General features: G+C 45.2%; 2 protein-coding genes across 9 annotated transcripts; both read right to left on the reverse strand.

Moving 5' to 3' along the window:
• Window positions 1-551: 551 nt before the first annotated feature.
• Window positions 552-145,839, reverse strand: CNTROB (centrobin, centriole duplication and spindle assembly protein). Of its 8 annotated transcripts, none has more exons than XM_069218628.1 (21): window positions 145,772-145,839; window positions 140,906-141,604; window positions 140,335-140,419; window positions 136,052-136,136; window positions 133,010-133,175; window positions 89,413-89,529; window positions 88,145-88,261; window positions 71,488-71,586; window positions 70,589-70,825; window positions 69,545-69,691; window positions 69,110-69,243; window positions 62,003-62,128; window positions 49,124-49,295; window positions 47,909-48,581; window positions 24,822-24,914; window positions 16,635-16,822; window positions 4,465-4,549; window positions 3,560-3,730; window positions 3,096-3,228; window positions 2,561-2,657; window positions 552-1,393 (listed from the first exon to the last, which is right to left on the reverse strand). In XM_069218628.1, exons 1-21 carry the CDS (start codon window positions 145,787-145,789, stop codon window positions 1,256-1,258), a joined length of 3,780 nt encoding a protein of 1,259 aa, XP_069074729.1. In that variant the 5' UTR covers window positions 145,790-145,839; the 3' UTR covers window positions 552-1,255. The 8 variants fall into 8 exon arrangements, with proteins under 8 accessions (XP_069074729.1, XP_069074727.1, XP_069074730.1 ...); XM_069218626.1 differs by lacking the exon at window positions 145,772-145,839 and adding an exon at window positions 144,820-145,074; XM_069218629.1 differs by lacking the exon at window positions 145,772-145,839 and adding an exon at window positions 144,816-144,950.
• Window positions 145,840-165,146: 19,307 nt separating this feature from the next.
• On the reverse strand, window positions 165,147-174,776 carry TRAPPC1 (trafficking protein particle complex subunit 1). The gene is made up of 5 exons (XM_069218635.1): window positions 174,677-174,776; window positions 169,114-169,212; window positions 167,077-167,147; window positions 165,653-165,791; window positions 165,147-165,558 (listed from the first exon to the last, which is right to left on the reverse strand). Exons 2-5 carry the CDS (start codon window positions 169,210-169,212, stop codon window positions 165,430-165,432), a joined length of 438 nt encoding a protein of 145 aa, XP_069074736.1. The 5' UTR covers window positions 174,677-174,776; the 3' UTR covers window positions 165,147-165,429.
• Window positions 174,777-210,138: the final 35,362 nt, after the last annotated feature.

The raw sequence follows: 210,138 nt of genomic DNA on the forward strand, positions 1-210,138 counted from the left end.
AAAGTTATGGTATCCTAATCATGAACCATCCCAAATAACCAAAAAAGTCTTATCGTGGGGGGTGGGGGTGGGTTTACAAAGTTCATATCACAACTGTCTCATGAAGAGGTTGGCCTCCTGCGCTTCATGCCTTTGAGTGCACTTCAGTTGTGCAGATCGGAGATTAAAATCTGTCTGCTGTGGCGTAATTTAAATGTTGCAAACCTGAGTGGAGGCATGTCAGATAACACCGCTTGAATGTTAGATTTTTAGTAAAATGTTAGAGCAACTCTAGATTTGCTCAGAAGAGCGCGGATAAACAGGAGCCAACATTTGTGGGCAGAGCGGTGGCTTGTATGGCTCCGTGAAGTCACATTCAATGTGGAGCTTGAAGCCTTAACAGTCACGGTGCCTCCTTTCCATGCAAGGTACAAAGGAAAGTTAATGGGCTTTGATACCTTCATTCTTGGATATCTACTCTTCTAGGCCATCCTTTAAGAGGACACCTGTCCACTTATTCATTTTCACCGTGAACATGATATAGATATAAAAAGAAGAAAATTGAGTCAACATATTTAAATACATTTTAATATAAAAAATAAAAAAATAACAGATTGTACATTACTTCCTTGTTGGCAGAGTTTAGCCACTGACAGGGAAACAAGTGAACCAGACAGAAGAACGCTTCCAAACATGAGGGACTGACATTTAGAAGGACAAACAAGAGGCTTTTGTAATAATCCAATATCCACGTGAAATAAATATTAATGAAGCTTAAAAAGGGCAGAAAAGCAATGATACTATAAGCAGACTGCTTTTCTGGGTTGTGTAGAGTCGACCAAACCACTTAATTACAAAGACTTCTCGCAAAAAATAGATCAGTGAAGTAACAGGGTGCAGTCAGTGCCGTGAAATTAGTTTGCTAGTGATTTGAATCCCTCAAGGTCTCTGCGCTTCAAGTTTCTGAATTGAATGGTTAGGAAAATTGACTGGTTGCCACAGTACAACAGTTTATTTCCTTAAAATACTGGAGTTTGAAGGCAGGCAAGAGTGGTGTCAAGCTGAAATGGGTGGTTTCCCAACCCTTCCTCTCACTTTAAGTGAAACATTACTTTTTTGCAGCTACAGAAGGAAAACAGAACCCAGGTAAAAATTCGAAACCCCTGTTCTGTGCAAGGCAATAGTACCAGGAGTACAAGGTGGAATCTTAGTGCTAGAGTCAGAGGAACATTATCGCTGGTAGAACAGTCACTCCCAGGAGCGACCATTGCAGTGTTCATCTCCAGACACCAGACCTGTTGCTTTTGATGCTGCCTTGGCTGGGAGGGGGAACAGTTTTCTTCACAGTTTTTGTGTTTTGTGGCTTTTCGTTGCAGGCTCGAGTGGAGGAAGGGCGTCGGGGAACAGGGACAACCTGAAACAGATACATCAACAAATAAAAATTAATGACAGTGAAAGTTACCAGGTCAACAAGATCACAAACGCGATCAGTGGAAACTACAGTTACTGTATAACTGTCAAGCAGGTAACTGGTGCAGATCCAGATCAGCAGAAAATACCTTTCGGGACAGAGGATGCACAAGATGTTAAAAAGGGTTAATAAGACAGTGATTAATACTGCACATCTAATGTTCATGTATACTTATAGTTATTACTTAAGTGAGATGTGCTGGTCCACAATTGAAGGTGCATGTGTACAAGGCATACAGACATTTAGGGCTAATTCATTGACTCATGAACAGTGAATGTAACGAATATCACATCTTAAGATAAGGAGAGTAGAGTTTTATATAATTATGGTAATGTTGAGTCGTGGCTGCTAAAAGGTGTAGTTATGAGAAATGTAGGGAGATTAACAAGTAGTAAGAAGTGTTTCACTGTTCGAAATAGAACTGATGGATGAACACATCCAGTTGGAAAGGCAAAGTCTGCAGTACTCTCTGCTGCACTATTCTCAAAGGCGCATTTACGTTTCACTGAGGATTCGGCACCACAGTGTCATCAGCTTCAGCACGCAACACTCAAAAGGGTATGAAAATCTAAATAGCGTACTTTTGACTCCTGTGGACCCCCACTTCTTCATTACTGGAACCCAGGGACACCTAAAGAATCAATATTGGAATCTGGGCACCCCCACTGAGTCATTACTTGAAGGAGACCCCATCCTGAGCAGTTTCAATGATTTAAACCACAAAAAAATACACACAAAAATACAGAAACAACCATTTATCAAACAAATACACAAAATATTTAATCATTTATTTCACAGACAAAAAAAAAAAAAATTGGAAGGTTGGTCCTTTACTAAATTCAATTGACACCACTAGTAGGCCATATTACATTCTGTTTGATGCGCTTGCACTGCTCCCACTAATCAAACAGAGGAAACTAACTTAAGTTCATCCTCCAATTTTTAATTCCTTCACATTTATGTAACACTTTAAAATGCTCAGATTTACACACAATTTATATACCCTTTATCAATCTATTATTTAACTTTCTAAGCAGTCGCGGAGCCCCCGAGTATGCTTTGCAGACCCCCAGGGGTCCCTGGACCACAGGATGGGGACCACTAGCTTACCTCTTTTCTCACCACGTCGTTCAGCTTGGGGTCCGAATACCGCCTTGCTGTCTGGTTCCCTTGATGCTCGGGATTCAGGTCTCCCTTCCCTTCAAGCCTGGGATGGGAACAGACTCGTTCATAAAGAGGCACGGAGCAAGCACTCAAAGGATGGTCATAACGTGTGTTTTAGGTTTAAGACCTTCTTTATTGGCTTTTAAAGGAAGTAAGAACAATACAACTTCTCCCACATGCAAACACTGGCCGCCGGGGAGCAAGGTGAAACTCGGGAGATGGAGGTAGAAGGAACATTATTTGCAGTATGTCAGTTACATTATTCAATGAAGTATACTTAAAGGTGTACCTTGCGTGCAGGGAGTTCCCCGTTAGGGCATATCAACCAGAGTATCTAAGGGGAGGTCCCAACAGGACTTGTGAATCGGAGGATACGTAGGTATGATAGGTTCCCTGAATTCACCCGACATATCAGATACAGGGGCCCCAGGTTTTTAATCAAAGAATCACATGTGTTTTAAAAGATAAATGTCACACTTACCCAGCCCGTTCAATGCCCTGGAGATAGCTGAAAATCTCCTCCGCAAGGGGCTGACCACTGTGAGTCTGGTAAAGAGCCCTGGCACGAGATATCTCAGTCGTATCCTTTGGAGTCACAGGTAGTGCCTGACAGTCTGGGCAGGAGAAAAAAAAAACAGAATAAGCACAAAGCAGGGAACTACAGGAAAACTAACACGGAATAGTTTAGCTCTGCATTAACAAGAACAGAAAGGCCAGTATGAAGTATGGCATCAAGGAGATCAGAAAGAGAAAAGGCAAGTAAGAAATCTGGAAACTTCTAACAAAAGGAAGGCCTGGAGTACAGAAAGACCATAATGAAATACTGTACCCTGCCCGGACAAGAAGGGGAAGGGGTATTAAATCTTGCAGTCACAGATCAGGAACAGAAAGACTGGTAAGAAAAATTCCAGCCTTAGACTAGGCAGGAAAGCTTTGTCTACTCACTAGGTACCGCTTTGGGAGGGGTGTGAGGTTCACGGTTGTGAGGTGCAACCTCTGGTACTTTGCTTTTCTGCACAGCCTGAGGGACTCTCCCAGCAGCTTGCTGTCCAGTCGGAGGCTGCCGCAAGTGGTCCCAGATACCTGTAGACCGGTCTCGATAGCCTAAATGGTCTCCTGCAGAAAGGAAACGGAGAAACTCCAATACTGACAGTCTGGCCTCATTAAATCATTTAAAGAAATGCAAACACAGGAAAACTGGAAACACGTTGTGACTTATTGAACATTGCATCCTTAACTTCTTCTCTCTCCCCCCCCCCCCCCCCTTGTTTCCACAACTGCACAGGGTAGTACAAGAGGAAGCTGAGAGTGAGATACGACGGTCAAATCAAGCAGAGGTTATTCAGACAGCTATATTTCACTGCACGATAGAGCACGCAATACGGGTGCCTCCTCCTGTTAAAGGTTCTCCTACTTAAAGGCCAGGGAAGCTGCAGATGGAGGTTTTGGTGGCTTAGGACCAGCACATGGGTAACAAGAACACCACAATGCGTCCACCTCATGGTCCAATTTCCTTCAATTATTTTGTTACTTGAGGTGACGGAGTCTTCCTTATTGCCTAACCCCTGGAATTGGATGCAGATAGTCTCCTGGATGTCTGCTACAACAACACAGGCACGGAGGAGAACTCTGAACTAAAATCCAGTAGTCTCAAATTGGACACTCTTGCGTCTCCTTCGACTTAGAATCATAATCTATACTAAATTCAGGCACAATTTGCTATTGTGCCCCCTGAAGCACGAGAAGAGCCAGTGAATGCAGCCACAGCAAGTACACCATAGTTCTAGCTTCCCGACGAAGATGCCATTCCCATGCACAATCATATTTGGTCATCTCTTTCCAGCTCTTACCCTGAAGTAGAGAGAGCTGCGACAGTGAGTGGGACAGGCTTCCGTGCTTCTCGTTCAGAGGGTCTCCGGGTGTCCGGTCCAGCAACTAAAGGAGACAGTAATCCATGAGGAGAAGATGGTATGGCTAAAATAGGCTAACAATCAGAAAATAGCGTTACAACCAACACAATTTTCCAGCACAATTTCTCTAAGGAAGTCTGAAGGGTGCTGTCTGGGGGAAAAAATGTTCACAAACAGTGGTGACCTTGTTAAATAAAGAAATTATTAAAATGGATTGTTTTATTTGTTCAAACAATTACATAGATCAAAAAGACATATGATTAGTTTTAAGATCCGATTAAAGTCCGATTAACAAGGAAACTGTTTCATTCCGGCGTGAGCTTGATTCAGAAATTGAAAAATAATGGCCTAGTCATTGGCACTGTGAAGGGCAGATTTCCCTTTGGTATCACACAGGCCGGTGAGGCACTTGGATGCAAAGAGCGATGGGAATATGCCCCCATGTCACACTGCTGACAGATCGAGGCCCTGTATTAATATTTCTGCCCAACAGGCATCAGAGATGGGAGGAGGTGAGGGAAGAATCTAGATAATACAGACGTCAAAGCCGGCGTCCCTGATGATAACTACCCGTTTCTTATAATGGGTTTATTCCCTTCCCGGAACCTTTAGGTTTCGAATATTACGTAGAAATACTAAAATAAAAAAAATAATAAAAAAAATGTCTGAGGAGACACAAGTAACCAAAAATAAACAAACCGTTAAAAAAGCGCAGAACTGCCCATCTTTTAAAAGAGGGTCAGCCCCTGCATCCTAATCAAGGAGGTTTCATAACAAGTTTAAAGCGAAGTCAAAGCGACTGTGTTCCCTCTGAAGAAAGCTGTAATGGCTGCCCTCCCTGGTCAATCATTTCTTCTGGAAGGGCCGGTTGATGGTATTAAGGTACTCTCCCTTACATGTCACTTTCCTGGAAGAACAACAACAGGTTTCAAAGCATAATTTAGCCATCAAGCAATACTATAGTCATCATATATTGTAATGTAGCTATGCTGTACGACTGGCTTCTGCACCCCATGCCTTCATTTTTTCCATGTATGGAAAACAAGTGCAAGCCTTCTCCCCTAGAGAGGCTGAATGGACAAGATGACTTCTTTCAACTTTGCATAAAGAGTTCCTGGATTGGATGGAGTTCCAGTGCTTAAGGTTCAACACTGAAAAGACAGACGTGCTGCGACTTGGTGAGCAGGATCTTTAGAGTACAACTGCTTGTCTTTTTCGTACAAATATGGGTATTCCATCCTAGGATTCAAGCTTGATGTACTCCAGCACGGTCCCGGATTATGCCTGTAATATTACATTTCTTCTTTCATATGAAGCAAATTTGAAAAGTCCGAATCTACCGTAGTAAGAAGGGCAAAAGAGCTTTAGGCTATGCCTTTGTGCTCTAACATTGCACACCTAGAAATCTTGTGAAACACCTTCAGTCTATTCAAACTTTGACAACCAGACTCATCTTCTGACCGTGTGCTACTCCTCTCCTGTAATCCCTTTAGAGGCACCTTTGTGGCCCAATAAGTCATTCAACATACTATGCGTTGTTCAAAGAAGCTAGCCACACTCCAGCCTGGTCCTTGTGATTTAGTGACACCGATCTTTTGCTTGTGCCCTGCTTTCTACTGAGAGACAAGGCAGCCTCTTTTGCAACCCTAGCACCCCTGCTGCTGAACACTATGCCTCTGGCTAGGAGGATAATTTAGAGTTTAGAACCTTTAGAGAAGGCTCTAAAAACTTGGCGTCTCTCAATTTCTTTACCTGAGTTATCTTGGTGTCCAAGGTGATTCCAGTATGAATGTCTATTATGGGTGTACAAGAGCTGGAGAAGTGGCAGATAAAATTACTTAACATGTAGTGGCTGACAGTACTTTTGGGATTTTATCAGTTATGTCTTTAGTTCTCCTTAGATGGATGTGGAGCTAGTATTATAGCTGGCAATAATTAGACACGTTGAGATGGAAATCTCACAAATTTAGGAAACAATGGTACATTCACTCTAAACAACATTTTCTTTCTGACAAACACTGTATCTAGGAAAACTTACAACAGCGCCTGTAACTCCCTCATCCAGATGGCCGAAGTTACTACCACCAGAAATAAATTTAAAGGAGTTGTAATCACAACCTTGCAGGGACTGGAAAAGCAGAGCCATTAATTTAGAGAAATTGATCTCAAGGAGCACTAATGTTAGAAGCAGATCAAGCAAGGGAATGCTTCATTAAATGATCACAAATTACGATGTCACTTGGAAGGAGGTTGTCAGGCTTTCCTTAAGATTAAAAAATGGAAAAACATACTAAACACCTGCTAAAAGTTCATATCGGCATCATATTAGATACTGTTAATGCAGAGGCAAGAAAGTGGTCAGCAGGCATCCTGGATGTGTGTGCCACGGAGGTGGTTGCACATTCAGTGCATCACTGGAGGACACCCTTTACATAGGAGACACATGGTGGTTCCAGGAACTCCGCAAACCACCCTAACAGGTGCCTGCAGGGGGATTCATACCGCTATTTAAATGTAAGGCTGGGCAATCCTCATCAGCAGCGAAAGGTGGGCTAGTGGCTTCAGCTACTGCCCAAGTTTACACCGGCATTATGAAAGTTGCATTTACTGTGATCTTAGTTACTGTCACGATCTGCGTCAGCAAACCCACTTAAGGGTTTGGTACATCTGTAAGGAGATCTGGCATTCTTTCTGTTCGCCACTATCTCATTGATGACAAAATCAAAAGTGGAGACCAACAAGTTACAGCCCTCTTAAAAATCCAACATGCAGTTACACCAGCATTCCATTTGCCAGAGCACTCCACAGAAGCTGAAAAGAGGATTTGTACGGATTTTATGTCCAGGTGAGCTACACAAGATTTTGCAAATACTTGTGGGTGAAAACCCAACTTGTATAAAAGTTTCTGAAACCAGCTTTCTGCTAAAGAAACAGCGCTGATGGGCAGGGGGTTGTCCAATGGCACAGCATTAATGCTTTCATGCATACTTTTGTAAGATAGCAGAATTATCTGTGAACATAAATACCAATGATTTTCACCCAAGATGAAAATCCCACAAAGCTAAACTGGATGCCATGAACCCCAACAAGTCATAATGAAGGCGTCTAAAGTTACTTTGCTGTCATATCTTCCAAAATAAACTCAGCCACACATCCTGTCTGGGAGGCATCGGTCATATCGAGAATAATCATGATCATTCAATAGGTCAGCCTCATACAAAAGGAGATTTGTAAACTATTGCCCCATGTTGTGCAAGGGAATTCAACAAGAAACATATCAGAACACCACTAGCAAAGAAATGGAAAAAAGTAGCTTCAAATTGCATCTCAGATGTTTTCTGAACCAAAGTTAGAGCTTTAAACTTGTGTCTTGCAAACATGCGAACCAAACGCATGGTATCTGCTCTGCAGTTCGAACATCATCTATCAGAAATGGTGTAGTAATTAATTTTCAACTCTGCAATTCATCCTAGGTCTCCCTCACAGATGGTCGTGCCTTCCAGAAATAAAGTATTATATAGAGCACACTACAACAGCCTATAGCCTATAGGTGGGGACATTCCATAGTTCACAAAAGGTTTGTAAGTTCCATGATTGCCTTTATTTTGGCTAAACAGTATTAGAACACTTTTCACATCTAGGGTGTACTGGCATTTTTGTGATTGTATTGATGAATTTGCAAAAAGACCCAAAGGGAGAGAGAAAGCATAGATAATATGGAAATCTGATTGGTTTGTTTTGATTTGGGAGGGGGGAATGAGGTTATGCTCCCATGGAACAGCCAGCCGTCGAATTAGAGAAATAAACTACCCAAGCCTTTCTAATAGTACATACATGGGGTACAATAACAAATGATTTTAGATAATAGCTTTTGGCTGTTATGACCAAGGGCCATATTACTGAAAGTGCCTCAGGGGCGCAACAGGATTCTACCCCCGTTTTGTGCACCCCAGGGGCGCTTAGTATGGAGAAGGGGCACACAAGTGTCTGCGGCCCTTTCTGTCATAATAAATCGCGCAAAGTGCATTCCCTCATTTGCATGGGGGCATCTCCACATGCAAATGAGGGAACCACTTTGCTTTGGGCCAGCGCCGCATTATGGATAAGGACGCAAGGTCAAACATGCCTTTAGGACGGCCACAAAGATGTGGCACACTTTAGTGTGCTTCATAAAGGCAGTCTTCTCAAGGGGAGGAAGAGGGTCCCCATGGATCCCCCCGACATCCCACTGCAGGCGGGGGCAGTCACTCAGTGCACTAATCTTCAATTAGATACCTCTCCCCTCTTAAAAGTGCAGGCAGGTTGCCGCCTGCACTATGTAACATGGAGGCTGCTAAATATCACCCAGTGCAAGTGATTTAACTCTTAAAACATGGCATGTTACGTGGCTAAGTGCAATTGGCTTATTTAGTTTCTAGGTAAGGCCACATAAAAAAATATTCAAATACTGCGCAAGTGGTATGAACGTGAAATGCTGAATGTGGCCCTGAGTGTGATTTTGCACCACTCACATAAGAGAGTTTAATACATAGCCTCAAGAATGACCGTGCAGCTCTGGACCGCTGTAGGACAAGGGTTCTTATCCTGGTGTCCACAGCCACTTCTCAGGGGGTCATCAGACTCACATGTCATCTAACCATTAGTTTTTGTCAAATCTTAAGGATTTAGAGCTGAATAATGACAAATAATGTTCCTCCTAGGATGATGCTAGTATCATCAAGTAACAATAATATTTAGTTGAAGTCTACTGAATTTCCTCCCAAATGTAATGTATTTGATATTTAGTAATAAAATAAAGATCTATTTTTAAAACTCATAAGCATTTCTAAAAGGTTTCTAGTCAGAAGCTGCTAGTTAAGGACGGCACAGTGAATGTGCACAGTCACTGTTCGCATTCAAATACTCTGCAACCTGAACTTTAGCAAAATGCTTCTAATTCAGTGGTTCCAACCTGTGGTCAGGGGACCCCTTGGGGTCTGCGAAGCCTCCTAAGGGGGTCCGCGACAGCTTAGAAAATTAAATAGTAGATCCGGTCCCTAGCTTTCAGTATAGCGGGGGGCTGGATTCCAATAGTGATTCAGTATGGGTCCCTGGGTTGCAGTTATTATAAAGTGGGGGTCCACAGAAGTCAGAAGGTTGGGAAACAGTTCTAATTAAAAAAAAAAAAAAAATCTTGAAGTGATCTATGCAGAGGTAGACTGGCTAAAAGGCTCTTCAAGGCAGCATGTTCTCCCATACACTGCTTTACATGGGCAGATACGTACAGATTCCAAGTACCTACACTTCTTGGATTAGGAAGGGATCCAGCCTGCATTCTTCAGTCGAGATGAAAAACTTTCACATGCAGAGAAGTATTTCACAGTAGATAGAATGAAATCGGACATGAGTATGTGCCCTTCTAGCTTTTACAAAGTCACTGTCTATATCAACTTTAGATACTAGGACCCAACACATTCTTCTGATTTGTTCATACCAAGCTTGACTGCTGCCCTGCATCTGTCCAAGGACATTATCAACAGTTCCTACTTCTGACCCACCACTTCTGCTGTGAGCAATAATTTCACATGACTGCCTAGTGAATACAACGTGTGCCTTATACCTATGTGCGGTGGCTCCCACAGAGAAATGTAAATATGTTGAGTTTGTACAGGGTATACACTGGTTTCTGTATTTTTGTGCAGTATTGTGGAGGAACAAATCGGAGAAGTGGTTTGGAGGTCCCTAACTTCCAGTTGTTATGCAACGGGGTCCTCAGAAGTCAAAAGGGTAAGATACACTACTATAGGCCAAATGAAAGCCTAAGGACATGTCAGAATAAACCTGATGTGTTTAAAAGAGTACTCAAAACATGAAGTCACCTGGAAATGGTGGCATGGAGTCCGCAAGGCAAAGGTGCATAATATAAAAAGTATGTAACTGGCCTGAATATGCAGTAAGAATCAAAAAGTGCTGACAACTCCACCTGCTAAAGCAGCCTTTCAAAAGATACTGCCTGCTTTTAGATATGAAATCCAGATCTCTATACCTGGTTTTCAAATAGTCTACAAATTCCTCAAATCTAAAGACAAACTTAAAGTTTAACAACAAGTCAGTTCAGCTACCCAGAGGGTGAGGTCACTATGTCTGGGCTTGGGACCAATAATTCTAACCCTAAATTGGCTAAAGACTCCGATGTATCTCATCCATGGAATTGTTTAGTGTCTGCAGTTTGGTGATGACATCTTGAAGGCCTGCTCTAAAATGTGCTAGTCCTGCAATGCATCAAACTCTAACCCAATATAAAATGGGTTTCAAAGCTGCAAGCTTGCTTATAGGTTGCAAGCCAAAGTCAAGAACAGAGGCAGCAAAGGATTACTCGGAGGGAGCCTCAAAGAGATCTTACAAAGGAATTCTCTGGAAGTGAAAGATCTTTAATACTGCTGTGTCCCCACAGTTCAGTTCAATATATTGCATGTGCTCTAAAGACCTCCAAACCAGGAAAGGTATTATAGGTCACAAACTCTTTTAAAAAACTTGGATATCCTACATGCCCTATGTTTTAACAAAAACTTGCTCTTTTCAATGTGTTCTCCTGTGTCTGGCTCCGACAAACTAATACCTACATATTCGAAGTCCTTAATTCTTAGCAAGGCGTTTGAACCTATGATTTTTGAGCAGACAAGCCAATGAATGGGGTTTGGGGAGCTGTAGGAGCTGAGACTTCCATCATCTTTGAAAACACACAGAATATCGTTTTGTGTGTTACTCTGAAGCAGAAATTAGGAAGGGTGATGACGACATGGGAAAGGTTCAAGCTTGTTACCGCTGTATCTTGGGGCTCTAAACATCTAGAAATCAGAACTCTACTGGACTTGGAAAAGGATTGGTTGGGAATAGGATACTGATGGATTGGATCCTGCTCTCTTGATCTAAGCTCTAAAGGTCATTCTCAAGTGTCAAAAGCCGGCCTCCTGAGGTCCAAATGGAAATAATTAAGAAGGACATTACTCAAAAATGACTATCTAGGGCTGGGCTTTGGCAGGGCCCTGGCTGAATAGCGTGCTTGAACTTGACACCCTCTGCTATCTGTGCCCTGGTCTACTAGAAGTTGTCCGTGAGAGTTAGGAATGACCAGGAGATATATATTGGGCATTCTGTACAGTTGGGACTGGAAGCTTTGTTGTGTCCCTGAAAAAGCAGAGCAGAGAGCGTTTTTGACCAGATTAAGCTGGGGTCTGGGTCTCACACAATAACTCCTGAAAGTCTGAGAGTATTTGGAGTGCCAGGAATGAAGAATATACCTTTTTGCTGCAAGTTCTGAAAGCTTGACATTTTTGTTATAATACCCTTTAGAAACAGAGATTTGATGTGACTAAGTTTGTTTCAGTGTTCCAAATGAATGCACTGCTGCTCATAGCAGTCATTTTGAAAATCAAAGCATCAAAGTGTAACACTGACATTTGATATCTCCATAGTTTTTCAGGGAGCGTATTGCCTTTTCTTTAAACATTACGAACTTTTGAATCCCTTGACAAACTTTTCGCACTTTGGTGTAATTATGATGAGATGATTCAATGTTACTAAATTGATTTGGTCATTTTAATAGTTTGATTCATCTATTTAACTCAAGTAAAATTGCTAACAGAGAATGAAAACCCTTTTGCTTAACAGGTATTAGATTTCTAACGTGTGCGTGTGATGGAAGGGTTTATCTACTGTTCTACCTGTAGCCATTGCAGAGTCAATGTGACTTAGGAGCACAAGGATAATGTGTATTCTTAGCACTTAAGCAGATTGATGCTCTGCTCGCCACACACCTGAAGCAGAATATGTTCTGCATGAATGTGTGAGATAACCTTGCGAAAGATCTTTGACTCATTCATGCAGTCTGGTGCCACAGTCAAGCGACCCTATGCAACAATTCAGGAGCCAGATATGAAATGCAAGGTGTGATGATGTAGTCTTCCATGTACTCGGGTCATTTAGGCCAGGATGTTAAGCAGCCTGTGGTGTCGGTCGACTCTGCGGGCGTCGTAGTCGCTGTGATGACATCAGGAGTAGTACAGAGAAGCCACCTCAGCGCAGTGCGTCAGTTTCTTTTAACGACTTTCCACGCCAAAGCACAGAGCCGCTAAGAACACTGAGATTGGTGCGCCAGAGCTAAGGACCTGAAAGGGATGAATCCCTGTCCCTAGAAATCAGTTTGCAAGCGGGGAGGATGGGTGAGACAGTAAGGAATCTACAACTAGAATAGGTCTCTACCAGATATTTCTTTACTGAAGGTAAGTAACTTGTACATCTAATAAAAACTTAAAGTTGAAGATTTCTTACCTTAGAATAGATACCCAAGGGATGCCATTCTCGGTGGTGGGCTGCAAACCGCGATCATACTAGAAAGTCCTGCAGGACCGAGCGACCAAAGTAGCCATCCTGACAGACCTGACTGTCCAGGCAGTAGTGTTTAGCAAACATGTACAGGGACGCCCACGTAGCTGCCTGGCAGATATCCAGGACAGCAACTCCGGGTGCTAACACAGTGGAAGCAGCAGTTGCTCTGGTGGAATGGGCACGCAAGCCCTCAGGGGGTTGCTTCTTGGCCAAAGCGTAGCACATCTTGATGCAAAGCAGTACCCATGGAGAGATGGTACGTTTTTGCACCGCCTTAACTTTCTTTGCACCCACATACCCGACAAAGAGCAGATCGTCCACCCAGGAATCTTTAGTACGATTAAGAGAGAACGCCAACGCTCTTTTTGGGTCTAGACTGTGGAGTATATCCTCCTCATGGGAAGGATGTAGGGGTGTGTAGAAAGTAGGAAGGGTGATGGACTGGCCTACATGAAAAGGCATAATCACCTTTGGAAGGAAGGAAGCCTTAGTGTGCAACAGCACGCAGAGTGTTGGGACAGGAATTTAGGGTTGTTCTGAGCGGGACGATGACAGCATGCAATAGTCCTATTCAGAGGAGCCCGTGTTGGGTTTGGACCAAGTACCCAAAAGGACACTGGTGAGGGCTTCGTTGAAAGGTAAAAGGGGCTCAGATGTGGAAGCCCGTGGCTGAAGGACTTCCATCAGGAGGTTGGACCTGACCTCTACAGTAGGTACCTCAAGGCCAAGAACCTTGGCGGCCCTACTGACCACCATATCACGTCGCTCCCTCTGCCATAGCCACAGTAGAAGGATACAGCATGCCAGCGTCTGGAGAAGTGTCCAGTTCACTGGCGTCACCCAATTCCTGTGCCCAGTCTAAAGATGGGTCATCCTGGTATTCACAAGGGTCCAGGGACCCCACCAATCCTTCCCCAAATTCATGCCCATAGGAAAAAGGGTCCAAATCTGACCTGGGGTGATAAGGCCCCATCAAAGACCGCGTTGTCGTCAGCCGACACCGCTCCGACTCCTAGTCGTCGGGGATAAGGATCGGGTCGATGTCTGGGCACTACCGACATCGGGGGCGTCGAAAATTGACCCAGAGCCGGGGAAGGTCTCAGTGATGCAACCAGCCCGAGCGGATCCAGAGGGGACCTCGCTGGCCGAGGCCGAAGCCGTCAGCGCGGAACCCAAAGTCCCCTCAAGCAAATCCCTTAGGCCCGAAGGCTCCGTATCAGGATCGGTCTGCCCAAAGAGGAGGCGCATGGCCTCATAGAATTCCTTAAGCTGGACGGGGGTCGCTCCGGCTCCCGGAAACTCGGGGAAGCACGGAGCGGACCTCTCTGAGCACGGAGGCCTTGAGTATCGACGTTCCTCCCGCCTCGTGTCAGCCGAGCGATGGGGCGAAGTCTAAAGGCGATGAGACCACTTTGACTTCTTACCTGCACCCGAAGATTTTGAGGACAACGAGTGGTGATGGCTCACCGAATGGTCTTGAGACCTTTCTCTTGAGCGAGACCGGCACCTATGCGGAGTCGAGCGCCGGGCCACCATGAGCTTGAGGGACCGCTATCTCAAGGCCTTCAGGAGTACGGCCCTGCACTCGGAGCACAACTTCAGGTCGTGGTAGCGCTCAAGACACCACAGACAAACCCAATGGGGATCCGTCAGCAACATCATAAGGTGACAGTCCTCGCACGGCTTGAACCCCGGTCTTCGAGGACATCCTCAACGCACCAAAACCTCACTTGAAAACTAAACACAGTCGAAATCGGTAAAAAAAGAGACCAGGGTAGCTCTCTCCGGATCAGCGTGTGGCACGGAAAGAGCCAACATCACTGCGCTGAGGTGGCGTCTATGTACTACTCCAGATGTCATCAGGGCGACTACGATGCCTATGACGCCCGCGGAGTCGACTGACGCCACCTACCGACACGCAAGGCTACTCCTCGAAGAAAAATCTCCAGATCCAGTCTGACACCTGGGGAAAAATTCTAAGGTAAGTAATCTGCAACTAAAGTCTATCAGATAATTGTTATAAAGGTTGCCTGACCCACTAATTGCTTTCTTTAATAACTGTGCCGAGATTTTGTTCTGTAGTCAAAGCCAATGAGTCACCAAGATAGGGATGCTCTTAGTTATAAATGTAAAATGTGTCCTGAGCTTCCCTCAAAAGGGTTGTCAGTAAAATTTATACACTGGTTATTTGAATGATATGTATTCAATCTTTGTTTGAAGGACTCCAAGACAAGATATATTCCTCGATTTTTGCATCATGCCAATATGTTGTGAGTCCTTTAGGGACAATGCCTTCTAACTAGGCGATTCTTTTAGGTAAGCTCGCAATCAATGAAGAGGCACATCTGTCTACCAAAATGGAGTGAATGAGGAGAGACACAATAACTCTTAGTCATGCCTTTGGACACAGAGTCCACTACAGTATCTTAAGAAAGCTCTACAATGTTTCTTACGAGTGAGGCAAATTCCTTTACATCTTAAGTTTATCTTTTGCTGGACATTGTCCAGCAGAGGATGCATTTTTCCACAGTTTATTAACCAAGAACATGTACTTTACAAGCGGTGAAATCATGGTGACTGCATTTCAAAATCAATTAAAAAAATAACCCACAAAAATGACAAAAGCTTGCAGGAGTTAACATGATCAGTTTTACCAAAAAGCTGTAATTATCTTTCATTTGACAATGTTCTTATTTGAGAAACTTGTGTCATGCCTGTTGGTGCAGGCCCTTCCACATTGGTGGCAAGGAGAGTGACCAGGACAAAATGTTGACGGTAACCACTTCTAACAGTGAAAAACAGGACGACGCAATGTTCAGGGACCCGCAACTCTGGACAGCATCAAAAATGACCCTAGCACAAACTGACAAAGCTGTGACTTCAAGAGCAAATTCTGCCTCACCTCTTGAATGTACAGAGCAGCTATCACTATGTAAGCCTACAATGCCTTTTTACCCATTTCTTTCATAAAAAAAGAAACCGAGTATTTAGCGTCTTCTGCCTGAAGCCTAACAATTGTGGAATTGTATTAGTTTCTTTTAAAAGGACATAAATCAAGGAAATATGGCTTTAGAAAGGTATATGTAAACAAACAGTAATTTCTACGGTTAATAATTCTGCATACAGCTTGCCCCTAGGATCCCAGAAAAATTAAGACTATTCAGTGATCATAAATATGGGTGAAAATCCAAGAGATGTATATAATACACTCATAACTACAGTTCAGTCATTACACACGTGATATTCAAGATTCATCAAATGGGCAATTGCTAAGCTAGCATCATCAATAGGGTGTCAACCTCTTCAGAGTGAAGGGTGTAGACATTTGTTACACGAGGTAGCATTACAAAAATAGAAATAAGAGGAAAAATAAAACAAAAATCAACTGCCATGCGTTTCTAGTGGGACCAATAATGTGCTGGCTCTGAAAAGAAGCTTTTCAGTGTATTGGGTGCCTGCAACAACCAGATTCGTTATGGGGTTGTGACTAGTGGCTTTCGGTGTGTCATTATAGTGACAAAGCCTGGCTCTTTAATAAAAGGCTACTTTCAACACAAGGGATTGCTCTGTTGTGTCTTAACACTAAACCCCACTCCAGCATGAATGGTATTGAAAAACGCTTAAGGGTAACTGTGAAATCATCCAGCCATTAGCTAACATATAGCATCGGCCACAATTGCCTTTGCTGTGAACAGAGTTTGAACTTGAATAGCGCGATCAGCGAGATCTGGGTCAGTACATACCAGACGGATGTAGTGCTGCATTTTATGCCTCTCTGTGTTTTCAGGTGGTAAAGAGGTTCTCTCAGAGCCTTGCAGAGTGGTATTCTGAAAAGAAACCCCTTCACTGTGAGTGGCCTCTGTTAAAATCATGTTGTCTGTATCGTCAGTGAGAGGATGCTCTGCGAGGTCATCGTGGGTATGCCCCAGGGCTGCAATGAAAAAATATAAAGCAAAATCCAGGTTTTGAAAGGAAAAAACAAACAAAAAAAACTTTATCAAGAACAATACAAAGCAGGCCGACTTTCAGAAACCCACAGCCATGAGGCTGACCACCACTATTGGACCATCTTTGACAAACCATTCAAGTTTTATCTACATCTTTAATTTTTGATCCTCGTTCACCATGGTGACGGCAGACTGGTGAACAGACCAAACTTCAAGTAGGGCTCAAGGACATCGCAAGCTTACATAGTTCTACTTTTACTCTCTAGACTGCTCCAAGGTATAATCTCTTCACCATTCATACAGGACTGTTATCTGAACCCCTTTCAGAGGATCAAGGGGCACGCAGGAGCTATGGGCCGCAACTGTGAGGGTTGAGGCTTTTCACTCCTGATATCCTGGAGTCTGAGTTTATTATGGGTCCTGAGCAACAGAATCCATAATCCTTTCAGCACTTGACTTTCAGTAGAAACATGGTTCACGGAGTCCAAGGCTTCTTGGGCGTGGAGGGGGTAGATGCAGCAGTGGGGGGGTGAACACAAGCTCAGTATTCAAAATACATTCAATAGCAGCAATAAAGGATTGTCCAGTCAAATACTTGCTTTTATGAACAAGCATCGGCCAAGCCAATAGGTTTCACCTATGTAAATTCTGTTGACTTTGGCAGTTTTTTTTTTTTTTTTTAACGTATTGTAGAGCAGTTGAGCTGTCGTGCAATAGAACAAAGTTTTTTTTTTTTAAATGCGCCATGATGCAGACAATAGGCAAAACCTATTGCCAATGCTTATTTAAACTTTTTTTTTTTTATACTTCAGGTCGCAAATTACTGCTGGCCCTCCACAAAATTAGTCTAACACACTTAAAGTATTAAAGAATTGTCTGATCTCATTTTTGATTGGTCACTAAAAAGTATTTGCCTTTTCTTTGCAACACCCCCTCCTGTAAGATAATGCCCTCTATCAGTGAGCTAAGCTCCCGAACAACAAAAAGCACTGAGGGGGAGGATTTTTTATTATTTTTTATTGTACACTGGGATCAAAAGATAATCCCATTATTATTTTTTTTTAACTACGCAAAGTCTGGGCCTGCCAACTCACAGAGAAGAACTGCCTCTTCCCTCGGCGAGTTAAGCACACGCTGCTGACAAGTGGCGGCAAATGCAGGTCACAAGTGCGAAACCAGCAGGGCCAGCTTGACCGTTCATCCTTACAGTGTTTGAGTACTACATTCGTCAATGGCACGCGTTTTTATGTAAAGCTCTTCGAAGCAGAAAATAAAATTCAAAAGCACTATATACAAACGGTCTTGTTTTTATCATATTGAGTGATTGGGATGCACAAGACCGGTTCTTTAGCACAAACTATCTGCTGGGCACTCGCACAGCGGCTTCCTGTCAGCAACTCCTTAAAGTCATGTCTGACATCACTCCTCCCTTACAAGCGTTGTGTGAAGAGGGTCCGCACCTCACCTAGAGTCTCACTGACAGCAGGTGCCAGTTATATCTGTTAGTGGGGGATCCAGGGAGTAGCATATTCTCCCATCCAAGGCTTTGGTATGTCCTAGAAGTAAGATGCCCGAGAGACATGCTAGGGAGTATTTTTAGTTACGTCACTTGAAGTGTTGAACAACATCTCACTGGTAAGCCTACAATACCTTCTGGGTAAGTAAAAAGGACGGGAGAAGGAAGAGAGGGTTCGGAAACAGGAGACAGGAAAGAGAATCGAAAACTTGACAGAGAAAGGAAGAAAGCTGACAAATAGGAAAGAGGTAAAACAGCACACAAGGGAGACCGAGGAAGGCAGGCTGAGGACATTGCAGACACACCCGGCCGGCGAAGAAAGTGAAAAAAAGAAGTACCTCAGAAGCACGCAGCCAGTGGAAGGACACTGGCTGCCAACCTCTGATCGTCAACTGGAAGCAGTACTTCGTCCAAGTGCCAGAGAACTGCTGAAGCCTGAAGGACAAGAAGGGAAGTATAACCGCATGACATCAGGATTCCTGATGACCAATGAGAAGCATGGAGAGCGACTGGAGAAGCCAGACAATGGTAAGCAATGGGAAAGTTGTGCGGCAGGGTGTAAGCCTTTGTGCAGGATGTAAGCTTCAGATTTTATTTTTCCCCACATACAAAAGATTTCGCCACAGCAAAAGTGAAACCTAAAAAGAAGTATTGATATACGAACACAAAGTAAAGCACTGTGTACACAAAATGCTCAGCTTCCCCGGAGGACGAGGCTCTAGTGTTCAATGAGCAGGTCCCAGAGTCCTACTTACCTCTCACTAATGAGTGGTCATTCCCTATTCACTACAGGCGCCATTCAGGCAAAGCCCACTAGTAGTCAGAGTCCGAATCTTCCCAAAGTCAAGTGTTCCAGAACCTGAAGCGCTATGCCCTGCAATCAGCCTTACCCGCTCCTGCAGGGGTTGCGATCCTAGAGTACCTAGCAGCATTTGACACTCCAATGTAGCCGAGGGCTGCAGTGGCTGCTGAAGGCGAGTAGCACTTGCAGCTCTGCAAAGGCAGTGACTGGATATCCACTGCACTCCCTCCAGGAAGACAGTAGAGTCTTCTGATCCTTCTCACAGGAGGGGGTAAACTATTGCTAGGGTTCCGATCCTGATCTCTTGACGATGGGTGAATCAGGCAACATCCCTGGTTCAAGGAGGCACCCTCTGGTATATGGGGCCACTGACCTTACTCCTCACACGGACAATGGCCCGAATGGCACAGCAGCAATTTACTTTTAACAGAGAACCCTCAGGAATACCGGGTCATTGACTCCACTCTGCACATGGGATACAGCCCATTCAACACAGCACTAATGTTCACGCCGGCCCAGCTCCAGCATATGGGGTCACCGACTGGAATCTGCACACAGGCCACAGCCCGATTGGTGCAGTAGGCATCTCCTCTCACCTCTATGGGAACCCACTTGCCAGGATTCCTCACTGGTTCTCACTCAGTCCAAATAACACCCTGGGTGATATCCCAGGGTGCAGCAGGGAGACTGGCAGACTTTAGAGCCCAGTCCTGGTCACAGAGAGAGGTTTTGCAGGGCTTCCCCTACTTGCACAGTTCAACTGGCCCGAGACACTCTGATTTGCTTATCAGCCCCATCTCCTTCCTAAGATGTGTCTAGGCACCTTTCGGTTACCTCTCCCCCCCCAAAAAAATCAAAGAGCACTCTTTAAAGTGTACTTAAGAGTCAAGATCTCCTTCCTCTACAATGTGGTTCACCCAGTTCATACGAATGCAGCAATCCACAAATCTGTCTGGGGGGATTCCTCTAGCTCCTACAGTCAGCCTTTGGTCTCCCAAAATGGAAATCTATCTTCAATGTGCTGTATCATTAACAGGTGCACGGACACACACACACACAACCACATGCGTGCTGCACATCGCTACATACTAACCTTATGTAGGCCAAGGATAAGTTGAGCACACAGTAGCAGAACTTTACATGAGGGCCTGTAGGCCTCACTCGAATAACATAAGTAAAAAAAGAAGAAAAAAAAAGCCTGCACACTTCTGCTGATCACTACACAATATTCTACCACCATTGTACTCAAGCTGCTTAGCTCCAGGCAAAGGAAGTAGCCTTTCACCACTGGCAGGGTAGCGCTTTGGTTGCCCCTCCAGGTCCAACAAGGCCAACAAAAATCAGCACCATAATGCAGGGATGCAGACCTCATTGCAGGTGAGGCATTCAGGGCAGGGGTGCACGTCTGTCAAAATGACAGGACTTCTGCAGTTCCAACAGCTGTGTAGCCAAGCCTGCAGAAGAATTAGTTTAGGAGTGCTGCAGCACAGTTTGGCTGTTTCCATCGATAAACATTAGGGAGGGTTACTTTTCCTAAGTATATTCACATCAGCCATGCTCGTACATACAACTTAAAAAGACTTCCAGTATTCAGCACAGCTCAGCGTCTATGTATCCAGTTTATCCCTGCAGGTGTGATTTCCACTAAACTTTGTATGGGTTCTTCTTTCAGGTGCTTGGTTTCCTCAAGTCACGTATCACTTCCTTCAAGTGTTTTATCCCCTTTATAACCATTCCACCAAGTTTTTGCTAAACAGCTCTGTAAGAACTCTTTTGCTACCTCTCATCTGACTTTCTTACAAACCCCGCCATTCCCCAGCAGGTCCCCTACAAAAACACAATCTGACCACTTCGGATATTTCCAAGCGTACCTGTACTTAGATAATTTCTCTTCATTTTACTACGCAAACTGGTACGAACTATAACTGCTAAACTTCTATGTTTTTGTACGAGTAAATGCAGAACCTAACTATAACGTCCCTGTAACCTTTGTTTTTTTCAGTGAATTTACCTTACACTGTGCACGGCCTTCCGGTGCACAGTAGGGTTTGCCCGCAAGTGTGGGTCTGTGAGTGGGTGCATGAGGGTCTGAGTGGGTGCGTGAATGTCCGAGTGGGTCTATGTGTGGGAGAAATTGATTGAAAGAAATAAAGGGAGAGTTTTTGGGCTTTGATGTCTGATATACTTAGAAAGAGATGCGTACAGTTTAAAATAAATGTATTTTTAATTTTTTTAAATATAATAATATGATATATATATATATATATAAAAGCTTCACACTGAGCTATGGCTTTTCTTTTTTGGGCTATCTGGGACTGTGAGGGAGCCTTGGAAAGCAGCTTGCTGAAGCATTTAATCTCTGTTCCCTGCATGCGTGTCAGGAACAGAGATGAAAACTCCTCTGTTTGACAACAGGACATGTTTGACAGGGTGATCCCTGAGGCTCGGGGGCAGGCCCCCTGCATATCTGACAAAAGTAATAAGGGGAGGTGGTGGTCCTCGGGCCTGTGAGAGGGAGGGGCTAGGAGGGCCCTCGCTAACACAAAAATATCAATGAACCCAGGACCTGGTCCACATGGGGACCTATCAAAAAACAAGGGTGGGAGGGAGTTTTTTTTTATTTTTATTTGTTGCCGTTAATTTGCAGCAAAAAAAAAAAAAAGAATTTCTAAAAAAAAAAAAATGCTTTTTTGCTCTGGCGGGGACCCCTCCTACCCCAACAACAGAGCTAAGGGGCCAGGGTTCTCTATCCTGGCCCCTTTTCTTTTTTTTTTTTATTTACTTTTTTCTCGGTACTCTGCTGAAGCAGAGTCCCAAAATGGCTGCCAACACTTCCTGGTCTGAAGTGTTGGCAGCCAATCAAAGATCTGCATTTCCCTGCTAGAGCTCTTTTTTTTTGTGCAAATAGTCACGAAGGATCCGCGTCCTAACATATACATTTATTTTCTCTTTAATATCTCCAAAACTACTGCATGATTTTACACCAAGTAAGCGTGATCTGTGTACTGACAGCGAGTTGTCTGCCAAATTTGGTATAATACTGTCCACTGTTTCAGCCTGTAGTCGATGTGTAACATGCTATTTATTACCATTGCTGAGTGTGGGGAGTAGCCTCAACTCCCTCAAGACAAGATTTTGAATGGGTCACTGGATGCCTCTTTCCTTCCTCAATGGCAATTAATACCATGTTACACTCTACACACTGGCATATATAATGTACATCATGGCATTTGTATGTGTGATTAACTAAAGGTATTTGAACAAAACCATGATGCAAAGATTGGTATGCGCAGTAAGTTAAAAACACTTTCACGAGGCCCCAGGAAAGTTGTTTACCTGTGCCCAGTAATTGTAACATCCAAGCTACAAAGCAAAAAGAAAAAGTTACTGACCTACAACTACATTTTCTCAGCATTGGTATTTGTCACAGATTCACAAGCATAAATTATTCCCCGACAATAAATCAAGTATGCAAATCTATTAACGATCCAGTGCAACTGAGTTTTTCTTAAGTACGTTTTGCTATACTGTAGTAATAAACTGGTGAATGACACTTGTTATTTGGCTACATTTACTTTGACTGGCACAGCAAAAAATACACAAATATGCCATGCATATGTTAATATGAACAAGTGTGTTAATAAACAGATTCATATATTTATTCCTGCAGTGCAAATGTGATTACCACAGTAGAGCTTGAGAAAAAAAATTGTTGGCTCAGATTGTATTCCAGAAACAATTTACAGTGGTAAATAGATGAAGCCACCTTCACACGGCTAGTTGTTGTGTTTTTATCTCACTGTATGGATTGAAACCCTTGTATTAAAAAAAGACTGAACCGTGCAATAGTTGTCAGGCCTGTGTGAATTCTGGAGCTTTGGGTATGAAGGAATGCGCGAGACAGGCTTCCTTTACAAAATCAGTGACATTGATGATAACCAGCAGAAGGTTGGATTACTCCTTACTTTTTGAGAGAACATAGTGTTGAACTATATGGGTCTGAAATATCTTCTATAAAGCCAGTGGTCAACACGGGGGGTGTACCAAATGTGCAGTCACTCAAACCGTGTTATCAGTGGATATGGTGAAAGAAATTGGCTACTTTTACAGGCGTTGCTCCACAATACCTTCAACCAGAGGCAAATCTGTGCAGAACCATAGAAACAGGCTGCTAACCAGATTTTGAACGTTCATGGGAAGAGCTGTAAAATGTGCATTTATTTGCAGCCGGAATTGAGCCAAAGCATATACAGATGCCTGAGTTCATGAAACTGATGGTGCATTGCACTTGCCAGGACAGTTAACAGTCCAGTTTGACTCATAATATGGTCATATCCATTTGAAAGAAAAGGCTAGTCACGTATGCTATTTGATCTACATCATGTGAATACTCAGAGTGGTAACCTCTGTCTGGAATATCTTCATTGGAGTCAGAAGAATTTCAAGTGGTTAAAAATATAAGAAAGAATCCATGATGATGATGAACCTGCAGAAACTGAAGAGACAACTTGCGGTTGATGCCTTCATTTCAAAGATATGAAGCTTGTGTTATAAACTAATCACAGCAGTACCAAATTTTCAGGATTAGGTCCCGGTACCATTAATGTGACGTTTTCAACAGAACAACTTTTAAATCCAGCTTGTCCATCTTTGAAAATACCACCTACGTTCTAAGTGGAAAACAGACTGGAAATCCGCCTGCATGATCACCTACCCACATAAGCCCCTTAGGAATAGTATCCATCTTGCCTTTGCAGACTCTTGGGTCTCTAAGGATGAAGTATTGTGCTCCAACCTTGAAAACAAGGAAGATGTATTTAGATCATTACATCCCTGTGTGGACGAGGCCCTAATGTGGCAATCCAAACATATCTGTTCAGGCCATGTGTACATATAAGGTGATTTATCTCCTACCTCAAAGTCATTATGGACTGTCCAGTCCAGGGCTTTCAAATGCATTAAGTGGGTTTTAATTGTATTTTGTTTTCACTGAACTAATTAGTCTAACACCAGAAAATAATCATTTGTAGGTGAAACGTTCAGAGATGAAGAGCTTGTCCATAAGTGATGTCGACACCGCATTTACGTGCATGAAGTCAAAGAGGCTACAGGTTTTTGACGGCTTGCAGATATTCTGGAATGTTTTAAACCAATTGAGGTGCAGAAAATTCTTGTGGAGGATGAGAAGGAAATTTGAACAACGAGAAGCATATTGGTCAACTGAATGCTGGTTGAGAACGAAAACTACCATTCCGAGCAGGCCTTTCAATCCGATGGACAGCAGTGCCAAAGACCTTGAAGAACAAATCTTAAACTGTTGGGGGCATGAAGTGTCAGGGATATCAAAAGCATGGGCAATGCGTTTGAGACAAGCAATGACTTCAGTTGTGGAGCACAATATAATATAAATGACAAATTAAGAAACTAAGCATCACTCATATGAACTGACATCTCCCACCAATCACTGAACAATTGTAGGGTAAACAGTAAGGCCTTCAAACCTTGAAAAAAAGTTATTCTTACCGGCCTCCTGGAAAGCTAGAATTTTTTCAATCAGACAAAAAAGATGGACTAGATCCTGCCGGACAGTGGCTTACTTCACTGAACAGGAGTGTGTGTTTTTTGGGAAAGGACAGGGTAAGGGATAAATCACCAACGCTGATACCTTCTTTTAACTGTCTAATGAAGCCCAGAGAGTAGGGCACACGATCTGCCCACTCCAGCGGCAGGTCTGGTCTGCTGCTATACAGATGGCGCGCTGTGGGGAGAGAGAGAGAGAGACATCAAGCAGCCGTTTGCTTAATGAGCATCTTTAGGCCATCACAGAGTGCCAGAAGAGCAGTGTAGCTCCCTGCTGGCCAAGCTCAAATACACTCAGTACAAAGCATTTGCCAAGCATGCAGGCTAAACCTTCCAATCCCTATTTTAAAAGAATAGGGAAACTGCTTTACAGATCTGGAACATTAGCTCGGATCTTGGATCACTTAACTAAAATAGTTATTCAAGCTGGTGGCTTTACAGTTTGTTCTTTACGGTTTTTGGCTAAGTCGCTCCAGACTCAATCATTTTCTCAAAAGGGAAATTTATTTCTAGAAAGATGTGCTTTCCAACTTCAAGTACTGTTTCAGAAGTCTCCAAGTGCAAATATGGGCACAGTGTACGAGGTACATATTCCTATGAATGTACACCAAAACATCATAGGCTGCCATATCCACAAGGTAGCAGAGGTGGCAGTGAGCCGACAGACCCACACATCATGCACAGAAATTGGAACAATCAAATACATTGTATTGCACATTTGACAGCAGTGTGTCATGGAAATGGCTGAAGGAGGCATTGTGGCACTCTACCAGAGCGAGCCTTCGCCTGTTTCAAATAGTCATGTTGAAATGCCTCAACATTTCAATCCACGGAGAGAAACATTTTGAAATTGTGCCTAGGTCCCACACCAACCAACCTTTACCAACTGATCTCACGTTTCAGGTGCAGCCCACTCCTCTTTATTTATAGACCAAAAAAAGCTATTAGAGTATCAATACCATACAGATTTCTTCACTGGTAGTCAGTCAAATGAGAAATGCACAAACCAACTGCATTTCACGGTTAATCTATTAAGTTACTGAATCTTTTGCTGTCTTGGTGCTGTGAGGTTAAATCTCCATTCCAGCAAACTCTGAAGGCAAATAATGATTTTAGTTAAAAAAAAAATATATATATTATTTTTGTGAAGTTAGGCTTGTGAGAACAAGATGGCCGAAATTCATATTTTACGTCTGACACGTTTAGCATATAAAATCAACAGGTTCAGAATTTGGCATGCTTGTTCAACAGGGCCTTCAACGTTGTGCTTCCCCGGCACACAACTGTGGATGGTGTCAAAATGAAAAGCAGTCTTCACACAGCGGCTAGTAGACTAAGTGAGCATTGCGTGTTAATCTACAGGAGAATATTTCACAGGACGAGGTGCCCCACCCACCGCAAAGGGGTCCGCTCCCAAACCGAAGTAGCTTTTCAGCATCAAGCATGATTTAGCCCAAGCCAACATTAAATGACTAAACAAACAATATCCTCTCGAGTCAAATATGTATAATCCTTCGCCATTCTCTGCCTTTTTGATTGTGTACAATTTTATTTTTTCTTTGGTAAATTTAATGGTATGGATTGTCAACAAATTGCTTGCTTTGGCATTTTGTGTGTTCTATTACAAATGGCAGAATTACCAAAGCATTAAGACATGGAAAGAACAACCGAATCTGAAATGGCGCAGATTCCTTCTTTGTAGAAAAGCTCTTGTGAGTTGCTTGTTCTTTGGCACTCCTGGCACGAGAGATGGGCAAGACAGAACATGTGTGAAGAGCGCAGCCAGGGGAACAACGTGGCTCTAAGAGCCAAACCAAGAGCCAAGTAGGGCAAAAATTGTCAAGCTGTGTCATTCTGGGGTTTGCGTGTGGGAATGGATCTTCCAGGACTGCACTGGGGTAATCTGAAGCAGACTGACCCACGCTGAATATGGAAATGCTGGTGAATGGAGCAACAAGTCGCTACGGACCGACAGGCTGGTATGAAAGGCAGGTATGACTGGGGCAGTCTCCCCACTCCGACATGGCTTTTCTCACATCTCATTTTTTTAAATGGAGGGAGGGCGAAAGGCGAGGAGAGGGGGAGAGAGAGACCTATTTCCACCTGGCACAGCCTCTTGCAATTCCATGGATAATGAAGACTGCTGCACAATGATTACACACATAGGGATCTTTGAACAAGATCCACTTTCTTCAGTTTCCACTAATAAACCCATAGGCGCCAGGGCTGGGCCTCACCCATAATGAGTAAGTGCCGCGGTTTGGGGTAGGACCTTTCACATGTCCTGAAAAAGTGCACGAGGCTCTTGCATTGCCAGAAGTCCGATTTATTTTGAGGTGAGGTGTGAGCCGTACACCCGGCTGCCATTCAAAGCCATTTCTCATACATATAACTTCCGAGATCTACAACATTACAGTTAGAGCATGGATGAAAACAAATCTTACAATTCACCGAGCAAATTTGTTCCACGTTTTAAAATGCAATTTTAATTCCTTCATAAGACCATCCCCTAAATATGTAGAAAATATGCAGGAGATTCATTTACATTGCTAAAAGGACTTCTCACATATACATTGGGCTAACAGAATATTTTTTTCCATTGTTAAAACAAGCAGGCGGGCCTCTTCGGGGCACCAATAAAAGGAACATATCATAGGCTGTAGACCTCTGCATGTTGTTCACATATACAAATATGCACTGTATATCGTAAAGTTTGATGCAAATATAACATATTGCTAAGATTTTAACTCGCCTATTCGTGCGAAAGAGGGCGCGAAACGGTTGTGTCGGCCTTCTTTTGATGAAGTGACATGGATGAACAAAACCTAGACAACTATTTATATTTGAACTAGTTCCTTACTCTCGGGGGTTCAAAAGAGAGGTAGGTGGGGTAGCACTGGTTTATAGGTGCCACAAAACAAATCAATAAATTGTTCTCTTATTGTTCTCGATTTAGGGTGAATTATTTCATGGACCATAAGGCTTGTATGTAAGGGCCACCACCCCACATCCAGATTATCCACGAAACTGATCAAATGCCGTGCGCCCCGCGAATATTTCGGTAATGTGACCCTGTGCATCGATCATGGGGGCTGAGGATCCCGGTGTCGATGGGAAGGCGCACCCCCACAGAATGGAAGTCCGGGGGCTGCGCAAGGCCCAGGGCGGGCCCGACAGCAGATGGTGAAAGGTCAGGCCCAGACTTAGCGCGGCGGACACAAATAGAAGCGGACAGGCCTCATCCGCGGCCTCGGGTTCAGCGCCAGGTCTTCATTAGCTGTCCCCCTCGGTAATCCGCCCTCGCCGGGGGAGGGCTGCGCCACGGCGGGCCGGCGCTAATTGAGCGCGGCCCTCCCCGGGGCGCGGGAGGCGAGGAGCTGCGCCCCGGTGCTGCGCCCCGGTGCCTTCAAATGCCAGCGTGAATGTCACCGCACCCCGCGGCTTCTGCTAATGAGGGGCGGGTGTGGAAAAAGGGTGTAAGTAAGATGGTCGGAGCAGAAGCGGCACAATGGTGGAGGAGAGGAAGGGGCGATGAGATGGGAACAGGAGGTGTCGACCAACAGTATACAGGCACTAGTCTGAAGACTCGGGCGAGAATAGGAGGGAAGCAAGAGAAACGCAGGAGGGTAGTCGAAAAACAAATGGAACAAGGAAGTGAGAGAACATAAGGGATACCGGGAAAAGGTACAGAAACATTTACATCAGGGGAGAGAGAGACCGTTCGAGGGTCGCGGGAGGAGAGAAAATACTCCTTTCCACCGTGCATGTTCCTCCAGGTTACACATTGTCAAATACGCTCAGGGGACAATCACTGGTCCAGTGCAAATTGCGCTGAACTTTGATTGTCATACTCGGCGCACACGCCCATTGCACCAAAGTTTACATTTATTGAGCAAACCGCACTGCCCTTGCAGGCCTAAACCTAACAGCCAATGCGCTGACTTGTGCTTCGAAAGACAGACTGGCAGCTAAGGTGCGAACACGCATGGCCTGAATTATCACTGGCCACCAGTGATCTAATTGAAAAAAAAAAAACAAAAAACAAATGCCCTTGGAACTGAGAAACTGGGGACCAAGGAGGGGAGCACCCGCAGCTACCTTTCAGCACCAAGGTTAGCCAAGCACACCTCTGCACCAGAGAACCCCCAAGCTAGGTGGAGTTGTTGTGCCTGATGACTCCTGGTCCAGGGGTCCACACAAGTTTAACTCCCAGTGAGCTCCTACGAACTTGAGGTGCAAGTGACAGAGTATCAAAAGTACACTTTCAGCACCTGCAGCTCTCATGTTCAGCACCATGGTCAGCCAGGACACCTCTGCACCCGGGCCCCACCAGTTAGGTAAAATTGGTCTGATGGTCGAAGCTTGGTCCTGGGACCCACACAGCATTAGCTACTAGTGGGTTCCTCTGAACTCAACCCACAAGTTACTGAGTGTCACCACTGATTTTTCCCATTGACTGCAATAGTAAAGTTTGACAGCTTGTGAAGAACAAGTTACTTACCTTCGGTAACGAGGTATCTGGTAGAGACTATCTAGCTGCAGATTCCTTACCTTCGAATTCCCTAGCGTCAGCTTCGAATCCGGAGTTTTTTTTCTGATCAGTACCCTGCGCATGTGCCATCGTCCGGATCCGTGTGCGACCAGCTCTGCGTGCGTCGTCAGCATCGTTTGAGCCGTCTATGACATCAAGGCTGTCTATATAGACGTCTCGGCGCGCATAAGTCAGTTCTTTTCCACAACTTCCCACGCCAGAAGCGCAGTCATGGAAGAACCAACAATAATGGATTTTACCTCTGACCGTTTGAAGTAAAACATACATATTATATATATATATATATATATATATATATATATATAGATAGATAGATATATGTATCAATATATAAAAACATACATATACACACACACACACACACACATATAGAGGCTTGGGTGGGTGTAAGGAATCTGCAGCTAGATAGAGTCTCTACCAGATACCTCATTACCGAAGGTAAGTAACTTGTTCATCTGATAGAGACTTCTAGCTGCAGCTTCCTTACCTTAGAAAAGATACACAAACTATAAGCCCTGGTGGTGGGTCTGAAGGAGATTTTTACACTAGGAAGTCTTGCAAAACAGACCGGGCAAAATGCCCCTCTCTTCTTACCTGGCTATCCAGGCAGTAGTGTCTTGCAAACGTGTGCAAAGAAGCCCACGTTGCAGCCCGACAGATATCCACCGCCACGTGCTAACGCAATGGTATCGGCTTTCCCCCAGTAGAATGAGCTCTCAAGCCCTCCGGAGGCTGCTTCTTTGCCAAAGCGTAGCAGATCTTTATACAGAGAACGACCCAGCGCGAAATGGATCATTTCTGCACCACCCGACCCTTCTTTGCACCAACGTCCACCTGGAACTCTCTAGTGCGGTCAAGGTAGAACGATAACACTCTTTTTGGGTCCAGCCGATGGAGACGCTCCTCTTCCTTAGAGGGATGCAGTAGTGCAAAGAAGGTGGGCAGAGTGATATTTTGACCCAGATGGAAAGGGGTCACCACCATGGGGAGGAAAGAGGCACGAGTTCTTAACACTACCTCGTCAGGATATATCATGAGATAAGGTGGCTTTGAAGATAAAGCCTGCAGCTCACTCACTCTCCTGGCAGATGTAATTGCCACCAAAAAGGCTGTTTTAATAGTGAGCAGCCGGAGAGGACAGTTATGCATGGGCTCGAAGGGAGCACACATAAGGAAGGTAAGAACCAAATTAAGATCCCACTGGGGCATAACTAAAGGCACAGGCGGGAACAGATGCACAAGCCCTTTCAAAAACCTCTGTACTATAGGTGATTTAAACAGAGATGGTTGATCGGGCAACTGAAGAAAAGCCGATAAGGCTGCAAGATAGCCCTTGAGAGTCCCCAAGGAGAAACCCTGCTGGGCAAGAGACAATATAAACAAAAAGGATGTTAAAGATAGAGGGGCAATAGACCTCTCTGTACAATATGAAACAAAGCGTTTCCAACGGCAGGCATAGATCGACTTAGTAGAGGGACATCTGGCTGCCAGAATGACATCACAGACCTCGGGAGGGAGGTCATAAAGCATCAACTGTCGCCGCTCAATCTCCACGCATGAAGGCGCAGAGTTGACAGGTTCAGGTGGAGAACCTTCCACTGCTGCTGCGACAGAAGATCCACCCGAAGAGGCAACCTGATTGGAGGACCGATGCTCATTTGAGAAGGATACCAAACTCTCTGTGCCCAATCCAGAGCCAATAGGATTACATGGGCCCGGTCATTCTTGATTTTCTTGAGAACTCTGGGCAGAAGTGGTATAGGCAGAAAGGCGTACAGGAGGCCTGAACTCCACTCGCGATGAAGAGCGTCACCTAGCGACAGCCCCCTTAGAAACTCCAACGCGCAAAACTGCTGACATTGCACATTCTCTACGGAGGCAAAAAGATCTAAACAAGGCTCTCCCCACTGCTGAAAGAGTCCTTGCGCCACCTCCGGATGGCGACACCATTCGTGATCCTCTAAGCATTTTCGTCTGCCATGGCGTTCAGAGAACCTGCCAGGTGTTGAACCACCAGGGTCATGCCCTGCTGTTCCAGTCATGTCCAGAGACGTAAAGCCTCTTGACAAATGGTCCACGAACCCACACCGCCCTGCTTGTTGCAGTACCACATTGCAGTAGTTTTGTCCGTGAACACCTGCATTACCTTCCCTTTCACAACAGGAAGAAATGCCTTTAATGCTAGCCGGATCGCCCGAAGCTCCAGCAAGTTGATGTGGAGCCCGGATTCCGCCAGAGACCAGTGACCTCTGATCTCCACCTCCCCCAGATGGCCGCACCATCCCAGAAGTGACGCATCTGTCACTACCGTTAGATCTGGTTGGGGAAGGGAGAGGAGTCTGCCTTTGACCCAATTGCAGTTCACTAACCACCACTGCAGATCTTTTGGAGTCCCCTCCAAGATCTGAACCACGTCAGTAAGATTTCCCTGATGCTGTGCCCATTGGAACTTCAGGTCCCACTGCAGAGCCCTCATGCGCCATCTTGCATGCTTGACCAACAGGATGCAGGAAGCCATGAGTCCCAGCAGCCTCAGAGTCTGTCACACCGAGATCCAGGATAGAGGCCGAACCATCGGAATCATAACCTGAATATCCTGGACCCGCTGTTCGGGAGGATAAGCCTGATACTGCACTGTGTCCAGAACGAATCCGATGAAAGTGAGCTTCTGAGAGAGAGTCAGGTGTGACTTCGGCACATTTATAGTGAACCCCAGCGAATGCAGGAGGTCTGCCGTCTGGAGGTGGGCGACGAGAGCCTGGGGCGTAGAAGCCTTCAACAGCCAATCATCCAGGTAGGGGAAGACTGAAATGCCTGACCTGCGCAGATGAGCTGTCACCACCGCCATCACCTTTGTGAACACCCGAAGGGCATTGGTGAGACCAAAAGGAAGCACGGTAAACTGAAAGTGCTCGTGGCCCACCTTGAACTGCAGGTAACCCCTGTGGGCTGGCAGGATAGGAATATGGAAATACGCATCCTGCAGATCCAACGCTACCATCCAGTCTCCTTGGTCTAGGGCAGACAAAACCTGAGCAAGAGTGAGCATCTTCAATTTCTCCTTTTTGAGGAAGAGACTGATGTCCCTTAAATCCAAGATAGGGCAAAGGCCTTTGTTCTTTTTGGGAATCAGAAAGTAGCGGTGTAGGAAGATGGCTTTGTATGTACTATTTCAAAGTAAGAAATAGCATGCACAGAGTCAAAGGGTTCCCCTTAGAGGTAAGATAGTGGCAAAAAGAAATAATTCTAATGCTCTATTTTGTGGTAGTGTGGTCAAGCAGTAGGCTTATCAGAGGGTAGTGTTAAGCATTTGTTGTACACACAGGCAATAAATGAGGAACACACACAGACAATTCCAGGCCAATAGGTTTTTATATAGAAAAATCTCTTTATTTTAAGAACAGGTTCAAGATTTACAAACAATACTCTAAATGAAAGGTATTTCACTCAGGTATCTTAGGAACTTTGAATCATCACAATAGCATGTACAGTTTTGGCAAAAATGGCAATAAGCTATTTTAAAATTGGACAGTGCAAAATTCAACAGTTGGGGAGGTAAGTATTGGTTAGTTTTGCAGGTAAGTAAAGCACTTACAGGGTGCAAAGTAGCCCACCGTTGGGGGTTCAGGGCAACCCCAAAGTTACCACACCAGCAGCTCAGGGCCGGTCAGGTGCAGAGGTCAAAGTGGTGCCCAAAATGCATAGGCTTCAATGGAGAAGGGGTGCCCTACCTGGGCAAGGGAGAGGGCCACCTGGGGGATGCTTCTGCACTGGAGGTCGGATCCTTCAGGTCCTGGGGGCTGCGGGTGCAGTGTCTTTACCAGGCATCTGGTTCTTGGAAGCAGGCAGCCGCGGTCAGGGGGAGCCTCTGGATTACCTCTGCAGGCGTCGCTGTGGGGGCTCAGGGGGGGGGTCAACTGACTACTCACGGGCTCGCAGTCGCCGGGGAGTCCTCCCTGTAGTGTTGTTTCTCCGCAGGTCGAGCCGGGGGCGTTGGGTGCAGAGTGGAAAGTCTCACGCTTCCGGCGGGAAACGTGGAGTCCTTTTAAAGTTGTTTCTTTGTTGCAAGTTGTAGTTTCTTTGGAACAGGGCCGCTGTCCTCAGGAATTCTTGGTCCTTTTAGATGCAGGGTAGTCCTGTAAGGCTTCAGAGGTCGCTGGACCCTGGGGAAAGCGTCGCTGTTGCAGTTTTTCTTGAAGTGGGGAGACAGGCCAGTAGGGCTGGGGCCAAAGCAGTTGGTTTCTCTGTCTTCTCTGCAGGGCTTCATGTCAGCAGTCCTTCGTCTTCAGGTTGCAGGAATCTGTTTCCTAGGTTCTGGGGGCCCCTAAATACTCAATTTAGGGGGGTGTTTAGGTCGGTGGGTTAGTAGCCAATGGCTAGTAGCCCTGAGGGTGGCTACACCCTCTTTGTGCCTCCTTCCTGAGGGGAGGGGGTACATCCCTAATCCTATTTGGGGAATCCTCCATCTGCAAGATGGAGGATTTCTAAAAGTTAGAGTCACCTCAGCTCAGGACACCTTAGGGGTTGTCCTGACTGGCCAGTGACTCCTTGTTTTTCGTATTATCTCCTCCGGCCTTGAAGCCAAAAGTGGGGCTGTGGCCGGAGGGGGTGGGCATCTCCACTAGCTGGAATGCCCTGTGGTGCTGTAACAAAGGGGGTGAGACTTAGAGGCTCACCGCCAGGTGTTACAGCTCCTGCAGGGGGAGGTGAGAAGCACCTTCACCCAGTACAGGCTTTGTTACTAGCCACGGAGTGACAAAGGCACTCTCCCCAAGTGGCCAGCAACATGTCTGGTGTGTGGCAGGTTGGCAAAACTAGTCAGCCCACACTGGGGGTCGGGTATGTTTTCAGGGGGCATCTCTAAGATGCCCTCTGGGGTGTATTTCACAATAAAATGTACACTGGCATCAGTGCGCATTTATTGTGCTGAGAAGTTGGAGTTCGTGTATAACAGACTCCCAGACCATGTACTCTTATGGCTACCCTGCACTTACAATGTCTAAGGTTTTGCTTAGACACTGTAGGGGCATAGAGCTCATGCACCTATGCCCTCACTTATGGTATAGTGCACCCTGCCTTAGGGCTGTAAGGCCTGCTAGAGGGGTGACTTATCTATGCCAGGGGCAGTGTGAGGTTGGCATGGCACCCGAGGGGAGTGCCATGTCGATTTAGACATTTTCTCCCCACCAGCACACACAAGCTGGCAAGCAGTGTGTCTGTGCTGAGTGAGGGGTCCCCAGGGGGCCATAAGAGATGCTGCAGCCCTTAAAGACCTTCCCTGGCATCAGGGCCCTTGGTACCAGGGGTACCAGTTACAAGGGACTTACCTGGATGCCAGGGTGTGCCAATTGTGGAGACAAAGGTACAGTTTTAGGGAGAGAACACTGGTGCTGGGGCCTGGTTAGCAGGCCACAGCACACTTTCAAATCATAACTTAGCATCAGCAAAGGCAAAAAGTCAGGGGGTAACCATGCCAAGGAGGCATTTCCTTACAAGCGGGAATAACAACCACAGCCTACTTCAGATATCGGGACTCTTTCTATGGCTCCCTTGACCAAGAGAGCCGTAACTTCCCGCCGGAGCAAAGCCAGATGGTCCTCCATCAGCCATTCCGTTGTCTGAGGGATAGAAGGAGGGAAAGACTGGAAGAGAAGGGAGTAGACCTTCCGTATGATCTGCAGGACCCACTTGTCCGTGGTGATGGAAAGCCAGTGAGGGAGATGCAAACAAATCCTCCCTCCAACTGGACGGATGTGATCCCGCAGAACCATACTAGGAGGGCTTGGGCGCAGTGGAGGGGGGCTGTGTGGCGGCCGACCTCTGGCCAGACCCTCTGGGTCTGATGGTACCATGACCTCTTCCAGGATGCTGTGAAGCCTCAGGACGGTGGCTAAACTGTGGCTGGCGTGGTACCACGCCCCTTCCGAAGCCTCGAAAGAGGCAAATGACAGACTGCTGTCATGCTGGCACTGAAAGGCCCAAGGATCTGGCCGTGGCTCGAGAATCCTTGAACCTCTCAAGCGCGGAATCTGCCTTTTCGCCAAAAAGGCAAGAGGCATCAAAGGGCATGTCCATCAAGTTGGACTGGACATCCCCTGAGAAACCAGTAGAACGTAGCCCGGCGTGGCGACACAGGGCCACTGACGATTAAATCTCTCTGCCCAGCGAGTCGGTCGTGTCCAAACCACACAGGATCGTAAACTTGGCTGCATCTCTCCTATCCTTGACAGCCTGGGTGAGTGTCTCGTACCCCCTCCGGGACCTGGGGCAGCACCTGTGCCACCGCATCCCATAAAGTATGGGAATAACGGCCCAATAGGCAAGAGGTGTTTACGGACCTCGATGCCAGGCTGGTGGAAGAAAACATCTTCTTCCGAAGCTGATCCAGCCTCTTGGATTCCCTATCCGGGGGAGCGGAAGGGAAGGCACCACGGCAAGTAATGCTTGGACAACCAAGCTCTCAGGAGTGGGGTGTGGTGTCTGGAAACTAGGGTTGCTCAGAGCGGGCCTATGGCAGCAGCCGACCGTTCTATTCACACGAGCCCCTGTGCTGGGTTTGGACCACGTATCCAGAATGACTTCTGTAAGAGCCTCATTGAAGGGCAACATCGGCTCTGATGTTGTCACCCCCGGCTGAAGCACTTCTGTCAGGATATTCGTCCTGACTGGCACTGTAGGCAAATTTAGGTCCAAGACCTCAGCTGCCCTATGCACCACCATAGCGCAAGAAGCACCCTCCTCCGTAGCCACATTAGGAGGAGAGAGCATACCAGTATCTGGAGACGTGTCCAGTCCACTGGCCTCCCCTAGACCCTCATACCAGTCCTGTTGTGATCCACATTCTAAAGGGTCCTCAGACCCCTCCCATTCCTCTCCTGCGTCTGGCTGATCTAAATAATGCCCAGAGAATTATCTGGGCCAAATTGGCTGGGTCGGAGTCAACCTCGTCGCTCCAGATCATCAGGAATAAGGATGGGGCTGCCACCAGTGGGCGCCGGTAGCCGAATCGTCGACGTCGGACCCGGCACCAGTCTGGATCCAGCATCGGATCCTGGGGTCCCCAACAGTGCTGAGGCCGAAGCCGCCAGCATCGAATCTGAATGGGCCCCTGCTGACCCCACAGGGCCCGAAGACCCACCAAGGGTGCAGCCTGCTAAAAAACGAGACGCATGGCCTTGTAAAACTCATTTGAGCATGGGTCGATCCAGTCCCCGGAAGGGGGGGGGGGGAATGCAGTGTTGACCCTGGCAACTGCTCTGCAGAACCGCACTCGGAACGTCGACGTTCCCAGGACGTCTCGTCGGCTGACGGGCGTGGCGAAGACTAAGTCAGCTTGGACGACTTCTTGTGTCTCTTACCTTTGGATGACCTCGAATGCGAGGAAGAGGACTTGGGGCTCCGGGAGAGGTAGTCTGTCAGCCCTCTTTATCTACTGGCCTGACAAGTCATTCACATTTTGCATTCACCCACAACAACACGCAGCCACTGGTGCTGTTGCACTGCGAAGGTCAGCATTTTGTCTGATCACATATGGAACCGCACATCCAGTTAACCCCTTTGCTGCCAGGCCTTTCCCCCCTCCTGTGCCGAGCCTTTTTTTGGCTATTTGGGGCAGTTCGCGCTTAGGCCCTCATAATATTTTGTCCACATAAGCTAGCCAAGCCAAATTTGCGTCCTTTTTTTACCAACATCCTGGGGATTCTAGAGGTACCCAGACTTTGTGTTTTTCCCTGAAGGAGGCCAAGAAATTAGTCAAAATACAGTGAAAATGTTGTTTTTTTTAAAAAAAGGGAAAAAATGGCTGCAGTAGGCTTGTGTGTTTTTTCCCTGAAAATGGCATCAACAAAGGCTTTGCGGTGCTAAAATCACTAGCTTCCCAGCTTTCAGGAACAGGCAGACTTGAATCAGAAAACCCAATTTTTCAACACAAATTTCGCATTTTACTGGGACATTCCCCATTTTTACAATTTTTTTTGCTTTCGGCCTCCTTCCAGTCAGTGACAGAAATGGGCGTGAAACCAATGCTGGATCCCAGAAACCTAAACATTTCTGAAAAGTAGACAAAATTCTGATTTCAGCAAGGGGTCATTTGTGTAGATCCTACAAGAGTTTCCTACAGAAAATAACAGAAAAAGAAAAATATTGAAATTGAGGTGAAAAAACCATCAACTTTCTCTACGTTTTACTCTAACTTTTTCCTGCAATGTCAGATTTCCGAAAGCAATTTACCATTACGTCTGCTGGACTCCTCTGGTTGCGGGGATATATAGGGCTTGTAGGTTCGTCAAGAACCCTAGGTACCCAGAGCCAATAAATGAGCTGCACCCTGCAGTGCGTTTTCATTCTATACCGGGTATAGAGCAATTCATTTGCTGAAATATAGAGAGTGAAAAATAGCTATCAAGAAAACCTTTGTATTTCCAAAATGGGCACAAGATAAGGTGTTGAGGAGCAGTGGTTATTTGCACATCTCTGAATTCTGGGGTGACCATACTAGCATGTGACTTACAGGGCATTTCTCAAATAGACGTCTATTTTTACACACTCTCTTATATTTGGAAGGAAAAAATGTAGAGAAAGACAAGGGGCAATAACACTTATTTTGCTAATCTATGTTCCCCCAAGTCTCCAGATAAAAACAATACCTCACTTGGGTGGGTAGGCCTAGTGCCCGCGACAGAAAACGCCCCAAAACACAACGTGGACACATCACATTTGTTTTAAAGAAAGCAGTGCTGTTTTTTGCAAAGTGCCTACCTGTAGATTTTGGCCTCTAGCTCAGCCGGCACCTAGGGAAACCTACCAAACCTGTGCATCTTTTAAAACTAGAGACCTAGGGGAATATCCAAGATGGGGTGACTTGTGGGGCTCGGACCAGGTTCTGTTACCCAGAATCCTTTGCAAACCTCAAAATTTGGCTAAAAAAATAAAACACGTTTTCCTCACATTTTGGTGACAGAAAGTTCTGGAATCAGAGAGGAGCCACAAATTTCCTTCCACCCAGCGTTCCCCCAAGTGTCCCAATAAAAACAATACCTCAGTTGTGTGGGTAGGCCTAGCGCCCGTGACAGGAAATGCCCCAAAACACAACGGGGACACATCACATTTTTTCATAGAAAACAGTGCCTACCTGTGGATTTTGGCCTCTAGCTCAGCCGGCACCTGGGGAAACCTAGCAAACCAGCGCATTTTTTAAAACTAGTAACCCAGGGGAATCCAAGATGGGGTGACTTGTGGGGCTCTGACCAGGTTCTGTTACCCAGAATCCTTTGCAAACATCAAAATTTGACCAAAAAAAACAAAACACTTTTTCCTCTCATTTCGGTGACAGAAAGTTCGGGAATCTGAGAGGAGCCACAAATTTCCTTCCACCGAGCGTTCCCCCAAGTCTCTCGATAAAAATGGTACCTCACTTGTGTGGGTAGGCCTAGCGCCCACGAAAGGAAATGGCCAAAAACACAACGTGGACACATCACATTTTTTCACAGACAACAGGTGTTTTTTGCAAAGTGCTTACCTGTGGATTTTGGCCTATAGCTCAGCCGGCCCCAGGGGATAGAAATGGCCTAAAATAAATTACCCCTTCCATCCCTGCCTTTTGGGGGGGGGGGGGGGGGGGAAGCACAGAGGGAGCGAGAGCGCTCCCTCTGGGCTGTGTGCCGAGGACGTTATGGTTACGTCCTCAGCACAGCAGCACTGTGCCGAAGGACGTAACCACTACGTCCTCAGCACAGAACCGGTTAAAAAAGTGCACTTTAGTACCAGGGTTCATGGGCAAATACTTTACTTCAATGTGTTGTCTTTCCACTTGTATCCCCGTTTCATTGCAGCCACAGGTTTTTCTTTTTATACTTATAGCACATGCTTACATTTTTCTTTTAATGAGCCTCACACTAGCTTCCCAATGGCAGACTAGTGGCTTCAGTCAGTGCGCGTTTTCTACGTAGGAAACTTATGGGATGTGTACATACCGTTTGTTGTAAAACGGTGTTCCCTAGTGGTCTTTTTGTGAAAACACGTGGCTGAAGTACACAGAGCAAAACCAGCGGTCACCAGATATGCTGAATTGTTTGAAACAAGAAGCCTCCACAGCGAAGGCGTTTTCTTTTTTCAGAAGTTTGCATGTGGTGTATGTGTCACTGGAAAAGTGAGTGCATGGATGAATGGTTGGATGAACGACTGAAGATTCAGACTGGTTATAACAATCTTACAGACAGCCGAGGGGATGCTATTCATCCTTACAATGCAGGTGCTCTAGCATCGCAGTTGAAGAGCTTTTTTTGTTTAAAAATCAGTTACGTTGTTCAAACATACGTACCTCTGACTGCCTTTTGCCCACACGCGAGCTGTTTTTTAGGCACATACAGTATGGTGCAAAACCTATACCAATATCTCATAGCAGCCTGAAGATATAATGGAAACATGTGACATTTCCATGAATTTAAAATGAATGTACTCAACATTTTTGTGCTTTTCTGAAACAGGCAAACCTAGACACTGAACTCTAATGAAAGAAAGGGTGCTCTGGATGTCTGCAGACTTGCAGTGTAACAGACATCTGTGCGGCTTTTCCCAGGGAATGTAGTCACAATCCATACAAGCACAGATCACTAAATTGAGACATAATCACTGCTTGTTTCATGACCATACCAACTCGAAAACACATGGAAATACAAATCTATTTAATTTTCCATTTCTGTACCACCTCCGAAACCTACACGTCCTGACTGGCTGGATGCTAGAATGCACAGGGTCAGATTTTCTGCATTTTTTCCCCCAAAACATGGAAAATCCCTCCCTTCTCCCTCGTGCAGAACAGATCCTTGCCTAGGTTGACCCATATCTATTTTCCCCTGCAGCTTCTGAGCGCAAGGTGACCAGAACTGTGTGTGTTCTCGATAGCTGCACTTTATAACTGGAGGTCCACAGAGCCCTGATAGACTGTGATGCCTATTAAGGGTGTTGTAAGAGTTTAGAAAATTAAAAAGTAGCAGGTTAATTACGTACACATACATGAAAAGGCCAACTGCAAAATGTAAACATATTAAGCACTCTACAAATGTGAAGAAATTTGAAATTCGAGGCTAAAAATGAAGATGATATTCTTAGCTTGATTTGCAGAAGCAGGGCAAGTGCAGGAAATAGAATCTAGTATGGACAACTGGTCACCTTAGTTATGAACAGACAAAAAGACCATGCGTCTGGAGCAAAAAAGAAAATAATATGCTAGAGTGTAGTGAATTAAATCAAAATTCATAATTTTTATATTTGTTTCATGTATACTTAATTATTTGTGTGTACAGTTTTGAAGTTAAAATCAAAGACAAGGTATAAGCTGGGATCCCTGGCTTCCATTAGTGATGCAGTCTCTCCACAGAAGGTAAAAGATTAAGAGATGCTGGTCTATAGGTTTGGGGTGTCCGCAGGAAATAAATTAGGTGACGTGCTTTAGGCAAATTTGCAAAACAACTGAAAGCAGAAGGCAAGAGTAGGGCACCTGAATTTGTCACGGGTATCACTGTTAGTCCATGTTTAAATGTACCGCCACACCACATGTCAACATCTACACATCGCGAGGTTTGTATTGTTGGTGGCAGACTTCCTTTGCCTGACTGAAAATTGTAATTTTTTCATGTTGATTGTGAAACCTAATTCTTTCAGCAGGGCCTCGCAGGCTGTGCGCTTTTAGTTTGAAAGGAGCCTTGACTAACCAATCGCCAGATATTGGAATACCTGACATTTTTGTTTCCTCAGGAATGCTACAACTTGGGCCATACATTTCGTGAATATCCTGGGGGTTGACTTCAGGCCAGAGGGAAGAACCCTGAATTGAAAATGGCTGCCGGCTACCGTGAACCTGAGAAATTTTCTGTGGGAAGGACGAATGGGGATGTGAAAGTACGCATCCTTAACGTCAAGAGTGGACATGTGTAAGGAAATGCCTCCTTGGCATGGTTACCCCCTGACTTTTTTGCCTTTGCTGATGCTAAGTTTTGATTTGAAAGTGTGCCGAGGCCTGCTAACCAGGCCCCAGCACCAGTGTTCTTTCCCTAACCTGTACTTTTGTTTCCACAATTGGCACACCCTGGCATCCAGGTAAGTCCCTTGTAACTGGTACCCCTGGTACCAAGGGCCCTGATGCCAGGGAAGGTCTCTAAGGGCTGCAGCATACCTTATGCCACCCTGGGGACCCCTCACTCAGCACAGACACACTGGTTGCCACCTTGTGTGTGCTGGTGAGGACAAAACAAGTAAGTCGACATGGCACTCCCCTCAGGGTGCCATGCCAACCTCACACTGCCTATGCAGTATAGGCAAGTCACCCCTCAAGCAGGCCTTACAGCCCTAAGGCAGGGTGCACTATACCATAGGTGAGGGCACCAGTGCAGTAGCACTGTCCCCCTACAGTGTCTAAGCAAAACCTTAGACATTGTAAGTGCAGGGTAGCCATAAGAGTATATGGTCTGGTAGTCTGTCATGCACGAACTCCACAGCACCATAATGGCTACACTGAAAACTGTGAAGTTTGGTATCAAACTTCTCAGCACAATAAATGCACACTGATGCCAGTGTACATTTTATTGTAAAATACACCCCAGAGGGCACCTTAGAGGTGCCCCCTGAAACCTTAACCGACTACCCGTGTAGGCTGACTGGTTTTAGCAGCCTGCCACACACCAGACATGTTGCTGGCCACATGGGGAGAGTGCCTTTGTCACTCTGTGGCTAGTAACAAAGCCTGTACCGGATGGAGGTGCTTCACACCTCCCCCTGCAGGAACTAACACCTGGCGGTGAGCCTCAAAGGCTCTCCCCCTTTGTTACAGCACCCCAGGGCACTCCAGCTAGTGGAGTTGCCCGCCCCCTCCGGCCACGGCCCCACTTTTGGCGGCAAGGCCGGAGGAGACAATGAGCAAAACAAGGAGGAGTCACTGGCCAGTCAGGACAGCCCCTAAAGTGTCCTGAGCTGAGGTGACTGACTTTTAGAAATCCTCCATCTTGCAGATGGAGGATTCCCCCAATAGGGATAGGAATGTGACCCCCTCCCCTTCGGAGGAGGCACAAAGAGGGTGTTCCCACCCTCAGGGCTAGTAGCCATTGGCTACTAACCCCCCCAGACCTAAACACGCCCTTAAATTTAGTATTTAAGGGCTCCCCAGAACCTAGGAACTCAGATTCCTGCAACCTAAGACGAAGAAGGACTGCTGAGCTGAAAAACCTGCAGAGAAGACGGAGACACCAACTGCTTTGGCCCCAGTTCTACCGGCCTGTCTCCCCACTTCTAAAGACACTGCTCCAGCGACGCGTTCCACAGGGTCCAGCGACCTCTGAAGCCTCAGAGTACTACCCTGCATCTAGAAGGACCAAGAACTCCCGAAGACAGCGGCTCTGTTTCACAAAGACTGCAACTTTGCAACAAAGAAGCAACTTTGAAACAACACACGTTTCCCGCCGGAAGCGTGAGACTTTGCACTCTGCACCCGACGCCCCCGGCTCGACTTGTGGAGAACAAACACCACAGGGAGGACTCCCCGGAGTTACGAGACCATGAGTAGCCAGAGTGGACCCCCCTGAACCACCACAGCAACGCCTGCAGAGGGAATATCGAGGCTCCCCCTGACCGCGACTGCCTGCTTCAAAGACCCAATGCCTGGTAAAGACACTGCACCCGCAGCCCCCAGGACCTGAAGGATCTGACCTCCAGTGCAGGAGCGACCCCCAGGTGGTGGCTACCCCGAGGAGCCCCCCCTTTTGTCTGCATCGCTGAAGAGACCCCTTGGTCTCCCATTGAAACCTATTGCGAACCAGACACCTGTTTGCACACTGCACCCGGCCGTCCCCGTGCCGCTTAGGGTGTACTTTTTGTGCTGACTTGTGTCCCCCCCCAGTGCCCTACAAACCTCCCACCCCCCCCGCCCCCAGTCTGCCCTCCGAAGACGCGGGTACTTACCTGCTGGCAGACTGAAACCGGCCCCCAGGACCTGAAGGAACGGAACTTCAGTGCAGGAGTGACCCCCAGGAGGCCCTCTCCCTTGCCCAGGTGGTGGCTACCCCAGGGAGCCCCCCCCCCCTTGCCTGCACCGCTGAAGAGACCCCTTGGTCTCCCATTGACTCCCATTGGAAACCCAACACTAGTTTGCACACTGCACCCGACTGCCCCCGCGCTGCTGAGGGTGTACTTTTTGTGTGGACTTGTGTCCCCCCCGGTGCCCTACAAAACCCCCCTGGTCTGCCCTCCGAAGACGCGGGTACTTACCTGCTGGCAGACTGAAACCGGGGTACCCCCTTCTCCAATGAAGCCTATGCGTTTTGGGCACCACTTTGACCTCTGCACCTGACCGGCCCTGAGCTGCTGGTGTGGTAACTTTGGGGTTGCCCTGAACCCCCACCGGTGGGCTACCTTGGACCCAACTTTGAACACCGTAGGTGGTTTACTTACCTGCAAAACTAAAACACTTACCTCCCCTAAGAACTGGGGAAAATTGCACTGTCTAGTTTTAAAATAGCTATTTGCCATTTGTGTGAAAACTGTATATGCTATTTTGCTAATTCAAAGTTCCTAAGTGAAATACCTTTCATTTAAAGTATTGTTTGTAAATCTTGAACCTGTGGTTCTAAAAATAAACTAAGAAAAGATAGTTTTCTATACAAAAACCTATTGGCCTGGAATTGTCTGAGTGTGTGTTCCTCATTTATTGCCTGTGTGTGTACAACAAATGCTTAACACTACTCCTTTGATAAGCCTACTGCTCGACCACACTACCACAAAATAGAGCATTAGTATTATCTCTTTTTGCCACTAGCTTACCTCTAAGGGGAACCCTTGGGCTCTGTGCATACTATCCCTTACTTTGAAGTGCATACAGAGCCAACTTCCTACAACATGTAATCCCCAGGGTTCAGAAGTGGGAGACTATCTTGCAGAGTTATAAAACGGACCAACTGCTTTGAGACTTGTATATAAATCTCTGAAGTCTAGAAATGGACGCCATTCTTTCTATTTTTTGCGGCCTAGAAAGAAGCAGAAATAGAAGCCCCTCCCTCTGTCTGAACAGGAACTCTTTGGATAGCTCCCTTCTGGAGCATGGTCACTTCCAGTTTGAGCAGGTGGAGATGCTTTTAATCGGGGTTTTGAGGAAGTTTTGGTGGTGGAATCTGCATGAACTCTAGGAACAAGGTCAAGGACCCATTGGTCCGATGTTATGTCTTGCCAACACCAAATATAATGGGACATCCTTCCTCCCAGTCTGGTAGTCGAGGAATCACTGGTAACTGGAGGTTGTGTAAAGTAATTGTCAACCACCTTTAGATATGGGTCTGCTGTAGGCGGCAGCGGAAGGTTGGTTTTGAGGACTGGTGTTAAAATGGTTGTTAGGAAAAGGAGTAGCAGGGTTATCGGTACTGCTGAAATCTTCCCCTGTACGATGGAAAACCTCACCCTCTAGGACCTCAAAAGAACTGCTTCCTAAATTGAAAAGTTCTAAGGGATTTTGCTGTATCTGTATCAATTTTTTTTGCTTGCAGGGCTTCATCAACATGTGCCCCGAACAGGGCCTCGCCCCATCGAATGGGGGGGTCCAGGATCTTGTTTGGGACCTCCGGTCTGAACAAAGTTGTGCTAAGCCAGCCTTGCCTCCCAAGAATGGCTACTCCTCCAAGCGGACAAAAGGCTGTAGTGGCAATATCCATTGCAGTCAATGACCTCTGCAGAAGCAAGTTCATCCTCCTGAAGGATTTTCTTTGCCTCTGCTTTGGTTTCCTGTGACAGATGGTCTAAGTATAGTTGACTAACATATCTGCCTATGACAGCCAAGGAATTTGCTGCACTGATCGTAAACGCAAACACTGAAGAGAAGCGTTTACTAATGTTGTCCGGACATCTACCTTTCTTGTCTGGGGCGCTGATATTAGAGCAAAGGATTTTTTGATCTTTGCTGTGCTGCCTGAGTGATTACCAAATATGATCTAGGGTGACCAGCTTTTTTTTTGCCAGGCGTGGAAGGACAGCGGTAACTGTGGCTAGATTTTCATAAGTTTTTGGCCCTCCTCCCAAATATAGTTGACGATGGGCATGCACCTAATCCTTTTTTGGAAGGGCTCCCTAAAGTCGTAAAGGAAGCAGTCCATCTGCTTCGTGGGCAAAGGAAATGCAAATCTTTTTGCGGATGTTTTAAATAAATTATGGATCCCCCCATGGCCTCTGGTGGGGAAACCACTGGAGTAGGAGAAGGAGTGGATGATGTGGGTCTGAGATAATCGTCCCATTCAGTGTTGTGGTCCCAGAGCTCTCCTTCCTCCCTGTCCTCATTAGAAGTTGTTGGTTCTTGAGGAAGGGCTGTGTGAGGTGTATGTCTGTCAGATTCAGGTTTTGGTAATAGTCTATGTGTTGGTGTAGAAGGTTATGCTACAGGTGACCTTGCCAGCATAGTTAATTGTTGCACAGGGGTAGTTGTAGAAACATTTCCTGTAATCCACAAGCATGATCTGTAGGTCTGAGATAAGTGACCCAGCTACAGGAACCATTTCCTCATGGTATAAGTAGTGCTCTTGAGAAGTACAGTATTCCTTCAGATCATAAACCTCTGCCTCATACTCATTTTGCTCCTCTTCCTCCTCATGGCATTTAACATGCAGTTCAGATGGGCTTTGTGCCACACCAAAGGGTCCTCCATCTGAATCATCATCCTCTAGCAGAAATGCATGTGTGAGAGGTGTTAGTTTGCTTTGAGAGGTGTGAGATGGTGTCAAAAAGTAAAAAAAAAAAAATCCTCCCCTTTTTTTTCCCCCCTCATCAACGATGTCGTTGACGAATTAAGCTGAAGCGGGGTCATGGATACCGGTGAGCTCCATCGACGAGGAAGCAGTCATCAGTTTTTAGATCGTTGATGGCTGGGTGGTCACCAGCGGTGGTACCGGCATCACTACCGTCGATGGTAAAGAGAGGGATCTTCGATGTCAACTGTCTTGCCGAGAACGCTGTCGAAGATGATGGCGTTGTGGAGACTGTGCTTGTGTTGTCATCGTTGACCCCACCGTACATGTTTTTGTATTCAAGTGGTCAACGACAAGGCTCATGTCGACGGTGTGATTCTTGTCGACCTCTTGCCAGAAGGAGGCACAGAGGAAGGTTTTTTGAAATAATGTTGAACCCTCGGTGGTGTAGGAGGTTCAGATGAAGCCTTTTTTAACCCTTTCTGAGGAAGCAGAATGTACTTTTTTCCCCTTATGTTTTTCAGAATGTGAATGAGTACGAGGAGATCTGGAAGGACGGTGGCCTTTATAAGACTCAATGGTCTTTTTTGAGGCCTTCTTGGGCTGCTCACTAGAGGAACTGGAGTGAGGGGTTCCTGTGCCTCTCGTGTCCTTTTGAGTATATAGACGAGTCCTCACTCTTGGAGCCATACTCAGGCTCTTTTCTTGATTTCAGCTTCTGAAGCCAATTCAGCAGCCTCCCTTTTTTGTCTTTTAAAGTTTTGTTAGCAAAGGTCTGACAAACCTTGCAGTCCTTAGCTGAATGGTCTGGATAAAGACAATACATGCAATCCTTATATGAATACTCGAAATGAAGCCAATTTTTGCCACAGGTCTTGCAGGCTCTAAAGAGAATCTTTTTCTCCTTATCAGACATGACTGGTCATAAAAAGTATTTTAAAAAAATTTAAAAAAAAAGAAAGAAAAAAAAGACTTTGGTGTAATAGAGAAAACTGGTGAGGTACAGAAATTTAGGAAAAAATTCCCAGAAATAGCTTTGAATAAGGTCAAACTAAGCAGAGCTCAGTAGAGACTCCCTAGCACGGCGTGGAGTAGAAAATATGAGGTACTAGAGTTTCTCACATGAGTGTTCCAAGGGGACGAGCAGCCCGATTGTTTGAATCCTATCTTTGGTCTCTTTTTTTTAAACAGGCTAAGATATGTTACAAAAGTGAAGGCCACAGGACCTTAAGGCATTAGATTTAACATTACATTGCTATTATGAAAGGTACCAGGGACTTCCAACTAGACGACAGGGAATGATTCAAGCAGGTGAATCTATGAAAGTTCCAATATTGGAGTAACTTGCATCTGCTAACAACTAATCATTCAACTGAGAAATTCAGAGGAGGGCATGCAGTGTAAAAGGGTAGCTATTTCAAGCCAATGCTACATGTTCCTTGAGGTCACAAATAAATGTGTTTAACTGCAGGACGGCAGAACAAAATGTAATAATCGCTATCTATGCGGTTACAAGCAGAAGTACAGCCACTGTAGCAAAGCCAGTACTTGGAACTTGAGAAGGTTATACCTCTAAACAAATCTATATTTGCTCAAGATCACTCCACCTTCTCAACAAAGATCATGCCATTTTAAGGGCAAATAGTTTACAATATAATTTTAGTACAGTAGCCGAGATCTTCACCATCCACTAAACTAGCTGTAAATAATCCACAAATAAAAAAAGTGTAATATTGATTATCATATATAACAAACAAGCAGAACCCCCAAATTATCTGATTTAAGTTAAAGGGTTAGTCATTACCAGAACATCTGAATCACCTAACACAGCCTTGGCAGTTTCTTGTGCTTTGTCTGTCAAAAATAAGTGCTAAGCACAGTATCAATGATGATCACTTCAGCTCTTACCTGAGGACAATCCGGTATCATCTGGCTGAGGCTCAAGAGGATTGAAGCTCATCTGGCTGGCGAAGCTGTGGTTCAGCAACTGACTGAGATCAGTTGTAAGGTGACCACTGGCAATCAGTGGATAGAAACTGCTCTGGTTAGCAAGCAGAAAGTTGCGATAATCTTCAGACCTGTTGTGATAGTGACTGGAAATGCTGCCCCCAGTGGCAGTTCTGGGGCCCAGACCACTTGAACTCGAGGAGTGCTCTGGGTCTTTATTTGGTGGTTTTTGTAAAGACCTCTGCTTTGTTAGCTGCAGAGAGTCAGCTTGTGAGACTATCGACTCAGAAGTCAAGCTGTTAAGAGTGCTTTGGTCATGGCTTCCTCCCATAATACCAGAATCTTCTGACATCCCTGAATTTCCACGGTGGAAAGACTGCACTGTTGCCTTTGGCTTTCCATGTATTGGAGCAGTGATTCGAGATGACATATCAGGAATATTCTTCCCTGTCTTTAGATCAGAGGCTGCACTGCTCAAAGAATCCATTAGGTTAACCTCAAACAGTTTCTGCTGGGAGTATTCAGAGAGAAGCACAGGTTCAGACTTAGATGGAGGTACAGCCATTGTCTTTTGCATAGAGGAATTTTTAGAGTCATGTAGAGCCAGGCTGGAATCAGACAGCCTCTTCTCCACCTATGAAGACAGAATGGCGTGTAAATGAACAAATGAAACATAAGGTGTAAGATACATTCTGGGAGTCAACAAAAGGAATATCATGCCAGCACTGATGATGAGATTTGACAGGCAAGCTATCCTTCCTTAAACAGACTGTCTCCCCCCCCCACCCTGAATCAGACCCACAACATTCTGCCACTAGTGATGTCTAACACCACAAGTTTGATTCACATCATTTACCTTTCAATTAGTTCCCCATTATATATTTTAATGTTTGACTGTGTGAGAATCACTTTGTATTGACTGCTGAAGACTCGTCTATTCCCAATAATGTCCCTCAGGTCCAGTAGTGGAGGTTACAGGGCTTGTGAAAACATCAGTAAAACGATTCATCATAATGGTGACCAGGTTTGCAGTTGAATGGTAAACATTTGATGACTGTGGTGGGGACAACTTTATAATCAACTATCCTTGCCTCTCTCCATTGTGTGCGCCTACGTCTCAACATGCAACGTTTCGTGATAAGGTGTGGGTTTCTTGCCCCTCCGCATGGGACTTACCTGGCAAACTTTAATGGCCTGCGGGGATTGCTCACTCATTAACACCCGGAGTGCCTCATTCCAATGCGACTGCATCATGGTTTGCAGACGGCCCACCATCTCAGAACGCTGAGACTCCAACTTTTTCTTGGCAGCTGCCAGTTCACGTATCTCCTCCTGACATTTGGCCAGCCTATACAATTAGGTAGACACGAGTCACTCCTGAGCAGATAACATGTTAACATCTTGTTATTTAGCAAAATACACATGCAGGATTCAAGTATACCTTAAAAAATATATCTTTATTATGTGCAATACCCTTTTGTAGACAAAAAAATGTATATGAACAATTGACTCTGCAACCTAAAGAAAGCTAGAAATGGACACTTTCCATTTATTTTTTTCCTTTCAAAAATATCTCCAATCATAGGAAAACAGTAACTAAATCTAAAGAGACTAGAAATATAACTCATAAACCCCAATCTGTTTTCTGACTGGAACCTTAGTTTTCCAGTCCAAATGCCTTCCACTTTTTGACTTTGTGAAGTTCCCAGTCTGTGGCAGGGAAAAGCCCAGTCAGATCGCCAGGACCATCGAATTGTATGCATTCCACAGGAGCACCGTCCTGAAGGCTGCAGACATTGTAAAAAAAAAAAAAAATCAAAAATCCAGGAGGACCCTGAAGGTTAGACAGGAGATCAGGCTGCAAGGTCTGCAGGAAGGACTTCAGGAGGGAGCTTCAAGACATCAAAGGGTGAAGAGAGGTTTTGTCATCTACCTCAGTGCCTTTTTCTCATTCAAAGGACTACTGAAGAGATAGAACTAAAGCACTCTGAAGAAAAGATAAAAGAGGACGCTCCTGATCGATGATGAGGGCTTCACCATCTAGAACAGGTCCAGTGGAATCATGCTCACCATCAATACATGGTACATTCATGACTTCGAAAAGACACAGTAAGTCGGCATAGAGACCAACTTCAACATCAAGGCCACCTCCGTTGTCGTCCATGCCATCTTCGTCGACACCAAGGAGACCCTCTTAATTGACATCAGTGCCATATTCTGCTTCTCCTTCACAAAGTCTTTCAGTGGATTGGTTACATCACATTAAAAGTAGAACAGTAACACCTTCTTCAGACTCTCAGTACTCCAAGGTGTACTCACCCACCACAGAAGTAATGCCTGTAGTCAGGGTCACCTACTTCTAAACGACAAAGCTCTATCTGTCAATGCACTTCTCAAGCACCACCTACTACTTCTCTATCTTAAAGGTTACCACAATGGCTTAAGTCACAAGTGGTCCCTCAGGTGCCACCTAAGTCAGATTCAAAGTAGACTCCACAAAAAGTGATATCACATATTGGATCTAGATCAATTTTATTCTGCTTTACTTGTGCAGCCTCCCTGTTAGTATTGCCCTATATTCCCTTTATTTTTCCTTTCCTTCACAAAACAAGTTTGGAAGTGATATTTCTACTCACTTTAGATTTAGTGACTATTTTCCTATTACTGGAGATATTTTTACAATGAAAAAAAAAATGAAATTTGGCCAGTTCTAGCCTTCCTCAGGCTGTAAAGTTAATAGTTTTAAGTATATGCACTTTTTGTCTACAAAAAGGGCTTACAGAAATGCAGATATATATTTGGCAAAGTGCTCAGCTACTGATGAGGATCCACTGGAAGCGAACCCTCTAATTTCTAAGACCAGATGGTTTCAAGAGATCAAATGCACTCCCTGAAGAAAAAAATAAAAAATCTTCCTAGTTGTGTAAGGGATTAGAGACATTTAAGATGATCCTACCTGTACATCATGGTCAAGAACGGGTCTGAGGAAAATCACATTAGCATAGCTTGTTATCAGCGTGGATGTGTGGTAGGGGAACCAGTTTTCAAGCATGCATACAAGAAGATTCAGTGATTCAGGAGCCAAAAGCAGAAATCTCTTATCAACTAATTGTGTTGCGTAAGCCAGGGGCAAAGCTCCTACAAGGCCACAGGCTTAATTTCACTCCAAATATGTTATTAGTGTTGTTCCCCCATAAATGAGGGGATACAATTACCCAGTGCTCCAAGTGTCCGCATAAGTCCCAAACTGGTGACTAGTTAAACTGACCATATGGGACACACCTTCCAGCTGCTTGATGTATGTAAGGAAATGCCTCCTTGGCATGGTTGCCCCCTGACTTTTTGCCTTTGCTGATGCTATGTTTACAATTGAAAGTGTGCTGAGGCCTGCTAACCAGGCCCCAGCACCAGTGTTCTTTCCCTAACCTGTACTTTTGTATCCACAATTGGCAGACCCTGGCATCCAGATAAGTCCCTTGTAACTGGTACTTCTAGTAACAAGGGCCCTGATGCCAAGGAAGGTCTCTAAGGGCTGCAGCATGTCTTATGCCACCCTGGAGACCTCTCACTCAGCACAGACACACTGCTTGCCAGCTTGTGTGTGCTAGTGAGGACAAAACGAGTAAGTCGACATGGCACTTCCCTCAGGGTGCCATGCCAGCCTCTCACTGCCTATGCAGTATAGGTAAGCCACCCCTCTAGCAGGCCTTACAGCCCTAAGGCAGGGTGCACTATACCATAGGTGAGGGTACCAGTGCATGAGCATGGTACCCCTACAGTGTCTAAACAAAACCTTAGACATTGTAAGTGCAGGGTAGCCATAAGAGTATATGGTCTGGGAGTCTGTCAAACACGAACTCCACAGCACCATAATGGCTACACTGAAAACTGGGAAGTTTGGTATCAAACTTCTCAGCACAATAAATGCACACTGATGCCAGTGTACATTTTATTGTAAAATACACCCCAGAGGGCACCTTAGAGGTGCCCCCTGAAACTTAACCGACTATCTGTGTAGGCTGACTAGTTTTAGCAGCCTGCCACAAACCGAGACATGTTGCTGGCCCCATGGGGAGACTGCCTTTGTCACTCTGAGGCCAGTAACAAAGCCTGCACTGGGTGGAGATGCTAACACCTCCCCCAGGCAGGAATTGTCACACCTGGCGGTAAGCCTCAAAGGCTCACCTCCTTTGTGCCAACCCAGCAGGACACTCCAGCTAGTGGAGTTGCCCGCCCCCTCCGGCCAGGCCCCACTTTTGGCGGCAAGGCCGGAGAAAATAATGAGAAAAACAAGGAGGAGTCACTGGCCAGTCAGGACAGCCCCTAAGGTGTCCTGAGCTGAAGTGACTAACTTTTAGAAATCCTCCATCTTGCAGATGGAGGATTCCCCCAATAGGGTTAGGATTGTGACCCCCTCCCCTTGGGAGGAGGCACAAAGAGGGTGTACCCACCCTCAGGGCTAGTAGCCATTGGCTACTAACCCCCCAGACCTAAACACGCCCTTAAATTTAGTATTTAAGGGCTACCCTGAACCCTAGAAAATTAGATTCCTGCAACTACAAGAAGAAGGACTGCCCAGCTGAAAACCCCTGCAGCGGAAGACCAGAAGACGACAACTGCCTTGGCTCCAGAAACTCACCGGCCTGTCTCCTGCCTTCCAAAGATCCTGCTCCAGCGACGCCTTCCAAAGGGACCAGCGACCTCGACATCCTCTGAGGACTGCCCCTGCTTCGAAAAGACAAGAAACTCCCGAGGACAGCGGACCTGCTCCAAGAAAAGCTGCAACTTTGTTTCCAGCAGCCTTAAAGAACCCTGCAAGCTCCCCGCAAGAAGCGTGAGACTTGCAACACTGCACCCGGCGACCCCGACTCGGCTGGTGGCGATCCAACACCTCAGGAGGGACCCCAGGACTACTCTGATACTGTGAGTACCAAAACCTGTCCCCCCTGAGCCCCCACAGCGCCGCCTGCAGAGGGAATCCCGAGGCTTCCCCTGACCGCGACTCTTTGAACCTAAAGTCCCGACGCCTGGGAGAGACCCTGCACCCGCAGCCCCCAGGACCTGAAGGACCGGACTTTCACTGGAGAAGTGACCCCCAGGAGTCCCTCTCCCTTGCCCAGGTGGAGGTTTCCCCGAGGAACCCCCCCCCCTTGCCTGCCTGCAGCGCTGAAGAGATCCCGAGATCTCTCATAGACTAACATTGCAAACCCGACGCTTGTTTCTACACTGCACCCGGCCGCCCCCGCGCTGCTGAGGGTGAAATTTCTGTGTGGACTTGTGTCCCCCCCGGTGCCCTACAAAACCCCCCTGGTCTGCCCTCCGAAGACGCGGGTACTTACCTGCAAGCAGACCGGAACCGGGGCACCCCCTTCTCTCCATTCTAGCCTATGTGTTTTGGGCACCACTTTGAACTCTGCACTTGACCGGCCCTGAGCTGCTGGTGTGGTGACTTTGGGGTTGCTCTGAACCCCCAACGGTGGGCTACCTTGGACCAAGAACTAAGCCCTGTAAGTGTCTTACTTACCTGGTTAACCTAACAAATACTTACCTCCCCTAGGAACTGTGAAAATTGCACTAAGTGTCCACTTTTAAAACAGCTATTTGTGAATAACTTGAAAAGTATACATGCAATTTTGATGATTTGAAGTTCCTAAAGTACTTACCTACAATACCTTTCGAATGAGATATTACATGTAGAATTTGAACCTGTGGTTCTTAAAATAAACTAAGAAAAGATATTTTTCTATATAAAAACCTATTGGCTGGATTTGTCTCTGAGTGTGTGTACCTCATTTATTGTCTATGTGTATGTACAACAAATGCTTAACACTACTCCTTGGATAAGCCTACTGCTCGACCACACTACCACAAAATAGAGCATTAGTATTATCTATTTTTACCACTATTTTACCTCTAAGGGGAACACTTGGACTCTGTGCATGCTATTCCTTACTTTGAAATAGCACATACAGAGCCAACTTCCTACATTGGTGGATCAGCGGTGGGGTACAAGACTTTGCATTTGCTGGACTACTCAGCCAATACCTGATCACACGACAAATTTTAAAATTGTCATTAGAAATTGATTTTTGCAATTTGAAAAGTTTTCTAAATTCTTAAAAGACCTGCTAGGGCCTTGTGTTAGATCCTGTTTAGCATTTCTTTTAGAGTTTAAAAGTTTGTAAAAGTTTGAATTAGATTCTAGAACCAGTTGTAGATTCTTAAAAAGTATTCCAACTTTTAGAAGCAAAATGTCTAGCACAGATGTGACTGTGGTGGAACTCGACACCACACCTTACCTCCATCTTAAGATGAGGGAGCTAAGGTCACTCTGTAAGATAAAGAAAATAACAATGGGCCCCAAACCTACCAAAATACAGCTCCAGGAGCTTTTGGCAGAGTTTGAAAAGGCCAACCCCTCTGAGGGTGGCAACTCAGAGGAAGAGGATAGTGACTTGGAGGACAATTCCCCCCTACCAATCCTATCTAGGGAGAACAGGGTCCCTCAAACCCTGACTCCAAAAATAATAGTCAGAGATGCTGGTTCCCTCACAGGAGAGACCAACACCTCTGAAATCACTGAGGATAGCCCCAGTGAAGAGGACATCCAGTTAGCCAGGATGGCCAAAAGATTGGCTTTGGAAAGACAGATCCTAGCCATAGAGAGGGAAAGACAAGAGATGGGCCTAGGACCCATCAATGGTGGCAGCAACATAAATAGGGTCAGAGATTCTCCTGACATGTTGAAAATCCCTAAAGGGATTGTAACTAAATATGAAGATGGTGATGACATCACCAAATGGTTCACAGCTTTTGAGAGGGCTTGTGTAACCAGAAAAGTGAACAGATCTCACTGGGGTGCTCTCCTTTGGGAAATGTTCACAGGAAAGTGTAGGGATAGACTCCTCACACTCTCTGGACAAGATGCAGAATCTTATGACCTCATGAAGGGTACCCTGATTGAGGGCTTTGGATTCTCCACTGAGGAGTATAGGATTAGATTCAGGGGGGCTCAAAAATCCTCGAGCCAGACCTGGGTTGACTTTGTAGACTACTCAGTGAAAACACTAGATGGTTGGATTCAAGGCAGTGGTGTAAGTAATTATGATGGGCTGTACAATTTATTTGTGAAAGAACACCTGTTAAGTAATTGTTTCAATGACAAACTGCATCAGCATCTGGTAGACCTAGGACCAATTTCTCCCCAAGAATTGGGAAAGAAGGCGGACCATTGGGTCAAGACAAGGGTGTCCAAGACTTCAACAGGGGGTGACCAAAAGAAAGGGGTCACAAAGACTCCCCAGGGGAAGGGTGATGAGACAACCAAAACTAAAAATAGTAAAGAGTCTTCTACAGGCCCCCAAAAACCTGCACAGGAGGGTGGGCCCAGAGCCTCTTCACAAAACAATGGGTACAAGGGTAAAAACTTTGATCCCAAAAAGGCCTGGTGTCATAGCTGTAAACAGCATGGACACCAAACTGGAGACAAGGCCTGTCCCAAGAAAGGTTCCACTCCAAACTCCCATCCAGGTAACACTGGTATGGCTAGTCTCCAAGTGGGATCAACAGTGTGCCCAGAGCAAATCAGGGTCCACACTGAAGCTACTCTAGTTTCTGAGGGTGGGGTGGATTTAGCCACACTAGCTGTCTGGCCGCCTAACATGCAAAAATACAGACAGCAACTCTTAATTAATGGGACTAGAATAGAGGGCCTGAGGGATACAGGTGCCAGTGTCACCATGGTGACAGAGAAACTGGTTTCCCCTGGCCAATACCTGACTGGAAAAACTTACACAGTCACCAACGCTGACAATCAGAGAAAAGTACATCCCATGGCAATGGTTACTTTAGAATGGGGAGGGGTCAATGGCCTGAAACAGGTGGTGGTCTCCTCAAATATCCCAGTGGACTGTCTGCTTGGAAATGACCTGGAGTCCTCAGCATGGGCTGAGGTAGAACTAAAAACCCATGCAGCAATGCTGGGTATCCCTGAACTGGTGTGTGTGAAAACAAGAGCACAATGCAAGGCACAGGGTGAAAAAGTAGAGCTGGAGTCTGGAAAAATGGCCCAGCCTACCAAGAGAACAGGAAAGTCAGTTGGGAAACCAACTGCAACACAGCAAAAGAAAGGGAACCTCTCTTCTCAGGAAGAAGTTCTGCCCTCTGAGGGAACTGAGCCTTTGGAGCTTGAACCTTACCAGGTTGAGCTCTTAGGCCCAGGGGGACCCTCAAGGGAGGAGCTGTGTAAGGGACAAGAAACCTGTCCCTCTCTTGAAGGCCTTAGGCAGCAAGCTGCTGAAGAGTCCAAAGGCAAGAAAAATGGAACACATAGGGTCTATTGGGAAGATGGACTCCTGTACACTGAGGCCAGAGACCCCAAACCTGGTGCCACTAGGAGAGTGGTAGTGCCTCAGCTGTTCAGGAAGTTCATCCTAACATTGGCCCATGACATTCCCCTTGCTGGACATTTGGGACAAACCAAGACGTGGGAGCGGTTAGTCAACCACTTCTACTGGCCCAATATGTCCAACATGGTTAAGGAGTTTTGCCTCTCCTGCCCCACCTGTCAAGCCAGTGGTAAGACAGGTGGGCATCCAAAGGCCCCCCTCATTCCACTTCCAGTGGTGGGGGTGCCCTTTGAAAGAGTGGGTGTGGACATAGTTGGTCCACTAGAACCTCCCACAGCCTCAGGAAATATGTATATCCTGGTAGTAGTGGATCATGCTACCAGGTATCCTGAAGCTATTCCCCTTAGGTCGACTACTGCCCCTGCAGTAGCCAAGGCCCTCATTGGTATCTTTACCAGAGTGGGTTTCCCTAAGGAGGTGGTGTCTGACAGAGGTACCAACTTCATGTCAGCATACCTAAAGCACATGTGGAATGAGTGTGGAGTGACTTATAAATTCACTACACCTTACCATCCACAAACTAATGGCTTAGTTGAGAGATTCAACAAGACATTAAAGGGCATGATCATGGGGCTCCCAGAAAAACTCAAAAGGAGATGGGATGTCCTCCTGCCATGTCTGCTTTTCGCTTACAGGGAGGTACCCCAGAAGGGAGTAGGGTTCTCACCCTTTGAACTTCTGTTTGGTCATCCTGTAAGGGGACCACTTGCCCTTGTTAAAGAAGGCTGGGAGAGACCTCTCCATGAGCCTAAACAGGACATAGTGGACTATGTACTTGGCCTTCGCTCTAGAATGGCAGAGTACATGGAAAAGGCAACCAAAAACCTTGAGGCCAGCCAACAACTCCAGAAGTTTTGGTATGACCAAAAGGCTGCACTGGTTGAGTTCCAACCAGGGCAGAAAGTCTGGGTTCTGGAGCCTGTGGCTCCCAGGGCACTCCAGGACAAATGGAGTGGCCCTTACCCAGTACTAGAAAGGAAGAGTCAGGTCACCTACTTGGTGGACCTGGGCACAAGCAGGAGCCCCAAGAGGGTGATCCATGTAAACCGCCTTAAGCTCTTCCACGACAGGGCTGATGTCAATCTGTTGATGGTAACAGATGAGGATCAGGAGGCAGAGAGTGAACCTCTCCCTGATCTTCTGTCATCAGACCCAAAAGATGGCACAGTAGATGGAGTGATCTACTCAGACACCCTCTCTGGCCAACAGCAAGCTGATTGTAGGAGAGTCCTACAACAGTTTCCTGAACTCTTCTCCTTAACCCCTGGTCAGACACACCTGTGTACCCATGATGTGGACACAGGAGACAGCATGCCTGTCAAGAACAAAATCTTCAGACAGTCTGACCATGTTAAGGAAAGCATCAAGGTGGAAGTCCACAAGATGCTGGAATTGGGAGTGATTGAGCGCTCTGACAGCCCCTGGGCTAGCCCAGTGGTCTTAGTCCCCAAACCTCACACCAAAGATGGAAAGAAAGAGATGAGGTTTTGTGTGGACTACAGAGGGCTCAATTCTGTCACCAAGACAGATGCCCATCCAATTCCAAGAGCTGATGAGCTCATTGATAAATTAGGTGCTGCCAAATTTCTAAGTACCTTTGACTTGACAGCAGGGTACTGGCAAATAAAAATGGCACCTGGAGCAAAAGAAAAGACAGCATTCTCCACACCTGATGGGCATTATCAGTTTACTGTTATGCCCTTTGGTTTAAAGAATGCCCCTGCCACCTTCCAAAGGTTGGTGAATCAAGTCCTTGCTGGCTTGGAGTCCTTTAGCACAGCTTATCTTGATGATATTGCTGTCTTTAGCTCCACCTGGCAGGATCACCTGGTCCACCTGAGGAAGGTTTTGAAGGCTCTGCAATCTGCAGGCCTCTCTATCAAGGCATCCAAATGCCAGATAGGGCAGGGAACTGTGGTTTACTTGGGACACCTTGTAGGTGGAGGCCAAGTTCAGCCACTCCAACCCAAGATCCAGACTATTCTGGACTGGGTAGCTCCAAAAACCCAGACTCAAGTCAGGGCATTCCTTGGCTTGACTGGGTATTACAGGAGGTTTGTGAAGGGATATGGATCCATTGTGACAGCCCTCACTGAACTCACCTCCAAGAAAATGCCCAAGAAAGTGAACTGGACTGTAGAATGCCAACAGGCCTTTGACACCCTGAAACAGGCAATGTGCTCAGCACCAGTTCTAAAAGCTCCAGATTATTCTAAGCAGTTCATTGTGCAGACTGATGCCTCTGAACATGGGATAGGGGCAGTTTTGTCCCAAACAAATGATGATGGCCTTGACCAGCCTGTTGCTTTCATTAGCAGGAGGTTACTCCCCAGGGAGCAGCGTTGGAGTGCCATTGAGAGGGAGGCCTTTGCTGTGGTTTGGTCCCTGAAGAAGCTGAGACCATACCTCTTTGGGACTCACTTCCTAGTTCAAACTGACCACAGACCTCTCAAATGGCTGATGCAAATGAAAGGTGAAAATCCTAAACTGTTGAGGTGGTCCATCTCCCTACAGGGAATGGACTTTATAGTGGAACACAGACCTGGGACTGCCCATGCCAATGCAGATGGCCTTTCCAGGTTCTTCCACTTAGAAAATGAAGACTCTCTTGGGAAAGGTTAGTCTCATCCTCTTTCGTTTGGGGGGGGGGGTTGTGTAAGGAAATGCCTCCTTGGCATGGTTGCCCCCTGACTTTTTGCCTTTGCTGATGCTATGTTTACAATTGAAAGTGTGCTGAGGCCTGCTAACCAGGCCCCAGCACCAGTGTTCTTTCCCTAACCTGTACTTTTGTATCCACAATTGGCAGACCCTGGCATCCAGATAAGTCCCTTGTAACTGGTACTTCTAGTACCAAGGGCCCTGATGCCAAGGAAGGTCTCTAAGGGCTGCAGCATGTCTTATGCCACCCTGGAGACCTCTCACTCAGCACAGACACACTGCTTGCCAGCTTGTGTGTGCTAGTGAGGACAAAACGAGTAAGTCGACATGGCACTTCCCTCAGGGTGCCATGCCAGCCTCTCACTGCCTATGCAGTATAGGTAAGCCACCCCTCTAGCAGGCCTTACAGCCCTAAGGCAGGGTGCACTATACCATAGGTGAGGGTACCAGTGCATGAGCATGGTACCCCTACAGTGTCTAAACAAAACCTTAGACATTGTAAGTGCAGGGTAGCCATAAGAGTATATGGTCTGGGAGTCTGTCAAACACGAACTCCACAGCACCATAATGGCTACACTGAAAACTGGGAAGTTTGGTATCAAACTTCTCAGCACAATAAATGCACACTGATGCCAGTGTACATTTTATTGTAAAATACACCCCAGAGGGCACCTTAGAGGTGCCCCCTGAAACTTAACCGACTATCTGTGTAGGCTGACTAGTTTTAGCAGCCTGCCACAAACCGAGACATGTTGCTGGCCCCATGGGGAGAGTGCCTTTGTCACTCTGAGGCCAGTAACAAAGCCTGCACTGGGTGGAGATGCTAACACCTCCCCCAGGCAGGAATTGTCACACCTGGCGGTAAGCCTCAAAGGCTCACCTCCTTTGTGCCAACCCAGCAGGACACTCCAGCTAGTGGAGTTGCCCGCCCCCTCCGGCCAGGCCCCACTTTTGGCGGCAAGGCCGGAGAAAATAATGAGAAAAACAAGGAGGAGTCACTGGCCAGTCAGGACAGCCCCTAAGGTGTCCTGAGCTGAAGTGACTCTAACTTTTAGAAATCCTCCATCTTGCAGATGGAGGATTCCCCCAATAGGGTTAGGATTGTGACCCCCTCCCCTTGGGAGGAGGCACAAAGAGGGTGTACCCACCCTCAGGGCTAGTAGCCATTGGCTACTAACCCCCCAGACCTAAACACGCCCTTAAATTTAGTATTTAAGGGCTACCCTGAACCGTAGAAAATTAGATTCCTGCAACTACAAGAAGAAGGACTGCCCAGCTGAAAACCCCTGCAGCGGAAGACCAGAAGACGACAACTGCCTTGGCTCCAGAAACTCACCGGCCTGTCTCCTGCCTTCCAAAGATCCTGCTCCAGCGACGCCTTCCAAAGGGACCAGCGACCTCGACATCCTCTGAGGACTGCCCCTGCTTCGAAAAGACAAGAAACTCCCGAGGACAGCGGACCTGCTCCAAGAAAAGCTGCAACTTTGTTTCCAGCAGCCTTAAAGAACCCTGCAAGCTCCCCGCAAGAAGCGTGAGACTTGCAACACTGCACCCGGCGACCCCGACTCGGCTGGTGGCGATCCAACACCTCAGGAGGGACCCCAGGACTACTCTGATACTGTGAGTACCAAAACCTGTCCCCCCTGAGCCCCCACAGCGCCGCCTGCAGAGGGAATCCCGAGGCTTCCCCTGACCGCGACTCTTTGAACCTAAAGTCCCGACGCCTGGGAGAGACCCTGCACCCGCAGCCCCCAGGACCTGAAGGACCGGACTTTCACTGGAGAAGTGACCCCCAGGAGTCCCTCTCCCTTGCCCAGGTGGAGGTTTCCCCGAGGAACCCCCCCCTTGCCTGCCTGCAGCGCTGAAGAGATCCCGAGATCTCTCATAGACTAACATTGCAAACCCGACGCTTGTTTCTACACTGCACCCGGCCGCCCCCGCGCTGCTGAGGGTGAAATTTCTGTGTGGACTTGTGTCCCCCCCGGTGCCCTACAAAACCCCCCTGGTCTGCCCTCCGAAGACGCGGGTACTTACCTGCAAGCAGACCGGAACCGGGGCACCCCCTTCTCTCCATTCTAGCCTATGTGTTTTGGGCACCACTTTGAACTCTGCACCTGACCGGCCCTGAGCTGCTGGTGTGGTGACTTTGGGGTTGCTCTGAACCCCCAACGGTGGGCTACCTTGGACCAAGAACTAAGCCCTGTAAGTGTCTTACTTACCTGGTTAACCTAACAAATACTTATCTCCCCTAGGAACTGTGAAAATTGCACTAAGTGTCCACTTTTAAAACAGCTATTTGTGAATAACTTGAAAAGTATACATGCAATTTTGATGATTTGAAGTTCCTAAAGTACTTACCTACAATACCTTTCGAATGAGATATTACATGTAGAATTTGAACCTGTGGTTCTTAAAATAAACTAAGAAAAGATATTTTTCTATATAAAAACCTATTGGCTGGATTTGTCTCTGAGTGTGTGTACCTCATTTATTGTCTATGTGTATGTACAACAAATGCTTAACACTACTCCTTGGATAAGCCTACTGCTCGACCACACTACCATAAAATAGAGCATTAGTATTATCTATTTTTACCACTATTTTACCTCTAAGGGGAACCCTTGGACTCTGTGCATGCTATTCCTTACTTTGAAATAGCACATACAGAGCCAACTTCCTACAATGTATACACACTTATGTCCTGCTCCAGCACATCTGCAGCAATATCACTTTCCTACTGTCAAAAACTCATATGTCCTACCACTATATGTTCAGATAACACATGTGGAAGCTCAGTATCTATCTTATTTGGCGTACTCCTAGAAATAAGCCCACACCCTTTGAAAAAGAGTAGGTGGATTTAGCTGAAGAATGAAGTACCAAATGTTAGAGTACCCCACATTCTCTGTTACAAAATAGTCACTCACACCTTCCCAAACCAACATACCAGAATTCAGTTCTCTTTCTACTCTGCCCCCCACAAACTCACCTGATCTCATAATCCTCAGTGACATGTCTCATCTTTTCATCGCGTTCCAGCAGCTCTGCCTTAAACTGAGAAAGCTGATTTGCTAATTCTCTCTCTTGATGGGAACTGAGCTCCAACAACTGCTTCCTGATGGGAGATGGAGAAAAACAGACATTCAATGAGGCGCGCTGCACAGAGCGGAAAGAGGGCTGGCAATTCTAACAAACAGGGTTTCTAATGGTCCACTTGTACACTGGCACACAGCTGAAAAGGTCATGAAGAGTTTGAGTGTGTCGCCCTTTGATTCTCTAATCTTCTTAGAACAATAAAAGTAGATTTATATAGTTCATATTCAGCAGCTGTCAGCATTCTTGGTGAGAAGGAACAGTGCAATAAAAACTAAGGAGGATCTGGCAGCTCCATAGTCCTATTAGGGATCAATACACCAGTTTTTAATTCATGTACAGAACTAAGAAGCAATTGTCACATGGTCGAAAGATGATCGTTTGGAGAAGTTACCGTGTTAAAAAACATAAGTTCCGTTTTCAGTGTACTTTTATCTAGATTGTGCTGTGAAAATACCTTTGGGAGATACTGAGCAAGGAACAGCTGAAACCAATATGAGCAGCCGACACCGATTTTCCGGATTACTTGATTAACCTTACTAGTTATGATGTGAAATTTAAAAACAAGGAGAGGAAAAATGTATCAACTCTCCTCTAAATGTATTCTGTATCATTTTAAATTAATATTCACAGTTCATTATTAATGAAGATTTCCTTGAAGTAGCAGGGTAAAAGTTACATGCCTGTAATATCAGTTCTCCAACATTAGCATCTTTCATAGATTGACATGACTGCGTTATCACCCGTTGTCAGACTGAGTAAACAATGTTAACATGGCAGTATATGTCCACACTCCATAACATCAAAAATGCACAGACATTTGTATTCTATTCATTTGGACCCAACAACAAACTATAGCCAAAGCCCAGAACCATAGGTTGGTCCCCTGTCAAAGGCTTTTAACTTCCAGATCTTCAGGCTAATTGAGAGAATGAGTAAAACACATACATATAAGCAGCGCTATGAGAAAACATGGAGTGTGGTTGGCACATGAATCTATGTAAGATACTGATGTTGGAGAACAAGAAACACGGGTACGTTAATTTATATCATTCATCTACATTTGATTTTCATGGATTCACATGCCTGAATTAAGATTACAAAAGCAGTTTTCAATCAAGACGAGGACCAAGCTAATGCTGGGCACAAAGTGCACCTTAAGAGGCAAGCCTTCTGAGCGCTCTCCTGCCCACTGCCTTTTAATTTCCAGGATCAACGTTGATGAAAAGCATGAGTCTGCTTCACAAATGACTAAGCAGGACACCTGTGAACAGAGCCACTGAGACATCCTTTGATATCCAATGAACCTAAACCTCTTTTTGACAAAGTACTTCGATTTGGGGGAAAAATGGCAACAGTGTAATGCTTTGATTCAAATCAAGTGGGTACTTTCGGAATTAAATCAGGGTCAGTTATTATGCTGAGCTGGTCTCTCAAAGTGCAAAAAAACGTTCCTTGCATGAAAGCGCCCGAAATTCACTATCCCTCCTTGTGGTAGAAATTGCTAGCAGAAAATAAGTTTTCCATGGAAAAGGCCTTATATCACACTAATGAATAGTCAAAGTTGTATGCATCAATGCCTGATCTGGTGGCTTAGTGGACTAATACGCCCACCACAAGGGCCTATGTTTGACCTCAAGGTCACAGGTTCAAACGCCAGCTGGTGAACCCAGCCTTTTACCCTTCTGAGATACACAAAATGAGTACCATTGAGCTGGGTAACAACAAACATGTTATTGAGTGCCTGGATACCCTCTGGTAATACGTGCGCTTTACAAATACACGTTATGTTAATGCTGCTAGAACTGTATTGAGCTCCCATTTCAGTGCAATCTAGCTTTAGGAGGAAAGACTCTGTAAGAAACCACTTATGAAAGCCTTGATTATCTTTTCGGACTACAATGAATTTGTATTTGGGGTCCTTAGCAATCTTGAAATTGGCAGAAAGGGGAACTTTGACAGAAGCAAAGGTTAGACCACAATTTGCCAGTCCTAATACAAATGGTAAAAGCTGAAATGATGGCATTTTCAAAGAACTTAGTATCTTCTTCTACAAACAATATGAACCATTTCACACTGTCAGTTTTGATGGTTGAAGGAGCCCTTGCTGCTTCTGTTAATTACTAAACTATATAATTCTAGGCCCTGAGGAGCCAAGCAGTTTACTGAAGGGACTGTGGATCATAGTGAAGTATTTGTCCCTCACGCCACTTGTAAGTAGCTCTGCATTTACTTTGGATGAGACTTTGTTCCCCTTTGTTTTCTAACATAAAACATGGTGGTAGTGCTGTTTGTAAAATCCCCATGTGTTTCGCTTCACCCGGACACAGGCTTTGAGGGCTACTCCAAAATATTTATGTGGTACTTGCTCTCTTTTCCGACCAAAAATCGTTGGTGTTGAAATTACGCATGTGAGCTCCCCATCCTGTTAATGGAGTATCTGTAGTTAGGTATCTTTGAAGCTTCGAAGACACAAGTGGCAGCCTCATAAATTATGTGACATGTATTAGATCACCCTGTTCTCCAGCTACTTGATGCCAGTGAACTTCCAACTGCTCTTTTGGAATCCTCATTCTCAAGTGACACCAACATTATCTCTAGAACTGCTTTCACCATCTGTACAATTGCGTTGATGCTTGCTGAATGAGATTTTGTTCCTCTCCTGAGATGGAAAAACCTTTGTTGCTTGTTTTGATTCTGACACTGATAATCAGACCAGCCCTTCGGGCACTGACCTATAGGCCAGTCCCACCCTGTACACTGGTAGTTTTAAAAAGCAGATGTTCTAATGAGCCAACCGTCTAAGTAAGGATAATCTGTGCAGATCCATCTCAAGTGCTACAAAAGGGGCAATGCATTTTTATTTTTTTAAAGTTTTGAGGTGCCAAGTTTAGTCCAAAATAGAGCGCTCTGAATTGGTAGCAACGGCCTGCTAGAAATAATTGCAGATACTTTCTATGCTTCATGTGAATTGCAATGTGAAAATGTTCATCCTTGAGATCCAGAGATGTTTGATAATCTTCCTTCTTGAGAAATAAAATAAAGTTACTTACCTGTAAGTGTGGCTCTTCAATATTGACATCTTGGATAGATTCAAATCAAATCATTAACATTTATAAAGCGCGCTACTCACCTGTGCGGGTCTCAAGGCGCTAGGGGGTTACTGCTGCTCGAAGAGCCAGGTCTTGAGGAGTCTCCGGAATACGGAGTGGTCCTGAGGCTGGTGGGGAGGGTGTTCCAAGTCTTGGCCGCCAGGTAGGAGAAGGACCTCCCACCCGCTGTGGAGCGGCGGATGCGAGGGACGGCGGCGAGAGCGAGGCTGGTGGAACGGAGGAGACGGGTGGGGGCGTAGAAGTTGAGGCGTCGGTTGAGGTATTCTGGTCCCTTGTTGTGGAGGGCTTTGTGTGCGTGGGTGAGAAGTCGGAAGGTGATCCTTTTGCTGACTGGGAGCCAATGCAGGTGTCTCAGGTGGGCGGAGATGTGGCTGTTGCGGGGTATGTCGAGGATGAGGCGGGCGGAGGCGTTTTGAATACGTTGCAGACGTTTCTGGAGTCTTGCGGTGGTCCCAGCATAAAGGGTGTTGCCGTAATCCAGGCGGCTAGTGACGAGGGCGTGGGTCACGGTCTTTCTGGTGTCGGCGGGGATCCAGCGGAAGATCTTGCGGATGGTGAGGAAGCAGGAGGAGGACACGGCGTTGACTTGTTTGGTCATGGTGAGAAGAGGGTCCAAGATGAAGCCAAGGTTGCGGGCGTGGTCTGAGGGGGTCGGTGCGGTGCCAAGGGCCGTGGGCCACCAGGAGTCGTCCCATGCGGTCGGGGTGTTGCCGAGGATGAGGACTTCCGTTTTGTCTGAGTTCAGTTTCAGACGGCTGAGCCTCATCCAGTCTGCGACGTCCTTCATACCATCTTGGAGGTTGGTCTTTGCGCTGGTGGGGTCCTTGGTGAGGGAGAGTATAAGTTGGGTGTCGTCGGCGTAGGAGGTGATGATGATGATGCTGCGCTTGCGTACGATGTCGGCGAGGGGGCTCATGTAGACATTGGAGTGTCGGGCTGAGCCTTGAGGGACGCCGCAGATGATCTCGGTGGGGTCTGAGCGAAAAGGAGGGAGGTAGACTCTTTGAGAGCAGTTGGAGAGGAAGGAGGCAATCCAGTCCAGGGCCTGGCCTTGGATCCCGGTGGAGCGGAGGCGGGTTATTAGGGTGCGGTGACAGACGGTGTCTAAGGCAGCCGAGAGGTCGAGGAGGATGAGGGTGACTGTTTCACCGTTGTCCATCAGGGTTCTGATGTCGTCTGTGACTGAGATGAGATGAGATGCTTGAATCATTTCATATGTTGGGGACCGTTTCCCACTTATTTTTAAATCCTGCAGATAGGTGCTCCATCCCTCTAGGGAAGCATGTGTGGTAATGACGAATTTGGGTATCTGAGGTAGGAGTGTTAGTCGTGTCAACAGATTACCATCTTTTGTCCACCAAGGCAGAGCTGCTGTTTTCAGAGCCATCCAGATTACTTCATCAAATTATCCATGCGTTTATATCCATTGCCTGTCTAACTCCTCCTGTAAGGGTCGCATTCAGAGATGGCAAAACGGCACTAGGGAAATAGAAAATGACATCATCCCTAGTAGTGATCTGAACAGGTGTCCCGAACTGACTTCCTGTGCAGTAGTCTTGGTGCCAACTGTTCAAGTCTTCTCTGACTTTGTGATAAGAATGCTTGGTCTCCAGTGGTATCCAGAACTGCTCCCAGGAACGTTATTTTTGTTGAAGTACGTATCAATGCTTTCCGATGTCTGTTGGTAAGATTCACGTCTTAACAGTGCTAGACAAGCACATGTTGCTTTTGTCACCTTCAGCTGGAGTAAATGAAATGGATGTCGTGTCTAGATGGGAGGCATTCAGGAAGGCATGACTGCGGAGCGTATCAGTTCTTAACAGTGTGCATGGTAATTTTCCTCCAAGCCGGTAGGGAACTGTATATTCTTCTCCACTCGGATGTTGTAGGTACAGTTGCTTTAAAGGCTAAGATAGTGCCTTCCCATATCTACAAATGGAGGTACAATTCATTTCCCTCTTTTAGAAGGGTTGTTGGACTAGTCTACACCTTTGCAGTTGCTGAAAGAGGGACCTTGAACCCTTCCTCTGAAGTGATAATTTTCTGAATTTCTTTGTGGTGTTTTTGATGGGTTAAAAAGGTCCTTAAAGGGAGGAGTAAAATCTTATTCTGAGGTTGGGGGCTTCAAACCTAGAGATAAATGTATCAAAGAGGCATTTTCTGCAGCTTAATCTGCCATATGAAAAATGGCTGCACTGCAATTTCTGTAAGCACTGGTCTATGCTTCTAGCTTTAGAACAGAAGATGGCATCCAAAGAATATTCCCACTGTAGTGTAGAAGCGCTGATGTTGAAGCCGAGAAGTGCAAAGGTAAAGTGCTACTCGTACAGACTTTTTTTTTTTTTTTTTGACCAAACTGCACCAATGTTTGGCTGTGCTTTATTAGTGAATCTGAAGAAATGGAAAGCATTTGGTACGGCAGATGACTCAGTCACTGAAGCAGCAGGATCTTAGCAAAAGGGATCTTCGGAACAAGACTAGGCTCTTTTGTCTCCGAGGAGATTATCTTGTAGAGGATGACTAGGTTTATGTTCCAGGGTCACAAGACTGCAAAGTGCTGGTGAGGAAACTTATATCAGAAATAACAGATGTGCACATTTCTACTGAAGAAAAAAAAAATCCCATTCCAGGCTGCCTTTGAAAGAAAAAAAAATCCATCTTGGCCCACCCTTTTTTTTTTTAAAGATACCTAGGTTTGATATGCTTTGCTTTAAGGTATGTGTGCTCTGCTTTTACTCCCTCGTAAGCCTACAAGAGGATTTGGTGGATCAGTTTCTAACTTGTATACCCTCCAGGGAGTTCAAACTGTCCAATTTCCTTACATGTGTGTATGTATTTATTTACGTAATATTTATTTTTACAGGAAAAAACTTAGACAGGCACCAGAGCAAGGTACAGGGTCAAAGACAAAGATCCAGTCAAGTGACTGGCAGGGAAGCTGTACTCAGACAGCGGCGGTGGACTGTGACTGTCATGATGCAGTGTTCTTAAAAAAGGTGGGTCTTTACCTCTTTCCAAAATTAGACATAGGCCGGGGCAGCCACGATCAGTACAGGGATGTTTCAGACCACAGGTGTCTTTTTTACACTTACTCCATTTTTACCTCACACCACCCTTGATCAGTGCTCACATGGTATTCACTTGGGCTACTTCTCAGAGATTATGTACGGAAATTGATTCAATCTGAAATATTTCCTTCGCCACAAAAGACAAGCATGAGGCAACAAACACTATAGATGGTGGGCCAAGGGGTTGCTGATTCTGCCTGGTCTTTGTAAAGCATTAGGAGGTTCGGGCTTTTCCCCATGGCAGAAAGCCAGAAATCAGTCTTTGTAGACTTGGTTTCTGTTTTACCAGTACTGTAGTGCCAAACTTTCAACCACACCTCTCTGCACTGAATCTCCAGTGTCGGTGTGTGCTCTCACTCCTTACTACTCTTACCTCCTAATATCTTAGAGATCTGCTTATTGCATTGGTGAAGGCTGATCATCACTTGAGGCACACGCAGATTAGCTCCATGCTACAGTGGCCATTCAAACTAGTACACCTGACTAGTCCAAGCAAAAAAAGCAAATATGAGGAGCATTTTCTAGTTAGGGAACGAGCATCACTCGTTCCCTAGCTAGAAAAAACAAAACCTTGCTGTTCCAACGTCTTTAATTCTCTTTAAATCTCATTGCTTTCTCAGATAGTATTCTGGTCTGACTCATGTTTTCATGATGAGCCTAATGCTGGGAAGCCTTTTTTTTTTTTTTAGGTAGGCATATTAATACTAATGGTACTACTACTACTATTACTAAAAATAATAGTAATCATAATACTAGATACCTCATACAGCCAGATACCCAACGAGAGCTACAATGGGGTGGAAACACTTCACGTTTTTGTACCTGTGTTGCTCACGCACTGATGCCATCTGGCGAGCATGGTTGCCATGCACCTCTGCCAAGCGTTCTGTAACTTGCTGCTCCACAGCCACCTTGAGTTCAGACTCCATCTTCATCCTCTGGGACTCGTGGCGGGCCTAAGGCATGGAAACAAGTCATCCTGTGGCGCTTCAGCAGTGTTAACTTTAGTACAGTACAGAGGAGAGGAAAGAACGCACTGCAAAAAGGCACACCGGCAAGTGGGCATCAGTAATATCATTATTATTATTATCACCATACTGAAGGTATGACAGAACAGTCTTCAAAACCAAGTCTGAAAACTTTAACTCAGCAGTATTCACACAGCGGTAAACAAAAGACAAATCCAAAGACTGTCCAGGATTCCCTTTTCCAATGGCCCCTGGGTTAGGGGCAAAGCTCCAGAGAGAGAATATATACCTTCAATAGGGTGATATCCATCTGAAGGCTATCCCTCTCCCGGCGGGTGGCATCCAATTCACCCTCCAACTTTTGCACCTGTGCTTGGATAGACGTCAGTCTCTGCTTGGCATCCAGAGCCAGTCGAGCATCCTTCTGGGACTGAGCCTGTGAGGAGAGCACACAGGTTAGATGACAAATCCCTCTTTATTGCGCTTCTCTGACCTCTGCTTTGAGCACCGTTCGGTTTGCCCACTACTCGTGCTTAGGTAGTTTGTCTGCGTCCCCTGTTGCAAATTCATGTCGTGTGAAGTTTATTTGACCTCTTTCTATCCCCGGCATTCCGAGGTAGTCAGCCTGCCATCTCCATTGCAGTTTTTCATTCATGCAATGATCAGGGCACTAGCTAATCGGTTTAGTGCATAGCTATGCTGCTCTCCAAACAACCTCCTCTTTACTTTATACTTTCAAACCAACAAAACCTCAAACCTTCAGATCAGTGGCTGTAAGTTTTACCTTTCCACCAAGTAGTAGCCTTTCATTTCTCACATGCCCCCTTCTGGTTGTTGCTCTTTTCATTTCCCACCTCTGATTATAGTTGCATAGTTTAGGTTTCTTTTTAGACTGTCCACCCACAAGCTATTATTGGCAGTCTCACCTACCCTCGCTTGATATTTCATGTGTTGCTTTCTGGCTAGCTGAATCCTCCTCCAGAATCCGGTACCATTTTATCCGTGTACCTCCCCCCCCCCCCCCTCTTTGTAGTTAGTACATTGCAACACCCAGCTGTCTGATTTCCCTCTTGTGAACTGGCACCATTTCTAGAAGTTATGCCGTGAACTTGTGATCAAGGCTTCCCTTGTGACCCTCCAGCTGTCCTACACTCACTTCTCTTCCTGCAGATAATAACATGCCTCCTTCTGACTTTCTGGTTCTCCGACTTTTCTATTTAAAAGACCTTCACTTTACAGGCAACCAAAGACAGTCTTCTCTTCCTGTGCAATTTTTTTTTTTTTAAACATTTCTTAAAAGCTTTTAGCACCCCTCCTGACAATCCAAGCTCACCTTCTCGCTCTCCAGCTGTCTCTCACACTCATCCTGCAGTTCCTGGTAGCGTTCCTCCAGCTGCCTCTCCTTTTGGGCCCAGGCTTCCTGCTCCTCCTCCAACGTGGCTCTCAGAGCCTCCAGACGTTTCTGCTCTTGGTGTTGTGCAGAGACTGCTTCGTCCAGCTGTGACTGCAGGACTTGCTCATGCTGCTTCTCAGACTCCAGGCTCCGGACAAGGATCCTCTTCTCTTTCTCCTGAAAGAAAACATGAAAATATGATTTAGACTCCATACTCCTCTTCAAACACAAACAAGGCAACGGGTGCCCCAGCAAGGGTTGTCGTCGATTTTCACCTGTAAAATTCTGGCATCTAACTGCATTGTTTGAGTTGTGATCCTGTGGTTGACAGACTGCACACTTCAAACAAATGGACTCAGTCGATTTAAGGACACAAAACACTGCAATCTTGATTTTATTTAGTGATCGCGGGGTCAAACCACCACACATTCTGCCCATTTATTGTGTAGAAAACACATAAGATCATTATTTGTTTTCAGTGCTACTCAACAAAATATTATCATTGAAAAACACAAAACCGAAACCAAGAACCTAGTACTACTATTGTGTTTCCTATTTTATGACTCTTAAGAACTAGTAACAGCTAGGATAGTAGCTCAGCATAAACCACTACTTTGGGTTTGACACCCGTCTATTCAGATTGGCAAAATGCCCATGTCTGGCAACAATTAACAGAATACAAATGTTGTAATCCTCTACTACTTAGTAACTGGCAGAACAAGGAACTTGCACTTGCAGTATAAAATGTAAACCGAACTCAGAAAAAACGTTCTATGCAGTGAGTTTGATGGGCCATGTCCCTCTCAGCCATAACCTAACCTCACTTTACCAAACCTTACCAGCATCTCATTTTGCTTTTGTCGCTCAGCAGCTTCTTTATGTTCCCTCTCCAGTTTCTCCACTGTCTGGGACAGGCTTTGTTCCAGCTTGGATACCATCTTAAAAAGAATAAACGTAAGACAAATGTAGCATTGTAAGCATCTTTTTAATATAATACATTGCTAAATAAATTACTTGTGTTTTTTTTATATAGCACTTTCATTGTTAAAAAGGTGTCATGATAGTTGGCTTAGACATTCTAGTGGTATTTTAAATCACCTAAAACAAAAATACAGGAAATCTAAATTTGAACAGGGATTTAAAAAAAATAATAATATATCAAGTTTTGGGAGAGTGTTGCAGGCAGCTACTAATGTAATTTACATAGGGACCCAACTGGCTCCATGTGCTGTGAATGCCATTTAGCCACCCTTAGCTTTCATCGGCAGTAGGCACAATGTGATTTCTTTTTCCTTTTCCTCTTGTAAGACTGTGGCTTCTGGTTAGAGCTTTCGGTAAAAAAAAAAAAAAAAAAACAAGACTAGCAAAAAGTAATCCCTTGTGATACACTGCTGTGATTTAACAAGCAATTAACCACACAGGTACAACCCATCACGTCAATCGAAAATGATTATTAGGTGATCCACGGATAGTTACTTTATCTGGTTATCCTCAGTTGGGTCTAACGAACAAGTTACTTACCTTCGGTAACGCTTTTTCTGGTGGATACACTAACTACCTGTGGATTCCTCACCTTATGAATTCGATCCTTGCGCCAGCATCCGACGGAAGGTCTTCTTCCTAGCTGTCTACGTCGACGAGGACGTCATAATGGCACGGCTCCACGTGACTCCGTCTGACGTCAACGTGCCAATAAGAGGTCCTCACGGACGTCAGTTTCACCTCATTTTTTTTCGTGCCTTTGAGGCGAGCAGGTGAAAACCGACCATGATAATAGATATATATAAATATATACAAACGCAAAAATCTTGTCCATTAAAACCATATATTTACATTATTACCTTAAATACATGAATATACAAAAATACACACACACACACACACATAAACATGAGAAGAAACATTAATCTAAATACTGCAAGATAAGAGTGTAACCAGGCAGGCAACGGGGAGGCAGGAGGGACCGTGAGGAATCCACAGGTAGTTAGTGTATCCACCAGAAAAAGCGTTACCGAAGGTAAGTAACTTGTTCTTCTGATGGATACAACTACCTGTGGATTCCTCACCTTATGAATAGAGTCCCAAGCAGTACCACACTCGGTGGTGGGTGCCCACCTGATTACACCAAGAAATCTTGCAATACCGAGCGAGCAAAAGGACTGTCCCTCCTCACCTCAGAGTCTAAACAAGAATGTTTTACGAAGGTATGGAGGGACGCCCAAGATGCCACTTTACATATATCTATTAACAGAACTCCTCTCGCTAGGGCCGAGGATGCAGACTTAGCCCTAGTAGAGTGGGCCCTGATACCATCAGGAGGGACTTTTTTCGCCAGAGAGTAACAAACCTTAATACACAAGATGACCCACCTGGAGAGTGTTCGTTTCTGGACCGCTCTGCCCTTTCGCTGTCCAGCATACCCAACAAACAGTTGATCATCTAGGCCTTAGTTCTCTCTAGGTAGAAACTCAGGGCCCTCCTAGGGTCCAACCTATGGAGCCTCTCTTCATCTTTAGAAGGGTGGGGAGGCGGGTAAAAACGCAGGTCGAGTGATAGACTGCCCTATATGAAAAGGGGTGACAACTTTCGGCAGAAAAGCAGCCCTGGTTTTTAGCACCACTTTATCAGGGATAAACATGGTAAAGGGAGGCTTAACGGAAAGTGCTTGAAGCTCTCCAATCCTCCTGGCAGAAGTGATTGCGATTAAGAAAACGGTCTTCAAGACTAAATATATCTCAACGGACATGAATGCATGGGCTCGAAAGGCGAACCCATTAAGAACGTCAAAACAAGATTTAAGACCCACTGAGGCATGTGAAAGGGATTAGGAGGAAACCTATTCACCAAACCCTTAAGGAACCTATTTACAATTGGAGACTTAAATAAAGATGGCTGGTCCGGAAGGCAAAGAAACGCTGACAGAGCCGCCAAATAACCCTTAACTGTAGCTATCGCACAGCCTTTCTTTGCCAAACTAAGAGCAAACAAAAGTACATCTGAAAGGTGGGCTTTTAAGGGATCTTTTTGGTTCTCTCCACACCAAAGCACAAATTTTGCCCACCTACCGGGATAAATAGATTTAGTGGAGTGTCGCCTGGACGAGATAATAACATCCACTACATCCGGAGGGAGAGAAAACGAACTCAGGTTGCCCCGTTCAATCTCCAGGCATGAAGGTGCAGGCTCTGGAGGGGAGGGTGTAAAACCTGCCCCTGCGACTGTGAGAGGAGGTCTGCCATGAGCGGGAGACGGAGCGGAGGGCACTGAGAGAGTTGAAGCAGGTCTGTATACCATACCCTTCTCGGCCAGTCCGGAGCCACCAAGATGACTTGGGCCCGGTATTGACAAACCTTCCTCAGAACCCGAGGAATCAAGGGTATGGGAGGAAACGCCTAAAGCAACTGGCCGCTCCAGGACATCTGAAACGCGTCCAACGCCCCTTGCATCAGATACTGGAGGCTGCAGAATAACAGGCAATGCGCGTTCGCCCGAGTGGCGAATAAATCCACCCGAGGAGTACCCCACACCCCGAAGATGTGGAGGACTATATCCGGATGGAGACGCCACTTACGATCTATTGAGAAGAGACGACAGACCGTCCGCTCGTACATTCAGCACTCCGGCCAAATGATTTGCTATTAAGCAAATCTGATGGTCCTGAGCCCAGGACTAGTCGCAGGGCTTCTCTGCAGAGAAGGTACGACCCTTCTCCTCCCTGCTTATTTATATACCACATCGTTGTAGTGTTGTCCGTCAAGACCTGAACTGACTGACCGCGAAGGGAAGGGAGGAAGGCCTTGAGCACCAAACGTACTGCCCGCAATTGCAACAGATTGATTTGCAACATCTGTTCCGCTGGAGACCAATGACTCTTGATCTCCAGGTCCCCCAGATGAACTCCCCAGCCTAGAGTGGAAGCATCCAAAATCACTGTGGCCACTGGAGGAGGCAGTGAAAACGGTTTTCCTTGGGAAAGGTTGTCGACCTCTGCCCACCAAAGAAGATCCGCTACAGTGTCCTAGGAGATCTTTATTGAATCCCTGAGATCCCCCTTGTGCTGAAACCACTGTCTGCGGAGGCACCACTGAAGAGCCCTCATATGCCAGCGAGCATGAGTGACCAACAGAATGCAAGAAGCAAACAGACCTAGCAGGCGTAAGACCTTGAGGACTAGAACTGCAGCTCCAATTTGAAACAATGGAATCAGCGCCTGAATGTCCCGAACCCGCTGAGGCGGGGGTAGGCCCGAAACATTGTTGTGTCCAGTACTGCCCCTATGAACAGGAGGCGTTGAGAGCGCTCTAGGTGAGATTTGGGCACATTTACAGAAAAACCCAGACCGAACAACAACTGGGTTGTCATTCGCAGAGGAGACAACACAAGCTCTGGAGACTTGGCTTTGATCAACCAATCGTCCAAGTAGGGAAAAACTGCTACCTCCCTCCTTCTGAGATGTGCTGCAACAACTGACATCACCTTCGTGAAAACCCGAGGTGCTGAAGTAAGTCCAAAAGGAAGGACAGCAAACTGGTAGTGTTGCGATCCGACCACAAAACAGAGATACTTCCTGTGCAACTTGACTATGGGAACATGAAAGTACGTGCCGGGCAAGTCGACAGACACCATCCAGTCTCCTTCGTTCAACGCCAATAGCATCTGCGCTAGGAATTTTTCCTGCTTGAGGAACAAAATTCAAAATCCTCAAGTCTAGGATCGGTCGTAATCGACCGTCAACCTTGGGAATCAGGAAATATCTTGAACACCCCTGACCCCTTTCCTGCAACAGCACCAACTCTATAGCGCCCTTTGCCAACCTCCTGTTGCAACAACAGAAGATGGTCTTCTGAACAAAAGGAGGGACGGGTGGGGAAGGGAGGAGGGAACTCCTGAAAGGGGGGAGCATAGCCCTTTTCCACAAATTTTTAGCACCCACGAGTCTGTTGTAATTGACCTCCCTCTTTGCAGAAAAAGACTCAATCTTCCCCCTACAGGAGAAGTATGGATGATAAAGTGGGGAAAACTAAGGCTGCTTCTGCTGTTGTCCACCAGAGGAGGATGAAGAAGAAGAGAGCTGCTGGGCTGGACCTCTAGCCCTACCCCGCCCTCTAAAGGCACGATAGGGCGGATTGGCAGGTTGCTGGGCGTAAGACTTACCTTCGAAAGCCAGAACCTCAAATGAACCCTCGAAACCTACGAAAAGGTCTATAAGGCGTTGTAATAGAGGTCTGTAATCTCAGGGACTTGGCTGTAGCCAGACAGTCCTTAAACCGTTCAAGGGCCGAGTCTGCCTTGTCCCCAACCAGCTTTTCCCCATCAAATGGAAGGTCCATTAAGGTGTATTGTACGTCTGAAGAAAATCCAGAGGACCTTAGCCAGGCATGCCTCCTTGTAGCCACCGATGTTCCCATGGCCCTGGCAATGGAATCCGAGGTATCCAGGCCAGATTGTATAATCTGCTGTGCAGCAGCTTGCGCATCCAAGAAAAGGGACCCAAACGATTTCTGCATCTCCTGTGGCAGATCTCTCGCCATTTCCTTAGCAAAGTCCATAAGGGCATGGACGATCTGCCTAGCACACAGGTGGAATTAGTAGCTTTAAGGGCCATGCTGCAAGATGAAAAAATCTTCTTTGAAGACTGTTCCATCCTCTTGGATTACCCATCAGTCGGAACTCCAGGGAATGTTCCAGGGGCAGTCTTCGCAGAACATGACGCCTGAACTACCAAGTTTTCAGGAGTCGGGTGCTGAGACAGAAAAAACGGATCTCCTGGGGCACTTCTATGTCTCCTCGCCACTGTCCTGTTCACAGCAGGAGTTGTCACTGGCTTTTTCCACAAGTCCAAAATAGGCTCAGTTAAAGCCTCATTGAAAGGCAGCAAAGGGTCAGCACTGGATAAAGAGGGCTGAAGTACCTCTGTGAGCAGGTTAGTTTTTACTTCTGCCACGGACAAAGGCAAATCCGGGTACTCAGCTGCCTTTCTCACCACTGCATGGAAGGAGCGGCCTCTTCAGTAAACTCCCCGGGAGACCCAATGTCCCACTCCGGGGAAGTATCCAAACCACTTGCAGTGGCAAGACCCTGGAAGTCATCAGAAGGCTCGATCTCGCCTTCCTCAAGCTGTCTATATTCCTCCTCCTCCAGAAGTCTCAATGCCTTCCTCCGAGATCTAAGATGTGTTTCCAGGGCCGGCGTCGACAAAGAATCCAACGACGATCTCGAACCCCGAACAGGGCCAGGAAGGCTCGTAGGCTCATCCGGCGCCAACACGAAGTCGGCTGATGACCTTCTCGAAGTCAATTGGCCAGAAGGTGATGGAGCTGGTCTGGATGGAGACAACAACGACGCCGGATGCCGCAGAGAAGGAGTCGGTTGACGTGCAGGCGGATCCACAGACACAGGTGGAGGACTCCTGCCAGGGGAGACACTAGGTGCCGAACCGCCAGTCTCTGTAGGGCAGAAGGGCATGAATGGAGCAGCCCTGTACGACGCCGGTGAGCCCAAATTCAACACCAATGGCCCCGTGGGACCTGCCGGTGCACCAGCAGGGGCCATGGAATGAAAGACGGCATACATTGCGTTCAAAAATGCGGCTGGATCTGTCCCTGGAGTCAGGAAAGCCGGGTACTGCTGTGCAGATGTCTGCTGAACATCGGGATCCCTCGGCGCCGGCGAAAAGTGAGGGCTACGTTGAGCGACCTCAAAAACTGAAGGCGCCGGTGACAACTCCGGACTCTCCTGCTGAGGCGTGACAGTAGGACTCATCTCCCATGTCTTCTGGCGTCGTGAAGATCGAGACCTCGATCGGCTCCTCAATCGGCTCCGCTCCGATCGGCGCCGAGAATCATGATGACGCCGCTTCTTATGCTTTTTGGGAGAAGCACGGGAGGAATCCTTTTTATGGCCCCCCTTCTTTGCTTTGGCTAAGAGCAGCTTCGCCTCACGCTCCTTCAGAGCTTTTGGATTCATGCTCTGACACGAAGAGCAACCTTCCACAGCATGCTCTGAACTAAGGCACCAAATACAGTCCGAGTGGGGGTCGGTCACTGACATCCGACCCCCGCATTCTCTACACGGCTTAAAACCGGACTTCTTCAGAGGAGACATTGTAACCACCAAAAATCGTAACAGTTAACAACAAGCCAGGAAGAAAACCCGTTGGCGAAGGCACGGAAAAAAGGAAAACTGACGTCAGTACGCCAACGAGGACCTCTTATTGGCACGTTGACGTCAGACGGAGTCACGTGGAGCCGTGCCATTATGACGTCCTCGTCGACGTAGACAGCTAGGAAGACTTTCCGTCGGATGCTGGCGCAAGGATCAAATTCATAAGGTGAGGAATCCACAGGTAGTTGTATCCATCAGAACAGTATTTATTGCACTGAAGGTGTCCGATACCGCTAAGTAAATAAAAATAAAAATGTTTTTCACTTTTTTTTTCCTAAGATGAGGCTATATTCATAAAACTCACGGCCGTATGTGGCTAGAAAATAAGGTGGCTGGAAAAGACTGCACAACTGGCCCATACTCAAGGAAAGAATTTGTATTGGAATTTAAAGTAAATTGATCCATCCTCATAGCAAGGAAATAATTGTACTAGGTATAAATTATTGCTGCTTCAACAAGAGGATACATGTGGAATATATACGAATAATATGCACACTATGGCAATGAATATTAAAGTGGCCACTAACATTTTATGTAGTGCTAACGTATCAAAACATACAATATGCATGCATTGGGTGTATGTGTGTCCGTGAATGACAATGCATGGAAGATACTGGGTTCCATTTTGGGGGACCCATGGCTGAATGGTTAAACAGGAGGAAGTAGAGGAATCTGCCTATGATAGATTTGTTGATTGCTGCATTCGTTTGAGCTAGTTAGAACACACTGGGAGGAAGGGAGAACAAAGCATTCCAGTACATTTCAGAGTGCTCTTTAATTCAACGAAAAGTCACTAGGAAGGGGCCTGTCGCTACCTAGGAAGAAGAGTGATAAGAAAATCAAAGATTGACAGGAGTCCATGGGTAACCCTTTACATACACATCACTGGGCTGACATCCAAGTATGAACCTCTAGTCACTCCCATGGCCTGTGTTTTGAGGCCTTTAGATTTGGAGTCAATCCTGCTGAGGCAGAATGCTTTCTGGAGGAATAGGAGAGCAGAGCAGAGGGCACTTCAAAGGGACACAAACTCCAAACAAACATCAAAGACTCAGCCTCCAAATCATATTTGGACTATAAAAGGAGAGTTCGAGGTCCCCTGAAATTGTCACCTGTCAAACAGCCAGTTTGCTGTGTGAGGGGGGTAGAAGCTCTGCAAGACATCTACTTGTGACTAGTACTGGGAGTCAACACCTGCCAGTCTACCAGCTGGGTGAGGAGACATCACCCAGGGACTTAAAGATCACCTATCCCTGGAGCACCAGTGCCTGTCTGCCAAAACGAGTGTGTCCTGTGAGGAAGAGGAGTGCACTGGAGGAAGTGAGGTCCAGAGCGTGATCCTTAGGCAAGAAAGCACCCAGTATGCAGTGTCAGCTTACCTGGGATGAAGCATCTGAACAGGGGTGGTGCAGAAAGCGTTTTAAGCTAACATAATGAGCTGAAGCAATGGCTGAAATGACAATTGTGCAGGGACTCAAATAAAGGCCCCATGAGAAACACCAGAACTAGTTTAAGATCCAGTTGAGGAATAATGAAGGTATCAGCTGATAAAGGTTTGTCAAGGTTTTCATTATTCTTTAAACTACTGGAGATTTGAGCAGGGAGGGTTGGTAAGGTACATACATTTAAAAAAAAAAATGATACAGCTAAAAGGAAACCCTCCATTGTAGCTACTGCACGGCCTTTTTCAGAGCAGCCATCTGTAGTAAGTTGGAGAGTGATGCTTTAAGATGTACTACGCCTAAATTAGCATACCATAAATCCCTCTCCAAGTAGACAGTTTGGTAGAAGGGTAACATGCTTAATGATCCATGCCCACCACTTCTGGTGGGAGCTGAAGGGTGCTCAGATTGTGCCACTAAATCCACACACGTGAAAATGTAGGCTGCGAAGACTAGAGTGTAGAATCTGTCCTCACGAGTGAGACAACAGGCCCTCCCTGAACGATAGATAAGGGGGGGTCTGTGATAGTGAGGTGCCATAGATTTGTGTACCTCATCCTTTATGCCAATCTAGATCGATGAAAACGACTTAAGCTTCATGTTGACAAATCTTCCTAAAAAAATTGAGGCATCATGGGTCAAAGACAAAAAAACTTGGTGAAGTGGAAACTTCTATATGAACTCAAACACTTCACACAAGGCTTCCGGATACAGACACTGGAGGGTGCAGAATTACAGGCAATGAGCACTGTTCAGAGTTGCAAACAGATCCTCCTGAGATTTGCTCCAAAGAGTTAATAGATGTTGGGCTACATCTGGCATGATGATTTCGATGGATGCCATTGGTTCAGATATTCAAGGAGCCAGTCAAGTGATTGGCCATGTTGATGGACACAGGTCCAGAGACTCTTGACTTCTCAACAGAGCTGGAGACCCCGTTACTGCTTGTTTGTTTAGTTATCATATTGCAGCAGTGCTGTCCGTTAAGATTTGGATCTGGCCTTGATAGAAGGAAGAAAAGTTGCAAGTGACAACTGCGAGCATAACTATTAAGGTCTTTTCAACAACTGTAGGTAACCATGTGGATCTGAGCAAACATGTCTTCTTAGGGTTATAAATGAACCCATGGCCCTAGGTACACAGTGAGCAGCCTCTAATAAATCAATCATAGCTTATTGAGCGCAGCTTATCATTCATGAGGCTATCCAGGCGCTGGGTTACAGGCATTAGTCAAAGAGCCAAGTCTTGAGCCCCTTATTGCAGTCTGTCAGCGAGGGTGACATTCGGAGATGGATGGTGTTTCTAGGACTTGGGAACGAGGTGGAAGAAGGAGCATCCTCTGCTGTAAGCGGATTGGCAGAGTTTCTTGATGGCTGGTGGAAGTTCAGGCAGTGGCTGATTTATGTTGGTCCTTGGTCATGTAGGGCTTTATAGGCATTTATCAATAGTTTGAATCTCATTTTCCAATGGAGGTTTTTTTGGTCAGGTTGAAGATCAATCTGGCTGCTGCTGAGTTTTGTATCGCCTGGAGCTTTCTCTTAAGTTGGATGGTGGTACCTGCTTACAGTGCATGCCATAGACCAGATGGCTGGTGATGAGGGCTTGCATGACTTTCTGATGCTCGTGGTGAGCCATCTGAAAATTCTTCGGGACATACAGAGCGTTTGGAAGCAGTCTGAAGTATCTATGTGCACCTGTTGTTTCTTGGCAAGTTTGGTGTCCCAGATGATTCCAAGGTTTCAAGCGTGGTTTTTTATATGGGGTGGGTCAGAGTTCAGCACTTTGGTCTTGTCCGTGTTGAGCTTTAGACCGTTATCGTTCATCCAGGCTGCAATGTTCTTCAGGCAGTTGTGGAAGTTGGTCTTCGTTGTTGTGGGGTCTGCTGAGAGTGAAAGGATGAGCTGGGTGTTGTCAGCATAGGATCTGAGGTTGATGTTGTGGGTTCTGAAAATGTCTGCCACGGGTGTCAAGTAGATGTTGAAAAGAGTGGGGCTGAGGGATGAACCTTGGGGGGGGGTTGCCACAGATGCTGTTCTTTGGTTGAGAGGCGACAGGCGGGAATGGGGTCCTCTACAACCACCCCATGAGGAATGATGTGATCCATCTGTGTCCAACTTCTCTGGGTCCAATATAGTGCGTTCTCTTGATGAGTGTTTTGTGGGAGAGGGTGGCAAAAGCTGCTGAGAGGTTGAGGAGGATCAGGGCAGCTGATTCCAAGTCAGGTGCAGATGTCTGTGCTGGCAATGAGGGTGGTCTCTGAGCTGTAGTGGGCTCAGAATCCTTATTGGAAGGTGTCAAGCAGGTTATTTCTCTACAAGTTGTCTGTGAGCTAACGATTGATGGCCATTTTCCAGGACTTTTGTTGGGAATGGGAGTAGAGAGATGGGATGGTAGTTATGGAGGTCGCTGGGGTCTGCAGTGGATTTCTTGAGGAGAGGTCTGATCGCCATGTTTCTAAGCATCGGAAAAGGTGGCTGTAGGAAGTTGGCTCTGTATGCACTATTTCAAAGTAAGGAATAGTATGCACAGAGTCCAAGGGTTCCCCTTAGAGGTAAGATAGTGGCAAAAAGAGATAATTCTAATGCTCTATTTTGTGGTAGTGTGGTCGAGCAGTAGGCTTATCAAAGGAGTAGTGTTAAGCATTTGTTGTACACACACACAAGCAATAAGGGGAACACACAGACAATTCCAGGCCAATAGGTTTTTGTATAGACAAATATCTTTTCTTAGTTTGAGAACCACAGGTTCAAGATTTACATGTAATACTTAAAATGAAAGGTATTGCAGGTAGGTACTTTAGGAACTTTGAATTAGCAAAATAGCATATTCAGTTTTCACATAAATCACATATAGCGATTTTAAAAGTAGACAGTGCAATTTTCAACAGTTCCTGGGGGGAGTAAGAGTTTGTTAGTTTTTGCAGGTAAGTAAACCACCTACGGGGTTCAAGTTTGAGTCCAAGGTAGCCCACCGTTGGGGGTTCAGAGCAACCCCAAAGTTACCACACCAGCAGCTCAGGGCCGGTCAGGTGAAGAGGTCAAATTGGTGCCCAAAACTCATAGGCTTCAATGGAGAAGGGGGTGCCCCGGCTCAAGTCTGCCAGCAGGTAAGTACCCGCGTCTTCGGAGGGCAGACCAGGGGGGTTTTGTAGGGCACCGGGGGGGGGGACACAAGTCCACACAAAGTACACCCTCAGCGGCACGGGGGCGGCCGGGTGCAGTGTGCAAACGAGTGTCGGGTTTTTAATTGAAATCAATGGGAGACCAAGGGGTCTCTTCAGTGATGCAGGCAGGCAAGGGGGGGGGGGGGGGGGGGGGGCTCCTCTGGGTAGCCACCACCTGGGCAAGGGAGAGGGCCTCTTGGGGTCACTCCTGCACTGGAGTTCGGATCCTTCAGGTCCTGGGGGCTGCGGGTGCAGAGTCTTTACCAGGCGTCGGGATCTGAGGAGCAGGCAGTCGCGGCCAGGGGGAGCCTCGGGATTCCCTTTGCAGGCGTCGCTATGAGGGCTCAGGGGGGGGCAACTCTGGCTACTCACGGTCTCGCAGTCGCCGGGGAGTCCTCCCTGAAGTGTTTGTTCTCCTCAAGTCGAGCCGGGGGCGTCGGGTGCAGAGTATCAAGTCTAACGCTTCCGGCGGGAAACACAAGTTGTTTCAAAGTTGCTGCTTAGTTTCAAAGTTGCAGTCTTTGGTGAACAGGGCCGCTGTCCTCTGGAGTTCTTGGTCCTTCTAGAGCAGGGCAGTCCAGCATGCTGCAGCCCTTAGAGACATTCCCTGGCATCAGGGCCCTTGGTACCAGGGGTACCAGTTACAAGGGACTTACCTGGGTGCCAGTGTTGTGCCAATTGTTGAGACAATGGTACATTTTAGGTGAAAGAACACTGGTGCTGGGGCCTGGTTAGCAGGGTCCCAGCACACTTCTCAGTCAAGTCAGCATCAGTATCAGGCAAAAAGTGGGGGGTAACTGCAACAGGGAGCCATTTCTTTACAGTGGCTGTGGTGATCAATACATTGAGGTTGACGGTGAGCTGGTGGCTGATCTTGTTGCTTCCTCAGTTGAGGTGGTGGTGGCAGGGATTAGTGGGTGCTTCGGAGTGGATGGAGCTCTTTGAGGCTGTGGTGTCCGGTGCGGCAAGCTGTTCCCATGCGGTGAGACGCTGATCAGGGGAAGGCTTCTGTGGGGGTGGGGAGGTAGAAGAAGAAAGAAAAAAAAAAAAGTGGGTTGGAGTACGAAGTTCTGGTAGATGGTGAATATCCTGTCTTAGAAAAGACTGGCTAGAGCGTCATGGACATCCTATGAGGGTGGGATCTTGTACTTAGTGGCTCTAGAGCAGGAGAACTCCAACGATGGTGAAGAGTTCCCTGGTGTGGTTGGCACTAGCTTCGATGCAGTTAGCAAGGGATTCTTTTACTTCATTTTTGAGTTGCTGGTGGCATTTGCGGAGGGACAACTTGAGTATGGTTCATGATGCATCATCTTTGCTAGCAGGCCATCTTATTTGTAGTTGTTTGCAATTTTGCCGAGTTTCGGATTGTACCAGCTGGTTTGCTTGGTAGATCTGTGAGTTGTGTGTGGTTTGATGAAGGGTACCTCGGTTGGCGGCGTTGGTGATCCAGGTGTTGAAGTTCTTGACTGCCTGAATCAGGTTGGTTGCGACACTGGGCTGGGTGTTGTTGAGGGAGTTAGACCATTGGGTCTGTGTCACATTGCTACAGCTGCAGAAGGAGGAGCTGGGAGGGTTGGAGCAGGGTGTTGCTACGATGGTGAAGTAGATGATGGAGTGGTTAGTCCAAGTAAGATCTCTGGCTGTAATGGACTTTGTTGCTGGATGTGAAGATAGGGTCTAGTGTGTGTTCTGCTGTGTGTATTGGGTCGGTGACCAGCTGACTGAGGCCCATGTTGTCCACTCGTTCCAAGAAGTTGGTGGAACTTACGTCTGTGGGGCGGTCCAGGTGGAAAGTTGCAGTCTCTAAGGAAGACCTAGGGCTTGGATTTGATGGCAAGTGGGACAATGAAATCTGCAACAGCTTCGCAGATGCTGTTTCGGGGTGCTGCGTGCTAGGGTGCTTTTTATGGCTCTATTGTTGTCGATGTGAAGCTGGAAATCAGATAGATCATGACCGGTATAATTTTGTCTCCGGTGGTGGTGCAGTGGATTGATTCTTTGTGGATGATGGCAAAGCACTCTCCATGTTTGTTGGTGCGTTCTGGGTGTTTTTATCTTATATGAGCTGGGAATCGCGCTGGCGATATTAGGGGCTAAGGAGGGGTTGAGCCAAGTCTCTGTGATGAAGGTCACATTGGGGTGAGGTTAGAGATGATGTTCCAGACTTAGGTGGCGTGTTTGCAGAGCAATCTGGCTTTGATCAGGAGGCAATGGAGTGGTTCTGGGGTGGCAACGGCAGACGGTGTGGGAGTGGCATGTGAAAGGTCTGGCAAGGAGATGCTGTGCAGCAGTTATGGCGTATGGTGTCAAGAGCTCAGATATCGGCACAGTCCAGACAGACAGGCTTACTCTTGATGCACTGGCAATGCGTCCGCTGTACAGACTCGCTGCAGCCTCCATTAAGTAGGTCCTGGGAGGGGCACTGGGGAGGCGGGTGGCAGGAGAAAGGTAAAAAAAAAAAAAAAAAACAGGGCAAAGAGTGTGGGCCAGTGATAGAAAGGCTAAATTCTAGACAGAAAAAAAGGCCTGACTCCCAACAATACAAAAACAAGTTATGCAGCAAATAAAACAAAGTGATACAACAGTATAGCTAGAGTAATGCAGCGAACTAAGTAAAACATCAAAAGACAAACGATAGGAATAATTAATTAACACAGCAATTACAAGCAGAGCAGTTCGTAGCGAGAAAATAAGGGGAAGAGTGTGGCATTGAGCGGGGGGAGACAAAATCGTTCCAGAGGCAGAACCATCGGCTGACAGGCATCAGTGGGAGATCTGTAGAGGCTGCAAGGGGGAGCTGGCACAGGACCTGCTTTTATAATGTACTTAGAAGCATCTTCCACTGCTTTTCTCAGTACAAACTAGAATTAAGCTGTATTAGATGGAACAGGACCGGGAGACTGATCTACATTCATGTCTGGGGATTTATCTATGCCACTTGAAGCAGTAGTGTATCAAAAGGGTCGGCGGCATGGTCTTTTCTGCTGATCATCTGAATTAAGGTCTATCTGGAAGGGTTGCTATGATGGATCTTCAGACAGCGTTTATCCTAGTGAACGAAAAGATTTCATTCTTGATCTGTGCTTCTTTACATCCTTTAAAGTGTCTGAAATTACTTGCAGTGTGTGCACCGGCTTGATCGAGTCATACGCAGTGCTGGGTCTGAATAAACATCAGCAGAGACTCATTCGGAGTTGCTTGCAGTGCTTAAGTCAACAATCGGACATGTCTCTGTGCTGATTCACAAACAGCTGGAGCCAGTGATGTTAACAAGAGGAAACACATTTGAGAAGTCAAGAGGAAAAGAAATATATACTATTCCAATGGTATGGTTAGGCCCACTGACCTGTCCCACTGGGCCAGCAACTGCACTAGAGAGGTTGGTCTCCTAAAAATGGCCTAAAAACAGTGATTGATGGAATGCTTGAATTAATCTGAGCCCCTGATAATCAGTTGGAGGCCGTCTCCCAAACCATTTTTACTTTGCACAGCATGCCACCTCAGTTTGGACCCCGGCTGCATGCAAATCAGTCTTGACCGTTCATCAATAGGAGCAGTCCACCCTGAAGTGCTAAGTTAGGTCCTCCTTAAACCGGAACAAAAGCAACACATGACCAGTTTCTTCTTAGTTATTGGCTCATCAGCCGGGTACAGCTTCGTTGCTCTGACAGTTTGCAGAGGACCAAAGTCTGGGCATACCTATCCCACTTGGGACAGCACAATAAGTATACAAAACAGTGATGTATGGAATGCTCAAATTAATCCCAGCCTATGGTAATAACTCAGTCGCACTCCAATTCATTTTTATTTTCCACACCATGCCACCTCATTTTGGATCCAGCTTTATGCAAATCTGACTGGGTCCAAAGTGGGTGGATCTGAAGAATTAACTGTGCTTTTGGTTCAACAAGAAGAAGTGGAACTCTTACTTTTTGTGGTGGTGTTTTTTCTGGTTTGAGGATTTGTTTGTCTTGAGGGAGATCTTGTTCTCTGTTGTGACCTTATTCATGACATTGTTCGAAGAAGACGCCTTCGACCTTCTTCTGAAGGAGCCAGAAAGTTTGGCTTCTGCATTTCTTGATAGCCTTACAGTGCATCTGTAGACACTGGTCACACCTGAATGTGTAATGTCACAAACAAAGGCACTATAGACCCCATTCAGGTCCGTGATGTTTTTTTACATGCATAGCACACTAATCACCTGTCAGGCTATTTAGGCACTTTGCAGGTGGGTGGGCTGTTGTCTGCCTGGCGAGTTTATTTAAACAGCCAGGTCTTCATCTTCTTGTGGAACTCAACAAGCTATGAGGAGGCTCTGATGTGAGGTGGGAGACTGTTCTATGCCTTGGTGGGATTCAAGAGAAAGTGTGGCCTCCAGCTTTGCGGATGCAGGTTAAGTGTGCTAGTGAGAGTCTGGCTGAGTGGGGTTGCCTGGGAGATCAGTTGATAGTTATGCAGTTGTGGAGGTAGGCTGGACCAGTGTTGAGTAGTGCTGTGCATGTGTGAAAAGTTTAAACTGAGTGCGTTTGTGTAAAGGGGAGCCAGTGTCGCTCCTGGCTGTGTAGGGTGAGGTGGGTGCAGTGAGGTAGGTTGAGGAGGAGTTTTGCTTGGTAATTTGGATGGTTTGGAGTCTGTTCAGGAGCTTCCTGAGATTTCTACGTAGAGTGTGTTACCGTAGTCACGTTTGCTGGTAATCAGGGGCTGTGTGACTATTTTCCTAGTGTTCTGCGGTAGTCTCTTGATCTTTTGCAGCATCTCCAGGGTCCAGAAGCAAATGGAGGTCACTGCTTTCACCTGGGCTGTCATGTCCAGCTGTTGTCCAGGATGATTCTTAAATTTCTAGTTGGGGTGGCGGGCTAGGTGTGTAAGGTTCAGGTAGAGTTCCAAGCAGATGTTCTCCTTCCAAAGGTCACTATTTCGTGTGTTGATTTTGAGGCAGCTGGCTCTTTTCCAGGCGACTACAGGGCGTGCACGTGGAGAAGTTGTTTTTTTGTTGTGGGGTCCTGCCTAACTTGGAGAGTTTCAGTTTAGTGTTGTCTTTGCAAGAATGTATGTTGATGCCGTGTGACCTGAGGAAGTCAGCAGCCAGTGTGGTCAGGTAGATACTGAAAGATCAGACTGAGGATCATTGGGGGACACCACAGATCAGGTTCTTGGCTTCCGACATGCAAGATGGCTGTGTTCTACCTGTGAGGAAGAAGCAGAACCATTGGAGGGTCGGTCTTTGATGCCTGTTTCATGTAATCTTCTGATGATGGAGGTGTGGGAGACTGTGTCAAAGGCTGCTGAGCGATAGAGTAGAATGAGATCCGCCGTTTCTCTACAGTCAAGGATAAACATATGTCCATCACAACTTCAACAAGACTTAAAGCCTGATCACTTTGGATGGGACATGTCCCTACTGCGCCAAAGTTACATACTTTGAGAAATTGGGATAAATCTCCTTACAAGAGATCACAAGTTACAGATTGAGTTGATAGGCATTGGAAAAAAAATGAACTGCCGTTGAGGTGTTGGTATTGAGGCTTTATGACTTTGATAATGTCAGCACAACACAATGTTTAACACTGCAGTGTAGTCCACGCCACATGCTGGCACCAGAGCTACTGCTAAAGTTTTTCCAGATCCAGTCTGCTCCTGGGATATTCAAAAGTGAGAAAACTGCACCAGACTGCCCTCTTCTGCACATGACTTTGCTTCATTTTCTTCCTTATTTCATCCACTTACCTCTTGCTGCTGTTGCTTGGCCTGCATTGCGTCTTCCTTCTCTTGTTGCAGCAGTCTCATTTTACCATTTAGCTCAGTTTCCTGCTTGTTCCAACCTTCCACCACCTTGGCGAGAGTCTGGAACACAATGTAACTTTGGATCAGTGAATGTTTATGGACAATCAGTGGGACACCAGCCATTAAATCTGACAGAATCTTGTTCCAAATAGTCTTTCCTCTATCTGGCATCTACTATAACCCAAATATAGCAAACCCCTTGCACATCATTACTAGTACTCCTCATCTTGTACCCAGTTGCCCAGAAATCTAGATAAACTCTGGCATCATAGACTGCACAAGGATATATGGAGAAGAACTACAGTACTTAAATCAGGCTTTTGACCTCTCCATAAGATGTAGACACTGAAGATTGAATACAGTTATTTTTACAAATACATGATAATGTTCACAAGAATGTAAACAATATGTTTTAAAAGAGAAACTAGTAGGGCTTTTAATGGTCTAGCATTTTATTTCCAGCATGCCCAGGGGAGGTCAAGCTTAAAGTTGTTGAACAAGCTGAAAAATATCATGTTTTGTATGTTAGTGACATGAGCTGAGGTACCTTAGTGCATTTCTAAATGTTTGGCTCCTGATGAAGTACCAGTAGTTTGAAAAGTGTTGAAACATGCCTAGACAGTACTTGACATAAGTCGTATATTCAGTTTATCATTTGGGTATAATGCAATTTGAGAATTACATCATCTTTATTTGTAATCATGTAGAAAAGGCATTAATACGTATGCCCACCCGCATATAATAAGAATAAACCTCGTAGTCAGGAACATCGTGAAGTCATAGGAAAGCAATACGATTTACTCCCTGGCATACAACTGAAATTGTTGGCATTCATATGAGTGCTTCTCACCAATCTAACAAGGAGAGCACTACGATGAAGCATACTTCACAGAGTGAGGCCCTGAAGTACCATACCAATGGTGCAATGCCATGTGGGCAACACAACAATGAAAGTTTCTCCCATAAACAGATTTAGTAATACACTAGATAAGATGCTAGGTCTTATTTAGTGTTAGTAAAGGCATAATTTTGAGAGAAATATTCTAGACAGTAAAACATACTTCCTCATAGTATGATGAAAAGCATTTAATTAGGGCAGGAAGAACATGTGGTTTTCTTAACTGTTTTAACACATTATATAAGACTGCTTCTAGAAAACCTCAAAAGCTAATCACGGTTAGCTGTGGAACACATGCAGACAGACTTCTTACTTTGTCTAACTGCTCAATCATAATATTCTTCTTCTTGTCGGAGGAGGCTGCGATGGCCAACTGCTGCTGGAGCTCTAAAAGGCGGTTCTGCAAGTTCTGGATGTGACGTTCAAGATGCTGCAGAGGAACAGAACTATTATCATTGGTGGCCTGACTAACAGAGGGGATAACAGGCAGTCAGAGGAGGTACACTTTCACTTCAGGGTCCAAGAACATACTTTGCTTTTCTTAATACATGTGCCTGAAAGCTGAAACAAAAAATTATGTTGGAAGTGGCACAAGGCATAAGGGATGTGGATGATTCTCAGCAAGTGAATCTTCTAGAAACACCAAACATTATACAGCCCTTGGAAGATAGCTCCCAAAATGAAAATCCATTTGTCACAGTTCTATATGTGTAATCCTCCAAATCACGAATTATGCCGGGGGTGGGGGACCAAACCTCTGCACCATTCTTCTAACCATTCTGCATATACAGAAGCAGACAGGCCAATACACAGAGGTCAAACCATTTTTGGGACTTCCATCTAAAAACGCTTTTTCAGTTTGAGAACTCAATTTTAAATAATTTCTCATCTTCATGGTTGCAATTTTTTGAATCTACTCTCCTAGTGGCATTCTATTTTTCTCAATTTTTTTTGTTTTTATGTTTCCAAGAAAGGTGAATCAAATGAAATGATGTTTCGTGGACTGTTGTGGGAAACGTGAGGCTGCCATGAGACACGGCAAATGAAGGTAGTGTTTTATATTTGGCTATAATAGCTATCAACTTACAGATACGTTTTTAGAGGTACATCTGTAAATATAGCCCAGTAGATTCTACTTGGCCCTTATAAGCTACAGTTTTGAACCAAGTTACGAAGAAGAAAACAGATATGTTGTGATCCTCGCCTGGAGATATAGTGTATGGGATTAGAATCAATCCTCCCAGACACTGCAAGGAATAGATTTTATTTATTTGTGAGTTACTGGAACACATTTCCGCAAGGAATGGCTACACACATAAAAGTAGACTAACATTTTTTTAAATTATATTTATATATATATATAAAAAACCTTATTTTAGTGCAGAGTATATATGTGCAGATATACGAATTACAGTGAATAAGATGAAGGCAATACATGTAAGTATGATCAATACAGACAAAATATTTGCATAACAGATGGCATAATTTAGATGGGATGTATGATACGTCTTCTCTAGACCTAGCCAACATATGCATTAGCATCAAAAGCTTGCCAAAAATATAAACTTCCAAAAACGGCCTGCACGCATGATTGCTTATGGTTAAGTGTTTTTCTAGTCTGAAGCCTGGTCAGAGAATCAAGGTCAACCTTTGTTTATGTAATGTTGATCGTTGTTTGAAAAGCAGATAGCTAGCGCAGGTATGCAACTTTTAAGTAGACTGTTAAGGAATAAAAGTTCCAGCTGGAACGCCTGAAGTTTTATTCTCCCAAAGAGGCTCACTAGCTCAGACTTGTATAACATTTGTCAGCATTTCTCTGTGATAATATGAATATATGACACCTAAATTACTGAGAATGTATAAGCCTATAAAAGAAACATTCTTATATATTACAATGCATGATTTTGTTTGCCTTTTCATTTACATGAATACACAGTATATATTACAAATATCCGAGCGTTATGATGAGGGGTTTTGTTGTTGTGGTGGTGGTGGTGGTGGGTGGGTGGGTGGGTGGGTGGGTGGGTGGGTGTGTGTGTGTGTGTGTTAGGAAAGTACCATCTTGCCTGGCATGTTACCCCCATTTTTCACTGTATATATGTTATTTTAGTTGTATGTGTCACTGGGACCGTGGTATCCAGGGCCCCAGTGCTCATAAGAGTGCCTGAATGTGTTACCTGTGTAGTGACTAACTGTCTCACTGAGGCTCTGCTAATCAGAACCTCAGTGGTTATGCTCTCTCAAATTGTCACTAACAGGCTAGTGACCAATTTTACCAATTTACATTGGCTTACTGGAACACCCTTATAATTCCCTAGTATATGGTACTGAGGTACCCAGGGTATTGGGGTTCCAGGAGATCCCTATGGGCTGCAGCATTTCTTTTGCCACCCATAGGGAGCTCTGACAAATCTTACACAGGCCTGCCACTGCAGCCTGAGTGAAATAACGTCCATGTTATTTCACAGCCATTTTACACTGCACTTAAGTAACTGGTAAGTCACCTATATATCTAACCTTTACGTGGTAAAGGTTAGGTGCAAAGTTACTTAGTGTGAGGGCACCCTGGCACTAGCCAAGGTGCCCCCACATTGTTCAGGGCCAATTCCCAGGACTTTGTGAGTGCGGGGACACCATTACACGCGTGCACTACATATAGGTCAATACCTATATGTAGCTTCACCATGGTAACTCCGAATATGGCCATGTAACATGTCTATGATCATGGAATTGCCCCCTCTATGCCATCTTGGCATAGTTGGCACAATCCCATGATCCCAGTGGTCTGTAGCACAGACCCTGGTACTGCCAAACTGCCTTTCCTGGGGTTTCACTGCAGCTGCTGCCAACCCCTCAGACAGGTTTCTGCCCTCCTGGGGTCAAGCCAGGCTTGTCCCAGGATGGCAGAACAAAGGACTTCCTCTGAGAGAGGGTGTTACACCCTCTCCCTTTGGAAAATGGTGTGAAGGCAGGGGAGGAGTGGCCTCCCCCAGCCTCTGGAAATGCTTTCATGGGCACATTTGGTGCCCATTTCTGCATAAGCCAGTCTACACTGGTTCAGGAACCCCTTAGCCCTGCTCTGGCGCAAAACTGGACAAAGGAAAGGGGAGTGACCACTCCCCTGACCTGCACCTCCCCTGGGAGGTGTCCAGAGCTCCTCCAGTGTGCTCCAGACCTCTGCCATCTTGGAAACAGAGGTGCTGCTGCCAAACTGGACTGCTCTGAGTGGCCAGTGCCACCAGGTGACGTCAGAGACTCCTTCCGATAGGCTCCTTCAGGTGTTGCTAGCCTATCCTCTCTCCTAGGTAGCCAAACCCTCTTTTCTGGCTATTTAGGGTCTCTGTCTCTGGGGAAACTTTAGATAACGAATGCAAGAGCTCATCCGAGTTCCTCTGCATCTCTCTTCACCTTCTGCCAAGGAATCGACTGCTGACCACGCTGGAAGCCTGCAAAACTGCAACATAGTAGCAAAGACGACTACTGCAACTCTGTAACGCTGATCCTGCCGCCTTCTCGACTGTTTTCCTGGTGGTGCATGCTGTGGGGGTAGTCTGCCTCCTCTCTGCACTAGAAGCTCCGAAGAAATCTTCAGTGGGTCGACGGAATCTTCCCCCTGCAACCGCAGGCACCAAAAAGCTGCATTACCGGTCCCTTGGGTCTCCTCTCAGCACGATGAGCGAGGTCCCTCGAATCCAGCAACAGTGTCCAAGTGACCCCCACAGTCCAGTGACTCTTCAGTCCAAGTTTGGTGGAGGTAAGTCCTTGCCTCCCCACGCCAGACTGCATTGCTGGGAACCGCAACTTTTGCAGCTACTCCGGCCTCTGTGCACTTCCGGCGGAAATCCTTTGTGCACAGCCAAGCCTGGGTCCACGGCACTATAACCTGCATTGCATGACTTTCTAAGTTGGTCTCCGGCGACGTGGGACTCCTTTGTGCAACTTCGGGTGAGCACCGTTTCACGCATCCTCGTAGTTCCTGTTTCTGGCACTTCTCCGGGTGCTACCTGCTGCTGAGAGGGCTCCTCGTCTTGCTCGACGTCCCCTCTGTCCCCTGGCGCAATTTGCGACATCCTGGTCCCTCCTGGGCCACAGCAGCATCCAAAAACACTAACCGAACGATTTGCAGCTAGCAAGGCTTGTTGGCGGTCTTTCGGCGGGAAAACACTTCTGCACGACTCTCCACGGCGTGAGGGATCCGTCCTCCAAAGGGGAAGTCTCTAGCCTTTGTCGTTCCTGCAGAAACCTAAGCTTCTAATGTCCAGTAGCAGCTTCCTTGCACCCACAGCTGGCATTTCCTGGGCATCTGCCAATCTCCGACTTGCTTGTGACTTTTGGACTTGGTCCCCTTGTTCCACAGGTACCCTCGACTGGAAATCCATCGTTGTTGCATTGCTGGTTTGTGTCTTTCCTGCAGAATTCCCCTATCACGACTTCTATGTCCTTTGGGGAACTTTAGTGCACTTTGCACTCACTTTTCAGGGTCTTGGGGTGGGTTATTTTTTTCTAACCCTCACTATTTTCTAATAGTCCCAGCGACCCTCTACAAGGTCACATAGGTTTGGGGTCCATTCGTGGTTCGCATTCCACTTTTGGAGTATATGGTTTGTGTTGCCCCTATCCCTATGTGTCCCCATTGCATCCTATTGTAACTATACATTGTTTGCACCTTTTTCTAAGACTATACTGCATATTTTTGGTATTGTGTACATATATCTTGTGTATATTTCCTATCCTCTCACCGAGGGTACACTCTGAGATACTTTGGCATATTGTCATAAAAATAAAGTACCTTTATTTTTAGTATAACTGTGTATTGTGTTTTCTTATGATATTGTGCAAGTGACACTAGTGGTACTGTAGGAGCTTCACTCGTCTCCTAGTTCAGCCTAAGCTGCTCTGCTAAGCTACCATTATCTATCAGCCTATGCTGCTAGTCACCCTATACACTAATAAGGGATAACTGGGCCTGGTGCAAGGTGCAAGTACCCCTTGGTACTCACTACAAGCCAGTCCAGCCTCCTACAGTTGTTAAAATGCCTTCTCTTATTTCTGCGTTTGACCAACTTGCATGTTCTAAACCAACTACTGTCTAGTTTTCCTTACAAGATAAAAGCAAAATAAGTTGAAATAGGGCTAGTAAGTGAAGTAACAACAAGCAAGAATTCGAAATGAGGACAAGTGCAGTGTAGAATTAGAGTATGAATAGAATACTCTGTCTGTTCCCTTCTGCGTTCCCTCCTTTTGTGGCTATTATCAAAAAAACATACTTTGTTATCTCTTCATACAAAATTCACAAGTGAAATACTTGTGAAGAGGCCTGTCTAGGGCCTGACTTAGGGGTGACATATTAAAATTGAGTTTTAGGGCTAGCAAAAGGGTTATTTTGCCTGGCCAAATAGGCTAATTAGAACGGCACACTGCTGCAATGGCAGGAATTAGACCCGTTTTTAAAGGCTACTTAAGCAGGTGGCACAATGAGTCGCATTTAATTTACAGGCCCTGGGTACATGTGGTACCACTTTAGCAGGACTTATAAGCAGGGCCACTGGAATCATGTGGCAGCAGATGGCCAAAATGTGTGTCAATGAAATGCAAATTATGCGACATAACTTGTCATTTTGTAATAGACTTCCTTCATTTTTTTGTAATTTTTAAACTCTGTAACACTGTATGAACATTGATTGCACCTCATTAGGTCCAGGTTATTATTTAAATATATCAATAAGCAACAGAAAAGTGACTAGCCTAACTCTGCAAAGGGCCTTTCACTGTGCGGCAGCGTGTGATGCTACATTTTCTAGTAACTTTCGAACTGTTTGAGCTAGAAACACTTTTTGTTAACATCTGCAGGTTATGATGCAGATGATGGATGTGGCAATGAGGCCAATCTATAAGGAAAATGTCACTTACCCAGTGTACATCTGTTCGTGGCATGAGACGCTGCAGATTCACATCCTGTGCACATCCCACCATCTAGTGTTGGGCTCGGAGTGTTACAAGTTGTTTTTCTTCAAAGAAGTCTTTGAGTCACAAGATCGAGGGACTCCTCCCCTTTCGGCTCCATTGCGCATGGGCATCGACTCCATCTTAGATTGTTTTCCCCGCAGAGGGTGAGGTAGGAGTTGTGTATTATAGTAATAGTGCCCATGCAATGGAGTAAATATGTATGTACATAATGTGGTTTAAAGCGATATATTTATAAATGTTCAAGATCAACTTCAAACTGCTACAGGCTCCCGGGGAGGCGGGTGGGCGCATGTGAATCTGCAGCGTCTCATGCCACGAACAGATGTACACTGGGTAAGTGACATTTTCCGTTCTATGGCATGTGTAGCTGCAGATAGACATGCTGTGCATAGACTAGTAAGCAGTTATCTCCCCAAAAGCGGTGGTTCAGCCTGTAGGAGTTGAAGTTGTTTGAAACAAAGTTTGTAGTACTGCTTGTCCTACTGTGGCTTGTGCTGTTAACACATCCACGCAGTAGTGCTTGGTAAACGTATGAGGCGTAGACCATGTGGCTGCCTTACATATTTCAGTCCTTGGAATGTTTCCTAGAAAGGCCATGGTAGCACCTTTCTTTCTAGTTGAGTGTGCCTTTGGTGTTATAGGCAGTTCTCTTTTTGCTTTGAGATTACAGGTTTGAATGCATTTAACTATCCATTTGGCAATGCCTTGTTTGGATATTGGATTCCCTGTATGAGGTTTTTGGAAAGCAACGAACAATTGTTTTGTTTTTCGACTTTGTTTTGTTCTGTCAATGTAGTACATTAACGCTCTTTTGATGTCTAATGTATGTAGTGCTCTTTCAGCTACAGAATCTGGTTCTGGAAAGAACACTGGTAGTTCTACTGTTTGATTCAAGTGGAACGGTGATATGACTTTTGGTAAGAACTTAGGATTTGTTCGTAAAACTACTTTATGCTTGTGTATCTGAATAAAGGGTTCTTGTATGGTAAATGCTTGTATCTCACTTACTCTTCTTAGAGATGTGATGGCAATTAGAAATGCTACTTTCCATGTTAAGTATTGTATCTCACATGAGTGCATGGGTTCAAACGGTGGACCCATGAGCCGTGTTAAGACAATATTAAGGTTCCACGAAGGAACTGGTGGCGTCCTTGGTGGGATAATTCTTTTCAGACCCTCCATAAAAGCCTTTATGACTGGGATCCTAAAAAGTGATGTAGAGTGCGTAATTTGCAGATAAGCTGAAATTGCGGTGAGATGTATTTTAATGGATGAAAAGGCTAGCTTTGACTTTTGTAAGTGCACTAGGTAGCTGACAATGTCTTTAGCAGATGTGTGTAATGGTTGTATTTGTTTATCATGGCAGTAATGAACAAATCTTTTCCACTTATTTACATAGCAATGTCTTGTGGTTGGTTTCCTTGCCTGTTTTATGACCTCCATACATTCTTGTGTGAGGTGTAGATGTCCGAATTCTAAGACTTCAGGAGCCAGATTGCTAGATTCAGCGATTCTGGATTTGGGTGTCTGATCTGTTGTTTGTGTTGAGTTAACAGATCTGGCCTGTTTGGTAGTTTGACATGCGGTACTACTGATAGGTCTAGCAGTGTTGTGTACCAAGGTTGCCTTGCCCAAGTTGGTGCTATTAGTATGAGTTTGAGTTTGTTTTGAGTCAATTTGTTTACTAGATATGGAAGGAGTGGGAGAGGGGGAAAAGCGTATGCAAATATCCCTGCCCAACTCATCCATAACGCATTGCCTTGAGACTGATCCTGTGGGTATCTGGATGCGAAGTTTTGGCATTTTGCGTTTTCTTTTGTTGCAAATAGGTCTATTTGTGGTGTTCCCCATTTTTGGAATTAAGTGTTTAGTATTTGGGGGTGAATCTCCAATTCGTGGATCTGTTGGTGATCCCGAGAGAGAGATTGTCTGCTAACTGATTCTGAATCCCTGGAATAAACTGCGCTATTAGGCGAATATGGTTGTGAATCGCCCAATGCCATATTCTTTGTGCCAGGAGACACAACTGTATCGAGTGTGTTCCTCCCTGTTTGTTCAGATAATACATCATTGTCATGTTGTCTGTTTTGACAAGAATGTGTTTGTGACTTATTATAGGTTGAAATGCTTTCAACACTAGAAATACTGCCAGTAGTTCTAAGTGATTTATGTGAAACTGTCTCTGCTGAGTGTCCCATCGTCCTTGGATGCTGTGTTGGTTGAGGTGTGCTCCCCATCCTATCATGGAGGCATCTGTCGTTATTACGTATTGAGGCACTGGGTCTTGGAAAGGCCGCCCTTGGTTTAAATTTATATTGTTCCACCATTGAAGCAAGGTGTATGTTTGGCGGTCTATCAACACTAGATCTTGAAGTTGACCCTGTGCCTGTGACCATTGTGATGCTAGGCACTGTTGTAAGGGCCGCATGTGCAATCTTGCGTTTGGGACAATGGCTATGCATGAGGACATCATGCCTAGTAGTTACATCACCATCTTCACTTGTATCTTTTGTTTTGGGTACATGGCCTGTATTACATTGTGAATACCCTTTGTGGACTTGGAGTGGCAATCCCTTTTGTTGTGTTGGTTGTTGCCCCTAAGTATTGCTGTGTTTGACACAGCTGAAGGTGTGACTTGTTGTAGTTGAGTGAGAAACCTAGTTTGTGGAGGGTTTCTATGACATACTTTGTGTGTTGTGAACACTGTTCTTGCGTGTTGGTTTTGATTAACCAATCGTCTAGGTACGGGAACACATGTATTTGCTGCCTTCTGATATGAGCTGCTACTACTGCCAGGCATTTTGTAAAAACTCTTGGCGCAGTTGTTATCCCGAATGGCAACACTTTGAATTGGTAACGTACCCCTTGGAATACAAACCTTAAGTACTTTCTGTGTGAAGGATGTATCGGTATATGGAAGTATGCATCCTTTAGGTCTAGTGTTGTCATGTAGTCTTGTTGTTTGAGCAATGGGATTACGTCCTGCAGTGTCACCATGTGAAGTGATCTGATTTGATGTAGATATTTAATATTCTGAGATCTAATATAGGTCTTAGAGTTTTGTCTTTTTTGGGTATGAGAAAGTACAGAGAGTAAACTCCTGTTCCTCTCTGATGAATTGGTACCAGTTCTATTGCATCTTTTTGTAACAACGCTTGGACCTCCAGTTGTAGAAGATCCATGTGTTGTTTTGACATATTGTGTGTTTTCGGTGGGACATTTGGAGGGAATTTTAGAAATTCTATGCAATAGCCATGCTGGATAATTGCTAGGACCCAAGTGTCTGTTATCTCCTCCCATTGTTTGTAGAACTTGGTTAGTCTCCCCCCCACTGGTGTTATGTGTTGGGGATTTGTGACGTCGAAGTCACTGCTTGTTCTGTGGAGTTTTGGGACTTTGGAACTTTCCTCTACTTTTTGGGAACTGTCCCCCTCTATAGTGTCCCCGAAAACGTCCCTGCTGATATTGGGTCTGATAATTGGGCCTTGTTTGTGAGGTTGTGGGTTCGTGCTTTGTACTCGAAACCCCCCTCAAAACTGTGATTTACGAAATGTGCCTCTGCTCTGTGGGGAGTAGAGTGCGCCCATGGCTTTGGCCGTATCAGTGTCCTTTAAGTTTTTCTATAGCAGTGGCCACCTCCGGCCCAAACAACTGCTGTCCGTTAAATGGCATATTTAGCACAGCTTGTTGTATTTCCGGCTTGAATCCTGATGTACGCAGCCATGCGTGTCTCCTTATGGTCACTGCTGTATTTACTGTCCTAGCAGCTGTATCCGCTGCATCCATTGCAGAGCGTATTTGATTGTTTGAGATGCTCGGTCCTTCCTCCACCACTTGTTGTGCCCTTTTTTGGAACTCTTTGGGCAAGTGTTCAATGAAATGTTGCATTTCGTCCCAATGAGCCCCATCGTATCTCGCCAGCAATGCCTGCGAGTTGGCAATGCGCCATTGGTTGGCTGCTTGTGCTGCAACCCTTTTCCCCGCAGCGTCGAACTTGCGACTCTCCTTGTCTGGAGGTGGTGCGTCTCCTGAGGTGTGTGAGTTCGCTCTCTTGTGAGCTGCCCCTACTACCACAGAGTCTGGTGTTAATTGCTGCGTGATGTACACAGGGTCTGTTGGTGGCGGCTTGTATTTCTTCTCCACCCTTGGAGTTATGGCCCTGCCCTTCACAGGCTCCTGAAACACCTGTTTGGAGTGTTTTAGCATTCCAGGTAGCATAGGGAGACTCTGGTACTGGCTATGTGTGGATGATAGTGTGTTAAATAAAAAGTCATCCTTGATAGGCTCTGCATGCAGGGTGACATTATGAAACGCCGCTGCTCTTGACACCACCTGTGTATATGCTGTACTGTCCTCAGGTGGTGACGGTCTCGCTGGATAACAGTCTGGGCTGTTATCTGATACTGGCGCATCAAAGATCCCATGCGTCGGGATCATCCTGACTCATTCCAGTATGAGTTGGAGACTGCATCAGTGGTGGAGTGGCTAACGGTGATGGTTGTGTTGAGCGCCGTGGAGATGGTGGCGGGGTTACTTGTCTTGCCACCTTTGCCTGTGGCTGCTTGTCTTTCTCCTGGAAGGCAAGTCTTCTTTTCATCTGAATCGGGGGAAGAGTACTTATCTCCCCTGTGTCTTTTTGGATGTGGAGCCTTCTTTGAGTGTAATCTGGTTCCATTGACTCTAGTTCTTGTCCGAACCTATGTCCTTGCATTTGTAAGGACAGTCCCTGTTCCTCTGTGTAGGAACTTGTTTTTGGTGCCGAGGTCGGATGTTTCAGTATGGAAACTTTTTCGGCAGTCTTTTTTGGCTCCAACGCCACTTTAATTTTCGGCGTTCTAGTCTCTTGATGCAGACTCGCTTCGGTGTCGCCCTGTTGGTGCCGAAATTGCTCTGACCCGCTTTCTCGGGGTCGAGTTTGCTCTGTGCCGGTATCTCGACCGGAGTCGGATGCCTTCGACACATGCGTGCCCTTTTTCGGTGCCGACGGTCGGTCACCTACTTTCCGGGTTAAGCCATGGCCTTCTGGCGGTGGCGTCCCCTGGGCTTTAGTGGACTTTCCGTGTGTTGTGTGTCGACGTCTTACTCACGGTTTTCGGCATCGACCTCATCCGAGTCCGAATCCTCGATGGAGAAGGTTTCTTCTTCCTCCTCCAAGTATCTTTGTCCTGTCGGCGCCAATTCTAGTCTTCTCGCTCTTCGGTCTCTTAATGTCTTCCTCGAACGAAACGCTTGAAAGCCTTCACAAGTATCTTCTTTGTGTTTTGGAGACAAACACAAGTTACAGACCAGATGCAGTATAAGGATACTTCTTGTGACATTTGGGGCAGAAGCAGAATGGGGTCTGTTCCATTAGCCTTGAAGATGCACGTGGTCGGGCCGACCAGGCCCCGCCGGGGGATCGAAAACCCCGAAGGGCCACCCGAGCTCTTCAAAATTCGGTGTCAATCTGTTGTAACTAACCCGATACCAAACGCAAACAATAGCGTTGAATTTTCCGAGATTCTAACTATCTTTCCGAACCGAAACGCGGAGCGACAAGGAACACGTCCGAACCCGATGGCCGAAAGAAAACAATCTAAGATGGAGTCGACGCCCATGCGCAATGGAGCCGAAAGGGGAGGAGTCCCTCGATCTCGTGACTCGAAAAGACTTCTTCGAAGAAAAACAACTTGTAACACTCCGAGCCCAACACTAGATGGCGGGATGTGCACAGCATGTGTATCTGTAGCTACACATGCCATCGAACATATATATATTATCCCAAATCATGGCGGCCGCACAACATATAAGTAAATTAAAGGGGACAATTGTTAAAGGTTTTGAGGAGTGAACACAAGCCCCTTAGCACTGGCTAGCAGGGGTAAAGTGCACAGAGTCCGAATGTCTAAGAAAATGAATTCTAGCAAAACAGGAGAACTGAAGGCAAAAAGGTTGGGGTGTGGGCACCCTAAGGCTACTGAGACTGACATGTCTAACATACTGAAATGGTGTCTGCTGGACAACTGTTTCGACAGAGATTAAAATCTATTTGTAGCCAGGCACTCCTTGGTCCCTTTGCTTTTTACCGTGCAAAAGTGAGTGTAAATATCTATTTTTTGATCATAAACAGCCTTCATCTATTATCAGCTGGGAATCGGAGTTTCGATTTGAGACTGGGATAGAAGGAATGTCTAGAAAAAGGCAATAAGCCTCAAAGGGATTGTGGAGAAAATTCTAACGAGTGGACCTCGAAGACACATGTGAATGCTGCACCGGAAAAATAAAAAGTTTTCTAATTATTCTTATGTCCACAAGCAACGTTCACAAATAGACTGTGTTAAGATCCCATGGCCCTTTGCACGCACAAAGTAATATCGAAATCTCCTGCATCTCCATCCCAGATCCTGTGCAAATAGAGAATAAATAGGAGATCTTTTGGTGGAAGTCATGAAGGAAATTTGAGGTGATGGTGGGGGGGGGTATTACTTTACTTATGCACCCTGTAGGAAGTTGGCTCTGTATGCACTATTTCAAAGTAAGGAATAGTATGCACAGAGTCCAAGGTTTCCCCTTAGAGGTAAGATAGTGGCAAAAAGAGATAATACTAATGCTCTATTTTGTGGTAGTGTGGTCGAGCAGTAGGCTTATCAAAGGAGTAGTGTTAAGCATTTGTTGTACATACACCCAGGCAATAAATGAGGAACACACACTCCGAGACAATTCCAGGCCAATAGGTTTTTGTATAGAAAAGGAAAATGTCACTTACCCAGTGTACATCTGTTCGTGGCATTAGTCGCTGCAGATTCACATGCTTTGCATAGTCCGCCGTCTGGTGTTGGGTCGGAGTGTTACAAGTTGTTTTTCTTCGAAGAAGTCTTTTCGAGTCACGAGACCGAGGGACTCCTCCTCCTTTGGTTCCATTGCACATGGGCGTCGACTCCATGTTAGATTGTTTTCCCCGCAGAGGGTGAGGTAGGAGTTGTGTATGCTAGTAATAGTGCCCATGCAATGGAATGAATAAGTATGTACAAAATGAAGATTAAAATAATATATTTACAAATGTACAAATGTTGAAGATTACTTCCAAACGGCTACAGGCTCCCGGGGAGGCGGGTGGGCGCATGTGAATCTGCAGCGACTAATGCCACGAACAGATGTACACTGGGTAAGTGACATTTTCTGTTCGGTGGCATATGTAGCTGCAGATACACATGCTTTGCATAGACTAGTAAGCAGTTATCTCCCCAAAAGCGGTGGTTCAGCCTGTAGGAGTGGAAGTAGTTTGAAATAAAGTTCTTAGTACAGCTTGACCTAATGTGGCTTGTTGTGCGGATAACACATATACACAGTAGTGCTTAGTAAATGTGTGAGGCGTAGACCATGTTGCTGCCTTACATATTTCGTTCATTGGAATATTTCCTAGAAAGGCCATGGTAGCACCTTTCTTTCTGGTTGAGTGTGCCTTTGGTGTAATAGGCAGCTCTCTTTTTGCTTTAAGATAGCAGGTTTGGATGCACCTAACTATCCACCTGGCTATACCTTGTTTTGATATTGGATTTCCTGTATGAGGTTTTTGAAATGCAATAAATAGTTGTTTTGTTTTCCTAATTAGTTTTGTTCTGTCAATGTAGTACATTAGTGCTCTTTTGATGTCTAATGTATGTAGTGCTCTTTCAGCTATTGAGTCTGGCTGTGGGAAGAACACTGGTAATTCTACTGTTTGATTTAAGTGGAACGGTGAGATAACCTTTGGTAAGAATTTTGGGTTGGTTCTTAGAACTACCTTATTTTTGTGTATTTGAATAAATGGTTCTTGTATAGTAAACGCCTGAATTTCACTTACTCTTCTTAGAGATGTAATGGCAACGAGAAATGCAACTTTCCACGTTAGGTATTGCATTTCGCAAGAATGCATGGGTTCGAAAGGTGGGCCCATGAGTCTTGTTAAGACAATATTGAGGTTCCATGAAGGAACAGGTGGTGTCCTTGGTGGTATAATTCTTTAGTCCTTCCATAAACGCTTTTATGACAGGTATTCTAAATAGGGAAGTTGAATGAGTAATTTGCAGGTATGCAGATATTGCTGCGAGATTAATCTTTATGGAAGAGAAAGCTAGATTTGACTTTTGCAAATGTAGTAAATACCCTACTACATCTTTTGGAGATGCATGCAATGGTTGAATTTGATTATTATGACAGTAACAAACAAATCTTTTCCATTTACTTGCATAGCAGTGTCTAGTGGAAGGTTTTCTAGCTTGTTTTATGACCTCCATACACTCTTGAGTGAGTCCTAAGTGTCCAAATTCTAGGATTTCAGGAGCCAAATCGCTAGATTCAGCGATGCAGGGTTTGGATGCCTGATCTGTTGTTTGTGTTGTGTTAACAGATCTGGCCTGTTGGGTAGTTTGACATGAGGTACTACTGACAGGTCTAGTAGTGTGGTATACCAAGGTTGTCTTGCCATGTTGGTGCTATCAGTATGAGTTTGAGTTTGTTTTGACTCAATCTGTTTACTAGATATGGAAGGAGAGGGAGAGGGGGAAAAGCGTACGCAAATATCCCTGACCAATTCATCCATAGAGCATTGCCTTGGGATTGCCGGTGTGGGTACCTGGATGCGAAGTTTTGGCATTTTGTGTTTTCTTTTGTTGCAAATAGATCTATTTGAGGTGTTTCACAAATTTGGAAGTAATTGTTCAGGATTTGGGGTTGAATTTCCCCATCCGTGGACCTGTTGGTGATCCCGAGAGAGATTGTCTGCTAGCTGGTTCTGGATCCCTGGAATAAATTGTGCTATTAGTCGAAAGTGGTTGTGAATTGCCCAATGCCATATTTTTTGTGTTAGGAGACACAACTGTGTCGAGTGTGTCCCCCCCTGTTTGTTTAAATAATACATTGTCGTCATGTTGTCTGTTTTGACAAGAATGTATTTGTGGGTTATCATGGGTTGGAATGCTTTCAATGCTAGAAATACTGCTAACAGTTCTAGGTGATTTATATGAAACTTTCTTTGATGTACGTCCCATTGTCCTTGGATGCTGTGTTGATTGAGGTGTGCTCCCCACCCTGTCATGGAAGCATCTGTTATCACGTATTGTGGCACTGGGTCTTGGAAAGGCCGCCCTTTGTTTAAATTTGTACTGTTCCACCATAGAAGCGAGATGTATGTTTGGCGGTCTATCAACACCAGATCTAGAAGTTGACCCTGTGCATGTGACCATTGTGATGCTAGGCACTGTTGTAAGGGCCGCATGTGCAATCTTGCGTTTGGGACAATGGCTATGCATGAGGACATCATGCCTAGGAGTTTTAATACCATTTTTGCATGTATCTTTTGATTAGGATACATGGCTTGTATCACCTTGTGAAAATTTTGAACCCTTTGTGGACTTGGAGTGGCTATCCCTTTTGTTGTGTTGATTGTCGCTCCTAAGTATTGCTGTGTTTGACACGGCACAAGGTGTGACTTTGCATAGTTGATGGAGAAACCCAGCTTGTAAAGGGTTTGTATAACATAATCTGTGTGGTGTGAACACTTTGATAGCGAGTTGGTCTTGATTAGCCAATCGTCTAGGTACAGGAACACGTGTATTTGCTGCCTCCTGATGTGTGCAGCTACTACTGCTAGACACTTTGTAAAGACTCTTGGCGCTGTTATTCAGAATGGCAACACTTTGAATTCCTAGTGTATACCTTTGAATACGAACCTTAGGTATTTCCTGTGCGAGGGATGTATTGGTATATGGAAATACGCATCTTTTAGATCTAATGTTGTCATGTAGTCTTGCTGTTTCAGCAGTGGGATTACGTCTTGTAATGTCACCATGTGAAAGTGGTCTGATTTGATGTAGGTGTTTAGTGTTCTGAGGTCTAATATTGGTCTTAGAGTTTTGTCTTTTTTGGGTATTAGAAAGTACAGTGAGTAAACTCCTGTGTTCTTTTGTGGACCTGGTACTAATTCTATTGCGTCTTTTTGCAGTAATGTCTGAACTTCTAGTCCTAGAAGGTCTATATGCTGTTTTGACATAGTGTGTTTTCGGTGGGACGTTTGGAGGGAGTTGGAGAAATTCTATGCAATAACAATGTTGGATAATTGCTAAGACCCAAGTGTCTGTTGTTATTTCCTCCCAAGATTTGTAGAACTGGCTTAGTCTTTCCCCCACTGGTGTTGTGTGAAGGGGTTGAGTGACCTGTGAGTCACTGCTTGTTTTGAGGGGTTTTTGGACCTTGAAATTTTCCCCGGTTTCTTGGGAATTGTCCCCCTTTGTATTGGCCTCGAAAGCCTCCCCTTTGGTATTGTCCCTGGTAGGTAGGCGGTGTTGTTTGTGAGGTGCTGGCTTGTGTGGCTTGACCTCGAAACCCTCCTCTGAAAGTGGTTTTACGAAATGTGCCAAATGTGCCTCTGCCCTGCGGGGAATAGAGTGCGCCCATGGCTTTAGCTGCATGTAAAGAAATGGCTCCCTGTTGCAGTTACCCCCCCACTTTTTGCCTGATACTGATGCTGACTTGACTGAGAAGTGTGCTGGGACCCTGCTAACCAGGCCCCAGCACCAGTGTTCCTTCACCTAAAATGTACCATTGTATCCACAATTGGCACACCCTGGCATTCAGATAAGTCCCTTGTAACTGGTACTTCTAATACCAAGGGCCCTGATGCCAAGGAAGGTCTCTAAGGGCTGCAGCATGTCTTATGCCACCCTAGAGACCCCTCACTCAGCACAGACACACTGCTTACAAGCCTGTGTGTGCTAGTGAGAACAAAACGAGTAAGTCGACATGGCACTCCCCTCAGGGTGCCATGCCAGCCTCTCACTGCCTATGCAGTATAGGTAAGACACCCCTCTAGCAGGCCTTACAGCCCTAAGGCAGGGTGCACTATACCATAGGTGAGGGTACCAGTGCATGAGCACTGTGCCCCTACAGTGTCTAAACAAAACCTTAGACATTGTAAGTGCAGGGTAGCCATAAGAGTATATGGTCTGGGAGTCTGTCAAACACGAACTCCACAGCACCATAATGGCTACACTGAAAACTGGGAAGTTTGGTATCAAACTTCTCAGCACAATAAATGCACACTGATGCCAGTGTACATTTTATTGTAAAATACACCACAGAGGGCACCTTAGAGGTGCCCCCTGAAACTTAACCGACTATCTGTGTAGGCTGACTAGTTTTAGCAGCCTGCCACAAACCGAGACATGTTGCTGGCCCCATGGGGAGAGTGCCTTTGTCACTCTGAGGCCAGTAACAAAGCCTGCACTGGGTGGAGATGCTAACACCTCTCCCAGGCAGGAATTGTCACACCTGGCGGTGAGCCTCAAAGGCTCACCTCCTTTGTGCCAACCCAGCAGGACACTCCAGCTAGTGGAGTTGCCCGCCCCCTCCGGCCAGGCCCCACTTTTGGCGGCAAGGCCGGAGAAAATAATGAGAAAAACAAGGAGGAGTCACTGGCCAGTCAGGACAGCCCCTAAGGTGTCCTGAGCTGAAGTGACTCTAACTTTTAGAGATCCTCCATCTTGCAGATGGAGGATTCCCCCAATAGGGTTAGGATTGTGACCCCCTCCCCTTGGGAGGAGGCACAAAGAGGGTGTACCCACCCTCAGGGCTAGTAGCCATTGGCTACTAAACCCCCCAGACCTAAACACGCCCTTAAATTTAGTATTTAAGGGCTACCCTGAACCCTAGAAAATTAGATTCCTGCAACAAGAAGAAGGACGGCCCAGCTGAAAACCCCTGCAGCGGAAGACCAGAAGACGACAACTGCCTTGGCTCCAGAAACTCACCGGCCTGTCTCCTGCCTTCCAAAGATCCTGCTCCAGCGACGCCTTCCAAAGGGACCAGCGACCTCGACATCCTCTGAGGACTGCCCCTGCTTCGAAAAGACAAGAAACTCCCGAGGACAGCGGACCTGCTCCAAGAAAGGCTGCAACTTTGTTTCCAGCAGCCTTGAAAGCACCCTGCAAGCTCCCCGCAAGAAGCGTGAGACTTGCAACACTGCACCCGGCGACCCCGACTCGGCTGGTGGAGATCCGACACCTCAGGAGGGACCCCAGGACTACTCTGATACTGTGAGTACCAAAACCTGTCCCCCCTGAGCCCCCACAGCGCCGCCTGCAGAGGGAATCCCGAGGCTTCCCCTGACCGCGACTCTTTGAATCCAAAGTCCCGACACCTGGGAGAGACCCTGCACCCGCAGCCCCCAGGACCTGAAGGACCGGACTTTCACTGGAGGAGTGACCCCCAGGAGTCCCTCTCCCTTGATCAAGTGGAGGTTTCCCCGAGGAACCCCCCCCTTGCCTGCCTGCAGCGCTGAAGAGATCCCGAGATCTCCCATTGACTTCCATTACGAACCCGACGCTTGTTTCTACACTGCACCCGGCCGCCCCCGCGCCGCTGAGGGTGAAATTTCTGTGTGGGCTTGTGTCCCCCCCGGTGCCCTACAAAACCCCTCTGGTCTGCCCTCCGAAGACGCGGGTACTTACCTGCAAGCAGCCCGGAACCGGGGCACCCCCTTCTCTCCATTCTAGCCTATGTGTTTTGGGCACCACTTTGAACTCTGCACCTGACCGGCCCTGAGCTGCTGGTGTGGTGACTTTGGGGTTGCTCTGAACCCCCAACGGTGGGCTACCTTGGACCAAGAACTGAACCCTGTAAGTGTCTTACTTACCTGGTAAAACTAACAAATACTTACCTCCCCTAGGAACTGTGAAAATTGCACTAAGTGTCCACTTTTAAAACAGCTATTTGTCAATAACTTGAAGAGTATACATGCAATTTTGATGATTTGAAGTTCCTAAAGTACTTACCTGCAATACCTTTCGAATGAGATATTACATGTAGAATTTGAACCTGTGGTTCTTAAAATAAACTAAGAAAAGATATTTTTCTACATAAAAACCTATTGGCTGGATTTGTCTCTGAGTGTGTGTACCTCATTTATTGTCTATGTGTATGTACAACAAATGCTTAACACTACTCCTTGGATAAGCCTACTGCTCGACCACACTACCACAAAATAGAGCATTAGTATTATCTATTTTTACCACTATTTTACCTCTAAGGGGAACCCTTGGACTCTGTGCATGCTATTCCTTACTTTGAAATAGCACATACAGAGCCAACTTCCTACACTGCATCAGTGTCTTTCTTTAATTTTTCAATTGCAGTGTCCACTTCTGGGCCAAACAATTGTTGTTCATTGAACGGCATATTAAGCACTGCCTGCTGTATCTCAGGTTTGAAGCCGGATGTGCGCAGCCATGCGTGCCTCCTTATTGTTACAGCAGTATTTATTGTTCTTGCAGCTGTATCTGCTGCATCCATAGAAGAACGGATTTGGTTGTTGGAAATGTTCTGTCCCTCTTCAACCACTTGTTTTGCCCGTTTTTGGAATTCTTTGGGGAGGTGTTCGATGAGATGCTGCATCTCGTCCCAATGGGCTCTATCATATCGCGCTAGGAGTGCCTGCGAGTTGGCGATGCGCCATTGATTTGCAGCTTGTGCTGCAACCCTTTTCCCCGCTGCATCGAACTTGCGGCTCTCCTTGTCAGGAGGTGGCGCGTCGCCTGATGTGTGTGAGTTGGCTCTTTTACGAGCTGCTCCTACGACAACTGAATCTGGTGTCAGTTGTGATGTAATAAAAGCAGGGTCTGTGGGCGGTGCCTTGTATTTCTTCTCCACCCTTGGAGTTATTGCTCTGCTTTTCACTGGCTCCTTAAAAATTTGTTTAGCGTGCCTTAGCATCCCCGGGAGCATAGGAAGGCTTTGATAATTGCTATGGGTGGATGACAGGGTGTTAAAGAGGAAGTCATCCTCGATAGGCTCTGAGTGCAGCGATACATTATGAAACTCTGCTGCCCTAGCTACCACCTGTGCATATGCCGTACTGTCCTCAGGCGGTGAGGGCTTAGTGGGGTACGACTCAGGGCTATTGTCTGATACTGGAGCGTCATAGAGATCCCATGCGTCCTGATCATCTTGGCTCATGGTGGTATGAGCTGGTGATTGTGGCGGAGTCTGTGCCGGTGATATATGAGTTGTCGGTGGTGGAGAGGGTGGTGGAGTTACCTTCTTTACCACTTTTGCTTGTGGTGTCTTGTCTTGGTTTTGGAAATCTAGTTTTCTTTTCCTTCTGATTGGGGGAAGTGTGCTGATCTTCCCTGTCCCACTTTGTATAAAGATCCGCTTTTGCGTGTGATCTACGTCTGTTTCTTTTAATTCCTCCTCAAATCGGTGTCTTTGTAGTTGGGAGGACAGTGATTGTTCCTCTGAATAGGAACTGGCTTTCGGTTCGGTTGCTGGGCGTTTTGGCACCAAAACCGTGCCTTTTGTTATTTTCGGCTCAGACGAGATTTTTCTCTTTTTCGGCGTCGCACCCTCTCGGTGTCGACCATCTTCGGTGCTGCTATCTCTGTGCCGAGCAGCTTCGGTGCTGCTGTCTCTGTGCCGAGCAGCTTCGGTGCTGCTATCTCGGTGTCGACCCTTTTCTGCGGCACTTTCTCGGTCCCGAGATTGCTGCGTGCCTGTGTCACGACCTGAGTCGGACGATCTCTGCACCGTCTCGCCCTTCTTCGGTGCCGATGGACGGTCACCTACTTTATGGGTTGAGCCATGGCCTGTTGGCAGTGGCGTCCCCTGGGCTTTGTCTGTTTTTCCCTGTGATGTTTGTTTCAACGTCTTACTCACGGTTTCTTCGACGTCTAATTCTTCGGAATCCGATTCGTGGATGGAGAATGCTTCTTCTTCTCCCTCTTCCTCGAACCTTCGTTGTCCTGTCGGCGTGGACGCCATCTGTAACCTTCTGGCTCTTCGGCCTCGGAGCGTTTTTCTCGACCGAAACGCTCGACAGGCCTCACACGTCTCTTCTTTGTGCTCGGGTGACAGGCACAAGTTACAGACCAAATGTTGGTCTGTATAGGGATATTTACTGTGGCATTTAGGACAGAATCGGAACGGGGTCCGTTCCATCAGTCTCCATGTTGCACGCGGTCGGGCCGACCAGGCCCCGACGGGGGATCGAAATTACCCCGAAATGCTACCGGAGCTCTTCTGGATTCGGTGTCGACTCTAATCTAACTCGATACCGAACGAAACAATACCGACGAATTTTCCGTTGATTCTGACTAACTTTCCAACCCGAAACACGGAGCGAAAAGGAACACGTCCGAACCCGATGGCAGAAAAAAAACAATCCAACATGGAGTAGACGCCCATGCGCAATGGAACCAAAGGAGGAGGAGTCCCTCGGTCTCGTGACTCGAAAAGACTTCTTCGAAGAAAAACAACTTGTAACACTCCGACCCAACACCAGACGGCGGACTATGCAAAGCATGTGTATCTGCAGCTACACATGCCACCGAACATATCTTTTATTAGTTTATTTACGTGTAATATCTCATTTGAAAGGTATTGCAGGTAAGTACTTTAGGAACTTTGAATAATCACAATAGCATATATACTTTTTACATAAAACACATATAGCTATTTTAAAAGTGGACAGTGCAATTTTCACAGTTCCTGGGGGAGGTAAGTTAATGTTAGTTCTTGCAGGTAAGTAAACCACCTACGGGGTTGAAATTGGGGTCCAAGGTAGCCCACCGTTGGGGGGTTCAGAGCAACCCCAAAGTCACCACACCAGCAGCTCAGGGCCGGTCAGGTGCAGAGTTCAAAGTGGTGCCCAAAACACATAGGCTTCAATGGAGAAGGGGGTGCCCCGGTTCCAGTCTGCCACCAGTTAAGTACCCGCGTCTTCGGAGGGCAGACCAGGGGGGTTTTGTAGGGCACTGGGGGGGGGGGGGAGAAGAGCGACAAGTCAGCACAGAAAGTACACCCTCAGCAGCACAGGGGCGGCCGGGTGCAGTGTGCAAACACGCGTCGGGTTTTCAATAGGTTTCAATGGGAGACCAAGGGGTCTCTTCAGCGATGCAAGCAGGCAAGGGGGGGGTCCTCGGGGTAGCCACCAGCTGGGCAAGGGAGAGGGCCTCCTGGGGGTCACTCCTGCACTGGAGTTCAGATCCTTCAGGTCCTGGGGGCTGCGGGTGCAGGGTCTTTTCCAGGCGTCGGGATCTTAGATTCAGACAGTTGCGGTCAGGGGGAGCCTCGGAATTCCCTCTGCAGGCGTCGCTGTGGGGGCTCAGGGGGGACAACTTTGGTTACTCACAGTCTCAGAGTCGCCGGGGGGTCCTCCCTGTAGCAGTTGTTTCTCCACCAGTCGAGTCTGGGTCGCCGGGTGCAGTGTTGCAAGTCTCACGCTTCTGGCGGGGATTGCAGGGGTCTTTAAAGCTGCTCCTCTGGAAACAAAGTTGCAGTCTTTGTTGAACAGGGCCGCTGTTCTCTGGAGTTTTTTGGTCTTTTTGGAGCAGGGCAGTCCTCTGAGGATTCAGAGGTCGCTGGTCCTGGGGAAAGCGTTGCTGGAGCAGTTTTCTTCCGAAGGGGGGAGACAGGCCGGTAGGGCTGGGGCCAAAGCAGTTGGTGTCTCCGTCTTCTCTGCAGGGTTTTTCAGCTCAGCAGTCCTCTTCTTCTTAAGTTGCAGGAATCTGATTTCCTAGGTTCAGGGGAGCCCCTAAATACAGAATTTAGGGGTTTGTTTAGGTCAGGGAGGGCAGTAGCCAATGGCTACTAGCCCTGAGGGTGGCTACACCCTCTTTGTGCCTCCTCCAAAGGGGAGGGGGTCACATTCCTATCCCTATTGGGGGGGGATCCTCCATCTGCAAGATGGAGGATTCCTAAAAGTCAGAGTCACTTCAGCTCAGGTTGCCTTAGGGGCTGTCCTGACTGGTCAGTGACTCCTCCTTGTTTTTCTCATAATCTCCTCCGGCCTTGCCGCCAAAAGTGGGGCCGTGGCCGGAGGGGGCGGGCAACTCCACTAGCTGGAGTGCCCTGTGGCGCTGGAACAAAGGGGGTGAGCCTTTGAGGCTCACTGCCAGGTGTTACAGTTCCTGCAGGTGGAGGTGATAAGCATCTCCACCCAGTACAGGCTCTGTTACTAGCCACAGAGTGACAAAGGCACTCTCCCCATGTGGCCAGCAACATGTCTCGAGTGTGGCAGGCTGCTAAAACCAGTCAGCCTACACAGGTAGTTGGTTAAGGTTTCAGGGGGCACCTCTAAGGTGCCCTCTGTGGTGTATTTCACAATAAAATGTACAATGGCATCAGTGTGCATCTATTGTGCTGAGAAGTTTGATACCAAACTTCCCAGTTTTCAGTGTAGCCATTATGGTGCTGTGGAGTTCGTGTTTGACAGACTCCCAGACCATATACTCTTATGGCTGCACTTACAATGTCTAAGGTTTGGCTTAGACACTGTAGGGGCACAGTGCTCATGCACTGGTGCCCTCACCTATGGTATAGTGCACCCTGCCTTAGGGCTGTAAGGCCTGCTAGAGGGGTGACTTATCTATACTGCATAGGCAGTGTGAGGTTGGCATGGCACCCTGAGGGGAGTGCCATGTCGACTTACTCGTTTTGTCCTCACCATCACACACAAGCTGGCAAGCAGTGTGTCTGTGCTGAGTGCGGGGTCCCCAGGGTGGCATAAGATATGCTGCAGCCCTTAGAGACCTTCCCTGGCATCAGGGCCCTTGGTACCAGGGGTACCAGTTACAAGGGACTTACCTGGATGCCAGGGTGTGCCAATTGTGAAAACAAAAGTACAGGTTAGGGAAAGAACACTGGTGCTGGGGCCTGGTTAGCAGGCCTCAGCACACTTTCAAATCAAAACATAGCATCAGCAAAGGCAAAAAGTCAGGGGGTAACCATGCCAAGGAGGCATTTCCTTACACACCCCAATAACAAAGATGGTGGGGGAAGATAAAGGGTTACTTTGAGAGCCATCTGAAGACTGGTCCCAGCTCAACAAATGCTAGAAAACGAGTGACAATAAGTAGTAGGAGCTCCAATTAGGAAGAATTAAGAGAGTCGGAGAAAGAGGATTAAAATAATATTACACAGGAGGGCGGCATAAAATATAAGAAAATAAGGGAGGAACTGAACATCATAAGGACCAACTGGTCACAGCTAACCCTGCTGAAAATGGGTCAAACTTTCTACAACAGGGGAAATAAGGTGAGCACCTTCCTCGCTAAGAGATTGTGCATCCTAAGTGCTAAGAAGTAGGGGAAATAAAGAGGGAAATGGCACCCGGCGACCTACAAAAAGATGTTTAAACACTTGAGGGGAGGAAAAGAAATAGGGCATAAAAGAATACCTTCACATATTAACTAAACCATATATCACCCACCTGGGCAGAAGACCTAAGGCAACACTGCAGAAATTCCTGGGGTGCACAAGAGATGGGCCCCCAACAGTTTTCCAGTCGGTTATAGAACATTCCTCCCACAAACCAATAGCCCTCTTAAAGAGCGACATCAAAAGTTTCACTAAAATACTGCCAATAAACTAGACAAACTAATGTGTTCTAGTTGTTCTCTCTCAGTATCCATTCCTCTAAAAGAAGTGGTATGTGCGCGGAAAAGAGGACAGACTTTGCCTGGCTGAGGGAGAGTAGAGCTCAGGTCAACAAGCGCACTCTGAGGACATCAACTTCACATCATTGTGAAAGGATGGCCAGAGTGAGATTAAAAATAACTTCCAATGGATCAATGGTGGTGGGCAAATCCTTATAGGACTTGGCATTGAAGATAAAGCTCACCATGTGCAGAATGAATACCTAGCTACCTTGGTTAAAAGAACACTAAGATAAAGAACATGGCTACTAGTGGGAAGAGGGGTGGGGGAAATAACCACCTTTCCTTTGCCAAATACCATCCTACACAATAAAGTACACTTCACTCTGGGTTTGAGGGGGTGGGAGACTGCAGAACTCTTACAGACCTATTCTTCTACAAGTAAAGACGTTTAGAAAAAACAGGTTCCAGTGTAAAGGAAACAGACAGGCCATACAATGCATGTAGGTCAGTCATGCATCACTTAAAGTGGCAAGAGCGTTAACCCCAAAGAAAAAAATTGTCAGAATTGCGGGCAAGCTACATTGGGTGTGTCAGACCATGTGGTAGGCATCTGAGAAGAGGGAAAACTCTGAGGAGGAATGGGCATCCCACCAAAAGATACAGCATACAAACTACTGTTCCAGTGGTCCTAGACCCCAGAGGTCATTGACCCCAGAGATTACACTGCATATGCCCAGAGGAATCAAACAGATGCTCGTGGTGCAAGACAAGCTTATTTCAATGATTCATGTGTGATAGGAACGCCAGACTACATATATTTTGGAAAGATGGCCTTGGGCACGTTAAAGGAGGGCTGGGATACCCTATACACAGAGCCACTGGAATTATGTGGCAAGGAAGGGCCAATTTATGCGACAGCGTTAAGGAAAGGCAAAGTAAGCTGCATTATGCAGTACTATTTTTTTTTTTATACTAGTATCATTTTGAAACTTAACACTCTCTGGACACTAATCACACCACTTAAATAGTACTAGTTGAACACCTAAATGTATCAATAAGCTACAGAATGGTGACAAGTCAATAGGCTTTCCACTGCGTGACATCACGTGCCACTGCACTTTTAGTAACCATTGAATCGTTTGAGCTAGAAACAATTTATTTTGTTAAAATCTGCAGGCTAAGCGGCAGGTGGTGGATTAAGTGGCAGATGCGGCAAATCTACAAGTATGCAAAAGTCGCTGTTCGGGTTTGTCTTCAGACCAAATTGATGAACCCCACCCCTACACACAAATATAAATCAGTGGTGCCACACATTGTGGCAATTTCTACATCTTGGGATAATAGGCACAAAGATAGCCCTTTTGAGAAGGAAAGAAAACTACTACTTGGCTAACACAAGCAAACAGACTCTATAATACGCACAATTTAGGCAGAGTGTGCTGCAAATATTAGATTTTTGAGACAAAATGACATGAATAAATGCCAGAGGAACACTTAGTGGGAAATTTCTATATTATCTACTGAATAGGTTTTGATCTTTCCCTCTGAGCACCACAGCAGCATACGTTAACAATGTACCAGTCAAACGAGGGTATGGGAGAAGATCCTATTAGAAAGAAATGAGTAAAAATAATTAAGGTTTAGAATTCATTTTTAACATAAGGCAGGGTTAAGATTGGGATTACTCTTAGGTACAGGCAACTTTTTATTAAAATAAAACTAAAATAGTGACACTTAGGTTATGGACAGTTATGCAATTTAAATCAAGAACTATTGGTAGCACTATGTTTTAGTAAGCTTTAATTTCAACATTTAGTTTAGAGCTAAGGTTATAAGTAGGATAAGACAAATAATTAAGAACATTAAAAAGTTGATGTAGATGTTTGGTTAAAGTAGCATGGTTGCCATCTAACATGAATTACTTGGTTGCTATCTATATAGTGACACTGATAAAAAGTAGCAAGTAACAGTGGCACCCAGAGGTAGATAAAATAGGTGATCGGTTCAACAACTGCTCTCAGTCACAACTAATCTTTTACTCTACATTTCCTTTAAGAATGGAAATAATTAGTCAAACCTTATTTAACCCTGGCCTATAATTTGAAACAGTCAATGAAGAGGAGATCCTTTTTTTAATTCCCTCATGCACTACAGTAACATTACATTCACAGTGGTACGAACCAGCAACAGGTACTGAAAAAAAGGCAGACACTGTAGGGAATGAGCATTTTTTCTTGAAAGGGAGGGTACAATCACTTCTGAGAAGATGAGCAACATTTCAGAGCAGTAGTCTCAAACCTTTTCAGTGGGGCAAGATGCTTCTGATAAATTAAATCTGTCCCAAGCTACCACCCAATCTATGGGCTAAATAGATGTACAAAGGATGAGGGAAGGAGTAAAAGCAAGCAGGGAAGGAAAATAAGGAAGATCGGGTCGGGTTGAATAGTTTGGAAGTCTAGGCGGCGAGCAACTAACAGACTGCCAGTTACGCTCACAATTCACATGTTGAAGAAGCCCATTTCAGAGCAGCAATAAGAGCAGTTCTTGGTGGGAAAGAAATGCTACGTACCTTCAACCTAGACTTTTCAGAAGACACAAACACACCAAGAGCTGATACTACCTTTGCACAGTGCAGGGCACATTTCATACACATTACATTTCAATGCACCTGGTCAGTTGTCATACCGAACTGGGTGACATTACGTATTTGCTGCTGTGAACATGGTCAATGAATGACCATTAACATTATCGGGAAATTAGAGAAAGAAGTGAATGCCTTGGTGATCATTAAGAATTAACTTGCATTCACAAATCAACCTGCATATAAGGATTAAAATAAACGCTCATGGAGAGTGATGGGAGAAGAAAATAAATAAAATTAAAATAAATACATAAAATCACAAGTCACAGAAGCTGCAGGCCTTTTTACAGCGTGTACAGTGAAGGGCATAGGGACTAAGCAACAAAGCCCAGAGGGGATTACGGCAATCCAGGATCACGTGACAATCCTAATGATATTACTCCATACGTGTAGGAACTGCTTTCAGAGAAAAGTCAATCCCTAATCCCACCAAATCCAGCATGGCTCACTCAGTTCTGCGGACAGGAGCATGGAAGCCGCCTTAACATCAGGAGCAGAGAGGAAGCAGTGCCAGTAACGAACAAGCATTTGCAACGCAAAACGTCTCGCGTTGGCTTGAGTTAGAGCTATTGGCACTGTAAGTTCATAAGTGGACTTTTCTTGCTCCATAAATTGCTCAACCCTGCCTCGTACTTTTGTCTTTTTCTGCCATATAATTCCAGTGGCCCTTCATTTAACTAAAGCGCTTCCATTTACCTTCTTCCCTTAGCTGCAGCGTTCCCTTTGATGGACTTCAGAAAAGCCTTTAAAGTCAAGTAGATTTACATGGTTCCTTTGCTCTCCCTATCAGACGGCAGTCAAACATATCTGAATCCAGTTTCATAGTTTTTGCCAACTGGCATAGTTAGTTAAAGGCCACCTCTTACACTTTCCAAAATACCCAGTACGTTCAAAGGATTTTTGTTGCACTAGTACAGTTTGGAGATTAACACGGTTGCAGTACTGTACCACAGTTAAATAAACTTTAAATTAAAAATGTCAAAGCCAATGCCTTGAGTACGAGGGAGGTATTAGGTTTGCATTTGCTTGTTAACTTAAGTTTAACTTAGCAACCCAGGTCTTTTGACAAGCCCTAAGATGTTCACTTGGTGTGGAACTTTAAAAACCAAAAGTGCAGTTAATGTAAAGTTGTAACCATTTAAGTGAAGGAAAACGATTTGGAGCACATTGTCTAAATGTTTCGCATATGGTGTTCACATTTATACAGCTGGTCTTGTATTTTGAAAGGGTCCCCTTCGAGTTCCCTCTAACAAGTCACCTATTTGACATCCAAGAATACAGATTCTGTCAAGTAACAGTAACTGCAGTTGGCTGTGTATTATAAATTAACTGTTGTCACCACATTTTCTGCTGCATGTCAGGCAAGATGCTTTCTTTTTGCCTGCCTCCATGCATTCTCATATAAACACATCTTAACAAAGACGTGTGGTATTGTACGCCTTTCTTTAGCGTGGGGCACGAGGGCTGAGAATAGTTTCCATGTTGGTATCTATGTCAAGGATGTATTTTGTGTGTGTGCTGTCATAATTTAAGATAAATTAAAGCAGCCTCCTCTCCCTCCGTCACAGACACACCCACAAAACACAAGTGCACAAAGAAACCATATAAACACCCATCCAAACATAAATCATATAAGACACACAGAAACTTGCGAACCCAGGCACACACAGACCCTTTAAATCGTATTTATGGCATCAGTTCTATAAGTGATTTCATTTTTTAAGACAATTATCAGTGATTCCAAAACCAGTTTGTATTTTGTCTCAATGTGTTGCTATTGTCCCCTTGGTAGGACAAGCACATGGCGGATAATAAACATAAAACCCGACAAGAGGTCATGCAATATTTCATGAAACCCGGCTTTATGGCCTGTGATGATGTCCCTAAAATCGGAGTGTGTCACCTTGAGATTTTAATATATATATATATTTGTGTGGAATTAATTAACCCATTTAACTTTACCAACCACACCACCATGTGCCAAAGTCAGAATGGTTGGAGAAGCATCCAGAGGCAGTGCGCAGGGAACAGCCACCTACGCTACCACAGATACCGCTGAGGCACCACACGTGGTACTAAAAAAAAAAAAAAATGTCTGACAAATACAGCATTTGCATGGAGAGGCCAGTGCGTACTTTAGAGTATGCTAACTAGCTCTGCACTGTGTAGCATCTCACTGAACAGGCTTCACAGGCCACTGGAAAGATTTCCTCAAGGCCACTCTTCTGCAAGTCGGAGATGCGCCACCATTCCGCAGCTGAAAACTTTTGAAGCTTTAGAACACCGACGGCACTTGGCTTTTTGTAACTATCATCTGTCCCTGCTCATTAGGTTTTATTGATGCTTGTTTTTATTGCATGCCTTTGAAATGTCTGTTTTACAGGCAACGTTATTTGTAGCTGAAATTCATGCATCCCCTTGAAAGGTTGTATTCCTTTGCAAACACTCCGTTTTTAACAAGAAGGTTTGTGGGTGATGCTGCAATTCCAAGTTTTTTTTCCCTAAACTCCACCTACTGTCTCCTTTCTTACAGCTAATCTTGGCTGTTGCATGGTGTGCACGGGCTGGTCCTGAACTCTTGTTTGGAGAACATGTATGCACTGTTACATCTATCAGCTGCTAAATAGAATGCCACGAGAGAACGTGCAATTAAAGGACATGTAAGCTGAGATGTTCTATTCAGATAAAGCAGTCTCACAGGACAAATTAAAATAATTTCTTTGAATGAATGCACTGTAAGCAACACAGAATATGTGTATTTCATTGGAAAACTTTGTTTTTTTCTGTCCCTGTGCTTAATCAAAACTGTCACTGCTGTGCTAGTACTGCAATCCCTTTAAAAAGTAAAAAGCAGGAGTGCAAATGTGTTTTGATTGTGGCCCAGACAACATTGCGTCTCTTACTAGCATACACAGAGGCAGTTTCCGCAATTTAAAATTGACTTTTAAACAAGGACAGCATGTCTCTGCTTTGCTCATATTGACAGCAGTGTATATTAGGAGCTGATCTTATCTCCAGTTGAACACACAAGTGAAATATAAAAGGACTGTCATTTTCTTGGAGTGTGGGAATTCTTAAAAGCAGTAAAATTCAGCATCAAGCAATCCTCTTCCTTGCTCTCAGCACAGTAACCACTGGCAGCCATGTTCAGTAAAGAAAATCCAAGCCAAGGAAGGACAGGAGCCAGGAAGCTTAGAGAAGGTGCAGAGAGCCCACACAGACCAAATGTGACCAAGATAACAGCCTGATTTAAAGCCTTGCTTACACTTAAGCTAAACTCAGAGCAATAATGCTCTGCAAATGAAAGGGAAGCTTCCCTGGACATGAGCAGAAAACAAAGTAAAACAAGTCCCCTACCAACCAGATAAACAAGACAAAGCGTAATTTTACAGTAGTTGGTCCCAACTCTCACACAGAAGGAGGAACAAAGAGGCATGACTGACCAAAAAGGATTTTTAAATGACACTGAAGCTAACAAATGAAACAGCTGGAAGCCCACAGAAGAGGTATACAAGAGGTCGTACGCTTACGCTCGACCTAAAAATGGGCACTTGTTTCTGTCTGAGAAGAAAAAACAGTCTGGTGTTAAATGCTCCATAGGATCCTACACTTTTATTAAGACCCCAAACAGATCGTTGCTTTGAGAGATTGTAAACTTATCAGCAACCAATGACAGGGGCCCACCCTACTAGAGACCAGAGGTACATACCTGTCTTCGATGCAGACTTTTTAAACAGGAGTTTATGGTCAAATATTCACTAGCAGTTTCTCATACCATGTAAAAGAACTGGAAAACTCGAGGGGCACATTGGATTGTGTCAATTACCATCATTTAAAAGGCTCTGAAAAGACAATCTTCACCAATCTATAGTTACTACAAGTACAAGCCCCCTTCATATGCCACTTTATAAACTGTAGAAAATGTATATCAAACCTTACAATTGCTGCTTCAGGCACTCAACCTGGGCACAGCGGAAACCTGGATCTTCAGTAATTACTCTTACAAGAAGCAGTTTATCAATAAAAGACCTGCTTTCTGCTCATGCACAAGTGAAGTGCATAAACAGTCTTTGTCCTTTAACTAGGAAGGTTGATGTTCTATTTTCCAAATAGAGTCCTTCTTTGCACTTGCCACCTGTCTGCTATGTGTGTGCGCTGCAAACTGCTTGTTTTTTCTGTTGTGATGTAATTTGCCTGCTTCAGCTGCCCAATCAAGTCAGCGCAAGGTTTGTCTCCACTGTTTGATCGTTTCAGCCTTCTGCTTTGTCTATTGGGGCTTCACCTTAGCAGAGTTCACCTGGTTCCTTTAAGGGTATACCATATTTGCTTTTTTTTTTTTCATGTTGTTCCAAACCACAGGTTCTCACGCAGAGTCTCCAACGCTGTTACATGAGGAATTACAAGAATTATTAGAAATGAACAAGGTTACGATTATTCTTGTGCATCAACCTCTTTTTTTCATCCCTGCAGTGGAGGTGGTCCTATTCTGGAACTTGTAGGGCCAACGTTCCATTTGTAATAATGAAGGGTCTTGTTTTTACTGTCACATACTAATGTGCTGTCTCCAAGTGTGAGTGGCCCTTATGCTAAAGCCAGCAGATAACTATCTGCCTACAAGATAAGTACCTCCTACCCATGAAATGATCTTGTCAAGGCTAAATTGCAGTCTCTGTACGGGAAGCGGGACTGACTTGAGCCTTAGGAATTTAAGCCCCACCTTCAACAAGCATTGGCATAGACAATAGGTCTCGCTTTTGGGACCTTACAAGTGTTTAGCCATGTGGTGCACGGTTAAACACTTATAGGGCCCCAAAGCGAGACCTATTGGCTATACCAATGCTTGTTTAAGTAGACCTGGTTCTGGAGCACATAATTTGAATACTGTCACTCTTACCTATGAATTTTCCATTAATTTACAGGGATGATGGAATTTCCATGAATTATCCGGTACACGTTATGCTCCCTCTGATTTCTGCTGACGCAGCTAACTCCCTAAAAACACCATCAGACTAAATAATAAGAGGAAAACAGAAAGGAGTTGGTGAATGCAAGGCCGGATAAATGGAAGTGATGTGTGCCTCTTGTTTTGACTCCTAGTTTCATATTAATTTTAGTATGTCCTGGCACATCGATGATTGTTGTTTAAATTAGGTTGTGTCATTTGTGAGGGGGCACAATAGGCGTGCTGCGCACATGGGTGCCCAGCAAAGCCTGAACCTGGCTCCATTTACTGTATGGTCCCTGTCAGTTCAATTAACTGCCCCCGCTCCCCCCCGCTTAAACATTTGTCACCCAAGGGCCTGCAAAGACAAACTGCCATCAGAGTTTCAACTGAGAATGGAAGGGGAGGGGGGGGGGGGGGGGGGGGGGGGGGGGGGGCAAAGCACATTAGATTATTTTACCTTAAGTTAAACAGAGTCCCCCAACTCCATTTAACAGGGATAGGAAAAGGCTGGTCAAAGTGGAGGAGAGGAACCAGACAGGAGAGCAAAAGAAGTTCCTTGCTACCCCCTCCCGAACTCCCATTATTGTGAGATTTTGTTTCGGGTGGAAAATAGGTTGTTGTTCTTGCTTGCCTTGAATTGATAAACCACAGCCAGCTTGACTAGGCTATTTCTCACGAGGACAGAGGTAGTCTGCATATCAAGTCAGAAGGACTTCAGCAGTCGTCACAACCACTTTGGCTTTTTAGTGAGACTGTAAACATTGCAGAGGGTCCCTGCAATCAGAGTACACTTTCTACATTCAGGAGGGGAAGTCGAATGACTTATGTCTCTCCTCTCCAGCAGTGTTGATTTATTAAAGGCAGATGCTTGACAGGGGCCTGTAAAAATCAGGCCCTCAGTTTCTTGTGGTAGTTAATTGTCAATACAGCTGCCAGCATGGACCCCTTTCTTGTGCAAATGTCTTTGGTGCCTCCTGGCTAAAAGAGAGGAATGTTAACTGCAGTACTGCCTCTTGCTAAAACATGCAATCGGGGTCCAGGGGCCTGGCATTCATCATGGTGTTGGTGTTTTAAGGAGTGTTTATCCGGTGTAGTAATGCAAATGGTGGCACTTTGTCATGGGTGCAACTACATTGGCAATCTATGTTGTATGTATTTTGCTTCTTAACTAAGGAAATTGAGCTTAGAAGGCTTGTTACAGTTAATGAAAAATAACACTTTTTTTGCATTGGTACAAAAAGGACCAAGTGGGGTTTTTCATTAAGCTTCCTGCTCAACTCAAAAGTTGAATGTCCAAATTCTTTTTCCACTTCACGCAGGCGAGCAATTGTTACCTCAAGTTATCCTTCACCAGAAACCGAAACCAGGAGGGAGGAGGGACCAGGGGGAAACGTGACATAGGGTGATGGCCAACAAATGTTCCCTTGGTGAAATTCCCTGGGCAGGAACTTAAAACTCAAAAAGGAGGGACATTAAGCACAATGCACCAATAAAAGTTAAGCATGTAAGACAAGCACAACAAAGAATGAATGGCAAGAGTTTGCATGGTTAAAGCCCATATACTAAACACAGCAGGTCTCACAGAGCTGTGTAGGCTTGACCTAAAAATGAACAGTCTTATCTTGACACCTCAAGGAATGGAGGTCTATTGCTGCCCCAGAGCTGTTATAAATTTAGCCAGAATGGCAGGTTCCAAATCTAGAAACTCTGAATCTGTAGCTTTGAACCAGATGAACGAGTTACTTACCTTCGGTAACGACTTTTCTGGTGGATACATTAGCTACCTGTGGATTCCTCACCTCATGAATACTCCCATGGCGCCAGCATTCGACGGAAATCTTCTTACTAGTCTCTGCACGTCGACGAGGACGTCACTGTCTCGCACGCGACGCCGTCTGACGTCATACAGGCAATAAGAGGTCCTCGACGACGTGCGGACGTCAGTACCAATCATTTTTTACGTGCATGAGAACAACCAGGCAATGCAATGAAAGAACAAAGCAACATCCATTATATTGTAAAAATACACCACATTGTATGAATAACTGTAAATCTTTTTTTTTTTTTTTTTTATGTACATATATATATATATATATATATATATACATATATATATATATATAAAACTCTTTCTTTTAAAATATATACACACACCAAGTATATACATAAAGATATATACACATATACCTATATATATATAAATATATTATATATATACATCTATTGCACCCTCAAAGATCAAGAGGAGCGCACTCAAGGATTACTTGGCAAGACCATAAAGGCAACGGGGAGGCGGGTGGGACCGTGAGGAATCCACAGGTAGCTAATGTATCCACCAGAAAAGTCGTTACCGAAGGTAAGTAACTCGTTCTTCTGATGGATACAACTACCTGTGGATTCCTCACCTCATGAATAGAGTCCCAAAGCAGTACCACGCCCGGCGGTGGGTGCCTAAATGGTCAAACCAAGAAATCCTGCAGCACTGACCGTGCAAAATGGCCGTCCCTTCTAACCTCAGAATCTAAACAGTAATGTTTTGCAAAAGTGTGAAGGGACGACCAAGTTGCGGCCTTGCAGATGTCGACCACAGGAACACCTCTGGCTAAGGCCGAAGTGGCCGACTTAGCTCTGGTGGAATGAGCTCTAATGCCCTCAGGAGGATCCTTCTTTGCCAAAGAGTAACATATTTTAATGCAAAGAACAACCCACCTGGATAGTGTTCTCTTGTGGACTGCCTTTCCTCTCCTCTTGCCCACGTATCCAATAAACAGCTGATCCTCCAGCCTGAAATCCTTTGTTCTATCGATAAAGAAGCTCAACGCTCTCTTTGGATCCAGACGGTGCAGTCTTTCTTCCTCTTTGGAAGGATGAGGCGGAGGATAGAACGTGGACAAAGTAATTGCCTGAGCCAAATGGAAGGGTGAAACAACCTTCGGGAGGAAAGCAGCCTTGGTCCTCAACACCACCTTATCCCCATAAAAAGTTGTATAAGGGGGTTTTACTGATAAGGCCTGCAACTCACTCACTCTCCTTGCTGATGTTATAGCTATCAGGAAGACTGTTTTTAAAAACAAATACCTCAAGGGGCAAGAATGCATAGGTTCAAAAGGGGACCCCATAAGGAAAGTCAGGACTAAGGACAAATCCCATTGCGGCATAACGAATGGCTTTGGAGGATATTGATTTAGAAGACCTTTCAAGAATCTGATAACAATAGGGGATTTAAATAAAGATGGTTGGTCTGGAAGACATATGAAGGCTGACAAGGCCGATAAATAACCTTTAATGGTAGCCACTGCACAACCTTTCTGCGCCAGAGATAGAGCAAAAGACAAAACGTCCGATAGATGAGCTTGTAAAGGATCAATCTGCCTCTCTCCACACCACGCAACAAATTTAGACCACCTATTAGCGTAGATAGATTTAGTGGAGTGTCGCCTGGCCGCTAATATAACATCCACTACCTCAGGCGGGAGAGAGAAGGAACTCAGGTTGCCCCGTTCAATCTCCAGGCATGTAGGTGCAGACTCTGGAGGTTGGGGTGTAGAACCTGCCCCTGCGACTGCGAGAGGAGGTCTGCCCTGAAAGGGAGACGGAGCGGCGGGCACGTTGAGAGTTGGAGAAGGTCGGAGTACCACACCCTCCTTGGCCAATCCGGAGCTATTACGATTACTAGAGCCCGGTCTTGGCGAATCTTCCTCAATACTCGAGGAATCAAGGGTATGGGAGGAAACGCGTAAAGCAACTGGCCGCACCAGGTCATTTGAAACGCGTCCCCCAACGCTTCCTGCATCGGATACTGAAGGCTGCAGAACAACGGACAATGCGCGTTCTCTCGAGTGGCGAACAGATCTACCCGAGGAAACCCCCACTTCTGGAAGATTAAACGGACTTGATCTGGATGGAGACGCCACTCGTGGTCTGCCGAGAAGTGGCGACAGACTGTCCGCACGCACGTTCAAGACTCCGGCCAGATGGTTTGCTATCAAGCAAATCCGATGGTCCTTTGCCCAGGACCATAGTCGAAGAGCTTCTCTGCAGAGAAGGTACGACCCCACTCCTCCCTGCTTGTTTATGTACCACATCGTGGTAGTATTGTCCGTTAGGACCTGTACCGACTGACCACGAAGGGAAGGGAGGAAGGGCTTGAGAGCCAGACGTACAGCCCGTAACTCTAACAGATTGATGTGAAAAATCTGTTCCTCTGGAGACCAAAGACCTTTGATCTCCAGATCCCCCAGATGAGCTCCCCACCCTAGAGTGGAAGCATCCGTTATGACTGTGGCCACTGGTGGCGACTGCTGGAACGGTTTTCCTTGTGAAAGATTGTTGCTTGCAATCCACCACTTCAAATCCACAGCAGCATCTCTGGAGATCTTGACAGTACCCTCTAGATCCCCTCTGTGTTGAGACCACTGCCTTCGGAGGCACCACTGAAGAGCCCTCATGTGCCAGCGAGCATGCGTGACCAACAGAATGCAGGAGGCAAAAAGACCGAGCAGACGAAGGACCTTGAGGACTGGAATTACCGCTCCATTTCGAAACATTGGAACCAAATCCTGAATATCTTGAATCCGCTGAGGCGGAGGAAAGGCCCGACCCAATGTCGTATCCAGTACTGCCCCTATGAACAGGAGGCGCTGAGAGGGCTCCAGGTGAGATTTGGGCTCGTTCACCGAAAAGCCCAGGTCGAACAACAACTGGGTTGTTGACTGCAGATGACGCAACACAAGCTCCGGGGACTTGGCTTTGATCAACCAATCGTCCAAGTAAGGGAATACTGCTATCCCCTTCCTTCTGAGCTCTGCCGCAACCACCGACATCACCTTCGTGAAGACTCGAGGTGCTGAAGTAAGACCAAACGGAAGGACCGCAAACTGATAGTGTTGCGATCCCACCACAAACCGGAGATACTTCCTGTGTGACTTGAGTATCGGGATATGAAAGTAAGCATCCTGCAAGTCGACAGACACCATCCAGTCTTCCATGTTCAACGCCAAAAGCACCTGTGCTAGGGTCAGCATCTTGAACTTTTCCTGCTTGAGGAACCAATTCAAGATCCTCAGGTCCAGAATTGGTCTCAAACGACCATCCTTCTTGGGAATCAGGAAATACCTTGAGTAAACTCCTTGACCCCTTTCCTGCTCCGGGACCAACTCCACCGCGCCCTTTAAAAGGAGGACTTCTACCTCCTGTTCTAGCAACAGGAGGTGTTCTTGTGAACAATACGAAGGGCGGGGCGGGATGAGGGGCGGAAACTCCCGAAAGGGAAGGGTGTAGCCTTTTCCCACAACACTGAGAACCCAAGTGTCCGATGTAACAGTCTCCCATTTGGTGAGAAAATGCTGTAATCTTCCCCCTACAGGAGAGGAGTGAGTGGGAAATGGTGGAAGCCTAAGGCTGCTTCCCCTGCTGCACCCCGCCAGAGGATGAGGAAGAGGCAGAGTGCTGCTGAGAGGCTCCTCTGGTGCGGACCCTACCTCTCCCCCTAAAAGATCTATAGGGATGGGAAGAGGCAGGTTGCTGATATCTTCCCCGAAAGGAAGAGGAAGAGCCACGCCCAAATCCACGAAACCTCCTGAAGAATCTGGAAGAGGCCGTGGAAGAAGGAGCTTGGAGTCCCAACGACTTAGCCGTGGCCCTGCTCTCCTTAAAACGTTCCAAGGCCGAATCAGCCTTAGCCCCAAACAGTTTGTCCCCATCAAACGGGAGATCCAACAATGTGGACTGTACATCTGCCGAAAAGCCCGAGTTACGTAGCCAGGCCTGTCTCCTTTCCACCACAGTTGTGCCCATTGCTCTGGCTACCGAGTCGGTGGTATCCAGTCCCGTCTGGATAATTTGGGTCGCAGCAGCCTGGGCATCAGAGACAAGATCCAAAAGACCCTGGGGAAGCTCTGTAAACGAAGAGGAGATGTCATCCATCAGAGCATGAATATACCTCCCCAGGATACAGGTCGCATTAGTGGCTTTTAACGCCAGACTGCAGGACGAAAAAATCTTCTTCGACTGCGCCTCTAGCTTTTTTGAGTCTCTGTCCCCAGGCACCGTCGGGAAAGAACCAGGCGCTGATTTGGACGAACAGGAGGCCTGCACAACCAAGCTCTCCGGCGTAGGGTGCCTAGATAGGAAACCAGGATCAGTTGGAGCCGTCCGATACCTCCTGGCCACGGCTCTGTGAACTGCTGGGGAAGATGCCGGCTTCTTCCACACCTCTAAAACCGGATCCAGCAGAGCGTCATTAAAAGGTAATAGAGGCTCCGCCGCGGCTGAGGCCGGATGCAACACCTCTGTCAAAAGGTTTTGTTTCGCCTCCACCACCGGCAAAGGCAGGTCCAAAAAACTAGCTGCCTTCCGTACCACTGTATGAAAGGAAGCAGCTTCCTCGGTATATTCCCCCGGGGACGAAAGGTCCCACTCAGGGGAAGTGTCCAGCCCACTGGCCGACTCCAGTCCACGCAGCCCATCACCCGAGTCCTCTAGCTCTCCTTCCTCTAGGGCTCGTTGGTACTCCTGCTCCTCTAGTACCCGGAGAGCACGTGTAGGAAGTTGGCTCTGTATGTGCTATTTCAAAGTAAGGAATAGCATGCACAGAGTCCAAGGGTTCCCCTTAGAGGTAAAATAGTGGTAAAAAGAGATAATACTAATGCTCTATTTTGTGGTAGTGTGGTCGAGCAGTAGGCTTATCCAAGGAGTAGTGTTAAGCATTTGTTGTACATACACATAGACAATAAATGAGGTACACACACTCAGAGACAAATCCAGCCAATAGGTTTTGTATAGAAAAATATCTTTTCTTAGTTTATTTTAAGACCCACCGGTTCAAATTCTACATGTAATATCTCATTTGAAAGGTATTGCAGGTAAGTACTTTAGGAACTTTAAATCATAAAAATTGCATGTATACTTTTCAAGTTATTGACAAATAGCTGTTTTAAAAGTGGACACTTAGTGCAATTTTCACAGTTCCTGGGGGAGGTAAGTTTTTGTTAGTTTTACCAGGTAAGTAAGACACTTACAGGGTTCAGTTCTTGGTCCAAGGTAGCCCACCGTTGGGGGTTCAGAGCAACCCCAAAGTCACCACACCAGCAGCTCAGGGCCGGTGAGGTGCAGAGTTCAAAGTGGTGCCCAAAACACATAGGCTAGAATGGAGAGAAGGGGGTGCCCCGGTTCCGGTCTGCTTGCAGGTAAGTACCCGCGTCTTCGGAGGGCAGACCAGGGGGGTTTTGTAGGGCACCGGGGGGGACACAAGCCCACACAGAAATTTCACCCTCAGCGGCGCGGGGGCGGCCGGGTGCAGTGTAGAAACAAGCGTCGGGTTCGCAATGTTAGTCTATGAGAGATCTCGGGATCTCTTCAGCGCTGCAGGCAGGCAAGGGGGGGATTCCTCGGGGAAACCTCCACTTGGGCAAGGGAGAGGGACTCCTGGGGGTCACTTCTCCAGTGAAAGTCCGGTCCTTCAGGTCCTGGGGGCTGCGGGTGCAGGGTCTCTCCCAGGCGTCGGGACTTTAGGTTCAAAGAGTCGCGGTCAGGGGAAGCCTCGGGATTCCCTCTGCAGGCGGCGCTGTGGGGGCTCAGGGGGGACAGGTTTTGGTACTCACAGTATCAGAGTAGTCCTGGGGTCCCTCCTGAGGTGTTGGATCGCCACCAGCCGAGTCGGGGTCGCCGGGTGCAGTGTTGCAAGTCTCACGCTTCTTGCGGGGAGCTTGCAGGGTTCTTTCAAAGCCGCTGGAAACAAAGTTGCAGCCTTTCTTGGAGCAGGTCCGCTGTCCTCTGGAGTTTCTTGTCTTTTCGAAGCAGGGGCAGTCCTCAGAGGATGTCGAGGTCGCTGGTCCCTTTGGAAGGCGTCGCTGGAGCAGGATCTTTGGAAGGCAGGAGACAGGCCGGTGAGTTTCTGGAGCCAAGGCAGTTGTCGTCTTCTGGTCTTCCGCTGCAGGGGTTTTCAGCTAGGCAGTCCTTCTTCTTGTAGTTGCAGGAATCTAATTTTCTAGGGTTCAGGGTAGCCCTTAAATACTAAATTTAAGGGCGTGTTTAGGTCTGGGGGGTTAGTAGCCAATGGCTACTAGCCCTGAGGGTGGGTACACCCTCTTTGTGCCTCCTCCCAAGGGGAGGGGGTCACAATCCTAACCCTATTGGGGGAATCCTCCATCTGCAAGATGGAGGATTTCTAAAAGTTAGAGTCACTTCAGCTCAGGACACCTTAGGGGCTGTCCTGACTGGCCAGTGACTCCTCCTTGTTTTTCTCATTATTTTCTCCGGCCTTGCCGCCAAAAGTGGGGCCTGGCCGGAGGGGGCGGGCAACTCCACTAGCTGGAGTGTCCTGCTGGGTTGGCACAAAGGAGGTGAGCCTTTGAGGCTCACCGCCAGGTGTGACAATTCCTGCCTGGGAGAGGTGTTAGCATCTCCACCCAGTGCAGGCTTTGTTACTGGCCTCAGAGTGACAAAGGCACTCTCCCCATGGGGCCAGCAACATGTCTCGGTTTGTGGCAGGCTGCTAAAACTAGTCAGCCTACACAGATAGTCGGTTAAGTTTCAGGGGGCACCTCTAAGGTGCCCTCTGTGGTGTATTTTACAATAAAATGTACACTGGCATCAGTGTGCATTTATTGTGCTGAGAAGTTTGATACCAAACTTCCCAGTTTTCAGTGTAGCCATTATGGTGCTGTGGAGTTCGTGTTTGACAGACTCCCAGACCATATACTCTTATGGCTACCCTGCACTTACAATGTCTAAGGTTTTGTTTAGACACTGTAGGGGTACCATGCTCATGCACTGGTACCCTCACCTATGGTATAGTGCACCCTGCCTTAGGGCTGTAAGGCCTGCTAGAGGGGTGTCTTACCTATACTGCATAGGCAGGGAGAGGCTGGCATGGCACCCTGAGGGGAGTGCCATGTCGACTTACTCGTTTTGTCCTCACTAGCACACACAAGCTGGCAAGCAGGGTGTCTGTGCTGAGTGAGAGGTCTCCAGGGTGGCATAAGACATGCTGCAGCCCTTAGAGACCTTCCTTGGCATCAGGGCCCTTGGTACTAGAAGTACCAGTTACAAGGGACTTATCTGGATGCCAGGGTCTGCCAATTGTGGATACAAAAGTACAGGTTAGGGAAAGAACACTGGTGCTGGGGCCTGGTTAGCAGGCCTCAGCACACTTTCAATTGTAAACATAGCATCAGCAAAGGCAAAAAGTCAGGGGGCAACCATGCCAAGGAGGCATTTCCTTACAGCACGCCTCCTTGAATGCAGTCGTTGCTCAATCCGCGGAGTCGACAACACCTCCGCCGAAGTCGGAGATCGGCGCCGATCTTCCGAAGCCACCGACGCCGCATCCGGCGCCACAGGTAACTTCGGCGCCGACTGAAGAGCAGATGAAACGGATGGACCCACCGGAGTCACAGGCCGAAATCTCGACGTCGACGGGATGGAAATCCCTGGGGCCAATCCCTCCGAAGCCATCGGAGCGGCCACCGGCGCCGACACTGGCGCCGAGCCCACGTTCCCAAACGGGAGAAAGGGCATAAAGGGTGCCGGCCGAAGAGGCGCAGGATCACCCAAAGAAAAGGCCAAAGGCCCAGCCGAAGCACCCCCTGGAGCCTATCGGCTCCAGGGGTGGGAAAAGCCGGATACTGGGGTGCCTGACTCGGAGGCGACCCCGACGCCGGCCTCGGCGTCTGCGCCGGAGAAAACACCTGAGGCTCCAATACCTCAATCACCGACGCCTGTCCAGGCGAAGTTGGAGACGTCGGAGAGAGCAACGGCGTCGAAGGATGCGGCGTCACCGTGGGGCTGACCTCCCATGTCCTCCGGCGCCGATCCGGAGACCTGGAACGAGCCTCCCTTGAATGACGCCGAGATTCTCTACGGCGCCGGGAGTCTCGATGACGCCGATGTCTTGGAGAAGACTTTTTCTTGTGATGCTTCTCCTTTGACTTGGCCATAAACAGCTTCGCCTCGCGTTCTTTAATGGCCTTCGGATTCATGTGCTGACACGAATCACAAGTCGAGACGTCGTGGTCGGAGCTCAAACACCAAAGGCAATCGGAATGAGGATCCGTCACCGACATCTTGCCTCCACACTCACGACAAGGCTTAAATCCAGACTTTCTCTGCGACATTATTTCCACAGAGAAAGAGTACGCAGCAAGATATACACTGTAACCGCAAGAGTAACAGTTGCTCCCTCGAAGATAACCGTTTCGAATGCACGGAAAAAAGGGAACTGACGTCCGCACGTCGTCGAGGACCTCTTATTGCCTGTATGACGTCAGACGGTGTCGCGTGCGAGACAGTGACGTCCTCGTCGACGTGCAGAGACTAGTAAGAAGATTTCCGTCGAATGCTGGCGTCATGGGAGTATTCATGAGGTGAGGAATCCACAGGTAGTTGTATCCATCAGAAATAGTTTTGTTATAAACCAAACAATAACCGCAGGCCAATATTTTTTTATTTCAAAATGAATGGCTGTCAAAAACAATTTAACCTTTTTGATACAACAGACAATTTGGTAATGAGAAACTGACAACTTTTTATGAACTTTTAAATGCTTTTAAGATTAGATCCAGCACTCCTTAGGACTGCAAGAAGAAAGCAAGAATGCAGTTTGTCCACCCACACCAACATAATACACGTGACTACTGTTTGAAGATTGTGCCTAACTAAGGCTTTCCACTGCAAACCCGATAAAAGTTCCTAACGTAAACAGAATTGGACCCCTTGGAGATGGTAACGCCTCTGTCTACAAATCAATGTTTCCTTGGCGGGAGAGCTGGAGCGGAAATGCTATGCAGTGGATGTCTTTTAAAAAGTATTCAGAATAGTCTCCTAAGAGAAAGTAGAGACACATCTGGTGAATGATGGTCAATGTAGTCTTTTGAGAACAGTGCCATGGAAAGCACACACATGTAGACCCCAAGATGGGGACGTTGCTTGAGATCACATTCAGCAGATGAAAGCAGTAGTAGTATCTAAATGAATAAGGCCACTGAATGTCTGCAATTAAGCATGCTCCTTTCAATTTCAGTAAAAACATACGATACTAAAATGTGTGATTAATTTAAGTTCAAGTAACTTTAGGAAAACCTAGAGGCCACAAATACCCACGTAGACAAAAAAGTGAAAGACAGACTTCATACAGTTAGTGGAAACACTCTGTTACTGCCCAGAAGAGAACTGTGGGAGAGAAACTTCCCACAATCTTCATTACATGTGTAGAGGCTATGTATTCAGAAGATGTTGTTTGTGACTTACAGTGCTGGAAAAAAAAAAGCAGTGAGCAGAGAAGGAGGTAAGAAGTTGGTAACTGAGCTTGGTTAGACTAAACTCTTATGGTCCAATTTAGAAATTAAACCCATCAGAAGTGTCTTATCAGAGGCTACCACAGAGTGACCACCAAAGGTCCTAAAGCTAAATCAGCACACTTTAGTACATGGGACACACCAAACTGTAAAGCAAGGCTTCCCAAATGTTAAAGCAAAGTCCCTAGAGAGTAGTTCAAGCTTAAATGCACTATTACGTCATAGCACCACAACTGATAGGGGATCCCCCACGACTTCCCACATGCCCCAATGTAGGCACCACTCATCTTCTAGAATGTCAGAGGCATATCAGTCAGACTTGACCACCCGCTGGATGCCTTGTAAGAGCTTCCCAGCCTGCCTGGCTTGCCTATATCATCATTGGCAGCAGTGTTCTTGGTGTACAATTATTATGGTTGGTACATTCAAAATTCGGTCTTGGATCAAAAAGAAGCACATGAGGAGAAACCAAGACACTTTCCTCAGTTCTCTAGAAGATTCCACTTCCTTGCGAGTCACAAAGTCTTGATGTTTCTGGGACAGGTAGTTTATAGGACTTTGCTAAAACCTAAAGGATATGACGCTTTGCAGAGGATTCAGTTATAAAAGATTGGCTCTTGATCAGGGTACTTCTTAAAAGCCCATTACAAAAGGTCTACATTTTAACTCCTTACCTTCCGGCGAGTCTTTTCTTTCTCCAGGGAGTCCCTGAGCTGCTGCAGCTCTGTGTAAGAAGAAGGATCAGAAACAGACTGGGACCGCAGGTTGGTGTAACGTGGAAATAACTCCTCCATTCCAGTGATTGAGAGTGGTGGGGAGATTTCCTGCAGGGGCTTGGCACTGTGGGAAGCAACCAAAGAAAAATATATTTGCTTATTGGATATACCCTCTTCATCATGGGACTCTTCTTTAAAATCATCAACTGCAGCAAGTCCCGCCTAGGTGTAGCATTCTGAATCACTTAAAGATATTTTTTTTAAATAATATAATATGCATTTTATCTGAGGGTTGCGGTCAAACAATGTATTTTATTTTTACTGACAAAAAAAGAAGCAAATTAGAATGAGAATGTACACCAAGGTAAAACTTGTGGGCCAAGCCAACTATGTTTTACAACTTTTAAAAAGTGGGGGGCTCAACTGAAAAAGTGAAGGAAACCAAAGTGAAAAAAAGAACCTGAAAGTTAACAAATTCAACAATACCCAAACATTAGTTCCTACATTCCCGTAAGAGATAACACACCATCATCCTTCTCCTCCTCTGTTCTCTCCCACAAAAGCCTCACTCCTCTGACAATCACTTCTGACTAGCTTTGGTGGCTCATCTGTCATACTGGGTCACAACATCCCTACTGTACATGAATACTAACCCACACAGCACAGCAGCCCCCAAGAACATATGGGGCGGACAATCACCTGCACATGGGCTCCAGCTTGATCGGCACAATGTTCACCACAGTTCACTTCACAGTGGCCCTCCCCTGGCATACAGGGGGCAGGGGTCACCATCCTTGTCCTGCACACAGTTAAGTTCCCAATGACTGCAGTATCCATTTCCACACGCCTCGTAATGGGATTCCCCATTGGACTTCATTGCCTCCAAGGAGCTCCTCTCCCTCTCAGGGCACATTGGTCTTAGCGACCAAGCAGGCGATGATGCTCCAGGTTCCAGGAAAGGTGGACTTGGATTCCATGGGTGATCTCCCTCACCCAGCAGAGAAACTAGCAGTCCTTAGGCTCCAATCATGGCCAAAGGCAGACACCTTGCAGAGCTTCCTCTCCTCAACCAGCCCATCTTGATGTTTGGCAAGTGACATTTTTTGGGGTCTCAAACTCCACTTCTTATAGTTCATTTCTAGACATCAAATATGATTTAAGGCCTCTAACTTTGAAGTTTACGTTGGGGGTCTGCTTCTTTTGAAGTGGCCACTATTCTGCCCTCTTCTTCCTCCTGAAAGCAGTCCGTCACAGCAGAAGTGACTGCCAAGCGGATAGCCCCCAAATATGGGCCATGGTAGTGATCAGAGTTCACACCTGGATGTCAGCCACAGTGATATGTGTATCAAAAGGTTAGCCCAAAGCCCCAGCCTTACTCTTTATGATTTACTTGTCAGCCCCATCTCCTTCCTGAGATGTGCCCAGGACCCTTGCTTGTGGCCACTTAATTAATCAAACTTCATGCTTTGAATTGCACAGGGTGAGTTTTGCCCTCTCCAGTGTGTTCCCCACCCAGCTTACAGGATTGCAGCAACACACAAATGTGGGGGGGCTGTGGGTCATTACGTCCTCATGTTTTGACCATGCAGGCCTGGGTCTCCCACAGCAAAACGTAGGGTCCTCCATGCATTGTACCATACCGAGGCACACATATGCAGTGTATTTATATAGAATACACATAGTCCAATACACACAGCGCACAGGACTGCATCCTTTATGTATTGTCCCACTTACAGATGCACACACACCGAGCATATGCATTCAGCCTGCACACACTGCATAGCGTTGCATTATACCTATATTGCACCCTTCCCAGAAACACACACATCCAGTGCACAGACACCATTCCTGCACTGCACAGCACTACACATGGAAAAGATGTAGACCATGGGTGAGTTAAGCACCCAGCAAGGGTACTTTCAAACTAGTGGGCCTGTAGGCCTCACTCCTGTGACAGATTAAAAAGGACGGGTTCCCTCCTACAGATCACAACACGGTACACTGCCATCACCAAGCTCGTGATGCTTAACTTCTGGGGAAGGAAGTAGCCTTTCACCACTATGAGGGTTGCACTCGGTGCCCCTTCTGGTACAACAAGATAATCTGTAAGACAGACCTAGGTCATGGCATAAACACATGATCCATGCCAAGGACAAAGAGAAAATAATCAACATTAGGGATCTAGACATCAGTAGAGGTGGGCAAACAGCAGGGGTGCATGTCCATTACCACACCATTGTTTACTTTCTTTTAAGGAAAATTTAATAAAATGTGTTTTTTTTTTAATAAACAAATGTTCAGAATCCCACACACCGGGAGAATATATGGATATATGCAGTGAGTGCTAGTCAGTGTTTAAGCCTGACAGTCTATTCCTGCTAGAGAACCTGTTTCAAGGAAACTATGGCTTTGTATTGGCACACCAATGGGTAGTGCGGGTCAAGATTGCCAAGGGAGATTTAGCAATACGTTGAATGAGCAGGTGATTTTATCTAGTTCAAAAGGAACAGGGGCCTTCCAGGTCATGAGATGCGTAAATCTAACTGCACTTTAAGTGATCATAGAGTCTCAAAGTAAAACCTTTAGTAACCAAGACCTTCCTGCAGGACTAGTACTAAAAGACAAAGAATCACGGCTAGGGAAGACAGGCTCCCTTCAGTCTCTCACTTTGCCTTTGGACACTTCAGGAGGAAGGGAAAGGAAAGCTGAGATGGTGAGAGGAAGTACAAGAAAAAACCTTGGAGGAACGCCAGTAGCTTGTGCCATGTAAGTTATGCCATATGCTCTGATACAGCTTTGTGTCCCTTACCCTGTGAGAGGTGCCTGGGCCCTCACAATTGCTTCTAAGATTCCACCAACAATTTTGCGACTCCACCTCAAATACGTCCTTCTATCGTTAACCTCCCACAGTAACGTGATGCTTAACCAGCTAGGCATCAATCAAGTGATCCACATATTGAACAATCCTTAAAACATGCATCTTTGTTACAGGTCACTCACTTTAGAAGGTTTGCTGTGCTGTCACTTGTGAAAGAATCCTCCTCTTCCTTCTCCCCCATACCAGGAAGCATGAATGAAGAGTCACCTGAAGAAAAAGAAAAGCATGTCCAAAATAGTACCATGAGACACACCAGCAGTCCTACCCTCAATACCCCGAGAATCTATGGGACCAGAGAAGGTTCAGAGGTAGCAGCAAATCACAATTTTTTCACAAGAACACTAAAAAAAAAAAAAAAAAAAAAAAAAAAAAAAAGACTTGCACTATACATACAGACTGCAGTATTTAAAATACAGACCAGGCTCACCTCCAACCCAACGCAGGACTAGTTCAGGGCGCAGTAAGAAGAATACGTTGACCTGGGAACACATACCACAGTGCAAAGAGATGCTCAACATGCAATATAGGCGGTCCAATAGAGGCCTAAATTTGCCATCCAAGAGAGGTCTCTAAATGTCAGGCGACGCTGTAAATGTTTTCATCTTCTATCAGACTTTTACTACAGACGTTTCCCCTTTATCATTTTGGAAAGACTGCTCTTTCATCCAGATATTTCTTCCTAAACAAGGGACAGACAATACAGCTCTGAGAAGGTACATGTAAGGAAATGCCTTCTTGGCATGGTTACCCCCTGACTTTTTTGCCTTTGCTGATGCTATGTTTTGAATTGAAAGTGTGCTGAGGCCTGCTAACCAGGCCCCAGCACCAGTGTTCTTTCCCTAACCTGTACTTTTGTATCCACAATTGGCACACCCTGGCATCCAGGTAAGTCCCTTGTAACTGGTACCCCTGGTACCAAGGGCCCTGATGCCAGGGAAGGTCTCTAAGGGCTGCAGCATATCTTATGCCACCCTGGGGACCCCTCACTCAGCACAGACACACTGCTTGCCAGCTTGTGTGTGCTGGTGAGGACAAAACAAGTAAGTCGACATGGCACTCCCCTCAGGGTGCCATGCCAACCTCACACTGCCTATGCAGTATAGATAAGTCACCCCTCTAGCAGGCCTTACAGCCCTAAGGCAGGGTGCACTATACCATAGGTGAGGGCACCAGTGCATGAGCACTGTGCCCCTACAGTGTCTAAGCCACAACTTAGACATTGTAAGTGCAGGGTAGCCATAAGAGTATATGGTCTGGGAGTTTGTCAAACACGAACTCCACAGCACCATAATGGCTACACTGAAAACTGGGAAGTTTGGTATCAAACTTCTCAGCACAATAAATGCACACTGATGCCAGTGTACATTTTATTGTAAAATACACCCCAGAGGGCACCTTAGAGTTGCCCCCTGAAACCTTAACCAACTACCTGTGTAGGCTGACTGGTTTTAGCAGCCTGCCACACTCAAGACATGTTGCTGGCCCCATGGGGAGAGTGCTTTTGTCACTCTGAGGCCAGAAACAAAGCCTGCACTGGGTGGAGATGCTAACACCTCCCCCAGGCCGGAGCTGTAACACCTGGCGGTGAGCCTCAAAGGCTCACCCCCTTTGTTCCTGCACCACAGGGCACTCCAGCTAGTGGAGTTGCCCGCCTCCTCCGGCCACGGCCCCACTTTTGGCGGCAAGGCCGGAGGAAATAATGAGAATAACAAGGAGGAGTCACTGGCCAGTCAGGACAGCCCCTAAGGTGTCCTGAGCTGAAGTGACTAACTTTTAGAAATCCTCCATCTTGCAGATGGAGGATTCCCCCAATAGGGATAGGAATGTGACCCCCTCCCCTTGGGAGGAGGCACAAAGAGGGTGTACCCACCCTCAGGGCTAGTAGCCATTGGCTACTAACCCCCCAGACCTAAACACGCCCTTAAATTTAGTATTTAAGGGCTCCCCTGAACCTAAGAATTTAGATTCCTGCAACTACAAGAAGAAGAGGACTGCTGAGCTGAAAGGCCCCTGCAGAAGAAGAAAAGAAGACACCAACTGCTTTGGCCCCAGACCTACCGGCCTGTCTCCTACCTTCTAAAGAAACCTGCTCCAGCGACGCTTTCCCCAGGACCAGCGACCTCTGAATCCTCAGAGGACTGCCCTGCTTCAAGAAAGACAAGAAACTCCTGAGGACAGCGGCCCTGCTCCAAAAAGACTGCAACTTTGTTACAGAGGAGCAGATTTAAAGACCCCTGCAAATCCCCGCAAGAAGCGTGAGACTTGCAACACTGCACCCGGCGACCCCGACTCGACTGGTGGAGAACCAACACCTCAGGGAGGACCCTCCGGCGACTCCGAGACCGTGAGTAACCAAAGTTGTCCCCCCCTGAGCCCCCACAGCGACGCCTGCAGAGGGAATCCCGAGGCTCCCCGACCGCGACTGCCTGACTTAAAAAACCCGACGGCTGGAAAAGACCCTGCACCCGCAGCCCCCAGGACCTGAAGGAACGGAACTTCAGTGCAGGAGTGACCCCCAGGAGGCCCTCTCCCTTGCCCAGGTGATGGCTACCCCGAGGAGCCCCCCCCCCCTTGCCTGCCTGCACCGCTGAAGAGACCCCTTGGTCTCCCATTGACTCCCATTGGAAACCTGACGCTAGTTTGCACACTGCACCCGACTGCCCCCGCGCTGCTGAGGGTGTACTTTTTGTGTGGACTTGTGTCCCCCCCGGTGCCCTACAAAACCCCCCTGGTCTGCCCTCCGAAGACGCGGGTACTTACCTGCTGGCAGACCGGAACTGGGGCACCCCCTTCTCTCCATTGAAGCCTATGCGTTTTGGGCACCACTTTGAACTCTGCACCTGACAGGCCCTGAGCTGCTGGTGTGGTAACTATTGGGGTTGCTCTGAACCCCCAATGGTGGGCTATCTTGGACCCAAAACTGAACCCTGTAGGTGGGTTACTTACCTGCGAAAACTAACAATACTTTACCTCTCCCAGGAACTGTGAAAATTGCACTGTGTCCACTTTTAAAACAGCTATTTGTGTTTTATGTGAAAAGTATATATGCTACTTTAATTCAAAGTTCCTAAAGTACTTACCTGCAATACCTTTCAAATGAGATATTACATGTAGAATTTGAACCTATGGTTCTTAAAATAAACTAAGAAAAGATATTTTTCTATACAAAAACCTATTGGCTGGAATTGTCTGAGTGTGTGTTCCTCATTTATTGCCTGTGGGTATGTACAACAAATGCTTAACACTACTCCTTTGATAAGCCTACTGCTCGACCACACTACCACAAAATAGAGCATTAGTATTATCTCTTTTTGCCACTATCTTACCTCTAAGGGGAACCCTTGGACTCTGTGCATGCTATTCCTTACTTTGAAATAGCACATACAGAGCCAACTTCCTACAGTACACTCTAGAGTACAAATCTGCTTCAGGTTATTCATCAGGTTTACCCCGAAGGGGAGACACACCTGATCAAACACAGCTATGGCTGGCATTACGGGCTGTGTGAATTCTAATTTATTAAGATAAACCACAATCCGTTAACTAGGAGCAAATCTGGGTCAGACCTGGGTGGACTGGGCTACAAAGAGTGAGAAAAGACAGGCCAGTTGGTCAAGGAAGCTGGCTTGTACTGGCAGAGGTCGGCGAGGAGAAGACAGAATTGTGAGGAGAGAGGATGAAAAGCTGTAAAGTTGGAGACTTCTTAGTTTCACCTCAGCCAAAGCAGAAAAGAAACGCACCCTAGAATGCTGAATGGCGACCAGCCAAGCAAACATATCTAAAGAGATGGATTCCGGATGGCCCACAAATAAGCACGAGTATGCAGCCTGGTCAACTGCTCCGAGAGGGAGGACTCTACCTAGTAGCCAAGCCTGTTAACTAGGCTTATGTCAACACAGGGAATTTGGCTAACAAGAGTAAAATTGGGTCCTTGACGTGTGTAAACCTACACAAAATTCAGTCAGAGATTTGTTACAAGCTTGTAGGTTGCATTATTGACTGCGTCTCAAGAGGACATGACTCGTTTCCTCAGATAATAAAAAAAAAGGTTTTACTTACAAGTCAACTGCTATGCACTCAGTACTAGCAGATGTTAGCTGCGGGTTTGGTAATGCGTCTGTTTGGGAAAGGGGCTGACTGACCATCACAACTTAACTGTTAACGCTGGCAAGTAAAAAAGAACTGCATGCAATTCTGGAAAACAGGCCTAGAGATAGGGAAGTGATTTCATGACTTAATTGGTGTACTGAATGCAGAGAGATCAGGCAGCTGAGGGCTGACCTTAACTGATCTCTCCTGACGAGTATTTCCCCTACATCTGTTTCACAGGGTTAGAGACCCCCTGCAATTTTACTTCTGCCCCCCTTTGTCCCCTTTACTCTACTTCTCTCTGCTACATACTCACTGTACTGCAAGTCTTTTGAAGCCCGAAGCATTCCCTGTAGGTGATAGCGAACGCTCTCCATTTCAGAGATGTGTCTTGAGCCAGACTGCCATGAAAACAAAGTGGAAAAAGGGGGTCAGGACGAGGCAAGGTAAAAAAAATAATTAAAAAAAAAAAAATAGGAACCAGGTCACAAAAACCAGATTGGGAACATCTACCACAAAAGAAAATAATCAAGGCAAGATCACTGCTGAATCAGCGACACCCCCTTTCAGTCTTACAAATATAAAGTTTTCGCTAAAGATTAAAGCAGTTGCTCCATTTGTTAATCATTTCTCTTACTATTACATGCACTAATAATCTACATTTATTCAATCCCCGTTCCTCTCTCCTTGTATAAGTCTTGGAAAAAAGGTTGTTCAGTTCCCCAACCACTTGTGCATAAGAACATTTCACCCCAATCCCAATCTGACATTTCTCACAGGACTAGCATGTCAGGCCCTGGAGAATAAGTTACTTCTCAATGGGACTGTTCTGAAACCCCTAACACTGTCGCTAGAGGCAAGCAACACCCTTCTTATTCCTTTCTTACCATCTTAATTTCGGTTGACAACTTTTCAGACATCTCCTCTTCCAGGTTCTCTGGATCAGTGCAGGGGTCTTGTGTGTTCTGGCCAGCCATGCAACCACTGTCGCCACTAACTTCAGACAGTCGGCCCTCAGGAGAGTTTGGACGCTTTCGGTGACGACTTGCTCTAGACTTGTCCTCAGTCTTCTGATGGCTAGGTGACACTGAGGAGGTGCTCTGTTGGGATCTGGGTGAGGAGAGTGTGCTGCTAGTTTGGCTACTGGATTCTTCACTCCCCTCACTCTCCTCGCGTTGCCCAGGATCTTCTGTGTTGAGGACCTCTCGGGCCCGAGATAAAGGATTCCGTTCTGGCCTTAGAATGGACCTCCTGGAAGAGCCCAGTGGTTCCAGGTGAGCACGTGCCTGGGCTTCTACCTCCTTGCTTCGGCGTAGTGAGGCATAAAGCTGGGCAGTAACCTCAGAGGAACCACTCCGGCGGCCATACGGGGAGGATGGCTGGGAGTGGAGCCGGGGTTGTGAGCTTACTAGATCCTCTGGCATGGAGGGACAGGTCTGGGAAGGGGTAGTTGGGGCAGAGTTTGGGCCAGATGCTGGCAACGGTTCAATGTCACTCATGAGATCGTCACTGTGCAGCGAGGAGCTCAGAATAGGGCAAGAGGTTCTCCAGGCCATGAGAGAATTCAAACTCCCTTCCAGAGATCTCTGTAAAAAGAAAGTTGTTTAATAGAAATTTCACTCGAAACTTTGCATTACAAATCATCTTGTTAGGGGCAGAGGCGTGTGATACAGGACTTCACTAAGCAGGCCGCAAGAAAGATACTCTATGACGGCTCTTGCAAAGGTTGACTGGATACCTTTCTGTTGCTTACTACTGTATTTGGGTGTCAAACTGGTACTAAAGAGGTCAAGCCTTTGCCCGCAATAGTGTTAACATGCTTAAAAATAACAAAATAATGAAGTAATGATATCACAATTTATGCTGCATTACGCTGAATAATTTGCCTTTCCTTCTCACATAACTCAGTCCTCATCTGCTGCATAATTCCAGTGGCCATGCCAACCATGCACAAAAGCAATAAGGTCCAAGTTAATAACCTCCCATACTCAAACATGCACTCCATAAGTGGACTTGACCAACTAGGCGCCTATACCAAGAGGGGCTGCTTACTGATTTTTTTTTGTGTGATTCAGCTGCATGTGCAATCATGGGAACCCACCTTCAACTGTCAGTTTGACAACTTTCTTAAAACATACTCAGACAAATACAAGACGAAAACTGGGCCGACGATGGCAACGGCAATTTTCACGCCTGTGCCTAGCTGTAATCTGCATCCCAGTAGCAGCGGCTCGTAGCTCCGCGCTTCAGAAATTGCCCATTCAACCACTAGCAAAAGCGCAGAAAGGGTTATTTTAGAAACGGTGACTGCACAAGGAGAGCCTCGGGATTCCCTAAAAGGCTTCAAAACACATGTAAAACTCTCACCAGGAACATCCCCAAGACAAACCTCTCTACTCTCTCTAGGCTGACGTCTGCAATAGCCTAACGTCTGCAATAGCCTAACCCTACAGGAGCAATCACGTACCTCCGACTACTTGGAACTTGTAACTTCGTTACTAAATTTTAAAACTTGAAGCGACTCACGGAGCCGCATGTGCGGTCTTACGAAAGTTCCCGACTGCACCCAGGCTTTTCCACAATCTCACAAGGACCCCTCGCCGTCTCTTCGGGCATACCCCTTCTGCTCTACCTGTTCAAATCGCTCTGCTCAACCCATCCTTCAGTTGGAGCAGAGGCGCTGCTCCCCGCCCCTTCCACTTCCCTCCCTTCTCTGGTCCTTTCCCTCCTCTGCCTTTGCCGCTGCTTTCGGGACATTTCCCTCCTCAGCAGGTTCCTAGCCCTTATTCATTAGACACCACTCGAAACACCCGAGGCTCAAACTAGGTCAAATGTCACTGGTAAAAGTTGCAACCAAACTTCAGTGGGTTTCAGTTAAGGTCGTGGCCATTTTCACGATGATTAAATAAGTTTTTTTTTCTAAACTGTAAGTTGAAAAATAAAGCAATTGTAGCGTTTTTATAATGGGGTACGTGTAGTTCCAATTTTATGAATAGCATCTTTCTGTAAAAGCATTTTAAAGGATTCTACATCTCCTTTTAGTTTTTTTCAACTCAGTACAACACAGAACGCCCTTCGCTTTGTCATTTTCGAAGCTCCCTTTTCAACTGCCTGTATTCTAGTTCGCTTCACACTCAACCTCTAAGATCTTTCTAGTGTGTGTTTGTTTCCCAGTCTCCCTTAGGCCCCTGTCTATATGGTAATCACTTGTCTCAGCTCAGGCCCCTTGTGGGCGGGGGTCAACTTAACATCAAACACGGTCAACAAGCTCGTAAACCTTATGATGGTCTGGCAGCTCAAATATATATTTGTAAAACATAACTATGGCCGCAAGGAGGGCGTGTTTCATTATGGTCTGTTAAAATAGGTGTCGGGGGCCACAGGCAAGAGGAACGCAAACATTCAGAAGTGGAATCCAGGTATACTGGAGTACATCAGTACAGGCCAGTGTCTGCTAACTCAAGGGTGCAGGGCAATCCATGAGCCATTGACCTGTGCAAGGAGGAGGCAAGAGGAAGAAAGCGGCGGATCCAAGAAGTTAGTTAGCCAACACATGGGCCAGAACACAAGCTAACTCTAAAGAACAGCTCACAACACCACTGTCCAACAACTCAAGATATGTACACTAGATAACAGACATAATTCCTAAATGCATCTGTTAAGCTCTGACACAGTAATTTAGTGAAAAGAGCTTTATTCAGAAACCACCAACCCAACAGCAGCGTAAGCTCCCATTCCTTCAACCGTCCAGTATCTCTCTCTGTTAGACTCTGCTCCAGACCACCCCATCAGAATCTCAATGACAGAGATTCTAGACTTTGCCCAACATTCTTAAACAGCCACAACAGCATCCAACACAGATCAGATAAGCCAACAGCTGGCTATCACCACACCCCAAAAAACGTCATTAACAAATTATAGTTACACTTATCTAATTGCTGGACAACTTGTAGCTTTGAGGTCTCACAAGTCAATAAATATGGCATTCTCTTTATACTGACATACACACTATACATGTATAGGCAGTAGCTGACCCAGACTTCAGGTTGATACAATAATTCTATCAAAAATGGCTTTGAAGGCAGCGTAACCCATGCTAGGAAAAAGAATCTTTTAACACACACAAACCAGAAGGTTTAACAGCCCTCACTAAGGCCCATATTTATACTTTTTTAGCGCCGCATTTGCATCGTTTTTTGACGCAAAAGCAGCGCAAACTTACAAAATACAATTGTATTTTGTAAGTTTGCGCCACTTTTGCATTAAAAAATAATAAATATGGGCCTAAGAGACCTAAAATAAACATCTGTCTTAATACAAGGTAAAAGTGTACCCAAACTTAAAAGATATGATTTTTACCAATCAAGGTCTTTCTTCTTGGTGGCAGCTCTAGGCAACATGATGACATGTTAAGACTGACATGAAACTACTTGAGAGCAATGTTATAAGAGTGACAAATTATTTTGGTCCCTAGGTGTTTGCATCAGTCATATAGTGATATAATTTATACGCTAAGGTTAATGCCTTTAACAACTTAAGAATGAAATGTTATGAGGTGTGATTTCATCAAAAACACTCGGGCACGCCCAGTACTGTTTCTTCACAGTGCACGCTATGGGCAATTTAGTAGCCAACCCTGTGACTGCACTTATCAGTATCAAAGGACTGCCGTTTTAGTGTACACATAAGTTAGTCAATATTAATACCCCCCCCCCCCCCTGTAAATAACTTATGACACCAGATCAAATCCTGCCGCGCTTCATCAACAGCCACGTAGGAATGTAACAGTGTTTATACCTACGCTGCACCTAGGGTCCAGGTCCAAAAGTAGAGTCAAGCACTCCCAGATAAGAGACCAATGACGACGTTGCAACGGATTTGCCTGGCGGTTTCGAGTGGATGGTGCCCTGCACCAACAGACGACAATGCACATCACTGAGGTTGGCACACACGCTCAGGTGCCACCCACTGTATGGAATAAAATCAACCCCAGTAACCACTTCCCCTCCTCGCCTCCCACCCATTCCCGCCACCCACTTCATTGCTTAAAGGGCCTCACTCATTTGGCCTGCTTTTCTGGTGTTTAACCCACTACACTAACTCCCTCTCATCCAGTTTTAACATGCCTACTTCACCCTCACCATAGGTAACTAGCTCTCAAGTAGCTATACAGTGTTTCTTCTCCTCTACCGCCTGCATGTTACCCCCTCACATACCTTCCACATTAACATCCTAATATCTTCCCCCTTTAACTTACACCCTGTTTTCCAACCTTCTACACCCCTCGCTTTCCCAAATTCCCTTTTAAGGCAGCCCTAGTAACCAACCAACCTTTTTTTCCAGTCACCCCACACACTTCTCCTCATCCCTTCTTCTAACCCTCCATCCCCGTTCAGCTTCCCCTCCCCGCCTCCTCTCCTCACAACACCTCCCTGCGCCCTGCTTTCCTGCCACTCCTAAGCCCGGCCGTCCTGTCGGCGCCCCGCTGCTCCTCGTCAGTCTGGTCGGTACTACGTCTTCCTGGGCCCCACACTCACGGGCCACCTTTCCTGCCCCCAAAGTCTCCTCACCAGACACTCTATTTCACCACCTCTTCACTAAGTGTCCTAACGGCTTTTCCTTGCCCCTCTGTCGAGCGTTGCCCCTTCCTGCCCCGCTCCCCCCTTCGCAGGCCCCCCCAGGACCGGCGCGCTGCCCGCCCCCGCCGCTCACTACAGTTTAAAACCCGCTCTAGCAACCGCGCTCTCGCGCACCTCGTCTCCAGGGGGCATTATCGCGTCGCTCTGACGTCACAAACCATACGCCTCGCCATCTTGGAAAAGCCGGAAGAAAGTCGGGCTAGATAGCCATTCCGTAAAAAATAAGCCCAACTGCCTCTGAAATATGTCATCAAACAAAACCCTGCCCAGGGAACGATGACGACGTTTTCAAGCGTTTCAATGTTGTACTAAGACTTGAATTTGGACGGATAGTGCGCTCAGTGAAATAGAGAGCAGGTTTTCACGTGGGAACTCCCAAATTAGAACTGTTGGCAGAGCCAAACGGACTGGCCTTGACAAGATAGTGCAATTTTTTATTCTTTTATCATTTTCTTTGCAAACCAACGAAAGAAAGAAGAAAACATTTTGCTACTAAAGTATAGTGGCCACGGGATAGCGGTTTTATCAAGGGAAGATAGGAATGCTGGGTGGGAAAATGTGGACATATTTTTCTCACTTAACTGAGCATAAAATGCATGTATTTTGTCAAAGTTTTGGGTCTGAAGAGCCCCGAGAGTAAGTAAACATTGTGGGTGCCAAATCAAACAATCAATCACTTTTTGTAAAGTGCAGCTACTCACCCGTGAGGGTCTCAACGAGTTTGGGAGATGGGGGGCTCATCCGAAGAGCCACTTTTTGAGGTTCTTCCTAGTGCCCCTTCTGGGGTGGGCGCATGGCCCAATGCCAGGGTCGGCTGTCCCCTTTATTTGGTACCTGTTAGAAATGGTGGTCTCTAGTTGGCAGTCGAGTTTGCACCCTGTCTAAGTAGGGACCCCCACTCTAGTCATGATAAGGGAGATACCCGCTCAGATAACCCGTGCTCAACCCCTTGGTAGCTTGGCACGAGCAGTCAGGCTAATATCAGAAGCAATGTGTAAAGCATTTGCACATAACACACAGTAATAAGTGAAAACACTACAAAAGGACACCACACCAGTTTTAGAAAAACAGCCAATATTTATCTGTGTAAAGCAAGACAGAAACAATAAAAATCCGACACAGTTTTAAAGATATGAATTTTGCAAGATTTACTCAAAAATACAGTACCTTGAAGTTGATAGCTCCACCTGGGGCAATCACGGAGTCGTGATCAACAAAACCAACAGTTCAGGCCGGCCATAGCGTCGCGGGCCAGCTACGGTGCATATCGAACTCCGGGCTGATGAAGTCAGGAGCACTGGCGTGGATGGTGTCAGGGCTGCGGTGTGAAGCAGGACGATGCGATGTGCGGTGCCCACAGGTCATGGTGCAGGCAGAGGCTCGGTGATGGCGTCCAGCCGCTTTGGTGAGACCAGGGCTGCAGTGTGAAGTGGGGAGGTGTGACGTGCGGTGTCACCAGGTCATGGTGCAGGCAGTGTTGTCATTGTTGCTGAAGCACTGTCGTTGGTAGGCCCAAGCTGGTGGTGCGGGACGGGACGGTGCTTCGTGACCCTCACGAGCGGTGTCTACAGGCTACGGTTCAGGCAGGGGTGCCTGGTGACAACACTGGAGTCGATGGTGCTGGTTTCGGTGGACCGGGGCTGCGATGCGGGACGGGACGGAGCATTGTGTACCTCACAAGCGGTGTCGTCATGGATGCCCTCACTGCAGTGTGAGCAGGTGATGCTGGAGTGCGGGGCCCACAGATCACGGTGCGAGCAGTGGCTCGGTGAAGTCATCCGATGACGGTGTCTGTGAGACCAGGGTGGCGGTACGAAGCCGGGCAGTGCGGCTCCATGCAGCGTCAGCAGGTCACGGTGCAGGCCAGAGGCGTCGTTGACGGCGTCAAGGTGGTTTTTCTCCTTGAACAGCACAAAACACACAGTTCCCCGTGCTGTAGGAAGAGGAAACTGAAGTCTTTGATATCCCCGAGACTTCCAACAGGAGGCAAGCTCTACTCCAAGCCCTTGGAGAACTTCCTCAAGCAGGACACACAGCAAAGTTCACCCTTTGCACTCTTGTCAGGCAGAAGCAACAACTGCAGGCCAGTCCAGCAAAGCAACACAGCAAAGGGACAGTACTCCTCCTCCAGCTCCTCTAGTGCACTTTACTAGGGACTTACCAGTAAATCAAATAGGCCAATCATGGATAAACCAATCAACAGTACAATTTACACCAAGAGCATATGCACTTTAGCACCGTTTAGCAGTGGTAAAGTGCCCAGAGTCCTAAAGCCAACAAAAACGGGTCCGAAAAATTAGGAGGAAGGAGGCAAAAAGATTAGAGATGACCCTGCAAAAAGGGCCAGGTGCAAAAGTACCCATTCAAAAATTCCTTATGTCCAGTGAACTTTCTGCTCCCCCATGCGAAAATTGGGACAGACCTCTTATCTGACTCTCTGGGGGCTGGAAAACTGTTGCCCTTTTTTTGCAGGGGGGATATAGCCCAATGCTAAGGTGGAACAGGGAAGCAATACTTGTCATCCTTAGCCTAGGGGACCTACAGTTAAACCGTAAGCTTGTGATTTTTTTTTACATGGGTTCCAAGTAAATAGTGTAAATGGGTAAAGGGATGGATGCCAATAAAAGAAGCTAATCCCCTGGGTCGAACCCTTGAGATTGAACATATATTTCTTTCAGGCCTGCTCATGTGCACAAATACAGCTTGCATTAGTTTTATTATTTAGTTTGTTTTTGAAAGTCATTTTTATTAATGAAGATATACCTTTATTCAGAATGAATGTTTGCACATTTTACCTAACTTATCCTCAATCTTAAAATGTTGGTATAGTTGCAATATTATCATGGTTTTAACTGTGTTATTTTTACAGTTTTAATTACCTGAAACAACAAAGAATAAATGCAGTAAATGCACTCCTACCCTTTTTGGTTCCCTTATGAAAAAATCTCTGGTGTCTAGTGAGTTTTTTAATCCCCTGGGTGACAGATTACAGGTGAACCCTCAATTGAGGCAACGTTTTTATCTGCCTTCAGTGTGGGGCAGAAAATATCTCTTGTCCTTTCAGAGGTAGAGGCATAGCCCAAGGTCAGGGTTGGGGGCCCCAATTTGTTTGGTGCCATTTCAAAATCCCTGGTGTCCAGTGGGATATCTGTCCCTTTTTATGGGCGGTGAGCTCAAATTTAGGGAAACACCCCCACCTGGCTCCACAAGGGGAAGAAATACTGTGTTGCTCCTTTGGGGTAGGGGCATGGTCCTATGCCAGGGTGTGCCATGCCCCGCCCTTTCCAAACTATTTGGCTTAAATAGTGGGCTTTAAACCTCCTACCTGGCAGATGATTTGAGGCAAACACTCCAATCTGCCTCCCAAAGGAGGCAGAACGTCTTTATTGTTCCCTCTGGGGGGGGGGGGGGGGGGGGAGAATAGCCCTATGCCTGGGATGGCCTCACTGCCCCTTTCTTTTATAAAAACAATTTCCCTTGAGTTTAGTGGGCTTTCTACCCCACGTGGGGGCTGACTGGAGGCACCCCCAATCTGCCTACAGTGGGGCAGAAAGATAGTGTTGCACTCTTTCCTTTGTGGTGGAGGGCATGGCTCTAATCATGGGTGGGCAACATCTACTCCTTTGTGGTTTCCCACTTTGAGGCAGACTGGGGCACAAATCCCCTAATCTGTCCCCAAAGGGGCAATGGGGCAGAAACACTATCTTGTCAATGGTGGGGAAGCAACGAGCCTTGCCCAAGGGGCCTTTATCGACGGTTCATAATGACCACCTTTTGCATGACTCTCACCTAGAGTTTTGCCTGGATTGTTCTTGTTGGTCATTGTTGGAAATGGCCCCTTTTGCAGGGTTATCCCCAAACTTTTTGCCTTCTTGCTCCTATTTTTTGAGGTCTGTTTTTGCTGGTTTATTGTCTCTGGGCACTTTACCACTTCTGATCAGTGCTAAAGTGCAAGTGCTCCCTATAGAAATTGTACTGTTGATTGGTTTATTCATGATTGGCATATTTGATTTACTAATAAAGTGCACTAGAGGTGCCCAGGGCCTGTAAATCAAATGCTACTAGTGGGCCTGCAGCACTGATTGTGCCTCCCACATTAGTAGCCCTGTAAACATGACTCAGAGCTGCCATTGCAGTGTCTGTGTGTGCAGTTTTAAACTGCCAATTCGACTTGGCAAGTGTACCCACTTACCAGGCCTCAACCTTCCCTTTTACTACATGTAAGGCACCCCTAAGTGAGGCCCTAGGTAACCCTATGGGCAGGGTGTAGTGTATGTTTAAGGTAGGACATATACTAGTGTGTTTTATATGTCCTAACAGTGAAATACTGCCAAATTCGTTTTTCACTGTGCAAGGCCTATCTCTCTCATAGGTTAACATGGGGATGCCTTTAAATATCCTTAAAGCGCAGATTCCCTTTGAGAGTAGATAAAAATGTGGAGTTTAGGGTCTCCGAACTCACAATTTAAGAATACATCTTTTAGTGAAGTTGGTTTTTAAATTGTCTGTTTGAAAATACCACTTTTAGAAAGTAGGCATTTTCTTGCTTATACCATTCTGTGACTCTGTCTGTTTGTGGATTGTCTGTCTGGGTCAGTTTGACAGTTGGGCTGTTCACACTTCTCCTCTAGACAGTGACACAAAAGGGGGCGGGGTGTAGCCTGCAAATCCTGATGAGCCATCTGAGCTAGAGAGGAGGGAGGAGTGGTCGTTCACACCTGAAAGGACTGTGCCTGCCCTCACACAATGCAGTCTCTGACCCCCTGGTGTGCGTCTGGGGACTGGCCTGAACAAGGAAGGATCTTGCAAACACTTGAGACTTTGCTTTGAAGTTTGCCAACTTCAAAGGCAGAACTGGGTATAAGAAGAAGACCCTAAACCCCAGACTTTTAGAATCTTTCTGGAATCAAGAGGAAACTCTGCCTAGGAGAAGAGCTGAAGAAGGAGTACTGTCCCTCTGCTGTGTTGCTTTGCTGGACTGGCCTGCAGTTGCTGCTTCTGCCTGAAAAGAGTGCAAAGGGTGAACTTTGCTGTGTGTCCTGCTTGAGAAAATTCGCCAAGGGCTTGGAGTAGAGCTTGCCTCCTGTTGGAAGTCTCAGGGACACCAAAGACTTCAGTTTCCTTGACCTGCAGCACTGGGAACTGTATGTTTTGTGCTGTTCAAGAGGAGAAAACACTGCGACGCCGCTGGCCTGCACCTTGACCTGCCGACGCCACACGGAGTCGCATTGCCCCACTTCGCACCGCGACCCTGATCTCCCCGACTCCTTCATCGGACGACTTCACTGAGTCGCTGCTCGCACCGCGACCTGTGGGCCCCTCACTCCGGCATCGCCTGCTCACACCGCAGCCTGGGCATCCCCGATGACGACGCTCCTGCTGACACCGGTGCCGCTGCCTGCACCGTGGCCTGTGGACACTGCTCGTGAGGTACATGAAGCACTGTCCCTCCCGCGCCGCAGCCCCGGTCCCCCGATGCCAGCACCATCGACTCCTGTGTCGTCACCAGGCATACTGCCTGCACCGTGGCCTGTGGACACTGCTCGAGAGGGTCACGAAGCACCGTCCCGCACCGCTGGCTTGGGTCTACCGACAACAGCGCTTCAGCAATGACGACGCCGCTGCCTACACCTTGACCTGTGGACACTGCACGTCACACCACCCCGCTTCACACCGCAGCCCTGGTCTCACCGACGCCGCTGGACGCCGTCACGAGCTGCTGCCTGCACTGTGACCTGTGGGCACCGCACGTCACATCGTCCCACTTTGCACCACAGCCCAACGCCATCCACGCCGGCGCACCTGACTTCATCAGCGTGGAGTTCGATCTGCAATGCGTGTGACCTCAAGGGCCCGACGACTCCAGCACCATCTCCGGACCCGACACCGCAACGTCAGTGATGCAGCCCTCGGGAGCTCACTGAGAGGATCACGACGCCCTGCAAATCCAAGGTACTGTTTGCGGGTCTTCCCGACACCGTAGCTAGCCCGCAATGCAGCGGCCGGCCTGGACTGTTGGTTTTGTTGATCACAACGCCGTGATAGCCCCAGGAGGAGCTATTGACTTCAAGGAACCGTAGTTTTGAGTAAATCTTGCATAATTCATATTTTTCTTACTGTATGTTGGATTCTTATCGTATTTGGTCTTGTTTTATATAGATAAATATTGGCTATTTTTCTAAAACTGGTGTGGTGTCCTTTTGTAGTGTTTTCACTTATTAATGTGTGTTATATGCAAATGCTTTACACATTGCTTCTGAGATAAGCCTAACTGCTCGTGCCAAGCTACCAAGGGGATGAGCAGGGGTTATCTGAGAGGGTATCTCCTTTATCCTGACTAGAGTGAGGATCCCTACTTGGAAGGGTGCAAACCAACTGCCATCTAGAGACCCCATTTCTAACAGTCATGTAACTCTCCACACTTAGCTCCTCCTAACTAGTAGCATGTGGCCCTCCTTAAGCCTGATAAGATTGGTATACTCCTGTTTGAAGTGGCTTACTCATACGTTCCTAGCATATGGTACCAAGTGTATGTAGCACTGTAAAACCTATCTCCAGGCTTACCAGTGTAGTCTGGCTGTGCGGTTTCAAACTGCAAATTTGACCTGCCAAAACAACCCTTTTGTGACAGGCCTAAACCCTCCTTTCAAATATGAATGTCACGCTTAATTAGGCTTTGTTGCCCATAAGACACAGTTTGTGGTATTTAAAAGTAGGACATGTTAAAGTTTAATGTTTAACACCTTTATAGTAAAATGCCCCTAAAAGATATTTTTGTTTCGGTAGCATGGTTGATTGTTCCATAGGAATCATTGAGATAAAATATTACGTTTATAAATGTTACAGATTGGAAAGGGAACTTTTAGAAAGTCTCCTTTGCCCTGCCTGAAGACCCTGGAAGTTAAATCTGCATTTTGCTTGTTCTCTCACTTCTGCCAGCCAGTAAGTAGCATTTTAATAGGAATGAATGAGGTATGAACTTGCGCACAGGAGCAAATAATAGACTGACCTGAATGGGCAGAGATGATACATCTGAAACTGATGCAGGAGGGGGCTCTGAGAATCATTGACATTGAAGTGTCAAATCCTGCTTGAATGTCACATCCTACTTGACAGGTCTGCTGGGGTTTTTCAAATGACTCTTGGGGTGCATTTCCAAGAGGCTTCCCCTCTCTCAGGCAAATATCAGCTGGCACTTGGGAAGGGCCCTTCCTCTGTCTTCACCAAGCCTGACAGGCTCCAATCACAGCAGGCCTCTGTTTTACATTACAGAGTCAAAGCCTGTTTGACAGGTCTATATGGTTTACATATAGCATTTGGAGCACACTTCAAAGGTGGAAAACAGGATCCAAAATAATTTATGCTTTTCCACTGTCTGGCTGCTGAAAGCTCAGCTTTGTTATACTACACATCTCTCCCTGAGGTTGTTTTGGGTACATAAATAGTCTCAAACTGGACTTTAGTGTTAGGTGTGGGAGGACACTAGGATTATCACACTTCCTACATAAACCCAAGCCCCCAAAGTCTCAGTTTAGTGTGGGTGAAGGTTTCGGACATCTTGAAAATGCCCAAAGTGGGTAAGGTTAGCCCCTGGAACCAATGACAGCATTGAGTAGGCATCCCCAGGGGTCGTCTGCACCCAGTAGGTCAATCAAGGCATAAATGTGATATCTACATGCACACACTTCCGAGTACTCCTGGAACTGAGGAAGATCAAAAGAGGACTGAACCTACTGTCTTTAACTCGAGAAGAGCACAGGAGGAGGAGATCTGCACTCTCTTTCTTGTACCCAGGACACAAAGTAGACTCAAGGAATCATCAAGCTGACCTCCTGTTCAAGCTACAGGGATGCAACAAGCTCCAAGTTGTTTATCCTGCAACTGCCCATCAGATCAGTGGCAACTGGACCTTGACTCCATCTGGTACTCTGTGAGTCTCTACGTTTCTCCCTTGAGGTCCTCAGGGGCTTTAGAAGTGCACTCCTGTGGTGGATTGTGACTTAAAGAACTACATTTAGAAAGTAAAAACGTTTGCAGAGGATGAAATTAGTCGATGTATTCGGCACACGTTTAATTGCAGTCAGTGTCGAATTCTGCCTAGTTCCTGTTCTACTGCAACCATTGACTATCATTGGCTCTTTCCACTTGTTGGTGCTTCTTGTTTTCCATTATGAATTTATTGCTGTTTTGGTACTGTATAAGTACTTTACACATTGCTAAGTTAAGCCTATTTGCTTTAGGCAATAGCTACCAGAGGGTTGAGTTCAGGTTAATTTAGAGGGCAGGAAGAATATTGTGCTTGGGTGGGAGCACTGGAACATGCCCAAGGCGCCCCCTCACAAATTAAGTCTCTGTCTCTAGTGCTATGAGGGTGATCCACAAGCAGGGATTCACTAGAGAATATTACTTTTGGAAACGGGAGATTCTCCCCTTTTTAATGGTACCTCTCCCATTAAAATCGGTGCTGGGGGAGAGAAGGCGAGATATGCCCCTTAGCACAAATGCAAGTGAAAGTAAAATGAGCCCATAAGTTAATTTCACTTTAATTTATACAGTAATCATGTTAGCACACCATGCGCTCTGAATGGCATTACAAAAACAAAAGAAACCCTCGGGCTGCTGGAGAAGCTCTTCCCCAGCAGCCGAACCTGAAATTAAGAAATGAAAAACAGGGAATCCCTCTGGTGCCAGCAACAGAGGGACTCCCTGCCCTTTGCTCTTTGACATGACCTCTACGTCACTAGCGCCTGGCTTGGAGTGCTCTTGACATGGAAATCATATCGATAGTGTCCAAGCAGTTAATAGAACAGTATGGGCAAAGCCAATTGGTGTGGCTCTTTTGTAAAAGAAATAATTTATTGACTGACAAGTTTGTGTGATACGGTGAATGAGTGGGTAAATGGGAGAATAGGTAAAAGGTTGGATTGACGTGTGAATTCATGGATGGGTGAAAATGAGTTACAAAATGCATTCAAAATGATGAATGAGTGCATAAATTGATGCCCGTATGATAAAGTAGACAAGATGACCCTAATTATCAGAATAAAGACTTCTACCAGTTATGAAAATACTCTGAATGAATTTGAAAGATATTTTTCAGAGAATGCATCAACCCTGAAAAATGTACCATGTCTCAAAATCTGTTTACACATTTTTTAAGACATACTGCAAATAACTGATTCCTGAAACTATTAAGTGGGCTAAGCTCTTCTGCAGTATCTTAAATAATCATTTGAACATCAGGGTGTGCCGTTTGTCAGCTCTGAAGATCCTCCCCTCCAGGCGTCTCATAGGAAAGAGTCATCCAAAGCATTTTTCTGGCAACAATTGTATAAAAGTAAAAACAAAGGCATTCTTTGATAATTCCCTGGTAATGCTTGTTTCTATCTAGGTTTGATAATACACTAAGTCTATGGCTGAAGTGTTTTGCACAAAATCCAAAAATTGTTGTATCATTTTCATTTTTCAGCAGAAAATATTTGTTTCAAACGACTGGATCAAAGTTGCAAAAGAAAATGCCACTCGTAAGCCCACACAGTAGCTGACTCCTTGCAAAAATTAACTGCTCAACTTTCCATAGATGATTGTTGTATTTAGGTGTTAAAACTGCACAAATGAAGTGAAATATTTACAGAGACAGTACTAATGTGATACAATACTGAAATGCTGTCACAGATGCTACATTAAGCTGCATAAGTGTTCATTACTTTGGCACACTTTCTGAACTCTACCACATAATGTGTTTCTCATTGCTACGTCATTCCAGTTTTCATGCCTGTAACCCACATCCAGACATGAAGGTCTCTTCATTCAACATAAAATGAGGTACCTACCAGTGGGCTCTATGTAACAAAAGAGTGGTTTAGACGTAGCTCATAAGACACTAAAGAATGGAAAATAGCTATGGTGCATAAGTTCATATGAAAGGTACAGGAGTCTAAACCACAATTGGACCCTAGTCATTTAAGTTGCTTAGGTCCACAGAAAGAATATCTGTTCTTTATGCTTTTCTCCAAGCAGTGTGGCCTGTTTTTGAACATGACCAGTTACCTGGTTTGTGTGGGTGGCTTGAGTTTTGTTCTGGTACTTGAATAGGAGGATCTAGTTGGATCTGCTGGTATACTGGAGCTGCAAGAACAAGTGGACCAGATATAGTCACTTCTTGTACATTTTCCTCCCACATCCTGAGCATTGTGAGACCGGAGCCTACTTGTTGGTTAAGTCACACTGGTCCCCAAGTCCCAGCTTGGTGCAACTTCCTGACCGGATCATTCCCCACTGAACTGAATGGGACAACCAAAGCCATCACACATCTCTGCATCCGGGCGCCTCAGAGCCGCCCAAGATGACCTGTTGGTATAGCCTCATGTTTTTCCTTCTATTCTGTCATCCTAATGGCACTAGGGAGCCCAGGTTTGCTAGTTTCCTCAACTATAAAAACCAGGTGATATTGTTTGGACCCATAATAGGCAGTGGTTGGTACATGGAGGCAATAAGAAATGGATGTTCAGCTGATGTCTCCTCATGAATGTTTTCACACTTTGTAATGGCTATGTGACAACAAACAAATTCAAGCTTTGTGCATGTGGCCATATGTTGCTAGTGTTCATGTAACACAACTGTAAGAAACTGGGCTTCTTTGCAAGTGCACCCACCCCACATTTTGCCCCTTTATAACTACTAGATCCTATTTTTCGACTCTGACAGTGCACTGAAGCCTGCTAAACAGACCTCTGTGTCAGTGCTCTTTCCTTAAAATCAAGAAAGGTATGTCTAATTGTTTACCATTGGCACAGGGTTTTGGCACCGCTGTAAGTCTCTACTAAATGGTACCCCTGGTACTTAGGGCACGGGTACCAAAGAGGGTTCCTAGGGACTGCAGCATAACGTATGCCACCCTACAGGACCCACACACAAATTGCACACAGCCTGCCATCACAGACTCATTGTGTGCCATGCCAAAGTCACTGCTTGCATTATATGTAAGTCACAACTAGAGCAGGCCTTAACAGTCCTACGGCAGAGTGCATTATTAATACATATGGGGACATAGCTGCATGACCATTTTATTCCATTAATGACAAAAGGTTCACATGGAGCACCCATTGAACCAATCTGGATATTAAGTATTTCTTAATTAGTTGCCATTTACCAGCAATATCTATTACCACAATGTGCAGTTAATGTGCACTTCTCACATTTCCAAAATAGGTGCTTAAGGCTCCTTCTAGAGGCGAGTAAGGCGCAGGATCTACACTGCTTTCCATTTTCTGGCATATATGCGCAGTGCACTCAGCTCAACATCACAAATGTGGAAAATGTGCATTGAGGGATAAGGGAGATGTAAAGGAAAGTGAGGGGAGGAAAGGAAGTGCTCTGCCTTCCAAAACAGAAGGGGGGAATGCGGAGGGGGAAGGTGAGAAGGAGAGATGAGAGGGAAAAAGAATGGTGGTTAGAGACGAGAGAAGCTGATAAAAATGAAAGGGTGGGAGGATGGCTGTGAGGAAAATGGAAGGAAGAAGAGAAGGGCTGATGGAAGAGGAAAAAATTGATAAAGAATTATGGGAGAAGCGTGGATGAATAACAGGTCTAGATTCAGCACAGGTTAAAGAGTAAAAAAAAGTGGAGGGAGAGGTGAATGGAAGAGAAGGGAAAAGGTGAAAAAGGAAATGAGAGGACAAGGGAGAATAAATAGATAAGCGTTAGGAAATATATGAGTGCAGGATGAACACAGTTGAAACAAGCATTTGCAATGCAATGGGTCTTGTGTTTGCTTGAGTTAGAGCTATTTGTGTTGAAAATTACTAACTGGACTTTTCTTGCCACACAAACTGAAAATAAAAAGTAAAACAGTTGACTTAAGGGAGCCAATTCAAAGCACCGCTATGAGCTTGAAGGTGACAGACAAAAGGAAAAAGAAGTTCGCTCGCAGTAAAAGTTATCAGGAATTATCCATGTAACAGGGTCGATGGCCAAGGCGGGAACGAAACCGCCCTAAGGAGAGACAAACATTACCAACAAAAAGAAAGGATTTTTGAAAGGCAAGCCCACGAATGAGTGATAGTGATGGGTGTGCGGTAGGCGTGGTTAAAAGCCCAGATACATATCAACATGTCGGAAAAGCAGTGCTTGTGTGCTGCTTTGCTCGACCTAAAAAGGGTGCAAACATGATTTGAGAAAGAAAGGGACAGAGGGGAAAATGGACACAATAAGGACTTGAGAAGGCAGAAATAAGGTGACAGAAAAACGGAGATGTAATGGGAGTAGTACGGGGGTGAAGGTGAATGAAGGTGGGAACAGGAGGGTATGAAACAAGGCCGGACTGGCTGTACTGGGCATTGGTTTCACCGGGAAGATGGAAGGGATGGGGTGGGGGCACCTTTTGTTACTGGGGGCGTCTGTAGCAGTGCAGCAATTTTAAAAGCACTCCAGAGCTCCTTGTATACTCAAAAGCTTTCAGGCAACAATAAAAGTGCCATGATAACTGCTGATCAATGTTCCTGCTGGGGAGAGAGAGATCAGAGCTTTGTCTAGTGGCAAGTTGCAGTTTTGACTCATCTAAGGAAGCACAAATGGTTAATATGCTTGCTGCAAAGAACATGTACTATGCAGACCACAGAATAGTAGTTTATGTGCAATGCTCATTGGGATACTGCTTTAATCATGGAGATCCTCTCGTTTCTGTGCAGTTATTAAGTTACAATCATAATCTAGGATAGAGAACTATGAACTGCCGTCAAGGAGCTGCATGCAGACATTATGGTACAGATCAGAAAGTTATGTTTTTTCATAGTCTTTGATTATCCAAATTTTTCTTAAAAGGGTCTGTTTGGATAGAAATAAATTGTTATTAGTAAAGTCAACCCTAACCTCTGTATTACATTCTGAATCTTGGGTTGATGCTTCTCCAGGCCAAGCACTATTAAAAAATGCCTACCCGTACAGATGTTATGTGAATCGTACACCTTGTAGTCCCCTTTGTCTTATGTAACATTACATTGATTTACACACATATGATTCATTGTCTCTGTATGTGGGTGCAATGTAAAGAGCCCCAACACCCTATGCTGGTAAGAGAGGCGCTATAAAACAAATGAAATACAAATTAAATACATTTGAGAGAGGGGCTATAGAGAGATGAAAGGCACTGTTAGAGGGTGATGGTGAGGGAATCACTGAAAGCCCCAATAAAGATTGCTGTAGACTGGGTCACTGTAAGGTTATTAATTACTTTGGATTAAAAAATAATACCAATGAGTATATAATCAAGAATGCGCTGTTTTTGCAGTTGTTTTCCAAATTTTCATGGGGGTTGGGAAAACCCTTCAAGGCCCATTGTAGTGGTCCGACCTACTTGCTATGTATTCTAAGGGGGCTGTCTGACAACATTTGTCAGGGCTGCTTAGGGTTCCCAGGTGGACCATCCGTGGAGCCAGTTCTTGATGCTGCCGTCCCCTGCCTCGGTGATCGGCCACCTTCTAATGTAGCTAAAAGCAGCTGTCACAGTACCCTCCCGCTAAATTACAATCTCAACAAAACAAAGTTTGTATGCTCAACTCAGGTGATGTGCCAGATGCCTTAATCTGAGCACCCCTTCATCAGGAGGTCATTCAGCCACCATTCTGGCATGCAAACATTTACTGTGAGCACCTCATGGTAGGGGGTGCCAGCATGCCACCTCTCTCAAGTTTCCCTGTTCCATGCATGAGCAAATCATTCAGCCAAGAATTTTGGAAAACCGCAAGTCAAGTGGGGCAACCTTGCTCTGACAGTCGGTGGGCAGAGGGGTGGTTTTGTCAGTGGAGACTTGGTGTAGTTTTCACCCCCTCGTCACTGATTGTGTCATCTCGAAATGACAAACATGATCTCATGTTATAAAGTATTGTACCTCACTATAACCCTGCACTAACTACCTCTTAGGATACAAGCCTATAGGGCCTAATAATGTTTTCCTGTGTATACTGTCATGACATGACTACGGCAATGTTTTCTTACAAAGACCTTTATACACAAATCGTCTTGCAGAAGTCAGGAACAAAGGGCCATATGTACGAACTCATTTTCCCATAGACATAGAATGGGTAAAACCCTTTAATACATCTGGCCCTAAGTCTTTAGCCATTGAATGTTTGCAAATAGGTGAAATCACTGGTGTCATTACCGGGGCCACAATCTTAAAGATTTCAAAAGGGCAGGGGTTTGGTAGAGAGACAGATTTAATGATTTTTAACTTAGCCACAATACTGGCTCAAAGTTTGACCATGAACATGACAATGTTTAATTTTCTCCTGTAAAAGAGCACATGGACCGGAGGTAGGCGCAAAGGGTACTATTGCGGAATAATTCTGCCAAATTGGAGAACAAGTCTTTCAGAAGGGAGAGGAACTACAGTGCTTGCCTCACATATTCTTCAAACGGAGTGTATAGGGAGTAGGATTCCCATTGTTTCCTGATCGTAAGAATGGCAGACAAGAGAAACGAGTGATTCATCTCTGAAAGGCGAAACGCCATTGGATGCATCATTATGTCTTTGGTGCTTATTACATTTTGGCCCTGAGGAAGGTGGCTGTAAAATCAGTAGTATATTTGGATCTACCGAAACGCGCGTTGGCGAGTAGTACCAAAATTGTACTTGTATTCGGTTTGGCCTATAAAATATATAACATCGTGACTCCATGCTGTTTCAAGAATAAAGGAATGTCTGTTGGATAAAGGATTAATGCAATTCTATGGAGGATTGGTTACACGCTGAGCTTCAAATAAACATTTTGGAGATCTTGTAAAGAAATTGGCTATAGAAAAGTATATGATTTTGGTGGTTAATATAACTGCCAATTATAAGAAAGGACATGCATTGAGCTATCTTGTGAACTATTTTGTATTTTTATGAATATATATGTTATTACATTGAAGACATTATTTATGAATATATATGTTATTATATTGAAGACATTATTTGTTTTTTTGTATTATTGTGTGTATGTTCTTGATTCAGTTCGTTGTGTTCATTGTGGTTAGTCTGAGTCTATGTTGTGTTGTTATAAGTATGATTTTCAATATATGTGATTTGTTATTTTACATTTAGCTTGGGTATGGGTTGTTTGTTATAATTTTGATATACAAAAAGGTTGAGTTTCTTATTATTTGTATTATGTAAATATGTTGCTGCTTTTGAACACTAAATACGAGAGTCGTTGTTGTAATTTGTACTTGCCTCACATATAGACAGAGAATTGTATACGGCAAACCATACTTTTGAGAGAGTTTTTGGCATCAAGGGTGCAATTTTGAGAATAGCTGGAGCAAGGAAATGTGTACAAGGTCTTAATAGATCACAAGCTCTAATTTAGAACAATGCTTCAAATCCTGATCATATGATTGTTTCCATATTCTCTTGATTTTTTACAATTTCTTTTAGCTGCCAAAGAGCAGTAGTGTACCAAGCATTTCAAGGTCTAGACCATGGGTATTCGCAAACATTTTCCCAGGGGCCACAAAGTTTGGTCTGTGGTGCGACCGAGGGCCGCATTGATGCTAGCAGCATGCCGATCAAAGGGAGGAGGGGGCTCTGGGTGGGGAGGGTTTGTGGCATTATGGTGGCGATAGGGGGGAGCAAAGCATATAGATCTAGTGGCTAAATCGCACAATGTGAAACCAGAAAACCTGGCATTAATCTCAGCTTCCCAACTTTACCAAACTGTGTGATCCTAGGCAACTGTTTTATTTCACGTTCCCTTCTTTTTCTTCAGTATTGTATGTAGGAGAACCTCACAATGCATGACTTTGGATTGTGCACTGTGCAAAGCATTCTCCTGTGTTTGGTTTAATAAACTATAAAGTTGTTCATGTATAATAACAAATCAAAGAGTGCATATAACAACTGACTTGCCGCTTAGTTCACTATTGGCATTGTTATGAAGGTGGGGGTAAGAATGAATGTTGGGGTGGGGGAAGAATGAAAGTTTCTGAATTTACGTTTGAAACCTTCGCTTTAAAAAAATACTTCTCCATGCACTGTTAGATTAAATGGTTCTGTGTGTAAATGAAATACACTTTTTGATGTTTTTAAGAACACTTATAGTTATAGACATTTGCTGCAAGATTTTTTAAAGAATTAAAGTGTTCCTGCAGTTAAAGCGGTGCAGGACAAATTCTTTACTTTCTTTCCTTATCTTCTATCATGTTTAAATAAAGTGTCCCCTGTTAAATCCAGTAAACAGCAGCCTAGTGCTACAGCTGCTCTGGGGGCCGCATGTAAAGGTCAAAAGGGCTGCATGCGGCCCCTGGGCCGTACTTTGAGTATCACTGGTCTATACCAATAGGAATGGACAGTCTTCTGTGGTATTTAGTGCGATAGTGAGCCAATCCTTAAAGTGTTCTGTTGCAGCACTTGTATCCTCATGCATTATTGGTGGAGATGACTTTATCAGGTTATTTAGTGTAGGTACATCCAATGCGAACCAATCCCTGTAAGAGAAACTGTCCTTAAATTTAATATTCTTAGTTTGGGACCCAACAAGGGATAGAGAAAAGAATACTGTCTTGTCACCAGCCAGGGCAGTTCCTATATAAATGATGCACACCAAATTCTGTTTAGCATATAAATGGTGTAGGATATGTCCGGCTGAGTGAGTCAGGTACTGTACACATTGAACTAAATCAAATAGTGCACAAGTATATGGAAGTTCAGCTTCATCCACATCAGAAATTACACCCACATTAATTTTAAAGTTACCTAGATGAATTATATTTTTTGCTTCCAAGAATGCTAATGACTTGGATTCATGGAAAGAGAGAAGAAAGATCTTGATAGGTCCTTGGGGCCTATAAACTAAAAGTTTCAGTACATTTTTGGAGAGGAGATGGATAGTTACTACTACATATTCTGTATCACAGATTTAATGAAGCATCCAACGGGATAGCAAGCTCTAAATCCGGAGCAGAGTCATCTTTAATCCACATTTCAGTGACGAAAGCCAGATCAGTTTTGTAGTTCTCAAGAAGGATGTGCACCTCAAGTACATGTTTAATAATGGAGTGAGCGTTTATCAGGATACTTGACAGTTTAAAATAATTTCTATTGGATTGTGGGCGAGCAAAACGAGGTGTCCCAAGTAAAGGGATGGAAGAGGATAGATATAGAGGGGGAACAATATCAGACGCACAAGCACCAGTTATTAAAACAGGAGGTTTGATGGCGCTTAGCTGGAAGTCCCTTAAAGAGAGAATAAAGTCTTGATTAGACATATCCTAGGTGAGGAAAAGTTTCAGCATTCTAGGCCCTAGGCATGGACGAGGCAAGGACAACGAGCGGACCAGCTTGCCTTTAGAGCCCCTGCTGCTTATGTTGGCAGTGCACATCTGAAGCTCAAACATGATGCAGACACCGTTAAATAGGGCAGGGATGGTCGGCACCTGTTGAGGGTGCTTGGCACTAGAGCGACCACTCACCTAAAATGGAAGCCCTAGTACAGCACAGAGAAGGAAAATGGCTACATAAGTGGACTGGAGAGCAGCAGCCTCATGATGATAAAGTTCAAATGGTAACTAAAGTATACTAAGCAAGTAAACCATGTAACTAAAGTAACCCTTACGAACCAAAGTGATTCCACACTCTTAGAAAAAAATATCCCACCAGGAAAATGCTCTCCGCATGAGTGGACCGGAAAGAAGCAGCCTATTATGAAGCAAATGGGTAGTAAAGTGCAACAAAGCATTTAAACCAGGGATCTCCAACCTTCTCTGTAGTGAGAGCTACTTCTCATCAGTGAAAATCATCGTAAGCTACTGAAGGCTAAACAACTTGTGCATTGTTACCAGACACCCCCATGCCCAGCTCCATTTAATTTAAGCCCAATGTCCATAATGCCAAATGCTATGGTTTAAACAAAATACTTTGATCATGGGGACTTTGCCAGAGCTGCCGTGTGGGTCAGTGAGTGCATGGTCTTTGGGGATGTATGAGCACGTGTGCATATGAATGAGATATGTGTGTATGGGTGACTGAGAGCCTGCACTGTATGTACTTGTGGCACAAGACATACCTTTTGCCATATGTGGTACAGTTACATGTATAACACAAACATACAACCATTTTATTTTTAAATGGGTGAAAAATCAAATGCAGAAAAATGTTCTGCAAAAATGTTCAAAATATGGAACTTTAAACTTCTCCCATTTAAAAAAATAATTGTCTTTTTCAGTTAAACATATAGCACATTACCTACCGGCCAGTGGTAGCAAGAGGCCTGCTGTTTTCATTTGAATTTTCGCCCATTTAACAGCATTTAGAAATATAATTTGTTCTCACTCTCCCATATTGAACTGAAAATGACTTTTATTTAAGAGTTAAATACCTCAGTGGTTCAGTTCTTCACCTCTGTGTCCCAGCCTGAGTCATAAATGTGACTGATAGATTTCACAGATAGGACTGTCCTATCTTTTTATGTGTAAAGACTCCGCTCTCAAAGATACTACTCGTAAATCCCTCTCTGAACAGCAATCAAGTGAAAACTTACATAAAAGCGTATGTTTACCTCTGTGAATCAGTCCCTAAGATTTCACTGGAGTCCCAGTGTGATCATGACTGTATTATGGTATACTAAGCTTTATATTATTGATGCAGAAATGTAATTCATCCACTACATCTTGATAAGTATATATTTACAATTTTTACCTCCACATATACTTACTTAGACTTACTACTAAAAAGTATTGTTAGATCAATGTAGTAGTTGCAATAATTTTGCTATGCAATAAGCATGCGATGTAGTGAGTAGATTTGATCATGCACACCCTAGAAATATAAAGGAAACCAAAGTTGTATTTTTTTAAAAAAAATTTTAAGAGGAACACTTATTCCATTTCAAATTCTCATTGTTGTAGTGACACTGGATTTTGGACAAGTTCAATTTCATCAATTCAGATGAAACTCAGCCTGCCAGCACTTGTTTCACTCAGGCCTATAAACCAATGGACTTGCTCAAGGCAGTTGGGAGTTAAAACGTATACTTTTCATTCCAAAATTAAAGGTCTGTTTCTGTCTACATACTGGTGCTCACAAAACATAAATGAGAAACAGTAAGAGAGAAAGAACTTAAGGGCGAGTGCTTCTAAAGGTAACTGGCAACCCTACCACAACTGCCCAACAAGGTGTATACAGTGGTATCAAGGATTCCCTGTGTTTTTAAGGAAAAAAGTACGCTGGAAGGGATTATGCTGAATTCACTCAAAACTGTTATACTTTCAGAATGCAAACATGTCATCCCACAGTATGTGCTCAGTGGCTTACATTTCTGGTGGGACCCAGTATTCAATTGTCAAGTCTGGCAGAGGCACACATAAGTGCATTGTTCTGCGATATTGTTCTCTCAACAAAAGGGCCAGAAATTCAGTAGTTTAACTAATGACACCAATCAAAAGATTCAGCCAAAAGGGTGATTCTGTTGATGTTCAAGCTCCCGGGTAACTAACCACACACTTGAGAAAGCACTTTTCACAAATTGTATTCTAATACATTACAATAATAGGTACACACTTGGAGAACTCTAAGAAACAGAACCTGGACACCCTATGTACAGCAGTCTTTGTGGTGGCAACAATGTGGTCTGGAAGACCACGCTATGGGCAAGAGTCCCATCAAAATGCCCATCCATGGAAGGGATTGAGGCCCATTTACCCGGACAATTCGTTTGCCACTCCAATATTGTTGCTCTGGTTTAAAAATCAGTTAGAAATCAATCTCAATGGCCCCTTCATCCACATGCCTTGTTTTACCCCGCCCTCGCAGAGAAGAATGGCAGTCCACGTATGTAGTTGTCAAGCTTTGTACGAAAGAGTTCACTTTGGATGGGGTCAGACAGGCTACAGAGGGGGTTCTTCACCACATACTCCACATAGATCTGAAAGAAGAACAGGAAACAATATCACATGAGTGAGAATGGGGCTCAAGGTGTGATGTCCGAGAATGTGAGTGCTTGTGTGTAAATTCCTTACACTGCTGTAGATTTGGTGCAGAATCTCACGGGCATTGATCACACTCAGGTCTGTGTTCATTACAATTTTTAGTCCAGTTGGTGTCTCATAATAATGTAGTTTGTATTTGCTTGTCTGGAAAGCCAGAAACCCATCCTTCCTGAGGATTAAGCTTGTTAAGGACGAAAAGAAACAAACAGCATCCATCCTTTTTAAGTTATGTAACCAAGAAGACAGAAGAAGCCTGATTAGAAGCATGGTTGAAGTGCATAAAAAAGCCTGAGAAGTATGGTCATGAGGGAAATAAGGGTCTGGTGAAGTGGACTCAGACAAATGGTTAGAAAGAACACAATAATTTGTAACTATTCTGTTGGCTTGTCACCTGATAAATAAATACAAAATGTAACACACACATCTTAAATGAAAAATAATTGCAAGTTAATATGATCAGTAGGGAATGCACCCTACTACCTAATAAAAGCTCAAATGGTTAATACAATCACTGTAGATGTCTATGTGTATAATAAGACAGTCGCAGAACTGAATCCTGGTTTGCACAGTGGGGTTGACGTATTTATAGTGCTAGGAGGTACCAGGCTGCAACTAAATGAACTGAAAATATGCAATTTATTTTACAACTGTATTACACACAACAGACAATGGAATGTAGAAAACTGTGCAGAGATTTGGGATTTGTTTTGGGATTTGATTGGAGGCATAATTGCACTGCGAATCTTGGCTTTTTAACTCCGAGCATGGACGCCTCTTCAGACGTTTTGGGTCAGAGGTCAACCAGCATACTTTTTTCAAATTATATCACAAAGTTGTCCTCTTGTCCCACCTGTAGCTAAACAGCAATCTCTGCCTCTTTGAGCTCTCCATTTATTTTCTTGTCTCTTGCCTTCATGAAACCAGAGAGCAGGGGTAGAAGGATGAACTCTAAAGGTACCAAACATCAGAAAAGGTGTAGCAGATACTACCTGACATCCATGATTGAGCAAATGACAGATATTAATCATTTCACCTGTAATTGCTTGTTGGGCTCTGTGTGTTGGCATATTGACAGAAATATTTTAGCTTCTGGACTGAGATAATAACACTATCACACATCCAACAGAAGGGCTTGAGTTACTTGAAGAGTGATTGGGCCAATTACACTTAAAAATAAGGTAACAGGTATTGATAATGTTAAGGCTATGTAAAAAAATTGCTAACGTCTGAGCTTTGGCAGATTGTTACCAGGATACCAAACTTGCCATCTAATTTTTTGCGCAACACAGAGGTCATGATGGTAAATCTCCCCTATTGATCAAGCATCCCTCTGTTTTAAATAGCCAAGTCCATACAGTGGTCTTTATTGATCATGGCTCCTATTTGTTCCATCCGTACAAACGTTTCCCTGTCCTCTTAATTCTGCTACGTTACTTCACAGATACAAAGGATACATGTCGACAGGAGACATCTTACTGACAAAAGACCGGATGGAGAAGAGCATACCATACATCAGCTTGTACTCCTGCCCAGGACAGAAAAAAAGATAAATGTGAGAAGAGAGCATGCACAGAAAAATAATCAATAAAGCACTCAACAGATGTAGCAAAATCAGTAGAGAAGTTGCATGGGCAATTCAGATCTCTTATCTCCTTCACAGCCACAGGAAATTGACCCTGCTGCTTTCCATCAAACCACTAAACATAATATATAGTAGGTTAAAATGCAAATAAAAGGCCAGGGGAGACAAAAAGGCCCCCTTATAGAGGCCTGCCTTTTTTTCAACCTATCAGGTTGGTAATCAAACAAAATTTACTAAACTGAAAAATATACTTCACCCTAAGGTACCTCTGTCATGGGGAGCCATAGTCTCAGAAACTACAAACAGTGCTCATACATCTCCGCTCACATAAATGCATTTTCCAATGCTCTGTAACATTTATATTTCAGATTGTACAATACAATATTACTATTTTAAATACACAGTACAAAATTCATTACTTATAAATAAAAGTATATTATCCAATTGTCAATAAATAATATAAAATACTTTTGTCTCAAACATGACTTTTCCATGCGTTAAATCACCTTCACATTGAAAAGCCTCTTTTTCAATGGTCAGCGAACACGTTTTGCAGTATTGCTAAATGTTTTATCTGTGATGGTTTTTATGATGTTCTATTGTTTTGATTTTCAACTTATATAGACATGCGCTGATAAATACTGTATAGAGGCTTCAAAGGTGCAACTTTGATACCGTAAAAACTTGTATTCTGAAATATAAATGTTGTATTGTATATTTTTTTAAATAAAAACTACAGATCACTGGAAAGTATTTATTTGACCTATGTTTTTGAGCACTGTAGATATTCTCAGATTCGAAGGCTCCCTACTATACAGGTACCTTAGGGTCAAGTGCATTTTACCAAGGATTGTAGAAAGTGCCTGCGGTTCATATTAGGAGGAACCTATAAGCAGTGAACTTGATCTGTCACTCTTCCTCAGTAGGGGACTACAGGCAAACTCTCCCTGTGAACATTCGCTTCATTACAATGCAGCCCCATCTGGTGCCTTAACCTTGCCCTTAGTCTCGGTTCCAATGCTATCACTCCTGATGTACTTTGAGCCAAATTCCAGGCAGCAGAAAATCTTTTGTGACTTGGTCTCTCCATTTAACCTATCAATGACAGCACACTATCTACCATGCAAACTGAATCTCTCACAATCTGTAAACAGCTCCCCAATGAAGTCCTCATAGTTGTACTAATCACTGAGATCTCAATCACTCTTCTCCTGCCAAATCTGTGCCCAGACAGTGACCTTTGCCTATAGAGGGGTGAATAGTAACTGTCCCTCTTGTCCTGCTTCTTCAGTCTTCCACAATAAAGGTTGGTAGGGTACTCATCTTCTACCGTGATTTGAGTATTGATGTCCCGTTCTTAGCCATCTTAGGGTGGCAGTTAATCCACTCCCCTATCCATCTAACACAATAACCTTATCCTTACCCATCAATGAGACCTGTCCTCTCCAACCAAACTTTATTCAAGACACCTCACTGCTACTTATTTGTTAAGGGTGTGTGTTCCTTATGGCCTTGGCAAATCTAGGCCAAAATCTCTCCAAAATTCTAGGGTAGAATAGGGTCCTTACTCTATTGACTATCGTCTGACAGTTAGCTTATTCTTCCCATCTACTTTAACATTATTTTACTCTGCAGCACTTGCATAGTCAATTTTCGCTCTTAAAGGTCATTACCTGCGAAGGACTCTCCAGTCAGTTCTGAGGGAAAACTGGTGGATTCCTCATTGACCTGCACATTCCCCTACCTTCTGCAGAAGCTGTCATCACCTCCTTTTAGGATGGCTTGGTAAGTTCAGCACACTTGCACATCATTCATGACCTAGACATAGCCCTCACTTCCGCACACTCCGCTTGGCCGCCTCTACCTACGGTTCCTCAAGCCTGCTCTTCTTCCAGGCCAGCTCATTTACCTCATCTTTAGAGATCCCAGCTTGCTTCTTGCGGTTCCACTCGCTGTAGTGCAGACAGATACCATTTCGGTCAAAGATGTACAGATTGTGCACAGTCATCTAGAATGAAAACAAGAAGGTTTAAAGAGCAGGAAAGTGAAGGAGTCCCTACCCTCATCCCACGAACATCTCCTTTACACCCACACTTCTGATTGAGCCTCTTCCATGCAGGACTCACCTCCCATAGATGTTATCTGTGCAACCCTATAGTCACTGAACTACCACCAGAAACCACAGTATCCCCTGATGGAGGGCCATGCACATGGAGGTCTTTGCAGCACTGGAGTTTTCCACGCTCCTAAGGTTTATTCAGTGAGAATCTCCCAGACTCTGCAGACTCAACTCACTTAGCTGCCTCTTGGCCCCAGTTTCTAATACTGAACTTCTCACCTAATCCTATAGTTTCCGCTAGCTCCTCCAATGACATCTAGTAGACCCACTGAACTTCTAACATACCCCAGCTTCCCAAATGACCCATTAAATCACCATCCCTCCAATTCTTCTCGACAATAGAACAAGCCTCCCCCATCGAGCTTTTCTTGGAGCCACAGCCACTCCATTGGGTCGTCAATTGAGTCTCAAGCTAGCAGTCTCTCATCCCACAGAGCCTCTCTTGAAACAACCCCCACCACCATCACCCCAATATGAGACCTTCTTAGGCTACGAAGTTACTTAAAAGTAATGAAGGTTATGGATTGTGCCATAATGAGAGCAATGCAGCACCAGGTTTTCTTGATGCTCCCACACATAGGGTTGAAGGCAAATATTTGAATGCAGTGGGACAAACTAAAACATGAACTACTGAGGCATGTTTGGTAAGTAATTAGAAAACCCATTAACATATGATTTTGGAGAAACAGGAGCACGTGCAAACTGACAGAAACAAAGGAAAAAGTAAATCTTATACTAAGCAGACCTGCAGCACCTCAAAAATGACTGAGAAATGCATATCGCTTAACAAAATTCCAGAGGTCGATCGAACACTGGAACACTTGAGAGACACAGTTATGTACCTAGAGGAGGTCTCAGCAACACTAAAGGTAGAATAGGGTGGAGGTGAGCAGCCACTAGACACGCATGCCCAAAGATGATAATCCCCAGTACTGGCCCCTACGCATCCATAATGGGAAAAAAAGCATACTTTAGGAGTGTCAATGTTATCCTGTGAAAATCTCATTATGTGTAGTTTTGCCACTCGATGACCAAGTGCGACAGTCACTGGCAAAGCAAATAAGTCTGCTTGAAGAAACCAATGCACACAAACATAGGTAGACACTGATTAAAGACAGACTTACCAACCGGAGGGTTTGTATTATTTGTTGCACAGAGGATTCATGATGATTAAAAAGCACAAGCAAAATCAAGGGTATGGACCTGTTTGCCAGTAAAAATATGCAACCGAACTAGATTTTGCATTGCAATATAACCTATTTGTATTTCACATAAAAATCAATCTGTGATCATAACACATTCATTTTGGGAGGGACGGCACAGGTTAGGCAGAAAAGATCATGATTCGAGTTGCACACAATCTCAGTGTGGAGCAGTGGTCTTCAAACTTTTTAATGCTGCTATTCCCCCTCCCCCCCACCCTCCCCCTGTAGGAAAAAAATAAATCATCGTGCCTCTATCCTAATTATTCAGACATTTTATTAAATTGGCAACATTTAAGTAGGTCTAGACATTTAAAAACTGTAATTAAGTTCTGTTTTAAAAATGCAATCAAATACATGATGCCAAAAATACTGTTCTGGTTAGGCAGGCCTTATTAACATATAACAGTGTCCACAGTGTGATTATTAGAAGTGGGGGTCAGGTTGGGGTTTTGAAGAGTATTTGGAGTCCCTTCTCTTTTGACACATACTCCCAGCTTGGAAATAAATGACAAAACATGTTAGTGATGGGCCATTAGAGAGAAGTTTACTGCTGCTCATTTTTTTCAGCTTAAAGGAAAGCCTTGTTATCAGTGTACTGCTTCTTCCAGCCAGAGACAGGTGCCCCACTGGGATCACTTGAGGCCAACCTAGTGGGGGGGGGCACCCTCCCAGTTTGAAGAGCCCTGGTGTAGAGTGAAGAAACAGAGGGAAGGAAGGGACAAAAGAGGGGGAGAGTTGGTGGGACAGAGGACAAAAAGAAAGAAAAGGGAGGGAATGTAAGGGTGAGAAAAAGGACAAGCAGAGGGGAGTGAGGGAGAAAAAGTGCAAAAAAGGTTTGAAAGCACAAAAACTAAGTTGTAGAGAAAGAGAGTAAAGGGAGTTAGAGAGAATGCACAACAAACAGTGAAAGAGAGGAGGTGGGAGATTGATAGAAGGAGAGAGAAGACAGGAGGGACAGAGTGATGATCATAGTATCCTGACGATCCCCACCTACTCTTTTTAAGCACCTCTTCACACAGCTGTCAAGTTTCCCAGTTTCAAGCATGAGTATGTCTTACACCACTTTTGTCATGGCTGCTTAAAGGTGTAATTGGGATAGTATCCCACATACAAGAGCATCGATACATAACACCCTGAGCCAGCTTCAAACTTCAGCACTAACAAGTACACACCATCTGCATGTAACCACCCCTCCCTCCCTGTTGTAGTGTCACATCATTTTGAAGGGGCCAATAAAATGAGCACATATTGTCATATGTATCTGTTAAGCGCACTCAGAAAGTGAGAATTTGATGTAGGGCAATACAGACAGGAGTATATAGGTCAGCATTCTTGCATGTCACTCACCGAGCTATTTTTTTTGTATCTGTGTATTTATATTTTTGATGGTAACTGAACAAGAAAAGAGAACACAGGAGGAATCAGTTTCAAGGTCATATGACTAGCAGTTCATGGTTATTTATGCCGTAGTGGTTGGTGAAATTTAAAAGGAGTGGGCGTAATCTTTAACTCAAATTCCAGCGACTAAGCCTGACTTCTCAGCGAGTTCTAGGGTGGAGGGGATGTGGGGACTCACGCAGTCCTACTCTGACTCTTCGCTCTGTCTTATTCTCACTCGGAGACACTCAGGCTCACTTATTCTCAGTTAGTCTACAGCAGCCTCACTCAATTTTATTCTTTCTTATTCTCACTCCGTTTCACTCTGACTTACCTATCACTCAACCTCACTAGGACTCCCCTGGTCTCAATCGTTTCTACTTAATGCCACTCATTCTGAATCACTTTGTCTCACTCATTCTCACTTAGTCTGTTTTATTCAATCTCACGACTCAACTAGTCTCTGTCATTCTCACTCATTCCTACTTAGTCCCACTCATTCATACTCACTGACAAAATGAGGCCCATTGCTTTCACTCTATCCCACCCATTCTAACTCACTCAGACTATGACTCACTCAGTTTTACACAATAACACTCACTGTCATTCTCCCTTACAATAACACTCATTGCCATTTCTCTCTCACAGTCACACTCACTGCCATTCTCCCTCACAGTTACACTCACTGTCATTCTATCAGTTACACTCACTGTCATTCTGCCTATCATTCATTCACATTCATACTCACTCTTCCAATCACTCATTGTCACTCACTGCTTCCTCATCAGATTCTCTCACACAAATACACCCCACATGATCTCTCCCACAGACACACTCTTATCTATAAACATACACACTTACCCTTATGCACAACACATAACATTTAAAAGCTGTAAACGTTTATTCATTTATTTTTTGTTTGTTTTACTTACCTTGATGAATGCCCTTTTTTGACTCTTGGGGCATGAAACTCAAACGTCAAACCTGCTAATCGCAGATTTGAGGGGTTAGTATCTGCTCTTGCAACCCACCCTTTCCCCACTCTGTGACAAGGTGGGCAAGGGTGGGGAGACAGGCTAACTAGTGTGTAGCAAAATGCACTGCAGGGCTTAAGCCTCTAAGTCGGTCTTTAGCTGTGACGTTTAGCATGTCCCAAATGGGGGAGGCACAGAGGTGTGCCAGGACCCCAAGCAAAGGATGGGATTTCATCAGCCCTGGTAATCTCTCTCGCTGAAGGCTGTTGCTGGACCCAAAGAAGGTCGCCATTTTATTAAACCAAGAGTGAATAACAGAGTATTACTCACTCTTGGTATAATAAAAACAAATGGGTTAGAAACAAGGGGTAGGGGGCATAGCCCTGAGCCCACTCGTCACTGCATTTATGGCCCTGGTCCTGGAAAGAAAACCGATTACTTCTGCTGGCACACTTGCCCAGGCATGTTAACCTCATTGTGCCACACTTACTAAAGATTCTTTTGCACAACCTCTCTTTTTCTTAATAAAGATCTCGCATCATCCCTGCTCCAATGCCAACCCCTTTCTCCTAAGATTCTCTCAAACATCCAATCTCACTGGACCACAGTCTCTACCAGACAACTGAGCCATCCTCATTATCCACTCATCCCAAATCCATTCTACTACTATGATCTCCAAAATAACCCTGCCTAAGCTCTTCCTTCCTCTACCACTCATGGCTAACCCCAAACCTCAGTTTACTACTATGATCTCCCAAACAACCATACTATGTTCTCCCTCACTTATCTCACCTTTGACTCATACAAAACCTGTCTACTACTATGATCTCTTTAACCTCTTTCTACAGACTCTCCCCTCCTCCATCTATCCTTTACTCACTCCAAGCCTCATCCTATTACGATACACTCCCTATTAACACCTCTGGTTTCTTCGCTCCTCTACCCCTCCATTGTTCTATTCAAACCTACTAACAAACTCACATATCCTTCTACTCCTTCTACTCAAATCAACACTGTACTCATATTTTCCTATCCTAATTCACCACTAATACTTTTGGGTTCCAGAGCAGCGTGCCACTCGCCGAAAAGCACTTAGACGCGCCGTCAGAGGTAGTAAGTGCTACATAAATTGAAATGCAACTATACATATCTCAGGACTCCCTCCTACCCCAATTCACTTCTAAAAGGACAGTCAGCCCCCTCCACAAACTCTCTTAGACCCTCAACATACATTATTTACCACTCATCACACAATCTCAGCCCCATCTCAAGAGCCTTTCTTACAGAGACGTTTTAAGGCACGGGCAAAGGGGCAACTGCCCATGGCGCCCACCTACCAAGAGAGCCCTGAGAAACTGAAAAGTTTCTCTTCCTCACGTGTGTATATTTGAAACACAAACTTTTTACATATAAATTAATATTATTTGGCAACACAGGTCTTAGACTGGAAGAAAAAAAGGTAACGAAATGTAAAGCTGTTCTAACCTGGGGCCTCCCAAAAATGTCTTGCCCAGGACCCCCACAATCCTTCACATGACACTGTCTTCTTAAACGTGCAACCACCCCAACTCTCAAACGTCTCCCCCAGCACCCTCTTTCACGCCCTTAGCATCCCCATAGGAGCCTCCAGCACCCCAGACCCTAGGCCTTTCCTACTGATCGACTCTCAGATACTAGAACCTCCACCACTGAGCTTCTATCACAACCCCCATTTCCACCCGCAAAGATTCCAACAACGGACGCCCGTACACCTTCACCCATTAACCCAGCCCCTGCCCACCGCTCCCCACAGCTCACCCTGCAGGGCCGAGACCACAACACTGGCTACTTCCTATTAGAGAAAAGCTCCTTAGCCTCGGCACAGACGCAATATCACGTGACAAGCACGTCACGTCCAGGTAGCGTCAGGACGCACTTGGCCAAACGTGCGTGGGGGGGAGGAGACTAGCGTCTGACTGGAGCTAGAGCCGTGGGGGAGAGCGGGTGTCTGTGAAATGTGGCGGTTTAGGCTGTTTGTCAAGCGGGGCTCATGCTAAATGTTTTTTTTCTGTGGCGTTTCAAATCCTAAATTCAGCCACAATCTTGGTGTGTTTTAGCTAACCTCACTAGGGGCCGTGCGGCAGGCATGTGTATAAATGCCCCCTTCCGCCCCAGCGCACTTAAGAAAATTCCCTGTGGTGAAAATATCCTTATTCCTTTCCAATCGGCGGTCACAAGTTTAGTGTTGAAATTGATGCTAACGGCACGCAGCTTCACACCAGACGCTGCTAAATAGTAACTGCATTCATATAGCGCTTGCTACCCCTGACGAGGCGGTGAAGCACTTTGCACCGGACAGCACGTTTCTTTGTGATCAAAAGACCGTTTTTTGTGTTTGTTTTTTTAGTAAATATTGTCCCCCGCAGCTGCCAGGCCTTTTTTGTTTTGGCTATATGGGGCAGTTCGCGCTTAGGCCCTCATAACTTTGTCCACGTAAGCTACCCACGCCCAATTTCTGTCATTTTTTCCCAACATCCTAGGGATTCTAGAGGTACCCAGAGCTTGTGGGTTTCCCTGGAGGAGACCAAGAAATTAACCAAAATACAGCAACACATTTTTTTTTTTAATGGGAAAAAGGGCTGCAGAAGAAATCTTGTGTTTTTTCACTGAAAATGTCATCAACAAAGGGTTTGTGGTGCTAAAATCACCATGTTCCCAGCTTCAGGAACAGGCAGACTTGAATCAGAAGACCAAATTTTTAACACAATTTTGGCATTTTACTGGGACATAGCCCATTTTTACTATGTTTTGTGCTTTCCACTTTCTTCCAGTTAGTGCCACAAATGGGTGTGAAACCAATGTTGTATCCTGGCCAGCTAAACATTTTTGAAAAGTTGACAAAATTCTGAATTCAGAAAGGGGCCATTTGTGTAGATTCTTCAAGGTTTTCCTACATAAAGTAACAGCTACAATAAATAACAAGCATTTGCAATGCAACAGGTCTCGCATTTCTCCGAGTTAGAGCTATTAGCATTTGTAAACGCCCAACCCAGACTTTTCTTGCCACATTAAATGGGAAAAAAAGAGCACGATCGCACTGCTACACTTCACTCGTAGCAAAACCGATCAGCAAAAGTGCAATTATCTACGTAACCGGCAAAGGTACAATTAACTATGTAACAGGGTCGATGTCATGGAAAGCGCTCGACTTCTGCCAAGCGAGATTGCGCTGTGAAAAAAGATTAAAATGTAGTCTACAAACTGGACGGAAAACAGCGAGCCTCGCATGTTTTCAGTACCTGCCCGCTGCCCTCGAGGAGGGCTAACCACCGGAAAAGGCATGACGTATTTGTACCTTCCACTAATGAAAGCAAGCAGATTTTAACAGGCAAGCCCACGAACCAAGAAAGACACTGACATGACATGGACAGGGCTCTGAGCCCTTTTCCAACTCCTAAAGCGTCTCGCAAGAGAAACGCATGTGCAAGGGCATGCGACGCAGGCTCGACCCTAAAAACTATGGAAATTGAGGTGAAAAAAAGAACCATTTCTGTCCACGTTTTCTTCTATAACTTTTTCCAGCTATGGCAGAATTTTGAAAGCAATATACTGTTACGTCTGCTGGACTCTTCTGGTTGCTGGGATATATAGGGCTTGTAAGTTCATTAAGAACCCTAGGTACCCAGAGCCAATAAATTAGCTGCACCTTGCAATGGGTTTTCATTGTATACTGGGTACACAGCAATTGATTTTGTGAAATATAAAGAGTGATAAATAGGTATTCAGGGAACCTTTGTATTTTCAAAATGGACAGAAGATAAGGTGTTGAGAAGCAGTGGTTATTTGCACAGCTCTGAATACCGCGGTCCCCATACTAGCATGTGAATTACAGGACATTTCTTGACGTCTTATTTACACACTGTCTTGCATTTGGAAGGAACACAATGTGGAGATAGACAAGGGGCAATAACACTTGTTCTTCTAGTCTGTGTTCCCCCAAGTCACCTGATAAAAATGGTACCTCACTTGCGTGGGTAGGCCTAATGCCCACGACACGAAACGCAACATGGACACATCACATTTTTACATTGAGATTTTACTTGTTTTTTGGAAAGTGCCTAGCTGTGGGTTTTGGCCTCTAGCTCAGCCGGCACCTAGGGAAACCTAGCAAACCTATACATTTTTTAAAACTAGACACCTAGGGGAAGGGAATTCAGAATGAGGTGACTTGTGGGGCTCCCACCAGGTTCTGTTACCCAGAATCCTTTGCAAACCTCAAAATGTGGCAAAAAAAACTTGTTCCTCACATTTTGGTGATATAAAGTTCTGGAATCTGAGAGGAGCCACAAATTTCCTTCCACCCAGCATTTCCCCAAGCCTCCCAATAAAAATGGTACATCACTTGTGTTGGTAGGCCTAGTGCCCGTGACAGGAAACGCCCCAAAACGCAACATGGACACACCAAATTTTTACATTGACAACTGATGTTATTTTTTGGTAAGTGCCTAGCTGTGGATTTTGGTCTCTAGCTCAGCTGGCTCCTAGGACAACCTAGCAAACCTAGACATTTCTGAAAATTAGAAACCTAGGGGAACCCAGGATGGGGTAACTTGTGTCACTCTCACCAGGTTCTGTTGCCCAGAATCCTTAGCAAACCTCAACATTTGGCAAACAAAAACACTTTTTCCTCACATTACGGTACTGCAAAGTTCTGGAATCTGAGGGGAACCACAAACTTCCTTTTACCCAGCATTTCCCCAGGTCTTCCGATAACAATGGTACCTGTGTGGGTAGGCCTAGTGTCCGCGACAGGAAATGCCCCAAAACACTATGTGGACACATCAAAATTATCAAATACAAAACAGCCTGTTTTTGCGGTGGGTGGTGCACCTGCTTTTTTGGTCCTGGGCTCAGTACCCATCTAAGGAAACCTACCAAACTCAAACAGTTTTTTAAAACTAGACACCCAAGGGAGTCCAGGGAGGTGTGACTTGCGTGGATCCCCCAGTATTTTCTTACTCAGAATCCTCAGCAAACCTCACATTTAGCTAAAAAATCAAATTTTTACCACATTCTGCGTGGGATCACTGCACCGGCACATATTTCCTACCACCCAATGTTCCACTCAGTCTCCTGGTAAAAATGATACCTCGCTTGTGTAGGTGGGCCAAGTGCCTGTGATCGGGAAGAGCCAAAAACATGTCGAAAATGAGGGGGAACCAAAGCGGGCCAAAAGGGCAGTTTGGAAAAAAAAAAAGTTTTTAGGCTGACAAGTGGGGCAGGATTATTATCAGTATAGATGCAACAATGCTGGGTGGTAGGAATTTTGTGGATTCCAGAAGGTTCCATCACAAAAATGGGCAAAGTTGGAGGTTTGCAGGGTATTGTGGATAAGAAAATGGTGCAGCGTGCATGTGAAGCACACCACCCTGGACTCAGCCAGATGTTTAGTTTCCAGATGTGTCTAGGTCTTGTAGATTTTTCTAGATGGCAGCGTCCCAAAGTCCAAAAAGTGCAGCCCTCACCAGTTAGCCAACCTCTCATGGCAAAAATGTCCTAAAATAAATTTGACCCCCGAGGGAGTGAACCTTGCCTTAGGGGTTGCTTCCCTTGCATGAAATTGATGCAAAAAAAAAATCCCTGGTGTCTAGTGTTTTCTGACTCCCTTGGAGGAAGGTTGGCCTAAGAAAAATAGGTCGATCTGCCCCCAAGATGGGAAGAAATAGCCTAAAATAAAATTGCCCCCCAGGAGAGCGAACCTTGCCTAAGAGGTCGCTCCCCTTCAGTAAAAAAAAAAAAATCCCTGGTTCCTAGTGGTTTTAAAATTAAAATAGGCTGATCTGACTTCGGGGGGGGGGAGGCAAACAAGACCTAATAAAAAATTGTTCCCCTGGGGTATGGTCCTAGCCAAAGCGGCCGCTCCTCTTATACTTAAATAAAAAATAAACAAAGATACCTGGTGTCTAGTGGGCATTTGTGCACCCTGATCGCTTCACGATCAGGCTGCAGAAATGGTCAGCGAGACAGGAAAGGAAAGACCTTTCCTTTCCTTTGATGCCTCTGCCTGCCCCCATCCCCACGATCGAAAGAGAAATGCAAAGCATTTTTCTTCTGATCGGGGGAAACTCTGAAGTCATCAGACTTCACTGACGGGGTGGAGGGGGTCAGGGGTGGAAGGAGAAGCGATTCCCCTTCCATCCCTGCCCATGGGAGGGAGGTGCGAGGCGCTCGGGGGGGGGGTGCACTAGTGATTCCCCCAAGGGCCGGTACCAGGATGAGGTGGTTATGTCCCTGGTGCCTGAGCGCCACTGCCGAGGACGTAACCACTTCGTCCTGGGCACCTGAGGGGTTAAGGATTCGACTTCATGCATTTACTCTATTTTCTATGTAGTAGGTTAAATAATGAGGGGTTGGGGCTCTTCTTTAGTGTGTTTATTTGAATTCCTGTTAAGGGTTGGTGGTATTAATTAGAGGCGGGCAAGCCAAAAAATTCATATGGAGAGCCGAGCCCTGAAAATGTTTGCTATGTAAATCATACAACAAGCATCACATGGACTATAATAAAGATTATTAAAATTAAAAATCAGTGAATTTTTCTAAAGATGTGAAAGCTTTGACATTAATACAGTACATTATAGTGCTTCCCTTAGAAGTAATTTTTAAAAGTGACAGTTTTTAACATGAACCATTAATGAACTAACAGGTAACACAGCTGCCAGGTAAACCCTGTGCGTGGTCCAGATTATTATAAAGCAACATTATAGTCTATTAGATCAAACAATAGGCTTTTCTAAAACGGGCATTCTCTACTCATATATTTGAAAGTGCTTTCGAATGCAAACACTATGGTAGTGGAGCACCGTATGCCAGCACTGGCATTACACAACACCACATTAATTTTCATAAGCATGGGGAGATAGTGATTTGTCTAGAACTACATGATGTTGAGCCAATATTGAGACTCTGAATCTGGTTACTCAGTTCCAAAGTCAGCAGCTATAGATGTAATACCACATCCTGGGTTCAGGAGCATTATTTCACTGGATGTATATCCTGTTTGCAAACTTTCTCACATTGTACACATGACTAATGTATGTAACTACAATGTAACATTTTTTTCTCCTTAAAGAAATTAAACATTTTTGAAAAAAATCCTTGGTAGATGGAAGCCACTTGGAAGCTAGGCTCATTATGGGCTGAAAGTTCCAACAGGATCTCGAGCTGAACCAGGCTTAAGGCTCAAGCCTGGCTTGAGGTTTCAGTGGAGCACACCTCTAGTACTAATGGATAAGCTACAGGAGATTAGTTATTGCATGGATATGACTTTTGAAGTCAAAGTTATGATCTATGAAACAGTTGTGGGCGATTTGTAGAAATAGAATGGTAGTGGGCAAACATGCATATGACAGTGTAGGCTGTGGTCAGGACACATGCTGATGATCGAAAGTAAGTAGAATGTAATTTGAAAGAAAGGGGGATCACATGAAAATTTCAATTTAAGGTCAATTTTCATTGTAAAACAAAGGAGGGATTTCTGACATTGCATGCAATTGGAGGATGCTAACCTGTAGGAGAATAGTGTTATATTTGGTACTTTTGATAACTACTAAGTTCTGGTGAACCGTCTATCTCTTGGAAGGCTAGCAGTAGGCAAAAGCTTTAGCAAAAACAGATGAACTTCTAAAGGGCTGGAAGCATAACGTGATTCCTGGACTGATACGCAGTGAAATATTAAAAGCTGTAGGCTGTACTCAAAGGCAGCAGTAAGCTCATGCTCAAAGCAACATAGAGTATGTGGAGAAATTAATGCAAACTTTGAAAAGGAGATTCTGCAAATGCTGGAGCAGATCACTTTTGATGTTCACCCTTAAAGTTTGGTTCACAGTAATAATTATGGAAGTGAAGTGGGATCCAGTTTGGATGTCCCTATTTATGGAAAAACACAAGATGGGAGTGAGGATAGCTTCCACAGCCATTGGATGTATATTGCCTACGTTCCTGTGACTGGAGCGGGGTGAGACCCAGGCAGTGAAGATAAGAGGATGCAGACAGGTTACTTTTAGCATATCCATTACCTTTGTTAAAAAGGGGCTGCTGATTAGTTCTTTCTGAGCACTGCCGTTTAGTAGATGGTAGAGGTAAAGGGTGGAATTTTAGTTTCTGTTGTTCAAGGTGAGGATGCTTCTAGGCCAGGAATGCTCCTTATGTGTCTTTAATTGCTGCTACAGAAAAGTTACATTCACCCATATATTTCTGAAATTGGGCATTTCAAGAGATGGCAACATTGACCCTGTGAAGAGCCTTGGGAAGGAGTTTTGGCTACAGCAGCACATAATATCCTGCATTTTTTTATTCTCAAATCATTGCCAAATAATTTCAGAGTGTGTGCTTCTAATGAACAGTACCCTCAGCAGATTAGCTGCACTTTTCAAAACCCAAATCATCACTCTTTGGCAGAGTGGCGTTGTTGCAGTAAACATCATCAGAACTTTGCTATACTTGGAATAAATAGTACTCTTGCTTCTCTTCTTGCAATACAGACCGGTGAATCTTAACCTGGGGTCCGTGAAGACCACTCAGTTGGTCCACAACTTCTCTGAAAATGAAGTATTAAGATTAAAAAGTATATGAATAAATAATTCATTTGAGAACATTCTGTAAATGTGAAGTAATTTGAAATTGGAGGCAAAAATGTAAGTTAGTATCATCAGAATGATTTAAATGAGCAGTGCAACTGCATCAAGCCGAATATAGTATGAATGATGAGTGCCTTAGTTGAGTATACCTCCAACCATTCCATTAAAATTAAAAGTTAATTTTTTTATATTTGTTTGTGAATTAAATAAAGTGTTTCATAATTTGTGTATTTTCTCCCAGGTGCAAAACATATTTACTTGGCAGTTGGTGTAGGCGACATTGCCCATGGTGCAATGAATACATGTCTGTACTCCAAGAATGCATGCTTACTGGATCACTGTACCTTCACTGCAGTCTGGGTAGTCGATCAAAATAGCCATGATTTTTCACACGCTTGAGGAGAGCCACCACACATCATATTATTGATCCCCAGTCAGTCTTTAACTGAAATATTAGTTATCAAATATTGACCATTGTACAGCATAACCAACTGTAAGCTGGCCTCAAGTTTAGTTTTATAAATACACACACACAGCTCAAGTTTCACAGACTTAGAAACGCATAGTTTATCTAGTAAGGTTTCTGCTTTGCATTCACAGCTTTTATCACGTTATAAAGCTACAAGTCCCAGAATGCACAACAGAAAGATAAACTAAATGAGCGAATCACGCATCGAACTAGGGAGCAGGACAACTCTACCAATACTACGCCAAGATCTGGTTTCCAGCTTCGTTCTTGTCCAGTGGAAGTTTGGACTCACAATAAGGTAGCGCAGAGGGTTAATGTGCCTTCTGCAGGGAACGTGTGCTAGGCAAATCACAAAGTGCATATAATGTAACAATGTAAAAATAATACTGGCAATTAATGTTCTTTCTGGAGAGAGAACATACTTATGTCTAGTGGAATCTTGGAGTCATAATGCAGCGAAGAGGGTTAATGTGCCTACTGCAAAGTACGTGTACTAGACAAAAAACAAAGTGCATGTAATGTAAAAATGTCAAAATAACGCTGGCGATTTATGTTCTTTCTGGAGAGAGAACATGATTTTGTCTAATGGAAGCTTCAAGTCATTATAAGGTAGCTCAGAGGGTTAATATGCCTGTAACGAAGAACGAGTACTAAGCAGATTGGAGTGCATATGATGTAAAAATGAAAAAATAACTCTGGAGATTAATGTTCTTTCTGGAGAGAGAACATACTTTTGTTTAATGGAAGCTTGGACTCATTATAAAGTAGCGCAGAGGATGAATGTTCTTTCTGGAGAGATTGGAGTCATCATAAGGTAGCACAAAGGGTTAATGTGCCTGCTGCAAAGAATGTGTAGTGAGCAGATGAGAGTGCATATAATGTAAACATTTCAAAATAACTCTGGCGAATAATGTTTCTTCTGGAGCGAGAACAGGCTTTTGTCTAATGGAAGCTTTGTCTCATTATAAGGTAGCGCAGAGGGTTAATGTTCTTTCTGGAGAGAGAATGTACTTTTGTCTAGTGGAAGCTTGGAATCATTATAAGGTACCAAGGGGTTAATATGCCTTCTGCAAAGAACATGTGCTAGGCAAATCACAAAGTCCATCTAATGTAAAAATGGCGGTAAAAATGTCAAAATAACTCTGGCAATGTATGTGCTTTCTGGAGAGAGAACATACTTTTTTGTAGTGGAAGCTCGGAGTCATTATAAGGTGGCACAGAGGGTTTTTGTGCCTGCTGCAAAGAACATGTGCTAGGCAAATCACAAATTGTATATAGTGTAAAAATGTCAAAATAACTCTGGCGATTTATGTTCTTTCTGGAGAGAGAACATACTTACGTCTAGTGGAAGCTTGGAGTCATCATAAGGTACACAAAGGGTTAATGTGCCTGCTGGAAACAACGAATAATAGTCGTATTATAAAGTGCATGTAATGTCAAAATGTCAAAATAACTCTGGTGATTAATGTTTTTTCTGGAGCGATAAAGTACTTTTGTCTAATGGAAGCTTGGAGTCATAATAAGGTAGCACAGAGGATTAATGGGCCTGCTGCAAAAAACATGTGGTAGGCAAATCACAAAGTGCATGTAATGTAAAATGGCAAAAGAACTCTGGCGATTTATGTGCTTTCTGGAGAGAGAACATACTTTTGTGTAGTGGAAGCTCGGAGTCCTTATAAGGTAGCTCAGATGGTAAATATGCCTGCTGCAAAGAATGTGTACTAAGCAGATCAGAGTGCATTTAATATAACAAGGTCAAAATAACTCTGGTGATTAATGTTCTGCTTAGAGAGAGAACATCCATTTGTCTACTGGAAGCTTGGGCTCATTATAAGGTAGCACAGAGGGTTAATGTGCCTCTTGCCAAAAATAGATGCCAGTCAAATCACAAAGTGCATGTAATGTAAAATGGCAAAATACCTCTGGTGATTAATGTTCTTTCTGGAGAGAGAACAGAATTTTGTCTAATGGAAGCATGGACTCATTATAAGGTAGCGCAGAGGGTTAATGTGCCTGCTGCAAAGAACGTGTGCTAGGCACATCCCAAAGTGCATGTAATGTCAAAATGTCAAAATAACTCTGGTGATTAATGTTCTTTCTGGAGCAATAAAGTACTGTTGTCTAATGGAAGCTTGGAGTCATTATAAGGTAGCACAGAGGGTTAATGAGCCTGCTGCAAAAAAACATGTGGTAGGCAAATCACAAAGTGCATGTAATGTAAAATGGCAAAAGAACTCTGGCGATTTATGTGCTTTCTGGAGAGAGAACATACTTTTGTGTAGTGGAAGCTCGGAGTCATTATGAGGTAGCTCAGATGGTAAATATGCCTGCTGCAAAGAATGTGTACTAAGCAGATCAGAGTGCATTTAATATAAAAATGTCAAAATAACTCTGGTGATTAATGTTCTGCTTAGAGAGAGAACATCCATTTGTCTACTGGAAGCTTGGGCTCATTATAAGGTAGCACAGAGGGTTAATGTGCCTCTTGCCAAAAATAGATGCCAGTCAAATCACAAAGTGCATGTAATGTTTAAATGGCAAAATACCTCTGGTGATTAATCTTCTTTCTGGAGAGAGAACAGAATTTTGTCTAATGGAAGCATGGACTCATTATAAGGTAGCGCAGAGGGTTAATGTGCCTGCTACTAAGAACGTGTGCTAGGCAAATCACAAAGTGCATGTAATGTAAAAATGGCAAAAGAACTCTGGCAATGTATGAGCTTTCTGGAGAGAGAACATACTTTTGTGTAGTGGACGCTCAGAATCATTATAAGGTAGCTCAGAGGGTTAATATACCTGCTGCAAAGAACATGTACTAAGCAGATCAGAGTGCATTTAATGTAAAAATGTCAAAATAACTGGTGATTAATGTTCTGTTTAGAGAGAGAACATACTTTTGTCTAGGGAAAGCTTGGACTCATTGCAATGGAGCACTGAGGGTTAATGTGCCTGCTGCAAAGAACGTGTGCTAGCCAAATCACAAATTGCATATAATGTAAAAATGTCAAAATAACTCTGGCGATTTATGTTATTTCTGGAGAGAGAACATACTTACGTCTAGTGGAAGCTCGGAGTCATCATAAGGTACACAAAGGGTTAATGTGCCTGCTGGAAACAACGAATAATAGTCATATTATAAAGTGCATGTAATGTCAAAATGTCAAAATACCTCTGGTGATTAATGTTCTTTCTGGAGAGAGAACAGAATTTTGTCTAATGGAAGCTTGGAGTCATTATAAGGTAGCGCAGAGAGTTAATGTGCCTGCTGCAAAGAACGTGTGCTAGGCACATCACAAAGTGCATGTAATGTCAAAATGTCAAAATAACTCTGGTGATTAATGTTCTTTCTGGAGCGATAAAGTACTGTTGTCTAATGGAAGCATGGACTCATTATAAGGTAGCACAGAGGGTTAATGTGCCTGCTGCAAAAAACATGTGGTAGGCAAATCACAAAGTGCATGTAATGTAAAATGGCAAAAGAACTCTGGCGATTTATGTGCTTTCTGGAGAGAGAACATACTTTTGTGTAGTGGGAGCTCGGAGTCATTATGAGGTAGCTCAGATGGTAAATATGCCTGCTGCAAAGAATGTGTACTAAGCAGATCAGAGTGCATTTAATATAAAAATGTCAAAATAACTCTGGTGATTAATGTTCTGCTTAGAGAGAGAACATCCATTTATCTAGTGGAAGCTTGGGCTCATTATGAGGTAGCACAGAGGGTTAATGTGCCTCTTGCCAAAAATAGATGCCAGTCAAATCACAAAGTGCATGTAATATAAAAATGGCAAACAAAACTCTGGCGATTTATCTTCTTTCTGGAGAGAGAACATGCTTTTGTCTAATGGAAGCATGGACTCATTATAAGGTAGCTCAGAGGGCTAATATGCCTGTTGCGAAGAATGTGTACTAAGTAGATTAGAGTGGATATAATGTAAGAATTTCAAAATAACTCAGGCGATTTATGTTCTTTCTGGAGAGAGAACAGACTTTTGTCTAGTGGAAGCCTGGAGTCATTATAAGGTAGCACAGAGGATTAATGTACCTGCTTTAAAGAACATGCACTAAGCAAATCACAAAGTGCATATAATGTAAAAATGTCAAAATAACTCTGGCGATTAATGTTCTTTCTGGAGAGAGAACTTACTTTTGTCTAGGGGAAGCTTGGACTCATTATAAGGTAGTGCTGAGGGTTAATGCACCTTCTGCAAAGAACGTGTGCTAGGCAAATCACAAAGTGCATTTAATGTAAAAATGGCAAAATAACTCTGGCAATGTATGTGCTTTCTGGAGAGAGAACATATTTTTTTGTTGTGGAAGCTCGGAGTCATTATAAGGTGGCGCAGACGGTTAATGTGCCTGCTGCAAAGAACATGTGCTAGGCAAATCACAAATTGTATATAGTGTAAAAATGTCAAAATAACTATGGCGATTAATGTTCTTTTTGGAGAGAGAACATGCTTTTGTCTAGGGGAAGCTTGAACTCATTGTAAGGTAGTGCTGAGCGTTAATGTACCTTCTGCAAAGAACATGTGCTAGGCAAATCACAAATTGCATGTAATGTAAACATTTCAAAATAACTCTGGCGGTTTATGTTCTTTCTGGAGAGAGAACATACTTATGTCTAGTGGAAGCTTGGAGTCCTCATAAGGTAGCACAAAGAGTTAATGTGCCTGCTGGAAACAACGAATAATAGTCGTATTATAAAGTGCATGTAATGTCAAAATATAAAAATAACTCTGGCGATTAATGTTCTTTCTGGAGCAATAAAGTACTTTTGTCTAATGGAAGCATGGACTCATTATAAGGTAGCACAGAGGATTAATGTGCCTGCTGCAAAAAACATGGGGTAGGCAAATCACAAAGTTCATGTAATGTAAAAATGGCAAAATAACTCTGGCGATTAATGTTCTTTTTGGAGCGATAAAGTACTTTTGTCTAATGGAATCTTAGAGTCATTATAAGGCAAAACAGAGGGTTAATGTGCCTGCTGCAAGAAAAATGTGCTAGGCAAATCACAAAGTGCATATAATGTAAAAATGGCAAAATACCTCTGGTGATTAATGTTCTTTCTGGAGAGAGAACAGACTTTTGTCTAATGGAAGCATGGACTCATTATAAGGTAGCACAGAGGGTTAATGTGCCTGCTGCTAAGAACGTGTGCTAGGCAAATCACAAAGTGCATGTAATGTAAAAATGGCAAAAGAACTCTGGTGATTAATGTTCTTTTTGGAGAGAGAACATACTTTTGTGTAGTGGGATCTCGGAGTCATTATAAGGTAGCTCAGATGGTAAATATGCCTGCTGCAAAGAATGTGTACTAAGCAGATCAGAGTGCATTTAATATAACAATGTCAAAATAACTCTGGTGATTAATGTTCTGCTTAGAGAGAGAACATCCATTTGTCTACTGGAAGCTTGGGCTCATTATGAGGTAGCACAGAGGGTTAATGTGCCTCCTGCCAAAAATAGATGCCAGTCAAATCACACAGTGCATGTAATATAAAAATGGCAAAAAAACTCTGGCGATTTATCTTCTTTCTGGGGAGGGAACATGCTTTTCTCTAATGGATGCTTGGAGTCATTATAAGGTAGCTCAGAGGGCTAATATGCCTGTTGCGAAGAATGTGTACTAAGTAGATTAGAGTGGATATAATGTAAGAATTTCAAAATAACTCAGGTGATTTATGTTCTTTCTGGAGAGAGAACAGACTTTTGTCTAGTGGAAGCCTGGAGTCATTATAAGGTAGCACAGAGGATTAATGTACCTGCTGTAAGGAACATGTACTCATCAAATCACAAAGTGCATATCATGTAAAAATGTCAAAATAACTCTGGTGATTAATGTTCTTTCTGGAGAGAGAACATACTTTTCTAGGGGAAGCTTGGACTCATTATAAGGTAGTGCTGAGAGTTAATGCACCTGCAGCAAAAAACGTGTGCTAGGAAAATCATAAAGTGCATATATTGTAAAAATGGCACAATAACTCTTGCGATTTATGTTTGTTTTCTAGAGAGAGAACATACTTTTGTCTAGTGGAAGCTTAGAGTCATCATAAGATAGCGCAGAGGGTTAATGTGCCTGCTGCAAAGAACATGCACTAGACAAATCACAAAATGCATGTAATGTAAAAATGTCAAAATAACTCTGGTGATTAATGTTCTTTCTGGAGAGAGAACATACTTTTGTCTAATGGAATCTTGGAGTCATTATAAGGTAGCGCAGAGTTTTAATGTGCCTGCGGCAAAGAATATATAATAGTCAAATCACAAACTGCATGTAATGTAAAAATGTAAAAATAACTCTGGCGATTTATGTTTTTTCTAGAGACAGAACTTACTTTTGTCTAGTGGAATCTTCCGATCATCATAATGTAGCACAGAGGGTTAATGTGCCTGCGGCAAAGAATGTGTGCTAGGCAAATCACAAAGTGCATATAATGGAAACATGTCAAAATAACTCTGGCGATTTATGTTCTTTCTGGAGAGAGAACATGATTTTGTTTGGTGGAAGCTTGGAGTCATTATAAGGTAGCTCAGAGGGTTAATATGCCTGCTGCGAAGAACGAGTACTAAGCAGATCGGAGTGCATATAATGTAAAAATGACAAAATAACTCTGGCGATTAATGTTTTTTCTGGAGAGAGAACATACTTTTGTCTAGTCGAAGCTTGGACTCATTAGAAGGTAGCACGAAGGTTTAAGTGCCTGTTGCAAAGAACGTGTGCTTGGGAAATTACAAATTGCATATAGTGTAAAAATGTCAAATAACTCTGGCAATTAATGTTCTTTCTGGAGAGAGAACATACTTTTGTCTAGTGGAATCTGGAGTCATCATAAAGTAGCGCACAGGGTTAATGTGCCTGATGCAAAGTACGTATACTAGGCAAAACTCAAAATGCTTGTAATGTAAAAATGTCAAAATAACTCTGGTGATTAATGTTCTTTCTGGAGAGAGAATGTACTTTTGTCTAATGGAAACTTGGACTCATTATAAGGTAGCACAGGAGATTAATGTACCTGCTGCAAAGAACGTGTACTCGGCAAATCACAAAGTGCATATGGTGTGAAAATGTCAAAATACCTCTGGTGATTAATTTTCTTTCTGGAGAGAGAACATACTTTTGTCTAATGGAAGCTTGGTCTGATTATAAGGTAGCGCAGACGGTTAATGTTCTTTCTGGAGAGACAATGTACTTTTGTCTAGTGGAAGCTTGGACTCATAAGGTGGCACAGAGGGTTAATGTGCCTGCTGCAAAGAACGTGTGCTAGGCAAATCACAAAGTGCATGTAATGTAAAAATGGCAAAATAACTCTGGCGATTTATGTTTTTTGTCTGGAGAGCGAACATACCATTGTCTAGTGGAATCTTGGAGTCATCATAGGGTAGCACAGAGGGTTAATGTCCCTGCTGCCAAGAACATGTGCTAGGCAAATCACAAAGTGCATATAGTGTAAAAATGTCAAAATAACTCTGGCGAATAATGTTCTTTCTGGAGAGAAAACATACTTTTGTCTAATGGGAGCTCAGACTCATAAGGTAGTGCAGAGGGTTAATGTTCTTTCTGGAGAGAGAATGTACTTTTGTCTAGTGGAAGCTTGGACTCATTATAAGGTACCACAGAGGGTTAATGTGCCTGCTGGAAAGAACGTGTGCTAGGCAAATCACAAATTGCATATAATTAAAAAATGTCAAAATAACTCTGGCGATTTATGTTCTTTCTACAGAGAGAACGTACTTTGGTCTTGTGGAATCTTGGAGTCATCATAAATTAGCGCAGAGGGTTAACATGCCTGCGCAAAAAGCATGTGCTAGGCAAATCACAAATTGCATATAATGTAAGAATGTCAAAATAACACTGGCGATTTATGTTCTTTGTGGAGAGATAATGGACTTTTGTCTAATGGAAGTTTGGACTCATAAGGTAGCAAAGAGAGTTAGTGTTCTTTCTGGAAAGAGAACATACTTTTTTCTAGTGGAAGCTTGGGCTCACTATAAGGTAGCACACAGAGTTAATGTGCCTGCTGCAAAAAACATGTGCTAGGCAAATCAGAAAGCGCATTTAATGTAAAAATGTCAAAATAACTCTGGCAAATAATGTTCTTTCTGTAGAGAGAACATACTTTTGTCTAGTGGAAGCTCAGAGTCATCATAAGGTAGCGCAGAGGGTTAATGTGCCTGCTGGAAACAACGTATAATAGTCAAATTACAAAGTACATGTAATGTAAAAATGTCAAAATAACTCTGGCGATTAATGTTCTTTTTGGAGCGATAAAGTACTTTTGTCTAATGGAATCTTAGAGTCATTATAAGGCAAAACAGAGGGTTAATGTGCCTGCTGCAAGAAAAATGTGCTAGGCAAATCACAAAGTGCATATAATGTAAAAATGGCAAAATACCTCTGGTGATTAATGTTTTTTCTGGAGAGAGAACAGAATTTTGTCTAATGGAAGCATGGACTCATTATAAGGTAGCACAGAGGGTTAATGTGCCTGCTGCTAAGAACGTGTGCTAGGCAAATCACAAAGTGCATGTAATGTAAAAATGGCAAAAGAACTCTGGCAATGTATGAGCTTTCTGGAGAGAGAACATACTTTTGTGTAGTGGACGCTCAGAATCATTATAAGGTAGCTCAAAGGGTTAATATACGTGCTGCAAAGAACATGTACTAAGCAGATCAGAGTGCATTTAATGTAAAAATGTCAAAATAACTGGTGATTAATGTTCTGTTTAGAGAGAGAACATACTTTTGTCTAGGGAAAGCTTGGACTCATTGCAATGGAGCACTGAGGGTTAATGTGCCTGCTGCAAAGAACGTGTGCTAGCCAAATCACAAATTGCATATAATGTAAAAATGTCAAAATAACTCTGGCGATTTATGTTATTTCTGGAGAGAGAACATACTTTTGTCTAATGGAAGTTTGGTGTCATTATAAGGTAGCGCAGAGGATTAATGTACCTGGTGCAAAGAATATATAATAGTCAAATCACAAAGTGCATGTAATATAAAAATGTCAAAATAACTCTGGCAATTTATGTTCTTTCTAGAGACAGAACTTATTTTTGTCTAGTGGAATCTTCGAGTCATTATAATGTAGCGCAGAGGGTTAATGTGCCTGCGGCAAAGAATGTGTGCTAGACAAATCACAAATTGCATATAATGGAAACATGTCAAAATAACTCTGGCGATTTATGTTCTTTCTGGAGAGAGAACATGCATTTGTCTAGTGGAAGCTTGGAGTCACTCTAGACCATTTATATAGAATGTAGACAAAAAGGCTGCTAGAACACACCCCTGTCTAACCCATTTCCCGACCTTAAAGGAGCTAGAGCATTCCCCCCTTGTCCGAATCTGACCTTAGCTTCCACAGCACTATGAAGTTGTGCTAGCAGAGATGCTATCTTTGGGTTTGCTCCTTTATTAATCAACATTGCTCATAATTTACTTAATTTACTTCTGACCATGTTGTGAAATGCCGCTGTTAGATCCATAACTGCCAGATATAAACACCCTTGGTTTGCCCCCACCCTCGATTCAAACATTGTTCAACTGACCCGCCGCCTTCCTGATGCCATACTGTGGCTCTGAAATGATGTTATTATCAAGAGCCTATGCTTCCAGGCGGTCCAAAAGGATTCTCCCAAAAATCTTTGCTGTGGCATCGATCAAGGAAATGGGGTGATAACACACAGGATCCTTTGAGTGCCCCTTTGTAAAAATTGGGACAATGATGGCATTAGACCATGTTGTGTGTGGGGGTGGAGCTTGACGCAGCTCTGAAAACATTAACCAAAATTGGCACCCATAGTTCTACATTATTCTTAAAGAGGTCATCTGGCACACCATCTGGTCCAGGGTCCTTATTAGGGGACGAGCCATTAATTGCCAGTATCACCTCACTCAACTGCATAGCCAACTCCTCACTACCAGAATTATCAGAGACTTTAACGACAGTGTTTCACCCTCTTCCACATTACATACATACATACATCTTTGTAAAATGAGTGATCCGACTCTGTTCTGGAATGTAGACCTCCACACCTTTGTTTATATCAGGGCTAAAAAAGGGGGTGTTGACTACTTTCCAAAATTGAGCCTCATAATTTGAAGCTGAGGTGGAAACTAACTTCTCCCATGGCTCTTCCCTGATCATCTTCTTCCTTGGTGAGACTGCCTTCTTACACTGGGCTCTACATCTTATAACTTCTGCCTAATTCCTCGGAGTGGCCGTTAACGCCTGTATAAGATTAGAATGGGCATGTGTACTTATTTTGTCAAACCACTTTACTGGTTTACTTGTATCAAACTGAGTTGGAAGAGTTAAGTAATCCTTTCAGTCGTGGAGATATTTGCATAAGCCCCCAGGACCTGAGCTGGGGATGACTCAGTATTTAAACAGGCTTCACAATTAGCCAGGTTTTTACCCACTACAGAGGTTAAGAGACTCTGTAAATTTCTCTTCTTAAAACCATAGTGATTTGGATTGACCAGTGGGTTATGATCGCTGAAGCCACTGGGGATTACCTGAAAAGCACCCAATGTATGCATCCATGACCTTGACATCATAATGTGATGAATAACACACCCACGCCCCCTCCCAGTGAAGGTAATATCAGGGGGAATATGAATCGATGAGATACCACTTGTCAGTCCTAAATCATAAGTCCTCACAAGATTATTTACTTGTCCCCACAGGGGTTATGAGTAAAGTGAGAATAATTGCAATCATCTTCATAGAATAGTCCACAGATCTTATCATCCTCTACAGAACAAAGAAAAACATTAAAATCACCACACCACAAAATTATATAATCTTTATCCATACAGCATGCCATTTCCTCAATGGCCTTATCTACGGCATTCAAAATAAAATTATTTTGATAAAAATTAACAAGTAGCATTATCGGACTACCCTTCACCACTAGCATCACTAATTGATAGTATGGGGAGTCAGTTCTATGTTTAATCACTTTAGCGCCTGAGGCAAAATTAATCAGGCTCAACAGGCCCCCACTACTTCGCCCAACAGGCGTTCACATTGCCAGGGTTGTAAATGATTGAATTCCATTGATGTGGATAACTCTTTAGCCCACGTTTCCTGAAGGCAAACTACCTGCTTATTGTTAATCAGGGCAAGCCAATCATTGTTGGGGTGTTTCTCCCCAATACCGGCCACATTCCAGAATAACATCTGCCAGTGCTGCATGGAGGGCCACCCACAGTCTGCGCAATAGAGTTTAGCCCCTGTGCATCAGATCTCCCACACTCTATTTCCTGGGGGAGTGGGATAGCCTTTTTCTCCCCAGATTTTTTACCCTCCAAACCATCACTCACGTCACCATTGTATGGGGAATTCTTGGAGTCATCATAATGTAGCTCAGAGGGATAATGTGCCTGTTGCAAAGAACATGTACTCGGCAAATCACAAAGTGCATTTTAGTGATTTATGTTCTTTCTGGAGAGAGAACATACTTTTGTCTAGTGGAAGCTTGGAGTCATTATAAGACAGTGCACAGGTTTAACATGCCTGCTGCAAAGAACGCGTACTGAGCAGATCACAGTACATACAATGTGTAAATGATACCGCCGAGCAAGTTCGCATTCTGTGTGTTGTGAGCAGCAAGGCAGCCACGTAGCACAGACAAAAGAAAAAAGTAGTTTACCTACGCTGAAGTATATCAGCAATTGTGCAATTATCCCTGTAACAGAATCGGTGTCCAAGGCGGTAACCAAACCACCCCAAAGCGGGACAAACGTAAAGCACTTACCAATAACATCAAGTGATTTTTAAAAGGCAAGCCCACGAACTAATGGAAGTGATGGGCATGAGGTGGATGTTGTTAAAAGCCCACAATACTTACAGCATGCCAAAGCGCTTGCACGCTCAACCTAGAAAAGGAACCAAAGTAAAATCCATTCAAAACTATGAGGCATAAAGGAGATGAATGGGTGAAAGGCAACACAAATAAGCATGCAGCAGAAAACATCATAGAGGTACAAATGTGTTGTTAGGGTGGCATTTATGCATTAGAACGGCTTAATCTACCCCCCGTAATATTTAATTTTCTTATAGTTGTACGAGTAAGCCAGGCGTAGATAAACAATGTCCAAAAATGCATTTGAAAACAGAATGAATAGAGAAAGCAGCTCAAGAATGTAAACAGAGGAAGTGTCCAGAAACGCATAAGTTGATCAAAGAGATATCAGTAGATGGACACTAAGTTGAAACAATCTGTGCTTGGTCCATGCTCCACAGAAAGAAAAGTAAGTGACGCCCGGCATGTGCTGGCCAATTAGGAGGCAGCAAAGAAGAGTGACAATGAAGCCAGTGACTCCAAGCCCTTTATTGTAAGCAATATAACTTGCAACAAGAGCACATGCAGAGCTTGACGGTTGCAGGCAAGACCTAAAAATAGACCTTCTGGGTTCAGTTATGCCGATTAAACTGTCAGGGTCAAACAAAGGATTACTGCCACCTTTTGTAGAAAAGAGTAAACAAAAGCATCTTGTTCTTTGGAATAAGAGATATCAGTGGAGATTAAATTAGATGTTGCACTGATTTGTGCTGACCTTATCAGCTTCTCAGACAGATCCGGCTTTACTTATATGTTAATGACTGGGCTGGAATAAAAAAACTTTTCAGATATCATTGCAGAACTAAAATTTGAGACAGTTATGCAAAGTCAGTTGGATGATCTTAATGCTGTCTGTAGTGCTATGTTTTTCTTTTTCAGGGTAAGCCATGGTAGTGAAATGACACCTTGAAAGCCTTCTGCAGATACTGAACCCAGAACTCGGTCATGACTATAAGATGCACAGAGCACAAAGGCTACTCGGCAGACCTTGCAAATGCACAAACATTGCAGACAAGCCTTAACTTATTATAATGGATGTAATGGGGAAACTGGCACCCCAGAGTCAATGAAAACCAGTTAATTCCATAATCTAGAACAACCGCACCGTTTATGTTGCAATATTGTTTTTTTTTTAAATAAAACAATATTAATAGGAAAGGAGTTTCTTCAAATGTAGCTAAAGACCTGTGGGCCTTATTTAAAGTTTGAGAGATGGAATACACCCTCCCAAAGTAGCGTCTGTCCTGTCTAAAGTACTGTAGTGCATTATAGCTTATGTGCCAATTGTAATATAGTGGACGGAATATACGTTCTGTTTTGATAGAGTATCCCATTTGCCAAACTCTAAATAAGGCCTAAAGCATTCAGTTAATTTAGCAAGACCCTTTACTGATGCAGATATCAGCTAAGATGAAAGTATTGCTCTTCACAGATCAACTGTCGCTAACGAAACGCAACCTCAAGAAGTCAAAAACAATAAATACAGCCAGATTTTGTTGGGACAAAGAATACAATTCATTACAAGCCATAAGTCTGTTTTTCAGTACAAATGCTATAACCATGCCCAAACACTAACATGATTATATTAGGAACAGGACATTCACTCACAAACACTAATAACACAATCAATAAAACTAACTGAAGAATAGCCAATATTGTAAAAAGCTTCAAGACACTCAGCTTATAGTTTCTCCCTCAGAAACGTCCACTTTATTTTACTTTTACACTACAATTCATGAAGTTCTAGCACAATAAGTATATTCATTTATCTGACGTAACAAAAGTACAGTATAAGGGTGTAATTTACAGGTAATTTCACCCACATGCATATCCATATGTGATAATCCATATATCTCAACCACAATTTGTTTACAGTAGCCACATTTAATGATATGACCAAGTCATTATTAATCGGGGCATTGCGTTTTATAGTCAGTGATCAACTACTTTAATAATTTACATTGAAAATGACATACTTTAATAGGATAACAAATCATAACCATTCTTGTACTAAATAAAAAAAATGTATCGATATGTGTTGGCCAATCAATTGATGTCTTTATTTCATGTTTTAACTCATCTATAGAGGTACAGTTCCCAAAATATATCTATAGAAAGGTTTAACTGATCTAATGCTTTATAAGCCAGTTACCAGGACCCCCGTATTTAGACCTCAACAGTACTGGGGGAGTTGGATATCTCTTAAGAATTCACCAATTGTTGAGTCGGGCCCTTCATCTCAAATGGTATATAACTGGTTATAGTAATCTAGGAATGCTGTGTTGATGTCCTTTTCTACATGACATAGTGTCCTGCTTGGGGCAAGTATCCCCGTTATTTTCATCCCTCGCCTATCTGTGTTGGTCAGCCAGGCTCATAGTTTGCCAGATTTGCCCCCCTTGATATATTAGCAGGCCGTGTATGCTGAATAATACGTGCAACTCTTTAGTTCCTTGAGAGCATGCCCCTCCTTCACATTGTATATGGCTGCAGGATAAGTGCTGCCTGATGTGGCTTTTTTTCCAATATCTCAAAGTTATTTGTCTAACTTTGTGAGTTGTTGGTCTACCATCTGTTGGATCCCCACTGAGGTGCGTATACAGTGACCTCTGAGGGCCACCTTAAAGGCCTCCAGAACTATAAAATAAGAGGCTGTTGAGCCCTCATTGTCTTTGAAAAAATACTTAATATACTTCTTTGATAATAAACAAAATGCTATGCCCTCAAGGGCCTCCCGTTGCAACCTCCACGTAAGAATAGGTACTTCCTTGCCCCCATGAGATCTAGAGAAAGAGTGGGTTATGGTCAGAAACAGTTCTCCCCAGATATTTTGACATGAGAGCTTCGGGGAGAAGGAAAGAGGGGAAATAATGTGGACTAAGCTGACAGACGTCAAGTATCGTTGAATAATATGAGCATCCCTTCAATGTTGGGTGTTTGTGGTGCCAGATGTCACGACTCACGTGCTGCTGGCGCCTGGAAACCGCAGATCTAGTGGCGTAGGTCTTGAGGGTTCGGCTTTGGCCCAGAAAGGGGCGACTCTTTCTAGTAGCCACGGTGCTGCAGGCAGTGGAAACACCAAGAACAGACCGTGCCCTTTAGAATTAGTGCCAGAGGGAAAAAACCCCAATAAAGGGGAAAAACCTCCAAAAAATGGATTCCTGAAACGAAAACAAAACCAGGAATCAAATAGGAACAAAATGCAGGTAAATGCAAAATCAAAAAGATTCAGAACCGAAGGCTAAGAATCAGGAGCGAAGACACAATCTGAGCAGAAAGTGATGCAGCGCAAGGAAAGGGAGAAAATAGAGCCCTTATATACCAAGAAACAGGAAGTGACCAACAGGAAGTAAAAAGACACCATTTTAGATAGGGAAAAAGTACATAGGATAGAATAGAACAGGAACCATAGAAAATAGGGACCAAGGAATGCTGGGAAGAAAAAGGTAACATGGGAAAGGGGGAAAGACATAAAGAAAGGACAAAAATGCCTCGAAAAGGTAAAGAAGAAAAAGTAGAAGAAGAAAGAAAAAGAAACAGGTAAGGAGGGGTCAGGGGAGAACAGGGACACCACAGAAGGCAGAGCGAGGCCCAAAATAATATCTGGGGCCTCGCGCTGTGCAAAGAAGACTCGGGGCGCGCCGCGTCCTGGGAACGCGCTGCGCGGCGCGAGCCGAATGCTCGGCTCGCGCCGCACCACGCGGCGCAACAGTAGGTCCCCCCCCCGAAGGTCCAGGTTTGAAGGGAAACAAACGATGAAAACGAGAAATCAAAAGAGGGGCGTGAACAGAAGAAGCATCTTCCCAAGAGCATTCACTAAGAGGATAACCCTTCCAGTGAATCAAATACTGAAGACGCCGGTGAAAAAGGCGGGAGTCACAAATTTCCTGAATCTCATATTCAGGGACATCATTCACCAACACAGGAGGAGGACAAGGAAACTGACGAGAGAAAGGATCAGGGACATAAGGTTTGAGTTGGGATACATGAAAGACCGGATGAATTTTCCAAGTATGAGGCAAGCGAAGACGAACAGTGACAGGATTGAGCAATTGAAGAATACGAAAAGGCCCATAATAGCGAGGCGTGAACTTATTCAGAGAAAGACGAGAGGGCAAGAATTTGGAAGAAAGCCAGACTTTATCCTGAGGGTGATAATCGGGAGTGGGTCCACGTTTCTTATCAGCGATCTTCTTCATATACCTCTTAGTGTGCAATAAATTAGATCTAATGAGCTTATGGAGTTGCAGGAGACGTTTGGAAAAAGATGTAATGGCAGGCAGAGGAGAGGTAGATTGAGGAGCAGTAGGAAAAGAGGTCGGATGATAGCCATAGGAACAGAAAAAGGGAGTGACCTTGGAGGCACTATGGACAGAATTGTTGTAGGAATATTCAGCAATAGGAAGATAAGTGTTCCAGTTGCTTTGGGTGGAATTACAAAAACAACGAAGGTATTGTTCTAGTCCTTGATTCAAACGCTCAGTTTGTCCATTGGTCTGAGGATGGAAACCGGATGATAGTGCTATATTGATATTCAGTGTCTTGCAAAAATGTTTCCAAAACCGGGAAATATACTGGGGACCCCTGTCAGACACAATGGTATGTGGAAGTCCATGGAGACGGAAAATATGGTCGATAAAAATCTGGCTCAATTCTTGGGATGTTGGTAATTTCTTTAGAGCAGTAAAGTGGGCCATCTTAGTGAAAGAATCAACAGTGACCATGATAACCTGGTTTCCAGCTGATGGCGGAAGTGAACACATAAAGTCAGTGGAAATAGTATGCCATGGCGTTGGTGGAACTGGCAACGGCTGTAGTAATCCTGCAGGTCTGCTACGGGGAATCTTGACTTGGGCACATATGGGACAAGCCTGAACATATCTTTCGACATCTGATTTCCAGGTAGGCCACCAGAAAGATCGCGAAAGAAGTTCTTGTGTGGCCTTAATACCTCTATGTCCAGCAACCGGTGAATCATGGCACATCTGTAATGCTTTGTCTCGCACTCTGTTAGTAGGGAGGAATAACAGCTTCTGATGAAAAAAGAATCCTTCTTTCTTGCATAAAAAGGTTCTTAAGTTCTCTATTTCGCTATTAGACAGGCTGGAATACTCCAGTCGTACCTCATCCAGAAAAGATTGAGCAACTCCAATGATTTTACTAGGTTCCAGTAGAAACTGAGATGGGGAAGGAGTACAATCTGGATAGCGTCGAGACAGAGCATCAGCCAGAATGTTTTGAGATCCAGGAATATAGGTGATGTAAAAGTCATACTGACTAAAGAAAAAGGCCCAACGCGCCTGGCGACTATTTTGGCATACAAAATTACGTAGACATTGCAGATTACGGTGATCTGTTCTCGCCTCGAAAGGCTCCTTGGATCCCATCAGAAACTGTCTCCATTCGATGCAGGCTGTCTTCAGAGCTAACAACTCTCTTTCTAGTACAGAGTAATGTTGTTCAGCTGAAGAGAGAATATGGGACAAATAGAAGACAGGATGTTCAAGACCATCATCTTCTTGAAGTTGAAGCAAGACTGCTCCAATAGCTTTTTCGGAAGCATCGGTAACTACGATAAACTGTTTATTGGTATCAGGATGTCTCAAGATGGGAGCTTGAGTGAATGCCTTCTTTAATTCTTGAAAAGCTGTTTCAGCCGCCTTGGTCCAGACAAACCCCTGTTTTAGATTTTCCTTCTTTAAGGTATGGGTTATATGGCTGGTCTGTTTGGCAAAGTCTTGAATGAACTGTCGGTAAAAATTTGCTAATCCTAGGAAACATTGTGTTTCTTTGATAGAAGAGGGAGAAGGCCACTCTAGAATTGCTTGTACCTTTTCTAGGTCCATAGCTATGCCGGTGGAACTTAAATGATAACCCAGATATTTGACTTCCGTCTTATCGAACTCACACTTTTCGGGTTTACAGAATAGTTGATTTGCTCGGAGTCTGTGAAGGACTTGTTTCACATGAGAAGAATGGAGTTCGGGGCGTCTGGAAAAAATAAGGATGTCGTCCAAGTAGATTACGAGTGTCTGGTTCAAGAGATCGGAAAATATTGAGTCCATAAACCTTTGAAATATCGCAGGAGCGTTCGTAAGACCAAAGGGCATGACTTTATATTCAAAATGACCGAACGGTGTCCTGAATGCTGTTTTCCACTCGTCTCCTTCTTTTATACGTAAAAGGTGGTAAGCTCCCCGAAGGTCCAACTTGGTAAAACGTTGAGCCCCTCTGACTGCCTCTAAAATATCCTTAATGAGGGGCAAAGGATAACGATCCTTTATAGTTATCTTGTTTAGGCCTCGAAAGTCTATGCAAGGACGAAGATCTTTGGTCTTCTTGGGTACAAAAAAGAGAGGAGCCCCTGCTGGAGAAGATGATGGAACAATGAGACCACCCTGTACATTTTCCTCCAGATACTCCTTAAGAACTTCCTTTTCAGGTTCCGTGAGAGAATACATCCTCCCAAAGGGGACGACTGTTCCAGGTTCCAAAGGAATAGCACAATCGTACTCTCGATGTGGAGGTAATACAGGTCTGGATGGTTTTTGAAACACGTCTTGGAACTCTAAATAATGTTCAGGAACCCCTTGGACAGTGTTGATGGAATACTCCGTAGTACTCTTCATAGGTGTTAATCTGTTTGGTGACCAATATTTATCGGAAGCGAAGCAATTTTCTTGACAAAACTGTGAGGATAAAGAAATTGTCCGGGTTACCCAGTTCACATATGGGTTATGTCTAGTTAACCATGGAATTCCGAGAATAATGGTATGGTTGGGAGATGAAATGAGATCAAAAGAGAGGTGTTCTTGATGATTACCAAACTGTAAGTTTAACATCAAGGTCGTAGTATCGACTGGACCTGAGGATATTAAAGATCCATCCACGGTGTGTACTTGTTCAGGAATGTCTTTGGGTTGAGTGGGAATTTGCAGATTAGTGGCCCATGTCTTATCCATGTATATACCACTAGCACCACAATCCAATAATGCCATAGTTCTTTCTTGGCGGCCATCAGGTAGTTGTAATATGACTGGTAACACGAACAAGTAAGTTGTATTGTCGTTGAATGAGCTGATAGAAGGTATAGCCGATGATCCCGTCCCCTCCCTTCTTACAGAGGACGGGAGTTGGCGTTTCCCGAGGGTCTAGGTGGACGTACAGGACATGTACGAAGCAGGTGACCAGCAGAACCACAGTAGAGGCACAATCCCTTCTTCCGTCTGTCTTCCTTCTCACTAGCAGAGAGTGGCCCTCGAGCAGTATCCACTTGCATGGGTTCCCCTTCTATATCTCTAGCAGGAGGACGAGATTCCTCAGGATGAGGTGGATACATCCGTGAAGAGCTTGGCTGAGACGCTCCTCTACTCCTTCTCTTCTCCATTCGTCGTTCTTGAAGACGATACTCGATGGAAAGTGCTTGATCCATGAGGCCACGAAGATCTTCAACTCTGGTGGAATGTACTAATTCATCCTTAATTTCTTCCTTAAGTCCTCTGCGAAACAAAGTTACCAGGGTACGCTCCACCCAAGTGGTCTCTGCCGCTAATTGACGGAAACGTGTAATATATCGGAGGACATCCTGGGAACCTTGCTGGATATCACATAATGCTTCCTCTGCCGAGGCTTCCAATCCTGGGCGACTAAACATTTGTTTGAAGCGGGTCACGAAGGCAGAATAGTCCGATAATACTGGATCGTTGGATGACACCATCGGGGTTGCCCAGGCCAAGGCAGGACCGGATAATGCACTAATAAGATATCCCACCTTTGTCCTGTCATGAGAGAATTGGCTAGGTCTGAAGGCGAAGTAAACCGTTAATGCATCCAGGAATTCACGCAGTTTAGTTGGTTCACCAGAGAAGCGAGGCGTTGAGGCGGAGATAGTCGGAACATCGCCACTGCGGAAGGCCAAAGCCTGTCGTAAGACCGCATTCTCGTTGCGCAATTGTTGCAATTCCTGAGCTTGTTGTTGAATAGTAGTCAAAAAAGATGAATCAGGATCTGCAGCCGCCGCCACTGTGTCATCCATAGTATCAGAAGATGTCGGAATGGTTTGGCGCTGCATTCTGTCACGACTCACGTGCTGCTGGCGCCTGGAAACCGCAGATCTAGTGGCGTAGGTCTTGAGGGTTCGGCTTTGGCCCAGAAAGGGGCGACTCTTTCTAGTAGCCACGGTGCTGCAGGCAGTGGAAACACCAAGAACAGACCGTGCCCTTTAGAATTAGTGCCAGAGGGAAAAAACCCCAATAAAGGGGAAAAACCTCCAAAAAATGGATTCCTGAAACGAAAACAAAACCAGGAATCAAATAGGAACAAAATGCAGGTAAATGCAAAATCAAAAAGATTCAGAACCGAAGGCTAAGAATCAGGAGCGAAGACACAATCTGAGCAGAAAGTGATGCAGCGCAAGGAAAGGGAGAAAATAGAGCCCTTATATACCAAGAAACAGGAAGTGACCAACAGGAAGTAAAAAGACACCATTTTAGATAGGGAAAAAGTACATAGGATAGAATAGAACAGGAACCATAGAAAATAGGGACCAAGGAATGCTGGGAAGAAAAAGGTAACATGGGAAAGGGGGAAAGACATAAGGAAAGGACAAAAATGCCTCGAAAAGGTAAAGAAGAAAAAGTAGAAGAAGAAAGAAAAAGAAACAGGTAAGGAGGGGTCAGGGGAGAACAGGGACACCACAGAAGGCAGAGCGAGGCCCAAAATAATATCTGGGGCCTCGCGCTGTGCAAAGAAGACTCGGGGCGCGCCGCGTCCTGGGAACGCGCTGCGCGGCGCGAGCCGAATGCTCGGCTCGCGCCGCACCACGCGGCGCAACACCAGATGTCCTATATGAACCTTAAGCCATCCAATCCCTGAGGGCCTTTGCTGTCACATGTACTAGGGGACTGGGTAGTGCAGGGTGAGAGCAATCTAAATGAATGTCCAGAATCCTATTAAAATTGCCTCTTATTATGGCCGGGTGGTTGGGCCAGTTAGCTATCAATGGGGAAAGGCATATGTTAAATCTTTCTTATCCCACACTTGGGGCATAGATACTGCCCATCAGCAGAGCTCTGCCATCTAGTTTGCCCTCGTTTATGACATACTTGCATTTAATTTCAATAACTTGATTACGGAGTTCATTCAAGTGGTTCACCTGGGCTCACCCAAACGAGGGAACCTCTTGCGTAGGAGGAGAACCCAGTGGCCACCACCTGCCCCCTCCATCTGGTTTGAAGTCTTTATCTCTCCCCAGGGCCTATTTCGATCTCCTGGAGCAGTTCAATGTGCACCCCTAGGAACCGTAGAAAGGTGTGTACCTTATATCGTTTAGATCAGTGGTTCCCAACCTTTTGACTTCTGTGGACCCCCATTTTATCAATACTGGAGCCTGGGGACCCCCACTGAATCATTATTGGAACACAGGGACCCCCGAGGAGTCATTACTGATAGCTGGGACCTAATATTATTAAATGTTTTAAGCAGCCTCGGACCCCCTGAGGATGCTTCGCGGACCCCCAGGGGTCCCCGGCCCACAGGTTGGGAACCACTGGTTTAGATGCTGCTGACATTCCCCGAACATTTCACAATAGAACCTTATACGTTGCCATCACTGTTTTGTAGTAGTTTGAGAAGTTTCTGTGGGACAGCATGTTATCCTTCTCCCTGTAAGTGATCCGGAACCAGCCCATTTGTTGCCCCCTCCAATATGGGAAACCCCATGCCCCTGAGGCCAGGATCCAAACTTTTCCACAAAACAAACACCAACAGAAAAACTGGTAACAGAAAAGTGAAGTGAGTGAATCTGCTGCATGCATTCTGTTATTAAAAGCCATGTATATGCTGTATCGTGAAGAAATGGGGGAGCTGTGGTCAGCCTCATGCAATGCAAGGGACCCCGTGGTATGAGAAAGGATAGACTCACTGCCGGCCCGGTTGGCCACATGTAACCCAGAGTGGGTGCCATTAGAACACTCCAAGAGCCACCCGGTGTCTGTGGCAAGTGCAGCCTGTGGTTAAGGCCAGAATGGCCATACCGGGCATCGGGCATTTCCCCGCGAGGCTGGAAGGGTGGGGGGCCACTTTTGCTACTGGGGCGCTGGTTTTGTGGCAGTGCAGAAGTTTTAAAAGCACTGCAGAATTCCTTGTCTATCCAACAGTTTTAAGGCAAGAATAAAAGTGCCCAAATAATTCTGATGATTAATGTACCTGCTGGAGAGAGATCAGAGTTTTGTCTGGTGGCAGTTTTGACTCACCTAAAGCAGCACAGTGGGTTAATATGCCTGCTGCAAAGAACATGTACTATGCAGACCACCGAATAGAATTGTATGCGCATAGCTTAGTGGGCGACTGCTTTTGTCACAGAGATCCTTTTGTTACTGTGCAGTTTCTACGTTACAATCATAATCTAGCACAGTGAGCTAAGAACTGCCATCAAAGAGATGCATGCAAACTACATGGTACAGGTTAGAAATTTATGTTTTTTTTTCAGTGTTTGATTATCCTAATTTTGTTAAAAATGATTTATTTTGGTAGAAATACATTGTTATTAGTAAAGTCAACCATAACCACAGTGTTACGTTCTGATTCCTGAGTTTGTGCTTCCGCAGACCAAGCACTCTTAAAAAATGCCTACCTGTATTGATGACATGTGAATCCTGCACCTTGTTGTCCACTTTGTGTTATGTAGGATTTTCTATACACTAATTTACACACATATGATTCAATTTTCTATACACTGATTTACACGTGTATGATTTGTTGTCTCTGCATTGTGTGTGGTATAAAATGCTCCAACACGCTAAGCTGGTAAGAGAGGCGCTATAAAACAAATGAAATACATGTGAGAGAGGGGCTGTGGAGAGATGAGAAGCATTGTTAGAGGGTGATGATGAGGGAATATTTGAAGAGCCAAAATAAAGGCTGCTGTATCCTGGTGCACTGTAAGTTCATCAATGACTTTACTTTAAAAACTAATAGAATTGATTATATAATGAAAAATGTGTTGTAGAATGCACAGTTTTGTTATTTTTCCCAAATTTTCATGAGGTGAAAACCCCCTAAATTCCACTGTAGAAGTCAGGCTCACTCGCTATACACTTTATTGAGGCTGCTCTGAAAAAATTTGCCAGGCCCTGCTTGTGGTGAGCTGTGGTAAGTCATGTATACAAGGAAAACATTTAAGTTATACATCAAATGCAAGTTGCTATTACTGTGCTACTGAGTAACACCTGAACCTAAAGCACAGCTGGTTAAGACCAGGAAGAACTAGCCTCCGAGGTCCGGAGTAAGTTTCGGTATTAAGAGCAATGAAATCATATCGCAGACAGTTTGTGCTAAGCCCATTGCTAGTAGAATGGACATCTCGCTGCTGGTGTCCGAGCCAGTGCCAGAAGCGGATCGCGGTGCACTAGTGTCGTCACAGGCTATTTTTCCAAACTAAACAGTGGTGTCAATATCTGCTTGCTGGTTGAGACATGCCTGAACAAGGAAGAATGGGGGTCCAGAGGAAGAGGGACCACCCCAGCGGCCCCTCCTGCGCCACCCAGTAGGGCCTTTTTGAGGTTTAGGTGCCCATGCAGGGCCAGCTTTCATGTTTGGTGGCACATGTCGTATGGACCAATCTCAAGCTTCCTCAGATTTGGTGAAGAAGGGGGAGCATTCATTGGCTATGACCTTTATTTTAGCCGTGAAGGGGAGGGCATAGCTGAGGCCCATACAAGGAGTTTGCTCTTAACCTCTGCAAAACTGACTCTGCGTTGTTGCGCTGCCAAGGTAATCAGAAAAGATCATCCCTTTTCCAGATCCCATATTGAAAAACCTTTCCTGGTATGCCCTCTGGGTGATGACATTGTGATCCCTTTAATTAAAGATCTTTGCAACCATTGGTCTTGGGGAGCACCAGGTGGGGGATTTCGCCAGGACATGACGGGCCCTCTCAACTGTGACAGAGGCTGGGAGGATGTGGGAATCTACAGTACCTGAGAGCCAGTTCGCGATGCAGTGAATGGTGTTGTCGCCCTCCATGCCCTCTGGAACCCTAACAATGCATATGTTTTTCCACAGTGATCTCCCTTCAGTTTTCTTGGGTCTCCCTTCTAGGAAGCGCACTTGGCCCGTGAGGTTCTGCACCTATCATTCAAGATTAGAAGTCTGGGGTTAGAGTTTCTGTTTGACTGTCCCTGCTGTTCGCACCCTGCCAGATCATTTTTGCAAGTCGTCCCTTAAGATGCCAAAGTCTACAGCCAGTCCACCAACTTCAGCATTAAACATAGTCTTTGTATCTAACACTACCACCAGGATCCTGTCTATTGTAGTTAGTGCAGAATTGGTGACCCCAGATGTGCTCCAGGACCAGTGCCAGAGGAAGGGGTCTCTATTGATCACCAGGAAAGCAGTGCCAGAGCCGTTGAGTGTTATCGGTTTAACTGAGGTTCTAGACCTGTCCATCATTAGACAGCCAAATAGATACCAGCCCACCTCGCCCAGAACTGTCTTGTGGTGATAATAGTGGAGTGGAAACTTACCTGTGCAATACTGGGGGCACAAGCAGCTGGTATATGGCACTCAACACCTGATAGGGTGTACTGTCTTCAGCATCCAATCAGCAGGACTAACAAGAGGAACCAGCGGCTGCTCATCAGGGGTTCCTAGTAAAGTGATCCTGGGCCATAATGCTGAATGTGAGGCCACCTAAAACCCTGGTACAGGTATCAACTTGCGCAACTCTCACGTTCTTGCTTGGAATTTGGAAGCAAATGGGGGCCAACCAGCCACCACTCCAACATTGAGGGGGGTTCCCTATCATCCCAGGGGCAGTCTTCTAGGGCGCACTGTCTTGGGAAATCACATCTGGGCTCCTCCAGGTGTTGTAGACATTATCACAGACCCCTGGGTCCCCAAATGTAGCCGACCATGCCAGTGGTTGTTCTCCCTCTCTCTGTAAGCTCCCTGCTCTTCCCACGTGTTGGGGTCAGGCTGCAGGACCATCCGGCTTTCTCCTGGTGTCAAAATCAGGTCTCCTTTTTTCTCCAAAACCACATCTCACGGCTGAGGAGGAGCCAAGTATGCGTTGTCCTGTCCCAGTCATTGGAGTCACTGTGGGGCGCAGTGTGGGTTGTTGGCCACGGTGCCAGTCCTTCCCCTATGGCCGTCCCCTCCACGTCTCTCTACTTAGGCGAGTTGGGGATCAGCGGGGTGGGGTAGCACAGCCTGCCCTGGCGGCTCCCAGGTTTGGAAGGTGTTGTGGGTCTCCCTCACATCCTCAGCCACTCTCTCCTCTGCCGTAGGGAACAGGCAGGAGAGGGCTCAGTTGCCCGCTGCGCAGTTCCAACCTGTTGAGAAGTGCAGCAGAGGCTGAAGATGTCCTCCACTAGTGCCTTTGCGCTGCTCAGTCGTGGGTGAGCACGGACTTAGATTGCGAGAGCGTAGGTCAGGAGCATTCTATGGGGTCCTGGATATCGCCAACTCTGTTAGAGCAGGCCGGGCCAGTGCCGGGGCTCAGCAAAGCGCACCTGCCATGCTTGGTGGCCAAGCCACGCACCCGGATGTGGAGCAAACCTGATGAAGAAGCACGCCACCTAAGTTGGTGAGTGAGGGTGTACATCCGTTTTTTTTATGAAGCCCCCACCTTTTAATGGAGAGTATTCATCTAACAACTTGTAAATACAGTTGGGTACTCCTGCACCCAGATTGTCTATGTTGCTTAGGTCTTGTTGTGATGTGAGGGCACAGTCCTTGGGTGGCCACTCCTTTTATTTCCCTCTTTGTTTACAGACTGACCTAGTCTCCTGCCCTGCTGTACTGAAGTTCACGGATACCCCATCTAAGTGGGCACTCTTCGCTGGAGCCTGGAAAGACCAGGGTCCCCTATGAGTTTTGTCTCCCTCGCCCACCATATCTGTTGGCTGTGTGTGTTCTAGGTCCAGGAGCTGGAGCTGAACTGGATTGGGAGCAGCACCGCTGGTGGGTACTAGCTGCTCCAGGCCCTCCACATTCCCCACAACCACCACATGACAGGAAGCCAGGGAGGGGCCTTGGAGCCAGGACGCAACGACCCCAACCCTACCATGGTCCAGCATGGCTGCAGCTTCTCCATCCCCTTGTGCCACGTGAGGGGCTCCTGTCCTTGGGAAGCACCAGAGGGCCCAAGAGGTGGGCATTACCAGAGCTACTCCGCGCGCAGAACCAGGAATGACGAAGGGACAGGAGCGAGTAGCTACAGAGGGGACCGAGGGGACCCCTCCTACTGAGAAGTAAGCGCCCTTCTACATGCACAGTTGTGAGTCCATTATTGGGGGCATACACGGAGAGTGGCGTCTGTCTGCCTCCAGTGCAGGGAGTGTACCCTACCCCCACCTCCGGGCGCAGCTCGTGCCTTTCGATCGTGTTGCAGTTAATTGCACAAACTCCTTACGCTTTGGCTGGGCTCAGAACAGGCCAACGCTGGCTACCCGATGCCCTCCTTCCAGTGCCAGGAGGTCCCCGGCTGCCCTCCCTCCGCAGCTGCCGCACGGGATGAGGCCGGGGACCTGGCGCTGCCGTCCCTCCCTGCTAAGATTTCACTGAGCTTTGGTGACAGGTTTGACATTTCATGTCCAGTGAACCGGAAATAGGTGGTTCTCGTCTCTCAGGGTGGTGCATTTGTAGATATTGAAATAGTTTTCTGTAATTCTCCATTTGACAACTTCTGATCATTGCAGGAGAAGTGCAGCGACTGGGCTCTGCCTCTTCACAGACAGTGTGGTTTTGGAATAGTGATCTGAATAAAAAAAATTAGAGTGACACAGTTTAGAAGGGTCGTGCATCAATCAACGAGAAGTTTTTTTTTTGTAGTTGAACAGAAAGGTGAATTATTGGATCCGCTGGCAGAAATGTTTGCCGTTTTAAAATAAGTAAACGGCTGTTCCACCAGAGAAGAGTGGATGAACAATGTAATCCCCTCACCAGCAACTTCCCGGGAGTTTTAAACATTTGTATTTTAACTCTTAGTAGGAGAGTCTTTACAGAATACAGGAAAAACTGTTCTGTCTAGCATCTGTTTTCACAATTAAGGATAATTTAGCAGAAAGTTGGCATTGTTTGCCAATGTTAATTATTCTCTTGCCACAGCATTCTTCTGATATTTTAGTATTTCAGTGAGTGCATGTTGCATTGAGTGAAAGGACCTGTTCCCCCCAAGGGACTTTGTTTCCATGAGCACTAGTAGGCCTGGGGGAGTGGGCAGTGCTTAATTTCAGCTAGTGGCTGCTGGTGGGACCCACAGACACACAATTTGGGGATCAGCACTAGTTTTTCTTCAAAGACTTTGATCAAAAGCAAGAAAGAAAACAAAAAAGAAGGTACAGGGGTGGGGGAATCTTGGAAAACGATGACAAAGGGGAAATGCAGAGATGAGAAAGGACCTGCTAGAGTGAGATACAATGGCCGGGTGTGTCCAGTGGAGGATTAAGGAGACAACAGATGGATTCAAGAATGAGCAGTCTTAGTATCTGGCACCCGACCTTCAATAGTGCTGACTGTGGGCTCTGGGTAAAGCTTTGGGCCCAGCACTTATTCTTTTACAAATTAAGCACCGGGAAAAAGGTGTACAATTTGAGCCTGGAAGAAGCTGCTTGGTTCTTAGCGAGGGGGCCGAAGTAGAAGTGGACCACTGGAAGGGGAGTGTCTCCTGCTGCAGGACCAGTGGTTCTCCGTCTGGGAATTCTGAGGCAGCACGGACCCTGACTGACTGTGATGTAAAAGAATGAAGACTGAGCGGACATTGGAGGGATGCTCTGCTAGAACTCAGTTGGTACTTTGTCCATGGATGAGGCTTCTCTGCTTAGAGTGGAGTTGGGTCTGGTAAATGACGTAGCAGGGATGTTGATGTTTATTGTATTGTATTGTTTTGTAATAGTATTTATATAGCGCTTACTACCCCTGATGAGGCGTCGAAGCGCTTTTCGGTGAGTAGCATGCTCCTCTGGAAAACAACAAGAATTAGTGATGGATTAGTATCGGGAAAAATGAGTACAGTTTTAGTATTATTATGAGTTAATTTGAGCCGCGGATATGAGATTGGACTGTGCATTTAATAATGTCAGAGGGTGGAAGGATAATAGGCTTCAGCTATTTCCAATAACTCCCCTTGATGCTTCCAGTTTCATAATTTTGGTTTAGTGGTTGTCAGTCCAGTCCACCAGGGGCTGCTGGACTCAAGGGCAGTTAGGTATTCCTTCTCCCAACTATTGCCACTGTCCCTACAAGTGCGGAAAACAGATACAACTACTAACCTACTGAAATACTCTATTTTAGGCTTTTACTCTCTGGATGTATTAGAGCA

Source organism: Pleurodeles waltl, chromosome 12 (genome assembly GCF_031143425.1).
Source record: "Pleurodeles waltl isolate 20211129_DDA chromosome 12, aPleWal1.hap1.20221129, whole genome shotgun sequence".
NCBI classification, from domain to species: Eukaryota; Metazoa; Chordata; class Amphibia; order Caudata; family Salamandridae; genus Pleurodeles; species Pleurodeles waltl.

Coding starts and splice junctions, on each gene's coding strand:
- TRAPPC1 (XM_069218635.1), bottom strand. CDS start 169,212: ATGACTGTGCACAATCTGTACATCTTTGACCGAAATGGTATCTGTCTG. Junction 167,148..169,113: donor CTGGGATCTCTAAAGATGAG/GTAAATGAGCTG, acceptor TGTCCTGGGCAG/GAGTACAAGCTGATGTATGG. Junction 165,792..167,076: donor AAGATGTCTCCTGTCGACAT/GTATCCTTTGTA, acceptor CTTAATCCTCAG/GAAGGATGGGTTTCTGGCTT.
- CNTROB (XM_069218626.1), bottom strand. CDS start 144,951: ATGTGCATTGTCGTCTGTTGGTGCAGGGCACCATCCACTCGAAACCGC. Junction 71,587..88,144: donor CCAAGCAACAGCAGCAAGAG/GTAAGTGGATGA, acceptor ATTCTTTTTAAG/ATGGTATCCAAGCTGGAACA. Junction 62,129..69,109: donor TCAGTGCGTGAGCAACACAG/GTACAAAAACGT, acceptor ATCTCCCATCAG/GAAGCAGTTGTTGGAGCTCA.